The sequence below is a fragment of the Cupressus sempervirens genome, chromosome 8 (genome assembly GCF_028749045.1).
Source record: "Cupressus sempervirens isolate cs-2001-9-10 chromosome 8, ASM2874904v1, whole genome shotgun sequence".
Taxonomy (NCBI): domain Eukaryota; kingdom Viridiplantae; phylum Streptophyta; class Pinopsida; order Cupressales; family Cupressaceae; genus Cupressus; species Cupressus sempervirens.
In genome coordinates, this window is record NC_143125.1 from 266,320,845 (window position 1) to 266,609,202 (window position 288,358).

The 288,358-nt window shown below is 35.7% G+C and overlaps 1 protein-coding gene across 1 annotated transcript; it reads left to right on the forward strand.

Annotated features, from left to right (window-relative positions):
- Nucleotides 1-60,936: 60,936 nt before the first annotated feature.
- LOC149542478 (vacuolar-sorting protein BRO1-like) lies at nucleotides 60,937-189,370 on the forward strand. The gene is made up of 8 exons (XM_089797421.1): nucleotides 60,937-62,027; nucleotides 62,114-63,064; nucleotides 64,177-64,266; nucleotides 74,791-74,859; nucleotides 112,004-112,144; nucleotides 142,964-143,012; nucleotides 173,177-173,280; nucleotides 188,372-189,370. Exons 1-8 carry the CDS (start codon nucleotides 61,365-61,367, stop codon nucleotides 188,912-188,914), a joined length of 2,610 nt encoding a protein of 869 aa, XP_089653547.1. The 5' UTR covers nucleotides 60,937-61,364; the 3' UTR covers nucleotides 188,915-189,370.
- Nucleotides 189,371-288,358: the final 98,988 nt, after the last annotated feature.

The following is a 288,358-nucleotide window of genomic DNA, read 5'->3' on the forward strand; positions in this document are numbered from 1 at the left end:
ATCTTTTCTCCTTTTTTCTATTTTTTATTTTTTATTATTTTTCTCTAATTTTTGTCACTTTCTCTCTCCTCCACAATTTTTAATTTTATTTTATTCTAATTTTGATTACACCCCCTTTTTGTGATGCAAGATGCTCCTGCATCAAACACTCATGGTAGGAAAAAAATTGTGGATATGAATTCAAAAAATGAAGCAAATAACAATGACATTGTTTTTCTTCTCTTCCAACACTTCACTGGAACAAGTATCCATCTTTGATATATTTTCTTCTTTCTTCTTTTCCAACACATGGCTGGAACAAGTGTTTTTTGCTAACAATACTCCTCTACAATGAACTTTGTCCATGTATAATTTTCATCCTCCTCCAATCTTGTTGAATTATACACACCTATAACAAACTCAACAACATGATACCAATATTCCTTTGCATACCAAAAATCTCTAATAAGATCCTCATACAAACCAACATCATTATCTTTCAAATTCATTTCATATTCAACATCCCATGATTCATAAGAATTTCCCTATTTGACATATTCATCTTCACTTGCCTCTTTCATGTCATCAACAATGCATGTAGCTTCTTCACTTGCTTGATCTCCAACTAAGGCACTATACTCTTCCTCCATTGCTACAATCCTCAAATCATCTTGATCTACATCAGATTTGTAAATCTTGTCATCTTCATGCTCTTTGTCTTCTCTTTCATCTTCTTCAACTTCAGGTTCACAAATGTTTTCCTCTTCATCCTCTTTCTCTTCTTTTGTATTGCATGTGTGATACTCCACCGGATCTTCTTTCTTTTCTGCATCCACAGAATTTCCAACATCTCTTTTCTGGTGATGTGCTCTTCTCTTTTGCAACTCTTGATGTAGGAGCATCTTGGTTTTTCTCAGTGACTACTTTGGAGTTCATGGGAGGAGGCTCAAAGGTTTAGGGTTTAGGGTCTAAAAATTTTGTGCCTGTTGCAAGTCCTATAATTAATTTTTTGTAATGAGTTATAGGATGAAAATTTCAAGGATGGAAGAGGGCCTAGATTTCTAACTCTGGTTTGAAGCTCAATTTCTAATTCATCCGGAGCTAGGAGATATCGCAATTTTACTAAGACATCAATTTTGGGAATTTAATTGTTGTAGGAGGCCGACTTTGGCATTTAATTTATGTATTTGCATTTAATTTGTGTTATGGGCCAACTTGTGTCTTAGATTGGTATAAGTAGGGGTTATTGGGAAGTCTTTAGTCATTAGCAATCGATTATGGAGAAGTAGAGGAGCTTGGAAGAGCGAATTTTGAGAAGGGCTAGTAGCTGCAGCTTGGGAAATAAGGAGAGTGCTTGGTGGGCTTGCGAGCACAAGTTTAGATATTCCTTGGAGGTTTCTACCAGAGTGTAATCTAGACTAGCTAGGGTTTGGGATTGGATCTTATAGGATCTTGCAAAACTATTACTTGCTTTGTATTTGGCCGTAATCAGGAAGGCCTTACAGCCCAACACATTGCATGTAATCAGTTATATTTTATGAATATATTATTGTGATTTGGTATCAAATCTTGCATCATTATTTCTTCTTGTTCTTGTGTTTCCACTGCATGGTTGTTTTCCCATTGCATCAGATGGTATCAGAGCGAAGGTTGTTCCTGAGTGTGCAGACAAATTGTCGAAGTTGAGGCAGTTTGCACCAGGACTTGGGTTGGAGAAGTGGGTCTATGTTGATCTTGATTTGGTGGTGGATTTTCTTTTTAGAGTCCTAGATCTCTTGGTTGTGAGGTGGTAGATTGTGGTTTTGGCTTGCAATTGCAGAGGGCTTAAAAATGGGTTGATGGATGCAAAGATGGATGAATAATCTTATTGAGGCATGATCGTAGAGAATTTTTGGATTGCAAATCCATGGTCCTAGACTTGTGATGTGGTTTATGATTGTTCATGCAAGGTGGTAGGTTGCGATCTGACTTGCAAACAATTCAAGGTTGTCACAAGGAGCGTGGGAAGGATTTGTTGCAGAGGGCTTTCGAAGATCTTGGGAGATGGCTCCAAGAGGATTGGACCCTAAGATGATTGAAAAAATCCATGATATAGTGGAGAGGAATTTTTCTAAGATTTTTTCTCGATTGGATGCTAGATTGGCTAATCAAGTTAAGAAGGTCAAGGTGGCAGAGTTTGGTTTTGTTGATCAATTTGTGGAGTCTAATACAGAACCTGTAGATGAGCTAGAAATTGTTGCTGAAGATATTCCTAACCTTGTTGATGTTGGGATGGACATTGGTTTTCATGATCAGTTGGATGAGTCTGACATGGAAATTGCAGAGCACTTGGTCGTGGATGATCTGGTTGTTGTTGGTGGTGAGTTGTGTGTTGCAGAGCATCTTGTTGTAAGCAATTAGATGGTTGGTGTTAAGAGTTTGGCATGTGTTGATGGAGATATTCATGTTGCTACTGATGTGGAGGATGAGGATTTGATGTTGAAGCATTATGTTCAGTTTGTTCTTGGGAGTGAGCATGTTGATGGGTTGGATGAGTTTCTAGTGTTTGACAGAATGATGTGGATGTGGATGATGTGTAGATTGGTTTTCTTATCCTTGTTAGAATGGAAGCCTTTGGTGAAGATGAAGTTGGTTGTTACTCTTTCTTTGGGCATCAAATTATGGGAAACACTTTTCTATTTACCTGGGGAGTCTGATGCAAGAGCATCTTGGTTTTGCTCAGTGACTACTTTGGAGTTCATGGGAGGAGGCTCAAAAGTTTAGGGTTTAGGGTCTGAAAATTTGGTGCCTGTTTCAAGTAATGTAATTAATTTTTTGTAATGAGTTAGAGGATGAAAATTTCAGGGATGGAAGAGGGCCTATATTTCTAACTACGGTTCAAAGCTCAAGTTCTAATTCATTTGGAGCTAGGAAATATTGTAATTTTACTAAGACATCAATTTTGGGAATTTAATTGTTGTAGGAGGCCGACTTTGGCATTTAATTTATGTATTTGCATTTAATTTGTGTTCTGGGCTGACTTGTGGCTTAGATTGGTATAAGTAGGGGTTATTGGGAAGTCTTTAGTCTTTAACAATCAATCATGGAGAAGTAGAGGAGCTTGGAAGAGCGAATTTTGAGAAGGGCTAGTAGCTGCGGCTTGGGAAATAAGGAGATTGCTTGTTGGGCTTGCGAGCACAAGTTTAGATCTTCCTTGGAGGTTTCTACCAGAGTGTAATCTAGACTAGCTAGGGTTTGGGATTGGATCTTGAGGGATCTTGCAGAACTATTACTTGCTTTGTATTTGGCTGTAACCGGGAAGGCCTTACAGCCCGGCACATTGCATGTAATCAATTATATTTTATGAATATATTATTGTGATTTGGTATCAGATCTTGCATCATTATTTCTTCTTGTTCTTGTGTTTCTACTACGTGGTTGTTTTCCCATTGCATCAACTCTACTTCTAATTCATTCACTTGCTTCTAAATCAAAGAATGCAACTCATAATGCCTCTTGATTTCTTGCTCTAATTTTTTCAAGTCTAAGAATCCTCAAAATCCATCCAATCACAAAAGTTGTCTTCTTCTTTCTCTTGTCCATGATCAAGTCTTCATAAGGCAAACTTCATGCAACACAAGCACCTTATGCAAACTACCTCAGAGTTGGTGATTTGTCTTCACAATCAAGAACTTGTTGACAAACTTCACCCAACCCAAGGTCTTGGTGAAAACTACCTCACATTTGGTGATCTATCCACACACTTAGGAAATCCCACTCTGATACCATTTTAAAAAGGGCCACACCACCCTTACCAACTCACAACTAAGTCACACTAATATGGAGACAAAGAGATGACAAAATGCTTTGCAAACCATGCTTTTACGATACTTGAAAATCCATACAACATCAACAATATGACATCATAGATATGACTTCTTCCAAAAGAATTTTACATATGCTTCAACATACGAGAACTCTCAAATAAGGGCTTCCACAAGAAGAGTCTTCACACCAATAGCTTCACCAAGAGCTTACACTTGAAGAGCTTAATTACAAATGCACATAAGCCTTGCTTAAATAGACACTTACCATGAAAGATGTTACAAACACAACCAATAAGGGATAAAAGATAAATACAACTATTTTAAAATAAATATTAAAATCCCACCCAAATACAACTAAGCACCACCATGTGGACCAATTAGAAAATTACATTTCCTTTGTGGATCACAACAACTATTAAATGCATGATTTAAGGAACTTTCCACAAACTTCTAAGATGCCACCCACACTCCTCGATAAATGGAATGACAACTATTTTTCTTATTTTTCTATTTACACCACCTATGCACCTTGAAAATAGAAATTCCTCTTTTCTCCTTTTTTTTCTATTTTTTATATTTTCCTCTAATTTTTGTCACTTTCTCTCTCCTCCACAATTTTTCTTTTCTAATTTAGATCGCACCCCCTTTTTGTGATGCAAGATGCTCCTGCATCAAGCTAGCTTGTAATTTGCAATCATGTCCACCATAACCTCCTCAATTTTATTTCTATCAAAATTGTCTAATGTATCATACCTTACAAATCTGAAACTAGATAATCTTGGAGATCTTCTCAAGTTTGCACATTCCTCTTCAATAGACTTAGATTGCCTCATAGGTTGTTTTGGGGTCACTAGGCTCTATAGGCTCTGTTACTCTTTGCTTTTCATTCTTCTCAACACTAGCAATTGCCCTGGTCCTTGGCTTGTTGGTGGTAGAGGAGAGAGGGGTGCCACTACTAGCTTCTTCTTGGTTCTTTGAGCCTTCTTGCTCAGTTGACTGACAACAACTAGGGATTTACCCTTGTCACCTTCTTCTTCTTCCTCTTCCTTATCACCACTGTCTTTTTCCTCATCTTCACCAAGACCTTGTGTCAACTATAATGGTTTCTTTCCCTTGCCTAGAGTGTCAAGTTTTTCTTCTAGATCTTCAATCATTCTTTTCCTTTCTTTTTTTTCCTTAGAAGCAATCTTAATAGTTATAGTTTTTCTTTCTTTAGCTTCCCCATATCTCCCAACATGTTTAGCCTCAATGTTTATCTCTTCTTTTAATAGTGCTTCAATGTTTGCACTCACTACATCACTATTTATTTCATAGTCAAAACTTTGTAACTAGGCCTTCCTCGGCTTTACTACATGCACAAAAGTGTTGGCTATATCTACAAAAGAACATATGTCACTATAATACCTTATGGTTAGTTCTTCAGGTATCCTCATCCTCATTTTCATCCTTTACTTGAATTCATCAAAATAAGTATCCATTACATTCTCAAAATTTTCTCCTAATTAAGTAATGTACTCATTAATTTGTCTTGCCACTAGTTTATCTTTTTCCCATACAACATTACCAATACCAGGAAAATACCTCTAGATATAAAGAAAATACACATAATGAGGGATTCATACTTACACATTAAATTATTTGCTTTCCTTATAGATGACATATTCTCTTCTAGTTGTAGGCTTTCTAACTCGGCAAGATCATTTTCATGATCTTTCATCACTATCTTCCATGCTTGATCCACAACCATACATGGCACATTGTTCAATATGCTTCATTGGTATAATTAGTGGTCTATAACCCTCACTACAAATTAAATTATTAGATCAAAAATGTTTGTAATGGAAAAACCATGTCCATTCCACTTGGCTCCTATGTTTGCCTCAATTTCCTCTCAGCTTAAGTATTGCATGCTTTTTTTTGTTGTTTAGGGTTGGATAGTTTGTAACCCTATGGATCATTTTCTTCGTGATCTCCACAAGTCCATTTTGTAACCAATACTTCATGTCATGGATTCAACTTAAGATAACTTTAATCCATTCGATCTTGAAATTTCTCGAGAATTCTAGGGGATGAGTTAACCCTTTCCTTTCAACAACTTTGAATTCATCCTTCAAGATTCCTCCATTGCACAACTTCTCATAAGCTTCTCTGATCTCGTAGTCTCTTACCTCTCCTATTTTACACATGTAACAATTTCTAACATCATGGATCATAATGACTAGGTGGTATCAAGTATAGTGCACCCATTGAATCTCCTTTCATCCAAATTTCTAGAATAGCATGAAAATTTGGTGGAGGACAAGTGTCACTCTTCACCAGTTGAATTCTACTAAACTCTTGACTCATTCGAGTGATTGACAATGCTACTATGTTCATTGTTAGGATTTGAAGTTATTTCTTCTTTGGATTACTTGGCACAGTTCGAATCTCCACTTTTTCAAGCTTCTCATCCAAATCTCTCTTGGGATCTATTAATTGTCTCTCAACTCACCAAGTCACTCTGTGGTCTTGCAAATCTATATGTAAGGTATGAGATAATATCTTTGAAATTTGATATATACCTTCTTTTAATTGATTTAGGGTCTCCATTAATGTTGTGTACTTAGGTAGGTGAAAGGCAGTTATCTTACTTGATATTGATGTGTTTTAACCAAGTCTTTGCTTCACAACTCGATCTCTTCCATATCACTCGGTCTCTACCATTTCATCCGGTCTATACACTTCCTCTTCTGAAGTGCTCAGTCTATGTTGCAATACTCAGTCTACATAGACAATTTTACTGACACTCGACAACCTTTCACAAATTTTGTTCTCATGCATCTTTATATATGCAAATATGAACTTTTGGGACATTCACATGTAAGTAACCTATGTATGATATATCAATTAAGTATACAGTTCCACACATACCTTTCTTTCTTAGTTTGAGATGACATCATCACCTTCTCCATTTGATTGGGTGACCTTAGCTCCATTTTTTCCACTATTCCCATCTTCTTCTTTCTTTTTCCATTTTTTATTCATTTCATTCCTAATTTTCTCAATATCCACTTTGTTTTTGCCTTTGTATTTTGTCTAATTTTTTGAATTTACTTGAGTCCTAAAATTCTTGCTTTGATGTCCAAATTTGTGACATTTGGAGTATGCATTGTTAGGTGCATAATGTTTCCTCTAATTTTTCCACTAAGGTTTTGTCTATGACCTGCATTCATATGCTCTATGCCCATACTTTTGATAGTCATAGCAATATCCTTCAAATCTAGGTGTAGTAGATGCATTCCTCATTCTTGATCTACACTCATGCATTTTATGTCCTTATTTCTTTTGGTAAAAATAGCAATGAGTAAACTTAGGTTTAGAATTTTGTATACCATGTTTATTTCAACAAATATTTACAGTATGACCAAGTTTTCCACAATCATAGCATGTTGGTTTGTTCTTTGACTTTGCATTCCTCAGTTCTCCATTCTTGGATGATTCTCCTTTCTTAGTTCATGAATGTCCTTACCCGTTAGAACAACTACATGACTTAATAAGTTCTTCAAAATACTCCATTACCTCTTTAGGTTTTTTTAATCTCTCCATGGATTCCTTCTCAATTTTTAGTTCATTCTTTAGTATGTCCTTCTATGATTTAAGATTTGTAATTTCTAGATCCTTGTGATTCAATTCTTGATAAGCAAGCATTAGTTGATTCATCATGTCTAGTTGGGGGTTTGTGATCTTTTGCACATATAATGTCCTTTCTTCAAATCTAGTAGTCATTACCCTAGAGTCTTGTTTAGCTTTCTTCTTTTGTTTAGTCACTTCATATAATCTTACTAATTGGATTTCATGTTCTCTTTTTAGTCCTCTCATTTCTTCATTCAAGAGTTTATTATTTTCAAGTAGATCTATAGATGCTTTTTCATTTGGATTAATTGATTCAAATAGTCCTTTACTCTCAACTTATTCATAGGAAAATTGTTTTATCTAGATAGCAATTTCCTTTCTCCTTTTTAGGGAATCCTTCATATCTTGTCTTGATTTCTCAAGTTTTTACAGTATGAGTTGGATGTCAATCACTTGATTGTCAATAACCTTGTCAAGTTTAAAAGCCTCCATCTCCAAGATCTAATCTCCAAGCAATTAAGTTTCTCTCAGAGAACCAATGCTCTGATACCAATTATTTTTTGATGGAGGTATGATAGAATAAACAATATACTAGGGAGGGAGGGGTGACAAGGTCAATCAGAATCTTAAACACTAAAAAAATTTCCCCAATTCATTCACATCTATATGTAAACTTGTGCATGTAAAAATTGTAATGATAACTTGTTGTAACAGGTAAATTTGATCCATCACATGCATGAAAATAAACACTGAACACAATATTTGTTACCCAGAAACTTGATGCAGAGCACCCTCGCTATAAATGGATAGTGAAGTCTAGTTAGTGAGTTTTAATTGAGTTCTAATTTTAATTATGCTTAGTTGTGTTGAGATGAGTTAGTTAATCTCATAAGTTCATTTGTTTGTAATAAAGGACTTGTCATAGTCCATTTTGTTTGTCATAGTCTGCATTTCCTAGGTTGTGAACAATTTAGTATTTTGCAAGGATACTTAGCATTTTGAAAGGATAAGACGAGTTGGTTACTATAGACACACGTGATAAGGCTTATATAAGTCAAGGAATGCTTTTTTCATTCATTGGTTGGCATTAATGAGGAAATCCATCATTGAAAGTACAAAAAAAGTGCTGTTATAGCTTATTTTCTGAGTTTTTTATGAGTTTTGATGCATTGTACGGATAGTGTACTGATGCTTTTCGATAAAATGAAAATGAAAAAAGAGTGGGGTGATGAGACAGATGAAGAGGAAGAGGAAGCTGAGGAAGAGAAAGAAGTACTTGCTCCTAATCAAAAGGTAATGATGGATGCATTTAAATCAATTTCTAGGGATAACATAGATGGTATACCTAGCTATGGTGGTAACTTAAATGGGGAAGAGCTATTGGAGTGGATAGATGCTTTAGGCAACCATTTTGATTACAAAGAGGTGGCAAAAGAAAAGAGGGTCAATGTAGCCAAGTCAGGGCTAAAAGGATCAGCATTAGTTTGGTGGAACATGATGCAAGAAGAAAGATTGCAAGAGGGAAAGAAGAAGATAGTTTCTTGGGAAAGGATGAAAATTAGACTCAAGGCACAATTCCTTCCAAAAGACTATGAAGTACAACTTCATAAAAAACTTTAGAATCTAAAACAAAGGGAGTTAGATGTAAGCTCCTACACAGAAGAGTTTCATAAACTGAGTTTGAGAGCCAATAAGCATGAGAATGAAGTGGAAAAGTTGGCAAGGTACATGAATGGGCTTAGAACCAATATCCAAGATGAGATCAGCATTCTCACCCCTGATAGTGTACACAAATGTTTTCAGTTGGCCTTAAGGGCAGAAGAAAAGTTCAAGAGAAGACATGAGTAGCAACAAAAGCAAAGAGGAGGTAGGAGTTTCAGAGGAAGGGGCACATTTGGTAGAGGTCCCAATGCTACAAAAATAAAGGAGAATAGTCCATTTGAAGGACATGGAGACTCATCAAGAGGATCCTTCAGAGGCACATATAGGGGAAGAAGTAATTTCAGAGGTAGATGGGGACAAGGTGGCAGAAATACCCCAGTATTTATAGGCAGATGCTATCATTGTAACCAAGTGGGCCACTCCATCAGTAGATGTCCAGAGAGAACCTCAAGTTCACATGTTGGAGAAAGAAGAACACATTTAGTTCAAGAGGAAGATACAACATCACCTATGACAGCCATTGGTAAGGCAGGACCTACTATGGATGGAGAGAATCTCATGGTGAAAAGAACCTTGTGAAAAATACCTCAAAGGCAAGAACCACCACAAAGGAAGAGTTTGTTTAGAACAACATGTAAGTCACATGGGAAGATCTACAAAGTAATAGTGGATTCAGGGTCTACAGAAAATATTGTCTCTGTTGAAATGGTGGAGAAATTAAAGCTCAAGAGATTGCCACACCTTACTCCATATAAGGTGTCTTGGTTGAATAAAGGACAACATGTATTGGTAGACAAACAAGCATGGGTAGAATTTGAGATTGGAGAGTACAAGGATAGAGTCTTATGTGACATCCTTCCTATGGATGCATGCCATTTACTTTTGGGAAGACCATGGCAGCATGATGTGAAGTCTACTCATGATGGGGAGAAGAATAGCTACATTATTATCAAAGATGGAAAGAAGTATCAAATGGATCCTTTACCTGATCAGCATGAAGAGAAACAATTGGGTTCTAGTGTCATGATGTTGAGTGGGAAAGAATTCCTACAAATATTTAAACATGAAGGAGAGCAAGGATATGCAATTATCCTAAAACCAAAAGAAGTGGCAAAACCAAATTTCATGAAGGACATCCCACAAGAAGCACAAGAGTTGTTGAAACAATATGAAGAAGTTATAGGGGATGATAAACCAGACTTATTACCACCTATGAGGGATATTAATCATCAAATTGATCTCATACCTAGATCTAATCTGCCCAATAAAGCTGCTTACAAAATTACTCCTAGTCAAAATGAAGAAATTGGTAAACAAGTACAAGAGCTGATGGATAAGGGCTTCATAAGGAAAAGCTTAAGTCCTTGTGTTGTTCCAACAGTGTTGGTACCTAAGAAAGGATGGAAATGGCGAATGTGTACAGACTCAAGGGCCATTAACAAGATTACAATAAGATACAGTTTCCCAATGCCTAGAATAGAGGATCTATTGGACAACTTGGGAGGAGCTTGTTATTTCACCAAACTAGATTTGAAATCAGGGTACCATCAGATTAGAATCAAACCTAGGGATGAGTGGAAGACAACATTTAGGACAAATGCAAGGCTCTACGAATGGTTGGTGATGCCCTTTGGGCTCACAAATGCACCTAGTACCTTCCAAAGGCTCATGAATGAAGTTTTGGTTGAGTTCATTGGTAAGTTTGTAATTGTATATCTTGATGATATTTTAATATTTAGCAGGTCCAAAGAAGATCATCTCAAGCATGTGGAGCTAGTGTTGAAGAAGTTGAAGGAGGCCAAGTTGAAAATCAATCTTGAAAAGTGTGAGTTTTGTAAAACTGAATTAGTTTACCTTGGTTTTGTTATTTCTCAAGGTTGCTTAAAGATGGACCCTAGTAAAGTTGATGCAATCTTGAATTGGCCAAATCCACAAAGCATAGGAGATGTTAGAAGTTTTCATGGAATGGCTTCATTCTATAGGAAGTTTGTGAGAAATTTCAGTCATGTGTGTGCACCTATTCTTAATACGATAAAGGGGGGAATGAAATGCAAGTTCAAGTGGACAGAAGAGGCTAATAAGGGGTTTCAGTTGCTGAAAACTAAAATAGTAGAGTTACCTACACTTAGGCTACCTGATCTTAATCAGTTGTTTACTGTTGAGTGTGATGCCAGCCAAAGGGCTATTGGGGCAGTTTTGAGTCAAGAAGGCCATCCAGTTGCTTTTTTTTCTGAAAAGTTGGATGATGCCAAACAAAAGTATTCCACATATGATTTGGAACTATATGCTATGGTAAAAGCTCTCAAAAAATGAAGACATTACTTGCTTCCAAAAGAGTTTGTTGTGTTCACGGATAACCATGCACTTAGTTTCTTGAATGGACAGGATAAGTTGAATCAAAGACACCTTAAGTGGGTTGAATACTTGCAAGCCTATACCTTTACCATAAAACATAAGAAAGGGGTCATGTAAGGAAACTTGGTAAGAAAGAATATAATCGTTTCCACATAACCCATAATAGATATGAAATAAACACGGAATTAAAATCCACATGCAAGAGAATAGACAACATACCCATAAAATGTGACACAAGATATACCCTGGGAAACCCTCATTGAGGGAAAAAACCCAACCTCCAAAAGCATCCATCGCCATGTATTATTCAACAAAAATACCATTGCCATACAACCATGGAAGCCTTCATGGCCATAGCCACAACCGAGCAAACTATGTGAACAAGCATGAATGCACACATCCCATGCCATGCTTTCAACCTTCACAAATGCTCCCTTGGCTAACCTGTCAAGCCTTGTCCCGCTCAACTCTTGCCTTTTGTCTTCTCCTTGTCACTCTCTCTCACAACAACTACCCTTGTGGCTGCTTATATAGTAGCAAGTCCCACAAAACCACCAAGTGGTATTACATAAACCATGTGCTAAAACCATGTGCTACCTAACCCACTGACCCCACATTTAATATTGGGCATTTAATTCTTTTCCCCAATATTAAATAATTACATAAAATATGTTTACAATGTTACAATACAACTCATCAAGAATATTCTATGGGAATCTTTACATGTTGCACGTCCATCTAGATGCAACATTACATAATGAAATAAAATAATAAAATAACAATATTATGCAATGTGTGCAACACCCATTATCTCAACAGGTCAGCAATAAGGTGGCAGATGCATTAAGTAGGAGAGTTTTGGCACTCCAAGAAATCAAATTACAAAGTGTAGGCATGGAAGATATCAAGGGACTTTACCAAGAAGACAAAGATTTCAAAGAAATCTATAATACTTGTCAGCAATATTTGTAGGGATTCAAAGTTGATCATGTTGATTATATGTTGCAGGAAAATTTATTATTCAAAGGACCATTGCTTTGCATACCTCAGAGTTCTATGAGGGAGAACATCATTAGGGAGAAACATCAAGGTAGTTTGGGAGGTCATTTTGGGCTTGATAAGACATTAGAACAAGTGACCAGATATTATTATTGGCCAAAGGTACAAGCTGAAGTTAGGAAGTTTGTTGAGCAATGTAGCATATGTTAAAGAGCTAAGGGAACAAGAAGTAATGCAGGACTATACCAGCCACTACCCATTCCACAACGACCTTGGGAATGTGTGAGTATGGATTTTATATTGGGATTGCCTAAGACTCCAAGAGGCTATGATAGTGTCTATGTCATGGTGGATAGGTTCAGAAAAATGTCTCATTTTATCCCTTGTAAGAACACAAATGATGCCTCCCTTGTTGCAGGTCTATTCTTCAAGGAAGTGGTTAGACTTCATGGGTTACCAATTAGCATTGTTAGTGATCGAGATAGCAAGTTTGTTGGTCATTTTTGGAGGACACTTTGGAAGAAGTTGGGAACTAACTTATCATTCTCTTTAGCCTATCATCCTCAAACTGATGGCCAAACAGAGATAGTTAACAGAAGTTTGGGCAATCTTCTTAGATGCTTAACCAAACAGCATGGGCAGTCATGGGATCTTATTCTTGGGCAAGCGGAGTATGCATATAATGATTCATGAAATAGAAGTACAGGTAAAAGCCCTTTTAAAATAGTTTATGGTGCTCATCCTAGAGGCATTCTTGAGCTTAGAGACCTTTCTTTGCAAGACAAAACAAGTGCTCAAGGAGAAGTGTTTGTCGACCATATCAAGTCACTTCATGACCAAGTAAGGAGACATTTACAATAGAAAAATGAAAAGTACAAAGAAAGGGCTGATCAAGGGAAGAGAGGCCTTCAATTTAAGGTGGGTGATTTATTCCTAGCATATCTTAGGAGGGTAAGGCTTCCTAAAGGCACCCCACACAAGTTTCTGATGAAAAAGATTGGACCTCTCAAGATATTGCACAAGTATGGAAACAATGCTTATGAGGTGGAGTTACCTCCAAATTTGGGCATCTCTCCCATATTTAATGTTGGAGACCTTTACCCTTTCAAGGGTACAATAGATGAAGACACTCTTGGGTCAGCAACTTCAAGTGACACTACTCATGCTTGGGTCAAAGACTTACCCACACCTCGGCCTGTCACATTGGAATGCATTCTTGATTCCAAGGTTCTCAAGAAGACAAGGAAAGGAGTATACAAGGAGTATCTTGTCAAGTGGACTGGCCTACCTGAATTAGAGGTCGTATGGATGACTGAAGCTGATATTTTGAAGCATGGCAACCGCTTGGCTGACCTAGTAACTCAAGGGACTTGATTTTTTCATCTACGGGGAGTATATGGTGCGGAGCACCCTCGCTATAAATGGATAGTGAAGTCTAGTTAGTGAGTTTTAATTGAGTTCTAATTTTAATTATGCTTAGTTGTGTTGAGATGAGTTAGTTAATCTCATAATTTCATTTGTTTGTAATAAAGGACTTGTCATAGTCCATTTTGTTTGTCATAGTCTACATTTCCTAGGTTGTGAACAATTTAGTATTTTGCAAGGATACTTAGCATTTTGAAAGGATAAGAGGAGTTGGTTACTATAGACACACGTGCTAAGGCTTATATAAGTCAATAAATGCTTTTTTCATTCGTTGGTTGGCATTAATGAGGAAATCCATCATTGAAAGTACAAAAAAAGTGTTGTTACAGCTTGTTTTCTGAGTTTTTTATGAGTTTTGATGCATTGTACGGATAGTGTACTGATGCTTTTTGATTTCTTGTTGTAATATTTAATTAGTTCTCTGAATTACCTTTCATTTTCACTTGGTCTCATGCTGTGAATCGATCTAGTTGAGAAGTTATAAGCAAATTACTATCAACCATTCTAGAATCTTGATTTTTAGCATTGCCAGGCAAAAAGAGGACTCTATTGCCACTTGCCATGATTGAAAATGCTTGATATCTAGTGGTAAGTGGTAATGGAGGTTGTAAATTGTATTATATTCTTCATTTTGTTTCTACAGAGCTTTCAAACTAAGTTATGGTGATGCCCTAGGCTGATCCCCGTGGTTGGATGAGCCTTCAAAGAGGGAAAATCTGTTTGGTTTAGAGTTTTTGTGTAAAGAAAGACACCATTAGGTATATGTTCTGGAATGGTATTTTAGTCCTCTTTCCAATGGTGTATGGGGTTTATAAATATATGCTGACTGGTGAAGCATTTGAAGCATAAACTTAAAATCTTTCCTGGAAGTCTAGAAACTCTTAAAATGCTACTCAGTGTGGAGCCCGTATCTTTTTAACCAACCGTTGGATCTTTCTAAAATTTGACTATGTTGGTGAAAACCTAATTTTTCTCATTATTAATGGCGGGATTGAGAATTTCTATCCTAGTTCAAAAGTTACATCTGTCTGTGTATGGGTCTATCCAGAAGCATAAAAGAACTTGTTTGAAATTTCAGCAAGACTCAAGAAACTTGTACGGAAAGCATAGATTATTAAAGAACATGAAGAGGAATTATGGGAGTGAAAATTCATGGCATATAGGGTGATGATCCAATAGCAAGGGTTGTGGGATTTCAAGGGAAGTAAGGCTATGCCTAGGAGGCAAGCCTTGGGGTTAGGCCTAGGAGGTCTAACAGATTGAAAACTATATTTAGATCATTGGATGATCTTGTTGGTGCTATAGAGAGTTTTATTGAATCCCATAAACCCTCTGCATCAAAACCCTCCAAGGTAAAGGTAAAGCTGGGGTGGGGATGACACCCATAATTCTTCGCTACTACAGTAATAAAGCTAACCTATTATGGTTATCATGTTTGATCATAATATATGATCTACCCTATGAGGGGTATGCCTTGTTAAAAGCTTAGGAGACTATTAGGTCTCACCTTTTTAGAGGATTTAACACTTAAAATAAAGTAAGGATTATGTTAGGAGATTTACAAAGATTTGTTAAGGCCACTCTATTAAGAGATTTACCCTAATTCAAGTCGGTTAGAACTAATTCAGTACCCGACTCTTAGTTTGCTCTGTAAGCTAATTTTGAGTCTTTTACTTACTAACTAATCCTTTCCTTTGATTTGATAAACTTGTCTTCCCCTTTCCACTTCACTGCCTTGAATAGGTCACTTTCTCTATTAAGTGATAATAGAACCCTTTCACTGACTTCTGATCTGATCTCAATCCTTTACTTCACTTATTTGTATAATGCTCCTTGTTTGCACACATACTCTTCTCATCTCCCTTCTCCATCTCTTGCTCACACTCTGACTCACTCACAATGATCTAGGTTAAGATCATCTCTATTTAAAGAGTTTTCTAGATGCTTCCATATTTTGCCTCTTCATCTAAATTGTTGATCACACAATATAGAGATCTGTGATCCACATCATTAACAACCTCTAAAAACATTAAATGTTCTGAAACAACCTCTACATATATCAAATATTCTTTCCAAGTTGGCTTGAAAATATTTTTACCTCATAATCTATTCCATTTCTGACTTTTATGTAAACTCTGCATTGCTCAATCTTTACTATTTTCTGATGCTTGGCATTGTTATCTCTCAGTTTGTTTGTATTCAACATACACTATGTAACTTGTCACTTGTATCCTTGGAACTTTCCCATTCATTCTTGAGTTTGGCTCATATAGAAAATACTCAATGACCATAAACTTACTCGGCTCCTATAGAGCTCAGTACATACTTGCTTATGTACATGACTGAGCCTATGTAGAGTAGCTTGGTCGCAATGATCACCATTTGGCTCTACCTTGTAAATTACTAAGTGATTGACACTAATAGAAAATAATGATTAGAGATACCAACACTCAGCACAACTCAAATATTCACTTGATCAAACTTCTATTCCAAATTTTCTCTTAATCTCCTTAATATCTCTTTTGCAAATCACTTAAATTTCTTTGTGCTCATGTAATATGTATGCAAGATGTGAAACAATGTCTTCAAATTTCAATATATACTTCCTTTAGCTTGAATTAGGGTCTCCATTAACGCTATGTACTCTAGTAGGTGGAAGTGAACTGTCTCAGTCGATATTGTGCCTTTTGAACTAGGTTTTTATTATACATCTTGGTTTATTCCATCTAACTCAACCTATACACAATTTAGCATTTGAAGTAATCAGTCCATATTACAATGCTTGATCAATATAGATAATTTTACTGATGTTCGACACAAATTCTATAAACGATTCTTTTGCACTATTCTGTTCATAGATCTATCCTTATGCATCTTTGCTTATGAAAATATGAACTTTAGCTCATTTTATGTTTGGAACTGATCTAAGATATATCATTAAATATGTAGTTCCTTACATGCCTTTCTTTATTAGTTTGGGATGATATGATCACCTCCTCCATTGGATTAGGTGATCTCAACTTCATTTGTTCCATTGTTTCCATCTTCTACCTTTTTCTTCTAGGTGTGTTTCATCTCCTTCCTTGTTTGTTCAATGTCCACTTTGCCTTTACCCTTGGTGTGATTATAATTTTTTGTTGGTACTTGGATTCTGTAGTTTTTGCTTGAAAGTCCAAACTTGTGACAATTAGAGCATACATTTTTAGGTGCATAACTCTTCCTTTTGTTCATCCAATAGGGCCTTGTCTGTGATTTGCATACATATGCTCTATGTCCAAGCTTTTGACAATTGTAACAATAGCCTTCAAATCTAGGTATAGTAGATGAATTCTTCATTCTTCATCTACACTCATAAATTTAATGTCCTTGCTTCTTGCAGTAAAAATGATAACCAGTAAACTTAGGTTTAGGGCTTTGCATACCATTTTTTTCTTCTACAGATGTTTGTAGTATGACCAAGTTTACCACAACAATAATATGTTGGCTTGCATTTTGCATTTCTTACTTATCCACTCTTAGATGATTCTCCTTGCTCAGTAGATGAATGACTTGATCCAAAAGTGTTGCCAAATGACCCCATTAGTTCTTCAAAGTATTTCATTACTTTATTAGGCTTTTTGAAATTTTCCACAAGTTCTTTTCCAGTCTTGAGTTCATTCTTCAATAAGTCCTTATATGATCTTAGATTTTCTATCTCCATATCCTTTCTATTCAACTCCTAATTTGCAAGCATTAGTTGATTCATCATATCTAGTTGAGTATTTGTAAGCTTTTGCACATCAGATGACCTTTCTTCAAGTCTGATCATTATTTTCCTTTTGTTTTCCTCAGGAAAAACCTTATCTTCCTCAACTTTCTTCTTTTGTTTGAATACTTCACATAGGCTCACTAACTAAATCTCATATTCCCTTTTTAGTCCTCTGACTTCTTCATTCAGGATACTATTATTTCCTAGTAGTTATGCAATAGTTGTATTATTGTCACTTGAATTTCCAATTTTAAATAGTCCTTAAGCATCAACTTCTTCATAATTCAACTCACTTAGCTAAATGGATAACTTCTTTCTCCATTTTAGGGATTTCCTTAGTTCCTATCTTACTACCTCAAGTTGCTACAGTATGAGCTAGATGTCAATCACCTAATTTTCAATAACTTTTCCCAACTTGTAAGCCTCCATTTTCATGATTTGAACTACCAAGTTGTTAGACTTTTTTAGGAGAACCTTCGCTCTCATACCAATTTTTGGAAGTCTTAATTGGGAAACAAAGATATTGAGAGGGGGGTGAATCAGAATCTATAACACTTAAACCTTTTTCTAATACTTTAGTGCATTCACCATATTTACCATCTCATGTCTTATGCATGCATAACATAACTTATAAAATCAAATTGTTGTAACATGTAGATCTAATCTATCAATCACATGCATCAAATGTAAGTACATAACACAAAGATTTGGTTAAAACCACTCTATTAAGAGAACTCAATCTGTTAATATTTATTTAGTACCTGACCCTCAATTTGCTATTGATAAGTTGGTTTCAGATCTCCTCTCTTCAATCTGATATGATCTTTGATCTAATATAGCTTTATTGTTCTTCACTTCTTGATAAGGTCACTTCCTCTATTTTGCAATAATAAAACTTTTTTGCCTCCTCTACAATGTTTGCACTCACACCTGATCTACTTTGTGATCACACAAATAGCTTGCCCACTTTTTCTCACCTTTATCATATTATCAAAATAGGTTTTGATCTACTCTATTTAAAGATTTCATAAAGAGTTTCTAGATGCTTCCTTATTTCACCTCTTCATCTGATTAGTTGATCACAACACATACGGATCTGTGATCCACATCATAAAATATGTAATAATCTCTGTAACAACCTCTACAAGTATTAAATGTTTTCTCTAGGTCAGCCTAAAATGATTTACCTCAAAGTTTGCATCATTCCTGACTTGAATGTCAATCATGCGTTGCTTAGCATGTACTATCTCTAATACTCGACATTCATTATACACGTTGTTGCTACTTGGTCTCTACCATGCTCGGTACCTTCTGTGTAACTCAACATCAATATGCTTGGACTGATTGACAATCATTAGGCTTGGCTTATACTAAGAATAATCAACAACCAAAGACTTGTATGCCTCCTATAGAGCTCAGCATATACATGTTTATATACAAATCTTTATATGACTTGACCTATATAGAGTAGCTTGGTCATAGTGATGACCTTTTGACTCTACCTAGTATATGACTAAGTGTTTGACACTAATATACAACAATAGTTAGAGATACCAACAACTTGACCCTCACAAGTTAAATATTGGATTATAAAGATAGCACACTACATATAAGGATGTTGTAAATACATTATTCTTGTACCCTACTTCTTGTCAATCTCCAACAGAGGATCTGTGTGCAGATAAAACTAATCCCTAGTTGCTCTAGGATTCGGGGTATTAGGAAAATTTTCACCCTCTTGTGGAAAGTCTATGACTTCTTCAACTATTTTCTCGATACATTTCACTTTCAGTCCCTTTCAAATTAGCTTCCCCATTTTGTAATGTATCCAAGATTAACTAAAAGGCTAGATCTTCATCATACCCATTAAGCTTTTGAAAGTAATCTAGCCATCAATTTCCTTCAAGTTTTAGTTTCCATGCTTGATCAACCATAATAAAATTGTAGATCATTGGTTCATGTCATATTAAATCACCTCCATGATAGCAAGGATTACCAGTAACTCCTAAAAAGTCACAGTAAATAAATGTAGACAAATGTTGGGCAAGTCAAGACTAGTTTTGTTGCATCCAATATTCTCACATGATTTATTTATCTTGTTCTTATTAGAGTAAAAAAATGATAATTAATGAAGTAAAAAATAGCCCAGTACAAAATTTATACCATCTTTTATGAAAGTTATTTAATTCTAGTGCATCATGGATTTGCAAGGCTTTTCATATCACATCATGGTATGTTCAATTTATTGCATGTAATATGACGAGTACTTGCAATCTTACTAGGATACGAACATCATAACACATATAGGTATGAATTTAAACTAGACTAACTAGACTTATTCTCTACCTGATTGAAATGACAATGGGACCCATTACCATGAGAAGTGTCACTTCATCAAGAATGAATTAAATACATAAATGTTTAAATAAAAAAGAATTAAGAAATAACATATGTAGTAATTTGGAGTAGTACTACTTACCAAGCATGATCAAAGAAATCATTAATGAGAATTTTATTATATATACATGTGTTGAAATGATGGTTGGATATGCAAAATGGGTTGGAGAGGGAGAAGATGTAATGGTTGACTATTATTGTGGATAGTGGAATCATTAGAAGGAATTGATGGAATAGGCACATTTGAAACACTGGGAAAATTTTATGAATTAGTTGGAATGGAAGAAAATATGGGAGGAACACTTGTAACCATAGTGGAAGGATTAGGGTAAATTAAACAAACACTATTATATGAAGGTTGTGAAGTCGACAATGAAGTAGGCATAAAATCATAGGAAAAGAAGGAATGGGAAGACTATTAAGAGGATTGGATACCTAAATGAAAGTAGTCATAATAGGATGAACATAAGTAGAAATGCTAAAGATAGGCACATAAAAAGGAAAAGCAAGCTCAAGAGTAGAAACATGAGGAGCCATCCATGCTACAGAAGAAAATTGATTCAAAGGCTTAATGTGAGTATGGATAAGGTGAGTATGACATGCAAAAGATTAATACCATGTTCATTATTATAGATCACATTTTAAGAGAATCAAAAGCAACAACAACCTTAGTATTGTGATTTTCTTGTAAAATTCAATCATACATTTTATCAATCTTAGTAGCAAGCTTATCAAGTTAATAGCAAGCTCATCAACTTATTTAAGAGGAGCTCTTAAAGCTTCATCCTCATCATGAGATGAGTGGGAAGAATCATGCTCCATAGAAGTATTAGGATCATGAGAAACCATAGGGTTACTAAGGTTTTGAAGAAGAGAAGAAGAGGAATCTTGATCAAAAAGAGCCATGAGTCTTTGACTTCTCCTAACAAGAATGCTATAAGTAGGATTGAAAGTAGTAAAGCTCATACACCAAACAAGGAAAGAAAACATCAAGAAATATAACCTTATGATATGAACTCAAACCTAATAGAATGAAAATATATATCACAAGATAAAAACTAATGTTGAATGAAAAATCTAACACCAAATCAAACATAGAAATTTTGTAAGTTAGGTTCACTAATAAATGTGGGATAAGAAATATGAATCAAGAATACAAGACCTAAGTTAATCACATAACCTTCTAACATATGCAAGTATATAATATAGGAGGAGAGAAGATAAGGAAAATAATCCTTTCAATCCCAATTCTAGAGAACTAGGTCTAGAGATATTACTAGTAACTGAATGAACAAGGAGTACTAATGCAAACTAGATCTAGGAAGAATAGAGGAAAGATGCCCAAATCCTTAAAAACCCTCAATGTGTGTGTGTGTAATCTAGATATATGTAGTTATGCTAAAAGGACAAAGGAGGAAGAGGAATTTACCTTTGAAATATTTTTTTGTCATTTTTGTTTTGATCAAAATGACTAGAAATCATTAGATCTAGCCTTGAAGGTGCACAATAGATGAAACCCATAAATATTTTTGGAAGTTGTAAAGATAAAATTGGATCTTCAAGGGTGAAATGGAATCTTTTAGGATGAAGTGTGCCCCTAATGATGATGTGTCACGATGATTTTGATTTTGCAGTTTCCAAGAAAGTCGAAAAGGGTACTTTGATCTACAACATGTTCGTCAATTTGATAACCATAACCTACAATTAAAAATGAATTTTGTTGTTAATGGGGGGTTTTCCTTGGTCAAAACCTATTTTATGGATTAAACTTGAACTAAAATATCATGTAAAGTAAGTACAAATTCACCTTACAAAAGTTAGACCTCTTAAATTGAATGCAATGTGCTTACTTCACCAATAAATTTGGACCAAGAAGATGAAGAAGAATGGATGTAGAAGATGCAATAAAGGATCTTTAATGGGTTGAAGAAGATCTTAAAGATAAATTCCTTCAATTTATTGAATGCTTGAATCATTGATCATCAATGGAGGAATGCCTGAAGACTTGAATGCTTGAGAGCTAGAGCTTGTGGATGCTTGAGCACTTGAGAATTAGATCTTGTGATACAAAAAATAGATAAAATAGAAGGGTTTATATAGAGCTCTAAATTAACTAAATCCTACAAGATGATCAACCTAGAAGTTAACACCCAAATATCTTGGAATGTGGGACACGAAGAGGGAGACCAAAAATAGAGCTCATAAGGGGTGCATTGCGCCCCTAATTAACCCATTAGGGGCAAAATGTGCTCCTAATTATTTTGGGGCACAAAATGCCCCAGATTATCAGGTGCACAAACCCATGGAGCTATCTCAAGGCTCCAAAACATGTCTCAAGATCTAAGAATCAGGTCCAAATTTTGAGGAAATCCCATTTTGGTGGAAGGAGTAGATTCCAAGTGAATAATTAGATGAAAATGGAGGACCTAGGGGAAATAGATCCTACCTCCACCTTGAAAATAGGAGCTATAAAGAGGATCTACTAGGTTTTACCCCCAATTCCACCTAAGAGTAAGAAAAAGGGGAAGAAGAGATGAAAGGGAGAAGGATATTGATAATATCATTTTAAATAGGTACCAAACCTTCATTAAAATGGAGTTCTTCCAACTTAAGATGTTACAATTACAAAGAAAGGGTATTTCACATTATGTGAAATACTTATTATGAGTGATCATGAAAATATTCATAGAGTTTCCAAAAGTTGAATATGTGACCCTGCATCTTCGGCTATAGGAGTTGTGTGTGACTCAACTAGCTAGAATTGTTGTAGGAACTCCTCTAAACTATGTGATTTTTGGTACTACTCGATCCAATTATCATTAATTATTACTTTCAAACAGATGAGATATATTGTTGAAATTTGCATAACTCCATCGTCAAACATTATTACTGCCTCATATGAACTGAGCCATTGTGTTTGCAATATCCCTGGGTTTTATTGATAGAGGGAGTCATACAAGTGCTCCAATCACCAACTTTGAACTTTTTGTCTTTGATTAGCTTATCATGCCATTTTTTGTGTTGTTTTGGGTTATCTCTATATTATGAAATGTTGATTTCATATATTTAACTAATCATTTTACTTGTTAGATTTGGTCCCTTTGTGCTTGATCTAGATTAATAATCAATTCAAATGTAGTACATAGGGTCATATGCTCAAACTCAAATGCATGACATCAACTTTACCATTTAACAATTCAAATTGCATTAACCCTGTTGTTGTTTTCCTTGTCATTTTGTATGCCCAAGTTGCTTTAGGAAGCCTGAATGCTCAATCCTTCTTGTGAATTGTGTCAATATTGGTTAATATTGCTTCAATTTCCTAGTTTCTTATCTCATCCTACCCGTTGGCTTATGGATGATAAGGTGATTACTTACCATGCCTTATTGCATATGATTTACTAATGTAACTATCAATTTGGATGTGAATTTAGCTCCCTAATCTATGACTATCTCTCTAGACACACCAAACTTGGTAAAGATTGCCTCATACAAGAATTCAATTTCCATATTGTCCCTAGAATATTTCATAGATAAAGCTTCAACCCATTTAGTGACATAGTTTGTACATGCGAGCATGTAGGATTTCCTATTGGATGAAGGTTCAATGGTTCTTTCAAGAAGAAGTTCCATTTGTCAAAAGGATTGACAACCAATTGATGATATAATAAAATTTCATCTAACTTAGTTGGCTTACCCATATGCTATCCATAATCACATTTCTATGTATACCTTATTTCATCCTTGTGTATAGTTGGCTAGTAGTACCCTGTGTTGAGGATCTTGTGTCTTGTTCATTTAGATGCAAAATAGCCACCATAGATCTCATCATGGAAGACATGGAGTATATGATATGTTACATATTCCCTAACAAACCTTCTCATTACCTGATCAGGTCTTATATAGAACATGCAACTTGCTATTAAGGAGAATTTGAAACTTTTCTATGCCAAAAATATTCTTTCCTTGGGAGAGAAGTGCTTTGGAGTCCTTTTCATAGCTGAGTAATTTGATATGTTAACATACCTCCAAGGTTTTCAATTGAAACAAAGAAAATATGGTCATTTAGAAAACTATCATCAATGGACACAGGATCATCTAGAACTTGTAATCTAAACAAGAAATTTGCCACCACATTTGCTCTTCCTAGCTTGTCCACAACTGTAATCTCAAACTCTTGTATAAGGAGTAACCATTAGGCTAACCTTCTTGTAATGAAGATTTTTTCATGAGATACTTAATGGATACATGATATGTGTGAACAAAGATCTCAGACCTAGTGATGTAATTCCTAAATTTGTTTAATTCATAGATGACTACAGGCGAAAAAAATTGTCATAGTATAATTAAGTTCAACACCTTGAAGGTTCTTGCTAATGTAATAGATTTCATACTCAACTATTCCTTCCTTTTGTCCAAGCACTACTCCAAAAACATAGTCAAATGTATCAATGTGTATGTAAAGGTAGCGACCAATTTGGACCCCTTGATTCTAGTGCCCTTTTTAAAACCACTTTCAATAATAGGAAGATTGATCACATTAAGAGGTTTAGGTGAACTCTACTTCCTTCCTTAGCAAGGAACATAATGGAGCTTCTACATGACTAAAATCCTTGGTAAACCTTTTGTAATACCATACATGTCCTAAGAAACTTATGACATCCTTTTTCTTTTCTAGGGTAGCCAAGGTGGTGATTGCTTCTACCTTAGATGGACCTACTAGAATTTCTTAGGAGGAGATGAAATGACCCAATACTGCGTCTTCTTCCATTATCATATAACACTTCTTGCTATTCAAGGACAAATTATACCCTTGACATCTTTTCAACACTTTTTTCTAAATTGCTTTGGGTTTCCTCAAAGGTCGTGCCATAGGGAATGAAATCATCCATCTAGATTTCCATGTAATCTGTAGAGATATCTAAAAAGATATTGACGAGATACCTTTGAAATGTGGTTAGTGCATTGCACAACCCAAATGGTGGCACTAAATAGCCAAAGGTTCCCCATGGACATGTACAAGTTGTTTTGTCTTGATCCTCTTGTGCTATCCTTATTTGGTTGTACCCATTGAATCTACCCAAGAAGGAAAAATACTTCTTCCCATCTAGGTTATCCAAAACTTGAACAATGAAGGGTAGTGAAAAGTGATATTTATTGGTTGTTGTGTTGATTTCTCTATAGTATAAAGATACCCTACATTTTCTTCCCTTCTTAAGTAGTATAACTAGGGGTGACAACCATTGGTTATCAAAAATTTGATAGATAAAGCTAATGTTCAAGAGCTTTTGTAGTTCTATTTTGACAATGTCCCAAAGAATAGGATTGATTCTCCATGGATGTTGTCTAATAGGTTTTTGATCAAGACTAATATATATTCTATGAGTACAAATCTTAGGGTCTAGTCCTTTCATATTAGTATAGTCCCATGCAAGTGCTTGTTGGTTTTCCTTTAATAATTTAAGCAAATTGTCTTGTTGGGAACTAGTGAGGTGTTTGTTCACATTTAATTCTTTCCCTGGGGTGATTTCTACCTTCTTAATTTTGCCCAACATGGCCATATCAGTCAAATTGGTTGACTAAATCTCATGTGGGAGTAACGTATGCAAGTAATGTGTGGTTTCAAGAAATTTAGATGATGATTAAGGTGACAAGATAGTTTGTAAGGGACATTGGCCATCATTACAAACTTAGGAGTTTAGTCCATACGCATTGGAAAGGATGATATCAAGATGTCATCCTCTTCTTGAATAGACACAAAAGGATCCATGTCAATTATCATAAGATGGCTTATTGAGTTTGTGCCCACTTTATTATCACCCACATCTAGCTACAAAGTTTGATCCTCATTTAATTGTGGTTGGGTAGGGGAATACAAGGTTAACTTTTGTATTAGTTAGGCCATCAAATATTGTCATTTTTCTTAATCTACTTGTTATATAGGCATCCACTGTGGCTAGTCATGGCCTTCCCAAAATAATAAGGTATCTTCCTAGGGCGGCTTTTGGTGAAAGAGTCACAAAGTCATCTAGGCATTCCCATGGATCTAAGGTTACAACCACATCTTCTACCATACCATCAAGTTTGACTATCGAAGTATTTGCTAGTTGTAGTATAGTGGGGGCTTCTCTTAAACTATCAATATTCAATTACAATATTATTTCTTTGATCATGACATTTATGGTTTCCCCTAGATCTACTAGAGCATTCTTCACCTGCACCCCATTAATAAAGACTGTGACAACATGACTCCTTGGATCAGAATATGGGAATAGACAATTTTTCTACAATGAGGTCAGAAAGTTGTCCAAACACATGCACAGTTCGAGGATCTTTTCTTTTACTTCCATGCCTTTTGATGCATACTTCCCTAAAAAATTTAGTATAGATGAGTACTTCTTTGATAGCATACAATAAAGGAATCTTGACACTCATTTTCTCTAACTGGTTTATTAGTTAAGCAAAAACTTCACTTTAGGGTGGAGAAATATTTTGATTGAGCCAATGATGGAATGGTGGTGGTTTTTCTATAGAATCCTTGGGAATAAGCATTTGAGGAATGTCAACCTTTGCTTCCTCATTTAGGGGCTCATCAATAGTGACTTCAATGATGACAAACCTAGTTGGACTTGGTAGGGTGGTCCCTAACCTTGTATGTACATCATGGACATTAATAGTGTAAGTGGGCTATTGATTCATGTCAAAGAAATAGACAATTTGCAAAGGTTGCCTATTATTTGGATTAGGCATAGATTGTGAAGGTAGCTAGACCTTCTTAGGAGAATTAGCTTGTTGTAGGAGGTTGGGTTAGAGGCATTAATGCAAGGTTCCAAACTATTGGTTAAGCCATTGTTGACCCCTCTTCCATTGAGGTGATTGTTGCCAGTTACCTTGTAGAGGTTGTCATTAGTTTAGAGTTTGTTGCCATTGGTTTTAGGGCTACCAATTTTATTGAGGTTGTTGCAATTGGTTAGGAGGGGATTTTTTCCAATTTTGTTGATTGAACCACTGGGTTGGATTATTATTCCAAGGCTTATTTTGAACATTAGGATTATACTGAGGTTGTCATTGATTACCAGAATTATAAGGAGCATAAAAGTTAATGGGTCTTGAGGCATACCTTGTCATTATGCCCATGGTCTTTGTTGATCAGTGTAATACAACTAGTCATCATCCCCTTGCACTAGATTGAACTCAGTTGGCACTTGGAGGGCTTCTAGGTTAGCAACTTGTTTGCACTTTTAGTTCTTCTTTTCCCTATAGAATGAACAAATTTTTACCACCATAGCTTCAAATTCCTCATGTTTATTTTTGTTTGCATGGTGTCTAACTGTGCCACCATGTTGTTGATAATATGTTGTTTGAAATCAAATAATGTGTTATCATTGTCCTAGATACTCTAGACCTAGTAGCCTTTCCAATATTAGGTCTATATCCCCTTCCTTTCTTCACAAAAACCCTTGAGAAATTGAGACATATTTTCTTTATGTTATATGAGTCTATTTTCATAATATCTCCTTAAGACATGAGATCAAGTGCCTCAACACTTCCTTCATGAATTCCCCTAAGAAACATGAGCTTATGTAGTTCTTCATTAATTTCATGTTGGGTATTCTTTTATGGACTAAATAGGAACCTAAAGACATAATCCTCCAAATTCTCATCTTCTTTTTGTGTCATCTAAAAGATATCATCTCCCCTTAAGTCATTTCCATGATAGTACTCCTTGTATTTTCCCAAGAAGGTTGTCTTCATCTCATTCCAATTGTGGACATCACCTCCAAATCCCATAAACCATCTAAGGACTAAGTGCTTAAGAGTCGTTGGGAACAACTTAAACTTATGAGCATTTTGTAGTATAGTCATAGCTTCTATAGAGGATATCAAACTAAAAAAGGAATTTATTAGGATAATCAAGCCATAAAACTTTGGAAAGGATGAAGCTAGGATTTTTTAAGGTTATTTTTGTCATGTTGGTTAGAAATTTGAAAATAAAATGTAGTAGGTAGGTTTTCCATTTGAAATCTGAGTGGTTCTCTATTAGGAGGACCTCTATATAGTACTAGAGCTCTATCAAGATTGGTTTGTCCTTGATTGTTATGATGTCGGCCTAAATTCAAGTTAGCAAATATCTTAGCATAGTGGTCAAGATTCAAAGGCTCTTCAAATATATAGAATCCTTATATTTCTTCTTCTAAGGAAAGGAGGAGGTTGTGAGTAGGTCTTGAGAAGTGTCAACCTAAGGGTTTTCTTCTTCAAATTGTGGGGCATAAATGGGTTCTACTTCGTCATCATTGCTATCTTCAAAGAAAAAACTACCAAAGGCATGTCTCATTCTTCTTAATCAACTCGTACAGGTAAAAATGGGGGCCAAAAGACCATTTCAAAAAATGGAGCACATGCTAAAGATGATTCTAAATGGTATTTGAGGAAAACCAGAAGGTGAATTTTAATAGTAACTCAAATTGACACCATCCTTGACACCGGTACCAAAAATGCTTTGAAAATTAATCTAACTAGCAACTAGGATAATTTATTTATTACTTATGGATCGGAAACCCACAAAGTAGTTACCAATTGGCTCATAGGCTCATTTATCTTATCAACTAGGGACGTGGACTTGAAATGGTGCAACAAAATATATGCACTAAGTTACAACAATTGCCATCACTATTCTACTGAAAGGAAACATTACAATCCTAAAAGTAAATATTGGAAAGTAACTTTTCTAAATAGAAATATAAAAAAATCATCAATTGATCTACTCTGCTTAACACAATTCAGTAATTCAATAGGTTCTACTCTATCTAGCTTTGTTACAAGAACAACCATAGGTTTTGATACCTAGTGGTTGCAGAAAAATATATAACTTGATAACTTCTAAAAAGACAAGGAATGAAAATGTTTACTCACCAAGTGAGTCCCTTTGAGTGAGTTAGTTAGAACAACTCAATACAAGCTATTGGAATGAGAACATCTCCATTTTATTCATATTGAAAATGGAGTACATGTTGAATATAAATTCTATAACTACTATTGCCTAAAAAATTATAGTAAGGACTTCTACTCTTATTTTTAATCTAACTAACTTGAGAATTCTATACAAAACTTATTTATAATAAAATAATTTCTTAACTAATCCCTAAATTATCAATCATCTCAGTCATATAGGCTACAATATTTCTATTCCATTACAGCTAGGTTTGAGATAGTTTCTCAACTATTAGAATAAGTCTTCTTCATTTAATGACAAATATAAATATAGGTTCCTCTTTACTGGATTTTCTTCTAGGCATAAGGGTCCCTTGTTAACTTTCTCAATATTGACCTGATGCATTAATGGTGGTCGACAACCCACTCCTTCTGGTGGTTGTTGAATTGGTCCAAAATTCTTTGAGTTGGCAACTTACTTTATACTTGAATGACTTAGCTCTACAGACAATAATTAGTAGCACACACCAGATTTATAACATGTGATTATCTCATCATTCTAATTTGAATAAAAACATATATATACTAATTAATTCTTGTAGGAAAGGTTTCTCTTAGTTGTAGGAATATATTCATATTTTAATCATCCATAAAAGTATGAATTATATAAAAGTGATTAGTTTATCCATAGGTAATACTAGTTATGTTTTCCCCATTCCTATCATCAAAGCATAGAAAAAAATGAGTGTACAGACTTATGTTAGTTCCTTATAATGCCTTTATACAAATATGGTCTTAAATGTCTTTATGAAAGTGTACCAAATACCTAACTCCTAGACTAACAAACTAAGAAAGCATGGAACATAATAAACCATATAATGCCCTCATCTACCTCATACCTAATGAATAAATTCAATCCAAATTTAGTACAAATATTTTTTGTAAGATAAATCCATTAGGAATCCAATCTCCTATTCAAGGAACCAGACAAAGAGATATCCAAGAATTATACCAAACAAATCCAATGAGAGAAATACTAGAGTGTGTTGTCTGGCACCCCACCTTTCTCATAAATTTTGACCCTCTCAATAAACTATTCAAGTAGGTAACTAAACTAAATAAGGATAAATAACTAAAGGGAACCTACTAACTACTCAAGTCAAATTCCTAAAGACAAACATATAGTGTGATTCTCTAAAGAAAACAAAATCAAGAAACTAAATGAGCCTCTCCAAGAAATATCAAATCAAATGACTAAGGAAAAACTAATTTCCCAACTTGATAAGGAAACAACTATTCTAGCCAATGGAAAGGAAACCTACCCTAACCCTTTGAACCAACTGGATGATCAAAATTTTTGAAGGGATGACACATACCAAACTAATGTATACACTTGACCTAACATGGTTTCTTAAGATGTTCAAGAGTAGTGAGGATTAGATAAGGGTTCTTGGTTTGGTATTTTTACCCTTGTACTCATAAAAAATATTTTCTACCTCATTTTCAAACTGAAGAAAATTATCATGCAAGATCAATAGTTGATGTAATTCATGTGGTCTAGTCCATGGTTAATTCAAATGCAAGTTTTCTTTCCTAAACCTCCATAATCAAAATAAAAACTTTCAAATTTCTCAACATTAGTAGTAAGAAAAGAAACAAAATGACATGTCTTGAGTGGTAATTCATGTTGAAATTCTTGTTGATCATCCACAACTTTAGGAGGCTATAGTTGGTGGTGGATTCCTCCTCTTGGTTATTATCAAACTCATGGGTGTTCAAGGAAGGACTACTCTTTAGACAGAGCCCTTGGAATACTACTTTAGGTGGCTTGTCCTTGTATAGCATGATCCACACATCCTTGTGTGCATTTTTAAGTACATCCTCAAAAATCAAGGATTCCCTGATGAGGCCTCCTTCAAATTTCTTCCACGTTGTTTGAATGCAATATCCAATTTTGACATCAACCCAAATTGTTCTTCATATAATTCTCCCATGGCATTTCATGTATATTTCTCTTTAGGAACATATTACAATTATCTATGTAGAATCTCCTCATGACTAAAAGAAAGATCATGTGACATCTTTATTGATTCCTAATCAAATTCAATATCAAGTGGCAAGATCTCTAGAGGTCTAAGTTGATGTTGAACCATGCCACTTGTAGTAACTTGGTCATCTTGAAATGCTTTTGGAAATGGCTGAGCTTCTTTCATGATATCATTTAGCAATGCCCCCTTGCTCCCAAAGAACTTGGTGGTGATGATGCCTTGTAATTATTTGCCAAATTGTTCTTCATATTTAGATTCACATGTGATATCTTTTAATTCCTCACTCAATTTGTCCACCTGTCTGCCTTTATTTTTAAGGGTACATGAAATTTATTATAATCCATCCTCAAGAATTTGACCTTGTAGCACGAGGGAAAGTTCACCAAGGACTACTTCTTAAAACTTGTGGTGATCTTCATCTTGTTCTTCATGGTGTTGGTCTTTGTCTTGTATGTCTCCTCTTCCTTGGATGAAACTAATTGTGTCCTTGATTTTCTGTTTGACACCTTCTTGTGACATGATGTTGTGGAAATCTGATTGAAAAGAGATTGTTGAAATCTTATTGAAAAGAGATTGTTGAAATCCGATTGAAAAGAGATTATTGAAAGAGGGAGATTGTTGAAGAAGATTATGTGTTTCAATCATTATTTTATCACTGATGTCAAACTTTCTATCTCCCGGTAAGACAACTGCTTATAAGATTCAAGTACTCACTTATTTGATTGATGAGGAGGATTTGTCAATAAGATGTAACAAAAGCACCTAGAGGAAAGGTTGAGTTATGATTATGTAATGAAGTACAATAATTAGTTAAGACAATGATGATATGATGTATTGATGATCTACTTAAGGTTACAAATGTTGGATACACTTAGAAAGTTTAGAAGAACAATTTAAACAAAGTTTGTCTGCCAAGCTTGATTGAGTGAGTAGTAGGTGTCGAGAAAAGTTAGTGCAAGCTTAGCAGAAAGTTAGTTGGAGCCAAGTAAAAGAAAATTCTAGTGGATGTCGAGCAAGATAATTGATGTCGAGTAAAGTTTAGTTGATGTCAAGCACCAGTAAACTTTAGTTGATGCTGAGTAATACAGTATGTGTCAAGCATCAGAAGACTGATAAAGTCGAGTTGTTGCATTATGTTAAAGATCGAAGATTCACCAAACATAAGCTAAAAAGTTTATTTTCTTGAAACTAGTGAACCAAGACGAAGATAAGGTTGATGAGCTAGTGGCACAAAATTTGATGTAAACCATTTTTAGGCAAATTCAATAGGATTCTAGGAGAAGTTTCTAGAAGAGATACAAGATATGGGGTAGATATATTGTATCCTACCTAATACATCCAAACCCTAAATTGGACGATGAAGAATGGGCAAAAAAAAAAATCTAATTTCCTATTTATAGGAATGTCTGGTCATGAAAAAAGGTTGTCATATGCGAGAACCCAAAAGAGGAGAAGGAATTAAGGATTTTATTTGATCAAGTGACTCAAGAGAAGAGTCTGTAATGACATGCTAAGAAAAAAAGCTTAAGGAGATGAATGCTTGAAGGGTGAACAAGCTATCAGAGCTGCGAAGTATAAAGGCCAAGTAAAATGGAGGACTGAATAAAGATTTGTAATCTGTAAGAGAAGTTGTAAGTTGTATCAAATCCAAGATCTATTGTTACTCTCTAAAAATTGTATCAGTCTAGGGTAAATCCTTTGGATTAAGGTTGACTTAATAGTCATTAGTAAATCCTTTAACAGGGTGGCATTCCAAGTGGATTGCCTAAAGTCCTCTAACAAGGCTCACTTCTAATAGGGTGATTGAATTCCCTTAACTAGGTCACATTTAATACTGTGTATTGTAACCTTTAACAGGGTTGGCCTTTCATAGGGCATCACTTTAGAAGAGTGAAAAGGAGTAGCATGTTACTAGTGAATTTTCCCAAATTGGGTTTCTACATAAATCATTGTGTCAAGTGTGTTGATGAATGTATTGTGTTTCATGCTTTACATTTTTGCAAGTTGATTTGATAGTAACATATAAGTTTTAGTGATTGTATAATCCAGTAAGTTGCATGCATGGTTATGAATGTTTTATGGGTTCAACAAGTTGTGAAAAATTTTATTTATACATTTGGACCTTGGATAAATGATTCACCCCCCCCTCAATTATTCTAAAAGTATTCCAACAGATGCATGGAAGTTTTTCCTCTTAATAATTGTTGTCATTATTCTCATCCATGCTTCCTTGATGCAACTCATTTCTTTCTTTAACATTTGGTTCCCAACTTGAGTGATGGCTAACTCCATCATTTGACATCCAACTTGGGAGTTGGGAGAAATCCTTGCCACCCCCGACATATATCTCCTCATACCAACCCATTTGTAATTTGACCAAGTTAATGATATCTTGACAAGATGGAAAAGTAGAATTTGAATGTGAAAGTCTATGCACACTATGCCTAGTATACTTCCATATCCACTTCTTGGTTTCACATTGATATCTTCTTTGAACTCAAGGAACTCTACTTCTAAATTGACAAGCATCATAGGCTCATACACTTTGTGTAACACCCTACCAAGGGATCCAAAAGAACTAACCTAGAGTTTCACTAAGTTTGCCAAACATTTTTTTGATAAAGATAACATATAACAATAATTATAAAATAGCAGAAGCAATAACATACATTCATACATAAACAACACATAAACAAATTACATTCCTTAAGGATCCCATGACATTGAATCACATTTAAATTTTAATAATACTGAATCCAATATATAACACATCCACATTAAAGATTAACTACAAGTTCAAATCTATTTAAATAATATGCAATTGTCCTGAATGCCACTTGGCAATAAGCAGAGTACACAATCATTCATTGTACATACACAGGGTATGAAAGGTTGAAATAATATACATCATAAAATGGATTACATCATCTCTTTAAGATCCATGAAATAAAATAGATACAATAGGTATAACCATTCATCATAATACACAAAGATAGAATGAAAGGAAAAGAAAAACAAGGAATTCAACCACAACATCAACTGATAGATCTCAATGGAAAAAGTAAAAAGCACTACCACTCGACCTCATGGTAACTCAAAAAGGTCCACTCACAACGCACTGAGGAGATAGTCTCAAATAGGATAACAAACTCAAAAGTCAAATTCAACATCTAAGTCAAAGAGAACCTAAAAGCAATCTAACTCAAAGGTACCAAGATATAAATGACATCTAAACCTAGAGGCTACAAGACACATAGGGAATCTATAATACTAGTGGGAAAGTGTCATCGCACAAGCCAACTCTAAGGTTACCTAGCTAGTCTTTTAATCCTCTGACCCCCTAGTGACTCTATGTGACACAAGTATCCTTTTGTATTGACAAGGCATACTAATGATGCATGGTCACAACCAAGCATCCTCTCTACTCCCATCCTAGTTTGTACTAGCACTTGAGGCATGGGAAAGGAAAGACAAAGACTCTTATTAGTTCATTTTACTCTCATTTAATGTAGTGTTTTCACTTATTAAAATAACCTACAAAGGGTTACCCCTCAGCCTATTTAGGGCCTCGACCTCCATTGCAAGCCACTTCCCAAAATGACATAAAAATAACCTACCCTAAGCTCAGCAAAGCAAAAAGATCTCAAAAGACCAAATACCATACATCAGTTCTCTAAACAAGCAACTGACAAGTACGAAAATCACTTGGTCAAAATACAAGCATCACAAATACAACCATCCTAACATGACTTGTAATGCCTTGCCTGCAGACCCTTGGAACAAGGATTCAATTCAAGCCAATATATATTTTTTTACAAGTATGAATGCACATGACAACATCATACAGGGATCACAGAGATCACAACAGAAGACTTCACCAACAATCTAAGCAACTAACGAATCTCTGAACGCCAATACCGAACAAAACAACAGACAACATGAGATGCATAACTGCATTTGAAACAAAACATTCTAAATTCAAAATGCGACACCAAAGAAGAACACCTATGATGGTATCCAAAACTCTACATGAAAAGTCTAGGCCTTATTGAAAAGTGTCTGCTGTCCATCGCGTGCGACATTTCTCAAGAAGGAAGGCGACACTTTTAGGGATTGGAAGACACTTCTCTTAAGGGTGTACGATACTTCTTCAATGGGGGTGTGATACTAGAAAGTATCACATGACAAAACTCCAAGAGGCATGCAACACAATCAGGGAATGCACGACAGAACTCCAATGGGCATGCGACACTTTATTGTATCGCATCATGCTGACACATGGTCACCCAAGAAAGTAAGAAAACTACTCTAAGGATCAAAATGAGGAATGAAATGAGAAAACAAACCTCCACACTGGGGAGTACCAGATCCACATAGATCGAGGAGTGAACACTCATGTGCATAATCAACAATATGCCATGAAACAAGAAAGAGGAACATCTATCCATCTAAACCATAGCAATAAAGAACGTATTGAAAGCAACATCTCAATGAACATAAGTAACATCATAATAACTAAACAACCAAACTAAGTACGTGGTTCCTCCCAACCGTCAATAGCATCATAAGACCATCGTGGATCCTAGCCATCCCCCGCATGTAACATCCCAAGCCTTCGATCAGATTGTTGATACTATTGTAATAGGGACATCACTACTAAAACATGCAACAATATAAGCATTAGGAAATCTAACATGCTAGTAATAAAGCATAAGATAATCCTTCAAGTAGATAACATCACCTATCACATGTTGATCATCATAATAAGGAAATCTGACATGCTAAACCAATAAGCAATAGATAATCAAATACAACAATTCATATCATCTAGTCATATGCTAAACATCATAATATGATAATGCATCAAATAAACTAACATCATCTAAATATGATATCCAAGCATTCTAATGAAAGTATAAATCACAAGAAAGCATACTCCAGAACTCAAAGCATCAAGTGAAAACATCCAGCAATAGTCGCACTAGGATAAAAGATCGTCTCTATACACCGATCCCTAGCAGTGGTATAGGTAGCTACACCTCCCAACCATATGGCATCCATAGGTCCACGCCCATCGTGCTGATGGAGATAATGATCCAACCACAAACACACAAAAACAACATCCATGGCTAACACTTACCCCTGATAGTATGATGGTTGTAACCAAGAACCTAAGACAATGCAAGGAGTACATGTCCTGGTCAGACACTCAATAGGCTACTAAGTAGGGGTTGACATCATAAAGATTCACTTGGCATCGACAAGCCCAAACTCGGATCGTGTGGATACAACATCCCTCAATAGAAAGGCTTGGCACATACATTTTATTACCTTAAGTTTTATTACCAGTCACACATTTTCTTTAATTATCACTTGATTAAAACTTCCTCTGCCAACCCTATGGGATTGAGGTCGCCAGGTTGCAAGATAGAATCCCCCTCTATATGCTACCCTACCCTACCCATGCTCATCCTATGACAAGTGGCCATGGGCATGCATACTCCCAACCTAGCCCTAATGATCATAACTTCTGGAAGTACCATGGAAGATAAAGCCTCGCAAGTCACCCGACAAATGTACGCACACGTACTCATGTGTGGCACACCACCATCATGAAGATCGTAACACAAGGACTAGATGAGAACATAATGCAAAAGATCACTCAACTGAAAACAACTCGAGAGGACAGATTCTACACAAATCTCAAAGCCAATAAAACCATACATCATGAAATCACTCTACCAGCCTCAATCCAAGAGTATGGATTCTACATGAATCTTAGTGATGCAACAAGACCAAAAATCATGAACTCACTCAACTGGCTTCAATTCGGGAGCATGGATTCTAAATGAATCTTAGTGTCCATGAAACAAAAGCAAAGGTCTAAAAGAAACCATAACACTCGGTATAAAATCACTCAACCGAACACAAAGTGGGGAGTACGGGTGCAACATGCATCCTAATGCAACACAAAAGTGCAATAGTGGTCTGACTAATATCCAAATGGATCATCCAAGTCCACGACCCACATTGTGCCAAGAAAAACTAAGAAAATAGGGTGGCACGAAAAATGAGGTAAAAACTCCAAAATTTTGGAAAACTTTGAAATTAAAACCCATTTGATCTTTGGGTACAAAAACTCCAAAAATTAAAAAATAATTAAGTTCGAACACCGTATGCAAAAACGGCTAGCATAATAATGCAAAACCCCAAACCCTCATCTTGAAAAATAGGTAAATGCTCATACTCGACCAACCGGGCAGAACCAACATATAGAAATAGAGGGGAATAGTAGTTCTCAGCCTCCAAACAAATGGCTACCAAAAATAAAAGTTGAAATGGAGCAGAAACAATAAGACAGGAATGCCCTACCTTACAGCCAAAAGGGCAAAATGGGAATCTGAACCATAAAAAAAATAGCTCGCAAAAGTAGCTAGAAATTGTGACAATCCAAAGTTTCCTCGAGTCGAATCTTATGAGCCTGATCTCGCGATGATCCCACACCCGTAGCTCTCACAACAAACAAAACAGTAAATCCTTATGAAGAGGATTTTGGATTTTACTCTCCAACTTTCTAATTCAAAAATGACAAGTGAGGAATTAAATTCCTTTTTGGATACTTATTCACTTTTCAAGTGAATAATCGATTAGGGCAAATAACTAGCCAACCTAGTTAAACCTCGAATCCACCCGAATGAAAACATGTTATTCCTATAAATAGGAGTTCATCTATGGAAAAGTTGCCAGAAATAAAAATAAATCAATTTTAAAAGCCCGAAAACCCAAAAACACATAAATTTCCTTAACAACTTTTGTGACAATGTGAAACTCTAAATGCACAGGCACGCTCATTGGTCTAATCACATAATGCAAAAGAATTCGGATTTAATAATCACTGAAGAGATTAATTAAACAATTAAAATAAGGATACATTGAGCTTATAGGGACAACATTGGTAAAATATGAATAGTTGAATCACTAACTCCATGTGCCATTGCCAGGGATATAAATCTTGCACACTAAACAACATGATCAAGTGCAATTGCATATAATAACTTAGTCGAAGTAATAAATGCATTCAATCACCTAATTTAACCATTTATTTAACTATATCAAAATAATCTATTTACATCACTCACATTCGCATAAAGCATAACAATGCAGGAATGAAGTAAATAACCATAGCATTAAATCCATCACATAACATAATCAGAGATATGTCCAAATACTGAATAACCAGATATCATCGTAAAACACACTGCCATCTCACAATGGCATCATCATGCAAATATAATCAAATGAAGAACATAGTAGTCTAAAATCTATGATACTGAAATCAAAGTAAAACATCTAACCCTCAGGTCATCTCAAATGTAAAACATAACATGAGTAACAAGGTATCTCTCAAATCAAAATATAACAAGGTAAATATCAACAACACATAACTAATGAATCCAACATGGACAATCCATTTCTAATAATTTAAGCATTTAATAATGGTTGTTTAAACAACATAAAAGGGCACTTAAAACACATAAGTGAACAAAGTCAAAAACATGACTAACCATTGCTACAAGAACCTAGTCCAAGGTAGCAGTTAATAGTACACAGTGCAATCTCTGCACACATCTCAGGGTAATCATAGAACAACCTCATGATACCACATTGATCCTAGTAACCACTGGCACAAACCTTAGTGAACCATAAATCACATCATAATCTCATAAATCAACCAAAGCATAAACAAAGCAACTGATATAGAACATAAATTCAATCACCTCTACGGTGTAGACCACTCATGGTCACAATCATGATACATCACAACAAAAGGTCAACAAGGTTGCATCCATCAGGATGACTTACATAAGTCAAATGGGAGAGACACTATAGGACTTACCAAGAAAGTACATATAAACCAAATCATAACATCATATGTAATCACCAAAATATACTTCCTGGCCTCTGGTAAACATCCTAAAATTGGTCAACACTCTAAGTCAACCCCAACCTGACATACAAGAAAGCATTCAACAAACAGTGCAGTTTCATAGTTTTGTTTGATTTTGAAAACACGCAGTTTGAGTTTACAGTAAGGTTTAAGTTTTCATTTCGTTGTATGTTTTTTGTTTGATAAAGTTTACTATTTTCCCTATACAATTTAACCCACTTTCACATTTAAATATGAATGCATCATTACCATTAACTCACAAAATTGACATCTAAGAGGGACGGTGAGCAGGAGCAAGAGCGGGGAGAGTTTGAGCGGGATTTAGAATTCAAATTCCTCTGTACTTGGGGAGAGCTTTAGGGATTCCTAGGTCAAATCTGAGGATGTTGAATCTGGGGATGCTGATGATGGCAGGTTTTTGGAGGACTCGGGAGGGGGGCCCAAGCAGATTAAAAAATGGTCTAGTCTATTTGGGGTACAACTAACTAGAAAGTTTGCCTTCCCACTGGTTAAAGATATCTCGGCGAAGGATAAAGGTAAGTTCTCAATTGAAATCCCTAATCAAATCATTGATAGAAATATTTCATGTATGGACTCTAATTTGGTTTGGTGTTTTATTGGAGCCAAACCCAATATTGAAGATGTGCGAGCTTTTGTCCGAAAAAAATGGTGTTTGAAGGGACAAGTTGACATTTTAGTTATGGAAAAGGGTTGTCTTTCCTTCTATTTCTCTTATGAGGAGGATAAATGGGATATCCTCTATAGCAGTCCTTGGGTTATGGGGAGGCATACCCTGTTGCTACAGAAATGGACACCCAACTTTTATTCTCTACATGACACTGCTATTCAAGCCCCTGTTTGGGTGAAACTGTATGGCCTCCCTCTTGAGTTTTGGGTGGAAGATGTGTTCAAAGGCATTGCTAATACTTTTGAGGAACTTCTCTCTTTAGATCCTGTGACTGTTTCTAGGAGGAGACTAAACTATGCCAGATTCTATGTTGGGGTTTCCCGTGGTATGGATCTTCCTAAATCTATCTCTTTGAAATCTAAACTTGGTGTTTGGGACCAAAGGATTGAGTTTGAATCTATCCCTTTCGCATGCTTTCATTGCATGAAAGTTAGTCATTAGGCTAAGAAATGTCCTTCTTTGAAAGGAAAGACTAAGAATAATAAGGAAGTGTGGGTGAAGAAAGATCCCTCTAAGGGGGTGGGGGTGGATGTAGTTGAGTGTGCTCCCCTAAAGAACCATTCTAAGTGCTCTAAAGGTAATATGGTGAGTAGCATCCCGATGGCGGATTCCAGTGCTCTTAATCTTGGTGTAGTTTCACCTTTGGAGAAGGAGATTGGTGTTTCCACCTCTGTTGTTTCACTATTGGTAAGGGAGTCTGGTGTACCCACCCCTACCCAAGTCCTTTTGGAGAATCCTATCATTAACAGTGTGCAGAGCAATCAGGAAGATTTAGTGACCATATCAAAGGAGGGAAGGGCTTCTAGTGAAGCTAAATGTCAAAAGGCGATGGATTTGCCTTTGCCTTTGGTTCCAAAATCCATGGATCCCATGTTAAAGGAAGGTAACTTTGTGAGTGGTGTGGTTGAGGATATTCTCACTGTATCTCATGTTGAGGAAGCAGTTTGGGCAGAGGAAAGTTTTGAGGCTAACTAGACTACAGCTGGGAAACATTCTAAAGGTAGGAGGAAAGGTAACAAAAAAGATGAGGACTCTGTTCTTGTGAAAAATAACAAGAAAGGATCTAAAGATGATTCCAAAAATGGGGTTTCTAAACTTGTTAAGGGTAATCATGGTTCTTCGTCTAAGAATGGTGGAGCTTCTTTTAAGAATGGTGATGTAGGATCTCCTCCATCTTCAACTGGAAGACCCTCCAATCTGCACAAAAGAACAGTTGAGGCTAACAGGAGCATTACTAATGGTAGCCAGAGGACCATCCTTGAATCTAAACATTTCATTAAATTATGAAGATTATTTCATGGAATATTTGAGCGTTAAATAACCCTCATAAACATGATATTTTGAAAAATATGATTAGGGATAATAGGCCGGACATTTTTATTATTCAAGAAACTAAGATGCTAAAGGATAAGGTGTAATGTCTTTCTATTTTTAAGGGAGGAAAGATTATTGGTAGTGATTCTGAAGGAGCTTCAGATGGTATGGCGGTTTTTTGGACTAACAAATGGATTCAGGAGGAACTTCTATATTAGAGTAGAAATACGATGAATGTTCATTTTGTTAATACGAAAGACAATTTTAGTTGGGTCCTTACAAATGTTTATGCCTCCAATACCAAATGGGGAAGGAAGGCTTTGTGGGAGGAAATTTCAAATAAGAGGAAGCTTTTTGCTAAGGATAATTGGTTGGTTATAGGGGACTTCAATACCCCTCCGAAGGAATCTAAAAAATGGGGAGGCAATCAGCCCAATCTAGATAATAGATTAGATCTTATGAACTTTATTGATCTTCATCTTCTCCATGATCTTGATTTGCATGGGATTGAGTATACTTGGACGAATAGAAGAGCTGGTAAGGATCTTATTCAAGTTAGGTTGGACTATGCTCTAATTAGTAGTGAGTGGATTTTGAATTATAAATGCTCACTCAATGCTCAAGTTCGGGTGGGATTTGATCACTACCCTATCTTCTTTATTGCTGATAAAATTAACTTTCATAAGAATTTTCCTTTCAAATTTGAAAAAATGTGGACTCTTCATCCAAATTTGGAAAGTCTCATAAATGAGTGGTGGAACATCAAAGTTGAGGGTACAACTATGTTTAGAGTGGCTGCTAAACTAAAAAATGTTAAGAAGAATATAAAAATTTGGAATAAAAATACATTTAGCAACATTTTTGAGAACAAAAAAAAGATTGTGGAGGACCTTAAAGACATTCAAGACAGGATCCAGGCTTATGGTTATGAGATGGTCTCTAGGGAAGAGGAGAGTAACAAATTGGTTGAACTTCACGATCTTATCATTAAGGAGAAAATGTTTTGGAGACAACACTCCCAGAAGGTCTTTCTGAAGGAAGGAGACAAGAATACCAAGTTCTTTCATCTAACTACCATGAGACATAGGGTAGCTAACAGAATTTCCAAACTCAACATGGAGGAAGGTTTGACTGATAATGAAGAGATTTTTAAAAGGAGGTTGTGGAGTTCTTTGGTAGCTTGATGCAATGTGACCCAGATCTGAATTTAGACAAGTAGCAAATGTTCCTGGAGAGCATTCCTTCTTGTATCTTTGAGGCCCATAATTTATCCCTTACCTCCATTCCTTCTCTAGATGAGATTTCTAAGGCTATTTTCTCTTACGAGGGTGATAAAGCCCTTGGTCCTGATGGGTTTCCTCTTTTGTTCTTTCATAAATATTGGAGTATCATTGGGGCCAGTGTTTGTAATGGTGTGAATGAATTTTTTGGTTCTAGAAACCTTCTCATAGAATTAAATGGGACCTTTATTGCCCTTATTCCTAAGAAGCCAGGTGTTGATAGCATGGATCAGTTTAGGCCTATCAGTTTGTGTATTTCTTTTTATAAGATCATTTCTAAAGTTCTTACTCTTAGAATTCTTTCCCTTCTTCTGACTATCATTTCTAGGCAACAAAATGGTTTTTTTATGCGTAGACAGATCTTGGACTCCATCATACCTATTCATGAAAATATTCATTCTCTTGCGGTGTTTAAGAAGGAAGGGTTTCTTCTCAAGCTTGATCTTTCTAAAGCCTATGACAGAGTGGATTGGAACTTCCTTCTCAGGGGGTTAGAAGTGTTTGGCTTTAATAAAAGATTCAGGGATCTTATATTTATGTTGATTTCTTCAGCTTCTTTCTCGGTGCTTGTTAATGGTTCCCCTACCTCCTTCCTTAAGGCTTCAAGGGGCTTAAGACAGGGAGACCCGATTTCTCCTATTCTTTTTATTATCTTGGCTGAATGCCTGGGAAGATTTGTAAATAATATGGTGATGAAAGGAGACTTTGTGGGTCTCAAACCTTCTTCCTCTACTCTCGTATGCTCACACCAACAATTTGTGGATGAATCTATTGTCATGGGGGAGGCTTCAGTGAGAAATGCTAGGAACATTAAGAAGGTGTTGACTGATTATGGTGAAGCCACTAGTCAAACCATTAATTGGAGTAAAAGTGTAATTTAATTTATCAATGTTAGTGAGGCAAGACAATTAAAGATTAAAAGGATTATTGGTTGTGAGAGTGGCTCTTTGCTAGGTACCTATTTGGGGTTACCATTGGGATTAACCCCTCTTAACAACTTTTGGAATTCTTTGATTGATAAAATTCACTCGAAACTTGCTGGTTGGAAGGGTTCTCTCCTCAGTCAGGTTGGGAAGGTTATTGTTTTGAAATATATCCTTCAAAGTGTCCGGCTTTATGCTTTGAGTGTTTTTAAAATTTTGAGAAAGTTTGCACTTGCTATTGAGAAAATATAAAAGACTTTCTTGTGGACTGGTATGGAGACTAAAAAGAGACTTCCTCTTATTGCTTGGGAGAATGTATGTATTCCCAAGGGGAAGGGTGGGCTTGGTCTGCAAAGGATTTCTACTATGAATGAACTCTTATTGGCTAAACTACTTTGGAGATGGCACAAGGAAGAGGGGGAATGGAGGAATATCTGGGCTGATAAATATAATAGGGATTACTTTGATTTTCAACATTTCCTTTATTCTAATGTTGACCAAGGGGGTTCTCTGATCTAGAAGAATGCTTAGAAATTTAAACATATCTTAAGGACAGGGGTAAAATGGAAGGTGGGAAATGGAATGAGAGTCCTTTTTTGGGGAGATATATGGATCTTGGACTACCCCCTTTGTGATGACCCAAGGTGGAATGGGTATATGGAGCAGTGCAAGAATCAGTTTGGTACTTTGGTTAGTGATTATTGGAAGGATGATTTGTGGGTGAATCTTCTTAGGGTGGATCTAAATTTGGCAAAGCTTGTTAAATGCTTGAATGCTTGCTGTTTGAACCATGAAGAGGATGCTCTGATTTGGAAAGCCGATCCTAATGGTATGTACTCTATTGCTTCAGCCTTTGCTAATTCTTTTGAGGATCAAGATGAACCTTGCTGGGCTAAGGCTTGGGTGAAAGGTATGACTCCCAAAGTTAATATCTTTGTTTGGATTCTTTTGCAAAATAAAATTTTAACTCTTGATAATCTTAAGAAGAAGGGTTTTTTTATTGTTAATCGATGTGTTCTCTGCAAGAATGACGGGGAATCGATGGATCCTATTATGCTAAATTGTCCCTTTACAAAGAAGGTTTGGAATAAAATTTAAAGTTTAATGAATGTGGATTGGGTTTCCCATGCTACCATCCAGCTGTTCTTTTCTAGTTGGAAGGCTCCTTCCAAGAATTATTTGACTATCAAATTATGGAATTTTATTCTTCCTTATCTGTGTTGGGGCATATGGAAGGAACATAATGATAGGATCTTTAGAGGGGTAGATTCCAATCCTGCTCAGATTTTCCATAAAGTCAAGGTCCTTTTGATTGAAAACATTAAAATTTGTGGTACTGGATAGCAGCCTTGTAATGAGTGGGAAGTTGGGTTGCTTATTAATTGGAATGTAAGAAGTTTGAATATGAATACAAAGGATCCTAAGCCAAGGGATAATGCAAGATGAGATTGTCCTCCAGATTAACTTTGATGGGGCCTCGAAAGGGAACCCGAGTACGGCTGGATGTGGAGTTGTGATTAGAAATTCTAATGGTGACTTGGTTGGTGGTATGCCCATACCATTAGGGAGCCAAACTAATCACGTTGTTGAAGCCTCTGCTACTCTTCACGATCTTATTTATGCCAAAGGTTTGAATTTGACTAATATATGAATTAAAGGTGATTCCCTCAACATCATTAATTGTTTAAATAAAATTAATCCACCTTCATGGACTATTAGCAATATTATATCTAAGGCCATTAACATTATTAATTCGTTCAAAAATTGTATAATATCCCATAACTATAGGGAAGCCAATGGTTTAGTCAATTGGGCTTCGAAGGTGGTGCGTTGTAATGATCATAAAATCATATGGGAGTCATATGATACATTACCTCCAGATGACCGTAGTCATGTTAAGCATGATAAATGGAGATCTCAGCAAAAATCCTTTAATTATGATGCTGTCAGTGAATTATGAGATTAACTTCTTTGGAGTGAGGTGGGTTTTTATTTTTAGGAATGTGGGTAGTTCCCATAGATTCTGGGTTGTTTCTTCCTCTCTTTGTTTTGATAGTGGTGTTCACAGAGTGATATGGGGTTTTCAAAGCAAACAAACCAGTGAATTAGACAAATAAATTATGGGGGGAAGGAGGAAACGTGTGGAACCGCCTAGCTATGTGGAGTGGAAGAATAAGCCAGAGGTGTGGGACATTCTTAGGTGCGGCAATTTCATTGGTTATATGGAGAGACTTAGAGGAAATAACCTTGCAATTACACACTAGTTTGTTAAATCATGGAAGGACGGCTTGGTGTTGGTCGGTAACCAGTGGATGGATGTCACGGAAGAGATTATTGCAGAGGCTAAAGGGTTGGATATGGACAGAATAAATTTTTATAGGGAGAGAAAGCTCTCAGATAAGGTGATTGATGACTTTGTGGAGACAAAACATGAGAAAAATCATCTGGTTAAAATAGGTAACTCGTATTATAACCTAACCTCTGTTTCTCATCCTTGGCAATTTGTGCTCTTCGTGATTATGGAATACTTGAATCTAGATGGAAGATTTACAAAATTGTATGGATACCACTTTATGTTGGCAAACCATTTTCGACATGATGTTAGGGTAAATTTTCCTTTCGATCTTTTGCAACCTCTTACCATATCTACCCAACCATCCAAAAAGACCTGACTGGCGAGCATGTCTGACATGAGGGTCTCATGGTTTTGATTATGAACTTGCTGAAATCCAAAAAAGTTCTGAAACCCAGAACCTTGAAAGGGGCTGATTAGGATATGGAAGGTAGTATTCAAGATAAGGGGTATGACTTTGAGACATAAGATGAAGCTGAAGGGGGTCTAGTTAGCTTGAAAAAAGGCTCAGGTGGTAGCTCTAAAAAGAAGAAAAGGAATGCTAAGGAGGAAGATTCTGATCGGGACTAAGAAAGTGACTTTGTGGAGGAAATTGTTAGGGATCATTACAAAAAGAGGAGTGGTAGCAAAGGAAAGGGTAAAGGATTTCAAGATGAGCGGGTCTCTCCTCTTTTTGATGATGAGCCTCTGGCTCAACGGTTGGAGGGGAAAAGAAATTCCTTGCGGTGACAGAAGGGTAAGTATGATACTAAGAAGAGTGGGGAATCTGACTATGGAGATGACGGTGAATAGGGGTCCATGTCAGATTTGGGTGATAAAGTTGAAGGTGGGTGAGGATCTTCTAAGGGCATATTTGGCAACCCTAGTTCTATTTAGAAGGAGATGGGTATCCTCAAGCATAAAATGTTGTTGCTAAGTAAGGAAATGAAACAACTTAGTAAAATGTCCAGAGGGGAAAGAACTTTAGGACAACACGTTGATAAGCTTTTGGAGGTCATAGGGAATGTTGAAGAAGTGAAAAATCTTATGCATAAGATTCCAGTGATGGAAGCTAAACAAAGGGTCATAGATAAGGATATTAGCAACATTTAGGAGAAGGTATCCAAACTTGAAACCATGATGGGTAATATGGATAAACAGGTTAAACAAATGGTGGACAATGTGAGTAATTTCTTGAAGAAGAATGAGGCTAATAAGGGCCAGGATTCCCCTCTGGGGGTTGATACTCAGGGACCAAGTAAATGTACCCGAGCCCACTCGAAGAAGATTGAGGAAACTAATAAGAAAGACGAGGTGAAGGCTGTTGCTAAAACCATGCACACTCTGGTGGATCAGGCTATTGAGCTGATAAATACTTCTTAGTTGGTCGGTAGCTATTCCTTTGTTGTTCTTTTGCTATCTTTTCTAGATCTGTCTTGTATGACCTCTTGTTTTTTTTTGAGGTCTGTTTCATGTTGTTTTTAGATATTTTTCTCTGTTTATCTCTAGAACTCTATTAATGTAAAGGTTTTGGGTCCTTTAAAACCTATTTTTACTTAATCAAAACTCACAAAATCGACATCTCTATAAGGATCATTAATTTAAAATAATAGTTAATAAATAATTAACTAGTAATTATTTAACACTATTAAAAGATAAAATAAATCTCATAAAACGATTACCTTCTAACATCCTATTAACAAATATATTAATTAATAATTAAAGTAATTAACTTAAATTGCTAATAGCATATAAAATACTTAACAAATAATAATATTTTTAATAATTTAAAAAAAAAACTATTTATAAAAATATTATTAATAATCAAACTATAATTATAGTGCAATAATCTAGAAGGATGGGGGAGCGAGTGCAGTGGCGACCGCATTTTGAATGCTGGGGGCAACGGTCACCTGCAACAGACAGGCGAGTACACCAGCATTTCACAGAATGGAACCCTAGGTTCAAACGCCATGAAGGAAGGGCATATGATGAGAAGATCAATAGACGATGGCCAATGAACCGGTATAGGTGGAATGGGGGGCATAATAAAAAACCCTACTACCAAAATGAGTGTCAGTTTTTTCCACCACAGAGGAGACAGGCAGAAGCAAAGAACTGGGACAGGAGCAAGAAAGGGAACAAAAATGCTTGGGGGTACAGAAATTTCGATAAGTTTGACTATTCCAGAATTGCCCATAAGTTCTACAGGCCGAAGCAACAGGAGGAAATGGCCATGGGGGAGAAAGAAGCAGTGAAGGAGGGCTCTCAAAGTAAAGAGGATAATGCCACCTATGAGGTAATGTCCATAATCCGTATTAGTAATGAAAACTGGTTAGAATCGGTTAATGAAATGAAAGAGAAAGCATTTTTCTTTAAGTGGTTAGGGCCATGGCCGTCAGTTTCTATTATAAGGCGGGGGAGCCGATCTCTATGGGGGGTAGAATGTAGATTCAAAACCCTAGCGAATGGTTTCTATCTGGGAATAGCACCAAGCAGAGCAGATAAAGATGACATTCTGAAAAAGGGTCCCTATCTTCTCGAAGGTAAGGGTATTATTTTAAAGGAATGGGCACCAAACTTTGATCCAAACAAAGAGAAGGTGAAGTCTTTCCCCACCTGGATCAATCTTCACAACTTACCAGTAGAATACTGGGGAGAAAAGGTGCTGGAAGAAATTGGGAACACAATAGGAGAACTTGTCAGGTCAGAAGTGGTCCTAAATAAAGTGGACTCATCCTCTCATCCAAGGCTACTGATCATGTTAAAGGAAGGGAATCCATGCCCGGACTATGTAAACCTAAGCACGGAATACGGGGTTTGGAAACAACAGATAGAGATATGGGAAGGAGAGGAAATAAAAAAAAAAACCCAGAAGAGGAATCTTGGAATATCAGTAGCAGGAGAAGGAAAGGTTTGGAGGATGACGAAATCCTAGATTTCTTAGAGGCGGGCGAGGGACAGAAGCCTCAGACACAAAACCCAAAGGACCTAACACCCACAAACATTGAGGAAGAAATTCAGGATCATCCAGTGCAATCAGAGGGAAGAGAGGTGCAGAATAGTGAGGAGGGGGAAGGGTTTAAAAGGACCACAAAGAACTCCACCCGAAGAGTATTGGAAACTCCATGGGAAGCAGAATGTGATCAAAGGGAAATGGAGGTGCAGAGAAACTCTCAGGGTACGGATGGTGACCAGCAAGGGATGAATGACAATCCAATAAACCTTAGAAGGTGTAGTGCAAGAATAGGAGAATCAAGTAAACAAGAAATGGAATCCCAAGAAGGAGGAGAGAATGGAGAATGTGAAACTCCGAGCAGTAAGGATCTAGAAGGTAATGGGGAAACAATTTTTAAAGACAATGAAGTCTCCCCGGAAAGAAATCTAAGTGATTCCTCTGAGGAAGCCTTGGACAGTAGTAGTGGAATGGAGGAAATGGGTTTACCCTTAGAAGAGGACCTATTAAATGACCTAGGGTTATCAGATAGGCCAGGAATATAGGAAGATAGATCTTTAGAGCTAACAAGCTCCAAAAAGCAGAAATCGAATGTTGGGAGTCAAAAAAAATGATGACGAAAACCAGTGAAAGTTAAGCTGGCAATGGCGGGCAAAGATGCAAGCCAAACAAAAATCTTGAGATCGGGAAAAGGCTTGGCCTTTTCCCGGGAGCCATGAAAACCTTATCATGGAATGTCAGGGGCTGCAATGCCCCTGACAAAATTCGTTTGATCAAAAGGTGTCTTGATCAAGCGAAGCCAAATTTAGTTTTTCTCCAAGAAACAAAGATAAAAGAAGAAGATTTCTCTAGTTTTAAAAATAAATTTAGAAGATGGGAATGTTTGCTGTCGGGGGCTCAGGGAGCTTCAGGTGGTATGGCGATACTTTGGAAGCCTGAAACAATCACAGTTTCGGAGTCTAAGTTAAACGCAAATTGGCAATGGGCTAAAGTCTATGTTAAAAATCTACATTGGTCATTTATGGTGATAAATGTGTATGGACCAAATAAAAATGTTGAGAAGAAAGAGTTATGGGGAAAAATAGCTGAAAAAGTGCAGGAGTTTCCAAATGAGGTAACAATTTTGGGGGGGGATTTTAATGCTATTCTAAATCCGAAAGACAAAAAGGGAGGCAAAGGATGGCTTTCTGAGAGTCAAAAAGATTTCAGCAATTTTGTAAACGACAATGGATTAGTTAATATTAATTTCAAAAAAGGTGACTTCACATGGACAAATCGTAGGGAAGGTTTTGTGCATATAGCAGAAAAGTTGGATAGGTTTCTAGTGGTAGGGAATTGGGCTGAAGCCAATTGGTCATGTGATGCGGAAATTCTACCTTACTAGGGTTCAGATCACTTTCCCATTTTTCTACGATTTCAGGATGAAAAAACTCCAGACAGGTGTCCCTTTAAATTTGAAGCAATGTGGCTGAAGGCAGAGGGTTTCTCAGACCAGATTGCGGAGTGGTGGAAAAAGGCTCCGACAAGGAAAGGTAACAAAGCTTTCATTTTCTTTAAAAATTTGCAATTTCTAAAAGAGCAATTAAAAATCTGGAATAGGGAACACTTTGGTAATATCTTTGATAAGAAAAAGGATATAGAAGAGAAGTTAAAGACTTTAAGTCTCAAAGTCATAGAAAGTGGAATGTTTGAGGAGGATTTCAAACTGGAAAAAGGGCTCAAAAAGGAGTTGGAGGAATGCTTAAACAAAGAGGAAACTTTTTGGCGTCAGAAATCTAGAGAAACATGGCTACAAGATGGGGACAGGAATGCTAACTTTTTCCATAACTCGGTAAAAGTAAGGCGGGCAACAAATAAAATCTTTGAAATAAAAGATATCAATGGAATCTTAAAGACGGAAAGTGAAGAAATAAATCTGGAGGCTATAAATTTCTTCTCAAACAAGGGTCAGGTGCCAGTAAGGGACAATGCTGAGGTGGGAGCGGTGCTGAGTGTTATTCCGACAGTAATAACTGGGGAACAAAACAGGGCTCTAATGGATCCAATTTTAGAATTTGAAGTCTCTCAAGCTTTAAAGGGTTTAGGAGGGGACAAAGCCCCAGGACTGGATGGTTTTCCAGCTTTGTTTTTTCAGAAATTAAGCTGCATATTCTTGAAAGACTTGTGGGAAGTAGTGGAGGAGTCGAGAAAAGGAGGTTTCATTCTTAAAGATTTTAATAACACCTTTATAGCACTGGTGCCAAAAAGGGAAACACAACAAACCTTTGAAGATTTTAGACCCATTTCACTATGTAATACAGTATATAAGCTCATATCAAAGGTGATGGCAAATCGGCTCAAACTAGTTTTGAACTCTATTATCTCAAAAGAGCAGAGTGGGTTTCTCCCAGGGCGTTCGATTTTTGAAGGGGTAGTTGTGGCACATGAAGCTATGCACACCATCCGAGCTTCAAAATCTCAAAACATGATGGTAAAACTAGACATAAGGAAAGCATATGATGTCGTTGATAGAAGCTTTATGCTGGAAGTGCTAGGACGATTTGGGTTTAGTAAGGAATGGATACAATGGGTGAAAAGTTGTATTCAAACACCCAGGTTTTCTGTATTGGTAAACGGAAGCCCTCAAGGTTTTTTTGAACAGGAAAAAGGAATAAGGCAAGGAGATCCTCTGTCGCCTTTCCTTTTCATAATAATGGTAGAGGTGCTAGGAAGGCTGATCCAAAAGCAAAGGGAGCAAGGGGCATGGAAAGGCATTCAAATCACAGAAACAGTTGAATCCCTCACACATATGCAATTTGTAGATGACACTTTTTTAGGGGGAGAAGCCAGTGTAGAAGAAGCCAGAGGGATGAAGCATACTTTAGAGCTCTATGGGAAAGTCTCGGGGCAGTTTATTAATTGGAAAAAGTTAGAAATTTTTTTCTTCAATACTCCCTATAATATGAGATTTAGGATCAGTCGCATTTTGGACATCAAATTGGGGTTAATGCCAAACAAATATCTAGGCATTCCTTTTTTCGCAGGAAGAAATAAGGCAGACTTATGGGACAAGCTTATAGAAAACTGCCAAAAGAAAATGGAAGGATGGAGGGGCAAATGGCTGACTTTGGCAGGCAGAATAGTTATGCTTCAAGTAGTGATAACAGCAATGCCGATTTTTGCAATGATGTGTCTAGAAATTCCAAAGAAGGTTATTAGAACTTTGGAAAGCAAAATGAGGAATTTTTTTGGAATGGTGCCAATGAAGAGAATAAGATCCCATTGTTGGCTTGGGAAAAAATATGTAGACCCAAAGCGGAAGGAGGAGCTGGTCTGAGGGATTGGAGTTGTATGAATAAAGCACTAGGAGCTAAACTGGTCTGGGCAGTCTATGAAAATCCACACCTCTACTGGGTAAGAATTTTAAAAGGGAAATATTTAGACAATATGGATAACAACAAAATTTTAACAATCCGAAATCCTCCAAAAGGATCAGCCATATGGAACTTTATGGTGTCTTGTAGAGAGGTGATAATTAAGCACATAACGTGGCAGATAGGGGATGGGGAGTCAGCAAAATTTTGGGAAGATTCGTGGAATGGTTTGGAAGTGCTAGGGGATAATATAAGGGACAATGAACTGAAGTCCTTTTTTAAAGAAAGATGGGGTAATACAGTAAAAGATTACATGACTGAGAAGGTGGGTCCTGTAGGAAGGGAGTGGTGTTGGAAGGATGTATCGAGGGAGGAACTGACAGAGGAACAGAAAGAGCAAATGAAACAAATCTTTAAGAACAGGAATGTGATGCTAACAAAGAAGAAGGACAAAGTAATTTGGTGTGGCTCAGTATCAGGTAAATACTCAGTTAAAATATGCTACAATCTATTAGCCGAGACAGGAAGGGAAAGTTTCCTCTCAAGAGACTTATGTTGGAATAAGGACACAATGCCTAAAGTTGGGGCCTTTACCTGGTTAGCATACAAAGGAAGAATTCTAACAGCTGAAAGACTAAGAAAGATAGGGATAAATGGTCCATCAAGATGTCCTCTATGTGAGAAACAAGAGGAAACCATTGACCATCTTTTAATTCAATGCCAATATGCTAATAAATGCTGGGACACAGTTCAATTCAAACTAAGATGGCAAGGGCCAAGAGCACAAACGCTAAAGGAAGCTTTGGATGGATGGCCAAGGATAGTTGAGAAATCAACCCTATCAAGTATTTGGATAGTAGCACCATCTCTGATAATCTGGGAATTGTGGAAGGAGAGAAATAGGAGAATCTTTAGAGGAGAAAAAGAAAGTCTGAGGAGGTGCATAAGCAGAATCATTAATGCAATAGAAGAAACAGTCAGTGTGTCAGCCACAAGGAAACAAGCTATGAAAATTCCATTCACACGAGAGGATAGACAAATACAGAATACATGGCCGGGGATAAGATTTAAATCACCCTCAGGAGCTTTGGTAACAAGCAGAAGCAAAACAAAGAAGAAGCCAGTAGAATGGGTTACACCACAGGAAGGATGGATCAAAGTGAATTTTGATGGAGCAGCAAAAGGCAATCCAGGGGATTCAGGAATTGGGGTTGTTTTTAAAGATGACAGAGGGCACCTATTATTAGCAGGAGCGAAAAAACTCCCAAATGGAACGAATAACATAGCAGAATGCCAAGCAGCATTATTTGCAGTTCAAATAGCTAGAAAGGAAGGAATTAAAAAATTACATCTGGAAGGTGATTCTTTGATCACAGTGCAGGCTATATCTAAATTGGACGCAACGACATGGCATCTACAACCAATTATCAATATTATAGAGCAGGAATTGAATAACTTTGAAGATTTCAAAATAACACACATTAAAAGAGAAGGCAATCAAGAGGCCGACATGCTTTCAAAATGGGCTCTATCAATGAATGAGGGAAAATTAAGGATTGAAAAAGTTAACTCAAAACGCACACTTTTTAACATCCTAAATCGAATGTAATAATAGCGGACTGTCAGAAAATTAAGTAATAGAAGTCTCAGCCGTCCGATAAATCCTGCGAAGCGTGCGAAATCTTTTAAGCGAAAGGCTCGCAGGAAATAATAATGATTCAAAAGATTTGAAATGTCTTTAAAAAAGGCACGGCAAAGGTCATTTCTCAGAAGAAAATTTGAAGGGAGATAGCAATTGAAGAAGGTAAGAGGAATTGCAGAGATGGAGCCAACCTTCACATTCAAGACGGCGCGACAGCAGAAGGCATTATACGGGAGAGTTGCAGACCACAGGCTGAAGAAGATGGTGAAGTGCGCATCGCCGACAGTGGTGGAGGCGTTGCAAGACACATTGGGACCCCTTTTTCAGGATTCAGAGCACCGTTGGAAAGTGCAAGTGGATATAGCTGCGATGATAATGGCCTGGGGCTTGGAAGTTGGAGAACATGAAAGGGTAGTGGAATGGGTTATGAAGGAATTGTTTGAGGACGAGTTAATCCCAAACATGGAAGCCTGGTTGGAGTGGGCACATCCGGGCTGGGCTTTCAATTTCTTGGAGGGTTTTGTAGAGGAGGAGGAAGGCAGGGAGAAAGGGATCGTGCCTTTTGTGAACTGGCCGCGGGGATTTAAGGAGAAAGAGGCTTATGTGAATGAGCACCGCGCAGCATGGAATGCCCTAAAAAATGCAATAATGGAGGGCAAGGCGCAGAACCGAAACGAGCCCTTCAATGTGACAGTGCCAAGGAAGCGGCGGTTGGATAGGAGAGCTAGCAAAGTGCGGAGGTAAAACTTGGAGGTGTCTTTTTGGAGACATTTTTTCTGGTGACAGAGGCCATATCCTTTTTGTGTCGCCTCTGAATGATAGCAGTTGAAAGGGTAAGAATCTCAGTTTGGCCCTAGCTGGAGGCAAGGAAACGAAAGTGGCTGGAAGCGAATGAAGGAGTTACCAGTGGCAAGTTGTGCGACAACGGAAGGCCGAACCAAGCGAAGGATCAATTTTGGAACGGTCGGGTTTTGCAGGATACAAGGTGGCTCCCTGTAGCAGATTTATCTTTAAGAGTAAAGTCTATAATAGGCAAATATTATGTTTGAATGAAAAAGTTTGTAATGAAAGTAGATGACTATAGTGTAGTTTTTTCTTTTGTGATAGTAGGGGAGGAAGGTTTAGACTCATTGTGAAAATGGTAAACCTTGAAAGGTTAATGTATGAAACTATGTAATTTCCTATGATTTATTAAATATCTTATTATCGATCAAAAAAAAAAAAAAATCAAACTATAATTAAATTTAAATTTAAATAAATTAAAATTTTAAATAATATTAAATTTAAATAAATTAAAATTTCAAATAATATTAAATTTAAATAAATTAAAATTTTAAATAATAGAAAATTTAAATAATATTAAATATTTAATAATTTTTTAAATAAAAATCCAGCGCTTTTAAAGGCCCACCGACCTGTTATAATAAGCGACCGTGTCATGTCATAGCAGGCCTTGCTACGACTGTAGTAGGACTGCTACGATAGTCCCTCTACTAATGGCAAGGACAATGGTGGGGTGGGGGGTTTGGTGGCCCTGCCCCCAACCGATTAAAATTCACAGAATGAGGGTTCTAAAACTTAGTTTCTCGAATCTAGATAAATTCGATATGAATAACAATAAAATTTACAATGAAAGATTCATCTTACATAAAACTCAGAAAACATATTTATCAAACACAAAGAAGATAGGAAATTCGAAGAACAAAAATCACTGTGTGAATAAACCACAAGATTCTACCTGAATCTGATGCTAATATGCAAACACACGAAGCACACGGGAAATCTTCTTTCTTCCAAAGCCCTTCTTTCTGAACATCCCTTCTCTAAAATCCTGATCCTGTGAAATGAGCTCTAGATCTCTGATAAAGAGTTCTCCCCTAAATTTGGGGCTCTGATTGTGCAATCACATGAGGGAACTCATTGATCAAATTCTTTTTAATATTTGATAGATCAAACATAAAGAAAACATACATGTACACCATACACATGTAAGTATGGGATAAGTATCCATAGAACACACATATAAATAATCCATTTACTATCATCATGAAATAACTAGAACACTGTAAACAATCATCATAAAAGTATAATCATGCATACATGAAATAACTAATACCAAAGTAATCTCATCATTTAGTTAACTAAGTATGAAACAATATCCAATAATCTAAAAATTCAAACACCACTAACCATCAAATATAACATAAGCTGGCCTAAAAGAGTTTGACAATAATAACTGAAAAGTAAACTAGGGGTAGGCACTACACTTTGAAAAATAAATTCTTCCTTGTAATGCCTAGTCCACCCTCAAAAGGAATGCCAAACAATGCATCTCCTCATGCTCTGTGGTAGCTTGTATCCTACATTGTCCGATGATGCCATTTGAGACAATTCACATTGATGCAACCTCTTGTTCAAGTCAAACCAAATTGGGATAACATCTACCTACTTATCCAATCTTTTGTTTTTTTTTTTTTTTTGAGTTTTATAATATTTTTTGTTGGTTTTTTCAAAATTTGAATCCTTTTTTAATTATATTTTCCACTTTTGAAGAGATCTCTTTCTCAAATACAACTTGAAAGCTCACTTGGTGAAAATTCCACGAATGAACTTGTTTGAGCCCTCATTCTAGTACCAATTTCTATTGCTGTGAATTTTGGCCCACTATAACATGCATAATCAAATACTTAATGTTTCGAGACGAACCACCAAATAGTCAATCCTCTTTTGATGTAAGGTCATCTCTCATGCTAAGCTTGAAAAGTAAGATCATGAAATGACTTCAAGTTTCCTTCTTAACTATGGACTTCTCTCAATTTTATGATTAGATATGCTAGTAAATCTTTAAGGGATTTATGCTATTCATTCAATGGATATCAACCCTTGCACTCCCAAAGATTTAACTTTACAATGTGCAATGAAAATATAAGTTTTGATTTTCCAATCTTTCCACTTCATCTCCAACTTAAACTCACAACTTCTATTTCTACTTCTAACTACAAATGCATGGAATAATGGATGACTTGGACTCTACTAGATGTAATCTCACTAGCGCCTTCACCAACCTAGTGCAATCTTCCTATAAGGAACACTTGAATGATTTTCAAATCAATATCTACTCTCCAATTTTAAATAGATGCAAACCAAGGGTTCAACATCAATTAAGTTTAGTGCATTCAATCATCGACTTATCACACAAGAACTCCTACAATCAACAAGAGGCTAGTGACCTAGATTTGTACGAGCCAATAAAATAAACATCCACAAACTAAACTACTTCAACATGAAAAAAACATCTACTCCAAGTGAAATATTGAGGAAACCATGCAATACTACAAATCAATACTAGGTAATCCATCATGAAAAACTAATAATGAATTATCATTTACTTTGACAAGTATTATAGAAACAACTTCATCAGGTCTCTCCCTTAACCAGCCTACTCTAATCTCCTAGTTCTTTACTACTTCAAATATCTAAGCTAATCTATTACAAATGAGAAGGATTGGCCTTTTATAGTAGTTCTAGTTAAGGTTTTCAATCTTCAAGTGGCACAAAATGTTGGTACCTCTTGTAGCCTTTGATAATTTTGACCTAGATTTATTTTTTCTAGGAAAATATTTGGTAGTCCAACACCTATGAAAGAAGATTATTAACATGATTCAAGAGACCATGCCCACTAAATGTGAGGTTTCTATTCCTCTATATATTGGGGATGTTGAGGTGATGTAGGGATTGGAATTATTTGGAAATAGTTTGAGGTCTTTGTCATACAAGGGGGAGTCAACACCCTGTAAGGAAACACATAAAGAAGGTAAATGATCTATGCCTCCTTTATCTATTTTCAAGATCTTAAAGTATAGACAGTTCCCTTTGGAAAAATCCTGGGCATCTTAGGGTTGGAGGAGTAGGGAGGGATAATACTTGGACCTTCCCTTCCTTTCTTCCACCTACAAGGGTCAACAAATAAATGAGCTTATAGAAGCTATTTATAATCTTATTGCCATGGAAAAAATTCGTGCTCTTGCTTGGTGGCAAGTTATTTGTGAGTTGAACTCTCATATTTTGATTATATATTGAATGCGTAGAAGCTTAAAGGTGTGAATTGTAAGTTAGATCGTATAACTATGCAAAATTTGTAGTTTACTATTTTGCTAGAAGGTCTTCCTTTACCTACATTTGAGGGATTGAAAAAATGGTGCTAATTGCCTAACCAAATGGGCTTCAAGGCCAATGAAGGATTGTAATGTCAGTGAGCACAAGCAATTATCTCCTAATAACTCCCATAGTTTAGATACGCTCATTTTGAGTACATGATTCGTTAATGAGTTGCTTTGACTGCTTTTGGGTTTGAGGCATGACTATTTATTTCGTTTGTATTGCTAGTTTCTTGATGATTAATTTTTTTCCCCCTTTATTCTTAAAAAAATTAGACTACAAATTTATACATTTAAATTTTGGGTCATTCTCATGTCTAGAAATTGAATCAAGTCAATCTTAAAATATGCAAAAATAAACAATAGAGATTTGTTGACAATCTTAAGATTAGAGATCAATGTCGAAAAACGAGTATAAATATAAGTGAAATCAAAATAAAAAGAAATATCATATATAGAAATTAGTATGAATCAATAAGGGAGAAATGCGTATGATAGTAGAGCCAAGAAAGACACAAAAATATACACGTCCTTGAAATAATTACCAAATGCAAAATTTAAAAAGCATAAAAAGAAGACAAGAATATACAATTTTCACTTGGTAAGCTAACTTGACTACTCATTACTTTGAAACCAAAATGATTGTTTACTCTCCATAATTTGATGCTTAAGAGATTATTTAGTTACATCTTCTTGTCATTTAAGGGAAGTGACCCAATAACCGTTAGACGGTTCAATAACTGTGACCATTTTTCCATGTTGGCCCTCAAATTACTACTATTAAAGGAGCTCCAAAAATGATAACATATGTATCAATAAATGATCACATATGTACTAATAGTTGGTATTTTTAAAACTTTTTTGGTTTGCAATTGATCCTTTTGAGCACCACTATTGGGACATTTTAGAATGATTACAAGGACAATTGTCCACAAGTACTCCGACATTTTTGAGTGAGTAACTATCGAAACTAGAACATAACAACTATTAGACAACACTTCAAAATAGCCATTTTTGATCACTTTATACTCAATAGTCTCTACACATAAATCCCCAACTACCTAAAACTAAAAATCTTGACTTTAAACAAACTCACACATAAAGACATACCTAAAAAATAAGAGACATAATGCGTTGTAGTTCCTACCTAATGCATAATGGTTGTAGAGGTGTAGGTGAGTGAGAATAAGGTTAATTAGTTCTAAATTAACATTGTGAATACATTAATTTTTGCCTAGAAATGCACTTGTGATCTGATATGATGGCTCATATTTTTTCATAAAATAAAGTAATTTTTAATAATGAAATTATATATATATATATATATATATATATAAAATTTAATATGTACATTTGTAAATAATAAATAGATGTAATACATATAAATTTGATGTTATAATGTGATAAATAAGAAACAGAATATAACTATTTAATTTTAATACATAGTTTATAAAAACTTAATAATAATTTATATATCTTTTAGAATTGAACTATTTTTTTGTGTGGTTATTTCCTTTAGTATGTTTTTTTGATATACAATATAATTATTAATTTAATATTGAAATGTATATTTAAGATGATAAATTGTTTAAATAAAAAATAATAAAAATAATAAATGATATAATTTTTAAATTGTAACACTTATCAATTATAAATATTAAAAACACTATTAAATAATATAATTAAAAAATAATATTGTTTATTTTATTTTAATAAAAGTAAAATAATAGTAATAATTTAAGTACTTTTATTAAAAAAATCAAAGTTTTTACAAAATTAGAAATTCAAATGCAAAATACAACATTTAACTCTAAATTTGATTAAAATATTTATATGGTAAGAAAAATAGATAGTGATAATTAATATTTGATTAGACATTCATTTGTGAGGTGGAAGATAAAATGATTGTTTTTTAAAAAGTTAATCCACTTGTCATAAATGTGGAAAAGATAAAGTTGTAATTAATGCAGTGATAGAGTTATTATAAATTAGGGTATTTGCAAAGTGTTTGAAAATTCTATATTTATATGTAATGAAAATTAATTTTACTCCTTACTATTTTTACTTTCAACCAATTTAAATAAAGATAATTAGCTTTTTTCATATTTTAAAATCATAGATAAATGTGTAAACATTATAAATTTGTTTATAAGCAAAAAAAATCTTTGCTTGCTATTGGTGGGATGAAAAATCTTTTTTCTTTTGTTTTTGAAATTAAAAGCGACCAAAGCAAAGGGGTCGACCCATATACAAGCAAAAAGCTAGTAACCAACACATTACCAACTGAAACCACTAGTAGACAAAAGACTAACTAAACAATATTAAAGTTTCAAATGTCTGCAGAAACAACGAGAGACCAACAGCTAAGCTAAAACCAAATAAAAGAAACAAGCTAACTACGAAAGTTCCACATAATAAAAAATGGCAACCAGACCAACCTAAGTCATAATTACAGCTATAAACCAGCAAAACCAAACTACCAGTAAAACATTAAAAGTCTTGGATCCAAAGATCCCAGTAAACTGAAAAAACTTAAAAAGCTTAGTTTTCATTTTTTCCTTTCCCCTTCGCGTGCAGTAGGATCCGGGCCCAATCATCAGCAAGGAACTTGAAGAGCAACTTGTGGTCCTCCATATCCATACCTGCGTCCTCCTTTTCCTGTGCCAGCAATTGAAGGGTGGTGGCAGTAGCATGAGTAACTTTAAAGCCGAATTTGGAGAAGGTAAAGAACCCCTCCTCCAAAGCTTTAACCCTTCTTTCTAGATTCATATACTGCTCCTCCAACACCTCGGTCCCTTCCTTAGACCCCGCTTCGACCTCTGATGCATCCTCCTTAGTTTTCTGCACCTATAAATCATCTTGCAAAACCTGTAGGTTAGAGGAAACCTTAGAATTATCCTTAGTAGGGAATGAAATGGTTATGGGGGAATTATCCATCTTGCTGCTCTCCTCACAAAAGGTAATGGGTTTGAGAGAAACGTTGGCAGACACATGGGTGATCTCCGTTTTCACAGCATTTCCAGCAAACGCCTAGGTCTGAGCATTATCCATCGAATTGTCCCCCGAGTTCAAATTTTTCTCCACATCTTCATTACCATCATCCTTCTTGAAATTGGAATTATCTTCCTCCTCCCTTCTATCATTATTATTTTTAGAATTATTTTCCTCAACCTTCTCAACCGGATATTTAATGGACTTCTGTTTGCTCCTAGCCTGAAATTGAGCAAGCCTACCAAATCTCCTCGTAGCCTTACCCCCGGTCTCCTCCTCCGAACCTCAACCGAATCTTTTTTCTTTTGTTATCGCAGGAACTAACCTAAAAAAAGAAGAAAAAATAGTTAGAAATACTATTTAGAGATCTAAAGTACGCAAAATTAAGGTAGTTTTGGCTAGTCGTCTTGTAGTGTTGTAATCTTCATGCAAATTTCCATTGGCTTTCTTAGCGCGTAAGCGACCACGGAGCGGACTCTGCGAGTTTCCTTTGCTCTTCATATATCAAGCAGCCTTTAAACCGAGATCTATATACATGTGGCGTAGAGGACACACAGAACAAAATTCTGTAATTTGAGGGTTGTGAGCTGGAAATGACCCCGGAATGGTGGAGCTGAAACTGATTGGGTTTGCACATAAATTTTCATAGACGTGTTAAGCAATGAGGATCACGCTGATAATATAAGATCTCGGGCTGGAAGTATCGTCGAAGATAGAGAAATTATGTTAGGATTGAACTGACTCCCATTCCCAGAGGCAAGACTGTACTTCTCCTGTCAATTTGCGCCTGGATTGGCACTGAAGAGAGAATTGAGGGTATGGCTGCAGCATCGGTGACTGTGAACGTGATGTTGGGCATCTATGAGAAGAAGACGGGGTCGATCGATCTGTACAGGCCGCTGAGGCTGTATGTGGCAATGCACTACTCAGAGCGGGAGGCTCAAAATGTAGAAGAAGATCTGGAGAGGGTAAAGGAGTTGCGGAACGAAGTGGAAAAGGCGTCGGACACGCTAGAGGTCCGGCGGGATCTTTTGCAGAGCTATTACAGGGCTCTCTGTGTAATGGAGTCGCGCTTCCCAATCAGCACCGAGAAGGAGCATGTGCACACCATCGCTTTCACCTGGTACGATGCCTTCAAGCAGAACAAGAAGGCCTCCCAACATAACATACACTTTGAGAAGGCCGCAATCCTGTTTAATTTGGCCGCCATTCACAGCCAGATTGCACTCGCAGGGGATCGGACCGGTCCCAACGGCCTCAAGCAAGCTTGCAATTCCTTCCAAGCGGCCGCAGGAGTGTTTGCCTTTTTGAGGGATAATATTTCCATGAAGGCGTCGCTAGGGTCCTGCACTCTGGATGTCTCTGTAGAGTGTGCCGGCATGTTGGAAAGGCTTATGCTTGCACAGGCGCAGGAGTGTTTTTTTGAAAAGGTTATATCAGACGGAAAACCGCACGCTTTGTGTTCCAAGGTTGCAAGACAGGTCGGTTGATTCTGTTCACAACTATGGTGATTTATGTACTCAAAGAAGACCTTGGCTTGAATTTTAACTAATGCTTGAATTGGCAGGTTAGTCTTTACTATGAAGAAGCACATGCTGCTCTGAATCTCCCACCACTCAATCAACACTTTGATCGGGCATGGATTGCACATGTGCAGCTTAAAGCTGCTCAATTTAATGCCGAAGCTTGTTATAGATTAAGTCTTGATCTACACGATAAGGAGGAAATTGCAGAAGAAATTGCTCGGCTAAAATCTGGAATTGCTACACTTTCCGATGCCAAGAAATCTGTGAAAGGAGTGGCGGGACCACTTTTGGACGCAGTCAATAAGTTGGAGAGCAATATTAATCGAAATTTGGAAAGGGCAACCAAAGAAAACGATAGGGTATACCTTATGAGAGTTCCTGCAGTTAACTCCTTACCAGGTTTGCCCACAGCTTCTCTGGTTAAGTCAACGCCCATGCATGAGTGTCTGGATGCTAGTAAGGAAAAAATGTTTGCCCAACTTGTCCCAGACAGTAGTGCAAAGGCCCTTTCTAGGTACACGGAAATGGTTGATGAGACAATTCGAGCACAGGCTGAAAAATTACAGCAAGAGAGTGAGATCACTAGAGTTAAGCTGAAAGAAATGGATCTTCCCGATTCTCTTCATGCTTTGGAAGGAAATGCTACTCTTCCTGAACTGCTCAAGGAAGATGTTGAAGCTGTACAGGTGGGTGGTGGACCTGCAGGTCTGCAAGCTGAAATGCAGCAGTTAAAAGACCTAAGAAGAGTAAATCAAGAATTGCTTGTGCAAACGGAAGAGCTGTTGCAGAAAGAATCGAGAGAGGATGCCCAGTTCAGGACACAATTCGGAACACGATGGACTAGGCCCCAGTCCAGCACTTTGACTAAGAACTTGCAGGATAGATTGAATAGGTTTGCTTCAAATTTGAAACAGGCAACTGAAAGCGATGGAAGGATTGAGCGTGCCATTAGAGACAACTATCCTTTGATGGGTATTCTCGACTACACACCAGTAAGTCGTTGACATAAGCCACCCATCTTTTTCCTTTTTTGTGTGTTTCTCTCTTTCTGTCTCTGTTTGTTTCTAATTGCCCGTCCCTCAAATTTTTGTTTTTCTATTCTACTTCAATTTACGTTAAAATCACCATTCCGAATATATTAGAAGATTAAAATGGAATACCATGATTTATGGGACAAACTTAAAATCTAAGTTTGATGACAAGATGAATGTTACTGACTGGTGATCTCTTTTTGACACACAGGCATAGGATCGTTCCATGTATGGGAGCCTTCCTATTGACATTACTTTCTTTTGTTATTGGTTTACATTTTCAAACGTCACCACCTTTAATATTTAAATTAATGTCAATATTTAAATTATTTTTTTCTGATAGTTTACACATCTTTTCGATATAAAACAATTCGAGTTGATTGTATGCCTCCATGGATGTTGATGTCAAAGTCACTTATGTTCAAGGTGAAATTGTGTTGCTTAATGCCATGTTCCTAAATTTACAACTAAAATGTATCTTTCTCATTTTGATTCTTGCATATTATCTTTTATTGGAACTATATGTTTGTGGTATAGCCTGCTTTTGTCTGTATAATTTTTTTTACCCGTCTTTTCTTTGCTTTTAATTACTAGCATTTACCGAACCTTAATAACAAATTGTTTTCAATTCTAGTTTGAACCCTTCACAGTTCCGCAAATTTAGAATGATTGTTGCTAGAGTTCAAGTAGAGGTTTTAGTATCAACTAAGTTTACAGGTCTGCAGGCCATACACCTTGGACGAAGGTTGTTTGATTGTTAGCTTGAATAAGAGCAAAGTCTGTCAGTCGCTCAGTTGTTATGCTAATTGAATTTCACACTCTATTTGGAAGCTATGATAGTATATATTTTGTTTAGACCGTTACTAAATAATTAGGTATATGTGATAAGCATTTCAACATAGTATGATAGATTTTTTAATGCATTGGAACTCTTGTGTACCGTTTCCAATTGGTTTCTCTGAATAATTCAAAGTGATTGAATTAGCTTTAGTGATTTTCATGCTTTAAACTCAAGATTGAAAAGCTTATATATAACAAATACTCACATTGGACTGGTGTTTTCTTGCATGCAGATAGAATCTGCTCTTCCAAATCTTTCAAGACCAATTATGTCTTTGGATAGTAACGAGGATGCTATTGTAGGGGCATTGAAGCAAAGCCTAGTAAGTATTGTGTATTCTACTAATTCCTTTGTCCTGTTCTTTTTACCTAGAATCTGTGATGATATGTCAAAAAATTCAGCTGCTTTTTCTTTTATGTTTGAGTAGGTTCCTGACGCTGTTACTCGCACAAGCACTTGATTTGCTGATGAGCCATTGCATATAATCATCAAGCTTCTTTAATATGAGTGTCTTAACTCACATTGAATTAGTTTCCTTATTCATTGTATAACTACTCTGAGGAGATTCGTTATACCTTTGGGAGCGATTCATAGGTCACATCCCATGATGAAATTATAATTTGACAGAAAAGATTTCCAATCTTCATAATATCTTCTGTAGTGTGAAAACTTGGATTTTGCAGCACAAAATATTGACTTGGACTTAGGAGTCAACAAAAACCAAACAATAATAAAAAAACAAACTAGTGCATTTAGAGAACTTATCTAAAATTTGGTCACTAGTTTGTGATACTTCATATATTACATTTATATGACCTCAAATTAATAAATGCATGGTCCCACGGATTCTCAAAACAGACCAATGGTTTTAATCTGGAGACAACATGGGGTTAGTGATAGGTGAGAGTTTCGGGGTGGGGCTTCCAATGGGGTTGCAAGGCAGTTCCCTTTGCACATTCCTTGTTGCAGTATTGGATGGGGCGATGGAGAGGCAGAGCCTTTAGCACAAATATCAAGTTAAGACATTTGAGACCACATGGAATCTTCATCGTGAATGCCAATTATCATAATTTTATCTTTAGATTTCAACTTTTCTCTAGCACCAAGTCCTCACAATTCCTAATCAAATTTTCATTCTTCCAATCCCTTCTCTTAGTGTGTTTTTGTCACGTGGATGGTGAAGACATCTTATGTTGGGTGCAATAAGACCATAAAACGTCAAAAAATGAAGTGAAATGGTGAAAATCACCTAAATTATATTTTTGTCTTATTGCCAAGCAATTTTGTGCCAAGAACTTTGGGTTTCAGTGTAAAACTTGGCCAAATTCCAGCAAAAACTGGTTATGTTTTCTTCCTGACTTGGTGTGGTATGTTGGAAAACATGCAAGCTGTGTCAAGTTAGTCGATTACTCATTGTGCTTGCTTACTAAGCTATCATCAAGCCAGGATCTCCACAAGAATTGCCATTTATGCTGTTTAATTTAAGGACTAGACATAGAATCATTTTGGTTATCATTAAGTTTTGATTGCAAATAGGCCCTTTTAGTTGTGGGTTCATCTCAAATGATTTCAAGATAAAGGTTTGTACAGTCAGAGTCTTACTTAACTCAAAGAACCCCTAAGTTGTAAACAAGTTCAACTTCAAATTGCAGTTAGATTCCCCTTCCAAAGGTTATATTTGAAGAGCACATATATAATTACACACACACAAGTTGGAAACAATCCCCAAGTTGCAAGCAATGTTACATCTAGATTGCAGCTAAATTCCCCTTCCAAAGTTTATCTTACATAATCATTTTAACACTACATCTTGAAATATATGAATGCACACACACACACACACACACGCATATATTGTTTCCTCTCATATTGTGATCAGTGGTTGTAAACCACCATTCCTGGTTCAGTACATGCTGCCCCAGCTTTTTGAGCAAGGCCTGAGGCTTGCCACCATTATGTCGTTTTCTTTTTGTGAAAATGGAAATAAGCCCTAGCGAGTGTGAAATGACAGAACAAAAAAAAAAAAAAAAAATATAGCAGATTAGAATTAAGTTAAAAAACAGAACTTTTAGTTTGTAATTAGTTCCTAAACCCAATTAGTAAATAGGAAATAACACAAAAAAGCAATGTCATGCCCTGGCCATACACTCATATTGCAGCATTTTAAACTTATGAACTTCTAGTCCCAGCGAAGGAAACACAAAAACACAAAAGGAGGTGATTGTTATGGGTAGTGATTTCTCCAAAAAGGTGCATTTGTTATCAAACACTATTAAGGAAGCAGCGATCAGTTATTGGAGGGTCACTTCTCTTGGAGAAGATTTATTCCCTGTAGAGAGATGCTATTTGTGACAGTTATATTAAAGTAATATTGTTATATATGCCAATCGAAAGAGAACTGAAAGGACATTTGAAGTGGGGGACTTTGTCTTCTTCATATTACAACCTTATAAACAATTTGTAAGAATCTGCCGAAGGCAAACAACCCAAGATCTAGAGCCCAATGAACGACACAAACAAAAGAGAGAAGATGGACAAGAATAAGTTGTATTCTCATCAATATGGTCAAGCCAAAAGATAAAAGATAATATGATTGACTAGATCAAACAATACAATGAAGATGTGCCTTCTTTTATAGGAAAGGCAACAAGAGTACATGATAAGAAGAAAATAGCTTATCACCTGTACAAGGTGGAAGCACATGTCCCCTAAAGATGGATCATCCTCCATTTTGCAATGAAGTATGTGCAACAATGTGAGGATGATAAGTGCACTAAAGGTGGAGGCACCACCTAAAGTGGGATTTATCCAACATCATGTGCAAATATAAGATACAAACACCTAAGTGTCTCATGCACAAACTACTATGAAAAATGCATTATCCTAAGTAAGCAAAAGTAAAGTGTATTAAGAATATTTGATTACACCAACACAATCTTCTATCAAGGGGAGTAGGGCTGAAAAGCTCAAACCACAATTCTATGATAGTTGAATCCATATTGGCTTCCATGCATTCTACCTCAAAAAGTATTAGGGAAACATGTTACACCATTTTTAGAATTACCTCCACCTGATGATGGAGAAAAATTATTTTAGAACTTGAGATATCCTTGACATGCAAGAAAGAAAATTTAGGATTAAGATTGTTTTAGAATATTAAATTAAATGGAAGAATTTGCCTATAGAAGACACCACTCAGGAAGGGTAGATTATATTATCCCCTCCACAAGCTCAAATCTCAATATTTTGAATTTATGAACCATTACTTCAGCAAAGGAAACACAAATTGAAGTGATTGTTGATGGTAGTGATTCCATCAAATAGTTCCATCTTTTATCAAACATAATTAAGAAATTATTGTGAGGCTTTCACACCATCCCCCCATGGCAAAAGTGGATCCCCCTATTTTTGTTTTAGCAACAATAGTCGTAGTGGTCTTAGGTGGTTTTAGTTGGCAACATTTTCAAGTCTCCAAGTGCCAAAGTGAGTTTGAGCGATTTGGCATGCTGGTAAGTAATGTTTGCTTGGGGTGTGAGTGAGAGTTGATCTAAGTCTATTAGGAATTTGGAGTTGAAACCAAGAAATTTAGGATGAATTAGTTAAAACCTTAAGAAAATCCTTGTTCCAGCTTCAATTTGATCTTGGAAACACAAAGTAGGTTGTGGGAGGTTAGACTGTTGAAGGCGTGGACTTCAAAATTCTAGAATCTACATTTCAATACCTATGAAGCTGAAACCTATCTTATACATCTTGATAATATTTATGCAAATATACCTTAAAGTATAAATAAATGTAACTTAAATGTTAAATTTGTATAAGTTTTCCAGCTCCCGAGTGGAAAAATGACTAAGTATAGTAAGTTGTGGTTTCCAAATCCTTTCGCAAGGTCATATTTTGACTTGGTCCAAGGATAAAATCCTTTGCCCCCCCTGCTCCATATATTGTGCCTTAAACTTGAGAATCTACACATGATGCAATTCCTTATAAAATGCAAGATAAGCTATCAATATAAAGTGATTAAGTAATTTGCCAAGACAAAACGAGATTGATCATGGTGGAGAACGAAGACGCTTGGGAGAAAATCCTCTGGCAAGTCTGGATTCTGACCCTTGCTTAGGATTTTGTCTTCCCAGTGTGGAAATTTCTGATCCTCAAAGACCTAGATTTGAACATTGCACAATACAAGATATAATATGGGATCAACCAAATTGTATTCGATAAGAGGAATGGGGGAAAATTTGAAATTCAAGTAAGAACATGAGTTTAAGTGCTGAAATCCTCTGGCAGGGTTCGATTCCAACTCTTGCCCAGGATTTTGTCCTATGGCTTCTTGAATTTCTAACACAATACAAACCATCTTTTAGCATCTTTTTTATTGGCATAAAAACCATTGAGTGTTTGGGGAACACAACCTTCAACATTGGCAACAAATTGAGTGGGAAAGCGAGTCAAACTTGGCTTTGTTGAAAATGGTAAAATCCTCTCGTAGGACCGGATTCCATGGCTGGTAGAGGATTTTGTCCTCCATGCGCCCAAATTTCCGACCTATAGATTGATACATTCCTCTCTTCTTTTCAAGACTTAGTGCAAACATAGATGATTTGAAGTGAAGTGGGTATAAAAGATTTGGAGTCGGTGGAAAATAAGAGATGTTTAGTGGAATGAAGTGATGAAATCCTCTGGCAGGGTTGGATTCGGACCCTTTTAGAGGAGTAATCCTCTCTACGCTACTCATCTTCCCTTGGATCCAATAGTGCAATTGATGATATAGAAAGACAGATTTTGATGTTTGTGTAGTTGCAAGTCAAATTTGGGTAAGTGTGGAAATGAAATTGTCTTTTGTGGAGGGCGGATTCTTCCCTCCCTAGAGAATTTTTATCTTCCAATACTGTGAAATTCCGCCCTTGCATAAGTAACATTAAATGATGGCCTTGAATTGCCAAAGAGAAGATCTGAGTGATCAAATTTGGGACGAGAATAGATAATGAAGGCTTAAAATGTTGGCCACATGTGATGAGTGTTAAGATCGAAATCCTTTCCCACATCGGAGTTCCGCACAGCTAGAGGATTTTATCCTTTCCCTTTGGCCAAATTTCGCTGCTTGCAAGAAGTAAATGGGATTGATTTTAATTTGTTTTAATTGGCCAAAAGGATAACAAGTCATCCTTTTGTAGAGGCAACACCTTCCCAAGCTCACCATCTGCCTATAAAAGGAGAGGAAATGAATTCGTTCTAACACCAAATGAAACACAAATTTAGCTCCACCACATGGCAGTGAGTTTCCACCATCAAGACAACGAATTGGAGATGAGGGCTGAGATTCCACTTCCAAATGATCAAGCAAGAAGGAAGTTCTCAAAGTACATGACATTGAGTGTGAAAAATCCTCCAAAAGGCTGTGAATTTGGACAGCTGTAGACAGTTTAGAGATAAAGATGGCAAGAGAAAAACAAAATCTGGGCATGTTATAGATGGAAAAATTTATTTCCCTGATGTTAAGAGGAATTCACATCAAGTTGCAAGACTAAGGTTATTTTGGCAACAAAATCAGAACTAGAGATATGCAAGAAGAAAGAAAATTTGGCCTTGAGCTTGAGAAAACTTACTATATCCTCTCCTACTTGATGATAATGTAATTTCATATATGAAATCTTTAAGATCTCTTTCATTTTGTTTATCTCTTATCATCTTGTAAACTTAATGCACTTATTGTCTTGTTTTTAATTTTTGGAAGGTGAAATGAAGAAGGTGGATTGAAGGGGAGAAGTGAGGAAGCAAGGAGCTCTAATCAGATGCTATAGAAGGAAGGCCATTTTAAGTTCAATCTTGAGGATTCAAAGTGAGAAGGAGATTCGATGTCAAGGCTATTCCAGTTGAGAACAAAGGCCAAAATTCATTAAAGTTTATAGGATTGAATCACATGAAGACGTCGTCATATTCACATATGTAATCAAGTTTACAAACTTGAATCAACGTAATGAGAAAATTCCTGAGAACGGAGGAAACTTGAAAGATGATGTCATAGAGGCCATCACAATCATCCTCATGGAGATAGATAATTTTAGAAGAGTTAATCAAAGTAATAGTGGAGTTAGAAGCTAGAGAGCTAGGAGTAGATTAGAGTAGGCTAGCTAAGCAAGAGACTTGATCAATTTGTTGCTATGATGCTATTTAAGTAATGGACAATTCATTGTCGATTCTTCGTGGTGGATTACTTAATATTGCTTTGGAGTGTTGCATGGTTTCCTCAATCTTTCACTTGGATTATATTTCTTTTCATGTGCAATAGTTAGTTGGATGAAATTTGTTGTGGATTTTTACTTGCTTGACTCGAACAAATCATCTTGTTGATGGTAGGACTGCCTTGTGCGGCAAGCTGATGATCAAAAGCACTTAACTTCAATTGATATTCAATAGTTAGTTTGCATTAGTGCCTTGTGTGGCAAGCTGATGATCAAAAGCACTTAGCTTCAATTTGATATTCAATAGTTAGTTTGCATTAATTTGATGGGATTGGAGAGGGAATATTGATTTGAAAAGCACTCGAGTGCTCCTTACTAGCTTGTACTAGGTGGGTGTAGTCACTGCTAAAACTGCATCTTGTGTGTCCAAGTCATCCTTGGTTCCTTGCTTTCATAATTAGAAGTAGAAGTAAGTGGGAGTGTAAGTTGAAAGAGAAAATTTATATTTTCATTGCACATTGTGAAGCTAAGTCTTTAGGAGTGCAAGCAGTTGATATCCATAGAATGAATAGTGTAAGTCCCAGTGTGTTCCCAATAAATGACTTTATTTTACTGAGCGAGTATCCACAATGGAAAGGAACCTTGAAGTCATTTCATGATTTTGCGTTGCTAGTCTAGTATGAGAGATGACCTTATATCAAGAGAAGATTGAGTGTTTGATGTTTCTCCTTGAAACATCAATTATTTGATTCTGCATGTTGTAGTGGAACAAAACTCACATCAACAGCAAGCAGCCAACATTATTGGAGGGATGCTTCACTAAAGAAGTTGTATCCCTTGAAGAGAGTTGCTATTTGTGACTCTTCATCCCTTTATGGGAAATATAAATAGGGCAAGTCTAGTCATTGAGAAGGCAGCAAATGGTCAAGCATCAAACAGAAAGGGAATTGGTAAATCAGATCAGAATTAATAGTGGAAAGAAATATTTATCAGTAGCAATTAAATTAAAAATTAAATCTATGAATGAAGTAAAATAATAGACATGCATATATGTGTTCAAGCAATTGTGGTACTTGCAGAAATGATTGATCTTTGTGTTGTTATAAATATCTAATAGCCGATTCATATAATAGCTCAGTTTGAATTTAGAGAAACATATTGCAAATAGGAAGGATGGCCAGCCGTTTAGGTTTACAAGAGGTGAAGAATGACCAACCTTCAGGTTTCTTATTAAGTACATCATCCAAAGATGGAATGGTTGACCAGCCTTTCGTGATCATGGTTTGGGAGGGGGTGGAATGATAGGAGAGTTGCAACCTTTCAAGAGAGTCACAACCCTTCATCTTTTATGCCCTTTGCAAGAGTCACAACTCTTCATCAATTCTTCCCATTCCAATCTTCTTCCATTAATCATTCCTTAGTTCCCATGTTCCCTTTTCTTCTTCTCCCCTTCCAAATGAAATTATCTTCTCCCTTTTATATCCCATGTTTGAGGGAGTCACATCTTTTCATTTCATGCCTTTTGACCATTCATTAAACTGAAGAAAAATTTAATTTATCCATGTTCTTTTTATATTTCAATATTATTATTAATTTTTAATACTATTTCAGAAAGGGGACATCACACTTAATTATTGCATTTGTTTTCTAAATAAAACTTTTGGTGATAATATGCAAAATGAACACCATTGTATGGATAATTCTCATCTTAAATTCATCAAATGACATTTTCTTATTAATTTATGAAGTTAAGGACCTACATAATATATGGAGTTTCTCAAATATTGAACTGCACCCACAAAACTACTAGTGTTTTGGTCTCTCAAGAAGGTGTAGGCTATTTCAAATGACCACTATATTTTTTTCATCGTTGCAAAGCTTTCCATCTCCAATCACATCCTTCAAGTAAGTGAGTGATTTTTGTGCAAGCTTAACTTCTTTCCGTTAGATGCTTATCAAAAGTCTTACTAAAGATCAAAAGGTCATTCAAGTAAATGATAGCAGGAGGGTCAACAAATGATTTAAACACCTTATTCAGGAGCCTTGCAAAAGTAGTAGTTGTATAATGTAACTCAAAAGTTAGAATCAACCATTCATACAAAACATCCTCCATATCTTTAAGTCTTCTTCTTCACATATTCCTTAGTCTTCACTAGTTAAGAAATGTATTTCCAATCAAATTTGTGGATTTTAATATGTTGTAGCTGATCCAACAGGTCATTAATCTGTGGAAGCAAGTGCCTACACCATCCTTCTTAGATACTAAAGTGATATCGAAACCATATGGTTGAGGTACTTGGACAAGTTGTACTTAAGTCTATCAAAAAGTGCAATTTTTTAAAACCTCATTGTCCTTTAGTGGTGATTGTCAAGAAGTCCTAATGTTGAGGAGAGGGCTGTCTGTCAAGAATTGTATCACTTTCTCTGGTTCCCTTACAAGCCTTAGGTTCTTCAAACACTTGCTTGAACTGCTACAACATGTCCTCTATTCTCTTAAATTTTTTAACAGGAGACAACATAGGAGAAGCATTGCATTCAATAACTCCATTATCATATTTCTTATATCATAAAAGGTCCAAAGGAGCAAAGCAATCTTCTCACTAGAATTTATTGGTTTCTTGCTTTTGGAGTACTAATTAAAGATGTTTGGATTTATTTTTGTAGAAGTTAATGACATAGTGCTTGTCATTGAGGAGTTTGCATTTCTCACATACATTTAAGGGTTGCCAAAAACTACACCAAACAGAACACGGTGCACACCAACCACAATGATTTGAATAAAATGGGTTTTAATAGCTAGTTTACTCATTTATTGTTTTGTTGTCAGTATCTCAACTCCTTGTTTCATTTATCCCAGTGAAGGAGGTTACTTTCAAATCCAAATTGTCTACCAATTCCTTAGATATTATATTTGCTTGTGAGCAAGAAAAAATGAACTGCAACCTTAGAATGTCTAATTTGGATTTTGTAATGAAAAAGCTTTGGTAGCTCATTTTTGAAACCAGACATACTAAGGTAGAAACCAGCTTCTTATCCATCTTCTAATCACAATCTCTCTTAGTCTTTTCCTTTATGGCTTTCTGACACTCATTTTTTTTCAAGGATGTAACATGTAACATGCTTCATCAGTATGACCATCAACATTATGAATGATCACGTTATCTTTTAGTTTCCTTTTCTAAAGAATTAGTGCCATTAAGCTGACCATTGCCTTCATTAATGTCTTTCTACAACCCTTTTGAGAGTTTTTGTAATGGTTATAATGCCAGAAATGTCCATCCGTCTCTTTATCTATGCCGATTTGACACATCCTTATGTATTTGATCTCCACACAAGGTGGATATTCCACTCCTTGCTTTATCAAAACAAATCTTACATGCACCAATCAAATGAAAGACCAAACTACTTGCTACTTTTAGAAGTAATACTTGCATATGACAGTCTTAATAGTCATAGAAATAGAGTTGTCCTAACCTAAAAGTATTGGGGAATAGAACTAAAAAGTACATACTAAAAGAGAGTATGGTATAAGATTGAAGCATAATACGAGGATTGATGTGGAGAAATCCAGTGTGGGTTACCTATCTAGAAAAGTTGGATCAGTTATCATGATTCACTATCTACAATATGTTGATTACAAGGCATTACCTCCTCGAGACTCTCATAGATGTATATTTATTAGGAGGGGTCTCAGAAATGACTTAAATGAGATTGCTAGTCCTTTAAACGAACATAACTGATTTATTTAGATTGCTATTGGATAGTTGCAACTCTGGGATTAAAAATCTGTCATATTTATAGACACTAATTTTTATTATTAAGGTTCATGAGTGTTGGTTTCAAGATTATACAAAACAACACATGGATATAGCATAGAGTGTAGAATTCTATAATAAAAAAATTAAGTTTTGCCCTGGTAATTTTTTTAATAGATCTGTAATAGGCATATTTGACATTTTACTGTGTTTGGTCCTTGGAATTTAGATCATACGTTTCAGATTTGGTTTATGTTACCCAGTTTATAAGGACTGCTCAATGGACTTGCTTTCGTTCCACTTATGTGCAGACTAGTGATAGTGGTTATTGTTTTCTAACCGGAGTGTCAACTCATTAATTATGCGCTATGAATCCATATCAGCTTAACAATGAGTGCTAAGTGTTCTATTCATTCTCATAAGAGACGGGTTCATGTGAACCACTACTCATAAAACATGGGTCAATGAGTTTTACTCAAAAAATTACATGGTTGAATCCTGATGGCAATATCACAGCTTAACAATAATTAAACAACACATTATAATTAGATAAATTAGTTGAACATGTTTTATATCTTGTCAATGCAAATAATTTGTGATTCAATTGTGATGCAAAATTTTTAAATCACCGTAGAGGACAGAAATTATTTGCACAGAAACTGTTTAAAATGCCATAAATGATAGAACTAAGTTTCATCAACATGTAGAAGCTCATTGGATGTCATAAGAAGATAACTCTTTAACTGAGGCAATTATTGACATTAATATTTCAAAGAGCAAGGGCTTTTTCAGAGCAAAACAAAAAACTGCTATGCTGGATGCTTATTCATTTTATTATAATTGTCTAACACTAATATAAATAAGGATCTAAGATTATTCTTTCTTATGGGCAACCTGGTTTTATTTCAGAGGCAACTAGAGATGCTTGGATCACAGCGGGCAGGATTAGAAGACATGCTGAAGGAGATGAAACGGAAGGTAGATTTTCCCATTTTATTGTCAGCAGCTTCTGTTTCCATTAGTTTTTAAATTTTTTTTAATGCTAACATGTTTTTGTGGTTCGTAGACGATCGGATATTTGAAACAAAAGGTAGATTTCCCTTTTTTATTAACAGCACCTTCTGTTTCCATTAGTTTTTAATTCTGTTTCAATGCTAATATTTTTTTGTGGTCCGTAGAAGATCAGATAGACTGTATTAGTCTACTTTCATGTGTTGATGTATGAGTTGCAGAAGCAGAAGGTGTATGAAAACTGTGCTGGAAGTTTGATAGCATGACTGATGTTGCCAAAGTTGCTTGCTAGGTGTTCTAGAACCATGACATGAACATAATCTCATTTGGAATCTCATGCAGTGCAACAGCATGATCTACATCTGCGTTATTTCTTCTTCATGATATATGTCTGTGGGGATGTGTGGACTAACATTATCAACAACATGTTTGTGCTGCAGCAGAGGCACCCCATTTCCACAGCGGGACATGGTTGAAACAAATCTTTGGGCTGCCTTTGCTCAGGTTTCACCCACTAGTATCATAATCTTCTACTCTCATAATTGGTGACATAAGTCCTCACGTGCAGCCAATAATACAGCCATCATAGATGTGCATGCATCTTCTTCATACCATGATGTGTAGAAATTGGAGCTTGGTACATCTCATGCATCTTGCCACTGCCATGGGCATACATTTGATGCTGTTGTTTTAAAACGTCATCACAGTTTCCAGGTTTAATGTTAAATATCGTCTGGAAACAGTTCCCACCAGTTCATCAAGCAACTGTAACTTGTGTGTATTATGAATGCTAAAGCTGCAGCTCTAGACATCTCAAATCACCTCACGATGTTCTCATAGAACATATGGCAGCCTCCTACTAAGGGTATCATTCTTTGGTATTGCTTCCTTTATGTTAACTAAGGAGAAAAATATAATTCATAAAGGAGCAAAGTCTGATGGCATTGCCTTGTGCTTATTGTAGGGTTCAGTGAACAGATAATGCATGCCATGATTGTTTGTCCTTAACTGTAAGGGACTGCCCTAGTTTGCACTTTTATTTTTGTTAAGTTGTTCAAACACCACAAAACAGCTACAAGAAATATTGCAGACCTAGTATTTTCAGAATTGTGTACATTGAGATGGATGTCTTCCTTCATGCCCTAGGCATGAGTTTTCACCTCCATACAAATACAGCTAAGGAGGATATTGTTTAGCAGTGATTTAGAATCACCAAGCTGCTGTTAGACACCCTCTCTGTATGCTGTCAGCAATTTCAGTATGTATGGCAGTCTTATAAGGATTTCTGGATTTTACGGCAGCCTCCATTATCACAACAAGTACTCAACACACCACCTCTAATACTGTCCAGCACTGCCTTAGGTCCTTAGCCTCTGATATTTGAATCGATCTACTTGAAGTCTGACAATCATTTGAAATGAAATAACACTATCATAAACAAGCTGGTTACCTCGAAATTTAAGCATAAATCCTCCTGACTGTATCTTTTAACAGGGAAGAGAATGTTAGTGAAGAGGAATTTTGTCCTCCAAGCCCTTGAGAGAAACTCCAACCGATTTCACCAATTTAATGTAATTTCCAAGCATACTGAAAGACAGCTCTTGAAAGTTGAATCTCTTTCATAATACTCTCATAATATTACATTCACCCACCTTGCCCATGTGGGCTAAACAAAGTCATTTTTTACCATTTTCTATTTTTTGATGTGCTTTTTCCACTGTTTTCTCGTGATTACTATTTTCCGCAATTGCTTTCCGTACCTATTTTATCATGATTCCTATTTTTCTGTGATGCTATGTTCCTTTAATTTGAAGTCCCCAAACATTTTATATCTCTAATTTGTTATTAAATAAAATGGAACTCTTTCTTTCCAACAGCTCTAGACTTACCATTTATATAGTTAAATATTTAAATTTGCCTATATAAACTTTACTTTATTAATGCATAATAGATCATATCAATAAGAAATAAATTCTCTATCGATATTAAACATTTACCCTGCAATTGGAGGTCCCAACCTTGTCCAGATTGACTTACTATAAATAGTAAGTATGCTTGGAACTACCTCTAAACACTTTAGAATGATTTGCAATTGAAACTGCCTTGGTCAAATGAGCTCCAAGTCCCTTATATGTCGTGGTTAGCCTATGAGACCAAGGGAAAATAGGCTAACGATATCATGCTGTAAGTGCTAGAAAGGGGACTTCACATTAACTAGGCCCACAAGGTAGTGTTGCCACATTTGTGGACTAAAGACCTTGACACTCTTTCAAATTAAAAGATCTTATGGGTTGCTATAATCAGGATCAGTTAATATACAGCAGCAAAAGATCCCATTCCAAAGATTATGGCCAAGGTCACATTATTTCTAATCATCTATTGTGCAAATGCATAATTTGAGTTTGTTGAGTGCATATCTGACATAGCCGCAGAACAACTTAAATGAAGTTTCAGGGTTTGGAAGTTTGCTTACACAACTAAGGAATTCGTTCTCATGCATGGTATACAGGCGAAAAGTTTCATCCAGCTCCACATGGAATCATTCTAGACAACATGACTACTCAACTCAATGTAGAGGAGTTAAGTTGGATTGTGTAGGTGTCAAAAATATTATAATCGAGCTCATGGCTGGACATGATTATTCTCATTTGGCTTGATCTATTTGCTGGCTTATGAATGAGTGATATGAAGGAGGTGCATTGTATTCCATGATTGCTCATGCAGAAATGAATGAACATACATATATGGTTCATGCTTATCTGCTCTAGAATTCAATTTTAGTTCTGATAATTAAAGGATTTGTTTCCCATGATTAGGCCAATGCTATTGGAGGGAAGTGATATGAGCTCTAATCCTTGAAAAGTACTTTATAAACCAATACTAATAGCCTATAAGGTCCATAAAATTGTGTATCTTTGAGATATTCAGTAATGCTGGCCGATGCTGAAAAGCTCAGTTTTTTGAGATGTCCACCACAATGTTGTATCCTGAAATGATGTGCCTGAGCTTCTATACTTTTTTTAGGAGGATTGTTCACAAAGCTTAGCATATAGATGATTCCTTCTAGAACAGTGTAAAGTAAGTCTCAAACACTCTTTTGCTCCTCTATTCTTGAATAGATTAGTATATTGTCTTGTAAGATAATTATGAATTTATTCAACCAATGCCAAAGGATGCTATTTTGTGGCGCAAGAATGATGGAACACACTTGTCAATATGAGTAAAATCAAGAAAACCCCTATTGTCCATACAAGAATCCATCTCTCATTGTGAAAACCTTATTGACAAACTTAATTCCACTGCCTCTTGTGAGTGGTTCACATGAACCCATCTCTCATCTTGAAATACCTATCTATGAAATTAAATCTCACTTCTCTTTTTTTAGGCCACATTGATTTTCTAATTAAGAAATAAACTAGTAGTGACAACAAGATAAATGAAAATTGTTAAATTTGTTTTGGCAATAATACTTTCAATAAATTTATTGTCACTTTTAGTTTTTGTGATTGACGCTTGGCATTGTGCTTGACAATTGTATTGTGTGTATCCTACGATGATGACCTTTCTTGTCACCATCACTTTTAGTATATGGTTGTTCTACCATGGATGTTGTCACTTAGATTGCACCCTTGTGCTGAAGTCTAACTTTAAACAATCTAGTGAAACATGGGATGATCATCGACTTGTGGGTATGCCATAAAGAGGATCAAACCTCTGGTCTAATGGGCCGGCTTCCCTTGAATCACCTACTGAAACTTGTTTGAAACTGATAGGAAAAGAGATAGAGAGAATTAACTTGAACTTAAACTAAGATGATTCACCCAGATTATGAAAGTAATGTAGATTGAAAGAGAACTCACAATTGAAACAACCACATAGAAGCTTATTCACAGGATGGCTTTCTACTTTTATGCTCATAATGCAAGAAGGTGTGAATATTCAAAGAAAGGAAATTAGATTCACAATCTCTAAACTTGATTGCACACAAGTCACACTACTTAACATGAAAGCTTACTTTTCACATGCCTCATAACCATTTAAAACATTAAGTAAAGGATCTAAAGATCACAATAACTTAGAAGCAAAACTGTTAAATTTATAAGATCGTTTTTTGCAAATGTAATAACACTGCCATTTTTATTGGTATTTTCCAAATGCAGATTTGAATGTCTTATAAATATGAGAAGAGGAGACATGTCTCTACATGGTAAATTATAAGCTAATCATCGTTAGACAATATATTAATAATATATACATAAACATTATATATATATATATATAAAAGAGAGAGTTTGTCTAATTGATGATTAACCAATGTCTATAGAAGGATTATCTTAGGTCCATTCAAATTGATAAAGCTACAACATTAGAAAAAACTTGTAACAGACAATGAAAAGATTGATAAAACCAAAGAGGATTGCTGCTGCATATTATTTAGAAGGAGCCAAAATGCTCACACTACATCACAGAATAGGACATGAACTACAAACAACACTATTCTTTGCAAGAAGAAAGAACAAAGCCTCTTGCAATGAGTGTTGTCGGGAAAACAGGTAGTTAGATGGTTGGGAGTGAGATAGAATGCAAGAACTCCTGAAAAACATCAAAGAGATGGGAATATATAGCTCTCAAGCCCAAATTTGCATCTTGCTCAAAATCTGGAATCACATTTGTCACCTCCACCAAATTGGGGATTAAGGAAAATGGCATCCCTTGATATTTGGAAATCTACATAAAAGAACCTCAATACCATGAACCATGCTGTCCAAAATCAGAATGCTGGGTACCCCCACATAATCAGCTGATATACGTTTCACAATTCACCAAACAAATCCCACTTCTAAAACTTGCACAGTTTATCTTGCAAACCTCCCCAATTTGCATTTAAAGAATATTTAAATAAAATGATTTATAATAGATCATTTTATTTAATGTTTTACAATAATAATCAATGCATAACAACTTTTTAAAATCTGGGCATTTACAAGTCAATCATTCACCCATACAAAAACACACTTCAGCATTCATTTTAATAGGACATGTTTTAGAAAATGAATTATATGACCCCCTAAATGTCCATATGAATTTTTCTGGTAAGAACAACATTTGTTCCTAACATCAGTAAGCTCCTCACCAATTTATAGGGTCATATGAGTCCATATGTGGCCGTACTAAATTTTTCACGTTTGGCTGCAAGCTTATAAACAATTTCTGGACAAGTAGTTTGTTAGAAATAATAGTCCATCAAGATAACTCGGGGCGGGGGGGGCAGTGTGTTGGGGGGTGGGGTGAATCAGTTATCCAATTAAAACATTCATCAGCCTTAATTAATCTTAACCATCCAATCAAAGTACACAACAACTATAACAAGATGCACGCACACAATTACACCAGATTTGTTAACTAGAGAAACCCTTGATCAGAGGGAAAATCCCGGTGGGAATGATGTCCACAAAGATATATATAGGGGATGAACCTTGTTAGGAGTCTATAAACACATTCAGTAGATAAGAGTCCCTGTTAGGAGTTGTAGAAGGCAGAAGGACCCATTGTCCAAATAGCTTTTGGGGCAAGACCACTGAACTTCATCGTCTAACTGATCTCTCAACTATTTCTTGCAGAATAATTGTTTGTGCTGTGCTTTATCCTCTTTTTTCTATCCTGTGAACTAGACCAATCACTGTCAGACCTTGTAGACTAGGTCAGAAACCTCGGATCCAAATATCAAACCTTAGATCTCAAAATAAAACCTCAACAACAAAGTTTTCTTCAACTTTGCTCTGCTCTGCTTATCTTTGCAATTACTCAGTGTTCATCTATTTTCTCCTCTTTTCCGCTCTTGATACTTCATACATTCGTTCATACATAACAAAGGAAAATGTCCTTCCTTTATACCGAATCCATAAAACAATTTCCTGAGTCGGCAATTACACCTTCTCAATTAAATTATTGTAGGACCTCGTTAGGAACATGTTATACTTAGTGATAACATCAATTTGTTGCTTTTTAGCTTGAATAACTTTTCGTATGTGTAATATTATGACGAGCGAGCTTAGCCACGTCATCTCCAACATATCTTCTACACGCCTTTAACCTTGCTTCTTAGAATAACAACTCTGCTAAGAGATATAACAAGTCTACTAGAACATGCTTCTGTAAATTCTATCTCAAAACAGTCTTCACCAAAACTTGCATAACTTCTTCTAGACTTAATATCTTTTGCACCCGAGGTTAGCTGCATATGCTAGACACTTAGTAGTATCTTCCATTCACGATCCCCTAAACACATACAAAATTTTCTGGAAGGAACAAACTTTGTTCTTTCTAGAAAATTTTGTATGTGTGTTTAGGGGATCATGAAAATGAATTAAAGAATCCCCTAAACATGCATACACAATTTTCTGGAAAGTACAAAGTTTGTTCGTAACATCAATATCTATCTCTTCACCAATTTATAGGGTCATATGAGTCCATATGTGGCTGTACCAAATTTTTCACTTTTGGCTGCATGTTTAAAAACAAATTCTGGGCAAGTAGTTGTCACCGATATGGACGCAACTGTTTGATTTCTTCATGAAAACACCTCAAAAAGTGATTTAAAAGAAAGAATATTCAGATACCTTTCATTTGAATGTGATATTCCATTTTCATAGATCCATATATATTTGTACCATGCGTGCAAAGTGCTGCAACAATCAAAATCAGCAAATATTAAAATTGTGCACTTCCTGTAGCAACATATAACCTCATATTTCTTCATTCTTGAAGTTGCCTATTTCTTACAACATGTATTTTTCTTGTTGCTTCATTGCTACTTATAGGAGCATCACTTATATTTCTCAATGAATGCAACGTCCTGTATCATATCATCCTGATTGAGCCTGCAGGGTGAAAATTAGATAACAATAATTGTAGGTCTCTCTATGGACATCAGTAGGCAAAGTGTGGCTTATTACATATGAAGCATGCTAGCATCCATCCATTTTAGAACTCATATCTAGATCCCCTTTTCTTTGGTGTTTGACAAATGCATTGCTGGACCAGTAGAAAATGGTTCTCTTGTGGGTGAAGTACTTTCTTTGATATTACGTTTCCCTTACGACAAGGGTCTCAAGCCTTTGTTCGACAAAATGAGCCTACTTGACAACCTTATATAGTGTAGGTGATTCAAATGATGTCATTCTGCCAACAAGAGGAAAAATTAGGCCAGTGATGAATATGTATGATATTTTATTGGGAACTCAATTGCATTATTTCTCTCAAGCGCTCTTGAGGTTGTGCACGTTGATTCAAATAAGTAGTGTTTGTCATTCTTGGTCATCTTTGTCTACTCCAAATTTCCAAAGACTTGGTTTTGGTGTTGGCAGGTTTGGTTCTTGTGTTAAGCTGTTTTTTGGAATTGTTGGTGTAATTACCCCCTCTTTTTTGTCTATTGTTTAGTTTTGGTTTATGCTCATTGTTCCTTAAGAGTTTTGTTGGAGCCCTAGTCCTTGAAGTGCCCTTGACGTTGATTGTGGCGTGCGATGGTCGTGACATGGACATTTTTTTGTTAAAGGTTGGGGCATTAATCTCCCTTTTACTAGCAAGATGGGATGTGAGATGAATTTGTAGGTGTTAATTCTAGTGGCAGAGAGATTTTTTGATGGAAGTAATAGTGAAAAGGACTTAGATAGTATTATTGAGGGTGGTAAGTCTATATTGCATGAGATTTTGAATAAACTTTCCCACAAAGACATTCTGGCTGGGAAGAAGCTTGATGTTCTTGAGTTGCATTTCTTTTGTCATATATTTAAGATAGTGAAATGGAAATATAGGTGCATATCGAGTTGGACATGGAAGTGATAACCACTTCAAGCAAGAGAAGCCTAGAGGAGGGAACATCAGTAAGGTATCTTTGTTTCTCAAAATCCTCTACACTTCTCTTGATACAGTGCATATTGTTAAGAGGGAAGAGAATAAATAGAGGTACATTCTTGTATTCTTTGTTTGTTTGGATGCAATATTTTGCCTTTTTTAGAATTTTTTTTGATCATTGGCAAGGAAATTTGTGGTGTAGAAAATGCGCATCTACATGAATTTTTGTAGAATGATTCAAAAGGATGTGTTTGTAATTTTTTCAACTCATAATATGCAAAACAAAGCTATTAAAAAATAATTTTGGAATATGGGGCAGTTTGATTTCAGAGCAATCCCTTGGGTTGCTGACTTAAAATTGAGAAAGTTCTAAATAATTCAACTTTGAGGAAGCTTGAAATAAAGAATTAGTTTTCTTAGTCATGGAAATTTGTGCCACAAGTTCATAAACACTTGGGTGAGCATATGCAACTTGAGGAAACAAGAAATACTCTTCCTCATCTAAATTCAAGAGTTTTTAATATCTTTGGGTCTAAAAATGTTAGTCTCTAAAATTTTAAGTATTCTTCTAGAAGGAAACAACATAGATTATAAGTTCAGATTTTGGGTTGCCTAAATGCTTGATTTCCATGCGAAAAAAATGGGCATCTTAGAAAACATTGCCCTATAATTTCTGAAGCTGCAAAGAGATCTATATGGAATGAAATATAAAAGGAACAAATGGAGGATGGAGGTATTATTAAAAATGATATAGATTAGAAGGATGGAGAATCTCCTGTTGATATGATAATGTTGAGTTAATGGAAGATGACATGGGGAAAAAAGGTCCATCTACTCCTCCTGGCGTGATGGAACCTCAAAATCTAAAGATTAATAAATTAGAATTAACTGTGATGCCTGTATTATAGGGATCTCCACATTAGAAGGATTATATTATGATTTTGGCAATGTAAAACTTTAGTAAGAATAACTTTGAACCGGAAGATCCTATTCCCAAAGAGATTGAGGAAAGAAAAATTGTCAAGCCATTGCAAGGTGAAAGCATTAAGGCCAGGGTTGAGTCAAAGAATGCAAATGGCGACTAGCTCCCCCAAATGTTTCTAAAATTGAGCTTCACACTTCAAATGTGCAACATTGTATAGTTTTCAGTAATACTTTCAAGAGACAAAAGGTTATTATGGATTGTATAATCCCACTCTTTTTTGATGGAGGTATTATTAAAAATGATAAATATTAGAAGGATGGAGAATCTCCTATTGGATACAAAAATGTTGAGTAAATGGAAGATTATATGGGGAAAAAAGGTCCATCTACTCTTTCCCCTGGTGTGGTGGAACCTCAAAATCTAAAGATTAATGGAAGTAGAATATCTGTGATGCCTATATTAGAGGGATCTCCACTTTAGAAGGATTATATTATGATTTTGGCAACGTAAAACTTTAGTAAGAAATAACTTTGAATTGGAAGATTCTATTCCTAAAGAGATTGAGGAAAGAAAAATTGTCAAGCAGTTGCAATTTGAAAGCATTAAGGCTAGGGTTGAGTCAAAGAATGCAAAAGGTGACCACAACTCCCTTAAATGTTTCTAAAATTGGGTTTCACACTTCAAATGTGCAACATTGTATAATTTTCACTAATACTTCTAAGAGACAAAAGGTTATTATGGATTTTGTATAAACCCACTCTTTTTTGAGGAGGCTACGGAAAATGATAAAGTTAAGGAGATCTTTGTAATTGAAGAGAAAAAAAGGAAAGAAAATTGATTAGGATTCTAATGGGCAAAGAAACAATAAAAAGGAGGAAAAATTGCCCAAGTATTTTGACAGATTATATAAAATTAGATACCCTGGCTTCCCCTTTGATAAATGATAGTAAATCGTGGTTGGAATATTAAGAGGGTTGGAAACTCCTGAGAAAAATAATATTTTAAGATAATTTTTTGAGGTCTAAAATGGATTTTTCCTTGTTCACAAGAAACCAAAGTTGTGGGTTTTTCTTTCAGAATTTGTTTTAAAGTTTTTATAGAGGAATTCTAAATTCTTCTCTACACAATATTTTAATGGGAAAGATGGGGCTGCCATCTTTATTTAATTCAAGTGGATTCCTTTTGTGGCTGAAAGTCTCCTTGTAATAAGATGTTTTGGGTTGTTAATGAGAAAATGATTTTAAGTTTGCTTTATTTATGCTCCTAATGATTATATAGATAGAAGCGTCCCATGGAATTGGATTGCTTATTTCCTCCTAAGGTTTGTTAGGTCTAGGAGGGTATATCAATATGGTGGAACATAAAGAGGAGAAAGTGAGGGGTAAGAATGCCTTATGGAAAGTTAATGCATTATACTTTTGGTCTACATGAAAATATTGTGTGGATCATATTGGGAATAAGATCAAGAACAAACAAACTTGGTTTATTTGTAATAACCAAGCCATAAGGAAAGCAATTTACTCGAGGCTTGATAGATTCTATGATAATAATATGTTCTTTTCTTTGAGCATAGCAATGAAAGTAACCTTGTTCAATTGATTGCCTCTACTACGTCTAATCACTCACCAATTGACTCTATAATGATTGTGAATAGTGTTCATAAGGACTTGGTATCAACTATTAGGAATCAATTGTTTAAGCATAATTTTTTAATGCTTAAGGATAAAGATTGCTTTGATGGTATTTTTCAGTGTTAGGAATATTAACAAAACCATTATTGGGGAAAATTGTAGCATTAAAAAGCGGGATAATTTGTTGTTTGGTGGAATAATCTCTTGAAGATGGTGGTAAAGAGGATTTGTCAAAAATTAGGATGCAAAATAATTCTGATGATAACATGTTCTTTGCAAAGTTTTAAGCATCAACTGAGATGCTTGTAGAACTATGAGAATCAAGATGCTGAATTTAGGGCTAAGTTAAATTGGACCAAAGTTAATGATAGAGGTACTTAAATTTCTTCAATATTCTAAAATCTAAGCAAACTAAAGAGGAGATTGGCCCTATTTGCACAAGTAATTTGTGTTAAAGTAACTAAGATCGTTTTTGCAAATGTAGAATCATGGCTATTGTTATTGATGATTTTCAAATGCAGATTTGGATTTCATATAAATATGAGAGTAGGGGAAATGTCTCTCCAAGAGACATGTCCCTATAGTTAATCATCATTTAGTTAATAAATAACTATATGTATAACTCACCTTTAATCATATAAATAATATTAATATATTAACCATACATGTAATATATTATTATATTATTAAATAATAATATATAATGCGTAATATATATACTATATATATTACATATATAATATATATTACATATATAATGCATAATATATATAATATATCTTATATTACATATATAATATATTTATCTTAAAGATAATTTACCATCTATGAGGTATCTCATGATAAAATCAATCTGACAGAAGCTACAACAAAGTCATGTCCCGTAGAGACATAAAACAATGTTCATATAAATCATGAATACAAATACTCAATGTAATGAGTATATCACTTAGATTGATGCTATACTTCAACAATTTGAAGATTGATGATCTGATAACTATTAGAGTTTTTATTACTACCAGTGTTTAGTGAAGATAATGAATAGGTTTATATTGCCATACATTTTTATAACACAATTTTTCCTAAAAAAGATAGTGACAAAGATGTGAAGGAAATTCACAAGGAACTCTTGAAGGATGAAATCATTGGAACCACTGATTCATTAAATAATGGTAAATCTGCTTAAATAGATGGTCCCCTTATTGAATTTTATAAAGCAAATTGTGATTGGATTGCTTTGATTCTTTGGAGGTTTTTGAGGAAGCATTTTAAAAGGGGTCCCTTGGTTATAATATTGACAGTGGCATGATTAAATTATGGCCTAAAGAAGGTGATAAGTCTCTTGGCAAGGATTGGGGGCCAATCACCTTGCTTGATGCTTCTTACAATTTTCTTGCTAAGCATCTATCCTTCATTAACTGATATTTTGTCTAAAGTTGTTTCTCTCAAGATGGATTCATTAAAGGCAGATACACTCTAGAAAATTTGATAACAAGCTTAGAGAATTTAAACTTGTCTAATTACTCTAGGCAGAATGTGTCTATGTTGCGTGTAGATTTCGAAACAAATATGATGCATCATGTAGTCACCCACATGTATTTCTAGACTCCCTTTGAGTATAAATCTTCTAAGCTCTTGCATTGCCTTCGAAGAAGTGTCATACTCCCTCTTAATGTAGAAGAATCTCATAATCTCAATCATCATACTCCCTCATAATGTAGAAGAATTTCATAATCTCAATCATCAAAGATGAGAGCCTTATTTTATCCATCTTGATCATCAGGGTCTTTGGAGTTACTATCATTAGGTTGAGTTTGCCCAATATCAGGTAACATGTGTAAAGTACCAACTCTCTTTTCCCGTAAGAACATTCTCAGACATAAAGGAAAATATCAAGGTAAATAACCCTTATAGTATGTATAGAATTACAAATAAGAGAGAGACTACAAATTAGATAAATGCAAAAGATAAGAATACTTATCTGCACATAAAGATTCATAAATTGTCTTCTTAGATTATTTGAGAATAGAACATGTCCCTTTTAATGAAGGTTCAAGTGGGAATGTAACATTGACTATTATTCCCCCCATAGAATAACATTCCCACTCATTCTTATATTGTTTTTTATCAAATATGATAACTTCTTTCTAAGTTCCAACTTGCTCTTTTAATCCATTGAAAGTCCAAATATTCATTTAGTTTAATAGTAGAAATGAACACAAACTTGTCCACAATACACCAATATTTTGATTGAGTATGGTTGTGCCACTTGAATGACTACACAACTCATATGTCAAGTATCATTCATCATTTATTGTAGATGATTCAAATAAACTCATCACTTTCATATGATGTACACAAGGGGTAGACCCATTAAGATCACATAGTTGCGTGAATTATAGTTCTCTTGACTGTTACAATTTATTGATCATTGAAGATTCTATCACAATATGGTTTACTCCCTCTGAATCAATATGATCTAGATCACTGAAGGTTGATGAAACGATATCCTCTATTCTGCTCCCTCTCTTTCAAGGTTGCAGCTGATGAGAAGTCAAATGCACACAGGGTTAGGCCCATTAGAATCATAGTCACACATATGGACTTTAAAACTCCCTTTGAATATCAATCATCTAAGCTCCTCATCCAATGATGCTTCTGATAGAGCATTAGACTCCCTTTGAATTAGATATCAATCTCGCTTTTTCCTACAATAACATTTTTAGAGGAAAAGAACAAGGGACATAGCTCTTATATAAAAAATCACTTTTTATAATTTTTCCCAATAATAATATTATTTCACTATAAGAACATTTTAAAATATGATTTTATTCTTAATTCATTGTAAATTAATATTATATTGACATTCTTATGAATATATTTTATTATATAAGATCATATGGAGCTTAGTTTCTCATTAATATTATAAGATCTAGTCCTCTCTTATATTATGACCTCTAATATTATATCTGAATCATAACATTAGACTTTGCAATTTTACATATAATGCACTAATATATCAACCTTCATACCTCTTATTGACGGTGGGTCCACCTTTGAAGTTGATTTCATGGTTCTCACTATTTGTCAATTCAAAAACCTTTTGACTTGTTTCTCCAACTTTACAAACATGGGAAAGATCACAAAAGAATTGAGAAGCTCATACAAGAAGTCGATTCCGTTAAGCCATCCACTTCTTCACCTGCTCCCTACCCAACATATGCTACACACTCACTTTCAAGCTACGATAATTTCTTGTTCTGGTGCTTCCTCCGCTGCACTACATCCTAAGAAATCCATCGGCACTGCATTCACAGGGAAATGATGAATTCTAGAAGAGTTGGTGGTCTATCCTGATCCCTCCTTCTATGTAGATATACATAATTTATTAGTCCAGTATTTTCTTATTGAGTCCCTCTTTGTGGATGCCAACGGAGATGTGCAAGATTTCCCGATACATGATTATTTCCACAATTTAGCACATCAAGGTCTTATAGAATAGGAATGCCTCTCTTCGACAATCACATTTTCAAGCAATGCGAGCCGCTACATTGTTCTCCAGGTTCGTATCAAAAGAGGGACCAACTTAGTTGTTTGGGATTGGTGGAACACTAATAGTAATCTATGATGTCATCAGATTTGGCAATTAGGTTCCCTCATTTTCATTACTTGTTCCCAATTTTTTAAAAAAAATTCACAGTCATTGCACTTGAGGATTTAATCAAGGAGACAGATAAAAATTCAAATTTCATAGATGTAGCTAAAATAACTGTCATTGTGTTGATCAAGCCTCGGCTTTTGGAGAAGAGGAGAAGCATTAACATAGGCTTAACCTCCCAACTGCGGACCTTATATTATCCCTACACGATCTTTAAACAAGAAAGGCCCTCCCTACCCCGAGTTAGGCATGGGGCACTATAGTTCAGCCATCCAAGCTTACCGGTGTTAGAGTGTCCGCTCAACAATAGACAAGGTTGAGGATATTCCTCCTTCAACCATTGCTCTGTTAGCTGGCACCATCGACCTCTTTGTGATAAAAAAAAAGGCAAGCATGCCTCTAATCAACCTTGGCCAAGGATTTAGATGGGCATCAATTAACCTGATCACCTCCGCTTGACTTGACAATAGAGTATACTTTGGACATTCATGAGCTGACTTTTTTTAATAGCTTTCATTTTAAGGAAAATTTGCCAACTATGCAAGTTTTGATCATATTGTATTGCTTTTCTTTCTCGTAGGAAACCTCTCCTCTTCACCCATTAAGGCTTCACTAGCCTTGGTGAGTCCCTGGAGATTTATCAAACTCTTTGAGATCCTTTCACATGGTCTTATAGATCAATAAGAAAATCCATATTAGACGTACGTTGTACACCTGCATGTACATTGGTGTACTACACAGTGTTCAGAATTTATAACAAAACTTTGATGACTTAGGATCAAGAAAATGGATCAGATCATAAGCATATATCTTTCATGGCCATAGGATCTGCCTGCTGGTCTAAGACTATGAAAACATTTGCATATTTGCCAACCGCATATAATGGTGTCATCTAAGGAATATTAACAATGTGGTTCAATGATCAAGGAAATAGTAATCATAACATGAACGTATAGCTGAGAAAACAACTTGGCCCAAGCTCCACTCGTGTGAGAAGATTACAGGTCATAGGGTGTTGTGTATAGGGTTTTTGGGACAAGAAAGAAAGAATGGTGAGGAGTAAGAAATGCTTGCTTTGTGGTCTGCTTGTGTGGAATGAACTTTGAATGAATGGCTCAACTGCACCCGCGGTGAGATATAGCTCTGTTATCAAGATCGCCAGTTCGCAAAGATTACTTGGTTTATTTTTTGAAAGCTCATTGGTTATAAGAAATGAACGCTAGCTTGTATTGGTCGCCAAGTTGACAAGAAGGAAAGAACAATATGAAGCTATTTAGTTCATGGTTTCACTTTAAAAAAATTAATATTATATATATATATATATATATATATATATATATATATATATATATATATATATATATATATATATATATGTATATATGTATGTATGTATGTATATATAAATATATGAAAATATAAGGAGTCATTATGTTACTTGATTATATCTACAATCGTACCTATATGTATACGTACATCTATATGTGTGCGATTTGGAGAGAACTTATGATTTATCATTTCCGTCTATATATGCACACACACGCACACATACACATATACGTATATGTATGATTATAGATATCATCCACATATCATGGTGATCACACACACACACATATATTTAATAACGAGGTAATTGTTCTAAACAAGAAATTTAGATGTTTACTGATTTTAAATGTTTGACCAAGTAGCTCATGATTGTCCAATGGTGTACTCTATTGTGAAGTTGCTAAATCCTTTATCAAGGTAGTTAGAGGTCATACTTGATGATTTGATGATGGAATAGGATAGTGCTGCATTCTTTGACTCCCGTTTAGCAATGCTTTCTCCCCTTCGTTTGCTTTTACAACCGTTAGTGCAACATTTCCACAATAATAACAAGTTCCTCCATTTAAATCAAACATTAAGAATATATTAACTGATAAATGTAACAACAACTAACTACCATTATCAATGAATAAGTAAACATGATAAACAGTTAACCGATTTTTAACACACAAGATTATAACAAATCAATTTCACATGAAATAAATGGTTAACTATAATATCCCTTTTCACATGATCATGACATTTGATAGTTTAACTAATCATTGCAACGGCTATAAACTTATTTTAATTATGTCAAAATTTGGGATATAACAAAGATTCTAAGAAGATGGTTAATTATCTTGGCATTCCATTCTTTTTGAACCTTTTCTTGAAGGCCTTGAAGGAAATATGGGAATAGATGTTCAACTTAATTGAAAATAAGAATAATAAGTGGTAGGTCATGTTCTTCAATCAGCAGGTAGAGTGCAAATGTTTTAGTAAGTATTGGCTTCCTATAATCACCTTAACCTATTTCTATTTTCTAGTAACCTAACCTCTATTTATATTTTCATATAGGCTTTCTATGACCCTTGAGATTCCAAAGGAAATATTCCCAATTAAAGTGGAGGAAGGACTTTCCTTGGCGTACAAAACAAAGTGGTGAAATGAGCTAATATTGGCCCAACATTAGTGTGCTTGAAAAATATGAGAAGGATAAGTTTGCTAATAATGTGACGTTTCAACAAGCTATGAAAATAACAAATCCTGATGTTCTTTCGAAAGTAAGTTTTTTACACCTTTTGAATTTCACCAAGGGCCTCTTACAATGTGCTAAATATAAATTATTACAAGTGCTACTTTAAGTGGCATACTCCATGAAGGCACATCATCGATACAAATTAAAACTGAACATTCATAATTGCAAGTTATATGACCCCTAATCCCAACACCAATGACTAAGAGTTCCCCTATGGTTGTTAATCTCCACATCAAATCCTTCACAGATTTCCAATACTCTATAGATAATGGTTTGATAAGGGTTAACGTCTCATGGTTGGGTATATCCTAGGCATCCAATCTATGCATGCAAGTTACAAGGAAGAAAAACATAAGTTTATTGGCCTTGTTATAATGTCTATACTTGGGTTATAGCATAAAATAATTTACCCACAAGGAAGTTATGTAATGTCCCCAAATTATGAGTACCCAAATTTTGCCCTAGGTTACAATCAATATTGCATGGGTACATTTATCCACACCCCTAGGATGCGTACCCACGTATCCAAGTACTGGCTACACGTCCTCAAGTACCGGGCACTCAGTGTAAAGCATTATAGCTAAGGACCTGTTGGGTGGATATTTTGCAACCGACAGTTTTGGTTAAAAATCCAGTTGCAAAATAGGATGACCAGCCATAACATGTGAGACAGAGTCTCTCCTACCTTAAAGGGAAGACTCCCCCTTCTCACTGTTCCTTGGATCGACTCAAGGTAAGCAAGAAGTCGAGAGATTTTATAAAATGAGTGTTACCAATATCCTTTCTTCTTATCATTCAAGAAAGAATCCACTTACTCGTGGAGCGAGTAATGGGTAGGGTGAATCTCTAACTACATTTCTATCAAGAGCTAGAAACAGTGATATCGATAAACCTTCACTAACTCAAGGGCTAGCTGAAAATGTACTGTTATGGCTTTAAGTCCGGTCCTACTTCTATATGAAAAGCTTTACAATTAGGGCACAAAGACTCCTAAAATTAAGAATACTTAGCTATTTTGCGAATTAAGAAGAAAATATAAGCTATAGACAAAGCTTTTAGCTATACACTTTTACAATTACTCCTGGTCAAAGCTCTAGCTTCAATTGCTTCTTAACTCTTTTCTATTCAATTCATGAGATACAGTTACCAATAATACAAGATAATATGAATCAAAGATAACTTGGATGAATTATAGACAGAGCTTACAATTCACACAAATAACAATCTCACTTAATCAACGTTAAGTCTCAAATGCTCCTTTTTATTCACTTTCTCTCAAAATAGTGCTTACACAAACAAAGTTCTACTTGCACAATTTCTCCAGAGTTATCTTGCATAAAAATAATGATGATTTACAATGAAGGGGTACTCCTTTATATAGGCACGGGATTTGAGAAAAAGGTGGAGGAAAAAGTGGGAGCAACTCAACCAACTTTGACCTAGTCTAACTATAGAAGAAAATAAAGGGTTACATGCAACGGCACATGCAACTCACATTACATCCTTTTACACACATGTAACTTACATTACATATAATTATGCTTTTTCATGTAGTGCATTCTTTACAACTAATAACATTAAAAAAAACAAAACAACAATCTTAGAGATTGTTTCTCAGTGCCTTGAATTTGACAATGATGTCATGCACTGTGGGAAGATCAACAATTTCCATGGTCTTCGATATGGCTTCAACTCTCATTGCATTTGCATATGCTGATTGCACGACTTTGGAATTTGCTGCTGTAGTATCTAGCAAGTGTTTTGTCAAGGATTTATACAAAACAAACTTGTTCATCGTATGTGAACAAAAATCTTCAAAATCTACATCAACATTGATCTTGTTGGTATATTCTAAATTTACAATCTCCACTGTACTAAGATACCAGATTGATCAGTAACATGACATCCCATCTGTTTCAAATCACAAGTAACACTTGTTTCAACTGCTTGACAATCTCCAAAGGCCACCTGCAATTTTATGATCAGCTTCATTAATGTCTCCTTGTAACCAATGAGCCCTTGAAATTTAAAGAACATTTCACATGACAGAAGAATGTCACATGAAATCAAGGCATCCAAATCAAATTTCACCATTTCATCCCTATTATCAAGGATTTCCTTCAAGTTATCTGCTTCTTGAGTCAAAGGAATTAAGTTTTGCTCCATTTCATTCATCCTTTGACACACCTAAGAATTGCAAATGTCTTTGTGATAGCTCAAACTCCTTTAGAAATGATTTCCTGTATCGAAGACTTAGCAACTTCAATCAGCCTTCTCTCTTTAGACGTTTGAGACATAACAACGACACTTTGAGAAGATTGTTTCTAGATAACCTCATTCAAACGAGAGATCTCCTATTTTAGCCGATTCTTCTTTTCCCAAAGCTCATGATTGCTTTTTGATACATTGGCCAATGCATCTTTAGCATCTTGCAAACAACCCAAACTTGATTGCTTTCCAACTTCAACTTTAGTAAACTTGTAGTCAAAACGAGTAAGTTCCTCAACGGGCTTATCTACCAAGGGCTCAACAAACTCAACAAATTTGGTTTTATCAGAATCAACCAAAATTCTGGAAACAATCTTATCTTTTAAAGATTTGGAAGATTGTCAAGAGGAACAACCACTTTCCTTCTCTTTGTTGCTATTTTACTCAATCATGCAAGTAGGTTGAAACTTTCATTTGCAGAAGCAAACACAATGGAGACCATTGGCATTGATCCAGATTGTATATCCGTAGTGACTGAGCAAGATTTAGTCTGTACTGTTGAAGGCATAGGAACATGTTGAGAAGACTCCGTCTTGAAAAGTTCAAATCCTGTCAAAGATGTATCAAGTTGGGAAACTTGACCACTGGTAAGAGTCGGAAAATTTTCAAACACATTTGCTAAGTGATCATATTGTTCATGTGCAGGGACGCGAGGAGCAGCAGAAGAAATAGAAAGAGCCATGATATTAACCTCCGAGACTGGAATGGAAGGAGCGACAACAGTGGAAAAAGAATCCACATCATCATCAACCTCATGCAAAAAGGGTTCTTCATGTATAGAACACGTATAGTCTTGCGTTGGCTTTGGAGGAGATATAATCGTGATTTGCCCTTCATTTGAATCTTCTTTATCAGATTCTGTTTCCAATTCTTCTTCTGATTCTGCTACTGATTCTTGAATTGGCTCAAGAACTTGAGATGATTTTGTTCCTTTTCCACCCTTCAATTTGAATTTGAGGTAACCCTTGGCATTAGAAGATGAGGCACCATCTTTCCTTGTAATCTCCAATTGTGATTTCTTGCTAGGAGGACCAAAACTTCCACAATCCAAGCCCATCTTAAGATTTACTCTTTTAAGGCCTTTACTTTTCAACCATTTGTTAGTGTTCACTAAGATGGATTGAAATTTGTCTATGATAGATGTACCTTCCTTTTGTTGCCATTGGATAGGAAAAGAACATTTCTTATCAACGCCAGCTTGATGAAACTCCGGGTCAAGAATGTCGCCATCATCTTCAACTTGGAAATCTGAAGGGATTTCCAATATATTAAGATCAATTACTTGCTGCAAGGTTAATCTGCAGTAATCCATCTTCATGATGTCAAGTTCTGTCCTCATATCTATCCAGATGTCTTCGATGCGATGAACACGAGTGTAGGCTCTTTTCATCTGAGAATTGATCTCGCGATAGTCAAAATCAAATCTGGTCTTGAACTTCTTCAAGGTAATCAATTGCAACTCTGCTTCCATATTCTTTGCTTTAGGCACGAAAATGTTTGAATAATTGCCAATAGCCAAAGGCTTAGCTGAGGTTATGCCAAAACAAGCCTATGTGAAGCATGTTGATCACTCTACATGTCCATGAGTTGTCCAGCTAGCTCCATTAGGATGATTCGATCTATAGCATACTTAGGTAAGGTATACGGCTCTCCCGTGAAATATCCAACTCTCAAGTATGTGAAAGTGGGAAATTGAAGAAAAATACAGCCGTATTGGTTCACCTTCTCCCATGCTGCATTAGATACTCTTTTGATAGACAACTACTTATCAAACAAGCACCGGAAATGTCCGAAGAAGGCATCTTGGACTCTTCTGTAGTGGAATTTACTATTTACCAAAGTGATTTGGTCATAGTAATCCCAAATAGGAACTTGAAGACGATCTCCTCTGGTAGAAAGACTAGAAAAAGATCCCATGGCAGCAGCAATGTAAACTAGATAAGAATTCATGTAGAAAGGTATTGATGTTCCTACATTACATATCTGCTCGTAGAGTACAGTATTGACAAGTTCTCTCCAAAAGATGTGTTCTTTATTCTCTATAAATTGAAACATGAACTTATACATCCATGGCTCAAAATCAGTAGAATCTTTAAGCCCACAAATCTGATTGAGAAGGATGATGAGATCCTTATACAGCTGTTTGAAATTTGACCGATGAAAGGTCTTTGGCCATTTGGAGAAATTGCTTCTTTTATTGTCTAACCAGTAAAGGTTGACATATTTCTGATAATTACTCTTTTGCTTATTCCAATTGGCCAATGATGATCCTTTAGTCAAATTAGCACATTCTGATTTATGCAGAACCTTGAAGATTTGTTCTTTAACCTTAGGATCTAGGCTAATGATAACCTTGTCGTCAGCAACTTTGATAGTTTTTGTCTTGGGAGTAAACCGCCGCGCACATCCATAAACAAAGTCGGGTTCTATAGCCGCCATAGGAAACGTAGATACTAAGTGAATGTTGCTTCTCCTAATGTGCTTCATTTCATGACTAGCCAGAGCTTCAACTCTTTGTAGAAAATCAACCACATCAACATGACCAATCTTCGTGTCCAACACGTTATCCAAAATAGATATGACTGAAGGAGCTGCATGAGACAATTCTTTATCATATTGATATTTCATTTTACCTTTGGATTTGGATGGCAATGACATATCTTGTGCTTGCGTTGCAACAAAAAAATCCCAAAACATAAATACATTATCAGAAAGAATCTCCATACAAGTGAATTCCGGATCAGCAGTGAAGATTCAAAAATGGATTGAAAACTTAACAAATCCATAAAAATGACCTCAAAGAGAAAGCATATGCATATGCTATGGAATGGTAAGCGAAATGGAATGAATGGAAAGCGTAATGAAAGTGAGAAAATAAAAAATGAAATGAAATGGAATGGAGTGAGAATGCGTGAAGGTGAAATGCATGGGAATGCGTGCAAATGAAAATTGCTGATTTCAAAAATGACTTAGCCTTTTCAAGGCATTATTACATGAAAATTGAGTACATGTAAATGCAACATGTAACAGGGAGATGAAGGGTGAAATCAGATACAAATGTGGGTGAAGGATACACTTCACATGTATGTGCAAATGAAGGTCAAGATGGAAAGCATGGAAATGGAAAATGGAAGTGAGATAATGAGTTTTATAGTCACTTTTGGTGAAAAGAATTCAAAGTACATGGGAAGTGAAAATGACATCCTTTTGACTTTTCAAAATATGACTTTTAATCAAAATTGGACCTTTTTGATGGAATTACATGTAAGACATTTCATGAAATCGTGTCGTGCAAATGGAAGTGAAAAGTGAGATGGGTGAAAATGGAAGTGGAAAATGCGATTACATGCATATGTGGATGGTGAATGAGATGGAAAACATGTAATCGCATTTTGTTGAGTGAGAGATGAAGTGTTGTGACATGGAAACGAGATGTGGAATATGATGATGCTTTCGCATGTAATGAAGCAAAAACAAGTTCTTGGGAAAGAACTTGTAATTTCTCCAAGTGGAGAAAATCGGCAAGCAAGCACAAAAAACAAAACACAAAAGAAACAACGTACCTTCGGAAGATAACTCGAACATGCCAAGCTGCAATGCACTTCAAAACTCAAATTCGAAATTGGGACTTGGGAAAGAAGCAAAAATATGAAAAGGAATAAAAACTTCATATTTAAAGGAAAAATGCACTTTCCATGGCAAAGATTTTCACAAATGACAACCATCAAGTAATTTCATGCATAAAATCAGCAAGATAAGCATGAATTAAATAGCAAGGAAGAAGAAGTCCACTTACATGAAGATTAAGTGCCAAAAATGAAGCAAAAAGATGCTCCAATGTTGAAGAATTCTGTTGATGCGAGTTTTGTATCACTTACATAACATATTAGCAATCGAACATTTGATACAGAGTATCAAACATACAATTCCTCTTTTGAAAAGTTATTGCTCATGGGATATGAGAATAACTCCAATGTTCCTTACTCTTGTGGATACTTGCTCAGTTTTATCGATGTGATTTGCTGGTAATCACGTAGGCGGCCTTACGCTGTTCTTTCGAGGATGACTTGGACTTTGGTGGGATGAAGGTGATGGTGGCTCGGTTTGTGAAATGTGCGGGTGGCAGATAATGTTGATGGTAGTGATGATGGAGGGTGTGTCTGCGGATGATGATGTTGATGGGAAAACAATAGTTGTGGAAGGTGAATGGATATGCTCTAATACTTAACTTACTCCTCTAACTTGCTTCTCTAAGCTTCGACTATCCAGCTACTTACTCTTCTACTCCTACTATGAATGGAAGGTTAGCAAATGGATGGGGATTGAACCTAATGAGAGCTGACCAACGGCCTCACTTCCACAAGTGCAATGATTCAAATGAATAATAAACTAGCTTACCACACAAAGCTTCCCAACCAGCCGCTAGGATGCTAGTGGCCTAGTATTGACCCCTATCAAACATTTACCAATGCTACCATACAACTATCCATCTACTTTAACTTCACTTAAACAACTTCAAATGCAATTTCCTTCAACAACTTGAAAGAAATCTAACTACGTGGAAGTAGAAAACATGCAATAACACCCAATTTTCTTAATCAACATGCAAATCGCAACAATGAAAAAGAGAGCAATTTTGGTATTATCTTCGCAACAATTTCTCCAACACTTTACAAATGAGAGCAAATGGCCTTTTATAGGGGCCAAAAATACAACGGACAGTGGAGATCAAAACAAGATTGACGATTCGGATTGGATCCTCAAAACCCTAATTAGGGTTGCCACCCCATCAACCAATGAGAAGCTGCCACCTCGTCAATGGACCAATGAAAAAAGTGCAAAAAGTGGCAACCAATGAAAAGGCACCAAAATGGTGGCCAATCAGAAATAGACAATTGTCCTATTCTAGAAGAAAGGGAAAATTTGCCACTTGGGCTTACGTCAAATGATCTTCTAATATAAATCTTCCCTTTTCTTTTATTTTCTTAGTTAAGGCAATGAACTTAGTTAGCCTTTCGTGAACTTCTTTCACAAGAGGACAAGGTGTGTGCTTCGCCTTGAGTTCCGTTGACTTCGCCACACTGCTTGTTGCTTGTAGTATCTTTTCGTGATCCTTCTCATATCCCTTCGCAAATCCAATAAAACCATTGAGAGAGGAAAGGGTGCCCAAATCCTTTTTTCTGATGGCAACCTTTCCTAACTCATCCAACCTTGATTCGAAATTTGTCTCATTGATATCCTCTTCTCTAATATCCTCAAAATCAAGTGCCACCCCAACGTCGCTCATCATGGTTGAAATAGAAGTGTCGACGCTTGGACTGTGTCGTGCAATCTCATTATGTATTTCCTCAAGTGTTCTAAATCTGGTAGTTAATGCAACAAACCAAGATTCAATTATACTCAATCCTCTCTCATCAACCAACCTGGCCCTTTGCAAATATGCCTCTGGTAGACCAATGAACGCTTGTAGCCTAGGAATAGCTAAATCTTTGATGGGAAGGAAACCTTTCCACTCTTCTTTGAATAATCTGAACTTGTCTCTAATGGCCACTAATGACTGGAATGTCGAGATGAAGGAAGGCAAGAAATTTTGCCCATCTTGGATTGTATCATGGATCCAATCCTTGACTTTGTGTAGCTGAGCTGATATCTCTCCTGAATTGCTCCCGTTGTCTTGAGGAAGGGCTGCCTGGTCCAGCTGTTGGATGGGCTGGCTATCTCTCCAATATTTGTTCTCGGCCTCCAACTTTACTATACTTTCATTTGCCTTCCTTAACCTTTCTCTGATTGATGCTATACCTTCCTAGACCTACTCACACTCCATATCATCTGTATTCCTTCCCAAGTTATGTTCCACTATCTCATATTCTTGGGCCACAATCTCATTCACTGCCTTGTTGACTGTTGGAATAGCAATCTGAACTTTTCGGTGACCATCATTGTCGCTCTTGATTACCCTTGCCACCATTCTTGCCATTTATTTTTGGTTCTCGCTGTCACCCTTGGATGTCCTTAGTTGTATGGGCCGTTACCACCTCGCCTCTTGGCATAAGCATTTGTCTTAACCATAGTGGTGCAGTGCATCTCCCCAAATCTGGATTTGGTTCGACCAACAAAGCATCACCAATGGCCTTGGGTTCCTGACTTATTGCCTCGATGTCGATTGGTCCATCTTCTTCTCTACTAGTTTCTTCCATATCATTTCCTTGCTGGTTCTCCGAGAGAGGGGAGTACTCGGTGCTTTCACTATAGCCACTTGATTCCGAATCAGAGCTCACCTCCACTGCGGCCCCTTTATCATTTGAATTGACCTCTTGGCTTCTAGCCTTAATTATACTCTCTCTTGATTGTGCTGCATGCTGTCTCTTGGTTGGAGGCTCTGGATGTTCTTTGCCTTTCTCTACCTCCAAAACTTTCTTCTTGCTATTTCTAATCATTTCCTGTTGCCGGCTATTTCCTTCATTCCTTTGTTCGACTGATTCTGCTTCTCTCTTTTGGCTTCATCATCTCATAGGTAAGGGGAATCCTTTGTCTTTGTAGCTTCCTTAGTCCTTCATTATACCACGACTCGGTATGTAAATCCATTGCCCTTGTGACTGCTTCCAAGGAAGGATCCTGATGGTCATCCCAATCCACTGGATTCAATTCTGTTCCCTCTACTGTATCATAGTCTTCTCTCAACACATTTCCATCATCCTCCAGTTGATCCAGAATATCGAGGCCTCTCCATCTAATAGCCCTCATCATGTTCACCGACAACCTTGAGAAAGCTAACTTTCTCACATGAAAGTCATCTTTGGCGTTGGCCCAAAAGTCTTCTATGGTGGGAACATGCTTGAATTCATTTCCATGAGATACCTTGATAAGACCATTAGGATTGAATCCTTGCCTTGCTTTGTACCATCCTAGATGATACCATTCCAATTCCTTCTTTGCGGCTTCAAAGGAGGCCCGATTTGGGCAACTAGCATTGCAAATTACGATTGAGAACGAAATGCCTGTTTTCCCTTCGTTTCTCATTATTCTATCATAGTGCTCAAGTTGCCTAGCCAATTCTAACAAAACAACCTTGTCAGGTGGGTACCTTGGAAGCCTCTTAGTACAAACTGTACTTCCTGCCACTCTAATGTATGTAAACTGTGGAAATTGGATGAACCAACTCCCATATTTCTTTATCTTTGCTTTTGTGTCCGATGAAAGTCTCTTAGTAGGTGTCCCTTGTAGTACCCTTACTGTCTTCATAGCGAAGGCATCACAAAATATCTTGTAATCCTTGTTATTGTGCAGATGGAGCTGCACAATAACAAGATTTAATGGAGGTCGAAACAAGGGGCCTTAAAGAAAGGAGACTAAAGGATACCTTACTCCCTTACTGTCTTCATAGCGAAGACATCACAAAATATCTTGTAATCCTCGTTATTGTGCAGATGGAGCTGCGGATAGCATTCATGTACCAAATACTGTCCCGGTCTGCTACCAACTTCTCCTAAGGCCTTAAGTCTTGGACTCTTGTACAATCTAGTAATTAGGTAGAACAGATAGGAGCCCATGTAGAATTGCCTTTGGTTTTGCACGGTTCTGAGTTGCAATTTTAAGTTCTCGCTTATGATCTTGGCCCAATCAACCTTCTTTTCCCTTTCTCGATCTCATCAATGAAGTACATCCAGTTTTCAAATTGCATCCCTTGAGCTAGGCCCATGATCAGGCTGATCAGAACAACGAGATCACCATATTCTGGTTTGAAATCTGCCATTGTGAGCCTCGATGATCTGTTAACTCCCGTCCTTCCCTCGTGTATCCAATTCTGCTTTAGATGTGTGTAATAGGCCTCTTGGTTATCTTGAAATGATTTAGTTGCTTGGTCCATCATCACAACCGTCATGCCGTTGTACTGGGGAATGTTGAATGTTTCTTCGCTTGCTTGTTCGCCAATGCTGGCCAACACTCTCTTCTCTTCATCAAAATGATGGATTTACTGTTTAGATCAAATCTGGATGCACATTCCATAATCAATTCTGGACAAGGCAACGTGGGAGGAAAAGCTGTTGCATGTACAATTCCGCTCTTGTATATCCTTTTTGCCAAGGGGGATTGTCCTTCCTTTAGTCTATCCCTCATCCGTATCATGTCCACTGTACCGATATTGGTGTCGGTTATTCTCTTCATTTTCGAGAAGAAGGGAGTTTTGGGCATCATATCCTCTTTGTCTTTCTTAGTGTTTGCCCGTTTGGGATTCTTACTTGCACTACCATCCTCCATCCTCGTCGCCCTATTACGGGATGGTAGAGTGGTGGACCAGAAGGCAAGAAGAACCAAGAGGAGCAATCCTTAGGCTAGAATGAAAGATGGATGTCAGCTTAAGGACCCCTTGCAACTCTAGATGATGAAAATTCACCTTAACCGATAATCTTACAGCGACTTTTCGGAACCTAGGACAAGACCTCAGGAACTCCAAATCCCTTTGCAAATTAGAAATTTAAACCTCTAAAACTATCCAACACTTGCTCAATCAAACAAAGTCAAACTTTCATATGCATCCCTTCTCCCAACAAAATCGCCAAGTCTGATATAAAAAAAAAATGCAGTCCTAAATAGGGAAAAATCAGACCTTCACCATGAATTGTCCCTGTCACAAAATCAGATCTGCCTCAAGAAAATGCCAAGAGTGGAAGGTTATGCCCTTGTCTTAATTTGCCCAAGCATGGAAGTCCTCAATTTGCCCAAAAATGTCACCTAGGGCACAAATCGCAGCCCACAAAAGGAGAACAAATCTCTAAACTCTGCAAAAATCTGCCCTCAAAGGAAATCGCCCAGGCCTGAAATGGCTAAATGCAAGCAAAATCGCCCAAAAAATGCAAGAAAACTGCCTTCCACAAAATCGCCAAGTCTGGAAAAATCTGCTCCTCAAGGAAATTTGCCCAACAAAGGAGAGGAAGAAATGAATTGTGAAAAAGAAATGGGAAAGAGGTCTTCTTTAAACCCAATTTCTTTTCCGTCTACGCTGGTCGACTTGGTCCTGGAGGAGAGAAAAAAACCAAAAATTAACTCCAAGTCATGGTCCACAATTAAGTACTTAGCTCAATATTAATTTTGCTAAAATGAAAATTGCCTTTTAAAATCGCCAGTTAGTTCTAAATTGCAAAAGGAAATTAAATAGCGCCTTGGAGATGTTAAATATTTCCATTTAATGAGGATTTAGTAATTAATACGTCATTAAAATTGGATTTTGGCTAACCAAAAGCCATTTTTCAATATTAAATTACCAATTTCATTAAAGGCAAAAAGTTTTCAAGGCAATTTTAATCTATTAAAGCCAATTTTTTGCAATTTTTACCCAAATCGATTTTGCTATGCCAATAATTTTTTTTTGACAAAAATAAAATAAAGTTTCTTTTAGAGTCAAAAATCGATTTTTGCAATTTTATTTCACCAAAATTAAAATTTTCACCAAACAAAAAAATTTGAGATTTTCCAAAACTTAAGTCTAACAATTTTTTTCTCTTTTGAAAGATTATTCAAATTTACACAATTATATCCGGATTTTCAAAGGAAAACGTCTAAGTACAAAATTCACAATTTTATCCTGCGAAGTTGAAATTAACTTTTAAAATTGTTCGGCCTAGGGATAGAATTGATAGCTTTGGAAAATCAAGTTGAAACTGGGTGAAAATAAGCTAAGCCTCCCCACATTTGTCTTGAAGGTGCCAAGGCGTGAAATTTTCAAAATTCAAAAATTTTTGGGCAATCCAAAAATTTGCCGAGGTGATTTAAAAAAAGGGGGTCCCCAAGATTTGGGGCGATGTGTGAAAACCTCACAATAAATTCTCCAAAAATGGTAAGACTTTTTCCAACTTTGCAAATTTGAATGAGAGAGGGCAGCAAACAAGGATTTCTTGTTAGATGCCAAAACACGCCCTAAAAACACTCCAAGATCCAATGTTTTTGCAAATGAAAACTCATGGGATGTTTTTGGTAAAAAAACGTGTTTCACCAAGAAGCTTGGGTAAATCGATTTGGTCTTTAAACACCAAAATGTTAACCAATATGCAATGTAATCATCAAATAAGACCAAATTGATTCATCCTCATGCAAAAACGTTGATAAAAAATGGAGGTATTTGGAGTTTTCTTAAAAAACGTGCCCTAGGATTGAGCTCCCAAAAACAATTTTCAGCATGTTAAATCCATTTTTGATGCAAGAAAACTCATTGCCAAGTAAAAATGCCTTCAATGGAGAAGATTTCATGCAAATCCACCAAGTAAATCTCTCGCATTGAGCAAAATCAGGTTCTTGGGGAGCAAATGCATGGATTTCTTCAAAATCGGACTTTTTGGAGGGCACAACACATTTTAAAACATTCTTTTGATCAAAATCGGACCTTTTGGGGTGCATAGCATATTTTAAAATATGCAACAAGTCAAAATCAGACCTTTTGGGGTGCCTAGCATGTTTTAAAATATGAAGTCATCAAAATCAGATCTTTTTGGGTCACTTGTATATTTTAAGTTACATCTCGCGTTTTAGATGTTTAGACATAAAAACTTCACTTTTCATGTCATAGCATCAAAAAGGTCCACTTATGATGAACTTTTGATGTAATGACATCAAAAAGGTCCACCATATTAAACTTTATATGCAGTGACATGTAAAAAGTCCACTTTTGATGAATTTTACATGTCTTTACATATAAAATGTCCACTTATGAAGACTTTAAGTTATTTAATTCACTTAAAATTATAAAAATGTTACAAAATGAGTCACAAACAATATTTATTTATCATATTATGAAATATAATACATAAACATAATTTTAAAGTAACATTTAGATAAGTATTTGATTTTTAAAACCAAAAATTAAAATGAAACTAAATAGTTATATAGTTATTTTAAGTGAAAAATTAAAAAGCAACTCAACTTAAAATTATAACATAAAGTGCACTATAGTCACTTTTAAGTTATAAATTTAAAGTAAAAGTAACTTGAAAACATAACAAAAAGTGAATATAATGTTATCTTTTTCAAAAAGTGAAAGTCAATTTGAAAATATAACATCATATTTTTAATTCATGCTGTTGCAACTAAAATGTCCACTTTTGAGGCACTAAAACGGACATAACTCTTCATTGACAACTCCGATTAACCTCTAGGTTAGATTGACTCGAAGGGAAAAATGAAAGACATGACATGAGCAAAACCAAAGCACTAAAAACAAGTAAATGCAAACTCAAAAGTAAAGAACAAACGATGAAGGCTTCAAAAATCAAACAATGGCTCGACAGAAAGTAAAATGAAAAAGACTTGATGAAGGCCTTCAATAAAACAATTTGATGTTTGAATTGAAATGGATCAATCGATCAACATTAAACAATTAAATATCAAATTCAAGCTTAGAGAAACACGCCAACATTTTGTGGTGACAAAATGCAGGACAATAGGACCTTGATTATGATTTCCGATATTTGTTTCAGTTTTTTGTTTGAGTATCAGCTGGTTGTTTATCGAGCTTAATTCAATAAATAATTAGTTTGAAACTTTGATACAATACTGATTAACAGTAAACTTTATCACTGTTCAAGTCAGAAGTTCATCATTTGCAATATGTCATTGTTATAGATCTTCTTGTTCATGTTTAAAGTCCGCCTTCTCTGTTATGTAGCTAAACGTCGAACATATATTATTATTACAAACATATTGCAAACTTTATCATTGATGTTGTTTTGAAAAACCATTGTTATAACTCATATTTTCATATTTTTTGTAAATATTATAAAGTGATGTACCCAAGTACCCCATCCCCTACTTTGAAAAATAACCACACCTAGACCCATTACTATACCCTAATTACCCAAGTACCCCCTATCCCTGTGCAACCTTGGTTACAATTTTTATTAAAATATGTAGGGTTTAGGTATACCTTTCACTTTGATTGAGATTCTCAAGCAAGCTAGGATTCATTTATAATCATAATTCATAATTCATAATGTATTGGATCAACCATAGAAGAGATAAGATAAGGTGACTTGATAGGGTGCCCTAGAGATCCTCTACCCTAGGCCCAAGAACGAATATACCATCCCTCTAGGCCTCATGTGGCCTAAGCCATCCATTTGAGGGAGTTTATCAAGTGAGGTGCTTATTAGTGTGAGGTTTGTTCCACCACAACATACAGAATTGAATACTTAGTATTTCCAGATGAAACACCAAATCTCCAACTCTCTCTTGATTAAGGTCACTTCCCATGCTAAGCTTGGGAAGTAAGATCATGAAATGACTTCAAGAATCGTTCTATTGTGGAAACTTGCTCTGTGAAATAATGTGATTTGTTGGATCACAAAGGGACTTTTACTATTCAGTAAATGGATATCAACTGCTTCTATAGATTTGGTTTCACAATGTATAATGAAAATATAATGTTTTGATTTTCCAACTCTTGAACTTGTAACATGAACTTAAACTTTTCCTACTTCTACTTCTTATTATGAATGCAAGGAAGCATGGATGAACCTGGACTTTACTAGATGCAATCTTGTTAGCTTCACCCAGCTAGTGCAAGCTTCTAAGGTATACTCAAATGGTTTTCAAATCAACATCTCCTCTTCAATCCAATCATTGGATGCAAACTAAAGATTAGATATCAATTGATGTTTAGCACAATCACTAGCTAACCGCACAAGGGATACTTACAATCACCAAGAGGCTAGTGGCTTAGTTTGTTTGAGTTGAGCAAGTAAACATTTACAATTTCTTTCATCCAACTACGCTACTTCTAAACAACATGAAATGAAATCTACTCCAAGTGAGGGATTGAAGAAACCGTGCAACATTTCAAAGAAACATTAAGTAACTCACTAGGAGGACCAACAATGAACCATCAATCACTTTCATAACGTTTTGGCAACAATTTCAATTTCAACAAGTCTCTCACTTAACTAATACTTCTACTTCTAGCTCTTTAATCTAATATCCTCTTCAAAAAAGTCTAAAAAATCTAAATCCAACCCGTTTACAAATGAGAAGGCCTCAGCCTTTTATAGTTTTCAATTTACAATGAAGGGCCAAGATTAATTCAAGATAAAGGGCCAAGATTTATCCCTACATACCGTAATTAGGGTTGCCACCTTATCAAACAGTTACATGAACGTACCACCCTATTGGCGAATAAGAAAATTACAAAGCTTTTGAAAGCCAATGAGAAAGTTGTACACTTGGCATAATTTGATTGAGACATGTTACTGAAATTTTCTGATTAGTAGAAGACAATGAGGTGCCACCTCAACATCCTTATCTTGTAGACTTGATCAATCTTTTGGTGATGGGAAAATATCTCTTGATAGTCAACATTGCCGAGCCTTCAATTGTGATGGCATATTCACAATTTGCTTTGTCTTCCCAAATATTCCTTCCTCTTATTTCCTGGAGTTTTCTTATTACCACAATTTGGACTTGCTTCTTGTACCTCTTGAAATGATGAAGCCTTCATGTAGCTGTTCATGCAAATTTGTTCTTTGCCTGAATCCCCTTTTATTCTTGACTTGAATTTTCCTTTGAAGACCTTGATGCTGAATTTCTTTCTCACTTGAAGACTTTGACCATCCCTCTTGCCTGAAATCTTGAGTTTGAGCTATCTCCTTGCATCTGCATGAAGTCTTGAATATCTCCTTGCCTTCTAGCTTCTCCTTCTCCAATGATCACATTGTAAAACCAAGAAATAAATTGCACTGAGTTCATCAAAGGATGAAAGAAATCTGAAAACTTCATAAAATAAAATCATGCTAACCTCAAGCAAAGATAGATTTTCTTGGATGCCCTCAAGTTTGAAACCCAATTCCTCTGTTTTGTTGCAAATCTTTAAATTCTGATTTTTCATAAAAAGATCTTGTTATTGCAACCTGAAATGAAATCCTTCAAAATCTGGACTTTAAATGAGTTTTGGGTGGCAACATCATGTCCAGATATCTCCCCCCTCCTTATTTCTGATTTATGAAAGAAATCTGTCTCAAGGCTCAAAAATTGCTGCCCTAAAGAGAATTCACTCCTTTCTTATGATGATTTTCTGTCCCTTAGAGGTTGAATTCACTGCTCTCCCTATATTTCACTGCCCTGGTGTTGATAAAGTCGCTGCAATTCCTATAAATTTTTGCTGCTAATCGCTGTCTATTAGCAGGAGCATATTTGTCCTTATGTAATGTTTGAAATGAATCCATCTTGCCTCCTTTATGTAGGCGATGAGGCCTTGAAAAGTCACAATCCTCAATGTTATCTGCCCCGGTTATAATTAGCCAATGAAATCTTAATTAAATTTTATATTTTCAAGCCTTGTAGGCTGACTTTGAGAAGGGGGGATTGATGTTTTAAAAAAATAAAATGCCTGTGCACAAAACCACTGCCTTCCTAAGCTTGAGTGAGCCTCTCATAAGGGAGCAGAATTTTGTATTGCATGAGGATTAATCCTTAGGTATGACAGAATTCTGCCATCCTTAAGAAATTTCTTCTTGACTGATTGATCCTTTATGAATCTTAAGTATTTCTCTTGGAGCGTAGGCTTCACACGTGTTTCCATGGCTATCATTGGGGCGAAGATTACATAGGCTTGAGAATTTTATCCTCGGAGATGGTGGAATTCTGTCATCCATGAGGTTTTTCTTCTTTTTGTTGTTTTGATTCCAGCCATCCTACATTGATCCCTTAGACCAAGTTGTTATCACTTCACTCAAATCCAAGTCCTTGTTTTTGTTCTCCCTTCCACCATTGGGGTGGAGTTTCCTGCTTGGAGAGGAATTGAGGATTCCTCAAGGCTAGTGGAATTCTGCCTTCGTTGAAGAACTTTCCTCTACTCACTTTGCTTTGCCAACATTTTAAAATTTCACAAAACCCCATCTGATCTCCTCAGTTTCATTTGTTTGTATGTTTCAATGCAAGTGGGAGGATTGCTCGTGTTTGGCTCCTCTAGGCCTAGGCAGAGATTGAAGGAGGAAGAGGAGTTAATCCTCAGTGATGGCGGAATCCACTATCCCCTAGGAATTCCCCTCATCATGCTTCAAACAGCCCTCAAGTTATTCTGTTAATCCCCAAGATTGGTATCTTGCTTAACATACTTCCCTCATTCTTGACTTCATCCTCAATTTGATTTCTCTATTTTGAGGGAGCAGAAATCTGGAGCATGTGAGGAATTGAGGTATTCTCAAAGCATGAGGAATTCTGCCAGCTTTGAGAAATCCCACTTCATCATATTTATCAAACAATCATCTCAAAAGAAAAGAAGAACTTCACCAATTCAGTCTTGCATTTTCACTATCTCCTTCCTCATTATGTCTTTAAATCACCTCTTGGTTTGCCTCCATTAAGGTGGTGGAAATCGGTGATAAGGGGGGACTTTCCTTCAATTTCGCACTCCAACTTTGCTTTATTATCATGCCTTGAGTCCCAAGCTTTCATCCTTGTATCGAGTAGGGGAAAGAAAAAACAAATTTTTATCACCCTATGATGTATTGTTCACCTGTGCTCAAGGGCAGAATTTAGATAGTGGAGAGGATTTTATCCTCGGGCCCTTGAGGAATCTCTTCATCTACATGCTTTGACACTAATCAACAAACCCTCATCATTTCTTTATTGCTTTATACTTGCAATCCTAGCCTCAAAAGAAAACCCTCAACTCATTCTTGTCACCCTTATCCCCCACCACGTTTACCTTCGTTTAATTTTTGATTTGCTTCCACCATGATGGTGGAGATCTGCTCAACATGAGGCCAAGAATCCTGGGAGGTGGCAAAATTCCACCACTCCCTAGGATTTTATCCTGACTTAGGATTTGAGCCCTGCTTGGGGCCCTTGAAACTCTCTCAAAACCAAGGGCTCAATAGACTTTGAGCCTCTCCCACCTTTCTTGACTTCATCAAACTCAAATTCACCTCCCTCTAAGGCTTGGAGACATGAAATTGCCACTAGCTAAGGCCCCTAAGACCATCTACTTCTATTCGCAATGGGGCTATGGTGTGAAAACCTCACAATAGTGTCCTATCAATGTTCTCCTCAATCTTGCCACCTCTATCTTACTTTGAATGGTTGAACATCCTTATGCATCCATTTGCCATGTGTAGGTCATGAGGAGTATTTGCAACAAGATGCCCAGAAAGTAAATTCTTCCTAAGCCAAAGACACTACCCTTCACCCCGTTTTGGCCCCTTGGGACTCCTTGGTCATACACCATGAGGTGGCGTGCTTAGAAGGTGGCCCCATCAACATTTTGTCGCATGTAATCCTCATTTCCCCTACCATGGGTTGTTACAAAAGTCAGAGAGGATAAACATACATAGTATTTCATGCATACCTCCTATATTAAAACATTCCCAATTCAACAATGAAATGCATATTAAATCAGACAATTTTTATACCATGGCTTTGCTATTCCTTTAATGTTAGATCAGGGGCATGGTGGATTTGATTGGATTGATGATTGTATGATTAATTAGTCTGATTGAATTGATAGAAGAGTTGATATCTGGTCCGTTTGCCTGATTTCCATTGATGTTTGATGAATAATTGAATGGTTTCTTCTGATTTGCTGTATTGGTGAATGATGATTGAATAAATGTGGAATTCATAGGGCGAGGAGTGATGATTGATTGCGTGATGAGAGATAAGTGATCCTTGAGTGTTTTGAATGATATCTCCTACATTATTGGTAAAGGGGTACCAAATTTCATAAGAATTGAGTCACCACTATGCAATGTTGCTTTTGAGAATAATATCTTATTTCACTGCCTGATCTCCCTTGGATGCCCTGCTCAAATGAAACCTTCTCTTTATATCTTTGTGAGGAAGGGTCACATCTCTTCACCATGTCTGCCCTTTGCAATCATACCCTTTCACAATTATCATCCTTTGAAAGGGTTACAACCCTTTACCTTTTGACTAGTCACTTTCTTGTTTTCTTCTCCTAATCCTTCCTTAGTTATTCTCTCCCTTTTATACCTCATGTTTGAGGGAGACAACTTATACATACATGCAGGAAGGAATCTTGATAATCCTTCCTTAGTTATTCTCTCCCTCCATTTGCTTAGCTAAATTTTGATAATCTTTTAATTTTATTGTTTTATATTTTATATTTAAGTTTTATTGTTTATTATTTAGTCCTATTTCAAGAAGGAATCATGACAAGGTACATACTATTCTAGGAGTACCAACTCAAAATGCCTCATAGAGAGAATTATTTATTACCATCTATTGTGCTTGCACGTGCACACATATACATCGATATATGCATGGTCATTCTTTGTTCATAACTTCATACATACGCATATAGACATGCTTACAAAGACCTAAATAGGGCTTCTTAATCAATTGTAATTTGCCACATGTCACAAAAAGCTATAAATTAGTACTTGTGAGTCAGTTGGCACATGTTCATGAGTAGGGTCCAGGTGGATTTGTGGTTTGCCTCAATTAAAAAGTTTTTGGTCCCTCATAGTAACACTTTGAAAGTTAGAGATTTTGATGAAACCAACAATATACGTGTATAAAAGTGAGATAACTTTTCCATTGCTATTTCCATGCCTATGATATCCAATTCATCAATATTTGCTGAGTAACACACTATGTTATGCTTATTGAACTCAGAGTTCATTTTGTGTTTTATCACCGTACAAGTGCACAGTAACAATTTATATAATAGAAAAATAATATATTATTCACCATAATACAATAAAACTGCCCTTCAGAATTATGTTAATAGCATTAATGAAATCCATCTAGAAAAAGATTTTATTGTGTGAATAATTAGTTTGCACTGGTCTGAATCTAGAATATTGACCATATATTATACATATACATGTGAGTATGATGAATAATTTTTACATATTTTGCAAAATTGTAGTCAGAAAAATGCAGTGCATATATTTTACTATCTGTGTGCTACCATAACTAAGACATGAGTTTGACCAGAATTGAAGGTGCTGACTTTTAAACTGGGAAATTTTGTCTTAAAAATCGCTTATTTTGCATTAGACTTCGCTTCAGATTGTTTCTTACTGCTTTATATTTCTTCTACCCAACTAAATAGATTGGATTGTAGTTTATCTTTCTAGTTAAGATGGTATCATTGTTTAGTAGTTTTGAACACATTAATAATATAAAATGTATCTCAAAGATTTTGTGTTTGATATCTAATCTGATTCAGATTTCCTTACTGATATATCTCTCTTTATATGTAGGATGACATTTTACCCAAGTTGATGGCAACCTCTGGATCTTATGAAGACCTCTTTAAGAAGGAGCTTGGAAAGTATGATCCTGTCTGTCAAGAGGTTACCAGGAACGTTGAAGCACAAGAACAATTACTGCATCAAATCCAGGTGAGATCAGTACAAATTTTGGAAATGATCTATTTGAAAAATTGTTGGTAACATTTTTGTATAATAAGGAATCTCTTTAGCAGGCAAAACATTTGACAGTACAGATTCTAGGGAATATCTTTTTACAGAAAGTAGCAGTTCTTTGTGATACTATTGGGTCTATAACTAATTTGATTTCATCTAGAAGCTCATTGTCTTTTATACGATTTTTTAAAAAGTTCTGCAGCCTGACAAGGGGGCTGACCTTACAACACCACAGCCCAAAGGCTGTCAAGAAATCAACAACAGATTAACAATGGTGCTGTATTTTACAAATCAAGGCCACAAGTGGCTCACTGTCAGCAGATGAACAGTTTTCCTTGAACAGTCTGCTTGGAGAACAAGAGGCCACAATTGGTCACTTACAACACTGAGGACAAAAGAGGCCACTAACAACACAACAACCCACAAAGTGGGGCAGAATAACAGTTCTCCTTGAACAGTCCACTTGAAGAACAAGAAGCCACAATTGACCGCTTATAACACCAAGGACAAAACAGGCCATTAATAACACAGCAACCCACAGAGTGGGGCAGAATCCATCTTACGTTCAGACTAATCCTCAAGGAAAAAACCACTTAAGGTTACCATCAGCTCTCATCACAGAGCACCACCAATCCACAACATCAGCAAGGATAAACCCAACACCACTAGTTGCAGAGATTTTAAACTGGAAACAACAAAAGACTGGAATGAGCCCTTGAAAACTAGTAGAAATTGTTTGGTTATCAAGCAGAAACCCATTGTCTATGTAGTTAAAAATAGAGTCTGAATGAAAAACAAAATAAAAACTAGTGGAGTTGGCACCATAATGCAGGAGCATCCTGGGTTGCCTTGCTATTCTGCTCATCTTTGTTCATTTTGTTTGTTTGTGCCGAGTTGCAATTAATGCCGAGTTCCAGTGGTTGCCAAGTTGCAATTGTTTAGTGTTGGCTGAGTTGCCCAGTATTGACCGAGTGCTTTGGTGGCCAGTTGTTCCTTCATTTGCCGAGTGAACCTGATGTTTGCTAATGCTCGGTTCCTTCTTTGACCGAGTTTGTCTGTGATTGTTTCTTAGTTTTGGCCGACTTATGTAGTTAATTTGGGTCGTGATTTTAATGTAAGGATCTTGTCTTGGGATGTGTGCAGACCGTTTTGAGGTCGGTGTTCTTTTATGTAATGATCTAGAATCTTTTGTAAGCTGTTTTGGCAAGTATAAGTAGGAGCTTAGGTTTAGGCTAGGTAATGCTGGGGGGGGAGTGCAAAGTTCAAAGAGCTGGAAGTTCGAATTAAGGATCTATGAAAATTTTAAGTCTGGAATTTCGTAAATCTTGTTGGCCGTAACCCGAAAGGCCTTACAGCTGGGGATGTATGTTGACAATTTGATGAATAAATAAAGTATTTGATGTTTCTTCTCTCCTTGATGTGGTTCTCTGTGTATTTTCTTCTGTTGTGTTTCACAAGCTGAAACTTTGTTTCACTGGCTGAAAGTTTGTTTCACAGGTTGGCAGGATGCATAGCTCTGATACCACTGTAATATTCCTTGCTTAATCTGATCAGAAAAATCTTAAATCTGGACTTGTAAATTTTATCAAACAGTTGGTGTGTAGCCCAAATGTCAAATTATGATATCACTGAAATTAAATAAACTCTCTAGAATACTGTATTAGGTTTAGTTTGAACCTTAGCATACAATCAGATTTTCAGATTTCTCATCTACTCTTCATTACACATAACAGTTTACTATTGAACCAAACTTAATGGACATAATACAGTTCTTTCACATTTAATATCAAACACATGTAATACATAACAAGAACCTAGCATGCCGTCAGTAAATGGATGTTGTTGACTTGCGGAATAGACTACTGTAGAACTCATGCCCACATGAACTCAACGTAATGGTGGTTATCCAACTCCTGGTCTGCTATGTTTCACCTGGAAAGTCGACTATTGTTCATGAGTGTCTTTTAACCTTATTGCTGTGATCAATGCTTCTGTTTGCAACCTTCAGATATTCTCCTGTACACCTGAGTGAATCATCCAAATGCCAAACTCCACTCAAACCACTTGCAAACTTATATTAGATTGCAACTCGAACACCTCTTCTTGCTGTTGCTCGAATAACCTCTGTATATGTGACCTTTGGAATATCTGTTTACTGTAACTCAGATAATCTTCTTACTCATGATAATCTAACCTCTACGGTTTAAACATACGTCTTTGCAAGCTGATAATTAACATACGTCTACCCAAACTTGAACACAATGTGTAGAATCCAAATCCAATCTGAGCAGCTGGGGGCCACGTCCCACTTCTCCGATGCCTTAGGGGTTTCGTCCTTTGGCAACTAGTCACGACTAGGCAATCGTTTTCAACAGTATTATATTTTTATTCTTTTTCATGGTTCTAATCCCAATGTAAAAGCCTTCATTGATAACCTCGAGTTGTGGAGAGGTACAAACATCTTAGCAATGTGGGATAAAAGACTATTTCGTCTTTTAGTCACTTAAGTAACTTTATAACTTTATAACATTAAAATATTTAAATAAATCACTTAAGTCACTTGAACTTTAATATTTTTTGAAATACTTGTCTGATTGCCATGCCGTGTGAAATAGGAATCTCTTCTCATAATTCCCCATTTGACCAAATACACTTTCTAAAAAAAAGAGGGTCTATTTCTATTACCCTTGACTTACTACACAGTAAGTATGGCAATTGGGGTCCAAATGACATCGAATGAAGGCCAAATCCATAAATCGTTGAATGTTGGAGATGAATCAATCCTCAAAAGGCCCTGTGACCATCCTCATTAGCCTACGAGGATCCAATATTAGGCTAATCCCTGAAATTTTGATGCTGGCAACCAATGGGGACATTACAGTGCTCCCTTCCCAGGATTGCTTTCCCTCAAGCAATCCAGTAATAACAGTGAGCTCCAACCTCCACCTCGATCCCAAATGAAGTAGTACGTGACACTCCTATTAACTTTGAACCAACTGTATACCACTAACATCATCGAGACCAACAACATAACCTACAGTATAACACTCAAAACTTGTGCTAATGATGTAGCAGTTAGAATATCACCAGAAGAATCCTCCACAAGAAATATCTTTATCTTGGTTCTCATCCATATAATATAATTTGGATTGGAATTTAGATCAACAATACCTTGAAGAGACTTACCTGCAAGAGAACCATATGCACTCATGCCAACTGTATCAACCATAGGTGTAGCCACATCAAAATCTCTGGACACAAGAACGCTACTAACTGCCACAAAACAAAACTGAATCTTTACAAATGGTGAAAACTGAGCCCAACTCCTCTCAGGCGAGTGCTCAACATCAACCTCAAACAACAGATTGTCATAAGATAATGTTGCATCCATGTCAAACGTAGGATTATTCATGAAGTGAACATCAACACTTTGTTGATCAATAGTATAACATGACTCTATTACTACATCGCTCACCTCATCAACAAGCGTACTACCATCAGAGCTCACATATACAACTGCTTGTATACTACTAAACTCCTCATTGGATGGCTTAACCGACACAAAAGTGGCTGCTGATATGACAGTATCCTCGCATGCTCCTACTCCCACTATTGCTGCATCCCCATCAAATACATTATCCTAGGAGCTCATGCCAACAATTGTATCGTCTGACTTAACCTAACATAAATCCTCATCACATTCCACCTCAATTGTGCCCAACTCATGCCAGTGTCTAATAAGAAAAATCTGAAGTTGCAATTGTATCATCACCTTTCGTTCCTAGAAAAAGTGATATCATTCTCTGCTCAAATCTTGGCTTTGAAATCAGTCGGGTCATCTGTTTGTGATTTTGACTCATCTCATTCACTAGCACATCCAACTGTTTTACAATACCCTGTATCTCAGAATCTCCCTCCATTAGCGGACCCTTTGCGGGTGTAATGAATACCAAACCTCCTGTCACCATCCAAATCACTGAAAACCAAGTCCTCTACCTGTGGGTCAAAAGAAAAGTGATGAGCACTTCTCATAGTGTAATGCTGAGAAAAACTCCCAATCTTTGTCAAGGGCTCATCGTTATCAAGTTGGAAATCAGAAGATGACTCCAATCTCTGACTCTGAACTATTGGTCAGGCAGGATCTTGGGCAATCCTCTCAGCAAGCCCAACCACAAAATCCCTATTGGGAAGTATTGTAGCTAAGGTCTCTACAATCTTCCACACCAATTGTCGAATAGCACGAGGGACCCGAATGAGAGCACCCTCATAAATACTGTATGAAACCTCCTGCAAATCCAAGCTCTCAAGCAAATACTCGATGAATGACTTAGTACAATTGAAATTATATGTGGAAGCATCAATTTGCTCCCCTGCAATCCACAGTTGATCTCTTTGAAAATGTGAAATTGCAATCTGTCCAATGCTACCAGCTATATGAAAAGAAGAAATAGATTCACTTCTAGTAGAAGGAAGCAAATCACCATGTGAGCCTCTCTCCATTGATGCTCTCTCTTCCTTTATACATACTACAATCATGTCTTGGACGAATGTGTTCGCCACATCATCACATCACTCATCCTCAACCGTAGAAGCAAACTCACCACCAACCACAATATGTAACTGAACAGGGTTTGGGTCTGGTGTTGACTGTACTCGTTCTAACTCCACAACAACCTCACCCAACTGTTACTGTGACTCCTGAAGAGCCAACTGAGTATACTGAAGAGAGTCCACCTTCACCTCAACCTCCCGGGTGAGTTCAACCACCTCGTCCTCTTCCCCTAACAACGCCTCATAGCAAGTGCTACCCCACTCCAAAACATAATCTCTGTCATCAACTATGTGAGAGTAACTATGCTTCAAGATCCTAACAGCCTCTCGAAGTGCATGAACCTCTGTTAGGGAAAGACTACTATCACCGCGCTCATCTGACATTGGGGCACCCCAACCAGATGTAGCTAGCATATGCCGAATAACATCATAATGATCAAGAGATGAATACATGCCACTATCACTCACGTTCAGCTGATAAGTCACATGATTGCTTTGTAACCTTTGACTCCTATGCAAGCTCTGTGACTCATTAACTGCATCGTGATAGGAAATTGAATTAGAACTGTCCACTACAAGATCACTCATATATGTGCTATCATCCTTGCACAACTTTGCATCCGAGATACAACTACCATGTACCTCAAACAACTCCTCCAAAGAAATAGAAGCCCTTGCAATCTCAATCTCCCCACATGTCTCAGCTTCCACCTCAATAGTAAGATCTTGTAATCATTGATCCCAAGACTCATCCAAAATCTCATACGAGTCATCACCCAATATCTGACAAGGGTATCATACTTGCAAATCCTAGCATCATCCGACAAATCACCAGAGGTGTCCACATTGTTTGCATCCCAATCACCTAATAGAGTCTCAACTCTCGTCACCTGAATCTACACACATGACTATTCCAGGCTGTGAATCAATAACGCTAAATCATGAACCCACATCTACTGACTCCGCTGTAACACCCAAATCATCGGCATCACAACTGGGTGATTCCACACATGTATCGATCCTACTTGAGGAAGCCACTGCCTCCTGCACTGGAGCAACACTATGACAACTCCCATACAAATCTCTAATAATAACTCCCTCCTCAAGAGAGCTTGAAGTATCAGTAGTAACAACTGCATCAACTGTCACTGCACTAATTGTAACAACTCTGTGGGCCTCAACGTGCTGAAGCTTAGTGCCACTAGGGGCCTCAATGTGCTGAAGCTTAGTGTCGCTATCCACCAAGGGTACTGACACATCTACTGATCTCTGTGAAATGTGTCCATCATCAACACTACAGATAGGACTAGCAGGTCTCGTACTAAATACAGGTACATCTGCATCATGGACACTTGTCGGAGAAAATTGAAGCTTCCTTGCCTACAACTTCGAAGTTGGGTTTCTAAGGGCAGAAACTATATACTTCGTTGTCCTCTCAACTATCTCTAGATCTGACAAGCTCTCTGCCAACCTCTGTTGATGAAGCTTAAGTCTTTCCATACTCTCCTGCAAAGCATTCATTTTCATGCTAAATTCCTCATTACTCCACCGGCTTCTAGAACTACCAATCCTCCTATGTCTGTCCATAGCAAAAAAGAAAGCTAGAGTGCTGGTCACTCCAAATGCAATAGCAAATCTAAAAATAAAATAACTTTCCTACTCTACAAGATAGCAAGATTTATAGCTTTGGCAATAACATTACTTTATTTCTCACATTGAAATACTCTTCCAAACCTCCAATAGAATACTATTTTCAAAACATTTTTCATAATATTAAACCATTCAAATTAAACTTTTTGTGAAATGTTTCTGATGAAATCCCTGATTAGAATTTTTGATAAACAATTTCTGATAACCGCATAGGTTGGCAGAATACACTGCTGTGATGAATAATAGATTGGCCACCAACTAAATCCAATCGGGTGTCTATGCTACCACCGATAACCACAAAATTCAATGGCTATTATAATTGACTCATTTGAATGCCGTTCACAACTTTGCCAAAACACCTTTGCATTAACAACAATAATATACTCCTGGTAGCTATGCGATTTCTAATTTGTTCACAAATACAATACAAACCCAACAAGGTGGTAGGTTTGGCGCTCTCATTAAAATTCCCTGAAAATATGTTTCATAGGCCCAAACTTTGTTTCACTAGTTGAAAGTTTGTTTCATAGGTTGACAAGATGCACAACTTTGATACCACTGTAATATTCCTTGCTTAATCTGATTAGAAAAATCTTAAATCTGGACTTGTGAATTTTATCAAACAATTGGTGTGTAGCCCAAATGTCAAATTATGATATCACTAAAATTAAATAAACTCTCTAGAATACTGTATTAAGTTTAGTTTGAACCTTAGCATACAATCGGATTTTAAGATTTCTCATCTACTGTTCATTACACATAACAATTTACTATTGAACCAAACTTAATGGACATATCGGTTTGGACATAATGCAGTTCTTTCACATTTAATATCAAACACATATGTAATACATAACAAGAACCTGGTATGCCGTCAATAAATGGATGTTGTTGACTTGCTTAATAGACTGTTGTAGTACTCACGCCCACATGAACTCAACGTAACGGTGGTTATCCAACTCTTGGTCTACTACGTTTCACCTGGTAAGTCGACTATTGTTCATGAGTGTCTTTTAACCTTGTTGTTATGATCAATGCTTCTGTCTGCAACCTTCAGATATTCTCTCGTACACCCTAGTGAATCATCCTAATGCCAAACTCGGCTCAAACCACCTGGAGACTTATATTGGATTGCAACTCGAACACCTCTTCTTGTTGTTGCTCAAATAACCTCTTTATATGTGATCTGTGGAATTTCTGTTCATTGTAACTCATATAATCTTCTTACTCATGGCACTCTAACCTCCACGGCTTCACTTTAGATTTCCTTCTAGGCATGTCTAAAAGTGATGATAGATGTCTTTGTAAGCTGATAATTAAGATACATCTATCCAAACTTGAACACAATCTGCAGAATCCAAATCCAATCTGAGCAGCTGGGGGCTATGTCCCACTACTTCGATGCCTTAGGGGTTTCGTCCTTTGGCAACCTGTCACAACTAGGCAACTGTTTTGAACAGTATTATATTGTTATTCTTTTCATGGTTTAATCCCAATGTAAAAGTCTTCTTTTATAACCTTGAGTTGTGGAGAGATACAAAATCTAAGCAATGTGGGATAAAAGACTATTTTGTCTTTTAGTCACTTAAGTAAGTTTATAACATTAAAATATTTAAATAAATCACTTAAGTCACTTGAACTTTAATATTTCTTGAAATACTTGTTTGATTGCCTTGCCGTTTGAAATAGGAATCTCTCCTCATAATTCCCCATGCGACCAAATACACTTTCTAAAAATAGAAAGGGTCCATCTCTATTACCCCTAACTTATTATACATAGTAAGTATGGCGAATGGAGTACAAATGACATCAAATAGAGGGCAAATCCATAAATTGCTGAATGTTTGAGATAGATCAATCCTCAGAAGGCCCTCTAACCATCCTCATTAGCCTACGAGGATCCAATATTAGGCTAATCCCTGAAATTCTGATGCTGGCAACCAATGGGGACATTACAATCTGCATACACTGATTGCACAACTTTGGAATTTGTTGCTAGAGAATCTAACAAGTGCTTTGTCGTGGATTTTTACAAGACAAACTTGTTCATTGTGTGCGAACCAAAGTCTTCAGAATCCAAATCAGCATTGATCCTGATTGTATATTCTGAACTTATCCTTTCAACTGCAATGAGATTACTAGATTCATCAAGAACCTGACATTCCATTTGTTCCAAATCACAAGTAATACCTGTTTCAACTGCTTGGTAATCTCCAAGGGCTGCTTGCAACTTTGTAATCAGCTTCCTCAATGTTTCCTCTTTGTAGCCAATAAGTCTTTGAAATCTGAAGAACATTTCACATGCCGAAAGAATGTTACATCGGACCAAGGCATCTAGGTCAAATTTTACAATTTCATCCCAGTCATTGAGGATTTCCTTCAAATCATTTGCTTCTCGAGTCAAAGAAGAGATCAAGTTTCGCTCCATTTCATTCATCTCTTTGACACACCTAAGAACTGTAAATGTTTCCATGATGGCTCAAACTCCTTCAAAGATGATTTCTCCTATCCAAGACTTGGCAGTTTTAATCAACTTTCTTTCCTTGGATGCCTGAGACATAACTATAGCACTTTGAGAAGATTGTTGTCGGATGACCTCATTCAAGTGAGAAACTTCTTGTTTAAGTTGATTTTTCTTCTCCCATAATTCATGATTGCTCTTTGATACATTGCTAATGCATCTTGAGCATCTTGTAAACAACTCAAATGTGATTGTTTCCTGATTTCACCCTTAGTGAACTTGTAATCGAAATGAGTAAGTTCTTCAACAGGTCAACAACTTCTACAAATTTGGTTTTATTCGAATCAACTAAAATCCTTGAAACAATCTTATCTTGCAAAGATTTGGACTTGGTTTTTTTGACAGAGAGATTATCTAGAGATACAACAACTTTTCTGCTTCTTTGTTGTTATTTTGCTCAACCATGTAGGCAAGTTGAAACTTTCATCCATGGAAGCAAGTATAGTGGAGAGCATTGGCATTGATCTAGATCGTATCTCCGTTGTGACTGAACAAGATTCACTCTCCACAGCTGAAGGCAATGGTGCATGATGAGAGGATTTCGTCATAAAAAGTTCAAAACCCGTCAAAGATGTATCAAGTTGGGAAACTTGACCACTTGTAAGAGTTGGAAAATCCTCAAACACATTTTTCAAATGCTTATATTGTTCATTTGCCAGGATGAGAGGAGTGGCAAAAGAAATAGTAAGAGCCATTGTATTGACTTCCGAAATTGGAATAGAAGGTGTGAAAACATGGAGAATGAATCCACATCATCATCTACTTCATCCAGAAAGGGTGCCTCATGCACGGATGGTGTGTGAGTTTGTGCAGGCCTTAGGGGAGATATGATCATAACTTCCCCTTCTTCCTCTGATTCTATTTCCAATTCCTCCTCTGATTCTTGAACTGGTTGAGAGATCTGAGATGACTTAGATCCCTTTCTGCCTTGTAACTTGAATTTGAGGGAATTCTTCACGTTGGAAGAAGAGGCACCATCTTTCCTTGTAATTTTCTGCTGTGACTTCCTTCCAGGAGGGCTAAAGCTTTCGCAATTCAAACCCAACTTAGGATTGACTCTTTTTAGGCCTTTAATTTTCAGCCACTTGTTTGGTGTTTGCCAAAATGTATTGAAATATATCCAAGATAGATGTACCTTCTTTCTGCTGCCATTGAATAGGAAAAGGACACCTTTTATCAAAATCGGCTTGATGAAATTCTCGATCAAAGATGTTGTTGTCACCTTCGACTTGGAAATTTGAAGGAATCTCTAGCCCGTTAAGATCAATTATCAGCTGCAAAGTTAATCTGCAGTAGTCCATCTTCATTATATCCAGCTCTATTCTCATATCAATCCAGATGTCCTTGATGCGATGAACATGCATGAAAGCCCTTTCGTTTTGAGAATTCATTTCTCGATAACCTAAGTCGAATTTGGCTTTGAACTTCTTCAAGGTGATCAACTACAACTCTGCTTCCACATTCTTTGCTTTGTGCACAGAGTTGATCGAATAGTTACCAATTGCTAAGGGTTTGGCAGAAGTGATACTGAAACCAGGCCTATGCAAAGTATGTTGATCACTCTGCACTTCCATGTGTTGTCTGGCTAACTCCATTAGGATGATTCTATTAGTAGCATACCTAGGTAAGGTATACGACTCGCCTTTAAAATACCCAATTATTAAGTATGTAAATGTTGGAAACTAAATGAAGATACGACCATATTGATTCACCTTTTCCCAAGTTGCATTAGATACTCTCTTGATGGATAACTGTTTATCATATAAACACCGGAAATGCCTAAAGAGAGCATCTTGAACTCTTCTGTAATGAAACTTACTATTAGCTAGAGTGATTTGGTCATAGTAATCCCAAACTAGAATATGAAGATGATCTCCTTTGGTTGAGAGACCAAAGAAAGATCCCATAGCAGTAGCAATGTAGACGAGGTAGGAGTTCATGTAAAAAGGCATTGAAGTTCCTACGTTAAGCAATTGTTGGTAGAGTGCAGTGCTAATCAACTCTCCCCAAAAGATGTGTTCTCTATTTTCCATGATTTCGACAATGAATTTGTACATCCATGACTCAAAATCAGTAGAATCTTTGAGACCGCAAACTTTGCTGAGAAGAATGATGAGGTCTTTGCATTCTTGGTTAGAAAAGCATTTACTGAAATCAAGGAAGCTATAACACATGCTTCTATGTTGGTATGTCCCGATTATACAAAAAGCTTCATTATGCACAATTATGCTTCATAGTATACTCGTTCTACTATTCTAATGTAGAGAAATAATGAAGATATTGAATCACCTATTTTATTCATGAGTTGTCTTTTGAAAGCTCATGAACTAAAATACACTCAAATGGAGAAACATGCTTATGCTGTTGTCAAAGCAATGAACCATTTCAGGTTCTACGTTTTGAATTCTCATATCATTGCTCTAGTCCTAGATACAACTGTCAAGACTGTCCCGACTCAGTAGAATTTGGTACTAAAAGAGGAAACTGGATAGCCAAGATTCAAGAGAATGATATGGAGATACAATCTACCAAGTTAGTAAGTGGTAAAGGACTTTGTCAGCTAGAAGTTGAGAATTCTTCCTCACTTCCTATTGTCTTGTACGTTAGCACTGTGGATGATTGGTTCTTTGACATGGCGTATTATTTGAGCTATGGTTAATGTGCTCCACATTTGTCATACAAAGAACGAAAGACTCTCAAGTTGAAAGCTTCAAGTTTTGTTCTTTGGGAAAATGATCTCTACAAGCGAGCAATATCCTGGAACATTCTTAAGATGTGTTGATAAAAGTCAGCAAGTATGACTTTTGGATTCCTTTCATAATCAAGCATGTGGTGGACATTTTTCAGCACTTGTCATTGCACATAAGATTTTGAGAGCACAATATTATTGGCTTGCTCCTTTTCAGGATGCCTATCAATGGGTAAAGAAATGTGAATTATGCCAACAGTTTGTCGGTAAGTAGAAATTTGTTGCCCTTCCACTAAAACCAGTTGTGATTGATGAGCCATTTCAACAATGGGAAATTGATTTTATTGGTAATATTAATCCATCTTCAAGCAAGCATCATACTCATATCGTAGCAGCGACAAATTACTTAACCAAGTGGGTTGAAGCAATTCCAGTGAAAGGATCTACATCTGAGATAATTTGTGACTTTCTGAAGCAGAACATCATTTCACGTTTTGGTGTTCAAAATAAGATTGTTGTAGACAATGCAGCTGCTTTCTCTTCCAAGGAGGTCATTGAATTCTATTTTTATCACGGGATTACTTTGGCACATGCATCTGATTATTACCCACAAGTTAATGTTCAAGTAGAATTGAGCAACAAGAATTTGGTAAATATCATGAAAAAGTTGGTTGATTCAAATCAGAGAACCTGGCACAAGGCTTTGTTTGATGCTTTATAGGTTGATTGGATTACTCCGAAGTGAGCAATTGGAATGTCACCTTTTCAGTTGCTATACGGGATCAATGCTGAGATTCCAATAACTTTAGAGCTTCTAGCTGTCAAGTTGGTAGATGCACTGGATAAGAGGATTATGTTTCTTCAACAGTTGGAGGAACAAAGGAAAGAAGTGGTTGACACGCTTGCTGCTCATTAACAATAAGTAAAAGTTCTTTTTGACAAAAAGGCCAAGCATCGAGAATTTCAAATTGGTGATCTTGAACTACTGTGGGAGAAAAGGCGAGAATGAAAAGGAATGCATGGCAAGTTTGATTCTCTTTGGCGAGGCCCTTTTACAATTCATCAGATCACGGGCGAACATGAGCGAGACCAAAGGATCTAGAGGTGACCATCCACAGTGGAGTACTTGTAACGTTGTGTACAATCTCCATCATGAGGCGAACATGAGCGAGACCAAAGGATCTAGAGGTGACCATCCACAGTGGAGTACTTGTAACGTTGTGTACGAAAAACCCCACAAAAAAGGAATGGGGAGACAACGAAGATAGTTCTAGCTTAGGGAGGCTACACTAGCCCTAAGCTCTGCACATAGGGACACTCAAAGCCCAACAAACCTCCATCTTGGAAAACATCAAGGAGAGCACTAACAATAACCCTTAAGCTGGAAAGAGGGTACTGACGAGAATGTCACCACACAATGAATGTAGTAAAAGAAATCAAGCCAGAGGTCCAGAGCCAAAGCATAACCAAGAGTCACACAAGGAACCTTTTCCTCACGAAACCAAACAAAAAACATAAAAGAAGGGATACTAGGCACAAGCAACCCAGCTGAGAGCCTATAAACCCTCTTACACTCGTTTGATATCACCTTCATTGTAATGTTCCCTTTTTGGGAAGGTATGTTTTATTATTGGATTAGCCTATTATTGATCCTCATAGGTGAAGACTAGTGGTTAGAGGCTCCAAGTTGGCACTATTGAAGGCTTATTCTCATTTCAAAGGTCAAAAGTGTTCAAGATTGCTCTTCGTTTGGTTCAGTTTGGCACACTTACTGATTCTAGGATGGTCAAGATTATTAATTAGAGCAGGGTATTTGAATGGGCTATGTTTACAGTGTTGAGCCTTGACACTTTTGGCTTGAGCAGATATTTAGAGACTTACTCTTTATAGTAAGTCATATTCGTAGAGTTACTATTTTTCACTAGGCACTTGGACACATGGTATATGCAATGGTCATCTTGTCTTTTAGTTGGCTTAGTGAAATGAGCTTAATTGCACAAGCTAATGTTATTTAATTATAATAGAGTGTATTTTATTCATAATTAATAATCAAAAGGGCAAATATAAAGTTATTTAATTATGGGGCCAAGATACTATGCTTATTTTATTTGAGCACCCATACCTTGTCTTATCCTAAGTGAACATCAAAATGTCATGTCCCCTTTTTTAGCGACATAATTCCTACGGTAGATTTGCCTATCATCGACTCTCGTAGGCAGATGATTTTGGAGAGAGAGTCATCTTGTCACAAGAAGATTGCATTTTGCGACATTTGGTAAATGGGACCTGCATGTTCTAATGTTGAATTAAGATTGCACTTTTAATTTAATAAAGTTATTTAATTTTTAATAAGTTATTAGATAATAAAAGTGCATTATAATAAGATATTATAAAAGACGATTCTGGAAGCTTCCAGTGACTTCTCAAAAGAAGTGAATAAATAGAGGTCAAGAGGCACCCATTGAGACAAGCGGTTTTGTGGATTCTACTTCTTCTTCAGTTGGAGCAATTTGTAGTCATTTGGTCTGCAAATTCTCAATTTATCTTTGGGAACGAAAACTCCCATTGATAAGCAATTTTGAGGGTGTGAGATATCACCTGAATTATTGCAAAACGGGAGGTGGCGTTACAGTCATCTCATCAGGGCGGAAATTTGTGGCCTAAGGCCAAATTTTGTGGTTTGTTGACAGTGAAGAAAGGAATTAACTAGTGCCGAATTGGAGGAACTTGAAGGGAACTGGAGACACATTTGTGATTATTATTTTTCTGTACCTGGTTGAGTTTGCAAGCAAATTATTACCTGGTCTTACTTGCATTCAGACGGCTTAACCCACGTCAGGATTGGCGTCTCAGTGGAAGATATAAATTTATATTAGAAGATCGCAGTGTGAGCAGACTGTAAAGGGAGTGTTGGAACACTTATGGGCGTTGATTTACCTTGAGCTTGAGATGCAACATCAAGATCGGGCCGAGGGTATTAAGGAATATCAAAGAGTGAAAGGTTTGTGCGGACTGAGGGAATACAACTGCTCCAAAACCATATACGATTTAAGGTTGATGTCAGGCGGGTTCAGTCCTATTCGGTTCGAGCTGTATTCTGAAGGTGATCATTCATTTTTAACTGCCGCAGTAATAACAGCTGGGTCAAGGACGGGCGGAGGATACGACCTTGATTGATTAACTCCAATCGCTCAGTAATGGTGTCTCAGCTAGCTTAAGGAGTGCAGACGGAAACAAACACGACTCCACCAAATTCATCAGTGGAATTATATTCAGACAAGGAGCGTCATTCTTCATGCTTATGGCGATTTTGGAAACAGCAATAATCCCAGGTTCTTGTTAATAATTTCATTAAAGTCAAGTACGGAATTAACTACACCCAGGATTGTTATTCATTTTAAAACTGTTTCAAATATTGTAAAGGCTTGTTATTGTTATCTAAGTTGTAACAGATCAGCCAATTAATGCAAATTACAATAAGTTTATCTCTGAATATTATTGGTGTCTCAGTTATCATTACATTTTTGTATAACCATCTTTGGTGATAAAATTATTTGGGACATTATAAACCCATCTAACAGTGACATACCAAGTACTTGAAATAGTTCAGTTTCAGCTTATTTCAATTGGTTACTAGTAAGGACCATCTCACAAAAACAAATTTACAAATTATCAAAGAGACTTATTGGTGAAGCCTCGTATATCAAACTTTATTGAGGAATTATAAAAGCCCAAGGAATGAATCGATCTTATTATGCATTGACTATTTGCTTTAGATGATGAATGTTCTTGGGAATTGAGCCATGAAACCTAGGGTTTCTGTGATTTTTAGTAGTGGAAGACTGATAATTCTTCAGTGTATGTGCAATTTTGGGATTTATAAAGATCAGTTGAATTATAACTTGCCTGTGGACTTCATTTAGAGTTCCAAAATGTGCGAAATCATTGAATTATTTGGAGAATTGAAAGCATAATCAGGGATAAATCTTTAGCCGACTCTTAGCAGCTGTTACCGGTGTTTCATTGACTGAATTTTGTGGGATTCAAGGCTTCTGTACAACCACCCAGGTCCCATGTGAGACATGGAAGCAAGTGGTATTGGATTCTAGGTTAATTGCCTATGATTGGTGACTGTTTTTGCAATAGCAGATCGTTTCACACAATTTGGGAGTGGCTTGAATTCATTCTCCAGATGTTACATTTCAATTCAAGTTACACATTATAGCTGCAAGTTCATTTCAGACTTTATATTTGCCATTGATATGCATTGTAATTATCAATCAATAAAATAAGGCAATCTCTGTTGTGAATCCTAAGTATTTTGGATTTGATTTCATGTATTGCTCTTATTATCAAAAAGCCATACAAAACACATGCTAAAAAACCACAAAAATACAACTTCTCAAACAAAACAACAAAAAAAGAGAGTCAGTTGCAGGGCTGGATAGAGGTTAAGCTAGTAGGGCTCACCATATTCATTGTAACATACAAATTTTCTACACTGAAATGAAATGCTATATTCTGAAATAAAATAGTTAGGAATGCAATACATTGTAACCATATCACCGAAGTATACATCTTAAATCCATTTTATGTGAAAATAACTGAAAAACTGATTAACTAACTGATTTCTATAACAGTACAAGAGAAACTAAATCATTTCCACCTATTCCATGATATATATATATATATATATATATATATATATATATATATATATATATAATGAAAAAGATAAAGTTTTGATGAGGAAACATACAAAATCTAGCTGAGGTGTCTTAAGATGTTGTGCAAGCCTTTCCTTTCGGGTAAGAGGAGAAGCATTAGCTTAGGCTTAACCTCCCAACCACGGACCGTATCAATCTCCACCCAATCTTTTAACAAGAAAGACCCTCCCTACCCCGGAATTAGGCTTGGGGCACTATCAGTCGAGCCATCAAGAAAATACTTGCATCGATTAAGAGTGTGGAGAAAGAATGTAAAAACCACCGACATAACTTGAAAGGAATGCTTGGTGGGATTCAGGAAGCCTGTGTCAAGCTTGTGGACCCAAGCTCTAGCAGTCACTCTACCACTCCCATCAAAATGAACCAATGTTATCTTACTAGTTGCCTGCTAGAGCTCAGTATACTTGGGCCGTTGTCTGTCAGTAGCAGGCCTACCCCTGGAATGCTTACACTTCTATGTCAGATACCTATCAAAACTCAAATTATCCTTTAATGCTCGGGGAAGAGCATCCCACTCATGAAAATGAGTTAGAACATCATCAACAAATGGAGCAGCGTCAGAATTAGTGCTAATTGTATCTAATTTAGGTCTCAGAAAAGTAGGTCTCTGTGGCTTGTCTTGCGCCCCAATATAATCTGTCTTGCCCACCCTGTCAGTTATCTTGACATGATCCTCGATCCCATGCCTATTGTCAGCCCTGGCCCCCGCAGGTGACTTGTAGGAACCAGCAAAAACATCCTAGTCTCTCTCTCTACCCCAATCTCGAGGCAAAGCTAACTGCTGCAAGGTGTTGGACAACTGTTGGAGAACACCTATCATCAGGTGTTGCCCAGCTGCGATATTTTGGAATGCTTGCAAAGCATCTCTATCAAGTTGAGCATCCGTAGCATGTTGTCCAAAATCACTAGAATCACCTGGACTACCCACTATGCCAAACTGAATCTCCAGCTCTCCCTCTCTGGGAGGTACATTTTGATCCCATTTAGTGTAGTGCGTTCCAGGCACAGACCTTCGATCACCATCCATATCTCAAGATGCAGACAAATGAAATATTCCTCTGAAAATTCTGAGACCAACTCCTGCAGGCTGGCAGGGAACCTAGCTCTGATACCACTGTAAAGAACCTTTCTCTATCTTATACTGATTTGCTGATGAAGTGTAAGAAATGTTTTGAATCTGTATTTAATTTTCTGAATATATGTTTTTTTTTTGTATTTTAAATACACACACACACACACACACACACACACACATATATATATATATATATGAGTGCAAAAAATAAATTGATCAAATAACACAACTCCAGAATTTACTAAACTTTAATTGGCAATGGAAAAGATTAATAGTTTCACAAGTTTGTGTGAGCTGAATGCAATTAAAACAACAATGGAACCTGTTCAAATAATGTCAGTCCTTTGCACTGTCTTGCGGGATAGTGAAACCACCGGCATAATGAAGTCGCAAGATTGGGATGTCAATGCAGCTACCTTTCAAGGCCCTAGCTGCCTCTGAATTCAATTTTGAACCCCAGGAAATGGTATCGTACATGTCTGCAACTGAATGTTTGTTCCAAATTGCTGGCCGTAGACAATTTAGAATATAGCCAAGCCTCCCAATCAAAACACAGACACTCAAACAAATCGCAAGTGTTGCATTCGGGCTGCTGGGCCTCCAAATCGTGGTCCCCCTATCATAGATGTTGCCTTCAGTCAGTCTGTCCAGGCTTGAGTAATGGCGTCCCTTCTTTGATATGAATTTTCTTAATATTAGAGAGTCCACATGTGGTCTTAGGATCAAAACGACGGCCTCAAAATTCTCTAAATCGCATCCAAACTTCAATTGCCATCATTGAATGTGCAAATACAATTAACTTCCTCAAGTAAATTGATCTCCTTAGCCACAGTAGTCACAACAGGAGAAATGGACAATTGTTTATCTCAACACAATTGCCTATGCCAGACTTAGAAATTCTCAAAACCCTCAGCCAAAACCAAACAAGGAAATAATATAACATTCAAGATGATCTTTCCTCAACAAAAAGCTGCATGTATAACACAAATTGAGCCATCCAGCTTCACTCAAACACCTTCAGCTATAAGGCAACTTTATAATATAAAATTATAACACTTTATAATATAAAGTACTATGCTTATTAAATGTGAATTAAATCATCATTAAGCCAACAAGTTCACTGATAAAAAAACTTCAATCAAGAATCCCAGAGAGATCAAATATCCAGAATCAGAGGACGATCGTGCGTGCACTGCTCAATCCAAAAATAGCAACTGACCAATAGTGACTTACTATAAATAGTGAGTCCAAAAATAGCAATCTCATGACAAAGACCCCCAAAACCAAACATTAGCTCATGAGGGTCACGATAATGAGTTGACAAACCCACACTCCGAAGAATTGCTAAATCAGGGACATTACACAAACTAAGTCTGTAGAAGGTCACCAAGCTGTTGGATTGATTTCATGCACCCAATTTGAAACATTTCTATCAAGCCCTAGCTTAACTTGATCAATTAGGCTAAATTGCTGTTGGCAAGTGTTTGTGTTGCAGGAGCGAGATTGGTTCTTGGTATTTGGGGAAGTGAAAGCATGCATTTGAGTAAGTTGAATCCATCACAAAAGTTCATGAGTCCACAACCTTACCCTTCTTTTACAGGAAAAGTTGCTTAAAGAGACCTAGTTGGAAAGAAGGCTAAAAGCCACAAAATTTCGGTTTGTGTGTCCAAATTTTGCAAGGAATTTTGATTGTTGGTATTTGTGATAAATCCATCATTTGAACAATTCTAGAGTGCCCTAGGACTTGAGTCATCACTTTGAGTGTTGTTGTGTCCTTCAAGGAAGGTAGACCTTGGAGTAAAGAGCAAACCTAGGAAAGGAAAAGTGAAAGTTTGAATCAATACTGGATTTGCATAATTAGTGATCATTGTTCCACTCAATGATACACTTGTGCATGTTGAAAGATTGACCAAGGTCATATAAGTTTCTTTGCACCCATTCTGCATCAAAGATACATCAGGCTACTGGAGACTATAGTCAAGCACAAATTCATTGTAATATTTGGTGCGATATATTGAAATTATTATTATTGGGATCATACAATTACTGTGGGAATTGAGGATTATATTTGAAAACTTCTGTTGAGAATTTGATAGAGGCAAATTGACATAAACATAGTATCAATGTCTTTATTTAAGTGTTGGTTGGAGAATCTCGAGCATTTCCTCTTTACAATGATCGAGTTGGTTTATTGTGTTGTGGAGGCCATTGTATTGTCCCTCTTAGTATAGAAGGATCTCCAAGTAGGTGCAATATTGGTTTTGTGGCGTGAAGGGATTCGCATAGAAGAATCAATATCATTGGCACGACCGATCGAGATTGTTAGGAGGTTGCATTCACTAGGAGAATATTAAGGATTACATGAACGTGAATTGCAAAGATAAAGGTGTATGTTATTTCTAAAGCGAGTTGCCTACACATTGGTGAAGTTCATTAAGAGAGACATTTCTTTCATGTGGCTGTGGTTGGAAACCTGAAGTATCATTTCTAGAATTAGAGCAATGTATGAGAGGAATTGCCTTAGATTTATAGAAACAGGTCAAATCCCAACTTGAAAGCAGAAGAATGAAAGTGACTTCAGGTTGGTCTTAAGTTGTCAAGGCAATGTGACATTGATTGGAGCAGCTTATATCTGGAAGGATGTTGATAAGCATTTGCTCCTAAGAAAAAGAGGGAGATTGAGATTCAGAGGGAGGTTGACATTTCAGGCAACTTTGAAAGAGAGGGAGTAGATAGAGGATATGATTCAGTAAACCTTCGGTGATCTCGATCATATTGATTCAGAGGGAGTAAACAATGTTAAACGGATTCTCGAGTAATTGATAAATTGTACCAGTTAAGAGGATTGTAATTCATGAATAAATCTTGTGACTATGTGATGGGCCTATCCGCTTTGTAAATCATGAGGAAGTGACTACTTCTAAATGATCATCACTTGAAATTGCAGAAGTTATTGAAAGGTGATGATCTTACAATAACTTAATTTTCTATCATAATGGATATCTTACGATGTCTATGAAGTTCATGATAGATTATACTTTGTTTAGTAGATGTTTATATGGTAAGCATTATGAGAATGTGTGTGCACATACCTTATAAACAATTTTGAGTACATGGTGAATGTTATTGATACTTTGGAAGGCCATTACACAGAGTACTTGGTGAATATCACGCATCTTGATGTTCTAGAATGCCATTACTCACAGAGTACTAGGTGAATATCACGCATCTTGACGTCCTGGGAGGCCGTTACTCACAGTATTTGGTGAATATCTTGCATTCTGGAAGGCCATTACTCAAAGAGTATTTGGTGAATATCATTTATACTCTGGGAGGCCAATACTCATGATATCATATGTGATATCAAAACTTTTTGAGTACTTGGTGAATATCGAATGTCGATATTCTGGGAGACCAAGATTCATGATATTAAATGTGATATCAAAAAGTTGAATATCTTTTGATCAAAGATATTTGTATGTTACATTGAGTTAATATTATCATCATGTGTTTATCCTCCCTAGTTAAGAGGGAGTGTTGATGTTTTGGTAGTTTTAGTAGGATAAACCTGTGAGATCAGAGAGAAATATATATATATATATATATATATATATATATATATAAACTCTAATTAAGTTTTCTATTATATTAATTATATTAATGAATAGACATGTCCCATGAAGGGACCATGGGCATGTCTCTTCTCAAATTATTCCTCATACAAATTCAAAGAGATCGATGCATTTGGAAAACACATACCAAAAAAAAACATGGTAGTGCCATTACACTTGCAACGATCAATCAAAATCAACAAAACAATAACTATATCCTTGAAGGAGGGAATTTGGTATGTTTCTGGGCTCTAGGATCAGGGGAGTTGTTTCAAGATTAGATTAATTGCAATTCACATGTGCAATTCGCTAAATTATTGTGAGCTCAATAAATTCATTCTCCAGATATTATTTGCAAATTAAGTAGCAAATAAGGTGTCATCTTACATAGATTACAGTGGGAATGTTTTATTATCAGATTTGGTACACTAAACAAAATAAAGACAATGGAAAATCTGAATGGCAAAATGTTCTTGAATGAATTTAATGACACTTTAAAGTTTTATAGGTGAACACTTAAAAGACTTGCAAAAAGAAAAATAAGTAGGGAATGGGTTGTATATTATTGGATTTTGTTGTGAGGTTTTCACATCATCACCCCAAAATTTTGGGGAACCCCTTTTTTTGGTTGCCTTGGCAAGTTTTTTTGGAGTCGTCCAAAAGTTTTCTATTTGAAAATTTTACACCTTGGATGCCTTCGAGCCAGGAGGGATGTGGTTGGATTTATTTTTCACCTGGTGCGAAATTTGATTTTCCGGAACATGTAATTTTATCCTTAGGCCAAACAAATTTCAAAAACAACATTTTTTCGATGGTTAGAACAATATTCGGCAGGATAAAATTTGCAAAAATTTATAAATTTTTTGGACTTAACACGGATTTTGAAAATTGGAAATAATTGTATAGACTTGAACCTTTTCAAAATGAAATTTTTAGATTTAATTGTTTTGGAAAATCTTGAATTTTTTGGTGAAAAGAGAAAATTTTGATAGTGAAATTAAAATTGGAAAATTGATTTTGAATCCCAAAGAAATGATTTATTTTGGTTAAAAATGAAAATTGCATTGCAAAATTGAAAGTGGATTAAATTGCAAAATTTCATTAAATTGGTTGAAATATTGCTTAGGAGATTTTTAAATGGTGAAAAGAATTTGGTAAGTTAAAATTAAAAATCAATTTTAGCTTGCTAAATTCGATTTTAATGATATTTTAATTGCCAAAACGTTGGTTAAATGAAAATTTTGGCATCTCCTAGGCTTGTTTTATTTTGCAATTTTTGATCACAATCGGCAATTAAATGGGCTAATTTCAATTTGAGTTAAGTAATTTTAGCATTGCATTTAAATCTGGGCCATTAATAAAGATGATAATTTAATTTTGTTCTCCTCTAGGGCAAGTCGGCCAGCTTAGAGAGACATGAAAATTTTGGTATAAGAGGGGCTCTCCCCTCTCTCACCTCCTATTCATTTTGGAGGTGAAGATTGGTTTAAAGGCGGATTCTATTCCTTGTTCTTGCTTGGTTCGTTTCCCTTATATTCTTCTTGCATACATCATCCAACACTTCATCATTCCATTGATAGGTTGAAGTTTGGAGAGATAAGTGTAGATTTCATGATAGGACACTTGGAGAGTCAGAAATAAGCTAGACCACCCTAGGTTGAAGTTGGGAGATATAAATGTAGTCCATCCTAAGGTAACGAAGATGCAGAAATAAGTGGTAGTCTCACCCTTAGGTTGAAGGTTGGAGAGTGATAAGTGTAGAGATAGGACTTGGCGAAGCAGAAATAAGTTAGATTCCATCGATAGAAAGAAAGTTGGAGATTGATAAGTGTAGTACATATCATTTAGAACAGAGGGGCAGAAATAAGTGTTTAGGATGGTAAATGTTAGTGCAAGCAAGAACCCAAAGGGAACGAATACCAAAAATAACAAGGAAGACATGATGCCTAAGACCACTTTCTTCTCGAAAGTGAGGCGAATAAGTGATACCAATATCGGTACAATGAACATGATACGGTTAAAGGACAAATTGAAGGAAGGACAATCCCCCATGGCAAAGAAGATCTACAAGAGCGGAATTGTACATGCGGCGGCCTTCCCTCCTACCTTGCATTGTCTGGAATTGGTAATGGAGTGTGCATCCCGATTTGATATTGTTACCACGTCCATCATTTTTGATGAAGGGAAGAGAGTGTTGGCCAACATCGGCGGACAAGAGGTCAAAGAATAATTTAATATTCATCAGTATAAAAGCATGATAGTGGTAATGATGGATCAGGCGGCTAAGTTATTTCAGGATAATTAGGAGGCTTACTTCATTCATCTAAAGCAGAATTGGTTACACGAAGACAAGAAGGGAGTCACCAAGTCGTCAAAGCTCACCAAGTCAGATTTCAAATCAGAGTACGACGATCTCATTGTGCTTCTCAATCGGATCACGGGCGTAGCTCAAGGTATGCAATTCGAAAACTGGATGTGCTTCTTAATTGATGAAATTGAGAATGGAAAGAGAAGATTTGACTGGGCTAGGATTATAAGCGAGAATTTAGAGTTGCAACTTAGGACAATGCAAAATCAAAAGCAATTCTATATGGGGTCCAACCTATTTTATTTGATTTAGAGACGGTGAAAATTGAAAAGTGAATCTCAAGGAAGAATTAATTTCAAGGAAGAGCAAATTTGGAGGAAGTGATTTGAAAATATTTGAGGCTAGAGACCAAAAGGGATAATTTAAGTGGACAAGAGGAGAACGTCAATGAGATAGAATTTGGATCAAGATTGGATGAGTTGGGGAAGGTTGCCGTCAAGAAGAAACATTTGGGCACCCTTGCCTCCCTCAATGCCTTTATCGGATATGCAAAAGAATATGAGATGGATCATGAGAAAACATTGAAAGCGGCGAGCACCATGATGAACTCAGATGAGCTCAAGATGAAACATACACCTTGCCCTCCCATGAAGGAAGTCAACGACATGCTAGCCAAGTTCATCACTTTGGCTAAAAAGATGAAAGAAAGGGGTAGAACTATATTAAAAGATCATTTGATGTAAGCCCAAGTGGCAAATTCTCCTTCTTCTTGGGTAGGATGGGTGTCTGATTCTGATTGGCTACCATTTTGGTGCCTTCTCATTGGTTGCCACTTCTTTTTTTCATTGGTCCATTGATAAGGTGGTGTCTTTTCATTGGCCGATAGGGTGACAACCCTAATTAGGATTTCTAGGATCCAATCTGGATTGTTGGTTTTGCCTCTTAATCTCTACCGTTGGTTGTAATTTTGGGCCTCTGTATAAGGCCATTTGCTCTCATTTGTAAAGGTTGGAGAAAATTGTTGCTAAGATAATACCAAAATTGCCTCTCTTTATCATTGTTGTGACTTGCATGGTGATTAAGAACATTTGGTGTTATTGCATGGTTTCTACTTCCAATAGTTAGAATTAGATTTCCTTTGAAGTTGTTAAAGTAGATTTTATTTCAAGAAGTTGTTAAGTAAGAGTAAAAGTAGATGGATAGTTGCATGGTGATATTAATGGATGTTTGATAAGGATCTATAACTAGGCCACTAGCATCCTAGCGGCTTGTTGGGAAGCCTTGCGCGGTAAACTAGTCTTTGCCCTTGAATCATTGCATTTATGGAGGTAGAGCCGCTGGTAAACTTTCATTGGATTGGATCCCCGTCCATTTGCTAATCTTTCCATTGATAGGAGTAGGAGTAGAATAGCAAGTAGTTTAGTAGCTGGAGTTTTGAAGAAGAAAGTTAGGAAGGTAAAAGTCATTAAAGCATTATTGCCTTCTCCACGTGCAATCAACATTACCAGGCACTACACCCTCCACCGTCACCACCGCCATTAACATCATCTGGCACTCATACAAAATCATCACCATCATCCCAAAACCAAAGTCATCTTTGAATTAACAACATAAGGCTGCCTACATGATTACTAGCAAATCACATCGATATAACTGAGTTAGTATCCACAGGTGTAAGGAACATTGGAGTTTTTCTCATGTCTTCATGAGTATTAACTTTTCAAGAGAGGAATTGAGTGTTTGATATCCCATATGAAGTGTTCAATTGCTATATGTTATGTAGTGGTACAAAACTGGCATCAACAGATTGCAATTGGAGTCTGAAATTTATGGATGGTGTTCTTCCAAAGTTGGAAGATTTGGATTCATATTTATCCAAAGTGGAGTAGTCTGAATAGAGGCTTTTGAATCGGGCTTTGCAGCCCTCAATGGTTGCTCTAGTCCAGCACAGGTTAATGGAGCATTTATGGGTAGGTGTGAGATTAACGGTTGCTTCTTCTCACAGTGAGTTCTTAAGAATAACAACTCCTGTTGCACCTTATAATGATAGCATCTTGAAGAAGGTTTTACAACTAATTATTGACAGCTTATGTGGATTACATGATGTTGAAGGCCGTACCTTTGGTAAGAGGGCTAAGACTTAGGAATTCATGGCAAAGGTTAGATTTTTTATCATCATGTTGGATCTCATTTGTGATAAAATGATTCTCAAAATGTTTCAATGTTTCTTAAGTGAATTCAGGAAGCATCATCTAGATAATGTGAGGGCTTGCATGCAATGTCCTTAATTTTAGGTGAGGATTATGACATTTGTAAGTTGTTGCAATCAGATTTGTTGGCAATTTGGAGAGGGGAGCATAAAATCTCACCTATGGGTTATGAGATTACAAAGGAAATGATTGAACAGAAGATTGAAAGGGTCAAGGATCACATGACTGAAAATGAGCTAATATCAATGGCAATACAGGTTGTAGGATCTCCAAAAATGAGCAAGAACCAAATGAGTAGAGAGCAGATTTCTTTCACATTCCAACATACTTGGACAACTAATCACAATTGCAGGGACAACATGGAAGATGAGGCAGCCAAAGAAATTCAGACCAACGTTGAAGAAGATAAGAATGCCACAATTTGGCTCCAACAAAGTAACACTAAAGCTTGCAAGGAGATGGAATCGACTATGGTTATTGGCAAGGGATTTACAAACATCTTATTTGGTGATGTGGAGGTTGTTATTGACAAGCATTTTGATGAAGATTTTTATTTTCAAGATGTTCCCAAGGAAGGAAATGAACCTTCCCATTATGATGAATTATCCAAAAATGATGAGATAATAGTGGGTGAGACTATGCATTTTGAGATGGAGGAAAATTCTTTTAATAAAATTGAAAATAGTGTAGTTGATAATGAAATTTTTTCCAACCAAAGGGCTGTCCAAACTTGTGTTCATGAGCTAGGCCATGATGATTCAAATGACCAATCAGAAATTTTATTTCTAGATGAGGAATTTGGAGCTTGTAATTTGGAAGATAAGCTAGAAATCTTGGATATGGTTGTTGCAGCCTTGGTGCATTTTGTTAATACTCATAAAAACATTGAAGAAATTGTTTGGGAAATTCAAATTAAGGAAAGGGATAAGGGAGAATAGCAAGTGGAATTAATTGTGCACACCTTCATACAATTAGAAAGACTTTTGAAAAAGATGAAATCAGATTATTTGAAATTACTCAAAGATAGAGATGTTGCAATCAAGTATGCAGATGATAAAGAGGAGGTAGATGAGCTTTGTCCTGAAGTGAGTATGACACATTACTCATTATACAAACTGAAAATCAGATTTCTTTGGCAGCTACTCACAAGGAGGACAATTTTAATTCTTAAACCCAGGAGATGATACAAATTGTTGGAGGACCGAAAACACCAATTGTGAAAATGAAAGTGGGCATAGTATTTACACCTTTCCCTTTTCAAACAAGACACAAGACCAGCAAGAAGTCAAACTCAAGAGTTTTGATGAACAATGTATCTATGATGCTCCATTATGCAGCCATGAAAGAGTTGATTTAACAGATTCTATGGGCAGATTACAGAGCAGTTTCAGCCATGAGACAAAAATGGTCAAGTGTTTTCCAAGACTAGAAGTTGTACTTGTGTGGGATCAAGATATGACCCAAGGAAACCACTGGAATTTTGATTTTTAAATTAGCAGTTAGATGCCTTAACAATGTCATGACGTAACAATTTTTCCACATGAGGATAGTCCAAGGAAACCACAAGAATTCTGATTTTTACATCTGCAGTTATAGGCCTTCACAATGTCATATGATGTAATGATTTTTCCACATGAGGATAAAGATGAACCAAGTGAAATTAGTTCTGAAATTTCACTTGATGGCAACTATTTCGTTAGTGGAGATGTTGGTCTGAGTGATGAAACTTGCAGCGAATCAGAGAGTCTAGAGTTGTCTTTGATTAATTATAGAGGCAACTACAACTTAACTTTAAATTTATCTTTAAGTTCTTATGATATGGCAGCCATTTACTTATTGGTTGGTGATTTTATCTTCATCCATACTTCGGTTATTAGTGGCTGCCCTGCTTGGTCTTTAATTGCATTTTCAGATTTTACACGGTCTACAATAGTTATTGTGTTGCAGGCAGATTTGTGGAGACATTTCTTCTTGAGGGATATTCCTAATGAGGTGATTATCTTTTAGGAACAAAGGTATGGTGACACCCTCAATATCATTTTGGATGTTTGTATATCTTACATCAACGACATTTGGTGGCCTACTAAGTTGATCCTCGTGCATATTGGATATGTTTTTGGTATTGTTTGGGTGAATTACTTATTTAGATGGATGTTATAGGGAGATGGAATAATGATAAACATCTATTTCTACTCCCAAGATCGGATGGATAGATTGGTTTGGGATCCAAGTGTTGACAGGATGAGTCCTTATTTGGATCATTATTAGATGCTTCTCTGCGTAAGGCATAATGCTGTCATTATCAGATTTGTGCAATGGTTTGGTGAACTAGTGTTTGTGAGGTTGTCATGGGATCCAAAGATCTTATTGATGAATGAGTTACATTTGAACACTCTGCTTTATAATGTGGCATGTCCTGATTTCAGATATTCCAGAATGGGCTACAGAGCAACTTGCAGACTAATATGGGATATTGGTATTGGTTTGTAGATTCATGATTGCTTGAGGACAAGCAATCTCAAGGAGGGAGGATTTTAATGTCCCCATTTTGGGACATTAGAATTTTAAATACCAACTTTCTAAAATATTAAAAAGGACTTTATGGGAGTCTAATGCAAATTGATGAAAGTCATTTTAATATTAAAAGAGGTGTAAAAGTGACAAAAACTAGAAAAAGATGGAAAGATAGAAATGGAAACTGAAGGGTCATAGGGCTGCTCCTTGAAAGAACTAAGAGGAACTCATTTCAACATGTTTAGGATTATGTTTTGATTATCTTCTCTTGGAGAATTTGGAAGCTCAACTTTCAGCCGATTTGAGTGGGGAAGGCTCGAGCTTGGAGACAGTGGACAGAAACACATTGTCGGTTGGAGACATCATGTAGGTGTTTCACATTGTGTTTCATGTTCATATTTTTGATATCCAATCTTGTTGTAATTTTTGTAACTAGGATTAGATTTTGTTACTCTTTTGAAGATTTAGTTGCTATATACATTTTAGAGACTATTTTTTATTTGGGCATGTTTTGGTTGTTTATTGGTTGATTTGAAATATATTGCATGAAATTATCTGTTTATATTTCTGAGATATGTTTGAGAAATTTGGGGAAAAAATATCCAGTGGGGATATTACAATATTATGAGGGTTTCCTTTTGTATCATTTGTTTTCATTGTTGTCTTTTTTTCTTCATTGTTGTTTTAGTTTTTCATTTAATAAATTTAACATATTAAGTTTTTGATGATGTTTTAGTTAGTAAATATTAATATATTAAATTGAATATATTTAGTATTTAAATACATCACTATTATTAATAATAGCTATTTGACAATTGTATGGCTTTAATTAAAATTGTTATACAATATAGTTATTAATTGCTACTTCAACTTAATAAGAGTCCTTATTAAATAATTAATTTTTCAAAATTTTTAATGTAATGATTAATTATTAATAGATTAAACTGAGCATGGTTAGTATTTAATTTACTTTAATTAGAATATTTTAAATGTATGTTTAATCTTATTAGTTATAGGGTTCACTAAACTTAGGTATGAAGGTCAAAGTTTGGTAGATTCTTTAAAATTAAATTTTTTTGTTCAAGTTTGCCCTAAAGTTTGTACAGAGCAAGGTTTAACCATTTTGTTATATTTAAGAATTATAAGAGAATCCATCCATTGCACATGGCAGTTAATGAATTATTTGAGCCCATTTGGAAGCAAGAAAAGAAGATAGAAAAGGTGACTGGAGCTAAGAACGACCATAAGCAGTTGTTAGGATAGTCGGCTAGAGTGGATTTAGTCAAGAGTGAAGTCCATCAACCTTCCATTTGTTAATGACAGAAAATTCGTTGCTCTTTAATACATTTACGGTGGAAAGATTCATAGGGCTTTGCATTTTAGATAAAAATTAAGTCATTATAAAGTTGACCTCTTTATAGGCAAGAGCTTACAACACAATGGTAAATTGTGAGCCTCTCATAGGTGAGGTCTTGAGTTTGAATCTACTCAAGTTTAACATATCATAACAATTAATGTTAATAAATAAATAATAAATAACCAAGGCTTTGGCCCATTATTTATCAAAAAAAAAAGTTGATCTCTTCATAAAAATCTAAAATATCATTTCTATAATAATAAATAAAAATTAGAATGTTGAATATATTTATATTACAATATTTTTAACTTATTATAATATACATTTATACCACAATATTTTGAGTATACCATAATATATTTAAATTTAGTGATATTGTTTTACTTTTAATAATTTAAATAAATTAGGGAACAGATTTATATCAAGCTTAAATTTTATGTAATAATACTTTTTATAAAAAGTAAATTTGGCTATTTTATTTTAATAATATAACTTAATATCATATCTAGAATCTTTAAATTATTTTGACAACTTAAATAGGTTTTTATTACTTTACTAAGTTACCGATTTGGATGCGGATGTGGGATTCTTTTTTTTGGGGGGGGGGGATGCGGATGCATATGGATGTGTCTGTGTGTCCATATATATATATATAATGTTGTTGATTTTGTTGATGATGTATCACTTGGGATTGGGGTGATTGTTGCTGTTGGAGAATTAATGTTGATTTGTTCTGTTGAAAGCTCTGGACTTCTGTTGTTGCATAAGCAATTGCAATTTTTTAATACTTTGTCGTCTGATAATCCTACTGACTATGAGGAATACCTTGGGAAGTTATTTGCTGCTGCTTTATTTGGTTTAATATGAGTGAGTGGAGGTCACATGATGCAAAAGATGACTGCAATTGGGGCAAACCTGCAATTTGTTAATTTTGATGAGGATTTACAGCCTGTGTATTTGAAGTTCGTTTATGAATGGCTTCCAGGAAGCATCCATAGGGCTTCCGATCACATCCCGCATCCGCACGATTGGCATCCACCATATGCCAGGACGAATTGGTAACTAAATTATTTTAATATTTTAAAATTTCCTAAATTCGATTTATATAAGGCAAATTTAGTATTTTTTTTTCCAATTTATTTACCATTGTTGAATCATCCAAATCTTATTGTTGCCAATCTCAAACTTGAACTCGAACCTTGTGACTTTAGTATTTAATATTCTAAATTTATATAATGTGAACTTAATCATGATTTTTAAATTTTTGTTTACTCTGCCAAACTTCAATTGAACAATAACTCAAACTCGAACCTTGTGACATAGGTTACGACTATGTCTGTAAATGACGCTTTAGTTATGACAATGTCTGTAAATGATGCTTTAGTAAGCTGATTACCAAAACATTAATGGAATTTAGTAAACTAACAAAACCATTAATGAAAATTAAGATACAGACCTGATGGGAGTAATAGTCTTAAATTGATTTTCTGGTTGACATTTGTTGCAATATATATGGAATCAGCATAAGCTCAAAATGTATAAATTCTGAATGACACTAATGCAGAACCTTTTTGTGATGCAGACCCAAAATGATGCTTTTGCTGCTGTTTTCAACCTAGAAGATTACAAAGGTAATACTTGTACAATGATAGAGTTATATTGTGAGGGTTTTCTTGTGCTGTTTGTCTATGGTTTTTTTGTTGATATTTGTAATATATCCCTTTGTGAGATGACCTTTGGTTTAGAATGCTACGACTGAGTACTATCTGTTTCATCAAATTCTTTGTGGACTTGCATCTGACCTTGTCTGTTTGGAAAGACCACAGTCAGAATTGAATGTTGCAGTTTGTTTAACACAACACTCTACATTTGTACATTTTCAGACAACTATCATATCTCTTGGGGATTCGGACATACACTCCTTTATGAAAGTTTTTATAAATTATCATTTTGACCTCATGCTATTTAACTTCAATAACTGTCATGCCTTATTTCACAATTTTACCAACACTTCCATTTCCATTTCCATTAACATTGATACCCTGAAATAGTTTCTCTACACCTTTGGATCCTTATTTCAGTAAGAGTTGATGAGTGAGTTATTTTACCCCATCAAACCATTGGAAAAAGGGATATTCTATCTGTGTATTATTTATAAATTGTATTGCAGATTTAGTCTTAGTATAGAAATTAAAGATGTATAAAGAAATTTGTGAACTTTTTATTGAGAAATTTTAATTTGGCTATAACATCACTTAGAGATTTTGTCTTGCATTATTTTGGTGATGCTTTGCTATAGCATTGGTTTCTGCTTGCACAGGGATAGATATTATTGCACTGTCCAAGAGATATGACTGAAATAAATTATAGAAATGGTCAACTTGTGAGTCAAGAATAGAGGTGAGCTGTTTTGTATCCAAGATGTAGACTTGCACAACTTGCCACCTGCAAGATAAAGATCTTTGGCCTACTGTTATTGCATATTATTGTCAATTAATGCATGCTTACGTTTGTACATTTGGGCCTTTATAATGCCCCCATTTTTATCAGGTCCCTGCAGTTGGTGAGGTCAGTTCATCATCGCAACCCTCATGAGCTGACAGTGGGATTTGAGGGTCTCAGTTGTGACTTGCTATTTTTTTTAGTCTATTTTGGGCAGTTGTCATATTTGGCAGTGTGGTTGGTGGTGCTGGCAGTTGGTCATCTTTTTGTTCTTTTTTAAAGCATGGAATGATCTAAGGTGGCCATTATTGTTTGGTTTTGTTTGGGGAGAGCCTTGTATTTGGCTGTCAATGGAAATCAGTAATTGGACTTTCTTTATGGCCACGATCTTGCTAAGTTCTTCAATAGACCTTAGGCAATCCTTTATTCTCTTTTTATAAAAAGTATCAATTAATAGTGTATAATATTATATAACATAATAAGAATGATTTACAGTAAGGCAAAACATACCCAGAGACTATGCCATATTTATGCAACCTTTATATATTGCCATAATATTGCTGTTTTTAACAATACATAATCATGATTCAATTTCCTTAAACAAACTAAATAGTGAATTTCAGAGTAGTTTTTCTAAGGCTTGTTCCTCCACTTTCATTGCTTACATTTCTGTTCTTTGCATTATTTCTAGCTTTTCAGCCTGCATTTTCTTTTCAATCAACTAAGTTCTCATACCAGTTGGAACTACTTTGGTTGTTTTGCATTCTGTATGCTCAGATGCATCCATTTTGTGTGCTATCCATATTTATTTTTCCATGTCCACAGCCTTTTGACTATCTTTTCCTATATACACACACATCCTGCCTATATGTCTTCTCTCTTTTGCTCAGTTGTTTGTGTCTCACTATAATCTTCGCGCGTTCCCTAGGATTTTGATGCTTGTCTATTTTTACTTTCCCATCTGTAACATTTTGTCCTGCAAATTTAATCAAGTCTGATCTACATCCTTTTTGCTGTATATCCTGCAGCAAATTCATTCCCCTTATTCTATATCATTTCACTGTAAAAAATACCAGCTAAATTTTTGTTGTTACATCTTGCTAAGCCATGATCTTTATAAATGATATATTTTTTACAGAATACGAAAAAACTGAGAAAAGCATTACAAAGTCAAAGACAAGGAGAGTCGCAGTGCTTAGTTGGAAATCTGTGTCACTGGTGTTGCTGGTCCATGACACTGTTCTGCGGTAAATCTGTGTATTTCAAAAAGCCATTTCTGAATCGAAAGCTTGAAGCTTCCCAAATTCTTCAAGAGAATAGAAATCAAAACATATATCTGAGCATGTTGAAATTTAATGCCCAGTGCAGTCACTTTTCAGTTTTCTCTGCCCGTCTCTTTATCTTTTAATCTCTTATTTAAAATGTGCTTTTTTCCACTTAGGAGAATAAAAGGCCTTTTAAATAATAAAGTGACTTATTAATATTCGCCTTAATTTATTTGTCACTCTATTGAGTCTTTTGGCATTAATATAAACAACAATTATCTATAAAAAAAAAAAAAATGTATAATGTAAACACTATTAAAACTTTGATAACTCCAAATTTGTCTCAGGACGATGTTCAACAGATTTAAAATCTCCACTGATCTTTAAATATTCAGAATATATCTGTTTTTCCAAATAAAGAATATAAGCAAAAGTTATGATCTATCTTTATATTCTAATCTTAGCCATCTCAAAGCCCTACTGGGCAATCAAGTTGCATTTCTTTATTATTCATAACCTCACAGGTTGGCAGGATGCACTACTCTGATACCATTGTAATATCCCGAGTCAAATATTTTCCCCAATTTTCTTAAAATATATTTCAGAAATATAAACAGATAATTGCATGCAAAAGATTTCAGAATAACTAGCGGAATACCGAAAAATACTCGGAAATTCGTTGTATTCAATCTTTAGCATTATAATAATAAGATCCATTCTTGAAAACATAAGTCATAGTCAGATTGGAAAGCTAGTAAAGAACCTGAAGCACAATATAAATTCCGTCGCAAATCCACCTCAGGAGATGAACTGGGTGTATGTCTAATCCACTGATAGAGCCTAAAGGTTTCCGTCCTTGAGTTTAAATCAAAACATAAATCCAAGCATGCTAAAATGAATCAAGCTTTCTTCTTTTAATGCCTAGTGCAGTGACTTTAGTTTCCCCTGCCTGCCTCTTCATCTTTTATTCGTTTATTTAAAATGTCCTTTTTCCACTTAGGAGAATAAGTGATCTTTTAAATAATAAATTTACTTCTTAATATGTGCCTGAATTTAACAGTCACTTTATTAAATAACTATTGAATCTTTTGGCATTAAAATAAACATCCAATTGAACTTAGAACAACATGTGTGATAGCTTGTTGTAAAGGTTTCAGCAAGCCTCTCCAAGTCTACTATTGAATTGCCAAAAATGTGCAACCTTGTTGACTTACTATAAATACCAAGTATGCTGTAGACCCTGACAAGTCACTCTAATAGGCCTAAAACTAAATTTGTCTTGGCCAAAATGCACACTGATCCTTATAAAGCTCTGGTTAGCTGATGGGACCATGGTGAAGAGGGCTAACGATGCATTGGGAAATAATGACCTAAAAAAGGGAACATTATAGTCCTCCCTTTATAGAGATTGCTTGCCTTAAGTAGTCTGTATCCGCATGCTATGACCAAAATGCCTGGATCCCATAACAACGTCAAGGAAGCTGCTTCACCAAGCTATTGTGCTACTCTGATACAAACAACTGTAAAAGATCAGGATCTCTGATAGAGACAAGAAATGATATTACAGACTGAACAGTATTGATTCAGAATTACTTACCAATCTGATGTACTAAATCTGATAGTATGTGTTATGTCGTTCTTCCTGTACAGATCTTTGTAACAGGACAGTAATGGAGGAGGAGCAATTATGATCTGATCGATACCTGTCTGCCGAAGAGAGAGATTGCTGTGACTGAGTATGCTGTGTGATTGATATCAGTCTACATTGATGTCTCCATATTAAATATGTAAAGCATCATGTCTCCGTAGAGACCTGACTTTACGTGGCCAATAGCCACATAGGGTCATGTCCCTACGTGGACATAACCTTTGATCATAACATTCGTTGGACTAATTAACACATTCAGATTGTCTCTTCTTATGATAAGAGCTCGATTAGTTAAGGAATGGCATTAATATATATATATATATATATATATATATATATATATATATATATATATATATATATATATATATATATAAAATTCTTATCAAGAGTATAAGACATAAAACAAATGTTTATGTAGAATCAAATTCATGTACTCAATATGATGTGTACTTCACTTCTACTGAAGCTACACTTTAACACTTTAGCAAGGGAGAAGTGATAAAATAATACCAGTATCAAAGATATCTATTTACAACACTTTATTTGACTTTAATGCTCAAAAATAGTGACTTGTCAAATAACTATAATCAGAATGTTGTGAACACTATCATAACATGTATTATGATCTCTAATTGTCCAAAACAATATCTAGAGTAATCATAATAGTTTTGTTATCAATAACTTCTGGCGTATCCGAAACAAAACTGTCATAATAACAGGCCTATCATTTGTAAGATCGTTAGCTTACAAAGATTACCTTCTGAATATATATGTCCATGAAAGATCGTCACCTTTCATTACATATCTGATGCAACTAGACAACTTTTAGAAGCATAAACACATATATAAAATTGAAACTTAAATTCAATATTCAACATTATAATTTAATCAAACCAAGTTTTCCTCTAAAGTATTCCAATTTTACTTTGGCAAGAGGTTTGATAAAAACATATGCAGTATGTTCATTTGTACTTATGTAATCGAGTTTGATAACATCTTGATCTACCATATCCCTATTGTAATGATAAGGTATTTCAATATGCTTAGATCGATTCTGAAAATATGGATTTGCTGAAAGCTTGATACAACTTTGATTATTGCAATGAATGATAGTTGGCTTCAAGGGCTTGTTAAACAATCCAACTAGAAATTTTCATAACCATACAGCTTCTTTGGCTCCCATGGAGGAGGCTATATATTCTGCTTTAGTGGAACTTAATACAACTGAGAATTTCTTTCTGTTGAACCAAGAAGTCATCTCAGATCTGAGACTGAAGCAACATCCTATAGTACTTTTACGTTCAGTAGAGCTGCCTGCCCAATCAGAATTCGAGTATGCATGAAGATTGATTTCAACTTGATCATACCCGAGTCCCATACTAAATGTACCTCTTAGATATCTTAAGATATATTTGGCTGCCATTAGATGTATCATCTTTGGTTCACACATGAATTGACTTAAGGTATTAGTAGCATAACATATATTAGGACGAGTGTTCACCAAATACATAAATAAATTAATGATCTGCCTATAGTAAGTAGAATCAATAGGTTCAGATTCGATCATATCATTCTTTAGCTTATGTAAGTTGACTTCCAAAGAAGTAGTAACTGGTTTACAATCCATCATTCCAAATTTTGTCAAAATATCAATAATGTATTTTCCTTGATTTAGGAAAATGTAGTTCCTGTTTTGCCAGACTTCTAGTCCTAGGAAGTAGTGAAGAAGACCTAGATCTTTCATATCAAACTCTGTTGTTAGTTCCTGTTTGGACTTGTTTATAAGATGTTCTTCACCTGTTTTTAACAAATCATCAACATATACCACAAGAATAATCATGTCATCACCTTTTATTTTGAAGTATATGTTTGGATCAGCTTCATTATTAGAATATCCTAATTTTGTTAGGTAGCTGTCTATTCATTCATACCATTCCCTGGGTGCTTGTTTAAGGTCATATAGTGCTTTTTTTAATTTACACACGTGGGAATCTTTGTCATGAGTGATGAACCCTTTTGGTTGCTCAATATAAACTTCTTCAATTTCATCATTTAAGAATGCTGTTTTAACATCCATTTGATGAATTTTCCATCCTTTGGATGCTACGATTGCTAAGATAGTCCTAATAGATGTGTACCTAGCAAGTCGAACAAAAGTTTCTTCATAATCAATTCCTTCCTTCTGTGAGAATCCACGTGCCACAAATTTGGCTTTGTATTTTTCAATGCTGCCATTAGGTGCATGCTTGATTTTGTATAGCCACTTAGAAGAGACAACTGATTAGTTCTTAGGTCTGGGTACAACATCCCACACATCATTTTTTAGCATTGATTGATATTCTTCAATCATCGCTTCTTTCCAAAGTTTGCTTGATAAGGCTTCTTCAACATTTGAAGGTTCTGTGTTGAAAGTTCAGTTAGTAGTGCCACATAACATGACTGATCTCGTTCTCTTGCTTTCTCTGATTACTTCATCAGGTTCAACATGATTCTCTTCTATCATTTTCCTAGCCCAAAGTGACCTCTTTTTGTTATTGGAATTTTCAATACTCTTTGAATTTGAGATAGTAGGTGAAGAAGGTTCAATATCATTCTCCCTCTCATTTTCTACTGAGTGATCTTCATCTAGTGGAGTAGTAGGTTCTACATATGGTTCATCAATGTTCTTAGAAAGACTAAAGACAATATCTTCTTCAAATTTTACATTTCTACTGATTTCAATTGTTCTTTGACCTGGAACATAGATCCTGTAACCTTTGGTTGTTTCATTGTATCCAATGAGTATTCCCTTCTTTTCAGATGGTTCTAATTTTGTCCTTTTCTCTTTAGGAATATGAATATAAACATGACACTCAAATATTCTTAGGTGACTTTGATCTGGTTTGATGCTTAAAAATACTTCTTCAGGGGTGGTGTTTTCTAGTATTGAGTGAGGACATCTATTTTGAACGTAAACTGTAGTATTAGAACTTTAACCCAAAAAGAAGTATGAAGATTTTGGTCATGCATCATTTCTCTAGTTGATTCAATAATTGATCTATTTTTACGTTCTACAACTCCATTCTGTTGAGGATTATATGGTACAAAAAACTTTCTCTTAATCCCAATAGTAATGCAAAAATCTTTGAAAATTTCAGAGATGTATTCACTTCCATTGTCTGATCTTAGTGTTTTGATTTTTAGTCTAGACTGGTTTTCAACTAGTGCTTTGAATTTAGATAATACTTCAGTTGATTCCTTTTGTTTGAGGAAGTAGATCCAAGTTCTTCGAGAATAGTCACCAATAAGAATCACATAATAAAGGCATCCATTTAGAGAAGGTACAGTCATAGGACCGCATAGATCAGTGTGAATAAGTTCAAGTACAGATTTTGATTTGTGTAAACTTTTAGGAGAGGATTTCTTGGTGTTCTTGCCCAGGGCACATCCTTTGCAAATGCCTAAGTGATCAATTTTGAGACTAGGTAATCCTTTTACAATTTTTCCTATTGATGACAATGCATGGAAATGAAGGTGACCTAGTCTCTTATGCCAAATTTCGATTGAATTTGATGTTTCATGACTTAGGGCCAAATAAAAAGTTTATATAAACTTCCATCTCTGAATCCAATAGATATAGCTTTCTTGATATTGGAGTTCTTTGGCCAAGATAGAACTCTATCCTCTTGAAAGGTGATTCTGTATCCTTCCAAGACCGAAGATAGAGACCAAATTCTTTTTTATACCAGGTACGAATAAAACATTTTTAAGTTGGAGTGTAATACTTGAATTTAGTTGAATTGAACATGATCCAATACCTTTAACTGAATGTGTAGAACTGTCTCCAATAGTTAGTTCTTCAGAGGAGTATTCTTTGAAGCTTTTGAATTTGTCTCTAAAACTTGTAATATGATGTGATGCTCCACTATCTATAATCCTAGTGTTTTTGTTTGAGTCTAATTCACTTGAGAGTTCTTGATAAAATGCAAGGTTTTCTTCTTTTTCCTCTTTCTCTTCTTTGATTTCTACTAGAGTTGCTTGAATTTTCTTTCGTTCAGGGGAGAAGTTGTGAGTGTGACCAAATTTGTCACATTTGAAACATTGTACTTTTGATCAATTTCATTTCTTATATGATTTGTTAAATTCCTTCCTATTACCTTTGAATTTTCCTTTCTTTTCTTTTTTGTTTGAATTAGCATGAATAGCTTGAATATCTCCGTCTTGATTTATGCTGATTGCTTTGGAAACTAATCTTGATTCTTCTTGTGTGCATTCATTTTTGAGTAGTTCAAATTTAGGAGGGTCAGGTCGGGAGCTTAGACCATGGATAAAGGTTTCCCAAGATAGTGAAAGTCCTTTTAATGCTATGATTCTAAGTTCTTTGTCATCAACTTGACTTCCAATTGTTGCAAGTTGATCTTTTATCTCAAAGATTCTTAGAAAATAGGACGTAATTGATTCCTTGTTGTTCATTTTTATATATAAAAGATCTTTCTTTGAGTTTAGCAGTCTACTAATATTGTTGATTTCGAAAGTGTTCTTAATAGTAGAGAACATCTCAAAAGCAGTTTTAATACTGGATATAGACAGAAGAATATGGTCCTTCACCGAGTCTATAATAATTTTCATGGCCTTGTTATTGTGCCTTTTCCATGTCATTTTATCTGGATCATTTTTAGGTATTGATTTATTTGATTCTATATACTCTTCTAACTCCATTTGTTTCAGTATAATCATGACTCAAATTTTTCATGATGAAAAATTTGATGCTCCCTCAAGGATACTGTAATCGTACATGATTAACCATTTTGAATTTGAGGATAAAATTCTAATATTGATAATTCTGAGATTTTAATCTTTAATTTAGAAAATGGAATTCCCTATCAAGATGGCTTTGATACCATGTAAAAGAACAAGATTTCTGATAGAGACAAGAAATGATATTACAGACTGAACAGTATTGGCTCAGAATTACCTACTAATCTGATGTACTAAATCTGATAGTATGTGTTATGTCGTTCTTCCTGTGCAGATCTTCGTAACATGACAATAATGGAGGAGCAATTATGATCTGATCGATACCTTTGTTTGCTGAAGAGAGAGATCATTGTGACTGAGTATGCCGTCCGATTGATATTAGTCTACATCGATGTCTCCATATTAAATATGTAAAGCATCATGTCTCTGTAGAGACGTGACTCTACGTGGCCATTGTCCCTACGTGGACATAACCTTTGATCATAACATAACCAATAACCATTCGGTGGATTAATAAACACATTCAGATTGTCTCTTCTTATGATAAGAGCCCGATTAGTCAAGGAATGTCATTTATGAATACACAGACACAGACACAGACACACGTTTTCATATATATATATATATACATATACTATTATTATGCCAATGAGGAGGAAGAATGAAGAGATAAGGATTTGTGTAGATTTTAAAATCTAAATCAAGCCTCTCTCAAAGATAATTTTTCTCTCTCTAATATGGATCATCTTTTACAAATAGTTATAGGATTAGAAATGATGATCATGTTACATGGATTTTAAGGATATTTTTAAATTCAGGTAAATGAAGAAGATTAGTTAAAAACTATATTTACCACACCATGGGGTACCTTTTCCTACAATAGAATGTCTTTTGGCTTAATTAATGTAGATGAAACCTTTTAGTGATGTATGAATATATATATATATATATATATATATATATATATAAAATTCTTATAAAGAATATAAGACATAAAACAAATGTTCATGTAGAATCATGAATACATATACTCAATATGATGTGGACTTCACTTCTTCTGAAGCTACACTATAACAACAACATGCCCAGAATTGTGAAGCCACTCATCAATAATCTGCTACAACGAATGGTGGATTAATAAACATATTCAAATTGTCTCTTCTAATGATAAGATGAAATATCCCAAACAGATATTTGCTCTGCTACTGCTATAATGTTTAATTATATAAATTATATTTTCCTGTAGATTTTTTCTAATCTTATAGCGCTAGACAAAAATTGCAGAAGAATGTTGTTTCTTTTTGTATTTTTCAGAATATAGGTATTACAATGAATAAATGACACTGACTGATAAAATATAAGTGATAGAAATCATATGCAACAATATATACTAATCTGGAAATGATTCCAAAACCGTACTAGCGGAGTCTAATTTATTTTTGAATAGTTCCAATACAGATGTACTTCAAACAAGGTTGACGCCAGCCAAAGATGGGAACTAGTTACAACCAAACAAGTTCAAATGATAAAGTCCAAGCTGCTGCAATAAAACAACCCCAGTCTGCTACAACTAAACACTCCAGAATTCCTCACTTGAGCTGCTGCAAGGAAATGCCAGGCCGAACCAAAGTGGCTGCCCTCCCTAAAAATCCACTGCTTGCAAAGTGTGACTGCAGTACTAGAATCAATTCTTTGCCTTGATCAAACTATATGCATAAGAACCTTCGAATCTTATTTGGTTGAGGGCTATGTTCCAACAAATTTGCCCTCAGCACTAGGGTTTGCGTCCTAGGTGAGGAATGCTCTTCCAGAGCAATGACGTCCAAAATAGGTTGACAAAATGTTAAAGGATGCTCACCTTTAGGTTGCCTTCTCCTTATATCCCCTCTCCAAGGCAATTCGAACTGTGAAAGAACCCTAAAGTGGAATTCATTTGAACTTTATAATATAACATTATTTTTCCCAATAAAAGCATCCAAATAGAAAGAAATCATTACTTTATTAATGACAAATAGCTCCAAGCATCAAATAGGTCCCGGTAAGTGATAATCAAATAGTAGAGACTGAGCTCTTTCCAACAAGCTATTACACATAGGCAAATTGTTAGAAACAATAACATCGAAATGAACTAAAATAAAAGAATTATCAATTAATCCAAGAGAGTTTGTGAAAATAGTTACCATAAACTTGGATCCAACGAGAGAGTGAAAGAATGAACAATCACCAATGAATCAACAAGAGGAGACAAAGATTTGAAAGGGGAAAGCAAAGAAAACCCCTTGTGAATAATATGAATGAGGCAAATACCTAAAGAATGAAAGAAGGAGAGAGAAGAGAGAAAATGGAGCCATTGGCTCATTACAAGAACTACATAGTGATTGTGTATTTAGAATGAGAGAGAAGCATCTCTTATAAAGAGATGAGAAGAGGAGTTATTTGTAACTCCCAAGTGAATGATTGCCACATTCATAAGTGTGTGCATAACAAGTGTCATAATCCTCTTAAGGAGGAATAACTATTTTCCTTAATAAAGGAATTACAAAAAAGACTTGTCCTCACATGTGGACTAGAGGAAAAACAACTTAAGGGATACCTTGGTTTATCCCATTTAATAAATACAACCAAGGAAAGATTATAAATTCTAACACCCCCCTTTAATCTTTACTTGGGGAAATTAGATCAAAGGGTATTAAACCCAAATTTTTACAATGAAAATAGCAGCAAATTGATCTTTGACAATGACTTCTTTTATGAAAAAGGTCTCTTGTGAGTGTAGGTAGATCTTCGTACAACCGAGAGAGAAGTGGATAGGTACACCAAATCTTGTATGTGCTGGATGGATTACGTGAAAAACATAGACACAAGAAACAAGACAACTATCCACAGGAAGTAGTTAATCTTATATTCAAATTAGAAATCCTTTTGAATAAGGATAAGAAAATTTTCATAGAGAAATAGAAGAAAATAAAACATGTTACCACAAAACAATGGAGATAACCTGATATCAAGTTAAATTATATGCTCAAAAAATTGTCAACAAGGACAAATTGAGTAAAAAGCTTGATCAATGGTCTCATGAAAAGTATATTATACTAATGCACAAATGACCATAGACAAGGCCAACTAATGATACTTGCATCAATATTGCATCAATCACATGGATATAGACAGTCCACTTAATGAATCATCCCACTGCAAGTTAATGGGTGATCAATCCATAACATGCATGACTCATGATCTAAGCAATAAAGTATGCAGATCATTATCACATTAATATATGAAAATAAAGTAAAAAGAGAGACATGCTGATCAAATTAGTATTATCATGATTTGTTAGGATACTCAAACGAATGGATTATGAGGGTGTAACAACATATTGCCTTCAAATTGGAAATCCATCATGGACAAGCGACTTCATTGCCACGAGGAAAAAAAACATCATGGGTCAAAACAACTTTCTCAAATAGAGTCTCCAATATTGGAGTGCTCCAAGATATGGTAGCCTCGTCACCTATACACTCAAAAATGAGCAAGGTGTAGGAAGTCATACCATGACTAAATCAAAACTAGGAGCATACACCAAGGAGATAAAGAGATTGAAATGGGAAATCCCCATAAAATATCATCCTTGCATTGAGGAACAAAATGGAACAACATGGAGAGAAACTCCATAAATATCAACCTTTCAAAGTAGAACATATAGAATCAAATGGAGGGAAACTCCATATAAATATTAATTTTTCAAAGTGGAACCAATAGAACCAAATGGAAGGAAACTCCATATAAAATGAGTGCACACCAATATAGGATGGAGGGATACTCCACGGGCCAGATAAGGAAACTATGTATCAGTTATAGTGAGGGGACCTACATAGTTATCCTTGATAAAAATTGGCTCCCTATGCAACTCAAAACAAAATATCATATAAATCATGTATATCAATGGTATAGAACCATAAAGTGCCAACATGGGTATAGAATGATGCTATAAAAGCATAATAGTGCAACTATGTGCACATCAAAATATCACAATAAGGTTGAAGGCAAAATGTGTAAGATAACTCATAATCCAATCAGAATTAAGGTAAATGCAGAGATCCAAGGATCATCAATAAACAAAATATGTATATTAGGTATAAAACTCCATTGAGGGTAAACATGAGTACTTAATTCATTTTGTGAAGGTATACATCAATTTTTGAATTATTATAGTCATAAAATTATATATTTATTTGGGTATATATGTGTGCACCCATATATACTTAAATAAATATATGATAAGTCACAATATTGAAAGGATCCTTTATATATATATATATATATATATATATATAGAATGTACATTTTGAATAAAGACAAAATCTTCTTAAATAGTACTTTTAGATAACAGAATCTAATCACAATTATTAGGAATGATTGCCAAAATAGAGTGCTTTTTTTGTTAAAAAAACTGAATTTTCAAAATGATAAAAGCCGAAAAAGCATCTTACATGAACAGATAATGTGGTTACTTAGCAACAACCTTTTTTTTTTTTTTTTTTTTTTTTTTTAGCAATTATTTTTCTTTATCATGTAATGCTACAAATGGAAGACTTAGAATAATATTCTAAAAATAATAATCAAGAGTTATAAAAAGTTGTCAAAGAATATCTTAGAATAGATGTTGTAACAGGTGAATAATGATGCAGACCTGCAAAAAACGTTAGAGGAATAATTCTTCTGCAAATATAGAAACTATATCTGCCAATGTTTTGTTCAAACGTTACTAAAGAATCTGCAAATATCCTTAAAATAGAAACTTAAGAGTAGATTTTTTATTTGAGATGTATCGAACTAATACAAATTATAAATATTAAAGCCAAACGTACAAGTTATAAAATTTATATAGAACTTGTAACGTTATAACTTATAAACAAATGAATCAATCTAAATTAAATAACCAATTAATTTTATACCTTTAAGATTTAGTACTTTGAAACAATTACTGAATGTGATAAAAAAGTCAAGTATAGAGGTTATAAATTAATTTTATAACCTACAATATGACCATATTGAAACTAATAAACGATCAAATGATTAAAAAAAAATGGATTTAGAATAGATACGGGGGAGGACCAAGCAATCGCGGGCTTCTCGATGGTCGCTGCGAATCAGGTGTTGTACATGAGTTTTGAAGGCCCAAAACACATAGATCACAGCAGTATCAAAAAAAAATCAGAAATAAGCAAGATTAAATTTTATTGAAAAGACGTCCAGCGATTGCAGAGAGGCAGCAACCAAGGGGGGCGAAAGCCCAAGTCCGCGGCGAGGAGGCCGAGCAGCCCGGGCCGAAAAAACACAGGCCGAAGACGAAGCGGCCACGGCACAGGAGCAGGGTTTTACAAAGGGTTTTAGGTATTTGAAGTTTTTGCAAGAGTTTCGAATACTTTTCGAAGGTTTCAAACGTTTTCCAAGAATCTGAAGGGTTTAAATTTCTGCTGGAAACTTTCAGCTGGTAAGTTTCGTCTTCTGATTGAATGAAAACATAAACAATGAATAATATCACCTCAAGACGAATGCTAAGCTCATTCTTGAAAAATATAAAAATATAAAAATGCAGAAACTACTATTGATTCAAAGCTGCACGAAGAGGAACGACCATGTTCCCTTCAAGCTCGAATGGGAGAACACGAGCTTAAAATGATAAGATAAAGCGGGGATTTCGCAAGGTCGAAGTGATTATTGGTATATGGCATTACCAACGTCCACATCGAAAAAGCACGTTACGACAGCCTTTGCCCTGGGTTGTAGGAAAAGCACGTTACGACAATCAATGGCGTCTTAAAAGAGAAGCAAGAAACCCCTCATGTGAAGTGAGCAATCATCTTACTTCCGCTTCAGGATAAAATTTGCAGATTTACAATCGAAAACTACCAGACAAATTTCAGGAACACAGTCTCTAGACATATATGACAATAACCAAAATGAGCAGCAATAACGTATGTTTAAACAAGGAAGACAAAAAAAACAAGACAAGCAATTAAATTTGCAGGCTTGAGAAAATGCCTCCACTAGCAGACCAAGAATAATTAAGTAAAATACAAGAAATGAAATAAAAGCTCTTTAGAATTCCTTAATCATGCTAGCAAAAACAAAAAGAAGAGCTGCAACTAGGATAAATAGATGAGAGAGCACAGAAAAAACAGGGAAATTAAAAGGAAAGATACTAAAAAGGAGATGGCAGTAAATGAAATTTCTAAAAAGAACAATCAGAATTTAGAAAAAGTTCTAAAAATTATATTAGAACCTTTTTTTGGTAGAATTTCTAAAAAAAATGTTAAAAAATATAAAAAAGAGACAATAAAATATTTTATAGGAAAAGTGAATAGGTTGGTTAATTTAAATAGAATCATAACTAGGTTTTATATAAATAGGTTTATAAATGAAATCATAAATAAGATTTTAAAATAATAGAAATTCATAGAATTTCTAAAAAAGGATATTAAATATTTTTTTAATTTTAAATAATAGAATTTCTAAAAAAGGATATTAAATAAGCGTTTTAGAAAGTCTAATTGACTATAATGCAAGTCTTATTATCTAAGTGTTCCCTACAATAATAAAATGGTAGGCAATGATAATATAATTTTTATTTTAAATATTTAACAAAAAAAATTTTAAACTCAAATTAATCAATGCTACTAAGAGCAAAAAATAATGATTTATAAATAGAGTTACCTAGGTCGAAATAAGGTGAGCTTCAATCCATCATCACAAAACTCAAAACAAGGATTAGTTCAGCTCTGATACCATGTTAGAAACAATAACATCGAAATGAACTAAAATAAAAGAATTATCAATTAATCCAAGAGAGTTTGTGAAAATAGTTACCATAAACTTGGATCCAACGAGAGAGTGAAAGAATGAACAATCACCAATGAATCAACAAGAGGAGACAAAGATTTGAAAGGGGAAAGCAAAGAAAACCCCTTGTGAATAATATGAATGAGGCAAATGCCTAAAGAATGAAAGAAGGAGAGAGAAGAGAGAAAATGGAGCCATTGGCTCATTACAAGAACTACATAGTGATTGTGTATTTAGAATGAGAGAGAAGCATCTCTTATAAAGAGATGAGAAGAGGAGTTATTTGTAACTCCCAAGTGAATGATTGCCACATTCATAAGTGTGTGCATAACAAGTGTCATAATCCTCTTAAGGTGGAATAACTATTTTCCTTAATAAAGGAATTACAAAAAAGACTTGTCCTCACAGGTGGACTAGAGGACAAACAACTTAAGGGATACCTTGGTTTATCCCATTTAATAAATACAACCAAGGAAAGATTATAAATTCTAACACAAATCGATCATAATGGAGCAAACCATTAAAATGCTAACTTAGGAGAATATTTAAATATATTAAAATGTTTCCCAAGTAGGCAAGGAACAACCCAAACACCTCCAAAACATGAAACTGAGTTTGTCACCTACCTGTGACTAATGTCGGACAACTTGGGCCAATTGGCAGTGTCACCCTCAAATCTAGGGATACTCCTAAAAGATAGGGAACACACCCAAATCTCCTAAAATTGAGACCAGGGGGTGATCTCATAGAACCTCAACTTTAGAAAACGACAACTTAAAAGGTAGAAATCTCCTCCTACAATCAAGGATTGCTCTCAACTAATCTACGACTGCTTGTAATACCAAATTCAGATGCTGAAAACCTTGACTGAGTCCTTGATCACCACTGCCAGCCTATGAGACTCCATAATAGGATAACTCTCATGTCACTGCTAGACAAAGCTAAAGAGGGGACATGGTAGTCCTTCCCTCTTAGAGATGCTTGCCCACAAGCAACTGCAAAGTTGGATGTTGTAAAATAGTCTCGCCCTCCCAAGTGACAACCTCTATAGGGAGACCTCTTCAGTAAATTAGATACTCTCGGATCACCTTGCTTCTCAGCTGGTGTTCCCTCTATTCCAAGATCTCCTTAGGAACCAATGTCAGCTTACCTTCCTCATCCAAGGGAGGTAGATCTGGAGATGGTATAATATGTTGTCCCAATGCCTTTTTCAAACACGACATGTGGAACACATAATGAATCCTACTGCCAGATGGTAACTCAATCTCATACGCAACCTCTCCAACATGCTTGATAATACTGGATGGTCCATAAAAACGAGGCTTGAGCTTCTCAGCTCCACCCTTTTTAAGGGTGCGCTGTCGATAAGGCTGCAGTTGTAGGTAAACCATATCCCTTACCTCAAATATCCTCTCAATCCTGTGTCGATCAGTGTAGAATTTCTGCTGATTCTGTGCCGGCTGAAGATTCTTTCGAAGAGATCTCATGATGTCTTGGTTCTCCTGCACCCAATCCTGTGCCAAAGGAACCTTGCTGTCACTAATCGCTAGATCAACAAAAGATAAGAGCATCGTAACCGTAGAGGGCTCTAAATGGTGTCATAGAAATCGACATATGATACGTAGTATTGTAACAATACTCGCCCAAGTGCAGCTAACACACTCATGTCCTCTGCTACCTTGACACATAACTGTGTAAATACCCTTCAACCCATTTATTAACAATCTCAGTCTAACCATTTGTTTGTGGTTGGTAGCTAGTACTAGGTGTCAATTCCGTACCTGTGAGCTTGAATAGTTCTTGCAAAAAGAACTCATGAACTTGCTATCCTTGTCACTCACTATGGTCTTGGGAAGATCATGTAGCCTAAACACCTTTCTGAAAAATAACTCTGCTACTTGAGATGCTATGAAGTCAATTGCAATAGAAAAGTTGGCTTATTTAGTCAATTTGTCAACTACCACGTATATGCAATCTTCCCCTTCTACTTGAGGGAGACCTGTAATGAAATCCCTGGAGATTCTTGTCCACTTTTGTTCTGGTATGGGTAAGGGCTGCAATAAACCGACATGATTAGTATGCTCAGATTTATTTTGCTGGCAGGTCATACACTCCCAAACATGACATAGAATGTCATTCTTGAGATACTTCCAAGAGAATCTCACCTGAACTGCCTTGTAAGTCTTACTATACCCTAGGTGCCCTGCTAAAGGAGTATCATGGTAGGCCTTCAAAATTTGTTCCTTCAATTGAAAACTAGGAACAAGGACTCTGCCTTTGTAATTGATGACATCATTTACTACACTGTACCTATCATTTGAAACCAATCCATCCATGACCTCACATGCATGCTGATTTTTGGAGTACTCAATTAAAAGTTGAGCCTTCCAATCTGTTGAAATCTCACTCAATGAACATAGGGTGGCGACTTGAGGGTTTCTTAGAAAGTGCATCAACAACGGTATTGTTCTTTCCCTTAATGAACTCGATGTCAAAGTCATAAGCCTCGATCTTGCTCACCTATTTTTGTTGTCTATCACTGAGTTCTGTTTGGTCAAGGAAATATTTCAGACTGTTCTTACCACAAACTTACTGTCAACAATATACTGTCTGAACTTGGCTAATGCATGCATGATAGCCAACATTTCTTTTTCATATGTGGAATACAACCTCTCAATATCCCGCAACTTCCTACTCTCATAGGCAATGGGGTGCCTGTTCTGCATCAAAACCGCTCCTATTCCCATGCTTGAAGCATCACACTCTAGCACAAATGGCTGTGAGAAATCGAGAAGTGCCAAAATTGGACAAGTACTCATAACCTCCTTGAGTCTGTCAAAGACCCTCTGTTCCTGTTCAGTCCATTTGAAAGCTTCTTTCTTTGTGAGGTCTGTCAGTGGTGCTGCCAACTGAGAGAAACCCCTCACAAATCCCCTGTAATAAGCACAGAAACCAAGGAATCCACGCAACTCAGTAATGTTTTGAGTGCAGGGCCAGTTATGAATCGCCTGAATTGTCTCCTCATGCACTTTCACTCCATGAACACTGATCACATGTCCCAAATATAAAACCTCTATAAGTCCAAACTCACATTTGGATAACTTAGCAAATAGAGACTGACTCTCCATGATGCTAAGTACCTCCTCCACATCTCTGAGATGGTCCTCCCAAGTACAACTGTAAATCAAAATATCATCAGAGAATACCAACACTGATTTCCTCAGCTGCTTTTTGAAGATGTGGTTCATGCATAATTGGAAGGTAGCCGGTGCATTGGTAAGGCCAAAAGGCATCACCAAGAACTCATAATGTTCGTGGTGGTAGCCAAAAGTAGTCTTCTGTACATCCTCTGATTGTACACGAATTTGATGATAGCCGAACGAAGATCAATCTTAGAGAAGTTGATAGCCCCATGAAGCTCATCTAACAACTCATCAATGTGTGGGATTGGATATCTGCTCTTGATTGTCTTTTTGTTCAATACTCTGAAATCTATGATTCTATACACATCCACAAGGTCCCATCCTTATTCTTGACAAGTACCATAGAAGAAGCAAAGGGGCTAGGACTAGGGCGTATGAAGCCCATGTCCAACAACTCATGAATGGTCTTCTCAATCTCATCCTTGTATGCCCTAGGATGACAATATAGGGCGGTGGTCAGTGGTTTAGCTCCATCCTCCATTACTACCCATGCTCAAACCCTCTATCCGGAGGTACATCAAGAGGTATGTCCCCAAAAACTCTGCCATGTTGGTCCATTACTGATTGAATATCAACATGAAATGCTTTGCCATCCTAAGTAGGTATTTGAACTTCACAAAACAACATGTAGTCCAAATCATATCATCATGTCTAATAATAGACTCCATCTTGTGAGAAGTCACCTCCTTAGGTCCACCATCTGAAGCTTCTCTCTAGATCACCTTCTTCCCACCAGACAAAAACTCTAACTGCATGTGATGGTGATCAATAATATACCTTCCAATACCCTGCAGCCATTGCATACCCAAAATAACAACATAATCCTCCAAGGGTAGAATATAGAAGTCCTCTGTCAAAGTGAAATCCCCCATCTGAATACCAAGCTGCGAGATCCTCCTAGTGCAGCCCAAAACTGTACCATCTACAACCTTTCCTTCAAAACCCTCAAATATCTCAGACTGCAGCCTACGTTTCTCAACCAATTTCTGATCAATAATGTTATGTGTGGCTCTTGTATTGACCAAGCTCATGACTCGCTGGCCCTGTAATGTACCTTCTAGTTGAAAGGTGTGGAATTTGGGATAAGCAGGTAAGGTAACCATAGTCACTTTGGTAGCCGCCAATGACTTAGGTATGGCCAACTCCAACTGTGGTTGCTCTTGACGAGTCTCCTCGAGACTGTCCTCACTGTCAGTGTCTGGTATCTCCTCATCTCCATACTCAGATGTCACCTCAATCAAATGAACCTTGCCCTTCCCCATACAATAGTGCCCAGGCTCCCAAGGTTCTTTTCATGAAAAGCATAGTTTCTTCCTCCTCAAATCATTCCGTGTCTCTAGGTCCATTCTAGGAGGTCTAGCTCACTGACCATCCCTAAGTTGTGAGGTGCTAGCCTTCTATGGACGCTGTGAATCCTTGAATGGCCTCTTATCTGATGGATAAGTAGGAGTGGTGTCTAGTCTCAATTTCACATCAATAGCATCCTTAAGAGTGGTCGACTGGAAAGCATGAACCAATCCCTTTAGCTTGTCGTGCAATCCCTCAATGAATAGCATCACACTACGCTTCTAGGGCATATTAGGTACAATAATTGCAATGCACTGGAATTGATTAACATACACCTCTGCATGTTCAGTTTGTCTAAGATGTGCCAACTCTCTATAATAGAGTTCGAAGTCCTTTTGGTCAAATCAGGTAATTAGCCGCTCAGTGAACTCAACATAGGAATGAATCAAGGCGTGATCCTGGGTAACCAAACCATGATGCCACTAGTCATAGGCAACCTCATCTAAATGCAATACGACAAACTATATAACCTCTCTCTGTGGCATGGGTCGTAAGGATAAATAAATGTCCAGCTTGTGTAACTAAGCTCGTGCACTCGAATCACTAGTGCTATTATAAGTAGCCAATGAAATCTTCCTAGTAGCTCTACTAAGATCATTGTTTTGCTATGGCCTATAGTCTTTGTCTCCTCTGAACGTGGTAGTATCTCTGCGCTGTGAACAATATTGGGGAAGAGGGAAAACATCCCTAACCTCTAGGGGTAGAGCTCTCCACCCAACTGTGGCTGCCATGACGGATTCTTGGAATCCCATCTCAGGTGGATCAACTCGTGTTGGCCGCTCACTAGGTAAAAACTGTGAAAGTAAGGGTCTATTTGTAGCAGGTATACAGGGTTGTTCCTATCTTTTGGAATGCAGGGCCCTCCCAACCGACGCATGGGATCTATGACTTCCAAGAACTGACACAGATCTACTGAGTCCCTGTCGGTTTCTTTGCCTATCCAGCTCCATCCGCTCCAAATTTCTTTGTAACCTCTCAGGTGTTTGTGCTATTATAGGCTGAGTATTGATGAGAGTCCTCATCAATTCTGTTTCACCCTCATCAGTGGTGTTTTGTCCGTTTCCTCCTTGTTCATCTGCCATAGTATTTTCCTGTTCAGTTCCAAAACCTTTCTCAAGTTGAGCTCTTCTACATTTGTAAAATCTGTGTATCTTAGCTCTTGGATGCATAGATTTGTAATCAAATCCACAGGCTGGCAAGATCTGGCTCTTATACCACTGAAATATCCCAAACAGATATTTTCTCTGTTGTTGCTATAATGTTTAATTATATAAATTATATTTTCCTATAGATTTTTTTTGATCTTATAGAGCTAGACAAAAGATGCAAAAGAATGTTGTTTCTTTTTGTATTTTTCAGAATATAGGTATTATAATGAATAAATAACAAAAAGTGATAAAATAGAAGTAATTGAAATCATATGCAGCAATACATACTAATCTGGAAATGACTCTAAAACCGTATCAGTAGAGTCTAATTTATTTTTGAATAGCTCCAATACAGATGTACTTCAAACAAGGTTGACGCCAATTGAAGTTGGGAACCAACTACAACCAAACAAGTGCAAATGATAAAGCACAATCTGCTGCAATTAAACACTCCAGAATTCCTCATGTGAGCTGCTGTAAGGAAATGCCAGACTGAACCAAAGTGATTGCCTTCCCTAAAATTCCACTACCTGCAAAGTGTGATTGCAATACTAGAAATTGATCCTCTGCCTTGATTAAACTACTGTATGCATAAGAACCTTAGAATTTGATCTGGTTGAGGGCTATGTCACAACAAATCTGCTCTTAGCACTAGGGTTTGTGTCCTAGGTGAGGAATGCTCTTCCAGAGTAATGGTGTCCAAAATAGGTTGACAAAATGATAAAAGATGCTCACCTTTAGGATGCCTTCTCCTTATAACCCCCTCTCTAAGGCAATTCAAACCCTAAAAGAATCGTAAAGTGGAATTCATTTGAACTTTATAATATAACATTATTTTCCCCAATAAAGGCGTCCAAATAGAAAAAAATCATTACTTTATTAATGACAAATAGCTCCAACCATCAAATAGGTCCCGATAAGTGATAATCAAATAGTAGAGGCTGAGCTCTTTTGAACGAGCTATCACACATAGGCATATCGATCCAAATGGAGCCAAAAAACTCCTTATTACTCCTTATTTAAATTCTTAAAATGCTAACTTAGGAGAATATTTAAATATATTAAAATATTTTCCAAGCAGCCAAGGAACAACCCAAACACCTCCAAAACATGAAATTGAGTTTGTCACCTGCTTGTGACTGATGTTGGACAACTTGGGCCAATTGGCAGTCTAACTCTCAAATCTAGGGATACCCTTCAAAAATAGGGAACACACCCAAATCTCTTGAAATTGAGATCAGGGGGTGATCTCATAGAACCTCAACTTTGGAAAATGTCACAACCTCCTAAAAGGTAGTGATCTTCTCCTACAATCAAGGAACTACCTCCTAAAATCAAGGAACTGCTCTCAATTGATCTACTACTGTTTGTAATACCAAATCCGGATGCTAAAAACCTTGACCGAGTCCTTGATCACCATTGCCAGCCTATGAGACTTCATAATAGGCTAACACTGATGTCACTACTAGACAGAGCTAATAAAGAGGGACATGACATAAGAGCCCTATTAGTTAAGGAATGTCATATATATATATATATATATATATAAACATATAGGTATGTGTATATATGTATAATTCTTATCAAGAATATAAGACATAAAACAAATGTTCATGTAGAATCATGAATACATATATTCAATATGATGTGTACTTCACTTCTACTGAAGCTGTACTTTAACAACATGTCCAGAATTGTGAAGCTTCTCATCAATAATCCCCTACAATGACAATGCATCAAATATGAGGAGAGAGAAACATCTCAAGGAGTGTAATATCCCCAATTTGGGACATTAGAGAAAATTAAGTCAAATGTTTAACACATTTTAAAGTGAATTAAATGGAGCCTAAGGAAGATTATATTAAGTAATTTAAATATTAAAAAGGTAATTAGGTGACAAAAGGGGAAGAAGCTGAAAAGACAAGAGAAGGGAGTTGAAGGGTCACAACTTTGAGCATTAAATGAGTGGAAGCTTCTGTCATTTGGCTATGCTTGGATTTGGATATTGTTTTCAGATTCTCTGAGAAAAAGAGGAAGTGTTGGCTTTCAGTTTCCCGAACATGAGGGCAGAAACCTTTAGGCTCTTTTCAATTTATTGGATGCCAACTCGGTTCAGGTTGAAGTGGATTTGAGACGGAATTCATCATTGTGCTTACAGGTTATTTTGGAATTTTCTAATCTGACTGTGTAACTATTTATAAGATTGGATTTGGACATCTTTTCATGTTATTGTATTGCTGGTTATTGTAATACAATAGTGAATCTAAATGTTGTTTTAGATAGTATTTTTAATGAGCAATTACTGGTTATATTGTTGGTTTCGTTTGCATGAGCTATCTGTTGTAATCTGAATTTTTTTTTGAGATAGTGTTGGATAAAATATCGAGATATTGCAAGGAGCTATCTACACAAGACAATTCTCCATCTAGGAGTGATCTCCCATGGAAATGTATACCACCCATCCTACAATACATCATAAGGAAAGATTTAAAATGTCGAGTGTATAACTAGTTGTGATAAAGTTAATTGTTTCAGTGATCAACTGGGATTGAAAATTTCAAGCCAATGTAGACTTGAAATTTATGGCAGCTAGCATTACTGTATATTGTGGGCCTTTTTCGTTTTGTGTTCAAAAAGTTTTAACAGTAGAGGGGATGGTTGAGGGACATTTGAGATAGCAGGCTGTCCCCAAAATGTACACTGAAAAGGGGACATCACTGAGCTACATGCCTATCCCTAGGTGGGGTTGTCGGTCAACAAATTTTAGTAGAAAGCTATGGTAATTTAAATGCATGTTTTAATGACATGCTTTTTCTGGCATTATGAGTTAACATATTTGATTTCTTAGGAGAAGAACAATGACATCATGTTAGGAAGATGTCAGGATAATATAAAACTGATTGAGAAATAGAAGCTTTTACAAGAGTAGTTTGCACAAGTAAACATGTGTCTCTAAGCAGCTACATATCTTCTACTCACGAAATAGAAGCTTTTACAAGAGTAGTTTGCACAAGTAAACACGTGTCTCTAAGCAGCTACATATCTTCTACTCACGCAAGGAGGAGTTTGTGTGTTGCATGCTTGACAAGAGCCATCAGCATGGATTGTCAATTCCTTTCTCAAGATGCATAAACTTCTTTAACGTATATTTACTTTACAAGCACTTTCAACCATGAAAGCTGATGTAAAACTAGCTTATTTTCATTAAATGTTACTACATGTGAATTACATAGGAATGCTTATTCACCATTATTTCCTTCACTCAAACATTATTTTTTTTGCTTGGTAAATTCTTGTGTGAGATTTCAGGCCGGCTTGTAATATTGGATTGTATTCATAAGATTAATCATGTGGCATGTTCGAATGTACCCCATTATTGTCACACCACAGACTCCACATTTCTACAATAAGAATGAGTTGGCTTATTCTGGTGAGTTGGATTTAAACTTCAGTCCCTCAGTTATTGGTGACCCACTACAATTTTATTGAAATGACCCTAGCTATAAAGGTCACTAAATCCCAATATTGTACTGTGGCAATTCGTCAAATAATTTGCAAGCACTGAAATAACCCCGACCAAAATACTAAACTTCAAGGGTTTGACATTTCGTCAAACAGTTAGCAACCAAGGTTGTTTAACGAACTAGTTACAAACTGATGTCAAATTCTATTCTTGCAATCAGAGTTGTACTAATACCCTATGAGTTTTGTCATGAATGGAGTAATTTCTCACATAATTCACCAAGACATATCAAATGCAAAATGTAATCGTAACTTCAATGTTCAGGGAGGAAGTTTTATTTCAATCAAATGTTACTATGCTTGACCATAATCCAATTTCCAAACCATAGCCCTGACTTATTGCTTATTGTAAGATTCGAAAACTAGATAATAACATGCTAAGGTTCTGGCTTCTGACATAGCTCCAAACGACTAATCAAAACTGATGAGATCCTTCCTCCCACAAAAGCCCCGACCAGGAACAGCAATATAAAGCGCTGACGGCCAATGCAATATTATTACCAAAATATACCCTATCTGAAAACGTAGATTGATACCACCAATTTACTGCCACTCTTTCCAGTGTTGGTGCCGATACTAGGATCGGGTTGAGCTCTGTAAACGTTCAGGCAAATCGACCTGCAGTTCATACTCCGCCAGGTCTCCGATGTGCGCTCCCCGCATGCGATATGGTCGGCTATGATGAACTTCCGGCGGAACTGATACGATTTCTTCTCCTTAATTTGGTGTTCCGAAAGTAGTAATATTGGATCAAATCGCAATATGCAAATGGAAGTCGAGACAACTGGTTGCGAAGGAAATTGATGCCGGTTGGAAACACCAAATGCGCCTCTGCCCTTTGATCTCAGAGATCAGATGACCAATCCGACTCTTGTGCGATTTTGATATAATTTATAGACTTCCAAAGATAGCGCCCAAAACTAGTATGGATTATGCGGCCCTGTTCAACAAATAATCTGCTTGTATAGCAAAACGCGTGGTAAAATGATTTCAATCTGGCCCGTGTTCCGCCTTTGATCTCCGCGCGGAAACAATATAGTCACCCACAAATCTTCCAGTCTTGCTTGAGAATGGATCGCCAAATGATGAAGGAATTTTCGTGTGGAAGGTCGCCCGAGCCGGATGACAAGGTTCTTACTTGCTTGGGAAAAGATCGATGTTTATAATTTCCTCAAAAACTCAACCCTCAGACCTGCGGCATGAATCAGATTCTGGACTGTTAATGTCCTCCTCCTTAGCTTATTAATTTGATGAATAACAACTAACCAATGAGTTGCGAGTCTTCAGTTCTGCAATGCTTGTGTAGGTGGCAATTAATTCCACACTAGCTGATCCTTTAATGAGCAGTGATGCGAGAACCACAAAATTGGCCTTAAGCCACAGATTAACGCCCTGATGAAATGACTGATTGTCACCTCCAATCTGCAATAATTCGGATGATATTTCACACCCTCAAAATTGCGTACCGATTGAGAGTTATCGTTCTCAATGGCCAACTGTGACAATTGCAGAAACCCTAGGTTCCACAATGCACCCGTGATTGAATCACAATCTGAAAAATCAAAGAGAGATAATCAACTGCTTGATTCGAATGGAGCCCCGGGGTGCCTATTTATTCTTTTCTCTCCATCCTCTCCAGAGACTTCTAGAACATTTTTGATCTTATCCCTCAAGTGACTTTATTAAATATTTTTTATAATCCAAGTCACTTTATTAAATATAAAGTTATCTTTTAATATTTATTTATTTAATTAAAATAATTAATTAGTCGTCCTTGGACAACCAGATTAATTAAATTAATTAAATCGAACTGTCACCAAAAAATTGGGGACATGACATTTATCACAAATCCTTGGACAGAAAAAGAATCCTTTGCCAATAGAAATTCTAGTGGAAGGATTTGAGCCAAACACCTCCTAGTACTTGAAGTTTTGTTTTTGCTAAGTAAACGGCCGAAGCCGTATTGTATTTTATTAAATTAATTTTTTTTTAACATTTATAAAACTCTGTTCTGTGTGGGCACCAGTAGGAAAGAATGGAGTAAAGAAAACCTCTGGCTTGCCTGAGACTTTTACAGTCCTAATACTAAAAAGAGGAATGAAGAACTGCTCTGGACTAGCGACAAGAAATATGAGGCCACTTGCCTCAATACATGTCCAATCATACAAAGAGTCTAATATCAATAAGAGTTTGATCATAAGAAACCGCCCTGTACTAGCTGAAGTTATAAGAGACCGAAGAGTTCTCTAGTACATGTCTAGGATTAAACATAACAATGAAGCCTAAACTGGACCATAAAACAAACTAAGCTCAAATCTCCAGACTCCCAAAAAAGGCACTCCATACAAAATCTGCCGATATTGTTAGATTGATATGACCAAAAACAATTCATCGAGTGCTTCTGCAACACCAAAGGTTAGTTGAATCACATTAAATATAATTTCCCCAAGCCCTGATTAGCCTTATTAAGAACATAATCCAGGGAATGGAAGAATGCACTTAATACCAACCATTTGTTTAAAATGCCAGACAACTAACCAATTAAAACAACAAGAATCTTCGAATTGATGTTGTTGCTCATAAAAGGTCAGTTCCATAACCAAAAAAAGTATAGCTATTTAATAATGCATGTCATAGTGACAATCTAATCATAGCTAAATTACATATTCCAATATAAAGGAACATATATTAAATCAACGAAACTGGTAAGATTAACTAAGAGATCATCATTTGCCTAATACCATAAGGGATTATGAAAATGAAATTGCAGCCAGAGGACAGACTAAATAGGTGATCTAGAACATCTAATTGCCGCTATAATCAAAGAAGCATCATCATATAACAGGAAATGAAGTTATAAACGAATTCATTTGCATCTACGAACATATATATATATATATATATATATATATATGTATATATATACATACACACACATATATATGTATATATGTATACATATACATATACATACACACACACGTATATATATGTATGTATGTGTGTGTGTGTGTGTGTGTGTGTATATATATATATATATATATATCTGTGTGTGTGTCTGTATGCATACATGTATGTAAATACTAAATTACAACTAATATTAGCAAAGGGATAGTAAAACCAGGCAAGCATAATAAGCAAAGGTAAAGAAGCCATATCTGGGAAGAAATCTAACCATAAACACTCATCTCATCAAATGGACAATGATTGCAAGACCAATCATAAATGCAAAACACCATAAACTCAAGGAGCGAAGTTTAGCTAACCAACAACCCTTAAGAGTAATTAAGTCCCATACTTGGGGAAGTGTAGTGTGAATACTTACTTTCTTATAGGAGTTAAAGCAAAAAACAAAGATCTACTATGAAGAAAGCTAACAAGTGTTTCAAGGTGCTAAAGACAGAGTAAACCGAATTAAGTATCCATCTTAATAGCCTCTCTGTGATGAGGCCAATGTCCTAATCCCTAGCTATCAATACCCGACATCAACCTAGGATCTATCAATACCCCTTGCTACCCCATCAAATCCTAGGTTAGCCAAGTTATCTGCATGTACATTGCCTTCTCATATATATGATTAATAGTGATGTGTTTTAATAATCCAATTAATTCTAAACTTTGCAAAGTGAGACGATTAAGTTTCCAGTAGGACTTTCTCCTGTCCTTATTGTGTAAATGAATAGAGCTGAATCTTCCTCAATATCCAATCACTCTGTGTAATTTTCTGCACAACCATAAGCCTTCCTGAAGAGCCTTAAACTCTGCTATATTATTAGAAGTGATGCCCAAGGGTTTAGCTGATTAAACCACGAGTTCCCCATTGTGATTATGAATGCAGCACCCCATGCTAGCTATCCCTGGGTTTCCTCTAGAAGGACCATCATAGTTCATCTTAGACCACCCTTCCTCTGGTGGCTTCCACCTACATTCCCGTCTTAACTTATCTGAGAGATCTTTACCCTTTCCAATACAGGCAAGTATCTTCAGGCCTTGCAACTTATTCCTCAGTTATCATCCCAGTGGATGAAATTTTACAAGTTTTACCAAGTCTCTACCATTTGCTACTTCCACTATAGCTGCTTCAATTTTGTTAGTTACTTGACTACAACTCAGCACCTTATCCTTAAAGATCCTCATGTTCCTTTCTTTCGAAATTTTCCATATAAGGACAGGAGATGTGATAACCCAAAGGTTGTTGTAAACTTGTTTCTAAATGTTGGCCAACTGCAAAATAGGTCTGTCACATCTTTCGTAAGGTTAGTCTTCCAATTGAGCTTGTTTAAGAGCCAGTACCAACATCTGCTACAGAATTCACAATTTAGGAGTAGATAATTAACTGTTTCGTTTTTTTTTGCAAAGAACACACCTTGAAAGCCCTTGGCACCCCATCTTCCAAAACCATTCCGCAGTAATAACTCCTTTTCTATAATGCTAACCATATGAACATACCAGCTTTTGGCAAACATTCTTTGTCCCAACACAAGGTGACTGGCAGCTTAGTCCTATCTAGCTGTCTCCTATTGTAAAGAGAAAGATAACCATCCTTTGAATATATTCCCCATTTTTGGCCTTAGCCCAAACAATCTTGTCTTCTTGCAAACTTGGGGAAATAATCCAAGAACCTAAAATTTCCATCAATCTAGTCCAAAATTTTGCCGGAATTCCCTCATTATTACCTATCTGCCAGTTCCAACCAAAGGCTGGACTACCATTTATGGAATTTTATATAATCTCTTACTAAAATCCCCCTTTGATGCTTAAGGTTGTTGATCATTAATGATGGAGGAAATAGCTGGGTAACCTCCCCTCTCCCCACCCCGCCCCCCCCCCCCCCCCCCCCCCCCCTCACTTCAAGAGTTGTCTCAAAAAAGGGCTGATCCTACATCGCCAATGTTCCAAGAGATGTGATCACTAATGATGTTCCTACATTCTTTCATGAAGTTCCAAATTCTAGACCCATTGGGTAGATCTGTATGCCTGAAAATGGTAAGATTATTATTAGCTTCCAACTTATGTCTAAGGAGTTTGGCTCATTTAAGGTTTAGGAATCTAAATATTCTCCAAACTAGTTTTGCTCCTAGAGCTAGATTCAGATCTTTGATGTTTTTAGGACTTACTCCTATATCTATTTTAGGCCTACAGAACTTGTCCCATGTGATAAGAGATACTCTAGCTTTAACTGCTGAACCCTGTCAAAAGAATTTACTATATTTCCAGTAATTGAAATTCATTGAAAACTTAAACTTAAATTGCATCTTAATTTATGGATTTATTTGATATCATCCTTATTGGATTTGCACAAATATTAAGTCTCTTATGTTTCTTATCTATTTAAAATATAAATACTTTATTCTGAAGTGACCCTCATCCCAAATAACTTCAAAATGTATATCCAAATTGTAGACAATAGATTTTCTTTATAAGTAGTTTTTTCTCATCGTTGGATTGACTTAGTTGTTAATTATAATTTCTGTCATGTACATTTCAATAAGATTCCACTGTTGTAAATGAAAATAAAATTAGTTTTTTCAACTTGAATTGAACTGATGAAAATTGCAGTCTTTAATCTGCTTAATTTTATTAACTGTAGTTAGTGTTTTAATTATTTTCTAATATGATTATTAATTATTTTTTCAGCTGCTCGTGAAAAGGGCTATAAACAAATAAGTGCTGCAGTTGCCAAGTACCGGGAAATCAGGGACAATATCAATGAAGGCCTTAAGTTTTATGTTACTCTTCAGGTATGTATTTTCTGCTGTCTTGGGTTTAAACTTTTAAAACAAATATGAAATTTGATCGCTCTGAAATTAAGAAGAACATGAATTCAATTATGTCCACAGCCTCTGTTGAATTGTCAGTTATTTAAATATTCACTATGCTATCAGGTGGCATTTGAAGTTTTTATATGCAATAATTTGAATTGCCTGTCGCATTGTTTTCATAGGTAATGCTATTGTTAATGCAGCTGTTTTCTACTTCTTGTTTGGAGATGCAACAAGGCAATCACTCTTGTTCTATCATTTGATATTTTTCCATGGCATTTTGTGATTCTTTATACATGTTTATACATTTTTCCAAGGCAATCACTCTTGTTCTTTCATATGGAGCGCTCTTTATAGTTCAAGTTGTGGTTAGTGAATAATGAAGAATCAGATGAAGATTGAGAATTAATTAGTTGGATGGATTACATGTCTGTTTCATGTTTAATCAAGAACTTGTCTTCTTGGATATCTTTCAAATTACACCTGCTTGAAAAAGTAAGTGGTTTTATCAAATGTCTATGCTATCCCAAGTTTATTGCGTGACATCATGCATGTAATTTAAGGATCTATTTTGTTAATGGTCCATATGGGCATGTTGAGTCAGGTTTCCCTAATTGAGCAGATTTGGTGTCAGAACAGCTTAAGTTGACAGTTTGTGAGCTTTTATCAACATTATGAGACCTTTTCTAGGCAGACACTAAATATGTGATCTGGGAAGTAGCTTAATAAGAAGTTAAGAACAGAAGATTCATGGTCCCCATAATATAGCCTAGAAACTCTGTGCAATTTGTAAAGTTCTGCAAATTCTGAATAATCAGATCTGAGATAATACCTTCTTAAGCTTGCTGTTCTGATCTTCCTTAATGTTTGACCTTGAAATGAGATGACAATATTAATTGTCCTTCTGAAATATATTTATCACAGCAAGTATTCGATTTGTGGCAGAGTTGCTTAAAGGAGCAGACTTGTATTCTATTGTGTGTCCTTTAACTACAACAATACCCTCCTTATATACCATAACAAAAGGGCATGTCCCTTAAAGGGACATGATCCTATCTAGGTCGGCCCACAATACCTTCTCATAATCAGCGCCTAGATAAGATAAGATTATTAATGTCCAGGAAAAGATCACAAAGGGTCTATGGGACTGAGAGCTACAACCAAAGAGTCTGACAACAACAAGAGCACCAAACGGTGTCTGAGAAAAGCAAAACAAGAAACAATAGAAGAGAGAGAGAGAGGCCAAGGCGAAGACTAGGAGTTTTTCATTGGCAAAAAGAAATCAGTCACAGAAGGATAAGACTATGAGTAGATAGGAGCCTTAGACTGTCTCAATGAGCTCGTGGAAGAATGTCGCTGATGTAGATAACCACTGCGGGCCCTGATAGATCTAGAGTGGCCAGTAGAGCTGGAAGAACTAGACGACCTTTTCATAGCCTGCAAAGGAGATAAAGGTGTGAAAAAGGTAGTAATGAGCTGATTAGAGGTATGCCGGTGAGGAAGTAGAGACTGTAAAGCACTAGCACGGAGCAAAGTAGCTTCCTGAAGATAAAGAGTAAGACATCACTAGTCACAATAACAGAAGAAGGCTGAGAGAGAATAGCAGTTGCGGAACAAACAATGGAATCTCCCTTTGATCTCATAAAAGATAGGGCATCGGAAGATAAAGTGAGCCTCTGTCTCAACCTCATTAGGAGTACACAACTTACAAATATGTTCCTCTCTGTCAATATGATGATCTCTTTGAGCACGAAGAAGATGAGAACCAACTCTGAATGACCCCAGAGAGATACGTAGGGCATGACACCACCGTCGAGAAAGATAACTAGGAAGAACAATAATCCCATCCCTAATATCCAGAAAATGCTCCGCATAGAAGGCCATCCTTGGGCATAAACCACCATGAGGGTTGATCTAGGTAGCGGTAATGTACTGTCTGTAAATATCAAGTCTGACATGCTCATTCAACTCCTGCTTAGATGGGAGGAGATGAGCAGGAGCATTCAATGAGAACTGATAAGGAGGAAGACGATCAATATCAATACCAATCAAGCTGAGCAGAGAAGATGCTTGAGCATACCAGTAACAAGCCCAAGAGCTAGTATCAGAACTCACAATAGCAATAGAAGAGCAATAGGCGAGAACAAAATCCACAACATCACATAAGTGATAAAGGAACCAAATCAAATAAAAAATGGCCGCAAGACTGAAAGGATGAACACCAAACTTGGCAAAAATAATACTGAGGAGTAAACCTGTGACATTTGATGATGCGCCAAAGAAGCATAGTCTGAACCCTTTCGAGTGAGGCCCAATCGGAACTAAGAAGAGAAGGCCCCCAAACCACAGAACCATAAAGAACAGTCAGCTGAACCAGGGAATCCAAGAGGGATAGCTTGGATGAGGTGTTCTGAAAATGGTGTTTGAAACATTGTTTCTCAAGCATAGCAAGAGAACCCATACCCTTACTAACTCTAGACTGAATAGCTGGCCTCAAACTGAAGTGGGGCCCGAAAAAATTCACTCCAAGATATATGTAAGATGAAGTAATCTCAATCTCCTGTCCCTAAAAATAAAAGTGAAGATGAGAGGTCATAAGGTAGTTAAAGACCATAACACGAGTCTTACCCAGGTTAACTGCAAGCTGTCTTTGAACACAAAAAGAAGCCAAACCAATTAGGAGTCTCTGTAAACTCTCTGGAGAAGAAACAAGAAGAATCACATCATCTATAGAAAGAAGAATGGAGATCAAGACTTGGTGTAAGTAGCAACCGTCTCTCGGGTGTGAAGATTATAAAAGGAAATCCTCAAGCTCATCAATGTACATATCGAATAGAGTGGGGGAGAGAGGACATCCCTGCTTAACACGAATGGTGCTATGGATCGGAACTGAGAAACCATCAGGAGTCCTAAATCTACCCACCACAGTGTCATATAATCTCATGATAGCAGTAAGTAACATCTCAGAAATCCCAATCTCCCCAAGCCTTTGAAATAAAGCCATCCTGGGAACAGAGTCAAAAGCTTTGCGAAAGTCAACAAAGCAGCAGTAAACTTTCTTCAATCTGTGTCTAGCCTCCTCAATAATAGCTTGTAAAGTGAAAATATGATCCATGGTCTGATAATTAGCTTGGAAACCAATCTGCCCTTTGACTCTGCAACCTTTCCTGTCAAGCTCTCTAGATAGCATTGCATTGAGGGTTGTGGCATACAGTTTGGAAAGTGTGTGTCCAATCATAATGGTCTTATAATTCCCAGGGTCAGAAACAAAACTGGTCTTATGAATTGGGTAAATTTGGTGCCTGGACTAGGAAATTAGAATATTGAAAAGAATAGAGAGATAGGGGCCTAGAATGGAGGCACCAAACTTGAAAAGTTCAGCCTGGAACCTCTCCTCATCCGCGGCTCTACTGCATCTCATAAATCTAATAGCCTGGTAAATGTGATAAGGGGTGAACAAATGGGAGAAAGGAGGTAGAATGGGATGAGTAGAAGGCTGTCCAGGAATATCATAGAGTAGTGGTGTGAGAGGTTAGGGAGTGAAAGTCAAGAGTGGAAGATGGAGGAGTACATCAAGGAAAAAGGGTGTGCCAGAACAATTGGGGATTGTGGATCAACATGGAGCAAAGGGATTTACACTGGGAGGTAGTAAATGAATGTTTCTTGCAGCGAAGAAGACTAAGATAAGTAAACTGAAGGTGAGCGAGGTCGGGGGAGTGAGTCTCAAAATCGACACACAAAGTGCGATGAAAAGCTTTACAGTCATCATCAAGCCATTGGTTCATAGGGCAAGTGTTACGACGCTTGCGATAAAGGGAGAAAGACAGACGGTGAGGTATGGAAAGGATGGCAAACTTCCAAATGGCCGAAGAGAGCATCTCAAACATGGAGGAGGCCTCGTAGGAATCAGCAAAACAATTGGGACTAAAAAGTCTGGAAAGATGGAAATGGAAGAAGATTTATTTTAACAACAGACATAACTAATTTAGTTAATGTTAATGCTAACTTATAGTCACCCCAAAGATTGCCAATCATGCCTAATCAAGGGGCAATGTATTATTAGCCTTTAAAATGGTTTTATATGAAATAAGAGGATTGTGCGATCTGCACAGTCAGACTAGTATGAGGATCGAAGTTATAGTTTTAACACAATTGGATAGTATAATGCTTTCTGATTGGTAGTTGCCACAGAAAACAATCAAGCAAATGGCCAATAATTAGTTTGCAGTTAAAAGAGTGGAATGTTTTTGAAGTTACTTAACATTGTTACACAATTCCTTTTTTGTGGAGCTAAAATCAAACTAGAACATAAATGCATGATATGCGCTGGACACTTTGTTATGTGGGCTTTTTTTTTGATGGAGGGTTCAGACCTGTGAGGCAACCTGACGAAGGCACGAAGCCTACGAGCTACCAACCAACGAAGGCCACTACTGAAACGATTTGGGAACCTAATATGGGCCCACTCGTGCTTGAAACCTCTTCGGCTTGGAGCCAAGGACTGAGGGGCATACACAACATCAAAATCACCCAAGGCACGATCTTGACCTCATCCCTTATGATGTCGAAGCCTTGAACACAGCAAGACTTGATCCTTGGTGGGCTCTTTGTGAGCCATTCAACTTCACTAGTAGACCAAGGGCCTATTGGCATGTGGGCATATTTTAATTTGGCAATAATGGGTTTTGCAGAATGCAAAGATGCTTCCTAATGGTTGAAAGAAATGGATAGTTTTTCAAAGTGCCTATATATGAGGGAGAAAGCTTGTCTGAATCAAATGAACATATTCTTTGGAGTGAGTTAGTCATAGAAGCAGATATTGCAATACCTCATGATAAATTGGATCTTGCTATAGTGATCAACCTCCCAAGAGAACCCAACTATAAGTATAGACCACTATGAAGTGATAATTAATCACCAGGAAGATGAATAGTATCAAGATGCATGAAATAATGTACAAAGCCTTGCTTATAAAGGCAAGGAGGTAGAGCTGGTGAATAACATACAATAAAACTACCATTAAACACCTAATAAATTAAAAGCTAATAATTTGCCTAAGTAAACTCAAGAATGAGAGTAAAGAATAATTTGCTCCAACACCCCCCCTTAAGTGCAACTTAATGAAAATATTGTTATGCAAAATGAGCAGGAAGCAATATCGTTGCTAGGTACCCATGTAAAATGCAGTGCAATGCAAATAGAAATCTCTCACAAAGTGTAGAAAAGGAGAAAACCACATGGGGAAAAACTCCTTTCCAAAAGAGAGAAACTAACAAGATGCACAGATGGAGGACTAAATTGACGCCCCCAAGGACAACATTGTAGTATGGAATAAATCATTAATGTAATTAAGGATAGTATTGGGCTCAGGTAATTAGGGGATGTGTCGGTTGGTCTTCCTAACCAATTGACCAACCAACCTCTATTTAAGAACTTTGGAACATGAATGATGTACTCATTGTTTTGGTAATCGATAAAGAATACTAGTTTCCCTCGCCAACTATTGGTATGCTTAACACTGGTAGTAAATGTTTATGTGATGTTGGTACAATTGAGTTCATACTTATTTATTCTATCTTGCTGACCATTCTACATTTTGGCGCCAATACCTAAGTTCAATCCTGGAGGTCATATAGTAGAGGGGATGGAGTAATAGGCAAAGCATTCCTACCACAAGTACAAGTCGCAAATAATGCTGGAGAGGAGGAAATAACAAGGGAAGATTAGGTGACACAAGATTTGGTGGCAGCTTTGGAAGGTTTTGTTGACCATTACGTGCAAAGGGAAGCCTAAGAGAGAGCGGTTCCAGAGAGCATGGTACGAGACAAACTTTCAGTTCTACCAGCAGTTTATGACCTTCTTGGACAAATACCTTGACTATTGGCTAGAAACTTGGTATGAGTGGAGGAAGAAAGAGCCGAAGTAAAGAGAGTGGAGAAGGTAATAAGTACTCCAACATTTCGCCGAAAGTACTTGAGAACTTCAGGAGTGGGAAAATCCAAGGACAACCAAGGAATAAAATAATTCATGCCCCTAATACCAAATAAGGACCCAAGGTGAGTACGAGAAGAAGAAATTGAGGGGGAAACTACTTTGTGATGGATTCTACATTATAGGGAACATGAAGAAAGACACCTCCACTTAAGAGAACTTGTTAACCAATTTGAAGGTCCAAATTAAATTGAGGAGAATTTAATTGACAACACAATAAAGGGCATAGCCAATTTGGCAATCTCAGAAGGATGTGGAAAGGAGGGGTGGATGGACTGGTGGACTGACCTTGAGACCTCGGTGCGAAGAGAGCATCGGTCTAGTCAAGAATAAAGCTCTAGTCACATAGAGGAGGATCTAGGGGGAGAAGGAGAAGCCTCTAGACCAAGCACACAAGAAACCATCTTGGCAACGGTCAAAGGAGCAAGAGAAGAATGGCCACAAAAAAGCAAAACCTTCTGAGATTCGCATGAGAAGGAATAGAAGACCTTGCAAGACATTGTAAAACTTGCAGAACCATATGGTGGGGGATTGGAGAGAATGACACTAATGAATGGTTAAAGGCATTTCCTACCACTTTAAGGGGTATGGCTATTGACTAGTACACAAATTTGGAGGCTAGGAAGAAGGCCGCATGGAAGGATCTTTGCACACCGTTTGAGGAAGAATTCAGAGTCTTACGAGATGATGACGAGATAGTAACTGAGATATACAATACGAGGGAAAAATGAATTTGTAATAGCATATAGTAGGAGGCTGAAGGAGTTAATAGGGAAACTGGATAACAAACCTATAGATGGGCTAACTAAAAGGTGGTCTATTGAAGGGTTAACCCCATCCCTATGGAAAAAAATTAATATTGTCCCACCATCATCATTTGCCAATGCCTGTACTTGTGTCATGGATATAGAAAGCGAAAGAAAAACCTCTAATGGAAGGAGGCATGGAATTGGGAGCGAGTGTTATGAAGAAAGTGGAGATGAGCCTAAAACCATCCAAGCATTACGAAAAGACATGATGAGGATGATGAAAGAAATAACAGGAAGCAAGGAAGAGAAAGAGAAGTAAAAAAACTATGGTGTACAAAATGTGAAAAGGAAGGACACAAAGAATACTTGCCCTAGGAAAGCATTATGTGACATATGTCAGGTATTGGGGCACTCCATCAAGGATTGTCCGTGCAACTTGAAACCATGCAATGTGCAATATTTTTTACTCAATGAGAGCAATCCACACCTCCCTCTACTCCCCCATGCAACAAACACGGAAGTATCACTTGGAGGGTACTGAAACAATGGGAGGGTTAGCAACAACAATAGTTATAATAACACACCAAGGAGCCGAGTTCAATACGACTCAAGGGGACACCCAATGATACAATGTAGGAGATGTAACAAATGGGGATATTTTTCTTGTGATTGTTAAAATGGAGGGATGCTCTGCAAGTGGTGCGGACTTGGTAACCATGATGATGCCAACTGCCCCAAAAAAAAAAACGTGTGGACATGCTTGAGGTGGCAAAACCAAAGGAGAAAATATTAGCCAATACCTAAATGCAGGCTAGAAAACTCACATATCTCGATGCAGGCACAAAAAAGGAGAGATTAGAAGAAGCTACAAAGGGGATCCAATATTTCATGAAGGAAAGAAAGGTAAGTTCTTCTAAACCTTCCTCCACCAAGTCCATCTTGGAAACTAACATCATGAGGCAAGTCTTGAAGGCCACTGCACCAGTAAAGATTGGGTATCTGTTGGAGACACAACTGCACTTAAAGATGGCAATAGCATATGGATACAATACTAAGGAAGAGCCACTAAAAGAAGTAAAAGTAGGGAAGGACAATAACACTATATTTACCATAGGGACAGGAAGGAGACCAGTGGTGGTAGAAATGGAGATAATGGGGTTCAAATAGACCAATGCTATTGTGGATGGAGTCTTGGGTGTTAATGTTCTCCCTAAAGAAATTTGGAAGGCACTCGAAAAACCAACCCTCTGGCCGCTTACTTTCCAGTTGGTAGGAGCAGATCAATATGGAATCAAGCCCATCGAGATCGTAATGAGACAAAAAGTGGTGATTGGGAGACAACAATTTTTCCTAGATTTTATAGTGATTGCCTTTGAGAGGAAGGTTACAATGCATTATTAGGGAGAGGATGGTTAATCACATCAAAGGCAAACCACAATTGGAAGAAAAACACCCTTTCCATCGAAGTAGACAATTGAAAGTACACTATTGACTTAAGGAGCTAGTTTGTAAGTTAGGAGCTTCTATTAGATTCAAAGGCCGAGGGAGAGGATGACAATGGAATTGAGATAGATGAAAAGGCATTCTACGGCTAGGAGAATGTTCAGAAGTAACAAGTTCCCTCAACAACCTGTTTCACTAGCAAATGGGGGACTATGAAGTGTTCCAACCAGATTGTAATATGTTGTAGATCCAAGTGATTGAAGCTGAGGAAGAATATCCAGGGTGTTACAAGGAGCACATAGAGGGTATGACTGCAATTGATGACATGCAACACATACATTCCATAAAGATAAAAAAATATAGTATGAGGAGGCTAAGCTAGAGAAGTTGAGTTTAGGAGAAGAGGACCATCCTAAAGAGACTTTCATAGGAGATGACTGGGATCCTGTCTTCAAAGCAACAACATTTAGAATATTCCTTGAGTATAAGGACATGTTTTCATGGATTTACAAGGACTTAAAAGGAGTGCCACCAGAACTATGCGTCCATCGAGTACCCTTAGTCCCTGGAGCGAGCAAGACTAATACGAAGAAAGCCTTATCGAATGAATAAGAAGTATGTGGCCAAAATTCAGGAGATCACTAAGATGCTGAATGCAGGTAATAATATTCAAAGTACAAACTTGCGAGTGGGTGTCACCCATAGTTATATCCTTGAAAAAGGATGGGAATCAAATTCAAATCTGTGTAGACTTCAAAAACCTAAATGTAGTAACCATAAAAGACCCCTTCCCAATATTCTTTATGGATAGTATTCTAGAAGAAGTGGCGGGGTAGGAGATATACACCTTCATGGACGAGTTTTTAGGGTACAATGAAATCAGCATTGCCGAAGAGGATAAAATGAAAACCACCTTTGTAGTGTAGGATGGGGTAAGCGCGCACAGTAGGATGCCATTTGGGCTGTGTAATGCACCTGCCTCATTTTAGAGAATTATTCTTCACATCTTTGATGAGATGTTAGTGGGAAATTTCAAGGCCTTTTTGGACGATTGGTCAATTTACAGCGGGAAGGAACACCACCTGAAGGTTGTTGGAGAATGGATGGAACGATAATGGAGGCTAGGCTGACATTAAACCCAAAAAATATAGATTCATGGTTCCCCAAGGCAAGCTCCTAGGAGACAGTATGCAAAGAAGGGTTGAAGATGGATCCTGATAAAATCAAAGTTATTGTTAACGTGGAGGTTCTGGTGGATGTGATTGGTGTCAAATCATTTCTAGGGCATGTAGGATACTACAGGAGGTTCATAAAAGGATTTGCCGAAGTATCCCTACACCAGGAAAAATTAACCAAGAAAGGAGAGCAATTTGGCTAGGAAAAGGAATAGGAGGCTTATCAAGAATTAAAGAGGAGGCTCGTGGGAGCTCCAATCCTCGTATACCCAGATTGGAACAAGGAGTTCCACGTCCATGTAGATGCTTCTAATTATGAAATAGGAGCCACTTTGGCACAAATCGGGAAGGAGTGATTGAACCATCCTGTGTACTTTGCCGGAAGACTACTTTCAAAAGCCGAACGAAATTACCGTACCATCGAAAGGGAAGCACTATGTATGGTCTACACAGTTCAAAAATTTTAGACATTACTTATTAGCCACTCTTACATTTTTTGTGGATCATCCTTATGTATATAGTTAATAAGCCTATTATCCAAGGAAGAGTTGGTGGCTAATCCTCCTTCAAAAATTACTTTCAAAATCATAGTCCATTTAGGGAAAAGTCATGTGATTATAGACTAGTTGTCAAGAATAAAGTTAGGATAACCTGTTGGGCGTGGAGTGAACAAGGACTTCTGAGATGCTTACTTGTTTCAAATTGTTGTACTACCCCAGTGGTATGAAGGTATCTGGGAGTACCTATCAACTTCTACCATTTCGAGAGAAATGCCAGTGGTAGAATGGAGAAAAATTGGAGTGAAGAGCAAAACATTCTAGCTTATTAATGGGTTGTGTAACATGAGGTTGGATAAGGTGCTAAGGAGATGTGTGATGTAGGTAGAGATCCTAGGAGTTCTGAGAGAGTCCCATGAAGGTTTAGCGGGAGGCCATATGGGAGTGGATGCAACAACCCAAAAGGTATTCTTAATCAGACTTTGGTGGCCTACACTTTATGCAGATGCTCAAGAATGGGTCCTTAGTTGTGATACATGTCAAAGGACAGGAAAACCCCTCAAAATAGACTTCATGCCACTCCTTCCCTCATAGCCACAAGAGCTATTTGAACATTGGGGTTTGGACTTTGTGTGTCCCCTACCTATTAGCAACATTCACAGATGCAAATATATAGTGGTTGCAACAGAGTATCTCACAAAATGGGTGAAGGTGAGAGCACTTCCAGAGAACACGATGCTAAGTACGGCCAAATTCCTCTATGAATAGATAGTGATACGGTTTGGCATACCCCTACAAATAACAAGTGGCAGAGGAGTACACTTTGTGAATCGGGAAATCAGGACAATGACAAGTGAGTTCAACGTTTTTCATAGTTTTTCTGGTCCTTACTACCCCAGGGCTAACAAATAAGCAGAGGCTACAAATAAAGTACTAGGTGACCATTCTATACAAGACAAGTGGAGTGCAAAAAGATAATTGGGTGGAGAGGCTTCCAACAATCCTATTGGCATACTAGACTGCCTACAAGGCCACCACTAGGCAAACCCTTCACCTAATGTACAGGTAGGAGGTCGTAATGCCTGTTGAATACATAGTACCAACCTAAGAGTGGTAGTTGAACATAGGATGGGAGATGTGCAAAGTCTAAGAGAAAGACTCAATGCCTTAATAAAATTGGATGAAAAGACAATGGCTCAATGGGCTACTGAGGTGGCGCAATAGAGACGAAAGTTCTAGCTGATAAACATTTGAAAATAATGAATTTCCAATCCGGACAACTTGTATTTATGTACAATGGAAAAAATGAGATAAAGCTTGGTAAGTTCGAAGTACGATGTTTGGGACTATATAAAGTAATAGAAGTAGGGGAAAATGGAGTAATAAAGTTGTCAACTATAGATAATAACCCCTTAAAAGACTCGCCCAATTCAAATTGAAAATTTATAAAGAAAGAAAGGAGACATTTCATATTTACTCAATAGAAATAAAGGAGGAAAGCCAATTAAATAAAATAGAAATAGAAATAAAAGAACATGCAAAAGCAAAACTTGGGCTATAAATCAAGTATGAAGGAGCAAGGGAGCATCATAAAGACCGAGCTTGTATGGCAAGAGGGGAAGGAGAGAAGCATAGAACAAGAGTAGACAAGAAGGGTACAAGAACAACCCATATACAAATAGAAGGACATCTCTCATGTGCGGGGAAAGAAAATTACCCACATATGAACAACAGGAATCACCAACATACGAATAGAAGGAAAGCACCCACGTATAGAAAGAAGGAAATCAGTTATGTACGAGCAAAAGGAAATCAATTGCGTACGAATGATATGAAATCACTCATGTACGAAGAAGAATTTGAGGAAAGGAGCAATAGGAGTAGTACAAATAATAAAAGTATGAAAGGCTAAAGAAGTGCGGGTGAGTAGGAGTACACGATGGTCATAAACATTTGGAAGAGTGCCACCCAAAAACCAAAACCTTGCTGCAGATTGAGCATGTGGAAGAAGATAGTGCAAAGATTGACATCATAAGAGCAGCTAGGGTATTTAAAAATAATTACAAGATGTTGAAGACAAGCATGGGTAACCCGAGTAGAGGAATAGTTAGTGATTCAAGGAAAGACAAGTCTTGCAGGTGAAGAAAATGGCCACCAAGAAGGACAAGGGGAAGAATGTAGAAAAGATGATCGCTGCCAATGTCACATTCGAAAGCATTGTAGGGAGCGAGTGGTAGACTTGGTGGGAGAATGCAGAAGAAACCCACATAGTAAAGGAACCATTATGCAAGGCAGAGATAGATAAAATAATTATTATGCCTATTTTTGACTTGAAGGAATTTGATCTAGTGTTGAGAACTATGGTGGATCGGTATGACAACAAAGGGCATAAATTTGTAATTCAATATTTTCAGCAAAACCTCACTATTTCATACTCACCTAAAGAGATGAAAAAAGTATTTGGGGTTCCTAGCTAAGGATAGGATCTAACAAAAACTCTAGCCAAAATGACATTGGAGGAAAAGGAAAAATGGATGGGGCTAATGTGCACAAGCGATCTCACAGAACAGGAATGAGACAGTATTCTAAGCAAAAATAACAGTCGGGGGCTAAAGAAAATAGTCATAGCCAATGAGGAATAGAAGTGCATTATGGACTTGGTGAAGAGAAAACTCAGTGGTGGGAGTTGCATTTTCGACATTGCCATTTCGATGTTGCCCATAGTGAATGGATTGAATATTGGAAGAGTTTACAATTGGGTGCAATTCCTTTTAGAAAGGTTAAAAGAATTCTTACAATCAAAGCATAATGCATTTTACATGCCTCGTCATGCCATAGCCCTGTTCCCAGAAGCATTTAGAACGCAGGAAGCCCTAGAGCATAGAAGGACATTTGTGCCAGTAAACAGGGTGGAACCCTACCAACAAATAGGGTGGAACCCTATTAGCTAACCATGGCATATTGGTTTCACGTGGATATATTTGGCATTGGACCAAGAGTGAGGAGCCAAGGAAGAAGAAACTAAGGCATATGGTGGTTATGGAGACTTCTATTCAGACACAACACGAACCAAGAAGACGAAAGTTGAGGAAGAAGGAACAAGTACAAGAACATCTTCTTAAGACTCGAAGAAAGAAGAATTTTGGTTGTCACCTCAAAGGCACACTTGGAGAATTCACGTTCTTGCCACAAGAAGAGGGACCATTGCCTAGAGCCCTACTGGAGTATGTTGAGATTCACATACATAGATGTGGAGATGAGAGGAGGTAATAGTATGCTAACCAGTCAGACAAAGAAGAAAGGAGACGACCGTGCAATTGAAGTTGTGGCACAGGAAGGAATCTGTATGCAAGAAATCCATATAGAAACCCGTACGCAGAAGGCAATCACAGAGCACGAGGTCTGTGCTAAAGTCTGTACGCAAGTAGTTTGTATGGAAGGTAATGCATGCAAAGTCAAAGACAATATAGAAGGCACAACATGCTAGGACGAGGGGACAATTCGTACACAAGGAGTAGGCAGGGGGAAGGTAGTAAACACCTAATTCCTTAGTGGGGTACAAAAAGAATTTCATTTCCAGCAGTAGAACGCTTGGATCTTGCAGACCAGCTAGCTCATACTAAGGTGATAGATCTTTGATGCCATACAAAGATGATTGCGCATAGTGTGAGATTGGAAATACCAGAAGGCACGGAAGCGGATCAAGCTATTGCTTTTGTGGTCCAATCCATAGGAAAGAAAGATGCACAGAGTGGGGAGCAAATGCAAGAAATGGGAACTGAAAAGGAGGTAACACAAGTTGAGGACACAGAGTTGGATGATGTTGCTAGACTACAAGTTTGAGATGATGCCCACACCTTCACCACTGCCCTTGGAGATGGAAATGGAAGAAGCACACAGTGAGCACTTGGAGCCAGTGGTGATAGGACTGGAAACATTGTCATTGGAGGAAAAAGCTGCAAAACTCCTCAAAAGAGTTACAGGTATTGGAACAAACCACTAAGGATATTATAAAATAGGATAAGGGACAAAGCTTGGAGGCCATTGTTAGAGCAATTGAGTCCTTGGTGGCATTTATGAAGAAGGATTGCCATACATATTAGAGATAGTTGAGTCGGGCATGAAGAGGCACTTGGAATATGGAAGGCCGGACATAACATGCCTTTAGTAAGGGAGCAGCCATCCCTCATGTATGCACTTGCTGAGATGGAGAAAGTATTTAAAGGGACATATTCACAAGAAGAATGGAAAGAGAATGGAAGGCAGAGATAGCTGCTCTAGCAGAGAAATTGGCAGCAAGAGAGAAGGACGGAAGCCTTGCAACTCCTTCAAGGAGTTCGTGCTAAGCACATGGCTGCGGAACGTGATCTCCGACGCTTCTGTGAACGAGCACCAAGTTCAGGAACGTCTTCCCACCCTACCTCTTGAAGTCTAGTTTTCTTTTGGTTTTTGTTGGATAGTCGTTTGGGAGACTTCTTCTTTTTTGGGGGGGATAATGTAATTCATAATAAATCAATGATGTAATTAAGGATAGTTAGTATTGGGTTGGGGTAGTCAAGTTGAGAGGGAATGTGTTGGTTGGTCTTCCTAACTGACCGACCTCTATTTAAGAACATTGGAACATGAATGATGTACTCATTGTTTTGGTAATCAATAAAGAGTACTGGTTTCCCTCGCCAACTATTTGTAAGCTTATTACTGGTAATAAATGTTTATGTGATGTTGGTATAATTGAGGTCATAATTATTTATTCTGTCTTGGTAACCATTCTACAAACATACATCAGGCAAATACAATCAAATATCCCCCATAGGAAGGAAAAACAGAGGAGATCTAATGAAGAAGCTCCAATGTCAATGAAGAATGCCTGCTAACAAAAGATTCTCCAATGCTTACAAACAAAATCTTTCTCATTAGGAAGAGACAAATCCACCAAATGACGTGGAAACCACCCTAAATCTAATGGAATGCAGGAGGAGGGAAGTCTCAAAATAGGAACCCTGAAGTCTCAAAAGATATTTGAATTTATGTTTTAATGTTCAAACTACTGCTATATGTATTTCTGGCTGAGGAGTGCAAGCAATTTTACTGCTTCCCCTCAAAACTGTTTTGTGCATCAATATTTCTGTACAATATCATACAATTTTTGAACTTTTTAGCAATTTTTTCAATTAGCTGATTTTTCCATGATTCTGACTTCTGTGGGCAACATCAGGATGCAATCAACAATTTAAAGCAACAGTGTAGTGATTTTGTCATGACTCGCAACATTCAGTGCCGTGAGATGATGGAAGATCTTCAACGACAGTTAGCTGGACTTAATTTCAATGATGGTAAATCTTCTTACAATTACCCATCAGTTAGTTCAACATCCCAAAGATCTGCTGGTGTTAACTCACTTCCAGATCCACAGAATGCACACCAGGCAGGTGGTCCACACCCACCTTATTATCGCACAGCTGAGCAATCATTGCCACCATATTCTACACCACAAGGACCTGGTCACCCTCAAAATGCCTTCTCAGGTCAACCTCCATATTATTCACAAGCTCCCAGTTCTTACCATCCCTCACCTGGAACAGCTCAGGCATCGGTACCACATGACTATGGCCAGCCAGCTTATCCAGGTTGGCGTGGTCCATACTACAATGCTATGCCAGGGTCACATCCACCACCAGCTGCACCTCAACATCCTTATCATAGACCGCACTCTAGTGAGTACTACCCTGCACAGCAAAGTGGCTACTACAAACGTTGAGCAGAATACTTGAAAGGGATTCACATCACTCATGGTGGATAAAATGGAACACTTTCGAGCCATCTGTATTTTATGTATATCTGTTTCATATTTGTTTGTATATACTATAGGTATTAGTTGGCTTTTGGAGAGTTTATTAACATTCCTGGCTGTGTTCATTATTTATTGTTTCCAATAGGTTTTGATACTTTCTAGAATTAAAATGGAACAAATGATTGGCATCATTTAGTACATGGATCAACTTGTCAAACTGAACATATATTCTAATATGGGATGAACCTCTAATTTCGAGTGCTTATTTAACAAGGGAATGACAATTCCAGAAAATGATTTGGAGGAAGTGCAATTCTCCTTATTTTTTCAAACATGTAATTATGGACATTCTCAAATCATCAAAGCTCTTATGGATGTCACCATATATTCTATGAATAAAATCTGTTATTAAGGCACAAACAACCTCAAGGATTATAGAGATGTTTATGGACATGTTTATGGACACAATCAATAGATTCATTTATGCTACTATTAGATTCTAATCAGTGAATGCATAACGGATTTGTGAAAATGCACTCTAAACATTTTGCTATGGAACATAGCCTTTGTTAACAGATATCTCTCTTTAAAGAATCTTGTTTAGAGAAGTCATATCAATTATAGATGAAAATTGCAATGCGAAAGCATATAATAACAGCATTTGCAAACTAATGGCTATAAGAATTTTTTTTAGCCAAACCCAATGTATAAGCCCTTTCAAAGAGCCATTCAAAAGCCAACTGTTAAACACCTGGCAAGAAATCGGACTATGGCCAGGGAACCCAAAGTAAAGTAGGAGCATGGTAAATCGTTGCTAGTATTAGAAGATTTAAATCTGCAAGGAACTTATTTATTTCTTGGAATGTAGCCAGTACCATCCTTGGTAGAACTCTTAGGGGGTCGATCAAATTTGTTCTCTCTTGGCATATCTCACAGGTACAAACATTTAATAGAAAATCTTGTTTGTCTGGAACTTCTGCTGCTGTACTTACTTTTCCTTTTTAGGTTATATTCTACATTTTAGAGACCTCTTGTGGTTAGGGCCAAAATGCTAGATGATTCATTAATTACCGATTCTTATTACTAATAAACTAAACCCAATAGCTCTGAGTAGATCAATTCATTTCTTTTTTGGCTAAAGATGATGTCTCAGGGTGGCCAATTTAGTAAATTGTCTTGGACCAGTTTATCAGATGATGATCGTTTTACCATCTTAGCTTATCACTACAGTTTGGGGATTACTACTTAAGGGTGTTGCAAGGAGAGTTTTCTTCAAACCATAAGAGGCATAATTGGCATTTATCTTTAATTTACATTGATATTAGGATCTTTAAATCTAATTACTAATCTTCATTGAATTAGTAGACTTAATATTCATGCACATAAATGCCTTCTATATCCACAGAGAAGCTATTTGTTCAAACCAAAAGTTTGAGCACTAGGTTGTTATTCCTTGATTGGCATGATTTTTGTGTTTTTGAGCAGCAAATAATCTAGAACCCATTGTTAGAGATGCATAGAATATCTTTTTCATGTCTACATTTTTCCTTGTTATGGGAACTTGGGGTTAGATGATTGCATAGGGAGTTGAGATGTAATAAAATGACCTTATAAAATTGACTGGAAACATTTCATTTAGTTTAGTTTGAGGGAATCTGCCATCCAGCTTGTTGGGATTTTAAAACCAGATTCAAAATAGAGGAAAAATGGGTTCAAGTCACATAAAGTCACAGGCTATTTTACATTATAACATTCCGTTAGTCAGGACATGGTGTTATCATTTTGGTTATTGGTAAAACCTTCATTGTTGGGGTTGGGGTAACAAATAGATTTGACTGCTGGTGAAATGGACTTGTGTAGGACAACATAAGACAGTAAATTTTTTGGATGGTTCCATAGATGATAAATAAGCAGGGGTGATGATTGTGTAGATGTGTTGGAGAGTGTGGACCTGTGGGCTCCAATATTTTCCATGATTTGCCTCTGGCTGGGAGATCGTGTTTTGTAGACAGAGGTTGTGCTTAGAGGAATGCAATGCTCGTCAAAATAGGCAGTATGTTGTGCAATTGTTCTTTTACCATGTTTCTCAAAGAAATAATAGTGCAAGTTTGAAGATCTCTCTTTCACTAGTGGGACAATGTCATTGAGCTGGAGTTTTGTGGTGGTTTTGTTGAGGGCAGTGTGGGGGTGAGCTAGGCTGTGGCCGCTTTTTGTGTAAATTCGTGTGTGACGACCGAGTGCAGAGCTTGTGTAATTATCCCATTTCTTGTTCTTTGGGGCTATGGGGAGGAGTTAGATGTCTTGAGAGTGCATTAGAACTGAAATTGAGCCCTAAGGTTTTGGTGACAATGTTTCAATTCCTTAAAGATAATATCTGATTGGTTGACTAGACGTGATGGCACTCTTGTATTTTATAAAATTATCTATAGGTATGTGATTCTTTAACTTCCCTTTGAGTTGCATTAACTATCGACTTCCTGTAAAATCTAGTATCTATTATGAGTACCTAATTGCCATTAATAGGTTAATTAATTTGTCTTTGTTGTGTTCCCACCTAGTGCCTAAGGTGGGAAAATTACAAGGAACCTTAGCATTAAGTTTGAGAGCATTCTTGGGAAAATTGTAAGGAACCTTAGCATTAAGTTCGAGTGAATTCTTGGGAAAATTATAAGGAACCTTACATTAAGTTTGAGAGCATTCTTGGGAAAATTATAAGGAACCTTAGCATTAAGTTTGATCCTTTCCTTCTGCAAGTGCATATGTTATGGGGTATAACATATGGTGATCATCATTTGTCATATATTAATGCTACATAAAATGGTGTGAGGAGGTTGACCGTTGTGCCCTTAATAGTGGCTTGGTTGATTGTATCTAGCTTTGTCAATTGAGGGCTTGAGTAGTTGAGCTGGTAACATACATTAAAATCTTGGTGTTTCGATTCACACCCTTGTTGATTGCAACTTGATGAGAATATGCTTGAGGTCTTAAGGTAGTCCTAGAACCCTAATATAGTAAGTCCCTAGTGCTCATTAAGTTATTCAAAAGTATAGGATTGCAAGTGTCAATCTTGATGTCTCAACCTTAACCATATGCCTTTAGATGCTCTCTATTTGAAGTGAGAAAATGATCAACCCTTCCATTCTCACCCTTTGTGAATCACATTGACTTCACCTTTTCTGCTAGTACACAATTTTATTACTTGGTCCCATGTATATATGGTGTGCAAAGCTTTGAGCTTGGCCATATCATCTTGTTATTATCCTTTAGTCATAAGGGAATTGCCTTGTAGTTGGATTTTTTTGATCTACTTGTTTTGAACTTCTTTATGTTTTTTTCGTTGATGGTCTTTACATGTACTCTCATGATTACATGTTTTTTACAACTCTTGTTTGGTTTGGCCTTTCATGATCATCAAGATTAACAAACCTCTGTGTGTTAAAATTTACTCATTGGGAATGGATGTTTACTTGTGAATTTACTACTTCGAGTTGATGCTCAAAGTCTTTTGGCATTTGTGTATGTGCTTCCTTGTTCATAATAGGTGTCTTTGAGGACTATGAATCTAGTACTGATTTTACATCTGTTGTTCTTTTCTTATTCTAAACTAATTATAAATTAATAAGTTATGCTATTCTAGCAAAGGTTAAAAGGATAAGTTAAAAAATATTATGTATACTTGGAATTATAGTTTAAGTCGACAATGTATGGGAAATATTGATTAGATTAGTCAAGGTTTGGTTCACAATGAGTTTATATAGAATATTTTGTTGAGGAATTAAAAACATACTATTATTTTTTTATGCTATAAAATGTAAGTGTATTTTCTTGTTCAAGGACATTCTTAGTGTTAGTGTTGAGGAGTGTTAGAGAAAGGAGATTTAGTACCTTGGTTGAATCTCATGGTGGTGCGTGCTTATAACTAATGCCATGGTATAAAGAGGCAGCAACTCATTTGAGGATTGTATTTGAGTTGTTTTGGTTATTAAAGGTTTTAGTTTACTTCCATGGTTATGAAGGCATTTTGATTTTACTTTTATCATTGAATCTATAGTTGTAGGAAGTCATTAGAGAATTGTATTTTAGTTGTCTAATTATTAAGGTTCTAGTCTACTTCCATGGTTATAAAGATAGTTTGATTTACCTGACCATTGCATTTATATTTAATTTTACTTGACCATTGAGCTTATGGTTGTAATTGAGATAGGCTTGTGAGCATTGCGAGGACACATTAAGCCAATTGACATTTTTGAATGACTTGTATAAGAAATTGTATATTCAAAATCGATTTATTGTGGATTTTTCCTAGGTGTGCTCCATAGTTGGGCCTCTTTAGAGTAGATCACTTGTTTATCTTTTTCATATGATATTTTAATTACTTATCTTTGATATTACAAGATAATAACTACAACATAAAAAGACAATGGATGATGTGAATATGATCTAACTTGCATTATGAATATATGGTGTTAGCAACCAACCACAAATCTAAAAAAAACATTAAATTGTATCCTAAAATGTTCAATCAAGTTTAGAGCTTGTGGGCAACCATTGTTGAACATTGGGAGATAATAATTACAATTATATAGGTTAAAATCAACATTTGTTTTTATTGTGTATTCAAGCTTTGCTAAGATATTTGTTCTTTGAAAAATTAAGAGTGGGTGTTTTAGTTGCAAAATATATTTGCATTGAAGTATTTTGAGAAATATGGATGAGAAATGCAAAGCATAAAACAACACATAAAAATAATAAATTAAGCTTTTACCTTCTATTCAATTGTACATCCATTTGAATCAAAGAGGTACATGCACTATGTTGAAAGATTTCGAATGAAACCTCACAATACCTCTTTACAAACTAAGAGTATAGATATGTTGATGATTTATAGATGTAATTTATGCCATGTTAGTTGCTTATCCAAATACAATAACTTTGCTTTCAAGATTTGTTTTAAAACAACCTTTAAGTGATCGTGTTTATAGATTTTGGGGATGGATAATCAATGCCCAAGATTGGTTGCATTGAAGTATTTGCAGAAATATGGATGAGAAATGCAAAGCATAAAACAAGACATAAAAACAATAAATTAAGCTTTTACCTTTTATTCAATTGTACATCCATTTGAACCAAAGAGGTACATGCACTAGGGTGTTTTTTAGTGGTGAATATTAGTAATTTTACAAATTTTAGATTTTTTTTAGCTAGTAATTTGGCTAATAATTTAAGATTTAATGTAGCATAAATTGACACATTTTTTAAAAACTTACTTCTAAAATATTTTAAATTGCTCAATAATTTATTTTATTAAAAAATTAAACTCAAAGATTCACCATAATATTCGATACATGATTAGATTTGATTCACCTAAATATTATATATTATCAAAGAAATTACAATTAATTCACCAATAATCATCATAATTATTAGTTTTTTTAAAATCGATAAACGGTCAAGGCTTTGATTATATTTATTAATAAAAATTGGTAAATTACGTTAGAGTTTTTATGTACAAACGAGCACTGGTAGGAAAGAACGGAGAAGAAAACCTCCAGTCTAGCTCGGGACCAAAGTCCTTTATTATTACATCAAAATAGGGGCATACCTTAGTTAGATTAATACAAATTTTATGATTACAAAAGAGAAGATCGTAATATAAATTGATACATTCTTCAAGGATACTTGAATGCAACTGAGACCAATTTTAGTTGAGCCACTCTTGCCATTGTACCTTAAACACCTCCCATTACTAAGTAGAGCACTCAACCCTACCTTCTTGACTTAGCAATCATATTTGTTAGTGATAAAACTACACATCTTTTTTAAATAATGGATGCCTTGGAGAAAATAACTATTACTTTTTCTTTTAATTATTTCTAATAATTTCTACATTACTTAAAATGAGGCATACATCATGATAAATATGTTCTTACCTTAACTAAATCCTTAGAACAACAAAAAATATTAATGTTGAATGCCTTCCAAGCAATACCTAACACCTTGTCTTTTAAGAGATGATTCTGTACTTTGATATATTAATACATTAAGCTCATTAATATTCCTTTAATATTCAAATAACAAAATGGAACCTATATTTCCTCAATAAAGCCAAGAGAGTAAGTTTCAATCTGCCATACAAACATCCACTGTATCTAATCTCAAAAAGAATCACCCAGACTAAAATATCACTAACTGAACAAATTATTGCTTCGTACCAATCAGCACCTCTGATCTCAACACCTCAGACCCAGATACTAAACTTAAATATCTGGCATTGCGCTGACACAAATTCTAACTCCTACCCCATCGTGCCTTACCAAAGAGGCATTTGAAAACATATAACTTTTCTTGATGTGAATACTGATTATCCTTAAAGATTTTAATTAGAAATGAAATTTAAAAAAATCATCATCAAAAACCATAATGTCCAATTTACAGAACAATTCTTCATTACTATATTAGGATACATCTTAGGTAAAGATATGCAGTGTTCGCAGAAAGATAACCCCTTTCCGAAGTCTAAAATAAAACCTATCATTAATATAATCTTTGTTCATACTAAGTATAAAGATGTGCCCATCTATATCACTAGATTTACATGCAGAGGCAATAAAACTGCCCATTACTAATTTACATACTACTATCAAATTACTGTATTTTAACTAAACCCAAAACCCTAGTATGACCTAACATAGACTAATTTACATTAATGTTTAAAGAGACAAAGCTTTATATAGACTAAAGCTTAATATAAACAAAAACCTTTTACACAGATTCCCTTTATCTGAAGGAGACTATGCTTCATGATCCAGTCATTTTACTCTATCAAAACAAACAAAAAACTTGAAACCAGCAACACCACAACACCTCTTACTTCTTCCAGTATACCATGATTACTTCCACAACATCATTTGGGTTTTCTGCCTGAAAATATGCAGGAAATTCGAAAGAGGACATTTCTCTGTTGGTCATTTCAAAATTGGGGGTATAAAAATCCAACCTGTCTAAATTGCCAAATCCCACTCTTGGATGAATGCAAGCCTTAAAAAGATCGAGATAATTGCTCAGCCATTCGTGTCCAACATTCATTGTGATCCTTCTCCATCCCAGGAGAAAATGGAAACAAGATTCCATCTTGGGCCAAGCCATGTTGAAAGCAGCCCTATCTTTGATTATTAGGGCAGGTCTCCTAGGGATATTTGCCACAAGACTCCTTGAGGGATGTTCCATATACATCTCAAGAAGGGGCACTCAAATCTTCATCCAAACTCATAATAGCTTCCATAATACCCTTACACCAAGTAGAGTAAAAAATATTTAGAAAAAGTCTTACCATAAGCCATTTGTTGATCCCTGCTTTAGCCATGCAACTGATGAATGTGCCTATAATGTCACTATTTGTCCACCAAGTGTACTCATACTTAAAAATTCCTTCACCGATAGCTCTACTCACCGCAATGCGAGTCATTCCATCGACTACCCTAAGGATCTGGTTCCATCTTTCAGGTTTTATATTAACACAGAAGGCCATTGTGCATACCTCGGTGGTATGATAAACACATATATTAGTGTCCATCTTTCAAACTTAACAAAACCGAATGATAGAGACTAGGTTCTTTGTCCAAATTAATAGATCCAAAAGATGAAACCTCTAGAAGCTCCTCGATTTCCTAAATTATTGAAGAAGCTTTTCTTCACCTCAGAATGATTACACAGACATGCTATGTCCAAGTGACATGAAAAATTTCATTATTGGAACAACATACCTAGATGTCTATATAATCCTAATTAAAATCTGTTGCTACCTAACTAAAGACCTAAGGAAGTCGCCTCGCAAAATCCTTTGCTAGCCTCAGTGTCTATAACATACCAACTTATAAACCCCTAATAGCTATGTACCCCTTCGGATATCTATAAAGCAAGATATGTAAAGATATGCTAATACCCCAACAAACCTATCTAAGAATATTGTTGGCCTAATCTAGCTATCCTATAAATGTCTATTACATAATATCGAATATAAATTCTAGATTAAAAATGAGAACTAACATTCATAGATAATCCATTTTTGAATTCCAATAAGTTGACACCATTGACCCCTTTATTAGCTAGAAGGTCTGCCTTTTGATTACCTTCTCGAAATATATGACATATCCTGATATCCTCAAACCTATCTATCATATAAATAACTTCTAACTTCGAGTTGAGGACCCAATTTGGAGTAGCTCTGTTCCTTATTGCCTTTAAAATGATTTGAGAATCACCTTCAATGATGAGTTTTGATAATCCTAACTGATGACCTAGCTTTAGCCCTTCTCCTAATGCTTTGAGCTTTGCCAAGTTGTTAGAAGTAGGGCTAATGGCCATTGCTTTTTTAGCTATCCACTGACCTGTGTCATCATTGATGATGCAACCAATTCCTGCTGACCCTGGATTACCTCTAGTTGCCCCGTCAAAACTAAGCTTCACCCATCCCTTCATAGGGGGGATCCATTTACAACTTTTCCTTGCCTCACTTTTCTTAAGGTAAATGAGAGGAGGATTTATTAGATTGGGCCATATCTTTTTGATTTGACCATCCCAAAAAGAAAAGGAACCTTCTTCCATTCTCGATTTCTTAAAATGGGAATTAATTGTTTCAACTATTCTAGCTTCTATTTTTTGAACTAGCTCTTCTGTTTCCATCTCAATATTGCTAAAAATTCTTTTGTTCCTTTCTTTCCAGACTTCCCACATGAGAATGGAGGGACAAATGTTCTAAAGTTTACTATAGATGCCCTTGCATAGATTTGAAGGCCACCCTTTGAGAAAGTCAATAAAGTTTTCTGGAAATGGAGAAATCCAGCCTAACTTTTGACTAAGCCATTCCCAATAGACTCAGGAGTATGGGCATCTACATAGTAGGTGGTCTACATTTTCACTGTCATGCTTGCAAAGAACCTACCTCGACGAACCTTCAATACCTATTTTACTGAGTCTATCTGCCGTCAAAATCCTATTTTGAAATGCTAGCCATAAGAAACAACCAGCTTTCAACAAACAGGCGGGATCCCAACAGAGTTTAAGCAGGATTTCCACCTCCTCCCATCTCTTAGAATTGATCAACACTTTGTAAGCATTTTTCACATTGTACTTACCATCATTTGATGCTGCCCAAATGAGCTTGTCATTCCTCTCAAGCTACTTGACTTTCCTATCAAATATAATTTTTTCATATGCCCTGATTTCAGCATAGTCCAACTCTACATTTTCTAGTTGTTTCCAGATCCAACAAGGTTGATCTTCCACATTAATCTTTGTTTTATAATCGCTTACTTTCCTGCCCCACCGATTAATTAGTTTTTCTTTGAGGTTACCTAGGACAAGGTTGTTGTCTATCGGTGATTGCCCATCCCACGAGTCTTCCCAAAAAAGGGCATCATCACCCTTACCAACATCCCAAGTTAGGTATTTGCCAATGAGGTGGCAACACTTAACCATGAAATTCCAAGTTTTCGATCCTTTAGGAAGAGTCTTCATTCTAAAAATTGAAATGGGGTCTTCTGCATTCAGATACTTATTATACAAAATCTTAGCCCATTTTAATTCTCTTTCCATGTATAGGTGCCATACTAATTTAGCCCCTAGTGCTTTGTTTTGCCATTGAAGGTTCTTAATACCTAACCCTCCATATTCCTTGGGTTTACAAATATTGTCCCATTTAATGAGGGCCTATTTTTTGGATTCCTCACAATCATTCCAAAGAAAATTTCTGAGTTTAGACTCAAACTTATGATGGAGATGCTTTGGAAAAGGAAGGCATGAAAGCAGGTAAGTTGGAATGGTCGATAAAATTGAGCTAATCTTAGTACTCTTTCCCACTTTTGTAAGCCATTTATCTTTCTAGCATCCAATTTCTTCAGTATATTATTCCATTCCTTGTCTGATTTCCCACCCTTCTCTAGCTAAATGCCAAGATACTTGTAGGGAAAAGAACCTTTGTTGTATCTCATAATATGACAGATCTGGTTTTCCACCTTAGCATCCATATTAATGAAAAATAACTCTGATTTTGATTCATTCACTTTTTGATCGGAGACATTCATGTATTGTTCTATGATGGACTTTAATTTAATTGCTTCTTTCTTTGAGTTCTCACCTAGCAAAATCGTGTCATCTGCATATTGTTGATGAGTTACATTAGGGATATTATGGGTAATAGTGATACCTTTAATTTCCTTTTTGTTATAGGCCTCCGTTAGAGCTCTCCCAAAGGCTTCAGCCATAATAATATACAAAAACGAGGATAATGGATCTCCTTGCCTTATTGCCCTTGAAATCTCAAAAAATCCCTCAGGGTATCCATTTATAAGAATTGAAATCTTGGTAGAGGAGATACATTTGACAATATGATTAATCCACTAGAAGGAAAAACCAAAAGCTTCTATTGTTTCACAAAGGAACCACCAATCTACCATATCATAGGCTTTTTGGATGTCTAGCTTCATAAACATACATGCCTCTTTATTCTTTTGAGCCGAATGAATCGTTTCCTGAATGATTAGAATGCCATCCAAGATAGATTTGCCTAGTACAAAACCTGTTTGTTCCTCAGCAATAATCTTCAGAAGGATTAATTTAAGTCTGTTTGTTAGTATTTTTGAAAATATTTTATAAATGGTATTACATAACGCAATGGGCCTGAGATCTCTAAGATTCTTAGGCTCTAGCTTTTTGGAAATCAGAGTGAGAAAGGAGTAATTAATTTCAGATAACAAAGATCTACCCTTCCTCGATGCTTCAATCGCCTTCTAGAGGTTTATACCAATAATGTCCTAGCATTTCTAATAAAAAAAAACTTGAAATCCATTTGGACCTAGTGATTTCTCTGGATTCATGTTGAACACTACTGTCCTAACTTCTTCTAATGTAATTGGTTTATTTAATGCTTTATTATCCTCTGAGATAACTAGTTTAGGGATTACTTCAAGCAAATTAGCTTGAGCTACTCTACTTGACCCTTCATAATTATTTAATGTTTTCTGAAAATGATCAACAATTTTTTTTGCAATTTCGTTTGGTTTATCAATTACGATACCCTCATGATTTCTAATACTTTTTATTTTACTTTTAACTCTATAATAGAGAGTTGAATTATGATAATATTTAGTGTTTGGATCTCCCTCTTCTAAACACCTTTCTCAGGACTTTTGTCTCCAAAAGAATTCTTCTTTGGTTAGTATATCTTCTTGTTTAGCCAACAATTCTTTTTCTAAAAAATAGCTAGCATTATTAATGCCATTCTTAATAACTAATAGATTTAATTCCTTTAATCTATCTTCAATGTCCAGTTTTTCTTTAAAAATGTTATTGAAATGTTCTCTGTTCCATTTAAGAATTTTTTCTTTGAGCATCTTCATTTTGGACACAAAAATAAACATTCTTGAACCTTCAAAATTACCTTGTGACCACCATTCTTTGATATTACCTAGAGAGCTATGATCTAAAAACCACATTTTTCGCATTTAAATGAATTTCTAATAGGTTTGTGAGGTTCTGAAAGTTTGAATTTGACAGGGAAATGATCAGAACCAGCAATTAGAAGAATCGAGGATTGTATATTTAGATTATTTACTTCTAAATATCCTTTGATAAAAAAGCTGTTTAATTTTTCAGCAATATATGCAAAGTCCTTCCGTTTGTTGTTCCACGTGAAATTTCCATTATTAAGTGGGATATCATCAAATTGTGAGATTCACACCATTTAAAAAAATCTTTCATAGATTGAGAGATCTGAAGAGATCCCCTTATTTTTTCATTCAAATTTAAAATAGTATTGAAGTTTCCTCCTGGTATTATTAGACAGTTCTGATAATTTTTCATGAATTGATTGATTTCTTCCCAAATTGATTTTTTCTCTATATTATTGACTAGGCCATAAATATTAATTAGGATAAATTTGAGATTTGATTTCACACTTTTGACTGAACCACTGATCCAGTTATTGTTTGATTTTAATATATCTAAAGTTACTTTTCTATGGTTCCAAATAATACCTAATCCCCCAGATGCACCTAGAGATTCTTGCATAGTGATACTCCAGTTACCTAACTTTTTACCTAAACTAAGTCCTTCAATTTTATTTAGTTTTGTTTCTTGTAATAAAATAATTTCGGATTCAAATAATTTTATGTTTTGTTTTAGTATTCTTTTTTTGCTAGGGGCATTTAAACCCTAGCATTCCACGTTGTGATCTTCATGAATCCTTGGGAAGAATCTTCCCCTTCCATATGTTAAAAAGATAGCTTATTTTTTGTTGTTCTCGGACTTCACCATCTGCTTCTCTGAGCTACTTGAGTGTTTTTCTTCCTCTCCTAGATTTCGTCTTGCCATAATTAGGAGATTTAACCCCTTCTTGATTCTTTATTATGCCCAATTGTTCCAGATTCTCTTAAGCACTTTTAATTGTCTCAATTTGAATATTCCCCTTAACCTCCTTTTCATCATTACCCAACTCTTGTAGTATCTGTTCTGTTAAGCATCGATGTTCCATGATGACTTTATCCTCAGCCTCACATGACCTTCTGGCTATCAGAGTGTCTTTTCTTGACTTGTTTTCTTCTTCAAAAGTATAATTGTCTCCTCCCAACTGTAGTACTTGCTGCATGAGTTCTTCTTTTTGTAAAATACTACAATTTTCTTCATTTTCAAAGTTGAATACCTAGATTAGTTCCTCTGAGAGCCTTTCTATGTTTTCCTTTTCCTCCTCCCTTAACACTTCTGTTTCTAAGTCTTCATTCTCATCCACTTTCTTATTTAAAAAATTTGGGAATTCTAGACATGTTGTTTACCCTAGTCACAATTCTGGGCCTGCTTCTGATCTAGAAAATTATAGAACTATTATGATTGGTTATACTTTTGCCAAACTTTATACCACTACTCTGAACACCATGTTATCTAGTGAGCTTGATAGATGGGGATGTAGGGCAAGAGGTCAGGCTAGCTTTCGGGCAAACTACTAGACTATGGATCATGTTTTTACACTGCGGGCTATCATTGCGGAGGCTAGACGCTGCTCTCAGAAGGTCTATTGTTGTTTTGTGGACTTCCGTAAGGCTTTTGATTCTATTCCTAGGTTGGCTTTATTTCAGTGGCTCCAGGAGATTGGAATTTCAGATATGTTATAGACTGCTATTTTGAGACTTTATGAGAAGGTTACTAGTAGGCTCAGAACTCCGGAGGGCTTTGCTGATATGATTCAGAGAACCATTGGTGTGAAGCAGGGTTGTCCTCTTTCCCCTACATTGTTTGGCTTGTATATTGGTGAGTTGGAGGATTTCCTTATGAAATCCTCTCAACCAGGAGATGGGTGTTATTTACATCAGGTTTTGATCTCTATTCTCCTCTTTGCTGATGATGTCATTCTCTTGGCCTCTTCTCCCGATAGCTTACAGAGACTCCTTGATAGTCTTTCTTCTTTTTGTACTCAGCGACAACTTGTGGTCAATTGATTTAAGACACTAGTTATGGTCTTTAACTGTTTAAAGACCTCTCATCTCCATTTCTTCTTCTAGGGGAAAGAGGTTGAGATTACTCCCTCTTACATGTATCTTGGTGTGAAGTTCTCAGGACCACGTTTCCGTTTGAGACCTGCTATTTAGTCCAGAGTTAGTAAGGGTATGGGCTCCCTGGCTTTGCTGGAGAGACAATGCTTCAAGCATCATTTTCAGGATATTTCATCCAAGTTGTCCCTTTTTGATTCCTTGGTTTGTCCAAAAGTCCTCTATGGTTCTGTGGTTTGGGGACCTTCTCTTATTGTTTCTGATTGGGCTTCTATTGAGTGGGCCCATACACTGTTGTTGCGTCGTATCATTAGGTGTCACAGATTCACCCCTCACAACATTGTTTTAGCAGAGTTTGGTGCTCATCCTCTCAAACTTGCCAATATTTTTGACTTGATTTGGTTTCTTCATCGACTTTGTGGTTTTATGGAGACAGGTGCTGATTGACATAGATACTCTTTTTTGGCATATTGTTCTTTGGTGGAGATTATGAGATCTGACACTTTTGCTAGATCAAGATGTTGGTACGCTTAGGCCACCTCTTTGTTGGGTTCAATCAGGATTGAGATTGATCGTCTTCCTCCCTATCAATTTTCGCTGGATGCCCTGGCTCAGCTTCTTCCCTCTCATCAGGAGTTGAATGAGCATGTTAGACAAGATATCTATAGGCAGTATATTACCACTACTTGGTGTCATCCCCTAGGTGGTTTGCGACCTAAGATGGCCTTCTATGCTGAGCATTTTCTTGTTATTCAGGATGGTATTGTTGTTCACCCTGCCTATCTTTACTGGCATTGGAATCATGCATTACAGTTCTCTTTGGGCTCTTTTAGGGTTGGTTCTCATCATCTCAGGGCTCAGACTGATCACCATATGGGTCAGGCTGATCGATTATGCCAGTTATGCACTTTGATGGAGGTTGAGACCGAGATTCACTTCATATTTCATCATCCTCATTACTATGAGATCAGAGGGAGATTCTATTGCCTTTTCAGAGACTATTCTTCTCTCTCAATGTTCTTTAGTTATATTGATCAGCGGTGTTTAGCACTTTATCTTCAGGAGGCCACCCATCTGCGAGAGAATACCCTGTAGTCTTTTCATCAGAGATAGACTTTTGATCAGCTCATTACCACCTTTTTCTCTCCCTTGTCTCCTCCGCGGGGTTTGAAAAGGCCTTCCACTACTTCACATTCTAGATTTGTCAGACATTGTACCAGTCTCTATAGGCAGCATCAATCCTATAGGGGTTCTTCATGACATCCAAAGACTATGGATTGTCCACAGATGTGGCTCTCTATTACGAATTTCTTTGTGACAATGAAGGACCCTTAGTCCTTTCCTTGTCTTTCTTTCTTCTTGTTTCTTTGTTCCTTTTTAGTCACCGTTTGGTGCCTTTGCTTGGCTGGCTCTTCTGTTTGTATACTCAGTCCCATAAACCATTTTGGTTTTTCATGGATATTAATAATTTTATCTTATCTTATCTTATGTATTGGTATATCTTTTGACCTGCTTGCTCTTGACATAATTGTATTGGTTTTGTCTTCAAAGTACTCTTTCTTTGGGGAGGGAGTCTGCCAAAATTTGGTTAGCTACTTCGAAATTTCTTTATCTGATTCTGAGTTCACTAGAGATGATTCTTCAAACAGCTGCCTCTGTACCTTCATCGAGCTTCCAATATTTTTTCTCTCTTCCTTTGTTAAAGCTTCTCCAAATAGGGATGATTGTTCCATATCATCAGTATTTATATGTGGACAAACTGGACTTTTGTTACATGCCAAATTGTTTTATGATAAATTCTTCTGTTCCCTATCTAGCTTTAAATCACCTTGTCTTTTCTTGATTTTCTTTCCTTTCCTTTTCTATTTATTATTGTGAACAATTATGCTCTGTAATATGGCTCTATTGTTTGATTTGCTAGGCTTTTCCAAGCTGAGGATGATATTTTCTTGCTTCATCAGTTTTGACTTGGATAACTTGTCTTTGCTCTTGTCTAATTTTTTGATCAATTCTAATTGAAAACTCCCTTTGTTTTCCTCTATTATTGTTATAATTTTGTCCTACTGATTTCCATTGCTTTGAAATGATGGACTATTATCATTTTCTACTTTAGCTTTACTTGGCTTTACTTCCCTTATATTGTTTGATATATCTTTTATATCCTGTAAGACAACTTCCTTAGCTTCACACTTTTCTTGCATCATTCCAAGGTGCCTTTTTATGATCAGATTTATTGAGATCTGATTTTTTTGCAATGTTCTATGGGAACACTTCCCCTCATCATCAAGTTTGGTTATTTTTGTGATCTTACCCTCATAATTCTAAAAATTTAGATTGTAAATCGATTTTTTGGTAATGATTTTAATTGGTCAAATATTCATCTTGTTTACCCTACATTTGATTAGGAGTTTTATGTTGTTACATCTCTCAAAGGAAGCATCTAATCCAATTAGTTCTCCCATTGCTCTTCCTATACTTTTAATAATACCTATTTGATTTAACTTCGAAGGGATAGAGTTTATGGAGAACCATATAGGGATTAATTTTTTTAGATTATCCTCATTACAGTTTGGTATCCAATCAAAAAACTTAACTGCATAACCCTTATAAAAATAATCAAAATTCAAAAGAAAATCTATTTTCACATCTTCCTCACTACAGTGTATAAAAACTAGTCTATCAATATAATGAGAAATACTTACCTAATAGGCACATAAGCCCTCCAACCAGATAATTGGATTATGAAGCTTTGCTTTAGGGCCATTCCAAAAAGCCAACAACTCAACCTCTTAACATTCCTCCTAGCACTCTTCACTTTCTTGATTACTAATAATTAAGATCTTGTCTTCATGATCTGTTGGAGTGCAACTAAGGGGAAGAGAGTTAGAAGAATTAGGATGAGAATTGGAGCAATAGAGAGGTGACCTGCAATGAGGAGGAATGTAGGTTTTTGAAGAGTATGGAGCTAAGGATTCCTGAATCTAGGTTGGTTGATCAGTGGATGGTTTAATGGCAAAATCGCTCTGCTCGGTGTAAATAGGATTGAGATTATGGCTAGCATATTTTGTTAAATTGAAGACAAAGATCTGCTTATCTAAACTAACTATTGAGTGAATCAAAGGACAATCTTTACCCATGAAGGGATGGGTAAAGGTTTCTTGATTAGGGAAAAAACCCTGAACAACACTATCCTCTGATCCTATAACCTAGTTAATGAGAAAAAATGGTTTGAGGTCTTAATTGCATACGATGAGATCGCTTGTCAAAATTCACGCAACAATTCCTGCTCCTGTATGTTTCTGATTACATGATTGTTTGATCTGTTTGTTGGTGGAGGCTTTAGGCTTGTTTTTGAAAACCCCCATTTTTTAGGGTAAGCATTTTTGTGAAAATATTGACTAGCTGCTTTTGCACGAAATGTCTTCGCATTTTTCACTCTTCTGCTTTTTGTTTTGCTTGCCATTTTTTTTCTATATTTATTAGTTACTTTAGGGATATATTACTAATATTTAGTTTTCACTATTGATTTAAAATATGATGTAATTATCCTCATAATTTTAATGACATAAAACATGCCCAATTTTGATTTGTAATATTCCATGACGATTAGCGAACTTCCTATTATTATTGAGATTTACTAATATTTTCTACTCAAAAACTGTGATTCCAAAATAATCACCAATGTAAATAATATTTAAAATAAAAAAATTGAGAAATTTGCTGATAAAAATAATTTGGTTTTTCAAAATAATGAAAGATTCACCAATAATTTATATCTTTTTCTAGAGGGGGGTTTCTTAAAGTTTACCCTGACGTGCACTATGTTGAAAGATTTTGAATGAAACTTCACAATATCTCTCTTTTGCAAACCAAGAGTATAGATATATTGATGATTTATAGATGTAATTTAAGCCATGTTGGTTGGTCATCCAAATACAAAAACTTTTCTTTCAATTTTTTTTAATTTTAAAAATAACCTTTAAGAAGTCCTATTTATAGATTTTTGGGATGGATGATCAGTGCCCAAGATTCGATGCAAAGATTAATTTTTGGAGTTAAATGATAGATTTGGAACATGAGACTATAAGGTCCAACATGCTATATTAGATTGAAAAATTGAAATAAATGTTTAGTTGCATAGTAAGTCAAAAAGTTGAAAATAGATGCACTCAAATTAAGTCAATAATACGCTATTCCCTCAACAAGAAATGATACATTATATTCAAAGTGTAGTTTCGATCAAGGCATCAGATTCAATAGATAAAATTCAATAAAGATTTTTCCCAACTTGTTAAATACATCACTCTATATCAAGTATGAAATACATCATAAGATACAAAATATTACTAAAGTTGGTTAATCTTTTGAAGCCATTATACTTCTCTTGATTTGAAGTACTCAAGATGAGAATGGGGTCCATGTTCTTTTAAAGTCCAACTTGAAGTAATTACTCAAACTTGCCCAAGAAACCTAGTAACTCAGAATTGAAAAGTCAAATGAATTTGGTGCAACATTATAACATAACTACAATTAACTTATTATAGTACACAACCACTAGTTAGGTAAATTTTAAAAGATAAAATGACTCCTTTGTGTGCTTCTTCCACTAGGGTTTCTCTTGGCAGGTTTGTATTTCCTCCACCTTCATTGAGTCCCTTGTGGTGGCAAAGGTTGCTTCATTTTTTAACCCTCTGCGTGTGCTTATCCATGTGGTTTTTGGTGTGTAGCATGTTGCTAATGGCATGGGTCTTGGTCTTGCCAAGGTTGATTCACATTAACCACCTAGTCCTTGCTCTTCCTCCAATGATCCTTTGTCAATTGTTGATCCCACACATCTCGCATTACCTTCGATGCATGAGATGTATCCTTCTCACTTGGGTCTATCCTCTTTTGCCAGTGTTAAGATTGTTCAAGTTGTGTTATCATTGGTTGTCCCTCATCTAGGCTTGAGTGTCGAACGCAGACTTTATGCAACGTAATCCCCTACAAGGGTGGTTTTGAGTGGTACTAGTTTGATAAGGTCCCCTACTCTTTTGGTGTGGTTGTGTCCAAATCTTCTATTTTGCAACACAAGGATCCTTTCCCTATTTGAAAATCTATTACATTTAAGCTTTGTTTGGAGATTGAGAGGGAGGTTTCTCACAACACTAATGTTTTCACCTCTCATGGTTGACTAAGGGGCTTATGGTCGAGCCTCCCATAACTCCAAGTCTGGATATCCCAAAATTGGCAACCAATCTTATATGGCAAGGTTCATATATATCCTTAATGGTAGAGGGCTATTTCATTACAAAATTTGAAAATGCTAAGGATAGATCTAGGGTCTTGTGTGATAATTTCTTCAACTAGGATGATAAATATATGTTGATGATTAAACCATGTCATCTTGATTTCAATCCTTCTTTTGATTATTTGGCAAGATTCTCATATGGGTACAGATCAGTTGTTGTTTGAATTTTTCCCTATGAGGACAAATACCTATTCTTTTCTGTGATGTCTCTTGCTTTTTTATTCTTTTGTTGTACTTGTTCTTTTTTGGACATCGTTTCATGCTCTGTTTGTGTACTTTCTTCTTGGTGTAAGTTTTGAGTCCCATAGACCCACATTGTGGTCTTTTGATGGACATTAATAAAACTATCTTATCTTATCTTAGACCCCCAACCTTCCCCTTCATTTATAGACTGAATCTCTTTTAAAGGAAGTGGGTAAGGCTTTGGGGGATTTTTTGATGTTAAATGATGAATCTTTTGATGTTTTTTACTTCACTTATGCCCTCATTTTGGTTGACCTAGATGTCTATAAAGGTCTCCCCATTGAGATCAACATTGACTCCTCCATAGGGTCTTAGATTCAACCACTTAACTACAAAGGTACCCCCTTGAGATGTTGAAGATGCTTCAAGATCGTTTATCTCGTTTCTTAGTGTGGACTTGAGGAAAAGAAAAAAAATTGCTTCTTGATGGAAGGGTATCTCTTTTGAGCATGATATTGTTAGGAAACATTTTTTCTAGGTGATTGTATAGGTTTTTTTGTGTGCTGATGGTGTTGTTCATGTTTTTAATGTTTCTTCTTTTGTCAAGGCTATGGTTGTTGGTAGTTTTTTTGGTGTTCTATCTAGTGATTTTCTTAGGTGGTGACTGATGACAACCCCCTTATGGTTTTCTTTGATTTCATGGTTCTTATTAGACCTATCTTGGCTCCAGAGACTTATGTTGGTCTTGTTGGTAATTTTTGTGGAGTTTCTATTATTGACCCTCTTGTGAGTGTTGTGTGAGTGATGGCTGATGGTTTCTCCCCTTTGATTGTCTCTAGCGTGGTTTTGGAAGACCTCTCCCTGATCCCTTTATGTCCCATGTTGGGGGTTCTTCTATGCTAGACTCAATTGTTTGGGAGAATGTTGTAGCTAGGGTGGAAGGGGAATGCATTATAGTTAAAATTAAGAAATCTAAATCTCCCCAATCATTTTTTGACATGATCCTTGATTTCCACAAGGGTAAGTTTCTTGGTAAATTTCAATTGTATATGATTGGATTTGTTGGAGTTCCTTCTTTCCCTTTTCTTGTTTTGGCTGCATGCTACCTATTCGTGTGCATATATGTCCTTTGTCATATAACAACTCTTGGTGTGGGGAGTTTCTTGGTTGCCTTGTATATTGAGAAGTCTTGAATATTTTTTTGCTTTAGAGTTTAAGGTCCCTTTATAACTTGCTTTGTATAGGGTTTTGGGTCCCTTCAAAACTTTTTTGTGTGTTAAACAAAAACTTATGTCATTGTAGTGTTTGGAAAATTATGTTACATTGAGATGGTATGAAGACATAAACAAAGTACAAAATATGCATCAAAGGTTTGGCCAAAGCATAATTCAAACAAACCTTATTGTAGATAAGTATACATAGAAATAAATTATATTCTCTACAATTTCCTCATATTTTCACATTCTGCACACTTACATAGAATTTTGAACACTTAAGAGAAGAAAAAAATAATATCACCACTACTAGGATTCCTGTAGTAACAAGCTTTTTATTTTTTGTTATAGGGTAACATTGAGAAGATAAACTATTATACTCATACAACTAGAAATTTTCTTTCCAAATGAGAAGAGGAGGAGGAGGAGGAGGAGAAGCAGGAGGAGAAGAAGAAGGAGAAGAGGAAGGAGAAGAAGAGGAAGGAGAAGAAGAATGAGGAGGAGGAGAAAAGAAAAATGAGAAGCATAAGGGAAGAAGGAGACACATGATGAGGAGGAAAGGGAACACAAGAAACCACATGCAAGAGAAAACTAAGGCTATGTATTTTCTTCCATACATGTACGTAAGTTTGTATCTACTATATGCATGCCATATAAACAAAAAACTTAAACTATAGAAGTATAAAGAAAACAGTTAAAACAAACCCCTCTCACCAAAATTGTACAACTCACTCAAGTCTTTCTGAAATTGCGCCAAACCAAAAGCATTAAGAAGGCAATACTTTTAAATTTTATTACTGATTGGTTGCAATTTTGTACTAAAATATGTAGGATCATACCATTCACTTTTACATATTGTTAATAGTGACATAACAATAAAATATAATCATAAAATCCCCAAGACAAGTTTCTAATTAATTTTCTTCCCTTCCCATTCCATAATTGATTCTTGGCATGAATATCTTTTGATTACGTTATGATATCTTCTTTTCATTTCCCACTACATGTCTTTTTATTAACACAAAAACTACCATGATATCTAAAAGAACCTTAGCCTATAAGAATGAAAAAACTTGAATGCATAAATAACCATTAAAAAAAAGATATAACTAGGTCTAATAGGGTCTCCAAGACCTTATGCAACTCACATGCTAAACCAATCTTAGAAAAAAAAACTTCTAACACCTAAGAAAGCCAAAACACTCTAGAAATTCAAACTATTTGTTTGGTAGGAAAAAAAATAGTTGAATTCGTAAACTTCCAAACCTATCATTAATTATTGAAATAGATCCCATGGATCATCCAAGACCTATACTACTAAAAACCTAACATCCACATAAAACATAAAACATCATGAAAGTAATTCTCCTACATCATTTGTCCATCCATCCTAGTGAACACGCTCATACCATATTTACTTTCATTATAGGCTTGTGCATATGTCACATTGTTAATTGATTTGAATTGAAATGACAAGGGTTGTAAGAGATTTGTTGTGTGCAACATCACATAAAATTTCCCATAGTAGTTATGAAAAACTATTGCCAAATTCTATATTATGAATAAATTACCACTTGATTATAATGAACTTGGAATTTTTTTTGATGATTCCTAGTAGTAACACCAACGTGCCACATTTAACATAGAAGTTATGCTTCCATGTGATATTTAGGGAAAAAATTAAGATGCTAACTTGGGTACATGTCATGGAAGTTATTATCTCTAATGCATACTTTAGACCATTACAATGTCTCATGCGAACATTTATTTAAGATCTTTGATATTAGAGAAATAGAACATTAGCTCAAGAAATCAATGACCTTTTTGGCATTCCCTTTATTGTGTTAAATGTTGAGGTAAAATAGCCAAATATATGAAAATTTTCTTGGATACAAATTGTTCTACAAATTACCTTAAGACTACATGTACTACTAGACTTGTGATCTAAGTAGATGGTGGTGTCATTTCATTTTCAAGTGTATAAAACTTCTATTGTTTGTTAGTTTAGATAATAGTGTGAATATCTTTTCCACATGTTTATATCATACATTGTATCAAGAAATTTCTCACTGCGGGATGAAATAAATGACCATATTGAGTGAAATGCTCATGTCTTCTATGAGACATTTGTGTCAATATCAAACAGTATTGTGAACTATATTGAATGAGAACTTGTGCATAAAAGATAAATATTAATTATACCTTAGCCTACATGAATAGTTTTTCTCATATTTTGTGCTAGTTTAGAGGATACACGATGTGCAAAATTAATTATAGAACTTTAGTATAAGCTAGTTAAACACACAAATTTCATGAGTTTTGTAATAATTTGAAGGATGAAATTATTTGATAACATACTTGACACATATACCATCTTTAGCAATTGGGTAGCCCCAACTCCCCTTTCAAAATAACAATTCCCTACATTGGTGTAGATCATATAATAGGATGGGGTTGAAACTAAATACTAGAAGTAATATTTCTATCTCTTACTAAATATGATCATCTCATTTAAGGAGATTACAAGATATAAAATTTGAAATGCACAAGTACACCATTAATGATCCACGTGAGTGTAATAGGTACATTGATCATAGTAAAGAACATAATTAATCACTACAACAAACCATCCTTAGACGTGAAAGAAATCTTCAAGACATTAAATGACCAAAAGGTACCCAATGATAATGATTGTAATTCTGGGCCCATGAATCCTTTAAAACAAGGATCAATCAAAGACTACCACATAGACACACACACACACACACACACACACACACACACACACACACACACACACACACACACACACACACACACACACACACACACACACACACACACACACACACACACACACACACACACACACACACACACACACACACACACACACACATCCATATCCATTTGCCATATATTTGTTGAAAGGTAGAATAATCCAACATATAACCGTATCGCAAGAGAAAGACTTAGCGCTATAACCAAAGATTCCCAAGCCCTTTTCTCCATTCAAAAGATCAATTATCAATTACTAACATGCAAGGTTCATTCAGATCATTATATTTCCATTCAAATTAAAGTTCGTTTAAAAGGAAAATTATAATTCCTATGAAATTAATCATACAAGTTCATTTGTTGAATTGAACCACATAGTTAAACAAAAGGTTGCATCTAACTACCCCAACAATGACCATTTTTTTTTTTTTTTTGAATTGGAAAGATGTGTCTCCCAAAAGGGCATTTGAATATCTATTCTACAATTCTTGATTATGAACAAAAGTGTTGTCTATCTAAGATATGAAGATTACTTTTAGAATATTGTGTGATAAAACTCTATAAGGGAAATGATAAAAGGAAAAACTGCATGATAAAACTTTCAAAGATCATGTGGTGAAATGTATGCCATACAATGGAATTCCAAGAGGGGTGCGATGAAATGCAATATCATACAAAAAATACTTTGTCTTATGATACAACAAACTAGTGTTGTGAAAACAAGTTAAAAGCTCATGTACAAACATAAAAGCTCTACAGTAGAGAGTACCAAAAACTAGCTAATCAAGGAGGAAATTACTTGAACACTACAAGAACCAAAATACAATAAAATTAAACATCAACATCATCTATCTTCTCAATTTTATGTTCTAATTTAACTACAAGAGAAATTGCATCAAGGATTGTAAGTACAATAACCAAGAGGACAAGAGGAGAGAGAAGGAAAAGTCATGGTACTCCAACTGGAAGAAGACTATCCCTATCCTTTCATAACCAACAGTGATATAGCTAGAAATGTCTCCCAACTCTATGGAACTTGTAGGATCACCCCACCGTGCTCTTGGAGATAATGACCCAACCATAATCACAGAATAAAATATAACCAAAAGGCTTACAAACATGCCAAACATTGCAAGACAAAAGAACACATACGATCAAGAATGTAATGAATTACTTTAGGTCACTAGCCAGAACACTCTATAGGATAACTATGTAGGGATTCTGGTGGAGTGTAGTCGCTTGGACCACACTAACCCAAGATGTATGTGTGTATGGTAAATCAACTCCCTTTTAAAATTTTATATCATTTTGCACCAATTTGTACATCCGACTAGTGATATGAAAACACACCTTTCACTAACAATGACTGTATAGGTGTTCTCTTATCTTGCATTATGTTTTATTATCCCATTTGTTTAATTTGGTTATCACATTTTAGAACCTCCTCACGATACCTTGTTGGTCACTTCCAGACCATGATAACCATGAGAGGCCACTCCATACCTTTACCCTATGTAATGCCCTGCCCAAAGATTCGTGGAACATAAGGATAAAACATGCACGGAATATTTTTTTTCTTAAAATAAGTTACTCAACAACATGTAGTTGTTGAAAACAATTGATCAATTGTATATTGTCTTTGATGTTATAGAAAATGTCATATATTTTCTAGTCAATGTATGCCAATCTCACTTGGGCGATGAAGACTGTTTCCTGTGTCTACCGAGCATTCTAGTCTTTTCCAAGTTCAGAAGACAATGTCTACCGAGTTCAATCAGGCATCAAAGAGAAGTTCACAGAAGTTCAGTGTTAACTAAGCTCACTTGGTTAATAAAAGAAAGTTGGATGGAACTAGTGGTCACCAAGATCACTCGATTACCAAAGGAAGTTTGTGAAGATGCAATGTTAATCGAGTTCACTTGGTTAACATAGGAAAATTATTTCAGTGTTAGTGTGTATTGAGCAAGGTCGACTAATAAAAGATTTTCTTGTTTTGACATATTGAGTTTAATGGATTTGTTTGTTGGTTGTAGCTGACTGAAGAGATAAATACTAATTATTCTAAGGTGTATTCAAGCTGACTTGAAAATGTGTATGATATAAGTATAAGGTCAAGTTGAGGATTGAATGTAAGTAAGAATGTGTGGAAGATAAGATGATGCTTAGAAAAAGCTAATTGGAAGGATAAGAAAAATATTATTGAGGAGCTGCAAAGATATATTCAATCAAGAAGGATCAAGTATTGAAGCTAGAATTGAGATCTAAAATCAGCAAAGATAAGTTTGCATCAACAATTAGGTCATATCATTGTTACTCTCTAACTAGTGTAGCAATGTATCAAATCTCTTAACAAAATTGGCTTAACAACTATTTGTAAATCCTCTAACAAGATGGCATTTCTAGATTGAAGTGTTTAAAGACCTCTAACAAGGCCACTCCTAATAGGGTGATTAAATCCTCTAATAGGGTCACACCTAATAGTGAGTTTTGTAACCTTTAATAGGGTTGGATATTAATGGGGCTCATGTCAAAAGAGTGAAAAAAAAAGTAGTCGCAATTGGTGGTTTTCCCAAAATTGGGTTTCCACGTTAAATCTTGGTGTCACTTGTGTTCATATTGTTTCTTTTATGTGTATGCAATTAAGTTAATTAAGGTTAATCATAGTTAACATCTTAAAATCTACATGTTCAACATTTTTTGAGCAACAGTTGATATTATAGTGCTTGTCGAGTTACAACATATTGTTGTGTTAACCGAGTGCCTTTGTGTTAACTGAGCAACACAAGTTTCACTAGAGTTTATGTTTTGCATTGAATCTAAGGGATCTAGGATTTATTTTTGTGGTAATTTATTCACCACTCCCCTCCTAGTTACTCCCCTTATATTTAACAATTGGTATCAGAGCTTTTGGTGCTTGCAGATAAGGTTTCAAGGACCTAATCTAAATATCAGGATGTCTTACAAAAGAGAGTTTCCCAAGTTGAGAAAAGATAAATTTGAGGCATGGAAGGAACTTATGAAGCTAAATTTGGAAAACATTAGTGATTCATGTTTTAAATATTTGAATACTTAGTATAAGGCTCCTACTAGAACATTGACTATGGAGGAGATTGCTGAAAAGAAGAATCATAACATTATGATGATTGACATTGCATCAACTCTTAACTATGCTGAATTTGATGAGGTCAAAGGTGTGTTACTACTCATGAGATGTGGATAAAACTAAATGATATCTATGGAGGTGATGATAATGTGAGAAAAGCCAAGGAAGAAAGCTTGAGAGGTTAGTTTGATTAGATGAAGATTAGGGAAGATGAAAATATTGCAAAATATGTTGAGAGAATCAAAGCTAGTGTAAGTGCAATCAAAGCCTCTAGAGGGAAAATTGATCATGTGATAGTGGCCAGCAAGGTACTTAGATCCCTTTTTACCATCTATGCAATTAGAGTATAAGCTATTCAAAAGATGAGATGTGATCTAAATAATAAGATAACCTTGGATGCTCTGGTGGGAAGATTGACAACATTTGAGCTAGATAACTATGATAATTATTTTTGTAGTTCTAGAAATCTTGAGTCCACATTTGAAGCCAAGTTGTCACTCAAAAAGAAAGCTACAAAGTCTAAAGGAAAATAATCTGAAAGTGAAGAGGAAGATAGTTCTGACAGTGATCTTCAAGCCATTGAAGCACTACTTGCAAGAAGATATCCCAAAGGAAAAGCAAAGTACAAAGGTAAAATTCATCTAATCTATTTTTTTTGTGAAGAATTTGGTCACATTGCTACAAGGTGTCCAAATAGAGAAGACACAGATGAAAAGAAGAACAACAAAATTATAAAGGCAAGAAGGATTTCAAGGACTACAAGGACAAAGGTAAGAAGTCTTGTTTCATGGCTAAAGATTTAGATAGTAGTGATGATGATGAAATGGTTTACATTGCTGTAAAAGATGAATATGATGATGAAGAAGATAAAATGATACTTATTTCTCATGTTAGCAAAAATGATACATGAATTATTGATAGTGGTTGTTCTCATCATATGACTAGTGATAAAAAAAAGTTTGAACATATGAAACACTATGATGGTGGAAGTGTAAGATTTGGAAATAATGAATCATATTGCATAACAGGAAACGGTTGTATTTCTCTAACCAATGAAATCAGATGTGTTAATGGTTATTAGGTTGAAGGATTGAAACATAATCTATCAAGTGTGGCACAATTGAATACCATTGGTTTCAAGGTAGAATTCATGAATGGGAAGGCCAAGCTGCTAGATGGAAAATGAAATCTAGTTGGGTCCGGTAATCAAATAAAATGTAACTTATTCTACCTAGATTTTAGTGAAAGTTCATGTTTCATTGCTCAAGTAGAAGAAAGATGGTTATGGCATAAAAGGTTGTGTCATGTGAACTTTGATAACTTGGTCAAGATAAGGAAAGACAAAAGAGTGAGAGGTATTCCTAGTCCGAGGAAACTTGATATGGGTCTATGCAAAAATTGTCAAATTGGTAAGATGGGCAAGACAAGTTTCAAGAGCAAGAACCATCATTCTGAAAAAGTCTAGGAGCTAGTTCATATAATTATTTATGGACCTATTGGAATTGAGAGATACATTGGAGATAAGTATTTCATTTTAATTGTTGATGATTATTCTAGGATGATGACTGTAATGTATTTGAAAGATAAGTCTAAAGCTTTTCAAAAGTTCAAGTGGTATCTGGCTAGAGTTGAGAAGGAAACATGAAAGAAGCTGAAATGTTTGAGATTAGATAGAGAAGGTGAATTAATTTCTAATGAATTCAATGAATTCTGTAATGAAAGAGGAATCAAAAGGCAAGTATCAACCCCTAGTACACCTCAGTAGAATGGTATAGTAGAAAGAAGAAACATATCAATCATGGATTGTGCAAGAACCTTGATGATAGAAAAGAATGTTGCAATCAAATACTAGAAGGAAGCAATTAATACAAAAATCCATACCTTAAACATAGTATAGTTCAAAAAAGACTCAAATTAGATTCCTTATGAACTATGCTATGGCTACAAACCTAATGTAAGTTACTTGAAATTATTTGGTAGCAAATGTTATATTTTGAAAGAAACTAGGAAAGGAAAATTTGATGTCAAAAGTGATGAAGGAATATTCCCAAGATACTCCAATAGAAGTAAATCATAAAAATGTTTAAATCCAACCATTCATAAGATCATAGAAAATGCACATGTGAAGATTGATGAGTTTGCAGAAAAGAGAAAAGAAGAGAGAAACAAAGAATCTAAAGATTACAAAAAGTTTATTTTCTTTGAACCTGATACATTGCCTAATCCAATTGGAAGTTAGTAGACTTCACCTCCCGAGTCCCCAAAATCTCCAAAAGCACTCAAGCTATAGCCAGTGCAACCTGAGTTACAATCATAGGCTATTGGGTTGTAGCAAGTGTAATCTGAGTTTGAGTTTGAAGGACCCGAGTCACAAATAGTGGGACTTGAGCATGAGACAAAAGATCATGGTGACACAAGTGAAACAAAATCTAAATCCAATTTTCATGTATTAGCAAGATATGTCAGAAGGTACCATGCACCTAAGAAGATAATAGGAGAGAAATATGATGGTACAATGACAAAGAAAAAATTGAAAGGTACATGTTTGGTTACTAAATTTGAATCATAGTTAAAGATGCTTTGGACAATGAAAGTTGGATTGAAGCAATGAATGAAGAGTTAGAAAAAGTAGAAAGGAATAAGACTTGGACTCTTGTTCCTAGACCCAAGGATAAGAATATAATTCTCACAAAGTGGGTTCTTAGAAATAAGATGAATGAAGATGAAGAAGTTTCAAGAAACAAAGCAAGGTTAGTATGAAAAGGTTATTCTCAAGAGGAAGATATTGACTATGGTGAAACTTTTTCTCCTATTACAAGATTAGAAGGTGCCAGTACTCTACTTGCTTATGCTACATATAAAGGATTTAAAGTGAAGAAGAAGTTTACATAGAACAACCTAAATTTGTTGTAGATCCTAGCAAAATGAATATAGTTTGTAAACTATACAAAGTATTGTATGGTCTCAAAAAAACTCCTAGAGCTTGGTATGAAACACTTCATAATTATTTGATGAAGATTGAAGTTTAAAGGACAAATGATAACAATGGCCTATACATCAAAGAAAGACCAAACAAGAAGATTGTGTTGGTAGAACTCTTTGTGGATGGTACATTTTTTTACTGGAAATGATGATTTGTGCAAATCTTTTTCAGAGGAAATGAGTAAGAAATTTGAGATGTCAATGTTTGGAGAAATAAAATTCTTTGTTGGCTTGCAGATTCAATAGAAGAAAGATGATATCTACATTACTCAATCTAAGTATATCAAGGAGACAATGAAGAAGTTTGGAATGGAGGATTCAAGACTAGTTGAAACACCTGTGTCTACTGGACATAAGATTTCCAAAAATGATGATTCCAAGGAAGTAGATTAGACAATATACAGATCAATGATTGGAAAACTTTAGTATGTTATACATACTAGGCCTGATAATTCTCTTGCAGTTGGTATGGGGGTAAGATTATCAACTAATCCTAAAGAAAATCATATGATGGCAATAAAGAGAATCATGAGGTGTCTAAAGGGTACTCAAGACTATGGATTATGGTACAAGAAAGAAAGCAATTTATATTTGAAATCTTTCATTGATGCAAATTGGGTAGGAAGTGTTGATGATAGAAATAGCACAAGTAGTGGAGTGTTCTTTCATGGTAAGAGACTAGTGCCTTGAATAAGTAAGAAGCAAAATTGCATTTCTCAGTCTACAAAAGAGGCAGAGTATGTTGTAGCAGCAGTTAATTATTCCAATGTTGTTTGGTTCAAGCAACTGTTGGTAGGTATGAAGGTAGAAATTAAGGATCTAGTGGTTATCTTCTGTGATAACACAAGTGCAATTAATATATCAAAGAATCCTATGATGCATACCAAGACCAAGTATATTGCAATAAAATATCAATTTCTAAGAGAATTGGTGTAAGACAAAGAGGTAAGACTGGAATATGTCAATACTAAAGAACAAATTGCAAACATATTCACCAAACCATTACCTAAGGATGCATTTTTGTATCTAAGAGGTAAGTTAGGGGTTATTCCCCTATCTGAAGCTCACTAAATAAAGTTTAGTGATGCATTAACCAGAGCATGTTGTAGATTAGTCTAGTTGATGCAATAATGAAGGGCGGACTACATATGAATCTATACATCATGTACATTAAAATTCACTATATACTATCTTTGGCATATGATGTCAAAGAGGGAGAGTTTTTTGTGTCATATCGCAAGAATTTTCTAAAGAGGGAGAGTATACATATCACAAATTTTTTTTTAAAGATGTCAAAGAGGGAGAATTTGGTTTGATATCAAAGAGGGAGAGTTTCCTATCGAAAGATGTTAAAGACAAAATAAACTTGGAGAGTTTTTTGACAGAGGGAGTTCACACTAATAAATGGAGTTCTCATGGATAAGAATCAAAATGAAACTAAGGATATTATCCTTACTTTTAATTTTTTCTAAAATTTTATTGTATTATGACATGCATTGCCATCAATGCGAAAGAGGGAGATTGTTGAAAACAATTGATCAATTGTATATTGTATTTGATGTTACAAAAAATGTCATATATTTACTTATCAGTTTATGCTGAGCTCACTCGGGTGATGAAGACAATTTCTTGCGTCGACGGAGCATTCTAGTGTTTGCCAAGTTTAGAAGACATTGTCTGTCAAGTTCACTTAGGAATCAAAGAAAAGTTCATAGAAGTTCAGTGTTATCTGAGCTCACTTGATTAAGAAAGGAAATTTGGATGGAACTAGTGCTAATTGAGCTTACTCAGTTACCAAAGGAAGTTTTTGAAGATGTAGTGTTAATTGAGTTCACTAGGTTAATATAGGAAAATCATTTCAGTGTTAGTGTCTACTGAGTAGGGTCAGCTTACAATGGATTTTCTTGTTTTGACATATTGAGTTTAATGAATTTCTTTGTTGGTTTTGGCAGACTAAAGAGATGAATATTAATTATACTAAGGTTTATTCAAGCCGACTTGACAATTTATATGATATAAGGTCAAGTTAAGGATTGAATCTAAGTAAGAATGTGTGAAAGATGAGAATATGTTTAGAAGAAGCGAATTGGAAGGATAAACTGAATATCCTCGAGGAGCTACAAAGATACATTTGATCAAGAAGGATCAAGTACTAAAGCTAGAATTGAGATCTAAAATCAACAAAGATAAGTTTTCATCAACAATTAGGTCATATCATTGTTACTCTCTAACCATTGTAGTAGTGTATCACATCTCTTAATAGAGTTGGCTTAACAGCTATTTGTAAATCCTCTAACAAGGTGGCATATCTAGATTGAAGTGTCTAAAGACCTCTAACAAGGCCACTCCTAATAGGGTGATAAAATCCTCTAACAGGGCCACACCTAATAGTGTGTTTAATAAATTTCTTTGTTGGTTCTAGCAAAATGAAGAGATGAATATTAATTATTCTAAGGTGTATTCAAGCTGACTTGACAATGTATATGATATAAGGTCAAGTCGAGGATTAAATGTAAGTAATAATGTGTGAAAGATGAGAATATGCTTAGAAGAAGTGAATTGGAAGGATAAGCAAAATATCCTTGAGGAGCTAGAAAGATACATTCGATCAAGAAGGATCAAGTACTGAAGTCTAAATTGAGATCTAAAATCAACAAAGATAAGTTTGCATCAACAATCAGGTCATATCATTGTTACTCTCTAACCATTGTACTAATGTATCAAATCTCTTAATGGAGTTGGCTTAACAACTATTTGTAAATCCTCTATCAAGGTGGTATTTCTAGATTGAAGTGCCAAAATACCTCTCACAAGGAAACTCCTAATAGGGTGATTAAATCCTCTAATAGGGTCATACCTAATAGTGTATTTTGTAAGCTTTAATAGGGCTGACTCCTAATAGGGTTCACTTTAGCAGAGTGAAAAATAGTAACTAGTTGCAATTGGTGGTTTTTCCCAAAATTGGGTTTTCACATTAAATCTTGGTGTCACTTGTGTTCATGCTATTTATTATATGTGTATGCAAATAAGTTAATTAAGGTTAATCATAGTTATCATCTTAAAATCTACAAGTTCATCATTTATCAAGTAAAAATTGATATTATAGTACTTGCTAAGTTACAACATATTGTTAGTGTTAACTGAGTGCTTGTGTATTAACCAAACAACAACAGTTTCAGGAGAGTTTAGGTTTTGTATTGAAATCGAAGGGATTGGGGATTTATTTTTGTGGTAATTGATTCAACCCTTCCCTCTCAATTACTCCTCTCATATTTCCAACAGTAGTAACCAAGTGCAAGAATGAACATCTAATCAAGATAATAAAATAGGAAACATGGCTAAACTCACATGTCCACCTACACCATCAGAAGTCTTACAAACACTTCCAAATATCCCCAAGAACTAAATCATATTTTAGAATCAAAGATTACACAAATCATGAGAATACTTCAAGAGGATTTGGATAACATCCATATATCTTAAGAGGGAAGTACTAAACTAGCAATCCCAAACAAGATGTTCTTTTAAAGCCCAAAGTAAAATTTGCTAGCATGGCTAAACATACAAGTCCATTTCCAACTAACCATAATATAATCAAGAATGTTAAGCAATGACCCTCAAATGATCATGCATAGGACAGTGACTCTAGCTTAGAACCACTCATCTACTAGACAACATTCTAAAAGATAAATGCTAAATCCTATAATTTGTATAATTTTGAAACCCTGAAACCCTAAAATTAGGCTAAGTCTGAAATCCTGTCAGTTGAAGAAATCTAGAATGTTTAACTCCTTAAGGGATGGAATGTATCTCAAATGAATCATTACATATATGAAATATAACTTAAGTCTAATAGCTTAAATAATATATTTTATACATCTTGTAACTAATCTATTTTGATCCTAGAAGATGCAAGACCCAAAATGAAATCCAAAACCAACATTTGAATTCCCAAAAGGAAAGCAAAAAAATCCTTTGTTTATCATGCAAGAAAAGACACTCAAGCTCGTGTGAGTCAAAAAGTTTCACACACAAGCTTTCCCCATGAACCAGGTGATTTTCTCTTCCAGGCTCATGAGAATTTTCTCTCCCATGAAAGTAAATACTTACTTACATGAGACTTCACTCTATCTTGCAAGAGGATTCCCTTCCCAATAGACACAAATTTGACAACAAGACAAAAGTGCAAGAAGGAAAGCATGAAAGAATGAAACCTCCACACCGTGGAAAATTGAATCCATGTAAATCGATTAATGACCACTCAAGAGCATAAAATTAAATCTAAGAACATAAATGAAGCTAAAGATACACATCTAAATCCATAAATCCATCATATCATCATCATTAATAAATTAAAAGTGCATAAACAACATTGCAGTGAATGTAATCTATCAACAAGAGATACAACCGAATAAAAACAATCGTGCTCATTTCCTCCTTAGCATAATGGCATCATGAGACTACCTCAAAGGCCCTAACCATACCCTCTAGAATGAATCTCAATTTTCCAACAAGATTTTTGGAGTTGTCTCATGAGATATTTCTTACCAATTAATGATCTACTAACATCAGATGAAATAAGAAGCACCTAACATGCTAATCTACCAATAGCATCACTAATCCAAAGAAGTGCTAAAAAGTATCAACTAAGCAATGTGATGCAATATAATGTAAAGGAATGCATCAAATAACATACTAAACATGATATCAAATGCATTCAAACTAAAGCATAAATCACAAGAGAACATGCTCCATATACACCAAAGTATGAAGTTCATATCCAATATCGACCTCAAACTAGAAGTAGACCATCTTTGTACACCAATCCTCGATAGTGGTATAGATAGCTACACCTCCCAACCATGTGGTACATGCAAGCCCACACTTTTAATGCTCATGGAGATAATGACCCAACCAAAATCACATAAGACACTTACTCATGGCTATCACACACCTCAATCAAGTATGATACCAACATCTATATGTTCATGAAGATAATGTCGTACATTAGGTCACTAGTTAGACACACTATAGGATAACTATGTAGGGAATCAATTGGAGTGTAAGTCATTTGGAATTGGAGAGCCTAAGCTATATCTGGTTTAGAATAAATCCCTTAGGAAACCATCACATCATGCCCTTAGATTATTTGCACAAGAACACACCCTTAGATTAATCAGACATGTTATCTTATCATTAACTTTTGGTTCCTAGTTATTAATTTAGTTATCACTTATTAGAACTTCTTTATGCTACCTTATCAAAATATACATTGGGGTACATGAGAGAAGCCATTCTACCGCCTACCCTACATACCCATGCTCATGATATGACCCCCAAATGAATGATTCCTCAACCAACCTATATTTGAGAATTCAAGTCTCACAAGATCTTGTCATACACACGCACATGCTCATGGGTGGGAACACCAACTTCACAACTATAATCACATATTACTAATGCAAGGGTTGGTTATGAGAAATGCAATAAATCAAATAGGTATAACAATATGACTGGACTTGCGTATATCTGGGAGTATGGATTCTAAATAAATCCCAATAAGGCAACAAATCACTAAGTACCACAAACTCACTCAACTAGCCCAAATTTGAGAGTGTGGATTCTACATGAATCTTAATGACTATACAATAAAACTATCATCAGATTCAAAAATTAACATACATTCTAGATCCATGACAAAAACAAATGCCAAGAAATACCCTAGAAAATTGGGTAGCATGCAAAATGAGGTGATGTAAAAATTGATCAAACATCAACATTATCGAAAATTGACAAAATTAAAATCCATTATCCAAATGGTCCCCAAACTCTCAAAAATCAAATAAAACCAACATAACAACATAAAAATTCAAACAAAAGTCCCCAAACATAGTCAAATGTTCATACCCACACAATCGAGTAGAACTAGCATACCAAAATGGAGGGGACCACTAGTTCTCAACCTCCAATCAATTTACCATTGAAAATAGGAACTAAAACATAGCCAAAACAATAAAAAAAGTTATCCTAACTTGTAGCCAAGTGGGAAAAAAAACCATAATAAATAAATGGGTCATCGAATCCAATGAAACATTTGACAAATGAGAATCTTCTTGCTATGGATCTAATGAGACCACTCTCACATCAATTTGTCAAGCCAATCTCCCACAACGAACAAACAAGAAAAGTTCACAAGGGGGGTTTTTGGGATTTGCTTCAAAAATCCTAAATTAAAATGTGAGAAGTGAGATAAACTCACTTTTAGCTAATATATGCATTTTTACAAAGTGACATATAAATTTGATTATTAAATTATATAACGAGCTCCCTTAACCCAATTAAATTTGGCAACCCCAATTGCCTGGGATTGAACTATGGAAAATTAGTCAGTAAAGAAATAAATTTAAATCAAATATAAAATTCCCATTAAACTATTAATTCACAATAACTAATAATAACTTTCGTGACCACTGAAAATTCCTAAATACACAAACACTTTACTGGTCTAGTCAAAAATGCATAATAAATCTAGATTTACCAAATTGCAGAATAGTTTAATTATTTTATTAAATAGGGTACATCACCCATACAGGGATGACATTGGCTAGGTATGAACAACTGAATCACTATCTCCATATGCCATTATTGGGGATATAAGTCCTACATAATAAACAACCTGATCAAGTGTAGATGCACAATAATAATATAGCCAAAGAAACTAAAAGAATAATCATGTAAATAATCATTTGATTGATTTCGTTAAAATAATCTATTTAAATCAATTATTTGCACCATAATAAAAGTTTACTTCAAAAAAAATGTAAATATCTATAGCATAAATACATCAACCATAATTGAATATAGTCTATCATATATCCATAGACTAAATTTATATCTGAATGTATAACAACCAGATACCATCATAATCTAATAAATTAGGTAAAAGAATAATCAATCCAACTGATACAATAACATAAATCCAATCATTGCAAGGGTGTTGACCACTCATAGGTCCTAACACTATCACTCAAAGAAAGAGCATTGAGGTTGCATCCATCATGATGACTTACAAAAATCAAATGGGAGAGGCACTATATCATCCACTCCCAAAGACTAGGCTTACTCCTAGAAGGTTGTGATCCAAGAATGGAGACCAAGCACCCCAAGTGCCCAAAAAAAATTGAACAAATCACAAAAACCTTATCTAGCCACAAACTCAAAACTACAAGGTAAGATAAAGCACTCAAAATCCTAGTTGCCAATGAATGCAACAACAAAATGTTCAGAACTACACAAGAGGAGGAATGCTGACACAGACCATACATCCAGATAAGAAAGTAAAACCACATTCTCAAGCCATATAATCTCATTTAACAAAACCAACATTACCTCCCCCATCTTATGAGTAATTGACAAAATTAGAGCTAAAATATTTTCAAATCAAACAACAAGAATACATAACCATTTAACAAGTACACACTTCTATCAACTTTCTTTCTCTTTCATAAAAGCATTACTACATTTTGTCAACATTCAACCAAAAAAAATTTTCATTACAATTTTATATCTATTAAAAACTACACTAGTATGTTCTCTATGATGTTCTCCCTTGTACATACTATCAGTAGTCAAAATGAACATGATAGAGTCACAATTTACAACTGGGAAACAATAAAAGACATTCAGAATAGTCACCAAAGAATCACAGAAAAATCCAAATGGGGGAATTGTCTATTCTAATAGTAAATCTCAAAAATGTGCATATTTCAACAATAAGTCAAGTGTGATTATTGTCTTAAAAGAAACGATAGAGTTCTCTTTCAGACCAATTGGCCTCTGCAATTCTTTATATAAGAATTTTGCAAAAGTCTTAACCAACAGAGTTATTAAATTACTCTTGGAGATTATTGTGCCTCAACAATCAAGTTTTGTTCCTGGTAGGAAAATTCTTGACTCCATCATTGAGGTTCATGAAGTTATTCACTCCCTTAAAGTAGGCAAACAAGAGATTTTTTAATAAAATTTGATCTATCAGGGTCGATTGGAGGTTTTTGGATAGGGTTCTTGAAGCTTTTGGTTTCAATGTTAGAGTGAGAATGATAATAGCCCAATTGATTTCCACCCCTACCTTTGTAGTCATGGTTAATGAGACCCCCTTAGATTTCTTCAAGTCCTCTAGAGGCCTCCATTATGGGACCTATTATCCCCTATTCTCTTCATCATTCTAGTTGAAGGTTTGGGAAAGCTCATTAATTTTAAAAGATGTAGAGGGGAGTTAGTTGGCTTGAAACCTTCTTCAGTTCTTCCAGTTTTCACCCACCAAAATTTTTTGGATGATACAATTTTTGAGGGTGAGGCCTCAGTTAGAGAAGCTATGAGTGTCAAATGCATCCTCAATACCTACTCTAAGGCCTCTAAGAATCTCATCAACTGGGATAAGAGTTTGGTGTTCTTCTTCAACATCCCTTTAGATAGACAAAAAAAAATTGCTTGCATTTTGGGATGTAATGTTGGGACTCTTCCTTACATTTATTTGGGCCTCCCCTTGGGGACTAAACCTCCTAAAAACTTTGGGACAATCTCATTGATAGATTTAATAGAAAGCTGGCAAGATGGAAAGGTATCACTCTTAGACAAGTTGGGAAAGTGTTGTTGATCAAATCCACCCTACAAAACTTACCCACTTATGCTCTTAGCCTCTTTTCTATCCCCTCTAAGGTGGTTGATCATTTGGAAGCTATTCAGAGGAATTTCATGTGGTCAAGCAGCAATGAGAAAAAGAAATACCCTCTAGTGGCTTGGGAGAACATCTGCAAACCAAAGAGAAAAGGGGGTCCAGGGATTAGAAAGTTGAAATAGTTTAACTGTTCTCTCCAAATGAAACAAATATGGAGAATCTTCAAAACCAAGGGGGAATGGAGAGATAGACTTGAGCTAAAGTATGCTACTAATCTCAACCTCAAACAATTCATCAACAATGATCCTGACCTTAGGGGCTCTTATATCTAGAATGACATCTTAAGGACAAAGAGATTACCTTTTGACAAAGCTAAATAGAAACTGGGTAATGGTCAATATATAAAATTCTAGTAGGATTACAAGCTAAGAGATGGTCATCTTTGAGACATAAATCCTTTTAACAAATGAGCTCATGCTTGTATAGATAGATTTGGGAATAGGGTGAGTGACTATAGGGTCCATAATGAGTGGATTGATCTAGAGGAGATGTTCCAAGAGCTCAAGCCATTGATGGATTTGATTAGGCACATTCCTTTATCTCTCAATAATGATACCATCATTTGGAGGGAGACTGTCAATGAAATTTACATCGTGGCCTCTGGCTATGAGAATATGCAAATTTTTGGTTCGACCAATTTATGGGCCAAAGCTTGGTACTTTGGGCTCATTGTGAAAATTAATATTTTCTTCTAGATTATGCTCCAAAATTGTATTATAATAGTGGATAGCCTCACCAAGAGGGGAAATATGATGTGTAATAGATGAATTTTATGCAAATATCACTATGAGAGTGTTGAATATATCTTTATTCACCGCCCTTTCATCAACACTATCTAGTCCCTTTTCCTATCTTTTTTCAACATATCCTGGTGTTTCCCTCCCAACATGCTAGATTTATTTGAAGAATGGAACCAAGGGAGGTTGAAGAGTGAAAATATGGTTCTATGGAACTAATTTATTCCGGGGGGTTTGGGAAGAGTGGAATAACAAAATATTTAGGGATAAGGAAATCGAGGCTGATATTGTTTACCACAAGTGTCTTAATGCATTGTTGGAAAAATACACCAATATCAAAGGTCCTATTCCCTCTCTCAGTACTAAGGGTAGGGACAATAGCAAGAGGGATGGGTGTAGATGGTCACTTCCACCTGAGGGTTGGCATAAGGCTAATTTTGATGGGGTAGCCAAAGGCAACTTGGGAAAAGCTGGAGTGGGAGGCATTATCAGAAATTCTTTTGGCAAAGGTATTGCTGCGGTTGCTACTCCCCTTGGAATGAAAACTAACCACTATGCAAAGGCCATTGTGGCTCACCATACCATTAATTTGGCAAAAGATATGGGTGTGAAAAATCTTTGGCTAGAAGGTGATTCGAAAAATATTATTGACTACCTAAATGAGAAGAACATGCCTACATGTACGACGAAGAATATAATAGGGGAAGGCATTCATCTTCTCAATACTTTCAAAAAATCTATGTGGCACATGAGTGCTAGGAAGCTAACGAAGTGGCTAATAGCTTGGAAAACTAGGCAGTCAAGTACAATGAAGTGGCTAAGTGGATAGATGGTCATAATTTCCCATCAAAAATTAATGTTTTTATTGAAAGGGAAAGGATCCCAAGAAGATTGGGCATAATGAAAAGTTCATTATGATTGCTAATAAGTTACATGGAGTGGTCAGAAATTTGATGTGTAAATTTATTATGATTAATAGTTCTTTTATGGGATTGTGCAAAAATGTGATGTGGAAGTACGATATCACTCATACTTCTCACATCAATCATATCTATCTACTTAATTCTATGATTGAATTTAGGTAGTTTACTCATAAGGCAAAAAATAGGTCCAAGAAAATAAGGAGAGCCATTGTGTCTCTAGAATTGAAGGGCTTTGATATTGGTTATTTAACTTGCATTGAGGAAGACACCATGGTTGGGGAAAGGTACATCAGCGAACCAGAGGATGAAGCCCATAAATGGTGTAGATGTTCCAAGGTGTGAAAAATTCTAAAAAAAGGGGAAATCACAAATTTCATTGATAGGCTCCATGGCTAGAAACCCTCTGTCACCAAGAAAATGGTTAAGAGCTAGGATGAGGGTATTGTTAAAATTGATGGGGTGGAGTTCATGGTGATGGAGGATGTCATTTCTATAGTCACTTGCATTCCTATCTTGGGAAAGAAATTCTATAGAGATAGGAAAATCTCAGGGCAAGCGGTGGTGGAATTTACAAAGGATCAAGAGGAAAAAAAGTGTTAGTTAACAGAGGAACTCATTATCTCTTGAGCTCTATCAAGCCAATGTAGTGGTTCATTCTATCGGTTATCATCAAATATATCAACTTGGATACTAGATTTGATCATCTAAGAACCTACCACTTTGTGTTACTCCACCACTTTAGGTATGGGGCCAAAATTCCATCCCCTTCTACCTATACTCTTCTATGAATGAAAATATTAATGATTATTAGGAGAAGCATACTAGGAATCTGACACACCATGAGGGGCTCTTACTTTTAATTTATGTGTAGTTTAAAGCTAGGACAATGGGAAAACAAATTAAGATTAGGAAAGAGGGAAAGAAGGGCAAAGGGGATATCGAAGAGTCAAAAGAGAACTATTTTCCTTCAGACACAAAAGACAACCTTGATATGCATACTAATTTAGAGAAGGATGAATCTCCATAAAGTGGCTTTGGAAAAAAACCATTAGAATGGAAAGTAAGGAGAAAAATATCTCTAACCCCAAGCAGGGCCTTGACTCCTCCAACAGGGACTATAACGAAAGGGTTGAAGGCATGGATACAAGGGAACATAGCGATAAAGGTGAGGAGGAGCTAAGAAAAGGGGATGGTTTGGAGAGCAAGAAGGGGAAGAGAAGCATCACCATCAAAATATTGAAAAGCAAAGAGGACTCCATCCACACTTCAAAGGAAATGGATACACCGAACACACACTGAAATTGAAGATTTAAGATTCTGAGGTTTTGACTATAAAGTGACTAAAAATATGCTTGGAAAGTTCAAGATTCAGTTGATGTTTGACACATATCAAAGGAATGTTTACTGATGAAGAAATGCCTTTGTCATTTCTTCCTTTTTGTTGAGGCTATTTTTTGTGGTTTCACAACACACGTCCCATTTTGACTACAAATAGGGACCTGCTACTTTATTTTTTAGGCTTCTTGAAACCGTAGTCTAGGTTCTAAGTCATTTTTAGGGTTTTTGGTCAAGTGCGGGTCCCGACTAAAAAATCAAGAAACCAAAAAAAAGTGTTTTGGAGGAAGAAGACTTTTTTTTGCAAAAAAGAAAGGCACACTAGTGCACCTGATCAGGTGCACCAAAACCCAAAGCAAGGGCATCACCCCTTGGTGATGTGAAGCTACATAGAACCAAGGGTGCATGGGCTATATAACTCAGGGGGTTCCCCCTCTTTCCTCACTTTGTCTTCTTTCATTCTATAAGGTCTATTTGCCACACCCCTCATATCTCTGAGGTGTGCATCCTTTACATTCTCCCTACAAGAACATATACAAAACCATGTTAAAACTTCAAAGATTAAGGTGCGCAGTAGCACACCTAATTAGGTTTGCTACTGCACACCTTATTCCTTTTTTTGCAAAAACTTCATAAAACCTTAAAACACAATGCAAATACCTTAATTAGGGTGTGCAATAGTGCACCTAATCAGGTGCGTAGCTATGCACCCCCTTAAAAAAACTTAGAATTTTCTCAAAATGATAATGGGGTATGCATAAACACACCCCATGAGGTATGTTGTTGTGCACCCATACTTGAACATTGGCTAAAGGAAATGCGCACTAGGTGCACCTCAGAGGTGCACCAAGTGTGCATTGTTTTTTGCATTCTAGAGGTAAAATTAAGTTTTGTAGGTATTTCTATTCATGTCAATTGTAGGGTTTGTCTTGATTACATTTTTTCCACTTTCAGACTGATGTTTGCTTCTTTGTGTAGATAAAAAAGCATCCTTAACTTGTGGGGGTCATAACTTTTGACCTAGAGCTTGGAACTCAAAATTGTTTAGACTGTTGGAAAGAGGAGCTAGAAATCTAATTTTAGCCCCTAAAATAGGGAGCCTTTAGCTGCCTAGTTTTAGGGACTAATGAAAGTTTCAACTTGAAAGTTTGAGCAAAAGACTTCTAAAAAAGCCAGTTAAAAGAACCTAAAAAAACTTGTATAAAAGTATGAAAAAGTTCCAAACATTTGATCATTTTGGACAATATAGATCACTTGGTCTTTGACCTGGAAGGATCAGATAGTTGGAGAGAATAAAAGATCAAAGATACAGAGGTTAGATGTATAAACTAGAACATGTTCATCTTATGCAACTATTAATGATAAGATTTCGCACACGCGCCTTGGGATTTTAGAAGTAGAAGGAGTTCAGGTCTATGAAATTTTATGATATAAAGAGGGTATAAATCATCAAAAGGATCAAAGTAAGTACACAAAAGTGATCTAAAACCCCATTCGAGGAAAACCCAGAAACTATTTTCAAAATTGAGAACTTTGATCTTTTGGCGAATTGAGCACCTTGGACAAATTTCATCAAGGTGTGTAGCTGTGTTGGTGTGCAAGTGCGCTATTTTGAGAAAATGTGCTTCTTCTAAGGTGCATAGGTGTCTAGGTGCACTATTTTGAGAAAATGTGCTTCTTCTAAGGTGTGCAGGTGCACTATTTTGAGAAAACGTGCTTCTTTTGAGGTGTGCAAGTGCGATGTTTCGAGAAAATTTGCTTCTTTTGAGGTGTGCAGGTGCAAATGTGAGCTGGTATACTTTTCTAGAGGTGTGCCAATAATTAACTGCTAGTTCCAAAAATAGAGCTTTCCACGCATTAGAAACACATTCTAATAGTAGTTTAAGTTTGACAGATGCCTAGTGAAGGATTAGCTTCTATTTTTGACACTTCTAGACACCTCTACTTCGACTAAAGGCTTTCTTATTCTTTTCCTCTCATAAATTCTTTGTTCTATGAAATGTAAAGGCTTGTGCATCCAATTAATGAATATGAAATGGATGGAGTCCTACTAAGCACTAGTTAGATTCTTAGTTTGTATATAATTAGTTTGTTTTATTAAATTAAAAGCATATTATTGCATGAAGATATTTCTTACTCTCAACACAAATTGAGGAGATGGTTTCTTATAAATACTCCATTGTAATATGTAATAGAGGCCACCATTATTTTGCAATAATATTATGCTTTTGGTGCTCACATTTGGAGTGTAGCGATTCTTGTCTAAATGTGTCATATTTTAGTGAATTTATGTTCATGGAATTGTGATTGAACCAAAAGCTTATTGTGTTATTTCTAGTTGTGCAATATTTTAATTTTGGTGTTTGCTATGGTTCTACAAATTCTGCTAATGTATTGAGTTTGAGAAGAGATCACTTAAATTGTGCCTGCATAACTCTTTGTCTCGCATGAGTGCACTTTCTGTGGCCTTGTGATTTGATGAAAAGTGAAACATCTTATGGTTTCTAAATTCTTGTCGATGATTGCATTAGTGGAATTAAGGAAGCACTATTCCTATTTTCATTGGTTACCTACTGATCCTTTGGAAAGCTTAACTCATAGATGCATTGTTTCCACAGCCTATGTCCGTAAGGAATATCTCTTTCATGTTATTTTCTTAAACTTCTTGTTACCCTATCTTCATTATTTATTTTAATAACCCCTTGGTTAAATTAGGAATTCATACAATTGCATTGTTAGATTGCATTCATCATAAAAATAGAAAATACCAAAAAAAAAATCTCTTTTGTGGTTAGTTTTGAAACAGCAAGCAGATTGATCATTTGATCCAAAATTGGTTCGAACTAGCAAAGGCCTCCTCATGAACAAACACATTTATCTTCAATTGAGTATATTCCAATAGGTCGCAAGATCGCTTGAAACCCTAGAGTTAATCTTCAAGATTAACTTTTCAAGAGAGGACTCCAACAAGATTCATGCCATTAAGCATCATGCAAAATAATAGCTCAACAAAAGTGGTGCTAGAAGGAGGACCTAAAAACCATTTGGCTCGAAAAACCCAAGTTGTTGTTTGAAAATTCTATAATTAAAAAAAAAAAATAAAAAAAATCTAACTCTGCAAAATTTTGAAGTTGAGAAAAAATTCTAACTCTAAAAAATTCTAAAGTTGAGAAAAAATCTAAGTCTAGAAAATTCTAAAGTTGGAAAAAAAAATCTAACTCTAGAAAATTCTGAAGTTGAAAAAACAAAATCTAACTTTGGAAAATTTTGAAGTTTGAAAAAAAAATCTAACTTTGGAAAATTTTGAAGTTGAAAAAAAATCTAACTTATGAAGATTTTAAAGTTGAAAAAAATCTAATTTTGGAAAATTCTTAAGTTGAAGAAAAATTCTAACTCTAGAAAATTGTCATTAAGAAGAATTTTTTGATTTTTGGGTCTTGTCACCAAGGTGTGTAGGTGCACTATTTTGAGAAAGTGTGCTTCTTCAGAGGTGCACTTTTCCAGAATAAACACAAGTTCCTAGAACTTAGTTACTTTCACAAGCATCATAGTGATAAAGGGATACCAAGAACTCCACCCATTCACATTACACATTCTATCATTATCATTCACTTTACATTCTACTTCACACATTCCCATCACTATGCACAATGACTTTCTTCAATGCCCAAAGTTCACCTTTGAATCTAATTGGCCCATTGCATGACATGCCAAAAAATCCTAAAAAGTTTTGCCCATGGTTCATCTATGGAGAATCACAAACAGTAGAAGATCATATTAAAATATTCAAGGAGATTTGTAATTGTTACCATATTTAGCATATGGATGTGGTACGTAACCTTTTTCCTTACACTTTAGGAGAAATGGCATTCAATTGGTAGCTCAATCTGCCACCAACATCAATAATGGATTGGAACTCTTTTAAGAGAAAGTTTTTAGAAGAATAAGATCTATATTAATCCATCTCTCCTAAATCATCAGTTCATCTCAATTAAGAGGTATCCCCATGAGACTATTTCACAGTTTAATCATCACTTCTATATGATGTATCAAAGAATGGAGTTTCCATACACTACATCATAAGAGGCTGCCATCTAGATCTATTTTGGAATAATGAATTCATTAACTTCTATTTTTCTAAGAAGGCTCCCACCCAGAGATATTGATACCATTGAAAAGGTCTTCAAAGAGGTTACTGCTGCTCCAATGTCAACAATTACATATTTAGGGTATGTGTCTCAAAAGACTACTTTCTTTGAGCAGAAGGCAGTTGCGTCCACTGAAGCAGAAAACAATATGGCTAGAGAGTTTAAGGACATGAAGGAGATGATGTCTCTTATATCCAGTGAACTTATGAGAGTAAAGTTGAATTCCTCAAGAAACCAAGGTATGAGTCCAAGTGAAAATGGACATGGGCACAATGATGTTTTGGATCAACCTCCCCAAATCAAGAAGGAACAACCTTTGCAGTTTAGTGCAATGATGTTTGAGTCATATGATAAATCTACAAGAGGACAAAATGATGAAGATGATCAAGAGGAGTTTGTGTTCCCATTCAATGAATAAATTCTTCCAATTATTGATGTCTCAATAAGTGTGGATATGCCAAGAATTTTGAGGATGCGAAAAATTTTGAATTTCCAAAACTCCACGAAGTTGCAAAAAGTGATGAAAATGCAGAGGATCCCAAGGTTGGTGAGATTTTTGAATCAAAAAGTCATCAAGGAGAAGATATCAATTCTTCCTACTGTGATATTGATTCCCCATTGAACAATGATAAGATACCTCCCTCAAAACAAGATTTTCATTAGAAGAGATGGATAGAGTGCTCAATTTGGTGTCAAGCTTGATTGAGGAAATGTCTATTTATGGGTATTCTACACATATATCAAACCATGCAATAATTGATTCTTGTAGAATTCATCCATTTGGGTTCCATTCAGAAGAAAGTTGTCCTAATTTCTTGTTAGCTTGGGAGATCGCAATGGAGGGAAAGTATGATTCTAAACATGCTTCTTTTGGATGTGAGGTAGAAAACATCTGGATCAATGATAGTAATGAATCATGTAATTTGAAAGGAAGAATGGTGATTTATTTTTATAGATTGAAGGGACCTAAAGTGTTTCCATATGTGCATGAAGTTGTGTACCATGAGATAAGACCACCAAAAGGAGAGATTACAATGTGTGAGTGTACCCCTATGGTGGGGGACCCACTAGATCAGGTGATATTTTCCCATTATCCCTCTCAATTTGATGATTTTCAATTTGAATATGATGCTAAAGGTAATAGAACTTGTTTGTGGATTAATCATGGTCATAAAGAGTTACCACAACTTCTAATTATGTGTGATTTGTGCTCAAAATTTGAGCTGAGACTATCCAAATTCTATTTTTCTGAGTACAAAGACAAGTTATCTTTTTTTAGGACTATATGGGGTCATTCATTACTACTGCACATAATGATAAATCTACTGACAACCACCCCACATTCTTTTTATTCAAGGTTTTATATTTATAAGTTTTATGTTTTTGTTTGTCTTAGTTTTTTTAAGTCTTTCTCGTTAGATGTCAGTTTTCTTTGAGTTGAGTCTTTTTTGTTTGGGTTTTGTTTCTATTTGCTTCTTTTCTTTTTTAGTCGTGTTAGTCTGGGGGTTAGGTGCAATCAAGATTTTATCTTGATGCATCTCATTAAACTATTTTTTGGTTTTGACATTTGGGAAGAGGTATGTCTTTGCCAAAACATTTTAATGATTTTGTTTCTTATACCAACTGAGGAATGAATGTTACTTACAGTAATAAGGGACTTTCAATCTTGAATCTAGAATTTTAGATCAACAAGTTTTCAACACTTTGAAAATTTAAAGATCGACTATCATAGGTGTTTTTGAACCAAGGTTGAAGGTAACAAGGGATAGTCGAAACCCCACTAGTTCAAATGGAAGGATCTGCTCGAAGGAATTGCTAAGATCATTGTTTCGCATGAGAGTTTCTAAAAGTTATTAAAAGAGGAACGCAAGGGATGTTTACCAAAGATCAAATCCAAGAAATGACACTGATGTCTTGGCCACATAGTCTAAGCATGGTCAGGATACAAAAAGAAAAGAAAAAAGAAAAAGAATGGTGTTAAGACTGAAGGATTCTAAGAGGTCTAAAAGGGGTAATCCAATAAAGGGATATGCACTCAAAATAAGCTATCCAATATCAAAGTATTGCTTCATCAAATAATCAAATGGCAACATTATGAGCTACATGGAGCAATTATTCAAGGGATTTCCAAGGAATTCAAATGAAAAGTAAGAACTCACGAAGAGCCCTTTGAATTGATTCTCTCATCTGGTTAGACAAAGGATCGACAAACACCTTTTGTGAAGATTCTCGATAAATGGATTGGATGGGGTGGAAGATCATTTCCAAGTTGTTAGAAATTTTGATATATTACATCCTAAGATGTCGAAGGAAATGGATACCCTGAACACATATTGAAATTGAAGATTCAAGATTATGAGGTTTTGACTATAAAGTGACTCAAAATATGCTTGGAAAGTTCAAGATTCAGTTGATGTTTGACACATATCAAAGGAATGTTTGTTGATGAAGAAATGCCTTTGTCATTTCTTCCTTTTTGTTGGGGCTATTTGTTGTGGTTTCACAATGCACGCCCCATTTTGACTAGAAATGGGGATCCCCTACTTTATTTTTTAGGCTTTCTGAAACCCTAGTTTGGGGTCTGAGTCATTTTTAGGGTTTTTGGTCAAGTGTAGGTCCTGATTGAAAAATCAAGAAACCAAAAAAAAGAGTTTTGGAGGAAGAAGAGCTTTTTTTGCAAAAAAGAAAGGTGAACTAGTGCACTTAATTAGGTGCACTAGTGCACCAAAACCCAAAGCAAGGGCATCACCCCTTGGTGATGTGCAGCTGCATAGCACCAAGGGTTCATGGGCTATATAAATCGAGGGGTTCCTCCTCTCTCCTCACTTTGTCTTCTTTTATTCTCTGAGCTCTATTGTGTTGCACCCCTTGTATGTTTGAGGTGTGCATCCTCCACCTTCTCCCTACAAGAACATAGACAAAACCATGTTAAAACTTCAAAGATTAAGGTGCCTAGTAGCACACCTAATTAGGTGCACTACTGCACACCTTATTCCTTTTTTCACAAAAACTTCACAAAACCTTAAAACATAATGCAAAGACCTTAATTAGGGTGCACAATAGTGCACCTAATCAGGTGCATAGCTATGCACCCCCCTAAAAAACCTTATACTTTTTCCAAAATGATAATAGGGTGTGCATCAATGCACCCCATGAGGTGTGCTATTGTGCACCCATACTTGAACATTGGCTAAAGGAAATGTACACTAGGTGCACCTCAGAGGTGTGCCAACTGTGCATTACTTTTTGCATTCTCGAGGTACACATTAAGTTTTTCAGGTGTTTCTATTCATGTCAATTTTAGGGTTTGTCTTGATTACATTTTTTCCACTTTTGGATTGATGTTTGCTTCTTTGTGTAGATAAAAAAGCATCCTCAACTTGTGGGGGTCATAACTTTTGACCTAGAGCTTGGAACTCAAAACTATTTACACTGTTGGAAAGAGGAGCTAGAAACCTAATTTTAATCCCTAAAATAGGGAGCCTTCAGCTGCCCAATTTTAGGGACTAATGAAAGTTTCAACTTGAAATTTTGAGCAAAAGACTTCTGAAAAAGCCAATTAAAAGGACCTATAAAAACTTGTATAAAAGTATGAAAAAGTTCCAAACATTTGATCATTTTGGACAATCTAGATGACTTGGTCTTTGACCTGGAAGGATCAGATAGTTGGAGAGAATAAAAGATCAAAGATATAGAGGTTAGACATATAAACTAGAACAAGTTCTTCATCTTATGCAACTATTAATGACAAGATTCAGCACATGTGCCTTGGGATTTTAGAAGAAAAATGAGTTTAGGTCTATCAAAGTTTATGGTATAAAGAGGGTATAAATCATCAAAAGGATCAAAGTAAGTACACAAAAGTGATCTAAAACCCCATTCAGGAAAATCCATAAATTGTCTTCAAAATCAAGAACTTTGATTTTTTGGTGAATTGAGCACCTCGCACAAATTTCATCAAGGTGCATAGCTGTGTTGGTGTGCAAGTGCACTATTTTGAGAAAATGTGCTTCTTCTAAAGTGTGCAAGTGCACTGTTTTGAGAAAATGTGCTTCTTTTGAGGTGTGCAGGTGTGATGTTTTTTCTTCTTTTGAGGTGCTTAGGTGCAAATGTGAGTTGGTGCAGTTTTCCAGAGGTGCGCCAACTATTAACTGCTCATTCCAAAAATAGAGCTTTCCATGCATTAGAAACACATTCTAATAGTAGTTTAAGTTTGATAGATGCTTAGTGAAGGATTAGCTTCTATTTTTGACACTTCTAGACACTTCTATTTTGACTCAAGGCTTTCTTATTCTTCTCCTATCATAAATTCTTTGTTCTATGAAATGTAAAACCTGGAGTCTATAAATTCTTCTCCTCTCATGGAGTCCTACTAAGCACCAGTTAGATTCTTAGTTTTTTTTATTAAATTAAAAGAATATTATTGCATGAAGATATCTCTCACTCTTGACACAAGTTAAGGAGATTATTTCTTCTAAATAATACATTGTAATATGTAATAGGGGCCACCATTATTTTACAATAATATTATTCTTTTGTTGCTCGCATTTAGAGTGTAGTGATTCTTGCTTGAATGTGTCATATTTTTGAGAATTTATGTTCATGGAATTGTGATTGAGCCAACAGTTTATAGCATTATTTTTGGTTGTGAAATCTATTAATTTTGGTGTTTCCTATGGTTCTACAAATTTTGCTAATGTATCTAGTTCGAGAAGAGATCACTCAAATTGTGCTTGCATAACTCTTTGTCTCACATGAGTGCACTTTTCATGGCCTTGCAATTTGATGAAAAGTGAAAAATCTTATATTTTCTGAATTCCCATCAATGATTGCATTAGTGGAATTAAGGAAGCACTTCTCCTATTTTCATTGGTTATCTACTGATCCTTTCAGAAGCTCAACTTGCATATGCATTGTTTCCATAGCCTATGTCTATTAGGAATTTCCCTTTCATGTTATTTTCTTAAAATTCTTGTTACCTTATCTTCATTATTTACTTTACTAACCCCTTGGTCAAATTAGGAATTCATACAATTGCATTCATCATAAAAATAGAAAATACCAAAAAAAATATCTCTTTTGTGGTTAATTTTGAAATATCAAGCAAATTGATTATTTCATTTGAAATTGGTTCGAACTAGAAAAGGCCCCCTCATGAACAAACACATTTATCTTCAACTGAGTAGATTTTAGTAGGTTGCAAGATCACTTGGAACCTTGGAGTTAATCCTCAAGATTAACTTTTCAAGAGAAGATTTCAAAAGGATTCTTATCATTAAGCATTGTGCAAAATGACAACTCAATAACTACCATATGGATTTTTCATGAAATCCAAGATCTTAAGTATAGGGTGAGCAGCTTGGAAAGGGAGATCTATAGTTTGAAGAATACGATATCAGAGGAAGAAAAGAACATGGACAATAGAGTGGAGGAGGTTAAGAATAGGGTTCAAACAATGGAGAGCTCTATGCAAATTATTGTGGAGCAAAGCTACAATATTCTCAAAAAGGCCAATGAGAATATTAAGATTCTCATCAATAAAATAGAGGAGCAAAGAACCATTAAGGAGAAGGACCTTGCCCCCCACAACACAAAGTATAGGACACTTGATGATAGTTGGAGGAAGCACACTAGATCCAGCTTGAGGAAGAAGGATACCCTGGATCCTGACTAGGATCTCTTAGACATGAAGGAGGTGGTGGGAAGACTATCAGAGCTTGAAAGCAATGCAACAGAAATGCTAAGAGAGATCTCTTGAGCGCCCTAGGTTTTCTTGGCTAGTCTTGGTTTTTTGTCTTGTCTCCTTAGCTTTTTACTAGTTTTTGTCATTTCATGTGGGGAACTATTTCAAATGTTTTATTTTAGTTTCTCTTGATACTTTTAGCATTCTCTTATTGTCAGAACTAAATATTGTATGGGTTTTATGGCCCTGTTAAAACTTGTTTTCTTTAATAAAAAATATGCTAATGTACCAATAACATCACTAAGCCAAAGCAGTTGTAAGAAGTTTCAACTAAGAAATGTGATACAAAATCACAATAAAGGAATGTATCAAAAAAAATACTAAACATCATCTAAATGTGATATCATATATCCAATGTAAAGTATAAATCACAAGAGAACATACTCTAGATACACTGAAGTACGAAGTAGACCATCTCTGTACAATGGTCCTTAATAGTAGTATAGGTAGCTACAATTACCAACCACATGCTACCCATAGGCACATACACGCTATGCTCATGGAGACAATGACTTGACCACAATCACATAAGATACTCACTCATGGCTAATACACAAAAATCAAGTATAATACCAACATCTATATGCTCATGAAGATAATATAGTACATTATGTCATTAGTCAGACCCATTATTGGATAACTATGTAGGGACTCAAGTGGAGTGTAAGTCACTTGGAATTAGAAAGCCCAAGCTATACTGGTGCAGAATGAATCCCTTAACAAACCATCAAACCATGCCCTTGGATTAATTGCATAGGCATACAACCTCATATTAACCATACAAGTGTTTTCGTATCTTATCATTAAGTTTTATTATCAGATTATTAATTTAGTTATCACTTATTAGAACTTATTCATGCTACCTTGTCAGAATATACACTGGGGTATGTGAGAGAATCCACTCCACTACCTATCCTACATACCCATGCTCATCACATGATGAGTACCCAAAGGTAATGCATGTTCCTAACCCAATCCCCAAATGAACAATCCTTCAACCAACCTATATCTAGGAGTTCAACTATCATGAGATCCCATCATATGCATGCATACATGCCCATGTGTGGCACAAAAAATGTTGGATATGAGAAATGAAACAAATGAAACAAGTATAAAAATCTCACTCAACTAGCCTATATCTAGGAGTATAGATTCTACACAAAACCCAATAAGGAAATAAATCACCAAGTACCACAAACTCACTCAACTATCCTAAATCTAGGAGTGTGGATTCTACACTAATCCCAATGATGGTACAAAAAAACTATGGTCAGATTAGAAGCCCAACATACATTCTATATCCATGACAAAAAAATGCTAAGAAATACTCAAATAAATTTTTTGGCATGCAAAATGAGGTGATACAAAAATAGCTCAAAAATCAACATTGTCAAGAATTGCAAAAATTAAAACCCATTATCCAAATTGTTCCCAAACTCTTAAAAATTAAATAAAACTTGAGTTGTAAGATTTTATGCAAAAATGACTTGCACAATGACATAAAAATTCAAACTAAACCCCCAAAAATACTCAAATGTTCATATCTACCCAACTAGGTAGAACTAGCATACTAAAATGGAGGGGAACATTAGCTCTCAATCTCCAATTAATTAACTATTGAAAATAGGAAATAAAACCTAGCTAAAACAATAAAATGAGAGAAACCTACCTTGCAACCAAGTGGGAAAATGGTAACATCCACAATAAAATAAATTGACCACCAAATTCGACAGAACACTTTGAAAATGAAGATCTTCCTATGATAGATCCAATGAGACCACTCTCACATCAATTTGTCAAGCCAATCTCCCACAATGAACAAAAAAAGAAAAACTCACAAGGGCATTTTGGAGGATTTGCTCCAAAAATCTTGAATTAAAATGCGAGAAGTGAGAATTAACTCATTTATAGTCAATATATGCACTTTTTACAAAGTAATTTATAAGGGATTTAGCTACGACAAATTAGCCAGTAATAGAAATAAGTTTAAATCAAATATAAATTTCTCATTAAATTATTGAATCACAATAATTAATAATCAATTCTATGACCAGTGAAGATGCCTAATCGCACACATTTCACTAGTCTAGTCACAAATGCATAATGAATCTAGATTTACCGAATTAAAGGATGGTTCAATTATTTAATCAAATATGATACATCACCCATACAAGGATGACATTGGCTAGATATGAACAATTGAATCACTAACTTCACATGTCACTATTAGGGATATAAGTGCCACACAATAAATAATCTAATCAAGTGTAGATGCATGATAATAATGTAGCCAAAGCAATAGTATGCAAAATTGTGTAAATAATCATTCATTTGCACCATTGTAAATTTTTTACTGAAAGAACAATGCAAATATCCATAGCACAAATAAATTGACCATAATCTAAAAAAGTCCATGTTTATCCATAAACTAAATTTACATCTAAATTCAAAACAACCAAATACCATCATAATTTCATAAATCAAGCATACACATTGTACACGGTAAGAACACGTATTCATAAAACTTTAACTTAGAAAGCAAATGGACTGATGACAAACTATACTAGACCCAAGATATCATTAGAAGCAAGTAATCTCTAAAAATGTCTCATGTCTCCCTAACTACAATCGCTAAAATAGCTCTCAGACCAATATCTTAGTGACAATTCTAGAATGGGATGTTGCTAAAAATGCAGATCTACAATTAAACATACAAGATCTATGACTAGAATGCAGATTATATGTGAAATAGAACTCTTAGAAATGCTCTTGAAATGATCATGATATGAACTAAATATGCAATAAATGAAGCAAAATGATACAAAATGATGCTAAATGACACAAAATGATGCTAACAATACTATGAAATTGCTACAATGAAAATGCTAAAACAATGAGTCTAAATATACCTATACTATAGATGCATAAAAACTTAGTCACTTGTCTCTTAGATTTCCCTCCTATTTATAGGATTTTGAAAGAGGTTGGGGTAAGAACTTGGATTTTCACTTTTGACAGGGGGTGAAAGTGAAACTCAAAATACCTCATAAGAGGCCAGGAGGAAGTGTCCAACAGACTTGGTTTTGAAGATAATATGAGGATTATTCAAATTCTTTTAAATGGTAAGAGGGAGATTTCCATCTTGTGAGGATAAAGTGATTTTATTGATTTACTAAATGATTTATTTTAAATACTTTTTCTTTTTCCTTCCTCCCTTTTTGAATTTTATTTTGTGAATTTGAATTTTTTTCTTCCTCTTTTAAAGTTGATTTAGGTCTTGTTGATTTGATAGGTGATTAATGATCTGATGTGATTTTTGATTTAAAAGTCTATTGTGTTTCTTCTAATTTTCTCTTTAATTCAATCCGGATTGATCAGGATTGCATGATTTAAGTCTTTGCCAAATTTTGGGTGTCTACAAATTCCCCTCTTTGAGCTAATATGCGAAGCATATTAGTTCAAAGACTATCTTGATTTTTTGATTTTAGGTTAGATTTTAGTGAGTAGGTGTCTGTTTGGTGATATTCTATCCTTTCATCATTGTTGTGGTCTCTGTTTGTTGATGGCTTGATGTCCGATCGTTGATGATTTGATGTTTGATCATTGATGATGTTTTGATTATCATTGATTTGATGTTTGGATTCCGATGTTGATTTATCATTGCAATGGTTTTTCTTGGATATCTTGATTTTGATGTTTGAAAATTTATGGTTGGGGTAGGACATTTTGATGTTTTAGAAAACTTTAATGCCCTAGTTTGGATGTCTTGATTTGATGCAGATATACTACCCCCTCAAAAATAAAATTGGAAGAGAGTATGAAAATGCGAAAGTTGAGGAGGTTCTATTTTTTTTTTTGACATGGTGGGAGATTGGCGGGAAAGATATTTAGAATGGTTTGATACAATACCTAAGTCAGCTATGGTGATAAAAAAGGTGCCAAGAGGGGGTAAATAATTTGAAAAGATGATGTAAATGCCACTTGGGGGGTTAAATAGGTCAAAAAGACCTTTTACCCTTGTTATTTTCACTTTTGGCTTTTGCATTTGGTGATTTGGAGCTCTAATCGAGCGAAGATGGTGGTGCCATTATGCAAGCATAGATTTGAGAGGGGGCATCGGTATGAGCGTTCGAAAGACTATGGTCCCCGGTAAGTTGTCAAGATCCTCTTTGTTTGGGATTTAGCTATTTTTACTTGTATTTTGTGAGTTTTTGTTTGGATTTGTAGGGTAGATGTGTATAGTTTAGTACTTCAGCGCATTTGCATATTCTTTTAGCACATTTGCATTTTTTGAGCACATATGAGTAGGAAATTAGCACATGCATAGGGCCTTCTAGCGCATTTGAAAAACCTAGATGTCATGTAGTTTAGCGCATATAGTAAAGTATAGTGCATTTGAGGAATTTAATAGCACTTTTGACCACAATAGTGCGCATGAGTAATTTCATGGTGCATACACATATTATTGTAGTGCATTTGGCTATAATAGTACATGCTAGGGATCGAACAACACATTTTAACATAGTTTTAGTGTGTTCAATGTAATAGTGCATTCGAGGAGTATTTAAGCACATATAGAGAATTTGGTAGCACATTTACATATAGTGGCACATCCATATGATTTAATAGTGCTTATGTGATCAAATAGTGCATGTGTGATATAAAAAAGCACTTTTGGAAGTTGTAGTAGGGTAGTTGAATTTTGGAACTTATGTGATGGAATTTTGGAACCTAATTAACACAAAAGATTATCAAAGGGAAAAAATGGGGTGTAAGTCCACTATTGAGCATAGGATAATGCCAAAAATTAGAGGCACAATCTGTTAGATGTGGATAGGCGTGACAAGTAAACATTAGTAGTCGGGTATTTGTGAAGTGATGTTTGTGGGATTGATTTGATAATAGATAGGTGATGCCCCAGCTCAGGATGCAGAGTAGGGAGCCAAGTCAGTCCAACTTAGGATAGAGAAAGATGAGCAATAGGTCCAAGATAGAACTAGTAGCTAGATGGCTAGATGTAATGATGAGATTGATTTTTGATATTCACTTTGTGACGAAGACTAACGTGTTGTGTTTGCTTGATGAATAATAGGTGCCTGGGTGTAAGCTCATGGTATGGGGGCTCTATCCGTGGCTGTTAGAGTTAGTGGGCTGATTGTCCAATGTAGATAGGTAGGTGATTAATAGGTGCAACTTCACGTATTTGATACAAATGCACTAGTTCTGAGTGAATAGGGGATTATTGATAGCTGTGGCCGAGCGGTGGCACTCAGACTACAACACATTCCATTTATTGATGGGGGAGATGACAGTGACTCCCGAGGATGTGTATAGGATTTTTCGGATCTCAACTATAGGGGATTTGGTGTATTATGATTAGATATTGGTGGGGCTACATTTTGAGACTTGTTCGGAGATGACAGTAGTGGTGATGATAGCATGTCCTAGTTTCAGATGTTGTAGTATGATGCATTACTAGCAGTATTGGTAGGATTGATAGGTGGATTTCTATTTCCAGATCATTAAGGGCAAGGGTGTCCAGTTGGATGGGGCCAGTTGATTCAAGAGATGATTGATGAGCCATGTAGATTTGCATGGGGTAGCTATATTTTGGCTCATTTGTATCATGATTTACACTAGGTTGTATATTTGGGGGCTTCATTATTATCAGCATGGGTTATTTTGCTATAGGTATGGACATGGGAGCATCTACCCATTACTCATCTAGTGTGTGTACGACAATGACCATAGGGCATGCCATATATGTATACTTATTTGGGTCCTATCATGTAGCTCCATTTGAGCAAGACAGAGTACTGGCACTAGATTCTAGATGATATTGATGAGGTCATATGGAGACCTTACAAGTTTACAGAGCCATGGGTAGAGGACGATGATGAGATGGTGTATTTCTTTAGTCTAAGGTTTTTGCTTGGTCAAATTCCTTCTATACTAGAGTAGTTTTTCTTTAGGCGAGTGGTGAAGTAGTTTGGTCGGTGACAAGGCATGCCATAGGGGACTGCACATTATGCCCAAGTTTAGTCAGAGAGAGTAGTGTGGGGGCTAACTCTAGAGTACAAGGCTTGTCTGGAGGCCTTTTTATAGTTGATAGACACACCACAGCCTTGGGCCTTATGAGATAGAGTAGTAGATGATGGGATGGAGGGGTATTATGCACGGTGGTTTAAGGATCATCCCTTCTCGAGATACATAGATTCGACCGAGCCAATGCCAAGTATTGATGAGCTATCAAGTGGGGGAGAGGATGATGATGGTGGTGGTGGTCTAGGGAGAGGTAGATGGAGGTGATGAGCTAGGGTCAGAGTAGGCAGAGTATGGAGGAGACGAGGTCGAGTAGCCATGGTGTTACCATAGAGGGGAGTGGCACAAGGCCCAGTGTAGGGACCTTTGGGTGTAGGGAGAGCCAGAGATGTCCGCAGCCAAGGTGGTGCATGGGTGAGAGGAGGGATGGTTGGGTGACATGATAGAGTAGAGTAGATGAGGGAAAGATTGCTAGAGGATGTATAGTTTGTCTGCTAACAAAGGCCATGAGTGCATGGTCCTAGCAGAGATCCACAGGTGCATAGCCACAAGTACAACAACATTTACTACCAAAGGCATGATCACTAGAGAGGTTTGGAGGACTAACTAATTTGGAGACTTGGGTGAGTGCCATAAAGGCTTGAATGGGTGAGGTGTTGAGTACATTGTAGACACTCATAATGATGATTACCCTAGGACCACTGTTGCCACCACCACCACCACTACCACCAAGGATAGTGAGGTATCTTTGAGTCAAATGGCTGTGATTGGACCCATTACACCATCGAAAAATGTGATAGAGTAGTCATGATGAGAGGATATGGGTACCCCTAGTGAGTAGGTACCGTTATATCAGGCACCCTCATAGGGATGAGTTTATATGATTGTACCGTGGCCTCCTTTTTTATTATATATGATTATCGCTATGATGTTCACTGGACATTGATGTTGATGTACTTGGTTGATTCTTGAGTTATCTACTTTAATGTTATATGATCATGTGATCTTGATGCATTTTATCTATTGTTCATGTGATTTTAGCCTTCTACAGGACTTTCTGACTGTCATGGTGCTTTATGAGAAATCTAAGCTTCATTGATGGTTTAGATGTGTGCACTTATTATGTCATGGACTTATGTTGTCATGTGATTGTTTGATGTGATGATTATGTTGATAGTGGACGTGGATGTGTATATATATGTGAATGATTAATGTAGATGAATCATGATTTAGAGTATATGGTAGGTTATTGATGATGTAATGAAAATGTGATGTGGTAGCATGAATGTAATGCAATGAGATGTGATAACATGATATGTAATGTAATGAAATGAAATGAGGAATGAAAATGCAATGAAATGAAATAAGATAATGTGATGTAACAAAATGTAATATGAGGTAATAAAATGACTTGTAATGCCATATGATGGAATGAAATGAGAGATGAATTGTAATGATGTGAATGTCATGATAAAAGTGTGTGAAGGATGATGTAATGAAAATGCAATGAAATGAAATATATAACAAAATAAAATGAAACAAGGTGAATCACAATGAACTAAAATGAGAAAATGTACTATGTGATGAAATGAAATGAGATAGATTAGGAAATAAAAATGGAATGAGATGAAGACGAAATGGTATGATATATGAAATGAAAATGAAATGGTATGAAATAGAGAATGAAATCAAATAAAATAGATTATGTAATGAGTAATGAAATGAAAATGCAATGATATATGAAACAAAATAAAATAAGACAGGTAATAAGATGGAAGATGGAATAAAATGAAATGATATGGAATGTGAAATGAAAATGAAATGGGAAATGAAATGAATTATGAAATGAAAATGAAATGGATGATGCAATGAAATGAAATGAAAATGAAAATGTAATGGAATGAAACAATGTGAAATGTAAGGAAATGGAACAATATGATATGAAATGTAATGATAAGATGTACATGACAAAATGAACCAAAATGAAAATGTAATTGAATAATAAGTGAAAATGTAATGAAATAGAATGAAATGAAATGTAGCGAATTGGAGTGAAAATGTAATGAAATGGAATAATAATTAAAAATGTATTGAAATAATATAATAGTGAAATGAAAATGGAATGAGATAAAAAGGAGATGAGAAGAAAGGATATGACATGAAATGAGAATGACAAGGTATATGTTTCTAAAATGCAATAAGATGAGTTATGACATGAAAATGAAATGGAATACGAAATGAAATTGTTTAAGATTCAAAGGCTCTAAGTTGGTATGGCAATATTTACGATTCAAAAACCACTAAATGAATGGATGAAATGGTGAATGAAAGAGATGGAGAATGAGGAAAGACAATGCAATGAATCAGATGAAAAAAGAAGGTGGTTAAATGATATTGTTTGAGATTCAAAAGCCACACAAGGCAGAAAATGAGCTGCTGCAATCCGATGGTGAATTGATGACATGTAATGCTAGCATGGATGAGATGAAGAAATAAAGTCCAAGAGTGCTCATAAGCTAACTTTGAGGGTGATGTTAATGGTGTTGTACGTGTTGTTTGTAACTAGTCGTGAAATTGTTGGTTAATGTTGGTGAATTGTATCCCAATTTATGCGCCAACCATATGTTTTGTAAGGAACCCGAGATGAAAAATGAAAACTAGATGAATGCAACTAACTATCACTTTTTCAAAGAGATGTAAACTAATTGTCATCATAGAGCATGTGATAAAAGTGACTAAGTACAACCACCAGTAGCTTAGCTATAGTGATATGAATACTATGTCACACCGAGAAGTACCAACAGAAGGAACAATGTACAAGAAAAGATGACAACCACTAAGAAATAGAAGCTATAGCCATAGAATAATAAAAATAGGCACACCAACTAGTCACATGTAAGTAAAAGACCTCACCTAAGTTAATGCACAAAATTGGTTGAGGTACACATGGCATTCCATCCAAGAGGAGGCTCTTATAAGTGGACACCAGTAATGTTTGAAACCAAAGGATCATAGGAATTAAGTAGTGAAAAACCAACAAAATATCATGACTTTATCCTAGTACCTCTAGTCAAACACATCATCGAGATACTAAAAGTGCATGATAGCATAGAAAACCATTATGTGTGAACCAGACATGCTTCCAATTTTTTGTAATAGTATCATGTTGTTTTGTTTGTTTTGTGTAGGTCTACCAGGGAGTAACTTGTTGTATCAGGTGGATAAGAAGGTGTGGTATGTGGCGGTTATTTAGTAGTAGAATCTGGTGGTCAGTGTGCATCTGCAAAAATTTGGATGGTGAAATGTTAGAGCTGAAGGTCAAATGTATCAGGTACTAGTGTGATAGGGTACAGAGAGTGGATACAAGGAAGACTAGTGCAGAACGAGGCTCAAGTGAATGATGGCTATAAGGAGGTGAAGTGGAGAGTAGAACATGATTATTGGAGACAACGAGAAGTTGTGGGAATCATGCAAGTGAAAGTATGTTGGGCTCACTAGATCAGTCATAATGAGAGGGTGATGCTAACCAGGGAAGGTGGAGGAGGCAAGGGCAGAGAGTGAAACATGTTAGGCAAACTTCTAAGGAGTGGGTGGATCAACTAGAACTCTAAGTGTTACTTTGGGTCTAGGTGAGACAAGCCAACTGGGCCAAAGGTTAGTGCAACCCAAAGAGGTGGGAATGGAGGTGGACAAAATGTCCTTGTTAGCTTTAATGATGTTATCTAGGACTACAATGCAATAAGCATTGAAGGAGGCAGAAGATGATGGGCCAATGATGTAGGTGGAGGATAGTCCATCTAAAAAGATGAAGAATATGTCGAGAAAGGAGGAGGAAGTGGGGGAGATAAGGTCTCCTAAAAAGTCTGTGGGAGAAACTATAAAGGATGTGGGGGGTGTTAGCGGTGGTGAAGTACTGAGTGGAACACAACAGTGGATTAGCCTCAAGATGCCGAGATGAGGTTCAATAGAATGGGGAGAAAGCATTGTAAATGCAAGGGAGCCACAACTAGAGGTGGGACATAGTGATCAAGCATCATGGGACATGGAAGGATTACATAGACTATTGGCGATAGAGAGAGTGTGAGTGGAGAACGCAGAATAGGAGGTTGCATTTTTGCTAGGATTGATGCAGAAGGCTCAGGAGGATGGAGCACAAATAGAGGCAAAGCAACTACAGGTGATAATAGACACAGAGTGAGCACAGGTGCAATCACTAGAGATGGAGTTGCACATGGAACATGCACAAGCAGAGGGAAGCGATGCAGGATTGTAGGCTAAATGATCAAAATCCTAGTGGTTGCAAAAATCATTGATGGGGACACAACCCAAGAATAGAATGGACACAATAGAAAAAAGGGAAATTGTATTAACTGAAAAATAAGCTAGTACATTCAGTACAAAGAAAATAAACTTCAAAACATGCCCTAAGGGCTCACAATAGCATTGTGGAGATAATTTCTCCTTTCAGTACCTCCTCTCAAACTCCACTCCGAACTGCCTTTTACAATGCCAGGAATCTCCTTAAATAGACCCCAAAGGGTTAAGGACTAGGAATACATTCTAGAAGGTGCTAGTAGGCATCCACTGACCAAATAGAAGGCTCCAGAAGCTGTGTTAGAAGTCAGCACAAATCTAGAAGAATCCAGAAACGGTAACTGAACTTTCGAGAGGCATAACTTTTGAACCGTAGCTTCGATTGACAAACCGTTTACATTTCTGAAAAGCTCTCGAAGCGCTCTATAGCCCTATGGACCAGATTTGCTCATCCCCAATTTTTTGGCCCTTTTTGAGGTCATTTAATGCCCCTAACTTGACTTTGAAGCATTCTTAGGAGGTCTCCAAAACTTGAAAAACTGCAATAACTTTCAAATCGTGGGGCCTTTTGACCTGATTCTTTTTTTTGGAATGTTCTAAATCACAATTACATTCATCAAGCCAATTCACACCTTCTAGTTTACCAAAATGATGGCCCAATTACATGCTCCTATTTTTTTGAGATTTTCTAGCACACTGATAGTGGAATTGTGAGAGTTGTTACCTTTATTTGACCCAAATGGGTGTCCAAAAATGAAAACACATGAAACAGAAACTAAGTCCAAGTATATTTTTTTTTGGTGACACAGGATTGCCCTTATACCTCTGGATGATCCTACATTAGACACCCAAGGTAGATTGAAAAGTGATCCTGTCACTTTATGAATGGTAGAGGAAATCCCAAATGGGAAACCTTAGCTTCTAAAATCCAAGTTGAGTCCTTGATCGGTCGTTCTTTCCATTTGACCAAATACTCTTCATACTGCCTATTTTTGGTACTCCTATCCACACGATGGTCTAGAATGTCTTCTATCTCCTCCTTCTTAGAAGCAGGAATTAGACATGGCTCTAACACCAGCTCCTCATCTGCACCATCATCATGATACTCTGTTAAATATGCAATGTTGAAAATGGGAGAAATGTGAATACCATCTGGCAAATCCACCTCATATGCATTTCCTGAGTCATAGACTAACTCCCTTTTTGCAAAGATACACTTCTTCAGATTAATTAAATATTTCTCTTCCCTTAGCCTTTCAAGGACACTACGAATATGCAATAAATGTTCTTCCAAAGTCTTGCTCAAAATTAAAATATCATCCAAATAGACAATAACAAATTTTCCCAAGAACTTCTTAAGTACCTCATTCATGAGCCGCATGAAGGTGCTTGGGGCATTCGTCAATCCAAAGGGCATGACTAACCACTCATAAAGATCCTCCTTGGTCTTGAAGGCTATTTTCCACTCATCTCCTTCTTGAATCTGTATCTGATGATAGCCACTCTTGAGATCTATCTTTGTGAAGTATTGAGCTCCACTCAAGCAGTCTATAAGATCATCCATCCTTGGCAAAGGAAATCAGTACTTGATGATTATCCTATTTATAGCTCAAGAATCTATACACATCCTCAACTCTCCATCCTTCTTTGGTGCGAGTACTGTAGGTACTGCACATGGACTCAGGCTCTTTCGAATCAAGCCCTTCCTCAACAACTCCTGAACCTGTCTATTTAGCTGTTCTATTTTAGTAGGAGTCATCCTGTGAGCAGCCTTGTTAGGAAAACTAGCTCCTAGAATCAGATCTATCTGATGACTAATTTGCCTTACTGGTGGCAATCCATCTAGAACATTATCAGAGATAATATCTCCAAACTCCCCTAGTAAATCTAAAACTTCAAGTGGTATTTCACTACTACCTTCTCTATCTTTCCTAGGAATCAAAGCATAGCACATATGCTGATGTTTCATGCCATCTAGAAACTTCCTTTCATCAACAAGACAAATCCTAGCATTGCTACATACCTTTTCACCTTCCTTTTTCATGGGCTTCAATTTGTGGCAAACTCCATCCTTTGTTAGAGAGTATGTGTTTGCATGTCCATCATGTACTGCATGTATATCAAATTGCCATGGTCTACCCAACAATAGATGGAAAACATCCATCGGAATAACATCACATAGAACTTCATCATGGTAACTCCCAATTTTGAATTTCACTAAACATTGTTCACTTACTAGGACCTTATGATCATCTTTTACCCAAGCAATCTGATAGGGCTGCGGATGTTTCTCCCTCTTGAGCTTCAGCTTAGAGACCATCTCTTCTGATAACAAGTTATCAGTGCTACCACCATCAATGATCATGTCACAACATTTATCCTCACACTTGCATCTGGTACATAACAGACTCCTTCGTTGTCCTGGTTCAATCTCACCACTTAGTAGGACTCTTTCATTTACCAAGGTCTCTCCTCTTTCTACATCCTCTGAATGTGATGATTGTGCATCTTCATCCACATGAGCAACCCTAGCTTGGCCCTCAACTCTCCTATCTATCCTTCCTTGTCGTTGAGGGCATTCAAAGGCACGATGACCTTCTTCATTGCAATGGAAATAGGTACCATGGAATCCACCTCTTCCTTGTCCACATCCTCTACCTCTTCCTCTTTGATTTCCAAATTCTTGATCATGGGAGTGGTTGAACCCTCATTCCTTTGGTTCCTGCTAGTACCCACATCTTCATTTTTCTTTTGGGTTTCATTGCGGCCTCTAGATGATCTACCGCTTCCCCTTCCTCCTTGACCACACCCTCTTTGTCTTCGTTGAAAATTTTTATTTAGCTTCTCTTCAACTCGTAGGGAAAATTGGTATGCCTCTTCAACGCTGGTCATTCTTACCAGACTTAATTCCTCTTGGATACTAGGTCGCAACCCACTGATATAACAAGCAACCTTCTCCTTATTTGCTTCTGCATGCCTTGCTCTAATCAAGAGTCAATAAAAATCCTCTGTATATTCTTGGACTGATCTTCTTGCTTGCTTTAACCCATGCATCTTCTTAAACAAATCAAGTTCGTAGTCCATAGGAATGAACTGCTTCTTCAATTTGTCCACCATGCGATCCCATCTTGTGATCTTCTCCTTTCCTCTTCTGTTTCTTTCCAATTGAACCTCTTGCCACCAGATTTTGGCATGGCCTTTCAGTTTGGCCTTTGCAAACTTAACCCTATCTGGGTCCCTGATATCCTCATACTCAAAGTATTCTTCCGGTTCATTGATCCAATCGATCAACTCATCTGGTTTCAGATTTCTTGAAAATACACCCACTTCAATTGTGGGTCTTTTCCCAAACTTAGTAATGGCCCTAAAAAGCCTTTCCTCTGCATGATTCAAAAATTCCCTATCAAATTCCACTTTTGGTCCCATTTCTTCTTCTTCATTGTCATCTTCACTTTCATCACCTGCGGCCACAATTGTTCCTCTACGAAGCTCCTCCTGCAATGCTTGTACCTACCTTTGGTGGGCTCTAACCTCCTCAGGATTAATAGCTCTAGCCCTTCTGCCACACTCTCTTCATGGAGGCATCTTCTTAACTCAAACCCACAACCACATAGTCCTGGTGCAAACTGCCTCACAGTCGACGCTCTGTCTACACACTCAGGAAAACCAGCTCTGATACCACTTGATGGGGACACAACCCAAGAACAGAATGGACACAACAGAAAAAAAGGGAAATTGTATTAACTAAAAAATAAGCTAGTACATTCAATATAGAGAAAATAAACTTCACAACATGCCCTAAGGGCTCACAATAGCATAAATGTGGAGATAATTTCTCCTTTCAGTACCTCCTCTCAAACTCCACTCTGAACTGCCTTTTACAATGCTAGGAATCTCCTTAAATAGACCCTAGAGGGTTAAGGACTAGGAATAAATTCTAGAAGGTGCTAGTAGGCATCCACCAACCAAATAAAAGGTTCCAGAAGCTGTGTTAGAAGTTGGCACAAATCTAGAAGAATCCAGAAATGGTAACCAAACTTTCGAGAGGCATAACTTTTGAACCATAGCTCCGATTGATGAACCGTTCACATTTTTGAAAAGCTCTCAAAGCACTCTATAGCCCTATGGAAAAGCTTCACTTGTCTCCCATTTTTGGCCCTTTTCAAGGTCATTTAATGCCCCTAACTTGACTTTGAAGCATTCTTAGGAGGTCTCCAAAACTCAAAAAACTACAATAAGTTTCAAACCGTGGGGCCTTTTGACCTGATTCTTTTTCTGGGATGTTCTGAATCACAATTACATTCATCTGGCCAATTCACACCTTCTAGTTTACCAAAATGATGGCCCAATTACATGCTCCTATTTTTTTGGGATTTTCTAGCACACTGATAGTGGAACTGTGAGAGTTGGAACCTTTATTTGACCCAAATGGGTGTCCAAAAATGAAAACACATGAAACAGAAACTAAGTCTAAGTATATTTTTTTTGGGTGACACAGGATTGCCCTTATACCTCTGGATGCTCCTGCATCAATCAATGAAGATGGCGCATATAGGTTTGGAGAGCGTGTAGTCTAAGTCATTTAGGGAGGCAATTGCAAAGGCAAACTCCTTAGTGTTGAAGTTGTAGGAGCGATTAGTGTTAAGTGAGGGGAAGCTAAGGCAACTATAGTAGCCTTTAGGTGAGGCAAAAGCAGCCATGGAGCATTAACAAATGATGATCGATAAAATGTAACAGGAGTGGGATGTGGCCCAATGAGTGATCACTGCACAGGGGGTAAGCAAGTTGGTGGAGAATGTGTTCATGGAAATGCACCGGATGACCAAGGTACACCAAGAAGCTACGTATTGGATGGGACATTATTATCAGGCCTTCCCACATAATGATCGATGAGAGATGTAATTTATAGATAAAGAATTTATAGCTTTTTTAAATGTGCAATTATGTGGCAGAAGGTTTCCAATTCCTATTAAAGTGGTATGGACACATAGGGGGTTGACATCGGGAGCTTCTTTGTCTAGAGCTAGGCCAGAGAGACACCATTGATCAGACACCCTATTATGCCACCTCTCCTGGCAGGCCAGAATAAATGATCCCCTAGACATTGTTGGGATGTAACACAATTAATGTTGTCATAGGTGAATAAAAAGTTGGTGTTTATTGTTGCGGTAATTGATGTTGATGGTAATGCATTGTCATGTGTATTTTCAAAATATATTTGGATGTTTTTGTGATTTTTTTGAATATTTAAATATTTTTGGGATGTTTGCAAATATTTGAATGTTTTTGTGTTTTTGTGATAAATGTCAGAATAGTTTAACTCTCATAAAAATGGGAACAATACCATCCATAGAGTGAGGATAATCGTGATGGGTTTAGCAAGAATGTCTATGTGTATATGAAGAACTAGTATAGACAATAATAATGCCAATGGGAGGAAATTTCTCTAGGGGTATAATCAGACAAGGTAAGGACCAATCCAATTGGCCTCCCATTTCCCTTTCTTTTCTCTTGCCACTTGGTTCTTAGGGTTTTCTCTAAGCACTAGGTCACTAGTCTGAAAAACACGAGGTTTGACCTTTTTGTTATAATGCCTTGATAATCTATTTTGATACACTTTGAGATGGTCATGGGTTGTATGCTAATGTTCCTCTAAAAACTCTAGTTGTTCTAGATAGGCCACTCTATAATCCTCATATGATAGAACATCTTGAAGAGTAACCCTCAAGGAGGGGATCTCAACCTCTAACAAGAGAATGGCTTCATAGACATAAATCAATGAGAAGGGTGTCATGCCTGTAGGTGTCCTAATACTTGTAATGTAGTCCCAAAGGGAAGGGTTTAACTATAGATGCCAATCCCTACCAGTATCATTGACTGCTTTCTTGAGGATGTTGATGATAGTTTTATTAGTAGCTTCTACTTGGCCATTGCCTTGGGGATAGTAAATTGATGAAGAATGGTGTATAATATGAAAATTTTCACATAATTCATCAATTATTTGGTTTTTAAAGTACAAGGAATTATCTATTAGAATTTCATGAGGTATTACAAAATGACAAATGATATAGTTGAGAATGAAAGAGGAGATCTATTTTCCTGTAGAGTCAAAAAATGGTGCCACTTCGACCCACTTGGTGAAGTATTCTATGGCAGTGGTAATCCATTTATGCCCACTGAAGGAAGGTGTATGGATTGCTCCAATCAAATCAAAACCCCACTAATAAAAAGGCCATGGCATGGCCAAAGGAATTAGCTCTTGGGCTGGTGTGTGAACAAGGTTACCTGGATTTGGTATTTTTTACAGGTTTTGACAAAATCAATAGAATCCTTTTCCATGGTTGGCCAGAAATAGCCCATTCTAAGAATCTTCTTGGCTAATGTGAACCCAGTGGAGTGTGACCCGCAAATCCCTGCATGGACTTCTTGTAGAGTGACTCTAGACTCATCCTTTTTGAGACACCTAAATAAAGTACCATCAAGACCTTTCCTATATAGCATATTAGCCACCCAGGTGTAACGGGAGGCTTGGTGAATGAAATTTTGTTTTTGGTTACATAAGAGGTTAGACAAAATGGTGTTGTCATGAAGGTAAGTGATAATGGGACTATACCAAAGGGAATCAGGGGCATTTAGATGGAAAATGATAAGGGAATTGGGTTGAGTAAATGTGGGTTGAACCACCTCTTCCACTAGGAACTCATACCACTCGTGTTGTTCTGGGAGCTGAAGTAAGGAGGCCAAGGTGGCCATAGCATCTGCTACTCTATTTATTTCTCTAGGAATTTGTTCAAAAGTAATGTGAACAAAACATGCCTTAAGTGCATCGACTATATGTTTATAAGGCAAAAACTTTTCATCTTTTGTCTGATAAGTATCTATAACTGGATTGATGAATAATTGGGATTCTCTATAAACTTCTAGGGCCATCAATTTCCATTCCAAAGCTAGCTTGAGACCCAAAACCAAAGCTTCATATTCGGCCATGTTTTTGGTGCAATGGAAGAGTAGTTTTTAAGATTTGGGGATGGTAACACCAAGTGGCATGATGAACAAAATAACAATGCTTGGCCCATGGTGTGTGTAGGAACCATCAAAATAGAATTTCCATATTACTGGCTCTGCTTGAAGGATGTGCATATCAAGGGAGTCAATTAATATAGGATTGAAACTTTCTATAAGTGCATCTGCCAATTGATCGACAATGGCCTATCCTTTTATTGCCTTCCTATCCACATACTCAATGTCAAATTCACTTAGGATCATTACCCATTTAGCTAGTCTACCTGTTAATGCTATCTTGCTGAGAAGGTATTTAAGAGGATCAATCTTGGAGATGAGCTTGCCTTTGTGCATTAGGAGATAATTACCTAGTTTTTGGGAAGCAAAAACTATGGCTAGGCAAGCCTTTTCAATGAAAGAATAATTGAGCTCATAGTTGACTAAGGTGTGACTAATGTAGTAAATGGCTTGTTCCTTTCCTTGGTCATTTTCTTGTGCCGAGAGGGCTCCAATTGAGTTATCCGTCATAGAAATATACAATAGTAATGGTTTGTGTGATACTAGAGGTACCAAAACAAGCAAATTCATCAAATAGGTTTTAAGTGTTTCAAAGGCCTTCTAACATTGATCATCCCACTTAAAATTTATGTCTTTATGTAGCAAGTGTGTGAAAGGTATACACTTTTCTGCCAACTGAGAAATGAACCGATGCACTAATTGAAGCCTACCTTGAAGAGAGTGTAACTAATTTAGGTTCTTTGGAGGTTGCATACTAACTATGGCTTGTATCTTCTCGAGGTCAACTTCTATCCCTTTAGTTGAGACAATATATCCTAGGAGCTTGCCTAATTTGATGCCAAACGTGCATTTCTTGGGATTGAGCCTAACCTTAAATGCTTCTAGGTGGGTGAATATTTTGGCCAATATTGGAAGATGTTCTTCAAGACTATGGGATTTGGAAAGAATGTCATCCACATAATCTTCCATGAAGATATGCATCATATCATGAAAAATAGTGGTCATGGCTTATTGATAGGTTTCCCTAGTGTTCTTTAACCCAAAAGGCATTACATTCCAACAAAATGTGCCTCATGCACAAGTAAAAGCTCTTTTCTCTTGGCCTTCTAGTGCTATTTTGATTTGATTTTACCCTAAAAACCCATCCATGAGTGAAAAAATGGAATAGCCTACTGTGAGATCGACAATGGTGTCGATATTAGGGAGAGGAAAGTCATCTTTAACGCATGCTTTGTTTAAATCCTAGAAGTCAATGCAGATGCATATGCTACCATTCTTCTTTGATATTGGGACAATGTTGGAGATCCATGATGCATATGCTAGGGGCCAGATGAAATTGGTACTGATTAATTTTTACAATTTTGCTTTCACTAATAGGGCTATATGTGAATGCATCTTTTTGAGTTTTTGTTTTATTGGCTTAACCTCCAAAGAGATGTTAAGATGGTGGAGGATTAAGGTTGGGTCTAGGCTGAGCATGTTTGCATAAGACCATGCAAAGTTTATCTATCTTTCTTCGAAGAATTCAATGAATGCCTTCCTTTCTTCTGGACTCAAGGATTGTGCCAAATAAATGACATTTGGTTCTTGTTCTATGCCAATGTTGGCCGGTTTTGTAGGCTCAATCAAAATAGAAGATCACTCCTTGGAATGTTCAGGTAAGCTATCAATTACCCCATTCACAAGTGCCACAGTTGGGTTTTCACCTTGGGATACATCACTTCTATTGTTTCCATTTTTTTATTAAGATTAGCCACAACTTGGTGTTGGTCAATAAGGTGTTGGGATGCTTTCCCTACTCTAGTGTGATTGAGGTGATTGATACTTGACCTGACTATATGCTCTTCTTCCATTCTTTTTTGACAAGATGGTTTAACCAAGATAAGGTAGATGAAAACTTCACAATCAATGTCAAAATGAGGGAGGTGATGGGGTTCAGTTTTATCCCAATTAATGAGCTCAGGACGAACTAGGGAAAGAAATTTGTAGTATGAGAAGGATTCAATGGGGTTTAAAGATATAACTTCATTAGATGGCTCATACGCTATATCTGTCAGATATATGACATGGGCTTCTTCTAGAGTGTTGGGGAGAGTAGAGCTTGCGATAGGCTCATAGTAATCATCTTCAACTTCTACTGGAAAAAAGTTAGGGAAAAAAGTTTGAAAGTGAAACCCTTCAATGTGTTCATCATCTGATAAGCCATCTTGATGTATTCTATTTCTTGGTGAAGTGGATCTTGAACTATGAGTTGTTCTTTGCATGACCAAGCTATTGGGGGTGGGTATGTGGACAACATAACATTCTTTGTCATGGAGAGATTCCTCAAATAGTGACTCAAATTCCCACTTAGTAGAATTTTCATCATCTTCATTATTGGAGGTATCTATGGGTGGTTCTTCTACATAATGTGAACTTGAGAGGGCCAAATTCTTATTTATATCATTAGTTGTTGTTGAGGTATAATTGTCCTTTGGTTTGGGCACCCACACTAAGGTAGAAGAGGTTTGTGCCTTGTCTTGTCCATCATACTCTACCCCTATTTTATTGGACCTGAACTGTTCCATCAAAGGTTTGATGATTCCTTTCCCTTTCCCTAAGGGACCATCTCCCATGTATCCCATATTTTTCATTAGTTTAAAGCCTTTCCCATGTAAGTGGGAGGAGATGTCGATGTTCTATTGACTAATGTCTTCTACTAGGTTTGGAGGTGTGTCACTTGCTTTGACAAAATGTGCATGATATGGTTTGGTGGAATTTTGTTTTCCATGAGATCTCAGAGAAAGTGGGGGATCAAATAGGGAGACTGAGTACTCACCTACCCCTTTACGGTGCAACTTACATTTTCTATCAAATTCCTTCATCATTTTATCCATTTCTTCATAGTGTAGTTGTTTGGGATCTTTTGATGATGATGGTGGTGAAGGAGCGGAAGGACCTAAACAAGCCACTTTCTCTTTACCCTTAGTTGATATTGATAAGTGGTTTCTCATTTGGTTAGTTGAGTGTGAAGTTCTTGTAACTATTGGTTGACTGCTGGTATTTGTCAGTGTATCGACTTCTTCTCTATTATGAGGGACAAGTGAGTTATAATACTGGGTAAAGTGTTGATCTCTAGGTATGGTTATCTCTTGACCCATGTATGGAAATTTAAGGCACTGATGGTAAGTGGAGGGAATAGCTTGCATGTCATGTATCCATGGTCTTCCTAGTAGGATGTTATAAGTTAATTACAAGTCTAAGACCTGACAAACAGTTTCTTTCACGATCGGCCCTACTTCGATTGGTAATATGACCATGTCTTTGGAGGACCTTTCTTAATCATCATAGGCCTTGATGGTAATATTTTTTCTTGGGTCAATAGCATCCTCTGTGTACCCAAGGGCTTTTTCTAAATTGAGTGTGCAAATATTCAAACTAGCCCCACCATCGACCAATGCCCTTTTAACTCAGTTCCTATGGATGAATACTTCTATGTGCACAAGGAGAATTTTGTGGCTGTATGACAAACATGTCATCTTGAGCTAAAAAAGACACATAGTGAGGAGTGACTAAATTATTGACCATGTTTTTGTATCTACCCACATCTAGGTCATTTGGCACTAAGGCTTTAGTGAGTATCTCTTTATGCTCCAGGGAGATTCGTAGTAGTTCAAAGATGGAGATGTGAGTTGGAGTCTTGAGCAATTGGTTAACTAGGGTATATTTGGGCATGGAGGAACTTGGAGCTACTCAGTAAGGATTTGTCACTTTTCTTGGTAGGATAATTTTGGAGGTTTGACCTTGGGTGATGACATTTGAGGACTGTTTTTTATTTTTATCTTTAATTATGATGACATTTATAGTTTCATCAAATCCAAAAATTATGCCAATGGTATTATTGTAGTGGTGTGCATAATTAACCTTGGTTTGCAGAGGTGCATTTTGATTAGCCTTGGAAGACTCGCCCTTTTCATGACTCATTAAGTGGTTCTTAAACGCTGTATGATCTTCATTATTATTGAGATTGTTTACTTCAATGGTTCCATTATTTATTAATTTTTGGATGATCCCCTTAAGGGTGAGGTAATTGTTTATTAGGTGCCCCCAGTTGCAATGATAGACGCAAGTGTGTTTCTCATTCCACCATTTTAGCTTGACTTGGGGTTCATATGGTTTAGCCTCAAGTAACACAATGAGGTCATCGGCCAAGAGTGTTTCTAAAGCGCTCTCATAGGACACCCCTATGAGTGTATACTCCTTAGGTATATTAGAAGACTGATATATTCATGGTGGAGGAGCTTGATTTTAAACAACTTGTTGGTTAGACATAGAGGGAGTCTTTGTGTTATGTTAGTAAAATGGGCTAGCATTGTTTTGTTGAGGTGCGACACTGGGACCCGGTTGATTTATAGGGGGTTGGGTTTGAGTTTTGACATGATTGGCTTCAACTACCCCATCATTTGTGAAGTTTTTATTATTGTTTCTCCACCATGATTTCTATTTGTCAGTGGATCGATAAGAGGAATTGTGTATTCATGTGGAGTTTTTGGAGAAACCTTTACCATCTTTAGATTATTTAATTATGTCATTATTTACCAAGGTTTCTTCCACCTTAGCCACATTTTCTAAAGTGGTTTTAAAATATTTAGTCCCTTGGAATTGGAGCCAATAATTCATCTATTTCAAGAGACTGTTGATGAAGATATATGTATTCTCCTTATCTGGTATGTCTCTATGATATTTAGCAAACATGTGCCTCCACTGTTGTAGGAAGGTCTTGAATGATTCACTTGAGAGTGTTTTTGTGTTGCATAGATCAATCATTGTAACCTCTCTTTCAATATTATAAGAATATTGGGTGATAAAAATGGAGGCCAATTGATCAAAGATTTTAATGTTAGAGGGTAGCTTGGAGAACTACTCCATGGCTTGTCCTCCAAGGCTCCTAGGAAATAGACACATTAGGTATGTTGTGTCATGGAAAAACTCCATGCTCAACGTATAGAATTGCCTCAAGTGATCTTGTGGATTTGACGTGCCAAAATATTTGTCATACTTTGGTATCTGCACATTTGTAGGAAAAGGTGTAAAGGCAATGTTTTTATCAAATGGTAGGGGACACACCTTTTCAAGGCTAAAGTCTAAGGGTTGTGTTTTTCCTCTTTTCATCTTTTCCATTTCTAGTTGTAAGTCTTGTAATTTTTGTGTGACTACATCTAAAAGCGATTCTTTTTAATCTCATTTCAAATTGATCACATCAAAATCAGATGGTAATTTTGTACCTTGTTGTGCTAATGCAAGTATGTATCATTCTTTGTGTTTTTCTAGAATCTTGTCCATGATGTCGACAAGTTTAGGATTTTGCTGAAAATCTTCAATCTTAGATTCAATGCTTTTGTCATCCCACATGAAAAATGAGTCCATTGTGGCTAGGGATTCTGAATTTCAATCAAACAAGGGTGACTTGGGAGTAACTTTTTTCAGTGTGCAATCTATTGTTGTAGTAGATTTTGGGAGGTTTAGAGGTTCTATGTGAATGACAGTTCTACTTGCTATCCTGGCACTTACTCGTATGGATGACCATTTCAGTTTTGTTGGCACACTTGTTTTGCATGGTTGCATGAAAGGTGAGTTGGATTCTTTTAGTTTTTAGGCATTTTTCAAGAAGTGAAAGTTTTCATTGACCATGATTTGTTTGTAGCAACAAGCTAATTTGGACAAGGTGTTTGCCAATGTTGATAAGATAAGGTCCACTTTCTCAAAGTTAGGTATGGATGTGTGTTTTTGAATGTTCTGAGCTTAATGTGCAAAGTGAGTTAATGGTAACTGTTGGGTTGATGAGGATGTATCTTTTCTTGTTTCAAAAGATGTTTTTGGTCAGACACGAATTTTTTTAGACTTTGTAAAATACCAGCATGGAAAAGGGTATCCAAATTTATAGTTTATTTGTAAGTATCATGTTTGCAAATAGCCTCTATTTTGTGATTTTTCTCAGATGCGTCATAGGAATGTTTAGATGCATTGTTTTAGTAATCAAATGCACTGTTTTGTTGCTCACATGCATTATTTCAATGCTCATATGTGCTATTTTAACTTTCATATGCACTATTTATTGAATCAAATGCATTGTTTTAAGTCTTAGATGCATTGTTTCTTAGGTATATGCATCATAACATCAGTCAAAAGTGTTACAGGAATGTTCAAAAGCACTGTTTCATGCAATGTATGTGCTATTTCAAGGATTGTTCAGCAATGGCTTCATTTTAAACTTGTTTTCTCAATATCGGTTTGAGGTTTGTCTTTCTGGAAGGTTTATGATCCGTAGTGGTATTCATTATTAAGTTTAAAAGAACTCAAGCACAATGGTAGTGAGATCAAAACAAAGTGAAAAATCACACACACCTAGAAAACAAAAAAAGAGATGGCTTCCTAGCAAGGTTCTCTAAAGCTGGTGACTAGTGGGTCTTAGTGTTCCAACTATGTTCAAATTTACCACTCCTGTAATAGAGAGCTTCCCACCAATGCCAGGGAGGTTTGGTGCAATCCCTTGCAAGACTACTAGAGGAAGGCTATGCACCAAACATGGGTGGCTTGCATTCGATTAGGAGTACAAGATTGGGGGCAATCCCTCTCACTAGCCTTGTTGAGTCAACTTGAGAGGTAACCCTTTTATGGTCAGATTATCCTACCTAGTGGAAACAAGAAATGGAAGTCACAATAGGTCTAGGAATTTGATCACGCGAGAGAGTGAGAGAATATCCCTACTATTTTGGCTCCTCAAACATGACAGACACAAAGATTTGATTTCTAACCCTTATACTATTTGTGGGTTCTTTTTCCTCATTTAGTTGTAACTGATCTTTACAGAAGGTCAGGCATTCTGATCAACTTGAAGGATTTGAGAGCATAGGCCTACTTCTTTATTAGATCAGTGAGGTTGACCATTCTTATTAATCTAGGTTTGAAAATTTGAGAAATGCCACACTTTTAATTGACAAGAGTTGAGGTCCACCTACCTGATTCGAAGCTAGCAAAGGCTAGGCACATTTAGGAGGGTCTGCATTCCTTTGTGCACTGTCTGTAGTCTAAAAGCTTGTTTGTTAATGCAGAAGGGACATGTAAGTAAAAGATATTCAGATCTGGAAGTTAGATACATAAAATTGAAACTTTTATCAAATGTGCTACATAAATGCTCATATGCATTATAGGAAACATCAAATGCACTCTTCTATTATGTAGATGCACTATAAGAAAGTTAAATGCGCTATGAGATGCTTCAGATGCTCTACAAAAATGATTAAATGCATCCCAAAAAATGTCAAATACGCTATTCTATTATGCAGATGCGCCATAAGAAAGTTAAATGTGCTATGAGATGCTTTAGATGCTCTGTAGAAATGGTTAAATGCATCAAAAAACCCTTAAGAGCGTTATAAGAATGTGCAGATGTGTTACAAAATAAAGCAAATGCATTACAAAATATTGTATAAGTGTTATAGTAAAATTAAATGCATTGAAATAGAGTTCATAAGTGTTAAGATATCTCTTGGAAGCATTGAAACAGAGCACAGAAGTGTCAGAAGACTAAGATCCATCCCTTCTATGCTCTGGAAAGACTTTGGAATGTTGTTCTTTCTGATATGAGGTCACCCGAATGCAGTAGAACCTATCTTTGATTAGATCTGCACAAGAGAATAACCAAAAAAACATAGATCTATACTAGAAATGAAGGATTAGACTGAAAAAAACTTGCAAATAGAGAGGCTTTTAGTTCAGCCCCATGGTGGGTGCCATTTTGTACACAATAAGATCACGTATTCATGAAACTTTAACATAGAAAGAAAATGGACTGATGACAAACTATACTAGACCCAAGATATCATCAAAAATAAGTAATCTCTACAAGCGTCTCATGTCTCCCTAACTACAACGGCTAAAATAACTCTCAGACCAACATCTTAGTGATAGTTCTAGAATGGGATGTTGCAAAAAATGCAAATCTACAATGAAACATGCAAGATCTATGACTAGAATGTTGATTATATGTGAAATACAACTCCTAGAAATGCTCTTGAAATGATCATGCTATGAGTTAAATATGCAATAAATGAAGCTAAATGATACAAAATGATGCTAAATGACACAAAATGATGCTAACAATACTATGAAATTGCTACAATGAAAATGGTAAAATAATGAGTCTAAATATGCCTATAGTGTAGATGCATAAAAAATTGGGTTGCTTGTCTCTTAGATTTCCCTCCTATTTATAAGATTTTAGAAGGGGTTGGGGTAAGAACCAAGATTTTCACTTTTGACTGGGGGTGAAAGTGAAACTCAAAATATCTCATAAGAGGCCAGGAGGAAGAGTCCAACAGACTTGGTTTTGAGGATAATATGAGGATTTCTCAAATTCTTTTAAATGGTAAAAGGGAGACTTCCATCTTGTGAGGATAAAGTGATTTTATTGATTTACTAAATGATTTACTTTCAACACTTTGTCTTTTTCCTTCCTCCCTTTTTGAATTTTATTTTGTGAATTTGAATTGTTTTCTTACTCTTTTAATGTTGATTTAGGTTTTGTTGATTTGATAGGTGATTAATGACCTGGTGTGATTTTTGATTTAAAAGTCTATTGTATTTCTTCTAATTTTCTCTTTAATTTGATCATGTTTGATTGAGATTGCATATAATTAAGATATTAAGTAATAACTTTAATTTAAATATTAGATATTAACTTATTGATAGATTTTTTTAAATTAATAGAGTTATGATAAGTATATTTAAATTAAAGTATACTTATATGTTCATTATTTTAAACCTTATATCATATACTAAAACTTATATCTATTATTAGTTCATTAATATTTATATTGTTTAACTTGTATATTTGTTATAAAAATCATGACAAATTAATACAATAATCTATGTTATATAAAATATTATGATTACTAAATATTAATGATTATACTATAAAGATTTAACTCGATTAAATTAATAATCTAAATATTTATATAACCTAATTATGAAATTATGATAAACTATTTTTTGAGATTATATGTTATATTAAAATATTATCTAGATTATTTATGTAACGATAATAACTTATTATAATTAAATAATAGGTATACCATATACTAAATTATAATTTATAATAGGATGTAATATTAATCTAATATTATTAATAGCATTATTCATATATTCTAGAATAATGGTTTAAATATAATTACATATGATAATAATATAAATTTACTTTTAATGTAAGGAATAGGTTTAATTACCTTATGTCAAGGGTAATTAAATCCTCTTTATAAATTATAATTTAGAGATTAACTTCTAACGAAATATTTTTGAAAATATAGTTATTATTTAATAGTGATTATGTATGATTGATAATGTATTAAATATATTATATTAATATTTATAAATAATAAGTATAAATGAACTTTGAAATATTATTAATTATAGGTATATAACTTAATATAAGCAGTATAAATTTTTAAACCCTATTAATATGTAAATCACTGAGATTTACATAATTAGTTTGATCTATAATTTTATTATAATACTTAATTGGATAATATTATATTAGTAAATTATGTATATTAATTTAACTATTATAATTGTTTAATTATTATGTTAGTTTATATGCCTTTAACAAACAACATATTTACCTAGTTAAAACTTAATTCAATTTTTTATATTTAAATCTAAATATTTTTATTTAATATTAGATTATTAAATAATGTAGATATTAATACTTGTAATTAGCTAAATATGTTGACCGTTAAATAGTAATTACATTTAAGATATATAATCTATCCAAACTTAAAGATAATATTAGGTTTAAGAAGTATTCTAAATTATTTTAAACTGTATATTAATTTTAGGAAATATTTTAATAATAGATCCAACACTAACAATATGTGATAGCAATAGTAATCTAGTATACTTAATATTAATTAATGTATTAATTAATATATGAATAACTTAGTTATATCACATATTGTTCGTGTTGGATGAATAACCAAATATTAGCTACTTTATTACTATATTATAATGATGTTATTACATGATAACATTTATAAATTTATTAATATAAATTTGCAAATGTTTATAGATAAACCCATAATACAATCCAGTTGGCTAGAAACTACTTACCTTTGTCAATGGATTTAAAATTATGAAATAGTAAAATTATATAAAAATATATATCATAGTGACAGTGCTAATTTAAGTCTAAAATAATTATTTAGACTATAGCCTAAACCTAAAAAACCAACTTATAATATATCAAGAAAAATATTTTATATGGTATTACAATATAAAGTTAATGGAGAATATATTCATACACTTCATCTGTAAACTACTATATAGATGATGTTACTAAATAGTTTTTATAAGCTATTTAGTAATGTAATTTTAGCCTAAAGATGATAATCATTATTAACATTATTACCAAGTTAAATATATTGTCTCTACCTATCATAATATGTCTTATCAATGATGCTCCCTTTGGTGCATCATCGATAAGACATAAATCATGCAATCCCAATCAATCAAGATCAAATTAAAGAGAAAATCGGAAGAAACACAACAAACTTTTAAATCAAAAATCACATCAGGTCATTAATCACCTATCAAATCAACAAGACCTAAATCAACTTTAAAAGAGGAAGAAAACAATTCAAATTCACAAAATAAAATTCAAAAAGGGAGGAAGGAAAAACACAAAGTGTTGAAAATAAATCATTTAGTAAAATATATATTAACATAAACCCTAAACCAATAGATATTAACTGTAATACTATTAATCGGCTAAATAATTAAAATGAATATATATATATATATATATATATATATATATATCTAATAGATAAACTTTGATAAATTATGTTACATAGATATTAACTAATTGATCAGGATATTAACTGATTGATAGAGTTAACACATTAATAGATATTAACTATAATACTATTAATCTACTAAATAATTGAAATGCATATATATTAGGTTATTAATATGATAATTAATATTTAATAGATAAACTTTGATAAATTATATTGCATAGATATTAACTAATTGATCACGATATTAACCGATTGATCGAGATTGCATATATATTAACTCATTATTCAGTTAAAATGCATAGATATTAACTGATTGATTGGGATTGCATGATTTAAGTCTTTGCCAAATTTTGGGTGTCTACAAGCATAATCAATCTAGCTAATACAATAACATAAATCCAATCACCCCAAGGGTGCTGACCACTCACAGGTCCTAACACAATTACTCATAAATAAAGAGCATCAAGGTTGCATCGATTAGGATGAATTACATCAATCAAATGGGAGAGGCACTACACCCTACATGCCATTCTTGTCATATAAAAAGTATCGCAAGGAAATGTAAGTTCCCAACACAACCCCCAATTGAAAAAATACTTAATTGGTATATATCCAAGAGTTTAGATCTCATAAGATCCCACCATAGGCACACTTATGTGCATGTGGGTGAGCATAACCAACTCCACATAAAACAATGATATACAATATGCCAGGTGCTAGATTTGGGAAATGCAATCAAATGATACAAGCATTAACACACTTAAGGAAAATAATGGAGTCGAAACCATGATACAATAAAACATAGCTCAATTGACCACTTTTCTAAGAGCATAGGTTCTCATGGAATCTATAAATCATCTTTTTAGTCGACAAGGATGAAACTAAATGCTCAAAAGCAATAAATACTCAAAATTTGACAAAATTTGATAAGGAACCAAAATAAATATTTTACAATTGAAAGAAAAGTTTTGGATCAAGATATAAAATAACTTGGGATGTAACCATTTTGATTCCACGATCCTTTTCGTTGTAGCAAAGGCTAATATCAAAATTCCAAGCAAAAAAACAAGAGGACATACCATTATTGAGTGATACCCAAAATTTGATCCTATTATAATTCGACAAAATTGAAAACCCACTTCCAAAATTCACCCAAACTCCAAAAATGCCAACAAAAATCACAATATGGGCATACATGCAAAATATACTAGACTAACAAGGTAAAAAATTTCATTTTTCAAATATGAAATCCTGTAAATTAAAGCACCCATTTAATTGGTTCATGAAATCACATAAAAATAGAAGAGAATATTAGTTCTCAATCTCCAACCACTTAGCAACCACAAGAAGACATTAAAACAAGGTAAAAAAAATTAAATTGAGAGAACCCTACCCCACTTCAATAGCTAGAAATTGAGGACAAATAGAATGAATTGGAGAGAGCTCCAAACAAAACCTCAAGTAAGATAGAGTTCTATGCTACAAATCTGATGAGTCTATCCTAGTGATGATCTGATAAGACAATCTCCCACTATAAGGAAAACTCTAAGTTATTCAAAGAGGATTTGAGAGCAAAAACATAATTTCTCAACTCCATAAAAAGAGAAGTGAATGAAAAAACTCACTTTTTCCTAATACTAGTAATTTTTATTTAAGTCACTTATAAATTGGAATATTAAATCACCTAATAGATGAATTGGCCATTTTACAAATAATATAAAATAATTTTGGGTATTTGGAATTCAACTACGACAAATTAGCTGGTAAATAAATAAATTAAACCATTAAAATTTTCTAGTATTCAAATATGCCATTAATTTAATTAATATTTTTCATGACAACTATGGAATCCTAAATGCAGAAATGTGCTCATTGGTTTAGTCACATAATACATTATGAATATGGATTTACTAATATTTATTGAAGGGTGAATGATAACTATAATAATATGGATAGGCCATCCATATAGGGATGACATTGGCTTGGCATGAAAGGTCAAGGTCACTATCTCTAGTATCTAGTTATGGGGATATAGGTACACACTCAAATCATGTAATCATGATGAATTTACTTGATTCCTATTCAATAAACAAGCATACATCAAGTGCAAATGCTCAATAGAAATAACCCAAGCACAAATAAATATAGTCTTGTTGATGGATAATGAGACACTTTGTAGATATTTGAAGCAAGTGACTACAAATCTATTCCCACTTTTCACTAACAACAATGAGAAACAATTCATAGTGGTGGTGCAATACATTATTTACAATATATTATATTTAAATTTAAAGATTTAAATAATCATTTATACTCATTTGAGAATTAATCCACAACATAAAGACACAACAATCATGAATCCAAATGAACATCCCCTACATATATATAAATCATCATCGAAACCTGAATATAAATAAACCATTTCTTAATTATTCAAAGAATATATCAATGGAAGTAAATTACTAATTTACTCAACATCATATATGGCATAATATATCATAAATTCCCATAAAATCATCCTAAATCCACATCCATAATCTCAAATAAGAAAGCACACTAGATAAAATTGTAACACATCATCATACATATATGATCAAAATACTATTAATAACATAATCTAACACATAAGTTAGAACTACTGTAGGGACTAAAATCAAGTGTAATAGTCAAATACATCATGTAGTACAATCATTATTCATATCTCAGGGATACACATAATAACATTGTGACATCATCAAATATAGTTAACTACTAACACATACCTTAGAGAAATCATCAAAACACATCATACATCTCATAAACCAAACATAAAGCACAACTAATATGTTGATACAATAACATGAATCAAATCACTCCAAGGGTGTAGACCACTCATGGGTTCTAACATCATCACTCACTAAGAAAGATGATCATCAGTGGACTCAAAAGATCTTGAATTCATCCTTTAAGATTTGAGTGTGAGTTACAATTATCATCAATAGACTTAAAATATCTTGAACTGAAATAAAGGCCATGTATGGTCATTTACAATGTAATAAGACCATTTTTGGTCATTTAAATGATGTTTGAGTCATTTAATGTAATATAATGTAAAAATGATGCAAGAGGGTTATAAAAGTTTGTAGTGTTTGAAAGGTTGAAGGGGAACCATGTTATAAAATTTAATTTAAATTTAATTCTAATATGTTAGTAAGGGTTTTAAAAAGCTTGAGGGTCATTTATAGAAAAATGCAAAAGTTGTCAATATGCAAAGTTGATGTAAGAGGGAAGGTGAGCGGTCATGGAGATAGTTAATAGCTTAAATAAATTGGAAATTATTTAAAAATATAATTTATTAGTCATGATTATGAGAGAGGACAAGTTGGAGAAGTTTGGAGAAGAATTGAAATGAAAAGACACTTATTTTTATAATTTTGTTCTAATTTATGACTTATTTTTCCATAAATCTTCCTAATGTTTGTATTGGTACAACTTCATAAAAAAATTGATAAATATGCTAAGATTATATTTATGGGAAGGTTAATTATTTATATTCATTTTTGCTTTTGTTTGATCCAATTTTAATAAGTTTTACAAAAGTTATGGTCATTTTAGTGAAGGAAGATCCAAAACTATTTTTGGGTTAGTAGTTTTGGGAAAAAATCAATAACTTTTGTTTTACTAATTAGATTTGGCTATAAAATTTGTAAAAATGACTGCAATTAATTATTATCAAATCTCATCAAATGGATTTGATTCATGTTTTTATTTCTAAAAGTTATGAATGATTGTTTGGAAGCTCTAGTTTTTGCCCCAGATATTGATTTGGTTAGAAATTTTCCAAAATGTGCAAAATTTATTTGGAAAGTTATCAAGTATTTTTTGTTTTATTTTGTTAATCCTTTTAGTTTTAACTCTATATCATATTAGTATCATATCTATAAAAGGTGGGAGGAGAGAGGAGAAATGACTTTGAAAAAGTCTGGGAAAGAGTTAATAAAGTTGTTACAAAAATTAATGCAAGATGGTAAGAAGAAAAGAGAGGAAGTAAGGAGGGAGAAAAGAGAAGAAGAAAAAAAGAAACAAGGAAACATGAGGTAGAAGAGAATTGAGAAGACTAAGGAGGGAACTCAGAGAAAATTTAGATAATTCAAGGAGACTAAAAGAGGAAAGAGATAATGATAAGAGATAATGAACTTTGGGAAGCCTAAAGAGAAGTAAGGATGAAGAGGTTAAGGAGAGGATCCATGGGATGAAATTTGGACATAAATAAGAAGGTGGTATGGCCTATCAAAAGGATAATAGTAGACATAAGGAAAAAGGCTCATGGTGAAGCCAAGAGGATAGAGGAGGCTCAAATAGTGATGAACATTTCTCCAAGTATGGAGATATTACAACATGATGACATTGAACAAGAGGATACAAGGGCTACTATGGTGAACCAAATCAATGAATTGATCTATGATGAGGTCCTATTTATTTTTCCTAATATATTTATTATAGGTTTACAAGCTTTCTTATTGTATGGTCATGTGGAAGAGGTGTATGAGGACATACAAATTGATGACATGGGTACTTGGCAAGGGTATTAAAATCATATACCAAAGAACTAGAAGACAAGAAAGAGGAAGGACAATCCAAGGGACTTGGATTATTTTTTTCTTAGGAGTATGGTGTAGGATCACCATGACATAAAGAATAATTAGTGGACTTTAAAATAATTTAAGTCAAATAAAGACCTTGTATGGTCATTTCCAATGTAAAATGACCAATTTTAGTCATTTAAATGATGTTTGAGTTATTTAGTTAATAAAATGTAAAAATCATGAAACATGGGCTTAGGGGTTTGTAGTATTTAAAAAGGGTAATATAAAACAAAAATTAAAGTCAATTTTTATATATTAGTAATGGTTTTTCAAAGTTTGAGGATTATTTGTCAAAAAATGAAAAATTCTCAATATGTAATAAAATATTGTCATAAAAAGTTGTGCAAAGTTGATGTAGGGGGGAAGGTGAATGGTCATGGGGGTAGTTCATAAGTTAGAGTACTTGGAAATTATTTGAAAATACCATTTATTTATTGTGATTATGAGAGAGGACAAGTTGGATAATTTTGGGGAAGAATTGAATTGAAAAGACACTTGTTTTTATAGTCTTGTTCTAATTTTTCTGAGTTATTTTTCCAAAAATCTGCCACTTTTGTTTATATTTGTAAAACTTAATGCATAATTATAAAGATGTGAAAATTTATATTTTGTGAAAGGATAATTATTTATATTTCTTTTCCTTTTGGTTTGATCTAATTTCATTAAGTTCTACATAAGCTATGGTCAATTTAGTGAAGGTAGGTCTAAAATTGTTTTTGGGTTAACAATTTTGGGAAAAATTCAATAAGTTTTGTTCTATTGATTGGAATTGGCTATAAATTGTGGAAAATTACCATAATTAATTATTCTTCAACTTCACCAAATTTGTTTGATTCATGTTTTTATTTATGACAATTATGAATGATTGTTCGGAAGCTCTAGATTCTGCCCCAATTATTATTTTGGTTAGAATTTTGCCAAAATGTGCAAAATTTATGGAAAGTTATCAAGTATTTTATTTTTTTATTCCTTTTGAATCTACATCACCCTATTTTAAGGGATCCTACATCTAATTTAGGGTATAAGGAGGTATAAATATACCAGGTTATAGAATCACAACCAAGAGCACTCATATTATGAAGGCTCAATAGTGCACTTATTCCTTTGAATGGATACTGCAACATGGCTTACTACCAATTATATAAGAAAAATTATCTTATGATGCTAAGAGCTCAAATATTACAAGGAATTAGGGTCACTAAACCTTACTAGACATGATATCAACTTCAACAAGGTGGAAATAAATCCAATGATGGATGCCATCTTAAACTCACCTCCATACCAAGTCACGCGATGGTAAGATATGCCTAATGGTATGAATTTTTTTAAGAAAATATTACGAATACCACTCTCAAATGACCCTTTGACACCCAATATCCAACATGACACTTTTCCATAATGAAATAACTTAACAAATATAATGTCACATATACATAATCATATGGAAATATATTTGTAGAGTACCAAAACTTTTAGGGAGTCCTCTACCTCTATACTATGATATCCCAAGAAGAGTTAGCGAAACAAAAAATACAACCAACTATCCAAATAATCAGCCACCACTAATTGCAACTAGCAGTGCATCCAACACCAACAAAGCCACTCTAATAGAGGTAAGTACTTTATAAATACATAGTAATCAAGACCTATAAGACATATTGAAACTCATAGATGGACTAGTCACACCTAATTATCTAAAGATTAAAGTTACATAAAGAAACGAAACACTCATGGTCTCCAAATCACATCATAGAAAAACACAAGAATCAAAATGAGCATGCACATAAAAGCACGAATCCAAATTAACATAAAAAAGATCTTGGTTGAGAAATAATCATTCATTCTTTACCTCACACATAAGAAGTTAAACTTCTCCAAAAAATAAAAATTCAATTTTTGATGAGTGAATTGGTGTCTACTCAAGAAAGGGTATCTAGAATAATCCTCCAATTCATTCAAAAATGGTAAAAAATGCTCTATGTTCATGATAATACATGAAGGAAATTAATTTTATGATAAAAGGATAGTTACCATACAACCAAATTCATTCCAAAACATTTGTTCATACAACACAAAGTTCAATTTGACAATGAATTTATCAATAAATAACCTTCTCTCTAGAAGCCATAAATTTAACTTTCAAATTCTTATTGAATTTGTTCAAAAAGAGTTGAAAAAATATTAATGATCTCTACAACATGATTGAGTTCATGATCTCTACAACATGATGGAGTTAAAATTATCCTAGGATATCAATATTTTTGACATCACCCAATAGAGTCAAACATAACTCAAAGAAGATAGTCACAATCACCAATACTTGCAATAAGTAATGCATCTTGAACAAGAAACAAGGAGGCATGATGACATGAAAGATAATTATACATAATTCAATAATATAATATCCTTGATTTATATTACTCATTCATTTAATATGTAGTTATGAGCACTTGAACAAATAGATTTAAATTGTAATGCATTCCGATTGATTAAGTTTTAACAAGCACATACATTATTGTAAGCTTACTTTTCCTTTCAGAAAAAAAAAGATTTATCATAACTAAAATAAAAGAAATTATCATTAACACCTTACATCTACTAACAAACACAATATAGTATGTTCTCTGTGATGTTCTTCTTTGCACAGATTATTATATGTTTGTATTAAACATGATAGAGTCACAACACAAAATTGAACAATTGTAGAAAAAATTTAGAATACTCACCACAAAACAAAAGGGAAAACCCAAATAGTTGGATTATCAATTCCAATAGTAAATTCTTAAAAAAATTATATGTCAACGATAAATCAAAGATGACGATCATCACAAAGATAAAGATAAACAAGTTTTTGGTGACTAGTACAAGAAGGGAAAATGCCAAAATGATGCTACCCCACACAACATGTGGAAATATTCAACAAGATAATAAGATAAAGAATAAATTAAGAAATACATTTAGAGTACATGGTGACTAAAATGAATCACACAAGAGGGAGTGATCAGTACATAGTGTTGGGGAATATATCATCCCAACAATATTACAAAATATACTCATGGACATAAAATAATACATCTTCAATGATTTCACACATAAGTATAGCTATATTATTTTTATGAATTTGATAGAATTATTTTGTTAAAAATATTTTTTGATTCCTTTTCATGCATTTCATAAATTTATATTATATAAGGTCTCAAGATACACAATTCTAGGTTTATATGATGCTATTTGATGAGGACACAACCCAAGCACAAAATGGACACAATAGGAAAAGGGAAATTGTATTAACTGTGAAAATAAACTAGTACATTCAGTACAAAGAAAATAGACTTCAAAACACGCCCTAAGGGCTTACAATAGCATAAATCTGGAGATAATTTCTCCTTTTAGTACCTCCTCTCAAACTCCACTCCAAATTGCCTTTTACAATGCCAGAAATGTTCTTAAATAGACCTTAGAGGGTTAAGGACTAGGAATACATTTTAGAAAGTGCTAGTTGGCATCCATCGACCAAATAGAAGGCTCTACAAGCTGCATTAGAAGTTGACGCAAATCTAGAAGAATCCAAAAATGGTAACTGAACTTCCGGGAGGCATAACTTTTGAACTGTAGCTTCGATTGATGAACTATTTACATTTTCAGAAAGCTCTCGAAGCGTTTTATAGCCCTATGGACCAGCTTTGCTCATCCCCCATTTTTTGTCCCTTTTTGAGGTCATTTAATGCCCCTAACCTGACTTTGAAGCATTCTTAGGAGGTCTCCAAAACTCAAAAAACTCAATAACTTTCAAACCGTGGGGCCTTTTGAATTGATTCTTTTTTTGGAATGCTCTAAATTATAATTACATTCATCTAGCCAATTTACACCTCCTAGTTCACCAAAATGATAGCTCAATTACATCCTCCTATTTTTTTGGCATTTACACGTATCCCAAGGTGTTCAAATACTCTATCCTAGAACATTGATAGTGGAATTGTGAGAGTTGGAAGCTTTAATTGACCCGAATGGGTATCCAAAAATGAAAACACATGAAATAGAAACTAAGTCTAAGTACATTTTTTGGGTGACACAGGATTGCCCTTATACCTCTGGATGCTCCTGCATCAGACACCCAGGGTAGATTGAAAAGTGACCCTATCACTTTATGAATGGTAGAAGAAATCCCAAATGGGAAACGTCAACTGCTGAAATCCAAGTTGAGTCCTCTATCGGTCGTCCTTTCCACTTGACCAAATACTCTTCATACTGCCTATTTCTGGTACTCCTACCCACGCGATGATCTAGGATATCTTCTATCTCCTCCTTCTTAGAAGTAGGAATTGGACATGGCTCTAACATCAGTTCCTCATCTGCACCATCATCATGATACTCTGTTAAGTATGCAATGTTGAAAATAGGAGAAATGTGAATACCATCTACCAACTTCACCTCATATGCATTTCTTGAGTCATGTTTCTTCAAAATTTTGCAGGGGCCAAATTTCTTCATTTTTAGCTTGTTGTAAGTACCGACTGAAAATCTTTCTATTCGTAAGTGTACCATGACTAGATCCACTACTTGGAATTCCTTATGTCTTCTCCTTTGATCAGCCCTAGTTTTATACTCTTGATTCATCTTGGTAATGTGTGCTTGAACCTCCTCATGTAGACGCTTAATATGTTCAGTAAATTCTTCAGCTTCAACACTTGTCCTCTCCCCTTGCTCTATCTTCCTCAATTTTGGTGCAATCCTTGGGCTACTTCCATATACAATTTGGAATGGTGATTCTCCAGTGCTCCTATTTACAGAGTTATTATAAGCAAACTCTACTTGTGGTAAAATCAAATCCCATCCCTTAGGCTTATCCTCAACTAAACATCTCAACTAATTGCCTAGACTTCTGTTTACCACTTCTATTTGGCCGTCAATCTGTGGATGATGTGTGGAACTAAATTTCAAGTCTGTTCTCAACTTTTTCCACAATGTTCTTCAGAAATACCCTACAAATTTAGTATCTCTATCAGAAACTATACTCCTTGGAAGACCATGTAGTCTTACCACCTCTCTGAAAAACAAGTCTGCAATGTGAACAACATCATGAGTTTTGTGGCATGGAATAAAATGTGCCATTTTGGAGAACCTATCAACCACCACAAATACTGAGTCATTACCCCTTTGTGTCCTTGGCAATCCAAGAACAAAATCCATACTTATGTCCTCCCATGGCTTTGATGGATTAGGAAATGGCTGATATAGTCCAATATTGTGGCTAAATCCCTTGGCAAATTGACAAACCTGGCAACTCTGTACAAAATTTTTCACATCCTGTGAGATCTAAGGCCAAAAATAATGTTCTCTAAGAATGGAAATGGTCTTATCTCGACCAAAATGTCCTGCCATCCCTCCACTGTGTTTCTCCTTAATCATATTTTCCCTCATGGAACTCCTTGGAATGCATAATTGATTGCCCTTGAATAACATACCATCCTGAATCAAATAGTCCAACCACTTAGTTCTGTCTATAGCAACAGGCTCTTTACAGGCTTTCCATGCTTCAACAAAATTAGGATCTTTAGGGTACAAATTCTTGAGTTCATCAAACCCAACTACTTCAACCTGCATTACTGTAAGCAACAACTGTCTCTTGCTTAGTGCATCTACAACCCTATTAGATTTTCCACTTCTATGCTTCAACACAAATGTATAGCTCTGCAAGAACTCTACCCACTTCATATGCCTCTAATTCAATTTACCTTGGCTATTTGGGTACTATAATGCCTAGTGATCAGTATACAAAAAAAAAAATCTTTGGCAATAAATAATGCCTCCATTTCTTTAAGGCCTCAACTATTGCATAGAACTCTTGATCATAAACATAATACTTCTTCTTTGCATCATTCAATTTTTCACTAAAATAGCTTCTTGGCTTAATATAGCTCCAATAGTGTTGCCACTAGCATCACAATCCACCTAGAACACCTTTCTAAAATCTGGGAGTGCCAACACAGGCTATTCTGTCACCTTCTTCTTCAGCAATTCAAAACTTCTCACAGCTACTGCAGTCCATTTGAACTCTTTTCTATCCCCTCTTATTGTGTCAGTTAGGGGTGCACATATGCCACTGAAATTCTTAATAAACTTCCTATAAAAACTAACCAGACTATGAAATGATCTTACCTCAGTAGCAGACCTTGGAGTAGGCCATTCCAAGATGGCTTTTACCTTCTCTAGATCCATTTTGAGACCTTTAGGTGATATAAAAAACCCCAAATAGACTAACTCCCTTTTTGCAAAGATATACTTCTTCAAATTAATTAATAGTTTCTCTTCCCTTAATCTTTCAAGGACACTATGAATATGCAATAAATGTTCTTCCAAAGTCTTGCTGAAAATTAAAATATCATCCAAATAGACAAATACAAATTTTCCCAAGAACTTCTTAAGTACCTCATTCATAAGCTGCATGAAGGTGCTTGGGGCATTTGTCAATCCAAAGGGCATGAATAACCACTCATAAAGACCCTCCTTGGTCTTGAAGGCTATTTTCCACTCATCTCCTTCTCGAATCCATATCTAGTGATAACCACTCTTGAGATCTATCTTTGTGAAGTACTGAGCTCCACTCAAGCAGTCCATAAGATCATCCATTCTTGGCAAAGGAAACCAATACTTGATGGTTATCTTATTTATAGCTCGAGAGTCTGTACACATCCTCCACTCTCCATCCTTCTTTGGTGCTAGTACTGCAAGTACTGCACATGGACTCAGGCTCTCCCAAATCAAGCCCTTCCTCAATAGCTCCTGAACTTGTCTGTTTAGCTCCTTAGTTTCAGTAGGAGTCATCCTGTGAGCAACCTTGTTAGGCAAACTAGCTCCTGGGATTAAATCTATCTAATGACTAATTTTCCTTACTAGTGGAAATCCTTCTAGAACATTATCAGAGATAATATCTCCAAACTCACCTAGTAAATCGTAAACTTCAAGTGGTATTTCACTACTACCTTCTTTATCTTTCCTAGGAATCAAAGCATAGCACATATGCTGATGTTTCGTGCCATCTAAAAACTTCCTTCCATCAACAAGACAAATCCTAGCACTTCTACATACCTTTTCACCTTCCTTTTTCATGGGCTTCAATTTGTGGCGAACTCCATCCTTTGTTAGAGAGTATGTGTTTGCATGACCATCATGTACTGCATGCCTATCAAAGTGTCACGATCTACCCAACAATAGATTGCAAACATCCATTGGAATAACATCATAGAGAACTTCATCATGGTAACTCCCAATTTTGAATTTCACTAAACATTGTTCACTTACCAGGACCTTATGATCATCTTTCACCCAAGCAATCCGATAGGGCTGGGGATGTTTCTCCCTCTTGAGCTTCAGCTTAGAGTCCATCTCCTCTGGTACCAAGTTATCAGTGCTACTGCCATCAATGATCACATCACAACATTTTTCCTCAAATTTGCACCTGGTACGGAGTAAACTCCTCCTTTGTCCTGGTTCAATCTCACCACTTAGTAAGACCCTTTCATTTACTAAAGTCTCTCCTCTTTCTACATCTTCTGAATGTGATGATTGTGCATCCTCATCCACATGAGCAACTCTAGCTTGACCCTTAGCTCTCCTATCTGTCCTTCCTTGTCATTGAGGGCATTCAAAGGCATGATGACCTTCTTCATTATAATTGAAACAGGTACCATGAAAGCCTCCTCTTCCTTGTCCATGGCCTCTACCTCTTCCTCTCTGATTTCCAAAGTCTTGATCACAAGAGCGGTTAAAACCCTCATTCCTCTAGTTCCTACTAGTACCCACATCTTCATTTTTCTTTTGGGTTTCATTGCGGCCTCTAGATGACCTACCACTACCCCTTCCTCCTTGACCATTCCCTCTTTGTCTCCCTTCAAACCTCTTATTTAGCTTCTCTTCAACTCGTAGGGAAAACTGGTATGCCTCTTCAATGCTGGTCATTCTTACCAGACTTAATTCCTCCTAGATGCTAGGTCGCAACCCACTGATATAATGAGCAACCTTCTCCTTATTTGCTTTTGCATGCCCTGCTCTAATCAAGAGTTGATAAAACTCCTCTGTATATTCTTGGACTGATCTTCTTGCTTGCTTTAACCCATGCATCTTCTTAAACAAATCAAGCTCGTAGTCCACAGGAATGAACTGCTTCTTCAATTTGTCCACCCTGCAATCCCACCTTGTGATCTTCTCCTTTCCTCTTCTATTTCTTCCCAATTGAACCTCTTGCCACCAAATTTTGGCATGGCCTTTCAGTTTGGCCTTTTCAAACTTAACCCTATCTGGGTTCCTGATATCCTCATACTCAAAGTATTCTTCCAGTTCATTAATCCAATCAATCAACTCATATGGTTTTAGATTTCCTGTAAATACACCCACATCAATTGTAGGTCTTTTTCCAAACTTAGTAATGGCCCTAATAAGCCTTTCCTCTGCCTGATTCAGAACTTCCCCATCAAATTCCCCTTCTGGTCTAATTTCTTCTTCTTTATTGTCATCCTCACTATCGTCACCTGTGACAACATTTGTTCCTCTACAGAGCTCCTCTTGCAATGCTAGTTCCTACCTTTGGAGGACTCTAACCTCCTTAGGATTAATAGTGCCAGCCCTTCCACCATGCTCTCTTCATGGAGGCATCTTCTTAACTCAAACCCATAATGACACAGTCCTAGTGCAAATTGCTTCACAGTCAGCGCTCTGTCTACACACTCAGGAAAAATAGCTCTGATACCACTTGATGGGGACACAACCCAATCACAGAATGGACACAATAGGAAAAGGGAAATTGTATTAACTATGAAAATAAACTAGTACATTCAGTACAGTGAAAATAGACTTCAAAACATGCCCTAAGGGCTTACAATAGCATAAATCTGGAGATAATTTCTCCTTTTAGTACCTCCTCTCAAACTCCACTCTGAACTACCTTTTACAATGCCAAAAATGTTCTTAAATAGACCTCAGAGGGTTAAGGACTAGGAATACATTCTAGAAAGTGCTATTTGGCATCCACCAACCAAATAGAAGGCTCCAGAAGCTGCGTTAGAAGTCATCACAAATCTAGAAGAATCCAGAAATAGTAACTGAACTTCTGAGAGGCATAACTTTTGAACCGTAGCTCCGATTGACGAACTGTTTACATTTTTGGAAAGCTCTTGAAGTGCTCTATAGCCCTATGGACTAGCTTCACTCATCTCCCCATTTTTTGGTCCCTTTTTGAGGTCATTTAATGCCCCTAACCTGACTTTGAAGCATTCTTAGGGGGTCTCCAAAACTCGAAAAACTGCAATAACTTTCAAATCGTGGGGCCTTTTGACCTGATTCTTTTTCTAGAATGCTCTAAATTACAATTAAATTCATCTAGCCAATTTACACCTCATAGTTCACCAAAATTATGGCATTTACACATATCCCAAGGTGTTCAAATACTCTACCCTAGAACACTGATAGTGGAACTGTGAGAGTTGGAACCTTTATTTGACCCAAATGGGTATCTAGAAATGAAAACACTTGAAACAGAAACTAAGTCTAAGTACATTTTTTGGGTGACACGGGATTGCCCTTATACCTCTGGATGCTCCTGCATCACTATTGAACACAAATAATTCTAAAAATTCATTAGAGCCACATAAATTTTCCAAAAAAGGTTAAAAAACAATTAATTTGGAGACATAAGTCATTAACCAAAATGATCTATTGCAATAATTAAATCCATTTCTCATCACCTAATTTACTATAACTTTCTAATAGATACCTTATACTTACACATTTCTCTATAAAAGGAAACATTTAAATACAAAAATGAGATGCCACTATATATACCAAACATGATCTATTCCTAGGCAAGTACCTATACAACGATAAAATTATGAGTCTATCATTTGGGAGGTCTTGGGTTCAAGTTTACTTGAGTTTAACACTAATAATAGTAAATTTTGATACATAATAATAATAATTAAATTTTAAATCATTTAGGCTTTGGCCCATTGCCTATCAAAAAAGATCTTGCTAAACACTCAAAATGAAAGATAAATGCACCAACTACATGGTCTAAAATTCTCTTACTAGGTTCTCATAAAGTGATATCATCCATCTCTTAGGGGTGCAAAAATTGAAAAGATTCACTTACTTCTCCTCATGTTACTTAACTCATTTCCACTAGGTATGCAAGTTTTTCACACTTAGGTACCAAAGTAACAATATGTTAGAAGATCACAATACTTAGCATGCACACACACGCATGCATGTAGGCACATGCACGCGTGCACACACACACACACACACACACACACACACACACACACTCACAACATCCACTACATAAAAAACATATACACAAAGATCCCAATGTTTGAACATGGGCTTTGATACTAAATGTAATGCCCCACCTAGGAATCCTTGGAAAGAAGGATGAATCAAAGATTTTTTTTGTGTTAAAAGGTAGAATCATCCAACATATAATCATATCACAAGAGGAATACTTTAAAAAAACCAAAGATTCCCAAGCCCTTTTATCGATTCAAAAGATTAATCACCAATTATGTGATTAACATGCAAGATTCATTCAGACACTCTATTTCCATTAGATTTGACATTTTTTAAAAACAAAAAATACTTATCTAATTAATCACACAATTTCATTTTCTGAATTAAATTTCATAGTTAAAGAAGAATTTCTATCTAAATACCCTAATGATGATTGCTATCCGATCTATTTCAAATTGGAAAGATTTGTCTCCCAAAAGGTATTCAAATATCTATTTTGTATTTCTAGTCATGAAAAAAGTGTCCTCTATCCAAGATACAAAGTTTGCCTGTAAAATATTGTATGATAAAAATCTATAAGGGAAATAATAAAAGAAAATACTACATGATAAAACTTTCAAAGGTTGTGCGATGAAATTGTTGTTGTACGATAGAATACTCTATCTTACGAAAAAAAGTCTGAGAGGGGTACTATGAAATAAAATATCATACAATAAAATACTTTATCATAATACATGAAACTACTGTTTCAAGAAAAACTTAAAAGCTCAAGGAGTACTAAAAACAAGTGAATCAAGGAGGAAATCACTCAAATGCTTTGAGAAAATGAAAAAAAAAAAGCATCTAGATAATTTATCATCGCAACTAGATATTCTAATAAAGGTATGAGAGAAACTACACAAATGAGTGTAAGTACAATAATCAATAGGACAATAGAAGAGGGAAGGTCGAGGGATGGTCCTATAATTGGAAGAAGGTTGTCCTTGATCTTTGATCCCTAATAATGGTATAGGTAGCAATTCTTGATTCAATGAGCTCTAATATTTTTCAAATTTGATCCATTCTTCAAGCTTGCTTCAAAGTTTTGTAGATTATGAATCTAATACAATAGTAAGATGAAGATCCTAGAATGATCTCAAACTAGATGAAAGGATGGATGAAAATGAATGAATTATTAGTGTAGGAGCACCTAGGATCTTGGCAAAAAGTCCAAGAGAATTTTTGATTGTAGGTACTTCTAGCCAACCACTAGGAAATAAGAACTAAGATAAAGTCCTAGGTATATTTGTGAGTCCTTATAAATAGGGTGTTAGATGTGTGGAAGTTTAGAAAATTTTGTACTAATAAGTTTTCAATAGGATATTATAAGGGCACACGTTTCTTAGATAGGTGTTAATTGGTCAAATGTTGAATTTGACCCTTGAACGAGAAGAAATGTGTGAAAAAATGTTTAATAGGAGATCTAGACCAAAATAAGACCATTTGAATTGGGTCTGAGGTCAAGAAGTGTTGAAATGCAAAATAATGTAAAGTTGCTCATGACAACTTTACAACTTTGCAAAGTTGATATGACAACATTGACAACATTTGCACAAACAAGTGAAATTTGCCCAAATTCAGTTGTAGACCCATACAAATAGTCAAGGCACATATGTTAGAGGTATATAAGCTCATTCCTAGTTTAAGGGAAGAGTTGGAAGCTATATTGTACAAAGTTGAAGTTAGTAGTTATCATTGATACCAAGCAAATCATTCACAATCTAATTGAAAGACATTCTTCCACAACTTAATGGATTGAGTTGGAAGACATTGTTACATGATTATTTAGAAATTTCTCAATAGTTTCTCAATGTACCATTTATTTTTTAGAGTGATTAGGTTAGATAGAAGTTTTGATAAATTCTTCATAGTGACCTATTCATTGTCATGTAAAGAAGATAAATGTAAATAATTTTTAAATATGTTTTTTGGAGGTTTTTTGAGTTTGATTTCTATTTTTAAGGAGAATCCATAGGCGAGTAACAGTCACGCAACTAGGCAAGAATAGTGAAATCAGTGCATGTTTGGAGTAATGACTAGATTGGTTTGAACAATACAATTTTGTGAATCATGAAGTTTTAGGGGACCCTCTAAAGGTTTAGTGTGAAAATATAAAAAACTTAGTGAATCCATTTGTGCATCTTTTGAATCTAATTAAGCAACAACTGTTCAAAAAGCTTATAAACCCTTAAAAATAGGGGTTTTGTGGATAAAGAGTGTACAAACAGGTTGAAAATCTAAGACCAATAAAATATTTGAGTACTCTCAAAAGGGTATCCAAGTATCTCATTTTTTAAGAGCCTCATTAAGGATTTTGGAGAGTTATTGTAGTAAAGGTCTATTTGGAGACCTCATTGAACAATTAGGCCTAGTAGTCCTCTTACCAAGATTTTTAAGGAGATTAGTAGAAAACCCATGGGCCTAGCCATTGAGTTGACCCCAAAAACTAATGATTTGATAATGAAAGAATCCATTACATTTAATTCCATAAAGAAAGGTGCCCTAGCTTTCTAGGTGATGAATTTGTTCCATTGATTGCTAAGGTGTGTTTCAAGGTTTGGAGAGGTGTTACTTGATTGGTGAGGATCTGAGGAGAAGGAGAATAGAAAGGAGATTCTTCTTGTATTAGGGTAAAGGAAAGAACCATAAGAGGCTTAGGAAGAATCCTAGTTTGAATCCTAGAAGAGAGTTAGACCTAGTAGGGATCCTCCCCATCAAATTGGTATCAGAGCTTTAAAAGATTTGGGACAAGGCATTGTGTGTTGGAAATTTAGGACGAGTAACTGAGAAGGGAGGGGTGAACTAGTTACTCCAAAAATAAATCCTTGTCCCTTAGATGTCAATACAATATTCTACTTAGCATATAATATTGAATAGCTTAGTTAACACTAAAATGTAACTGATGCTTGGTTAACAAAGAAATCTTAAGATGTATTAATCTATTTTATCCTGTAGAAATATAAAGAATAAGTAAATAAAATAACACAAATGACACTAAGATTTAACGTGGAAGCCCAATGATGAGCCTATAAATTGTCATATTTATATTCATTTATCATAATACTTTATCACATGATTGAATTATATTTCCAAGCCATTTTCATACATGAACTGATTTATGAAGCATTAACTATGATAAATAATTTATTGGTTAGCATTTGTAAGTTTAGCTAGTTAATGCTAAATTATGATGATTTATTATGATAAATAGTTATTATTAAAGTATAATTATTTTGAGGTTGTTAGAGTTTTGGGTGACTCTACAACACCCTTAGGATTAGATGAAAGACCAAGATAGCTTCCATAGGAGAATGACAAGAAAATTGTGTGAAGATGCAAGAATGCTATTATTGATAATAGAATTGATTGATTTAAAATGTACATAACAGGCTTCCTTATATAGGAGATGTGATAAGAGACAATGATAAGGAGAAGATAAGCTATCACCCACACAAGGTGGAATCACATGTCTACCAAAGTTGGACCATCCTCCATTATGCAATGAAGTATGTGCAATGATGAGGATGATAATGAGATAAGTGCAGTAAAGGTGGAATGAGATAACAACTATGGCCACCTAGAGTGGAATTCTCCTACACCATGTGTTTAATTGAGGTGCAAACCCCTAAGTGTCTCAATCACAAACTACTATGCAATGCATTATTCTAAGTAAGCTTAAGCAAGTGTAATTAGTGAATATTTAATTACACAAACACTCCCAACCCTCCTAAACCCCCCCCCCCCCCCCCCACAAGTGTACTTAGGAGAATGCACTTAAACTCAAAAAGCAAGATGGGTCCTATTACTAGGCCATTTTAGGTACCCATGTACAATATGAAAAGCAATACATGAAATGCAATATCTCATAAAGTGGAGATAGAGAGAAAACCTTAGGGGAAAAACCCTCCTCCAAAAAAAGAGATGAAAACAAGATGCATGGATGGATGGAGTACTCAAGACCCCCCAAAAATTGCATACATCATGTATATACAAAGATTGATCCCCCTATAGGAAGGAAATAAGGAGACATGATATCCCTGCCATAATGAAGAAGCTCCAATGTAGATGAAGAATACCTACAAGCAAAATATAATCTAATGCCTACAAGAAACATGTCTCTCCCTAGGAAGAGATAAATACATCAAAAGATGAAGAAGCTACTCCATGTAAAAAATGAGGAAGGAGGAAGAAGGTCTCCATGTATGCATCTTTGAAGACTAAATAGGTGTCTCCAAGTTCAAAGATTCTATCACACCATCAAGCTAACATATGAGATGTGAAAAATCAAGAGAACATGAAGAGTTGGGAAATCTAATCTCTAAAGAAGGTGAAAAAGTATCTTGAAAAGAAGCCTCCTCAGATGTATTAACCAAATATGCATCATGAGACTCATCTGAAAGAGCATCTAGGAATTCATCCCACGCTGCAAGATCTAAAACATAAAGATCATCCTACTTGTAAGAATTTGACTTAGGCCAAAATTCATGCAAGACCAAGGAACTCAAACACAAGCAGACAATAGACCAAAATAGAGAGTATGATTAGAATGAAGATATTCATTCAATATACTAGCTTAGCCAACTTGAGAGTACACTAGGAGTGCATGTATATAAAGGCCTTAGGAGAGCTTCTAGAATCCATAGAAGTCAGCATCATGATAAGTCATACAATCAGGCACATGTCCACTAGATATGGGTTATCCTTCATTAAGCACAAAATTAAGTGCAATGATGTGAGGATAAGCCTACAATGGTGTAACATTCAAATCAGTGGTGTAGACAACATGTGCTAAATTAGGAGTGTGGATAACTATTTTTTCATCATGACAACTCAGTGAATGATGCAAACTTCTATGTTGTAGACACCATGTGCATAATTAGAGTTGCATAACTCATGAGAGTACACAAATTCCTGAGTGTCTCACCTAAATCAATAACAAAATAATGAAAAATAATTAAATAATGCATTAACCTATGTAAAATTAAGTATGTGTAATAAGTAAATACTTATTTACACCAACACTGCCCCCCTTAAGTGCAACTTAGGGGAATTCCCTTAAGCTTACAAAATCTAGGATGCAATGCAGGATGGGTCCTAGCTATTGGGCCATGTTAGGTGCCCATGTATATAATGATATGCAATCTCTCATAAAGCAAAGAAAGAGGGAAAACCTCATGGGAAAAACCCTCCCCCAAAAAGAGAGATAAATAGGAATATACAGATGGATGGAGTAATCAAGATCCCCCCATTATGACATACATCTAGTATATACATTAGAGAATGATAAGAAGAGGAAGAGAGATAGGATACACTCCCCCCCCCCCCCCAAAGAAGAATGCCGAATAGTGACTACTCCAATGAAGAAGCTGATCCAAGATTGTAGAATGGTGTTCCTCCCTTTATGAAGAAACAATGCTAAGGGTACAAATGAGATGCTTCCACTGTGTGTGGAAAGAATCTCATGGATAAGTGATGTCCCTGAAACTTGCTCAACTGGCTGAAGAACCTATCTCAAAGAACTGTCGGTCTTTGCAACTGATGAAGAAC

Coding starts and splice junctions, on each gene's coding strand:
- LOC149542478 (XM_089797421.1), top strand. CDS start 61,365: ATGGCTGCAGCATCGGTGACTGTGAACGTGATGTTGGGCATCTATGAG. Junction 63,065..64,176: donor GTATTCTCGACTACACACCA/GTAAGTCGTTGA, acceptor TCTTGCATGCAG/ATAGAATCTGCTCTTCCAAA. Junction 173,281..188,371: donor AGTTTTATGTTACTCTTCAG/GTATGTATTTTC, acceptor GGGCAACATCAG/GATGCAATCAACAATTTAAA.